The sequence below is a fragment of the Antechinus flavipes genome, chromosome 2 (assembly GCF_016432865.1).
Source record: "Antechinus flavipes isolate AdamAnt ecotype Samford, QLD, Australia chromosome 2, AdamAnt_v2, whole genome shotgun sequence".
NCBI lineage: Eukaryota > Metazoa > Chordata > Mammalia > Dasyuromorphia > Dasyuridae > Antechinus > Antechinus flavipes.
The window spans coordinates 356,201,718-356,490,075 of NC_067399.1; the positions used below are offsets into that span (position 1 = coordinate 356,201,718).

A 288,358-nucleotide genomic window follows, 5' to 3' on the forward strand; every position below is an offset into this window, starting at 1 on the left:
GTAAAAATGTTTTTCCAGTTTATTGCTTCCCTTCTAATCTTGTCTGCATTAGTTTTGTTTGTACGAAAACTTTTTAACTTGATATAATCAACATTTTATATTTTGTGATCAATAATAATCTCTAATTCTTCTTTGGTCACAACTTCCTTCCTCCTCCACAGGTCTGAGAGGTAAACTACAATATGTTCTTCTGATTTTTTTATAATCTCATTCTTTATATCTAGATCATGAGCTAATTTTGATCTTATCTTAGCACATGGTGTTAAGTGTAGGTCAATGCCTAGTTTCTGCCGTACTAGTTTCCAATTTTCCCAGCAGTTTTTGTCAAATAGTGAATACTTATCCCAAAAGCTGGGGTCTTTGGGTTTGTCAAACACTAGGTTGCTATAATTATTAACTAGTTTGTCCTGTCAACTTAACCTATTCCATTGATCAACTAGTCTGTAATGGTTTTGATGACTGCTGCTTTATAATATAGTTTAGATCTAGGCCACCTTCACTTGCTTTTCTCTTCATTAATTCCTTTGAAATTCTTGACAAATTTATTCTTTCAGATAAATTTTGTTGCTATTTTTTCTAAGTCAGTAAAATAATTTCTTTGGAGTTTGATTTGTATAGCACTAAATAAATAGATTAGTTTTAGGTAGTATTGTCATCTTTATTATATTCACTCGACCTATCCAAGAGCACTTGATGTTTTTCCAATTGCTTAGCAGATCTATGCTTCAGAAAGATTAATTTGAGAGCTATGGACCAGAAGATCAATGAGCAAATTATCTCAATAGTCCAGGTATGAGATGATGAGATCTTGCAGCATGATGGTGGCAGTTTCAGAGGAGAAAAGGAGGCATATATGAGAGATGTTTCAAAGGTATAATTGAATGAAATTGGCAACTGATTAGAAATGGGACAGAGTGATAGTAAGAAACAGAGATTGCATATCTCAAATAGCTGGAAAGATGGTAGTGCCCTGGACAATAATAAGACATTTAGAAATAGAGGAGAATTTGGAGAGAAAAACAATGAGCTCAATTGAATATATTGAGTTTTAGATATCTGTGGTGAAGATGATGCAAAACTGGAGATCAGGAGAGTACTTGGATAGATTTGAGAGTCATTTGAATAGAGATACTAATTCAATTCATGGGAACATCAGCAAGGAAAAGTGTACAGTAGCAGAGAAAAAGAGGATTCAGGACAGGAATATCCAAAGTTTAAGACAGAGAAGAAGTTGCTTAGATAATAAGTGAACCAAAAAAGAAGTGCCTCAAATGCCTAGGAAGAATAGACTATCAGGGAGAAGAAGGTGATAACAGTATCAGTGGATGCAGAAAAATCAGGAAAATAGAATATTGAGAAAATCCATTAATTATGGCAATTAAGAGAGCTTTGATAATTTTGGAGAAAGCAATTTGCAGTGAATAAGATCTGAAGCCAGATTCTGAAGAAGTAAAAAAAAGTGAGAGTACAAAATTAGATGACTTTCTCAAATTTAGGAATTAAAGGAATTATATAGATTAAAGGTAGCAAGACTGACAGATCAAATGAGAGGTTTTTTTTTTAACAATTGGTAAAATATAGGTTTGTTTGCTAGCAGCAGAAAAGAAATTAGTTGATAAGGAAAGACTGAAAGTTAGAGAGAGTGATAGAGTGGGATATCTAATATAGAATGTGGAATGAATTGGGACTGCTTGTTCATGTAAGGGAGTTTGCCTTTGAAAAGAGATTCATCATCTCTTCATGTGAGATAGGGATGAAGGAAGGGAAGTGACAGAAGGCATCTGAATGGAGTGAGATAAGAAACAGGGAAGAAAAGAGAGCTCTTGATAAGTGGCCTCTATTTTTTCAATAATAAGTGAAACAAAATTCCCAGATGGGTGATTAAATACATAAAAAAGAATGAATAAGTTATTGAACTGCAAAGTTAGGGTGTTTGAAGGTGAATTGATAATTTATAAAATTATGAAATAGGAACTGCTTCTTTGAGTACTCAGTGGGAAAGAGTAAGATTGGCCGCAAGAAACAGACTGAAAATTACACTTTAATAAGGGCCTGAGATAAGCAGCAAAAGTGGCATGGAGTCAGATAGCAGGTTGGTGTAAGGAAATGGGGATGTGAAGGAAGGCAGCATGAGGAATGAGATGGAAAAAGGAAGGAACAGAGAATATTACTCATGGATTAGAGATGGGAACTTTAGGTGCTTTAGATGGGATGGAGATGGAAAAATGATGGTGGGGTGAGGGGAGGTGGTGGAAGTAATTTTAGACCTAATTTTTAGAGTGTTTTTTTTTGGGGGGGGGAGAAACAGATCAACTCCTATCTGTGCCACCTTGGGATTAATTCATTAACTTATCAAAATCATCTGAAAGTTATTCATAAAAGTTCAAAGATTATCTCAAAGTTATCACACATTTTTGAAGTTCTGCTAGTCTTGACCTGTGGCGGTCTGGATTTTGTCTGGAATTTACAAATCATAAGATCAGAAGCTTTGACAAAACATACCTAGATGATTTTTCCTGATTTGGAACATATTACCAGTAAGAGAATTTTAGTTAATATGTTTACTTTTGAGCTTTGAGATGGTTTGTGTATGATATTTTCTACTAAAACTTATGTTGATTAGAAGGAGAGAATACAGATCGGGGGTATCGAGATATAATTTTAATACAAAAGTAGTATCAATATGTATGCTGAAGTCCCTTTGTACGATAGCAGGATTTGAGGAGGAGAGAAATACTGTTCCAGCCACAGAATCCATTGAGGGAAGTGAGTGTTTTGGACGTCAGTAATACTGGGGCCAAGCAGTGAGGAGGCAAGCAATAAAGCTCTGTACTAATCACTTTATAAATGTTACTTCATTTGATCCTAATGAAAACCCTGGGAGGTAAGTGCTATTATCCCCATTTTCTAGGGACAAATAAGAAGTATATGAGGCTGGATTTGAACTCAGGTCTTTACCTAGCTGCCTCTACTTAAAAAAACCACAACAAACAAACAGATCACAAGAATATTGATTAGGTGATAACCTCAAAGGAGAAGTTATTTAATGAATGATATTGGGAGGGGGAATCTAAAGTGGCAATGGGAGCAAAGTATATTCTTTTGTATATAGTCTATTGACTATAATAAATGAGTCTTGGTTAAGAATGAGAGTTCAACCAATGCTAGAAAGGGTGTCCTGAGAAGTTATGGCATCAAGAGAGCCAGGTCTCATTGAATGCTAAAAGATAAATGGAATGAGAAAGGAAAACTTTCATATGAAAGCAACTTTGTCACAGGGTGAATAGACATTCCAGAGAGCACAATGGATGGGGTGCATAACTTTTTAGTGGGATATTGGGTTTGTTGGGACAAGGATGGTTAGATGGAGTTTACAGAGTTGGATGGGGAACACAATTTGTAAAATAGTAGCTGAGATGACTAGGTATTCATTAACATCTTAAACTACCAAGAAAAGCTCAAAATGAACACATGATTTAAGTATAAAGGTTGATACCATAAACAAATTAGAAAATCAAGGAATAGTTTAGTTGTCAGATCTATAGAGAAGGGAAGAAATCAGGACTAAGCAAGAGATAGCGATCATTACTAAATTTAAAATAGGCAATCTTGATTATATTAAGTTAAAAAGATTTTGCATAAACAAGGCCAAATCAACCAATATTAGAAGGAAAACAGTAAAGTGGAAATAAGTTTTTACAGCAGATGTCTCTGATGATGGTTTCATTTCTCATAGAGAACTGATTCATATTTTCAAGAATGCAAGTCATTTCCCAAATGAAAAATAGTTAAAGAAATGGAAGCAGTGTCAGATTTTATGTTCTTGGGCTCAAAGATAGTAACTGTTGCTATGACACTAAAAGATGCTTGCTCCTTGAAAAGAAAGCTATGGCAAATGTGGACAGTATACCAAAAAGCAGAGATGCCATCTTGTTGAAAAAGATTCATATAGTCAGAGCTATATTTTTCCCCAGTAGGAATGTATGTCTGTGAGTATTGGATTATAAGTAAAGTTGAGTGCTACAGAAATAATGCTTTCAAATTATGGTGTTTGTGAAGACTTTTGGGAGTCCCTTGAAAAGCAAGGAGATCAAATGAGTCAATATTTGAGGAAATTAGAGACTATTTATTGGAATATTAAATATTGAAGCTGAGGCTTAACTACTTTGGCCACATAATAAGAAGAGAGTCCTTATTGAAAAAGACCTGATTTGGGGAAAGATTAAAGGCAAAAAGAGAAGAGAACAATAGAGGATGAAATGGATAATGTTATGGAATAAGCTTGGACAAATGTTAGGAAATGATGATGGGTAGAAGGATCAGATGAACTATGTAGTTCATGTAGAGTTGGACATAATTGAACAGGAAACAAGAATAAAAAGATAACTCAGAATATGTTAAAATGATCACAAACATTCAAATCAAAATTTCCAGTTGTACCTGTAATGATGATGAATCTTCTTTCTTTTATTTCCCTTATCATTTGTCAAAGGTCATACAGCGTTTGCATAAATATAAAAAGTCAGATATATTCAATTGAAACCTTGCAACAATAATAAATAATAAATGGTTGTTGCAATAGTCTCTGGTTGCTTTCTTGCCTTACTCACCACAGCAATTCATTCAGTATTCAACTGAAAGATACAGGTCTGATCATATTAGTCAATAAACAGCATCTAGGTGATGCAGCAGATAGAACACCAGGCCTGGAGTCAGGAACTCCTGAGTTCAAATCCAGCCTCAGATTCTGGGAAAATCACTTAATCTTTTTTTGCCTCTGTTTCCTATTCTGTAAAATGAACCGGAGAAGGAAATGATAAATTACTCCAGTATCTTTGCTAAAATACATAATAATTTATAATCTAGCCTTTTCTAACCTTAATAATTTTCTTGCCTCTTAATCTCCTCATAAATTAATCTAATGACACTGGTCTACTTGCTCTTCTTCAAACAAGGTACTATCTTCAGAGTCTTGTGATTTTTCACTGATTGTTCTCTATGCCTGTCATGTTCTCCCTCTATCAACTCCTCCTAACTTTTTCAATTTCCAGTTAAAATCCTACGTCTAGCAAGAAGTCTTTATTGTTTTCTTTAAATCTAATACTTTCCCTTTATTATTTCCCATTTATCCTGAATATAATTTTTTGAGATATAATTGTTTGCATACTGTCTTCCCCATTAGATGATGACATATTGACAGCAGAAACTTTATTTTTTGTTCGTTTTTAGAGGGTATCCCCAGTACTCAAAATCCCTGATACATTGTAAAATGCTTGTTGACTTGACTTGGTTGGCCATAAGGAACTATAGTAAAAAATGAAGCAAACAAAACAAAAAAAAATAAACAAACAAAAATAGTATTTCACAGTGATTAGTTGTTCTTCAGTATTGACAGTAGGAAAGAAAGAGAAATACAAAGTTATCATTTTATCACTGAGAAATAAAAAAAAAAATCTTCAAAACAGGTTTTTCTAAAATGCAGTTTGACTCCAGCAAGACAGAATAACTCGTGTCTGGTTCTGACTTATTTTAGGCATTAGAGATCACTATCACATGCAAGATTTTATGATGCCTTAAAATTTGATCATTGATCTATAAAAATTTAATTTAAAGGAAAACTCATTTTTGTTGTAAAGGACTTATAATATATGATAATACATGCTTTTTCTTCACTAAAATAGAAACTGAGATAAAATATAGAAACCTGAAACATATACTACAACCCTGTCAAATCTGTTCATATTACAGACAAGAAAAATGAGAACTAGAGAGAGCAAGTGATTTACTCAACATAATGTAGTGAATAATTGACTAAGTCAAGGCTAGAATTGAAGTTCCCTGACTCCCAAATCAATAGACATTGCACTACACCACGCCTTTTTTACTGAGCCAGTCTATGTTTCCTTCATCTGCCCTATTTATCCTGTTTACTTTGCTGTACTCTGGCCTTTTGGTTTAACTCTGATTTCTGAAATAGAAATAATAGTTCTGTGTGTATAAACATGACCAAGTATCCAGGTCATTTGGAATATCGTTTAGGTAAACCATTCAAAAATGAAAAATGGGATTTGGAAGTATTGTTAATATTGTTAGAAAAAAATAATGAAATTCATATAGAGAAACAAGAAATTAATAATGGAAAGAAAAGTTGAAAGGAAAGGCATCTATTGTTACAACATCTCAAACTGTATAAAGAAGTAGTTATGAAAATGAATTGGTGCTGTTTTTTAAAAATAAAGTTTGATCACTAGGTATACATTTCAGTATTAGGTATACAACATATAGAAGCTAACAATAGTATTGTGTTTAATAAATCCAAAGAGAAAGACTCATCACATGGCAAAAAAGCTGAAAAAACTGGGTAGTAATCTGAAAGAATTTAAATCTAGAATATTTCATACAATAAATCAAGATCAGTGCCAAATGGATAAATGATCCAAATATGAAAGGTCAAGCCATAAGCAAATTGGATGAGTAAAGAAAAAATTATCTTTTAGATTTATGAATAGGGGAAAAATTCATGATTAGATAAATAGTAGAATATCCCATAAGATGAAACAAAATTTTGTTTAAATAAAATTCAAAAGCATTTACACAAAAGCAAATCTCTTTGCAACAAAGTTTCTCAGTTAAAAGTCTAATTTTCTTTTTTTATTTTCTTTTTATTATAGCTTTTTATTTACAAGTTATATGCATGGTAATTTTACAGCATTGACAATTGCCAAACCTTTTGTTCCAATTTTTCCCCTCCTTTTCCCCATCCCCTCCCCCAGTTGACAGGTTGACCAATACATGTTAAATATATTAAAGTATAAATTAAATACAATATAAGTATACATGTCCAAACAGTTATTTTGCTGTACAAAAAGAATTTTGAAATAGTGTACAATTAGCCTGTGAAGAAACTCAAAAGTGTAGGTGGACAAAAAATATAGGGATTGGGAATTCTATGTAGTAGTTTATAGTCATCTTCCAGAGTTCTTTCCCTGGGCGTAGCTGGTTCAATTCATTACTGTTCTATTGGAATTGATTTGGGTCATCTCATTGCTGAAGATGCCAACTTCCATCAGAATTGATCATCATATAGTATTGTTGTTGAAGTATATAATGATCTCCTAGTCCTGTTCATTTCGTTCAGCATCAGTTCATGTTAGTCTCTCCAGGCCTTTCTGAAATCATCCTGTTGGTCATTTCTTACTGAACAATAATATTCCATAATATTCATATACCATAATTTATTCAGCCATTCTCTAATTGGGCATCCACTCAGTTTCCAGTTTCTAGCCACTACAAAGAGGGCTACCACAAACATTCTTGCACATACAGGTCTTTTTCCCTTCTTATAGTCTAATTTTCAATCCATATAAGGAACTGATTGAAATTTATAAAACTTAGATGTTCTGATACACTCACATATGCTTTGACTACTAGATTAATAGTCAAGGTTTATGAACAGGAAGTTTTAAAGGAAAAAAGTGAAACTATCAACAATCATATAAAAATACCCTGAATTCCAAAAAAAGTAAAGAAAAATAGTTTAAATCTATTTTGAGGTTCCATCATACTGGCAAATATGACAAGAAAAAATGGCAAATAAAAAGGGATTCTGTATATGTGTATGTATTATATGTGTGCGCATAAAATATTTAACTGTGTGATAACCCCAGATTGGAAAATAAGAGTACATCCTTTTATTGGAAATAGATAAACAAATTGTGATATATGAATGTAATATAATATTATGTACCATAAGAAATGATGAAATGGACAATTTCAGAGGAAATTGGGAAAACTTTAGGGAATGATGCAGAGCAAAGTAACTAGAATTAAAATAATTTGTGCAATGATAACATTATAGAGAAAAATAACTGGGAAATTTCTGATCAATGTTACGATAAATCACAAGTCCAAAAGAAAGAAGAAAGAAAGAAAGAGGAAAAAAGAAACGAAGGAAGGAAAAAAAGAAAGAAAGAAAGATGAGAGGAAAGAAAGAAAGAAGAAAGAAAGGAATGAAGAAAGGAAATAACCACTCATTAAATATAGATTATGTATCACTCATTGGACTTTAGGATGAAGATGAAAGTGACGAGAGTGAAGAGAGAGTGAATGATGAGACTGAATGAGAGTGAAGAAATGAAAGTGAAGAGAGGTGATGAATTTAAAATGTAGAAAGAACCATATGTTTTCAAATGTAGCTAAAGTAAGAATTCTTTTTTCCAAAGTATGTAGGAATGTTAGAGGGTTTTGTTTTTTACATTTAAAAAATTCCTTTAATTGAAAGTAGTTGTGAGATGGACAAAAAAATAATTGTTGCTTAAAGAGTTTGATTCATATGACACTAAGTAAATTAATTTAGGTTAGAATTGTAATTTTTATTATCTTATTCTACCCATGAGAAATTGATATTTTTTCCGAATTGTTTTAGATCTATTTCAGTGAAAAACATTTTGTAATTGTGTTCATATAGTTCCTGGATTTGTCTTGGCATTTATTTTAAGTTGAATTTCTCTTTAAATCTCTTGCTGCTAAACTTTGTTGGTAATATATAGAAGTGCTGATGATTTATATGGGTTTAAATTATATCCTGCAACTTGCTAAATTTGTTATTTTGACCAAATTTTGAGGGGTAATTCTCTAGGATTCTTTCAGCATACCATTATATCATCTGCAAAGAGTGATAATTTTTTTTGTCATTGCCTATTTTAATTTATTAATTTTTTTCTTTTCTAATCGCTAAAGCTAACCTTTTTAGTATTATATTGGGAATAGTGATGATAATGAACACCCTTGTTTCATGCCTAGTCTTTTTGGGAATGTGCCTAGTTTATCCCCATTCTAGATTTTATTTGCTGATGATTTTTTTAAATATAGATACTGCTTATCATTTTAAAATTCCATATGTTCTTATGCTCTCAAGTGTTTTTAATAGGAACTGTGCTTTATTTTGTTAAGAACTTTTTTTGCATCTATTGAGATAATATGATTTCTCTTAGTTTTCTTATTGTTATGATGAATTATACTGATAGTTTTCCTAATACTGAACTATCTCTGCATTCCTGCAGGGATAACTCTCATCTTGTTATAGTGTATTATTTTTGAAATAAGTTGCTATAATATATTTTCTAATGTTTTATTAAAATTTTTTGCATTAATATTCATTAGAGAAATTAGTCTATAATTTTTCTTTCTGCTCTTCCTGGTTTAGATATCAGCACCATATTTGTGATATAAAAGAATTTTGGTAGCTTTCCTTCTCTGCCTGTCTTCCCCAATACTTTTTATAATATTGGAACTAATTATTCTTTAAATGTTTGGTAGAATTTACTTGTAAATTCATTTAGTCCTGAAGATTTTTCTCAGGGAGTTCATTGATGGATCGGTCAGTTTCTTTTCTAAAATAAGATTAAATATTATATTTCTTCTTCTGTTAATCTAGGTAAATATAGTGTGTGTCTGTGTGTGTCTGTGTGTGTGTGTGTGTGTGTGTTGTGTGTGTGTATACATTCATCATTCCACTCAGATTTTTTGGACTACTGTTGGACAAAGTAGCTCCTAATTATTGGTTTAATTTTCTCTTCATTGGACATGAATTCACATTTTTCAGTTTTGATATTGGTAATTTGTTTCTTCTTTTTAAAAAATCAAATTAACCAAGATTTATCTATTTTTTTTCATGAAACAAATTCTCATTTTATTTATTAGTTCAATAGTTTTCTTATTTTCTGTTTTATCAATTTTTCCTTTGATTTTAAAAATTTATAATTTGATGTTTCTTTAGGGAATTTTAATTTGTTTTTTTTCTAACTTTTTAAGTTGTGTGCTCATTCATTGATTTCATCTTTCTTTATTAATATAAGCATTTATAGAATTAAAAATTTTCCCTAAGAACTCCTTTGGCTGCATCTCATGAATTTTTATATGCTGTCTCATTATTGTCATTCTTTTGGATGAAATTATTGATTGTTTCTATGATGTATTGCTTGACCTACTCATTCCTTAGGAATAGATTGTGTAGTTTCCAATTAATTTTCAGTCTATCTTTCCATGGTTCTTCATTACATGTAATTTTTATTGCATCATGATCTGAAAAGAATGCATTCAATATTTCTGCCTTTGTGCATTTATTTGATTGTGAGGTTTTATGCCCCAATATGTGGTCAATTTTTGTGTTGGTTCTGTGTGCCACTGAGAAAAGGGTATATTCCTTCCTATTTTCATTCAATTTTCTCCAGAGGGCTATCATACCTAATTGTTCTCTGGATTTAGATAATATTTTCCTTCATGAGTCTTTTGAGATTCTCTTAGATCATTGTATTGCTGAGAAAAGTTAAGTCAATCATAGTTGATCATTGCACAATGCTGCTGTAACTGTGCACAATGTTCTTCTGGTTTTGTTCACTGCATTTAGCAATAGTTCATGTAAGTCTTTTCAGGTTTTCTGAAATCCATCTGCTCTTCATTTCTTTTTTTCCACTTCATTTTACTTTATTTTCCATTTTTAATAATATAGTTTTTATTTTTCAAAATACATGCAAAACATTCAACATTCAAAATTCATCCTTGCAAAATTGCCTTTGTTGTCCCCATTTGGCCTTTTCTTGGCAGAGATCTTCCCTAGTGGATCCAGTGGATCCACTTTGTCAGAGGTAAAATGACTTGTCCAGGGCTAGGCAGGATGTGAGGCTAGATTTGAATTCTGTTCTTCTTGACTCCAGGTCCTGTGCTCTATCTCTCTCTCTTTTTTTTTTTTTTTGTGAGTGGGTTGGGGAGGAGACATTTATTTGGTCACCCCAAATACAGGATTTGGAGGCACAGGAGTCAAGGGCATGTTACAGTGTGCCTGACCATGGGAAGCACAATGGCAAGTGAAAAGAACATCGACTCTGAAGATAGAGGACTTGAATGAAACACTTGAGTCTTGCAGTGTATCCTTCAATTCCTCATCTTTGTTGAATTAGTTGTAGGAGGAGTTGGGTTGAACTTTATTCTCTTACTTTACTATATTGTCTAGTTTCTCCTTTTTCTACTTCTCTTGATTCCTATTGTTGGAGATCAAATTTTTTGTATAAGTCTGGTTTTTTCCTTAGAAACAGATGGAATTCCTCTGTTTCACTAAATGTCCATCTTCTTCCATGGGAAAAAATACTCAGCTTAGCTGGGTAGTTTATTCTTGGCTGCATTCCAAGTTCTTTTACCTTTTGGAATATCTGATTCCAGGCCCTTCGATCTTTTAATGTTGAGGCAGCCAGATCTTGCATGACCCTTATTGTGGCACCTCGGTATTTGAACTGTTTTTTCCTGGTTGCTTGTAAAATTTTTTCTTTAGTCAGAAAATTCTGAAGTTTGGCCACAATATTCCTCGGAGTCTTTATTTTAGGGTCTTTTTCAGAAGGTGTTCGATGAATTCTTTCAATGCCTATTTTCCCTTCTGGTTCTATTACTTCTGGGCAGTTCTCTTTGATGATTTCCTGTAAAATAGCATCTAGGCTCTTTTTTTCATCATAATTTTCTGGTAGTCTGATGATTCTCAGGTTATCTCTCCTAGATCTATTTTCCAGGTCTGTTGTTTTTTTAAGTAAATATTTGACATTTTTTCCCAATCTTTCATTTTTTTTTTTTTTTTTTGCTGGACTGATTCTTGATGTCTCAATGAATCAGTCATTTCTATTTGTTCAGTTCTGATTTTTAGTGAGTTATTTTCTTCATTAGCTTTTTTTACTTCTTTTTGTATATGTCCAATTGAGTTGTTTTGCTCTATGGAACTTTTTTCCATTTCACTAATTTTTTTTTTAGTGAGTTATTTTCTTTTTCCAATTCTCAAATTCTGTTTCCCTGCACTTCTTGGGAGTTTTTAATCTTTTCCAATTCACATTTTAGGAAGTTGTTGCTCTCTTGCATAGCTTCTCTTTCCTTTCCCCATTTCTCTTCTAGTTCTCTTTTAAGGTTTTTAATAGTCTCTTCTAGGAGAGCCTTTTGTACTAGAGACCAATAATTGTCTGGAGTTAGTCTCTTCAGGGTTGAAAAGCTGTTCTTTTTCTGTGTAGAAACTATCAATCGTTCTTTTGATTTTTTTTTACTCATTTTGTTAAAGACTGTAAGGTTTGCCTTCAGAGCCAGGAGGTTACCAGCTTCCTCTGCAGAGCAGTGAAAGGTATATGGATGGGTAGCTGTCCTGCCAGCCGGCTACAAAAAGCAGCGAGGTACTGGAGTGCTCTGGGAAAGAGTTCCCCACCTGAAAATAATTCAGGCCCGCAGGGCCGGGCTGGGAAAGTGCCTTTCAAAGAACCTTGGCTGTGTGAGATAATGACTGCCTTGGGGCTAGATACTTAGCAGTGAGAGTTTCACTGCCCCAAGCCAAACCCTGCCCTGGGGCTGTGGGTATTAGCAGCTGAACAGTGAATGGGTTTGCAGGGCCCGGAAGTGTCTGCCCTGAAGCACAGTCAGTTGGGAAGGTTCTATTGCTCCCCGATGACCCCCAACTCTGCCGATCAGAGGCTGCCCAGGCTGTGCCCCCTGCCGTGCAGATTTGTAATTGCCCCCGCAAAAGCCCCAAACTGCAGGATGTGGCGGAAGGGCTGCGGTAAAGTCTGCCTGAGTCACTTCCGGGTTTGAGGGGTTACAGCCAGATCTCGTTAGGTTCTGGCATTTTTTAGAGGATCCTTTGTTTCAGGCATTAATTTCTCTGCCAGTTTACTGCTTTGTAGTCAAGGCAGAGCAGTTAGCCTATAGCAGAGTCATCTCTATAACTTCTCTAGCCACAGAAATCACCCCCGCCCCTGGTCTGCGCAGGATGCTAGCCTCTCCCTGCCTGTGCTAGTCTGTTCCTGGCCCCTCAGGACAAACCTTTCCTGGCGAGCTTCTGGATTGACTTCGGCTGGTAAGTTGTAGTGCTTCTCATCTTCATGAATTTAAGCAGTGAAGAGCTATTTTTGAGGCTGGATTAAATAGTTGGTTATGAGGGGAAGGAAAGGAGCTTAGGGAGTCATGTGTGCCTGCTCCGCCATCTTGGCTCCACCCCCCACTTATATGATTTCTTAAGGCCAACTGTATTATATTGTATAAATAGAATGCCTTGATGGAAATTAAATGAAGACCATTTTTGTTGTAATATGTGGAGAACTGTTGTCCAATTTAATGTCCAATTATCTGGAGAGATTTGCTCTTCCTCTAAGAACCAAGGGGAGGTGCGTTTTAATGTACCCAAAAGTCTAGCTGTCTGTTCCCAAGTTATAAGTAGCCCTTGTTCTTCTATCAGCTTAAGCATGCTTTCTATAGTGCCACTCCTGGGTAGGGGTGGAGGTGGTGGGGGTGGGGGATGAAGAATCTTTAGCTAGCATCTGTCCCATTTCAGCCGAAAAGGTTACTAGTTTAGTCTTTAAGAAAATAAGTTCCCTGTTTGTCTATTATACTCACCTAAGTTCCTGGTCACTGGAGACTTCTTCCTTGGTTCCCAAGCTTGGGTGCCATATGTGATGACTGTGTATTTAAAATCAGCTGGAGTCAGGAATTCAGGTTAAGGGAAAAATCTTCAATCTTTATTCTTTTTGAGGTGAAGGGGGATTGTGATAGCAATATGGGCAGCTGCGACAGGAAGCTAGCCAGCAGAGGTGAAGGGGGATTGCAGGTGAAGAGGGATTGGAGGTGAAGGGGGGGGGTCACAATAGCAATGTGAGCAGCTGAGTCAAGAAACCAGCCAATAGTCTCTCTTTCCGCTTCCCTTTTCACTCCCCTGCCTCCACCCACCAAAATCATCATTTCCTATACAATACATTGGGATTTGCACAAAGAGTGGGCGGAGGCCATTCTTTCTTTAAGCATATATATTAATAGAGTATGGTCCAATTACTATTTAGCCTCATGTGCTTGGGACCTCAGTGCATCAACTTGAGCCTCAGCCCATTACACCCACTGTATTTGATGTTAAATCACATAATCATTAAATTTCAGAGTTGAAGGAGACCTCAGAGGTCACTTAGTCTAACTTGAAGAAATATTTCTTCAATAACTTTGCTATCAATGATCATCTAGCCTAACCTGAGAATCCCCAATGTTGTGGAAACCAAAGTTGTATATTCTACTTCTTTTGTCTCTTACATCAACCCTAGATATGCTTTTATTTGCAGTTTCCATCTTATTATGTCCCTTAGGGCAAAGTAAAACAAATATAATCCCCTGTCCTTCAAATATATGCTCCTTCTAGGTTAAAAATCTTTAGTTCTTCCACTTATTTTTATGTGCATGAATGAGAGAGAGAGAGAAACTTGATCTGGGGGGAAAAGTTTTCTTTCTTTTTTTTCTGAATAAGAAACAAATTCTTAAATCGGATAGATAATTTTAAAAAAAAAGTAATCATGCACAAGGAATCTAATATCATCATGAAAAAACACATACTGAATGAACTCTTTTATTTCAGACTGTGTAATGGTGCTTATCAATGTAACCACTTAGGTAAAATCATATATTAAAATGAAAGTTGGTGCCTTTTTCTTTAATTCCAGTCATTTAACTCTTAAAACAGGCAATTAGATGATATAGTAGATAGAGCACCATGCCTGGAATCAGGAAGGTTCCTCTTTCTGAATTAAAGTCTGGCCTCAGACACTAGCTACATTGTTGTGTTCTTTTTCTTCTTTAAAATATATAATATAGATGGTTCTCTCTGGAAGAAAGCAGGTTTCTTTGGGGAGGTTTTCTGGAGGCAGCCTTAGTATCAGTTCAGATCAATAATTACCCCAAATGAAGCCAGCTGGTAAAAATGCAAATGTTTATTTTCTCCTTCCAAAATAGCCCAGTTAGTTGAGGCCTATCTCTCTACTTGGTTCTAAGAGCTCTTGCAGATTGTCCTTTGCTTCTGCCTCTGCTTTCTTCAGCCACCAGCCAGCCAAGTGGAAAATGGAATGGATCTCTCTTGCCTCGGAGAGAGGACTTGTGGCATAATTCAGCTTAAATCTGACTGAGAGCCTCTGTCTGTCTCTTATATATGAGAGAGAGAAATTGTGGGCTACGAGAGAGAGAGAGAGAGAGAGAGAGGGATTATGGGTTTTCTCCCATAGTGCTCTCTGGCCCCAAGAGCTTCAAGGAAAGTGTGAATTCACAAAGTTACACAGTTAACTTTGTGAATCTCCCATACTTGTGAATTCCAATGTGTAAAGGTGTAAACACAAGCATTGTATCAATTAGTTCTACTTAGTACCTTCTTTCAGGTTCTGGCCCAAAACATCTTCTTGTAAGATCAGATCAATAATCTATCAACTCTAATGAGTTAGCAGTTTGTAAAGATTCCAACACTATATTGGTCTAGGTAAGTAATTTAATCCTATTTGCTTCAGTTTCTCATCTGTAAAATAAGCTGTAGAAGGAAATGGGAAACCATTCTAGTATTTTTAATAAGAAAACTCTGAATAGATTTACAAACCCAACAAAAAATGACAAAACAAGCAATAATTCCCCCATCTATGAAAATTTTAATGTCATTTGAATTCTTTCCTTGTCAAATTTCAACAATTAAATCAAAATTAAGGCAAAAGTAAAGATCACTCCTTGAAGAAAGACAAAAAACCCTTTTATTTGATCAATTAAATGTTATTCATTTCAGATAATATATATTTATTTACTTCATTCAATTTAACAGATAATTTATTAACATGAAATGGATAAGTGGGATGTCTGTCTACACTAGTCATCTGGTCATCTACTGATTACCTGGGTTGAACTGTTTCCTCCAAACCTTATCTACTCATCACATCACCTCTTGAATCTCTATCAATTATCTTTGCATTTACACAAAATTAGTTATTCACAAGGATGACACATTGGGTCTTAAATTTAATTACTTAACAATAAGACAAAAGAAATGATAACGATCATTTCAGAAACCAAGCAAACAAGGAAATAATATAATCATCTATCTATCTATCTATCTATCTATCTATCTATATGTTTGTGTGTGTCTCCCAATCCATAAACATAAACACAATGTTACACCAATGCCATAATATCTGTTGGGGCAAGTGAACACACGCTTATAGAATACTAAGATAACCAATGAGTGCAGAAAACCCATTGCTTTTTATAACTTATATTGATGGAACTGCAAACTTAATTTTTCTCTTTCTCTCTTAGGACGTGTCCATAAAAATACCTTAAAGAATTTAGCTTCTATTTAACACAAGCTAGGCTGAGTTGATCCATTCTATATTTGATAAGAATCTTCCTATGCTTAAGTCATTTCTCAGACAAAATAATGTACTTGGTAATATCTCTCTCTCTTCCAAATCATTTCTTTGCTCAGCTAACTCCAAAATGAAAATGGACCTAATGTCCGAATTATTGGATCAAAGAAATAATATTGCAAGTAGCAGTTTGAAACAATTTAAACATTGAGGAGCCACAATCAGGATTATTCAGGACCTAGCAGCTTCCACCTAAAAGGATCAAAGGGCCTGGAATCTGATATTCAGAGAGACAGAAGAACTTGTATTGCAGCCAAAAATCAACTATCCAGAAAAATTGAGCATTATTTTTCAAGGAAGAAAGTGGACATTCAATGATACAGGTGAATTACATTTTTTTTTTTTGATGAAAAGACCAGAGCTGAACAACAACAACAACAAAAAAATTATCTCCAACTAGAGAATTCAAGAGAAGCATAAAAAGATAAAAAGGAAAGAACTCTTGAGAACTATATCTCTGTTGTGGGTAAATTTAGAAAGTGCAGATATATTTTGATTTTATTGTGATAATATGAAAAAAGAAACTAGAGGTAGGAAGGGAATTGTAACAGAAAAAGAGAAAAAGAGAGGTAAAATGAGGGAAATTATATCTTATGAAGAGGCAAAGAAGATATAATTGAGGGAAAGAAGGGAGGGAAATGAACATTTTGTGAATCTTACTCTCATCAGATCTGGCTCAAAGAGAGAATATCAGACATATTGATTGCATAAAGAAACTTGTCTCACCTTATAGGGAAATGGGAGGGGAAAGGGAGAGGCTATTAGAAGGGAGAACAGCAAGAACAGGTCTACTTTCTCTTGCTAAAAGATACTATAGATAATGAAGTAATATCAATACTAAACATATGTAGCAAGTGATATAACATCCAAATTCCTAGAGGAGAAGTTAAGAGAGCTACAAGAAGAAATAGAAAACAAAATGATACTAGTGGGGGATCTCAACCTTGCTCTCTCAAAACTAGATAAATCAAACCACAGAATAAATAAGAAAGAACTTGAGGAGATAAATCGAATTTTAGAAAAGTTAAATATGATAAATTTTTGGAGAAAATTGAATAGAGACAGAAAGGAGTATACTTTTTTCTTGGTGGTTCAGGGTTTAAAAAATGGGCCATATATTAGGGCATAAAACTTCAAAATCAAATGCAGAAAGGAAGAAATAATAAATGCATTTTTTAAGACCATGGTGCAATAAAAATTGCATGTAATTTAAAAAAAATTATAGACAATTTTCAAGGGAAAATAGAACAAAACTTAATTGGAAACTAAATAATCTAATCCTAAAGGATAAATGAATGAAACATCAAATCTTAGATACAATTGATAATTTCATCCAAGAAAATAACAATAATGAGACAATATACCAAAATTTGTGGGATGCAACCAGAGCAGTTATTAGGGGAAATTTTATATCTCTAGATGCTTATTTGAATAAAATAAAGAAAGAGAAGATCAATGAAGTGGGCTTACAACTAAAAAAGCTAGGAAAAAATCCATAAAAAACCTCCAACTAAATACCAAATTTGAAATTTCGAAAATAATAGGGGATTTTAATTAAATTGAAAGTAAGAAAACTATTGAACTCATAAACAAAACTAAGAGTTGATTTTATGAAAAATCCAATAAATAGATTAACCTTTACTTAATTTGATTAGAAAAAGGAAAGAAGAAAATCAAATTGTTTTGTGGCAATCCTCTTTGAAGTGGTCAGAAACTGGAAACTGAGTGGATGCCCATCAATTGGAGAATGGCTGAATAAATTGTTATGAATATTATGGAATATTATTGTTCAGTAAGAAATTACCAACAGGATGATTTCAGAAAGGCCTGGAGAGACTTACACGAACTGATGCTGAGTGAAACGATCAGGGTCAGGAGATCATTATATACTTCAACAACAATACTATATGATGACCAATTCTGATGGACCTGGCCATCCTCAGCAATGAGATGAACCAAATCAGTTCCAAATGGAGCAGTAATGAACTGAACTAGCTATGCCCAGCAAAAGAACTCTGGGAGATGACTAAGAACCATTACATTAAATTCCCAATCCCTATATTTTTGCATACCTACACTTTTGAGTTCCTTCACAGGCTAATTGTACAATATTTCGGAGTCCGATTCTTTTTGTACAGCAAAATAACAGTTTGGTCATGTATACTTATTGTGTATCTAATTTGTATTTTAATATATTTAACATCTACTGGTCATCCTGACATCTGGGGGAGAGGATGGGGGGAAGGAGGGGAAAAATTGAAACAAAAGGTTTGGCAATTGTCAATGCTGTAAAATTACCCACACATATAACTTGTAAATAAAAAGCTATGAAAAAAAAAAGAAAGAAAATCAAATTGTTTGTCTCAAAAATGAAGAGGAAATTAGAGCAATAATTCAGAGTTATTTTGCCCAGCTTTATATCAATAAATTTGATAATGTAAGTGAAATGTAGTAATACCTACAAATATATAGATTGTCCAGATTAACAAAAGAGGAAATAAATTACATTAACAGTCCCATTTTAGAAAAAGAAATAGAAAAGGCTATTAGTCAATTCTCTAAGAAACAGTCTCCAGGGCCAGATGGATTTATATGTGAATTCTACCAAACATTTAAAGAATTATTATTTCCAATACTATATAAATTATTTTTAAAAATAGGGAAAGAAGGAGTCCTTCCAAATTCCTTTTATGACACAGATACAGTGCTGATAGCTAAACTAGGCAGTGAAAGAAAATTATAGACCAATCTCCCTAATGAATATTGATGCAAAAATCTTAAATAAAATATTAGCAATGAGATTACACAAAGTCATCCCCAGGATAATACATCATGATCAAGTAATATTTATACCAAGAATGCAGGGCTGGTTCAATATTAGGAAAACTATTTGCATAATTGACTATATCACTAACCAAATTAACAAAAAAAAAAAAGATTACCTCGATACAGAAAAAGCATCTGATAAACTCTATCACCCATTCCTATTAAAAACACTAGAGAGTATAGGAATAAATGGAGTTTTCCTTAAAATGATCAGTAGCATCTATTTAAAACCATTAGCAAGCATCATATGTGATGGGGACAAACTAGAAACATTCCCAATAAAATCACGAGTGAAACAAGGTTCTCAGTTATCACCATTACTATTCAATATTGTATTAAAATGTTAGCCTTAACAATAAGAGATGAAAAATATTAAAAGAAATTAGAGTAGGTATTGAGGAAACCAAATTATCACTCTTTGCAGAAAATATGATGGCATATTTAGAGAACTCTAAAGGATCAACTAAAAAACTACTACTACCACTAAATATACAACTTTAGCAAAGTTTCCAGATACAAAATAAATTTACATAAATCATTAACATTCTTATATATTACCAACAAAATCCAACAGCAAGAGATACAAAAGGAAATTCCATTTAAAATAATTGTTGATAATATAAAATATTTGGGAGTCTATTTGCCAAGGCAAAATATGAACATAACTACAAAACAGTTTCTATACAAATAAAGTCATATCTAATCTCTTAGAAAAATAACAAGTGCTCTTGGATAGGCTGAGCAAATATAATAAAATGACAATACTATCTAAATTAATGTACTTATTTAGTGCCATACTAATCAAACTCCTAAGAAATTATTTTACAGATCAAAAAGAAATAATAACAAAGTTCATGTGGAAGAACAAAAGGTCAAGAATTTCAAGGGAATTAATGAAAAATGCCAGTGAAGGTGGCCTATGTCAGACCTAAAACTATATTATTAAGCAATGGTCATCAAAATCATTTGGTATTGGCTAAGAAATAGAGTAGTTGATCAATGGAACAGGTTAGGTTCACAGGACAAAATAGTCAATGACTATAGTAATCTAATGTTTGACAAACCCAAAGACTCTTTTGGTGTAAGAACTCACTATTTGACAACAACTTCTGGGAAAATTGGAAACTGAGCAAAAAGTAAGCATTGGCCCACACCTAACACCCTATAGCAAGATAAGTTTGAAATGGGTTCATGATTTAGACATAAAGGGTCATTAAGCAAATTAGAAGAACATAGGATAATTTTTATTTCTCAGATCTGTGGAGAAGGAAAGAATTTGTGATTAAAGAAGAATTGGAGCTCATTATTAAAAACAAAATAGATAATTTTGATTACATTAAGTTAAAACATTTTTGTACAAACAAAACTAATGCAGACATGATTAGAAGGGAAGCAATAAACTAGACTTTTTTATATTCATTTACATTCTGATAAAGGCCTCATTTCTAAACTATATAGAAAATTACTCAAATTTATAAGAAATCAAGCCATTCACCATTTGATAAATGGTCAAAGGATATGAACAGATAATTTTCAGATGAAGAAACTGAAACCATTTCTAGTCATATGAAAAGTTGCTCTAAATCACTACTGATCAGAGAAATGCAAATTAAGAGATACTCCCGAGGTACTACTACACACCTCTCAGATTGGCTAATGTGACAGGAAAAGATAATGATGAATGTTGGAGATGTAGAAAAATTGAGACACTAATACATTGTTGGTAGAGTTGTGATCTGATTCAACCATTCTGGAAAGCAATTTGGATATATGTCCAAAGGGTTATTAAACTGTGCATATTCTTTGACCCAGAAATGTTTCTACTGGGCTTATATTTTAAAGAGATCTTAAAGGAGCGAATGGGACCCACGTGTGCAAAAAATGTTTCTGGAAGTCCTTTTTGCAGTGGCAAGAAACTGAAAAATGAAAGGATGCCCATGATTTTTCTTGTGAAGCAAGATAATTGTATAACTATGTTTGTCTATATTGGATTTAACACATATTTTTATTTTTACCATGCTCAACATATTACTTGCCATCTAATGGAGGGAGTGGGGGGAAGGGACACAAGGTTTTTCAAGGGTCAATGCTGAAAAATTATCCTTGCATATGTTTTGAAAATTAAAAAATTCAGTAAAAAACAAAAACAAAAAGGAGTCCTGCCAAATTTTTTTTATGATGCAAATATGGTACCTATTCATACCTAAAACAGGAAGAGTCAAAATAGAGAAAGAAAATTACAGACCAATATCCCTAATGAATATTGATACAAAAATTTTTAATTAAATATTAGCACAGTGATTACAACAATTTATCAGCTAGATAATACCAAGTGCAATTCTTACCAGGAATTGGCATAATTGACTACATCAGTAATAAAAAAATAACATAATAAATACAAATAATAAAATAAAAATTAATAATAAAATATATAATAATCTGGAAATAAACATAGAAAAAACTGTTGACAAAATATAACACTCACTGATATTAGAACACTGCAGATCTTTAGAATAAAGGGATTTTTCCTTAAAATGATAAGCAGTTTCTTTATAAAATCATCAGCAAACATTATTTGTAATAGGGAGAAGCTAGAAGCATTCTCAATAAAATTAGGTGTGAAACAAGGATGTTTGTGGGAGGAAGATCAACCAGTCTTGCTAATCAGTGTTATGACAATGTAACGATTGTTTTGAGGCTTCTTTCAAGAAATAAATAATACTAGCTGCTCAAAGATAGTATAGGAGGTGAAAAACAATGCAAGCTATCTCTTCTCACTGCTAAAAAACTTGGTTCTTAACAAATAACAGTTCTTTAAGTTTACCAATTGGTTCTATCTGTTATAGCAAAAGCATTCCTCTTCAATCAAGTGCCCCAGAACAGAAGTATAAGGAGATTTAAACTGCTACTTGGTATACATGAAAATTAAAATGTAATCATTTGCATAAATATAGTGTTTTCTTTATGCTGGTTATAGTTGTAAAAATAGCACAAAAATGGTTTAATGGAGATTAACATTGAAATTAAGAATTTACAATGATCCCCCAAAGTCATTTATTATTAGTTGAGAAAATTCTAAACTAGGAATAGTCCCACTGTTAGGTCATATTTATATGTCCTTTCAGCCCATGCTCTATCTATAAATGTACAAAATGATTTAGAAAGGTTTTTTACTTAAAAATATATTATTGAGGTTTACATGGAAAGGATGACTAGCTGAAAATTCACCAGAATTCTGGGGTTGGGGGCTGCTTTTTACTTGCCTTGTAGCTGAATTTTGCTTTGACAAAACCTCAGCAGAATTTGAGATTGAACAAAAATTTTATATTGCCACAAAGAAGATAAATCTAAATTAAGAGTGGAGTCCACTGTCATGAGTTAGTAGAAAGCCTTTGAATTGAATTGATCATTGTATAATCTTGTTGTTGCCATGTATAATGATCTCCTGATTTACTTAGCATCAATTCATGTAAGTCTCTCCAGGCCTCTCTGAAGTCATACTGTTGCTCATTTCTTATAGAATAATAATATTCCATAACATTCATATACTATAACTTGTTTAGCCATTCGCCAACTGATGGACATCCTATTAGTTTCCAGTTTCTTGCTACAAAGAAGGGTTGTTACAAACATTTTTGCACATGTGGGTCCCTTTCCCTCCTTTATGATCTCTTTAGGATATAAGCCAAGTAGAAATACTGCTGGATCAAAGAGTATGAAAAGTTTGATAGCCTGTTGGGCATAATTCTAAATCAACTCTCTAGAATAGTTGAATCTGTTCACAATTCCACCAACAATGTATTAGTGTCCCAGTTTTTCAACATCCTCTCCAACATTCATCATTATCTTTTCCAGTCATTTTAGTCAATCTGAGAGGTGTGTAATGGTACCTCAGAGTTGTCTTAATTTGTATTTGTCTGACGAATAATGATTTAGAGCACCTTTTTATATGACTAGAAACGGTTTTAATTTCTTCATCTGAAAATTTCCCGTTCATATCTTTTGGGCATTTATCAATTGGAGAATGGCTTGAATTCTTAAAAATTTGAATCAATTCTTTATAAATTTTAGAAATGAGGTCTTTATCAAAACACTTGAATGTAAATTTTTTTCCTCCAGTTTATTACCACTCTTCTGATTTTGTCTGCATTACTTTTGTTTGTACAAAACTTTTTTAAACTTAATATAATCAAAATTCCATTTTGATAGGTAACTATGCTTTGTTCTTCTAATTTGCTTATAATATCACTGTTTATGTCTAACTCATGAACTCATTTTGATCTTATCTTGGTATAAGGTATTAAGTATGGGTCAATACTAGTTTCTAATTCTCCCAGCAGTTTTTGTCAAATAGTGAGTTCTTATCCCGAAAGGTAGGGTATTCAAGTTTATCAAACACTAGATAACCATTGTCATTCACTATTTTGTCCTATAAACTTAACCTATTCCAATACCAAATGGTTTTGATGACTGCTACTTTATAATATATAGTCTGATACAGCTAGGCCATCTTCATTTGCATTTTGTTTCATTAATTTCCTTGAAATTCTTGACATTTTGTTCTTTCAGATAAATTTTGTTTTTTATAGCTCTGTGAAGTAATCTTAGGATTTTAATTGATATGGCATTGAATAAAGAGATTGATTTAGGTGATATTTTCATTTTTTATTATATTAGCTTGACCTATACACGAGCACTTGATTTTCTCAAGAGATTAGATCTGACTTTGTGTGGAAAGTGTTTTGTAATTGTGTTCATATAGTTCTTGACTTTGCCTTGATAGGAAGACTCCCCAATACTTTATATTCTCTAACATTATTTAAATGGAATTTCTCTTTATATCTCTTGCTGCTGGATGATGCTGATGAATCAAGTGGATTTATTTTGTATCCTGCAACTTTGCTAAAATTGTGAATTGTTTCTAGTAGGTTTTTATTGTTGTTGTTGTTGATTCTCTAGAAGTCTCTATGTATACCATCATATCATCTACAAAGAATGATAATTTGGTTTCCTCCTTACCTATTCTCATTCCTTTAATCTCTTTTTCTTCTCTTATTGCCAAAGCTAACATTTCTAATATAATTTTGAATAATAATGGTGATCTTGGGCAGCCTTGTTTCACCCTCATCTTATTGGAATGGTTCTAGTTTATCCTCATTCCATTTGATGCTTGCTGATGGCTTTAAACAGATGCTATTGATCATTTTAAGGAAAATTACATTTATTCCTATACTCTCTGTTTTTAATAGGAATGAGTGTTAGATTTTGTCAAATGCTTTTTCTGCATCTGAGATAATCATATGATTTTTGTTAGTTTGGTTATAGATATAGACAATTATGCTAATGGTTTTTCTAATATTGAACCAACTGTGCATTCTTGGTATAAATCCTACTTGGTGATAGTGTATTATCCGTGCTGTAATCTCTTTGCTAATATTTTATTTAAGATTTCTGCATCAATATTCATCAGAGAAATTGGTGTATAATTTTCTTTCTCTGTTTTGACCCTCCTTGGTTTAGGTATCAGCCCCATGTCTGTGTCATAAAAAGAATTGGTAGGATTCTTTCTCTATTTTTCCAAAGAGTTTGCATAATATTGGAATTAATTATTCTTTAAATGTATAGTAGAATTCACATGTAAATCCATCTGACCCTGGAGATTGTTTCGTAGGGAACTGATTTTCCTTTGTTGAATTTCATTTTTTAAAATGGGACTATTTAAGTATTTTGTTTCCTCTTCTGTTAATCTAGGTAATCTATATTTTCAGAAATATTTATCCATTTCACTTAGATTATCATATTTATTGGCAAAATAAACCCTAATTATTGAATTTTCCAATTTCATCCAATTTTCTCTTCATTGGTGGAAAGTTCCTCTTTTTCATTTTTGATATTAACAATTTGGTTTTCTTTTTTCTTTTTCCTGATCAAATTAAAGTTTACATATTTTGATGGTTTTTTTTTAAATAAAATCAGCTCATAGTTTTATTTATGAGTTCAGTAGTTTTTTTTTTATTTTCAAATTTATTAATTATTAATTTCAATTTTATGCATCTCTTATTTTCAGAATTTCAAATTTGGTATTTACTTGGAGGCTTTTTATTTTTTATTTTTCTAGCTTTTTAGTTGTAAGTCTAATTCATTGATCTTCTCTTTCTCTATTTTATGCAAGATAAAGAGATATAAAACTTTCCCTAAGATCTGTTTTGACTGCATTCCATAAATTTTGGTAAGCTGTCTCATTATTGTCATTCTTTTGAATGAGATTATTGAGTGTTTGTGATTTGTTGTTTCTCTCACTCATAGTTTAAGTTCAGATTAGTTAGTTTCCAATTAATTTTTGTTCTATTTCCCCCCAGCTCTTTATTACATGTGATTCTTATTGCATCATGATCTGAAAAAGATGCACTTACTATTTCTGCCTTTCTGTATTTGATTTTGAGATTTTTGTGCCCTAATATATGGTCAATTTTTGCATAGGTTCCATGAACTATTGAGAAAAAAGTATATTCCTTTCTGTCTCCATTTAATTTTCTCCAAAGACCTATCATACTAAACTATTTACTTCCTTAACTTATTTATTTCATGGTTCAATTTATCTAATTCTTAGAGAGCAAGGTTGAGATCCCCCACTAGTATAGTTTTGCTTTCTATTTTTTCTTTCAGGTCTCTTAACTTCTGCTTTAGGAATTTGGATGTTATACCACTTGGCACATATATGTTTAGTATTGATATTACTTCATTATCTATGGTATATAGTTTCCTTATCTCTTTTAATAAGAAACACCAGATTCTGCTCCAACCTTTTACTTTACTCTGCTTTGTACTCTGTATGTATCATTCTGCTTTAAATGTGTTTTTTGTAAACAACATATTGTAGGATTTGGGCTTTTAATCCAGTCTGTAATCTGCTTCTGTTTTATAGGAGAGTTCTCCTATTCACATTCACAGTTAAAATGACTAACTCTGTATTTCTCACCATCTTATTTACCCCAAGTTATGTTCTTCTCTTTCCTTCCTTTTTTCCTTCCTCCCAATATTTTACTTTTGACCACCATCTCCCTAAAACATCTCTCCCTCTTTACAGCCCCTTCTCTCTTATACATTTCCCCTACTATTTCTGTTTTCCCTTCTAGTAGCTTCCCCTTTTCCTTTCCCCCTTTCCCTCCCACTTCCCTATAAATGAATAGTATGCTGAAAGGAGAAGACAAGGAGAATTTTGCAAAGAAAATGGATAAAAATCCACTTATTAAAAAACCTGTGTTTCAGATAAAATGTTTAGGATTGGCATAGACTGTTCAGAGCACCAGATAGAGAATTGCATTAGTATTCTGACTGGACCTATCTGATGGAAGAGCAATGGCTAATGTCTCTAGAGGACATGGTGTTCTAACTTTTCATTTAAATATGATTATCTTTGACTTTCAAGCATCAAAATTGTCAAATTTATAAATCAAATAATTTTGGGGAAACTGTAGAAACATTTTATAAGGATTGCTGGGTTCATAATTGATAGAAGGGTAGATTTTTAAAATTTTAATCAACAACATAAATATGAATCATTTATCACAAGTAGGTCTGATATGAGACATTGAAAGATAGAAAAAGACAGAAAGTTTGAGAAGCTAGAGAAATAGTTGGAAGTGTCAAAATAAACTGAGTGCAGGAGAAATCATAAGAAACCACGACCACAACATTTAGTGTCTTAGATTTGAAGCAGATGATGCTTCAGTTGTTTTGTTAGAAACTTTTTGAAGAAAAGAGCTTTTGTGTTGCAGATTTGACTGGAAAAAAGCTTTATGAAATGCTGGAATTTCATTGGAAGAGGAGGAAATTTTGCTGCTGTGCAAATAGCCAAAGATATTCATTTTTCTCGTGTCATTTAGAACCTGAGAGAGGAGTAAGGAAACTGAGGGGATTAGAATAGCAAGAAGTTAATTGAAGTAACTGAATGAACCATACTGACTTTATCTTGTGACTCACTCAATTCTGGAACTAGCTTAGTCTCTATGAAATTATTGATCTATTACAGTTTCTGCCTTGTGAGATAATTTTATTTAAATAGAGAATCTGGAAGAAAATCTTATTGCATTGTTTGAACCTAACTCAGCATAAGTGGGAAACTGAACCACCCCTACTTGCTGCTTAGAGAATCTTAACTAAGGCCCTAGGCTATGCTGATCAGAAACCCAGTCTTATGTGAAGACTGATTCTAGGAATTCTCTCATATTTGTACATATCAGGTAACCGATGTGTTTTATCTGACATTTGGTCCTGTTCTGAAAAATTGATTGTTATTATTCTCGTGTTCCTTTGATTCTTTATAAACTTCTTGGGGTAGAGGAGGTCTATTTACAGACACTTTCCCTGATTTCTGAGAACTATCAGTTCACTATTCCCCTCCCAAATGGAAATGTCTAATCTTTAATCCAATTAAGAATCAGATTATCTATATTGTATTATTTCCTTTTAATTAATTGGCCCCATTTGATTATTTATTTTTAATATATAAAAGTCAGTCTTCTCTATTCGTTTAGGCCTAAGCTGAGAAGCTCTGATCGATTTGTTAGGCAATTGGCATACATTGCTAATAAAATTATAAGCTCAGAATATAGAACTTTTGTTTTTCTCAGCCATTTCATATTTTATAGGACAGACTTTTACCTGGTTTGAAGAGTAGACTAAGATGGGGGAAAAGATAAATTTTGTTTCTATCTGTTTTGCTTTGAGCTGTAATTTTCTCTGAAATAAAATTAAGAGTCCCATCTTCAGGTCTGAGGAGCTTAAGGGAACTTGGTATCACTAAAATACAACATTGTTTCTCAGTATTGTTCATGGGTCTATGAATGAAAAGAGTCTGATACTGATTTATCAGTTCTGTTATTGTTCATTTTTGAAGAGGACTATGACATCAGGAAAGTGATGCCATGGCTTGCAAGTGAATGGATTTAAGGAATAGTGGGTTACAAAAAGTCACCAGCTTCACTCTCTCCTCCAGAGCCATCTGGATCCAATGGCAAGATGTAAATCAGAATGACTGGAGATGGTTCTTGATGTGAGAACAACTTGTAGGAGAACAAAAAAGAACAAGGCAAGAAGTCACTTCAAAGATTGCATATTATTCCTGGAGGGACCATGGACATTAAAGACCTGCCATCCAAAGTTGCAAGTTGTCTCTAGGCAATGTGTTTCCTTACTTAGGAATTTCTCTATTAAATGTTTACATGTGTATGTCTACTATTATCCACAAGAACGAGTTGCATTAATGGGAGAGTGTGACCTAGGTTTATGGATGAACTGGGATATCATCATTCCTTATATTGAGTTAAAGTTAATGATTATTTTTGCTTTTGCCTACTGAGCAAGGGATATGCTTTTTGTTCCCTTTTCCCCTTATCAATGCAGATTGTTTATGGCAGATGACTGATTTTATTTAAATAAGAATGGCAGCAAAAGTTCTAGAGCTACAATGGTGTATACTAAGAGTATATTTACGTCCATACAAGTACAACCCATAGGACTCTAAAGAGAGGGGAGTGAGTTATAGCAAGATGTACTCCCACTCCCACCCTGAAAACGCCAGATGTTCCAATATAAATTTAGGTTGGGTGAGTGAGCCAGCCCACAATGCAAGAATGAGGGATGACCCTGGACTACATGTACATGCTATCTTCTTCATTAGACTCCTGAAGGCATGACTATTGTGGGACAACTTTATTGCATTGTTGAACCTAGTGCTACATGACTGAGACCCCAGACATCATTTATGTGTACATCCCTGAAACGTATGCTGACAAGATAAGTAAACTTATCCATCAGCATTCAACATTTTTCCATTTATTGTAAACAATGATTGTATGTATGAAAGGTGTGGTGCTAACTTGGGGCGAGCCTTTGTTTTCTTGGTTTTAATTGTTAGGTCAAATTATCAAAGGTAGCAAAGAACGGATCTATACTTTGTTGTATTCCAGTGTCAGAGACTGCAAATATTTCATGAATAAAAAGTCATGTGACAATTCTTCCTCCACTTTAGTCTTTTCTTGTTATTTTACTGTCAGTGAGGTAATTGATTTTAATGCCATTTCCATCTTTCTTGAAGGCATCTGATAACATTGTTACAAATATCATGCTAAATGGTATGTAAACAAAATCACAGCCCTGCTTTACTCCACTGGAGATGGGGAAAGCAAGAAAGCATTTATTGTCCAGACCCCGGGTAAGCATGCTGTCATGAAACTGATAAACAATATAGATGAACATCTCTGGGCAACCAAATTTTGCCATAATTTTCCACAAGCCCTCAAGACTGAAAGTAGCAAAAGCAAAAGTAGATTGATGAATATTGTGTACATATCTCTGTTCTGCTCTTGGTATTACTTTTGGAATTGTAAAGCAGTAAACACCATATTCAATGTTCTCCCATAAATATTATTTATTGGAACAGTAAGTGTGATAATTTCTTAGCACAGCAGGTATATGCAGCTACAAACACAATAAATAATGTATTAGTAATACTAGAAATATAATTAGCAGATACAATTTCATAAGGAAATAACAGTTACTATGAGTCTATAGTGGTCCAGCCATCGAAATTCATTGGAAATTAAAACAAATATCAAACTAGTGTTGTCCTGCAACAGAGTTTTTCTGTAGTGAAGAAAAACCAAAATGGATGTAAACAAATAGCACCCATTCAATACATTAGGCCAATTTAACCTTGAAGAACAATGTAACAGGTAAAAATTGAATGTTAAAAGTGGTTATTTACAGCCTTTTTCCTATAATACTAATGTGTTAGCTAACTTCTTTTTGCCATTTCCCCCATTTGAATTTATTACTGACCGAACTTCTTGATACATTGGCAAATAAATCATTGTACAACTAAACATGACTTCTCTCCACTCTTTCTTAAAGTTTGTTTAACATACTTTGTGAAATAAAGAAAAGCAAAGAAATGTCATTGCAAATATCATGCAATTAATTTATACATAAATAGCAAGAGTTAACATTCTGGAGTTATACATAACTTGTTTTTTTCCTCTTTAGTTAGAATTATCCCAGAAAGTTAAATTGCGAGCAATAGCAGTGTAAAATAACATTTTTATTTATAGTAAGCATGAGTGGGACATTCCTGAGAATATAAATACCATGGATGACAATTTGAGATATTTTGTGGGGAATGTACATTTGTATGGATAGATGCTCTGCTCTGTTCTGCTACAGATGATATTGAAAAATGGCAAATTTGCTCTACCACAAAGAACAATTGGTACCCTCACAGAGCTATTATTTTAAAGCTTGACTTTCTTTTCACTTTTGACATATTGAAGAACCAATATCATTTGGACCAGACTCCATGATATACGGTGGCACAATTCCAGGTAGGGATTGGGGAGTGGCATAATAGGTATCAGAAGAACTGAAAATACATGTAGAGGTCTGCCATGGTAGCTGTTATTACCATTTTCAGTAGGGACTAAAATGAAAGACTATTTTGGATGTAATTTTTAAAGTTCCATTCTGCTGATACCATGTACCATCACAAGAAATTAGTCACTTCAGAGATTGACTAATTCTAATTGTAGAGTTTTATTTTTAAATAACTGATATTATTATGCTAATTTACAACAAAATCATTTATTATTTAGTAGAGCCATAACTAACAATCTTATCACTAAATGTAATCGCAAATTAAAAGTAGGGATAGAAGACCTCAACAATAGGCATATTAGGTATCCTCTCAGAGGATTGCAAAATGAGCAGAAAAGCCTTAAGAAAGAGATTCCACCATGGTGGAGGTGGAGGTAAAATTTAATACCACCATGTGGAAACATAGGATAGAAACTGGAACCCTGATCTTTGTAGAGCAACAGAGTCCATAAAGAGGAAGATACCAGGATACCACAAGGGTAATATTGGGGAGGCCATTGGATAGCAAGATAGCCTGAGTAGGAAGAACTGACTTGGTTTGTGGAACAAAGCAAGCTATTTGGTAATATGACTAATTATTATTCCTATATCAAGAGGGACAAATGATATTATAGAAAAAATGGAAGTGTAAGCAATTTAAAAATTGTAATCTTTTGAAATTATTTATATTTTTTGCTCCTTCTAAATATCAAAGCTCTGAAAAAATATCTAGATCACCCTTTCTTGGTATCCTTAGTTTCTTTGCCTAAGTTATGACTCTAATACTTAGAATACATGTATCTACACACAGAACTCAATAAGGAATAAACTGACCACATCTTTAAATTTTCTTTTCAAGTCAATTTTACTTATAGTATAGGACACTTTTAGGGAAAACTTGGGGAAAGTAAGCATGAATATTTTCTCCTAGTATGGCAGCACTATCATGAAGAAAAAACAGCTCACCTAAATTAAAGTCCAAATGAAATAACAGAAAAAACCCTAAATTAGACACAGAGTAACATTGCAGTATACCCAGGTATATTATTGATCAAAAGAGCTAAACACCAAAGCTGATGCAGACATGTTAACATTGGAGATATTGAGAGAATACATGGCAGAGTTATAGAATACAAAGAATGTGGAAGACCAGCTTTACTCTTCCAACTTCTTAGTTGATATTAACAGTCTCTGAACCATCCAAATTTCCCCCCTTACTGTCATCAGGTCTTGAATAAATTTAGCGACTTTCAACTAGGGATGAATAAAGGTAGCTGGCTTCTGAATAGGGCTCTTGTTATGCTATTGATGCCCTGCTGGAGTAAAAATCAGGTACTGGCAGTCCGGTATGAAGTGTTACCTACAAGAAGAATATGGTCAGCAATTGCATTCCTGCTCTATCTGCTCTCTAATGTAGTAAAACCTTCTGTGAATTTCTTCTTTGATGTCTACTTTCAGGGAATCAAAAAGAAATTGGATTAAGGCAGGAATTTTAAATCTTAACAATCTGCTTTTCAGCCTCCTTAACATTCTGGTGGAAACTTGGTTGCAGATAGTGAGACGTGTTTAACAGAAATACAATTTGGATTCAGGAGAATGTAGCTGAAGGTCACCTCTGAAGCCTCTTTATCTTGTGTCTGGAAGGTGAAAGCATGAACTGGGAAAATTTTATTCTTTATAGGGCCTATTTAAATATTCCTAGGGAGTATCCTCATGCAAGGTCAAACTCTTTCATCTGTATTTAGTTACATGAATGAATACAAACTATTAACCATCACATTTAACCCAGTTTGATTATATTAATTTTTAAGTTCCTTTTTTTTTTAAGAGTAGCTAGATGGAAAAGTGGATAGAGTGCTGGGCCTAGCATCAGAATATTCCCCTTTCCGAGTTCAAATTTAACCTCAGATTCTTAATAGCTGTGTGAGTCTAGGCAAATCACTTAACTCTGTTTGCCTCAGTTCTCTCATTTGCAAAATGAATTGGAGAAGAAATACCAAGAAAATCCCAAATGGGCTCATGAGGAGTCAGAGATGACTGAAAACGAATGAACAACTAAATCTCTTTTTAGCTTTAAAATTCTATTATTCAATGCAGTCATAACTTGTTGGAAATCTAGATGGAGTGTGTGCAACACTGTTTCATGTATTATTCTCATATTTTTCTCATCTTTGTGAAAACTGATCTTACACTAAAGAAAGGAAAGGGACCTGTATGTGCCAAAATGTTTGTGGCAGCCCTGTTTGTAGTGGTTAGAAGCTGGAATGAAAGGATGTCCATCAATTGGAGAATGGTTGAGTAAATTGTGGTATATGAATGTTATGGAATATTATTGTTCTGTAAGGAATGACCAGCAGGATGAATACAGAGAGGACTGGTGAGACTTACATGAACTGATACTAAGTGAAACGAGCAGAACCAGGAGATCATTATATACCTCAACAACGATACTGTTTGAGGATGTATTCTGATGGAAGTGGACCTCTTCGATAAAGAGAGCTTTAATTGATCAAAGATGGACAGAAGCAGCTACACCCAAAGAAAGAACACTGAGAAATGAATATAAACTGCTTGCATTTTTGTTTTTCTTCCCTGGTTATTTATACCTCCTGAATTCAATTCGCCCTGTGCAACAAGAAAACTGTTCGGTTCTGCACACATATATTGTATCTAGGATATACTGTAACCTATTCAACATGTAAAACACTGCTTCCCATCTAGGGGAGGGGGTGGAGGGAGGGGAAAAATCGGAACAGAAGTGAATGCAAGGGATAATGCTGTAAAAAATTACCCTGGCATGGGTTCTATCAATAAAAAGTTATTTAAAAAAAAAAGAAAATTGATCTTACTTCACTATCTTTAGGTTATAGGAAACATTTTCTTCTCAAAGAGAATCTTGAAAACCAAAGGAGAATCACAGAACCACAGACTTTTATACTTTGAAGAGCTGTTAACACCAATCTCATCTAGCCAAGATATTAACAATAATTCTCTCTACAGCATAGTTGAAAAATGGTCAGCTGGCCTTTGTTTAAAGATTTTCAATGTAGAGTGAACCTGCTCTCTCTCTCAGGGTAATTCTTTTTTTGGATAGCCCTAATTAAGATGTTTTTTATTATATCAAATCTAAATTTGTTTTTTATAACATCCCCTTGCTCCTGATTATGACCCCTATGGGTCATTAATATTTAATATTAATATTTAGCTCAATATTTTTTCCTTTATGATTAATTAGAGGGTAAATAGAAGTTGTGATAGTATATCTTAGGTGTGTCAGTGTTTTGAAGACTTGCTAAGACTTTTTTTTTCCCTTACGAGGCCTGCAGAAAGCAGCTGGAAGTTCACAGTAATTGAATCAATGTGTTCTCTTCACTCCAGTGCAATAAGCCAAAATATTTAGGAAAATGAGAGGAAATAGAACTGAAATATTTGCTTCAAGGTGATGAGATCATAAGCACAGGGATAATTCTACATATCTATGTGGATTTGTAATTGTAATTAGCTTATTTTGCTCTAGAATCCACTCACAGCATACAACAAAAGAATTATATACATAGTAGCTTATGACTGAATATGTGATTATAATGACTGTCATCACTCCTTTTCTGTTCTATGCCCAAAGGCAGACACTAAAAAGAAATTATGTTTCACATTTTAAAAAGTGATGAGAATATAGACCACTGGATAATTTTTATATAATATTCCTAAAATATATTCCCAGGTCTTGAAATTAGATTCAATACTGTTTATTAACCTGATATAGGTATTTGTATCACCTGTTGCCTTCTCTGTTTCTTTCCCACTTGATTATTTGCAACAGGGAGGGACTATATCTTTACAGTGCAACATCAAACTCTGCAGTCAGAACTAAGTACTCATTCAATTCTCTATTCCAAATCCTCTTATAATAACAATCACATCCCTCTCCTCACCATCATTCTCTGTGATCTTTTAAATTTAATGCTATGAGTTTTACCCTGAAATCACGAGCCTCTGAAGCTGCTGCCATGAAAATATTTTCTCCATCTGTAGGGACAAAATACTTACCTGTACATTCCTGTTTAGGCTGACAGCAGGAAAGAATAGACCCTCCATATTCTCAAAGGCAATAGGACCTTGTTGATCTTCATTGATTGAAAATGTTAAGGTTTTTCTATTTAAGTCAAGAAGGACTCCAATTGTGGCACCCTTTGTGATCCCCCCCTCAGTTCTGTGGGAAAAGAAAATAATTGAAATGGCAGCTAAAATAATTTTTTTCCTTGTTTATAAATGTGAAAAACAATATGCTTTCTAAACATATATGAACAATGGATTCTCTCTTTTGCTGCTTCTTAGTGTTAACAATTAAACAAACACCAGTGATAAAAAAAAATCTGACTCACCGGAGACTAAATTCTCTTGTTATTCTCTACAATAAATTTTAATTATGAATTTCCCTGTTTTGGTATCATACAACCACAGAAATTTTGAAGTGAAAGGGATCGCAATAATCATGTGATCTAAAATTTTGAGAATAAAGAAATTGAGACTTCCTCAAGTCACATATTTGGTTGGTAGCAAAGTCTGGATTTGAACTCATATCTCTTGATTTTAAGTCTATTTTCACAATATGATACTTTCCTGATTTAATAGTTAAAGCACACACACAAACACACAAAACCAAAAACAAACAGGTATATAAACCAAGCCTGAAAAGCATATGCAAAAATTATGTTTTGGGCCTCAGTGCAAAATATAATGAAAAATTTTTCTTGAAAGAGAATCAGTACTTTTTAAATTTAAATTTTCAAATTTGAATTTGAATTAAAGAGCTTGGATAATTTTATAACATTATAGACTCCAAGACTCTATCTTAAAAAATATCAAAACTGGATGAAAATATTAAATTGTACCAATCTTGTGGAATGTGGAGATAAAGAAACATGTTTACAAAAATGTCTGTGATAGGCTTCAGTCAGTAGTCTCTAAAATAAAATTATACAAAATGTTTCAAATTTGCCCCCTCCCTGCCACACATACATGCACGCACACACACATATACACATACCACATCTTTTGTGATCTGGCAATACAAAAGTTCAGCAAAAATAATTAGGTGTAAGAGTTATAAAGAATACCTTTTCTTTCCTTCTCCACATAAAAAATTAAGACTGTATCTGGCTATTTTATAGGCACTATTTTTTACAAAATTCAGTGATTATCAATCACATGCAGTTCTACAGTGACAACAAAAGTTTGATGTAATTTGCACCCAAGACATTATTCTTTAAAAAATAGTTTATTTGAATCGTGAGATAGATAGTTGTTATTCTGTATCCTTTTACTTTGAAATAAGGAATCTAAAAGAATAATTTAGCAATCTCCTTCTAATTTTGACTCTGATAGTCATATGATGGGTCACTGACTCAAACAAAATTCTGGAGGAAGGGAAATGATGTCCTTCCCCTGAAATCCAGTGTATTTTTATATCTGATTCAAATGATCTAAAAATCTAATTCATATGACATTGGATAATGCAAGATTGGGTTGATAGAAGTAACAAAAAAGCTCTAAGAAAAAAAGTTATAAAATTAAAAAGAAGAGAAAGACATAGTGGGTGAATGGCTGACTAATGCTTCCTACTGAAGCATCTTTTTAGAGAGAATGCTGTCATCCTACCACTGACTTATTACCAGATAGACTGTTGAATTTTTTTATTTGCCCAAATAGGTCTTTCTGAATGAAATGAGAATCTATGAAAGTTGCTTGTCCATCCTAGGAAGTTTACAACACGTAACTTTAGAAGTGAAAAGAGTTAAATGCAAGGAAGGACTTCAAGAAAAAAATAAATTCTTATTGCAGAAATTGCAAAATAAATTTTGTCATTTATGCAATTCATCCATTTGGAAAGACCAGAAAAATCAGTCACTGGACAGAATTTTTTCCTCTAAGGAATTGATCATTCTTAACTTAAACAAAATGTGGTAAAAAACAATGCTTCAAAAACAAAGTTTTAAGAAATGACATCTATTAATGCTTCATTGCCTATTGCAGTCCTATGAGCAGCTTGCACACTGAAATTTCCAGCTTCTCCCTTTCTCTCTAGAGAAATAGTGGGATGTTCCCAGTTCTTAGTCATCAATATATTAGGTATTAAAGAAAAAATTCACAATTCCATCTGCATGTAAAAATTGATTCATCAGGATAAAGACAGATAAGTGAAATAGAACTAATATTTAATCAACCCCAGTTTCCAGGTTCTTAATTAATTACTTGTTTCCTTTGTATTACAGCAAAGTTTCAAATGGAAGAGGTGAAGTAGTATGATTATTTGAATAATCACTCAGTCAATCTTTTCTCCACTTAACCTTCCTTAATGTCCCTGTTCCCACCTACAAATTGACTCTCCAGGGGTACAGTGGATAGAACACTAGCCCTGAAGTGAAGAGGATCTGAGTTCAAATCTGGTCTCAGATACTTAACACTTCCTCGCTGTGTGACCCTGGGCAAGTCACTTACTCCCAATTGACTCAGAAAAAAAAAATGACTCTCCTTTTCTGAATCTCTTTGGCTACTCTCTTTACTTCTCATGAATTATTTTTTTTCCAAATTAAGTTATTTCTGTGTAAGCCTCATTTGCTATGAGAATGTAAGTATATTAAATACAGAGAGTATGTTTTATTTTGCTTCATATTTCCAGGACTTAGTATATTGTTTTATATAAAAGGTATTAAATAAATAGGTGTCAAATTAAATTAAGAAAGAAGGGGACTTTTATTACAAACAGCTAAACTCTGCATATACATAATACTTGTGCCAACTTGGTTTTGCAAGAAGGGAGAAGGTGTAATGAAGAGCTATGCCTGGAGTTCTTATTATCTTGCTAGAAACTTAACAAGAAGATTTAACTTTTGGCAGGTTGGCAGCAGAAGAGTACCTGTTGGTGTGTGAGTTGTTGTGCATGAACCAGCTCCGATTATTGTCCACATACATTGCCCAAGCCTTGTCATCTTTTCCTAACATCATATCCTTTATCACATCAATGCAAGCCACACCAAAAGCAGGATCTGGATGATTGTCATAACGATCAACTGTTAGCTCCCAGTAGTGAACTCCCTTAGAGAAGCCAGTCTTCCCTAGCACAACCCGATCATCATAGCTATTGCAGGTCACAGTCAGGTTGTCATTGGAGAAGATAATGTCAGAGTGTGCAGAACCAGGATCAAATGCAAACCAGGCAACTGGGAAAAAACAAAACATAAAGGGAATCTAGTTATCAAGACTGAACCACTGACTATAGTCTATTAAAAATTCCTAGACAGGATAAGGACCTTTATGTACATTTGTGGCTGTTAGTTGTCCAAGTGATAGCAACTTTCTTCATATAAAATGAAAATCAAAGAACTAAATATTTATCTTAGCAAGGTATGTTTTAGAGAAAGGATCTTCTTGCTCAGACTATATTCCCAAGTCAGTGATCAAGAAGTGGAATGTCATCAATTATGGAAAGAATGCTTTCTTTTATTTGGTGAGTGTCAAAACAATACCACCAGAAGGAAAAAGGGGTTGAACTAAGATGGATATATGAAGCAGAAAGTGGAAAGTCTAAAATATGGAACCTTATATGGTCAATAAAACTCTTTCAATAATTGATAATATCCAGTTGATCTTAGTTCTTAGTTCTATTAATAATTGAAAAGGTGCTTCATAAAATCAGTATTTATGGCTTCAATTTTCATAAACAACTATGAATTGGCAATAGAACTATGAATTCTTTGACAACATAATTTGACATAAAATAATTTATAGAAATACTTGTCTTTTAAACATTAAGGATAGATAAAACAGCACATTAGTGCAAGTGGTTGTGCTCCATGTTATAATTCTCAAATACTATGTTAAAAATAATACAATTTATGCAGATTTATTCAATAGTTATTGGACACTTTTATAAGAAACTCACATGCACTCAGATTTCTACATTTTTAAAACCAGAACATAACTTATTTCATACCTGTCATCATTTTTTTAATGTCAACTGTTGTCATTTCAAACATCATGAAGGAGAGAAACAAGAAGTAAAAGTCATTTATAAGAAAAATGCTTTATTTTATGAGCATTTGCAATTATATTGGAGGATACTTTGTAACTTTAAAGCACAACACAAATTTCAGTTATTATTGTCATTTTTTTCCTTTTGGTGGGACTAAATTACTCTGAGTATGAGAAAGAACATTATTGAAAATAGTCTTAGTAGAAAACCCATGCAAAGTATAGCTTTAGGGGTGGTGAATGTTGTCCACAAGTTTTATCAAAATAGCAGTCTGAATTAATAGATAAGAAAACTAGAAGGATTTAGACTTTTATCTGATGAAGTTTAAAAAAATAGAGCTAGATTTTTTTTTTATAAGAGGAATTAAAAAATTGGGATAATGGAATCTTAAGTATGAGTAGTCAATTATCTTGAATTAAATTGTTTCCCTTTATTTTGTGAAGAATACTGATGAACATATCAACACTATAAACTAAAATAAAACTTAGTTATGATAAATATACTTGCCTAGTTGAGAATAAGGTGAGGATTGTGTCTCAAAATTGCATCCTACAAAAGAGATACTATGTGTTATATATATATATATATATATATGATAAGAAAAAGTAACCAGTCTTAAAATTATTTGTATACAACAATAAGTGCCATTCTGAATAAAGTTAATATTTACTTGATTCATTCAAAACCAGAAACCTTCCCTTTCTCCACTTCCTATGCCAGTTTACTATTTAGCTTTGTTTTGTGAAATCCACAGTATAATTTTGCACTGAAAAATCACATTATTTTTTAAGATCATTTGATAATCCTCTTTCAATATTTTTGAAATGACATAATGCAAAACCTCATCATTCCATCTTCTACCATTTTTTAATGATTTTCTATGTTAAAAAGCTAACTGCTTAATATAGGGGAAAAAGACATTATTTTGCATGAAATGGAAAAATTTTGTAGTTTACAACAATTCTATTTACAATATGGTTGTAATTCCACACTGTACAATTCACTAGTTACACCAAATTACTTCTGCTGTGTTTTAGGTCTAATGTTCAGTTTCACTAATATAATTATGTCTATACTACATATTCACTTATAGTATAGACATAATTATATTAGTAAATATATTCATATATATCCATTTATGCCTATATATGTATTATTTGAATATTTATTAATATTGACATCATTTTTAAAGTAGTTAAAGAAGTGTTCTGAAAGCTTAATTCTTTTAAGATGTCAAAATTTTTTATACCCAGTCGCATAGAAATTTATGGTACAGAAGGATATCCATGAAATACAACAATCATAACTCAATCATGAATCATTGCACTGCTTTCCAGAAGAGATTACAATAAACCTTCCTAACTTTCCCCTTCAACATAAAATTTGGAATTATACTAGAAGAACCTTATAAATTTGGCTTTAATTGAAATTAAGAGAAAAGTAATCTAACACTTTCCCATACCCACTCAAAAAGAGTAACAAAAAGTTTGTAATAACATTTTGAAGGAAGATGTATTAAGGACTAAATTAATAGAAAGAATCACTGGAATATTTATAGTACTTTGCTTTCAACACAAACTTAAAAATTAGAAAGTCATTTTGTCATGTATAATGTCCAACGATAGAAGTTCAATGGTTGAATTATAACTAGAATTTAAAGAATGTAACCTACTTTGATTAATATTTTACTAGAATAAAATGGGAATAATCCATTCATTTATATTTGTATTTCATGCCTAATTTTAGTTTGAAATTGCCTAAGTTTCAATCTGTGAATTAGGGTCCAGTAAATACAATAAAACTACACTTTTTTTTTTCTAATTGAAGTTTTAATTGAATTTTATAATTTGATTCTAATGGAATTTTTTTTTCCTAATTGAGCTCCTTTTTTGCACTTATTTCCTACTGTAGCAGTTACAAAGGCTCTATTCAGGGCATTTTTTGTGTGTGTTTGTTTTTAATTAGTTATACTTACATGTGTTCATTTTTGAAACATGTTCTAAAAGATATTTTATTTTAAGTATAACATAAAAGAGTTGAAATTCAATAATACAACTATTATATTACTATTAATTATAATTGATTCAAATCATAGTACCTTTTATTCTTAAAGACACATACACACACACACACACATATATATATACAGTAATAACTATCCTATTTTGTTACATCAGACACATGAAAAAAATGAAGTAACAAAGCATGTTTTAAATTATACAAACAGAAACATAAAAGGGAAAAAAGACTTGTTTAGTAGAACATAAAGTCTTTGCATATGTTTTGGACTGATACAGCATGATTTTCTCTCTTTGGACCAAGAAAAAAAGGAAAAATATTTGGAAATATGCAATGTATAAAAATGTATATCAATGATTAGAAAATAGCTCTGAAGAAATTAAATAGCATAGCTTGCACGAGTTTTCTAAATTCTACTTATGAAACTGATCCTAACAAAGTAAAAATCTGTATTTAGTCTAATTACTGTTAAAATGAACTTAAATATGCCATAACTTCCTTGATGGCAAGTGAGGCAAAGGGCAGCTAGATTATCAGACCTTGCGGATTTTAATTATTTAATTATTTTATCTTGAGCTGTTATAGGTTCTTTCTTTTAACTGAGAAAGTACTGTCATGCAAGCATGCAATGTTTTCAAATTTTAGCTCTTTTCTCTCTAATTTCCAGGATATAGTTTGCTTGTATTCTCAAGTCTATGTTTAATAGGCTTTTTTTTTTTTTTATACAGATGTGCTGATCTATTGTCAGACACATACGGCTTCTTGGATTCAGCAGTTGTTCACTTTCAAAATGTTGTACTGGCCTTTTGATTGTGCTAGTGTTATATCATGGTATGTGATGACAGGATGGCTAATTCATGACAGTGTTAACAAAAAGAGATAATTTGTGAGTAAAAAATTGTGAATGTAAAAAAAGAAATAATTTTTACTGATATGGAGAGCTTACTTATCAATACATGAAAAGCAGCGCAAATGGTTTGTTATATTACATAGTCACAACACAAAGCTTCATTATCCAAATCCTTTTTACCCTAAAAGCAGGCCACAAACATAGAGAATAATTACTCATGTGTGTGTGTGTGTGTGTGTGTGTGTGTGTGTGTGTGTGTGTATGAATATCAAGAACAAAGCAATTTCTGAAAAGTCTTAAAAGGCCCAAAGATTAAGAGGAAATATCATATGTTCTCAGCTTACCTGACACATTCAGAGACTGTAAAGAAGAATGCAGACTCAGCTGGTGGGATGAAGATAGCATATCAAAGCAGGATCTTCCAGAAAGGCTGGGTTGTAGATTAAGGGTTGATGAGAAAGGACCCATCCTACGGAGCTGTAATCTTTCTGAAGGTGATGGAAAAGTGAGAGTCTGTTCTTCAGAATCTGTGTCTAAATGTCAATCAATGAAAACTAGATATCAGAAATCTGTCACGTATTTGCGTACTTTTACTAAAGTCTTACCAATTACACTAGCACAAAACCTGAGTCCAAGGGGAAGACTGTTATATGTTCCCAGTCTAAGAAAATGGGGTATGAGGAAGGAATAAAGTAGAAATCTCTTACAAGACCAGAGAAAAACAGAGACAGAAATACAGAAAGATGGAGAGAGATGAATATATACATAGTTGTAAGTATATCCTTGCTCTTTCTTTCCTCTGTATTCAAATAGTTTGATATTTATTCTTCCAAAATATGTTAATGAAACAATGAATACATTCCCTTTTTACCACTGAATATTATGAATGTTGAAATTTACTCTTGAAAGTAAATTTTATTAGGTGATGACCAAAAAGGCTATTAAAGAATTAGCCTAAGTGATTGGCAAAATCTTTGTAGAAATTTTTGCATGAGTGATGATGATAATTAGGATTAATCTTCACAACAATAATTTTCTTTTTTCTTCTTAAAATGATATTTCACTTAAGAAATGTTTCAAGTTGCTAGCTTTGGTTTGGTATGGGAGGCTGATATAAAACTCAAGTGAATTAGGGAAGAAAATGGTGAACTGGCCTTCTGTTTAGTAAAGAAAACTAAATTCTTCTTTTGTCCTATGAAGTTATGTTTAGATCCTGAAAATTTCAACTAACCTTTTTATAACTATAAAAATAAGTTGGAAGCCAAGTGGCAGAGAGGACACATGCTTTATTCTGAGCTCCTTTCTACTCTCACTTACAGATTCAGTAATTCAGCCTCTGAAATAGTGCTTGACTGGTAGAATCCACCAATATTGGGAGTACAACAAATTACCAGCCAAAGATAATCTGGAAGATTACCAGAAAAGGTCTTGTCTTGATCAAGTGGATGGAGGCCAGTGTAGGCAGGGAGGAAGAACATGAAGGCTAATGCACAGGGCAGAGTGTGGTCTCCATGGGTGGAGAATTTGAAGGGAGAACTCTACTACAGGTTGATTGCTCTGCTTTGTTGCAAAGCAATAGATTAGCAGAGAAGTTACACAAAAGCCAAAAGTAGAGTGTACCCCCAAAATGAGAGAGTTTAACAGAACTTGGCCACACCCATCTAGCAGCAGAGTGATGGCCCACAGGCAACCACATTCCACAGACCGGGGCTCTGCCCAGGGCAATCACATTCTGCTGTTCAGTTGCTGATCCCAGGGCAGCTGCTGTTCTTCAGTCCTACTTCTGTATGGGTGGAAGAGGGCTCTGCCCAGGGCAGTGGCACTTCTGCAGCGAGGCCACTCATTGCAGCTTATTCACAGGACAGCTACTGTCCCTCATTGTCCCTGTGCTGTACAGGAAGCTGAGAACCTCCTTGCACTGAAGACAGACCCCAAGGGATTTAAAAAAATGAGTAAAAAAGCAAAGCAAGCTCTAACTATAGATAGCTTCTGTACAGAAAGACAGCAGATTTCCAACCCTGTGGAGACTAATAGTAGACAGTCTCCAGATAAAACCCCAAAGGGGGACTATAACCTAAACCCCATCACACAAGGCTCTCCTAGAAGAAATCATAAAAGATCTTAAAAGAGAACTAGAAGAAAAATGGGGAAAGGAAAGAGACACTCTGTGAGAAAGTATGAAAAAGGCACATAACTCATTAAAAGAAAGATTTGAGAAAGTGGAAAAAGAAAACAACTTCTTGAAAAGTGAATTGGAAAAGGTAAAGAACTCCCAAGGAAGCAGAATTTCTGAATTAAAAAAGATAAAGAACTCCCAGGAAAGTAGGATTTGTGAACTGGAAAAAGAAAATAACTAATTAAAAAACAAAATTAGTGAAATAGAAAAAAATTCCATAGGACAAAACAACTCATTTAAAAACTCAATTGGACATATACAAAAAGAAGTAAAAAAGTTAATGAAGAAAATAACTCATTAAACATCAGAAATGAACAAATAGAAATGAATGATTTGTTGAGACATCAAGAATCAGTCAAGCAAGAGTGAAATGAGAAGGAGCAGGAGATCATTATATACTTCAGCAAGAATACTATATGATGATCAATTCTGATGGACGTGGCCCTCTTCAACAATGAGATAAACCATATCAGTTCTAATAGAGCAGTAATGAATTGAACCAGCTACACCCAGTGGAAGAACTCTGGAAGATGACTATGAACCACTACATAGAATTCCCAATCCCTCTATTTTTGTTCGCCTGCATTTTTGATTTCCTTCACAGGCTAATTGTACACTATTTCAAAGTCTGATTCATTTTGTACAGCAAAATAACTGTTTGGACATGGATACATATGTTGTATTTAACTTTTAGTTTAACATATTTAACATGTATTGGTAAATCTGCCATCTTGGGGAAGGGGTGGGGGGAAGGAGGGGAAAAGTTGGAACAAAGGGTTTTGCAATTGTCAATGCTGAAAAATTATCCATGCATATATCTTGTAAATAAAAAGCTATAATAATAATAAAAAAAGAATCAGTCAAACAAAACCAAAAAAAAAAAAAAAAAAAAAAGAAGAAGAAGAAAAAAAAATAGAAAAAATGTTAAATATCTACTTGGAAAAACAACAGACCTGAAAAATAGATCTAGAAGAGATAATATGAGGATTATTGGGCTTCCTGAAAATTATGATGAAAAAAAGGAGCCTACACACTATTTTACAGGAAATCATTAAAGAGAACTGCCCAGATGTAACAGAATCAGAAGGTAAAATAGGATTAAAAGAATTCACCAAATACCTTCTGAAAGAGACCCCAAAATAAAAACTCCAAGGAATATTGTGGCTTAATTTCAGAACTATCAGACTAAGGAAAAAATGTTACAAGCAGCCAGAAAAAAAAACAATTCAAATACTGAGGAGCCATAATAAGTATCACTCAGGATCTAGCAGCTTCTACATTAAAGGATCAAAAATCCTGGAATCTGATATTCCAAAAGGCAAAAGAACTGGGAATGCAGCCAAGAATAAACTACCCAGCTACGCTAATCATTTTCTTTTAGGGAAGAAGATGGACATTCAATGAAACAGGTGAATTTCATTAATTCCTAATTTAAAAAAAGAGAGAGAGCTAAACAACAACAACAACAAAAAATTGACCTCCAAATATAAGATTCAAGAGAAGCATAAAAGATAAAAAAGAACTCTTGAGAACTGTATTTGTGTTATGGGCATGCATAAAGAGTGTGTGTATAATTTGGTTTTACTGTTATAATATTTTAAAAAAAGGGAAGTAGAAGTGGAAAGGGGATTGTATCATAAAAAAGGGAAAAGGAGAGATAAAAAGCAGGAAATTACATGCCACAAAGAGGCAAAGGAAACCTCATATCTGATAGAATTAATGGAGGGGAAGAAACATTATGTGAATCTTACTCTCATTAGATTTGGCTCAAAGAGAAAATATTAGACATATCTGGTTTACAGAGAAACCTCTCTCACCTAATTAAAAAGTGGGAGAGGAAAAGGGGAAAGAAAAAGAGTAGGCTAAATAGAAGGGAATACAGAAAAATCAGGGAAAGATATAAGAAACGGGAAGGGACTCAAAAGGGGTAGGAGGGATTCTAAAGAGGGAGAACTGCATGAGACAAGTGGTGCCCATAAGTTTAATACTGGGGAGGAGGGTAAGGGGGGGAAAGAAAAAAGTATAATCTGGGGATAATAAGATGGCAGGAAATACAGAATTAGTAGTTTTAACTGTAAATGTGAATGGGATGAACTCTTCCATAAAGCAGAAGCAGATAGCAGACTGGATCAAAAGCCAGAACTCTACAATATGTTGTTTACAGGAAACACATTTAAAGCAGAGTGATACATACAGAGTAAAAATTAAAGGCTGGAGCAGAATCTATTATGCTCCATACGAAGTAAAAAAAGCAGGGGTAGCCATCCTTATTTGAGATCAAGTAAAAGCAAAAATTGATCTAATTAAAAGAGATAAGGAAGGAAACAGTATCTTGCTAAGGGATAGCACAGACAATGAAGCAACAGCAATACTAAATATATATTCACCAAGTGGTATAGCATCTAAATTCCTAAAGAAGACGTTAAGAGAGTTGCAAGAAGAAATAGACAGCAAAACTGTAATAATGGGAGATCTCAACCTTGCACTCTCAGAACTAGACAAATCAAACCACAAAACAAATAAGAAAGAAGTTAAAGAGGTAAATAGAATATTAGAAAAGTTAGATGTGATAGATTTTTCGAGAAAACTGAATGGTGACAGAAAGGAATATACTTTCTTCTCAGCAGTCCATGGAACCTATACAAAAACTGACCATATATTAGGACATAAAGACCTCAAAATTAAATGCAGAAAAGCAGAAATAGTAAATGCATTCTTTTTAGATCTTGATGCAATAAAAACTACATTCAACAAAAAGTTAGGGGTAAATAGATGAAAAAGTAATTGGAAATTAAATAATCTCATCCTAAAGAATGAAAGGGTGAAACAGCAAATCATAGATACAATTAATAATTTCATCTAAGAGAATGACAACAATGAGACATCATACCAAAATTTGTGGGATGCAGCCAAAGCGGTAATAAGGGGAAATTTTATATCTCTAGAAGCTTACTTGAATAAAATAGAGAAAGAGCAAATCAACGAATTGGGCTTGCAACTTAAAAAGCTAGAAAAAGAGCAAATTAAAACCCCCCAATCAAACATTAAACTTAAAATTCTAAAATTAAAAGGAGAAATTAATAAAATTGAAAGTAAAAAAAAAACAATTGAATTAATAAATAAAACTAAGAGTTAGTTTTATGAAAAAACCAACAAAATAGATAAACTTTTGGTAAATTTGATTAGAAAAAGGAAAGAGGAAAATCAAATTGTTAGTCTTAAAAATGAAAAGGGAGATCTTTCCATTAATGAAGAAGAAACTAGATCAATAATTAGGAGTTACTTTGCCAACTTTATGCCAATAAATTTGATAACCTACGTGAAATGTGTGATTACCTTCAAAAATATAGTCTGCCCAGATTAACAGAGGAGGAAGTAAATTACTTAAAGAGTCCCATTTTAGAAAAAGAAATACAAATAGAACAAGCTATTAATCAATTCCCTAAGAAAAAATCCCCAGGAAAGGTGGGTTTACATGTGAATTCTGCCAAATATTTAAAGAACAATTAACTCCAAAAAATAGGGAATGAAAGAGTCCTACCAAATTCCTTTTATGACATAGACAAGATACTGATACCTAAACCAGGTAGGTTGAAAACAGAGAAAGAAAATTATAGACCAGTCTCCCTTATGAATATTGATACAAAAATCGTAAATAAAATACTAGCAAAAAGATTACAGAAAATCATCCCCAAGATAATACACCATGGCTAAGTAGGATTTATACCAGGAATGTAGGGCTGGTTCACTATTAGGAAAACTACTAGCACAATTGACTATATCAATAACTAAATTAACAAAAACCATATAATCATCTCAATAGAAACAGAAAAAGCATTTGATAAAATCCAACATCCATTCCTATTAAAAACATTTGAGAGTATAGGAATAAATGGACTTTTCCTTAAAATAGTCAGGAGCATCCATTTAAACCAACAGTAAGCATCATATGTAATGGGAATAAACTGGAACCATTCCCAACAAGATCAGGAGTGAAACAAGGTTACCCACCATCACCATTACTATTCAATATTGTATTAGAAATGTTACTTTGGTAATAAAAGTTGAGAAAGAGATTAAAGGAATTAGAGTAGGTAATGAGGAAACCAAATGTTCACTCTTTGCTGATGATATGATGGTATACTTAGAGAACCCCAGAGATTCTACTAAAAAGCTATTAGAAATAATCTGCACCTTTATCAAAGTTGCAGGATACAAAATAAACCTACATAAATCATCAGCATTCTTATATATCACTAACAAAATTCAACAATTAAAGATACAAAGAGAAATTCCATTTAAAATAACTGTTGATATTTTAAAATTTTTGGGAATCTATCTGCTAAGGGCAAGTCAGGAACTATATAAGCAAAACTACAAAACACTTTCCGCATAAATTTGGTCAAATCTAACCAATTGGAAAAATATTATGTGTTCTTGGATAGATCGAGCGAATATAATAAAGATGATAATAGTACCTAAACTAATCTATTTATTTAGTGTTATACCAATAAAACTCCCAAGAAACTATTTTACTGAACTAGAAAAAATAACAAAATTCATCTGGAAGAACAAAAGATCAAGAATTTTAAAGGAATTAATGAAGAGAAAAGCAAATGAATGTGGCCTAGTTGTACCAGATCTAAACTATATTATAAGGCAGCAATCATCAAAACCATTTGGTACTGGCTAAGAAATAGACTAGTTGATCAGTGAAATAGGTTAGGCTCACAGGACAAAATAGTAAATGACAATAACAATCTAATATCTGACAAACCGTTCCTGACAAAAGTCAGGAACTATATGAGCAAAACTACAAAACACTTTCCATACAAATAAAGTCAGATATAACCAATTGGAAAAATATGAAGTGCTCTTGGATAGGTCAAGCAAACATAATAAAAATGACAATACTAAACTAATCTATTTATTTAGTGCTATACCAATCAGACTTCCAAAAAATTATTTTAATGACCTAGAAAAGATAACAACAAAATTCATCTGGAAGAAAAAAAGGTCAGGACTTTCAAAGGAACTAATGAAAAAAAAAATCAAATGAAGGTGGCCTAGCTGTACCAGATCTAAAATTATATCATAAGGCAGCAGTCACCAAAACCATTTGATATGGACTAAGAAATAGACTAGTTGATGAGTAATTAGGTTCATAGGACAGAATAGTCAATAACTTTAATAATCAAGTGTTTGACAAACTCAAGGACCTCAGCTTTTGGGATAAGAATTCACTGTTTGACAAAAACTGCTGGGAGAATTGAAAATTAGCATGCCAGCAAAATGTTTGTGGCAGCCCTGTTTGTAGTGACTAGAAGCTGGAAAATGAAAGGATGTCCATCAATTGGAGAATGGTTGAGTAAATTGTGGTATATGAATGTTATGGAATATTATTGTTCTGTAAGGAATGACCAGCAGGATGAATACAGAGAGGACTGGCGAGACTTACATGAACTGAATGAAATGAGCAGAACCAGGAGATCATTATATACCTCAACAACGATACTGTTTGAGGATGTATTCTGATGGAAGTGGATCTCTTTGATAAAGAGAGCCTTAATTGATCAAAGATGGACAGAAGCAGCTACACCCAGAGAAAGAACACTGGGAAATGAATATAAACTGCTTTCATTTTTGTTTTTCTTCCTGGGTTATTTATACCTTCTGAATTCAATTCTCCTTGTGCAACAAGAAAACTGTTCAGTTCTGCACACATGTATTGTATCTAGGATATAATGCAACCCATTCAACATGTAAAAGACTGCTTGCCATCTGTGGGGAAGGGGTGGAGGGAGGGAGGGGAAAAATCGAAACAGAAGTGAATGCAAGGGATAATGCTGTAAAAAATTACCCTGGCATGCGTTCTATCAATAAAAAGTTATTTTAAAAAATTAGCATGCCAGAAACTAGGCATTGACCCACACTTAACACTGTACACCAAGATAAGGCCAAAATGGGTTCATGATCTAGGCATAAAGAATGAGATTATAAATAAATTAGAAGAAAATAGGATAGTTTTCCTCTCAGACCTGTGGAGGAGGAAGACATCTCTGCCCAAAGAAGAACTACAGAACTTAATCACTAAATAGAAAATTTTGATTATATCAAATTGGAAAGTTTTTGTACAAACAAAACTAATGCAGACAAGATTACAAGGGAAGCAATAAACTGGGAAAACATTTTTACAGTCAAAGATTCTGATAAAGGCCTCATTTCCAAAATATATGGAAAATTGACTTTATTCTATAAGAAATCAAGCCATTCTCCAATTCATAAATGGTCAAAGGATATGAACAGACAATTTTCAGATGAAGAAACAGAAAACTGTTTCTAGCCATATGAAAAGATGCTCCAAATCCTTATTAATCAAATAAATGCAAATTAAGACAACTCTTAGATATGACTACATACCTCTCATATTGGCTAGGATGATAGGAAAAGATAATGTTGACTGTTGGAGGGCATGTGGGAAAACTGGGACACTGATACATTGTTGATGGAATTGTGAATGCATCCAACCATTCTGGAAAGCAATTTGGAACAATGCTCAAAAAGTTATCAAACTGTACATACCCTTTGACACAGCAGTATTACTACTGGACTTATTATATCCCAAAGAAATTTTAAAGAAGGGAAAGGGACCTGTATGTGCAAAAATGTTTTGGGCAGTTCTTTTTGTAGTGGCTAGAAACTGGAAACTGAGTGAATGCCCATCATTTGGAGAATGGCTAAATAAACTGTGGTATATGAATGTTATGGAATATTATTATTCTGTAAGAAATGACCAACAGGATGATTTTAGAAAAGCCTGGAGAGACTTATATGAACTTGATGCTGAATGAAAAGAGCAGGACCAGAAGATCATTATATACTTAAATAACAATACCATATAATGATCAATTCTGATGGATGTGACTCTCTTCAACAATGAGATAAACCAAATCAGTTCCATTTATTCAATAATGAATACAACCAGCTACACCCAGGAAAACATCTCTTGAAAATGGGTGTGAACCACTACATAGCATTTCCAATCCCTCTGTTTTTGTTCACTTGCATTTTTGATTTCCTTCACAGGTTACTTGTTCATTATTTCAAAGTCTGATTCCTCTTGCACAACAAAATAACTATATATATACGTATATACATATATTGTATTTAATATATACTTTAACGTATTTTACAAAAATAAGAAATGACCAACAGGATGATTTCCAGGCCTGGAGAGACTTACATGAAGTGATGCAGAATACAATGAGCAGGACTAGGAGATCATTATATACCTCAACAATACTATAGGATGATCAGTACTGATGTTCATGGCTCTCTTCAACAATGAGATGAACCAAATCAGTTCCATTTGTTCAATAATGAAGAGAACCAGCTACACCCAGTGAAAGAACTATGGAAATGAGTATGAACCACAACATAGCATTTCTACTCCCTCTGTTTTTGTCCACTTGCATTTTTTATTTCCTTCTCAGGTTATTTTTACCTTATTTTTAAGTCTCATTTTTCTTGTGCAGCAAAATAACTATATGGATACACACACACACACACACACACACACATATTGTGTTTAACATATACTTTAACATACTTAACATATATTGGTCTACCTGCCATCTAGGGGTGGGGTGGGGGGAAGGAGGGGGAAAATTGGAACAGAAAGTTTTTCAAGGGTCAATGTTGAAAAATTGTCCATGCATATATCTTGTAAATAAAAAGCTATAATAAAAAAATTAAAAATGAGTTGACCTCACAAAGACATAATGTGGGTTACTTATAAAATACCTGAAATTGACATAAATTATGTGTTCAGGGACACACTGGCAAATGTTTAATACCTAGCTCTCAAAACACATGCTCAACAAATTTAAGTTGAATCTATGGTATTATTTCCTATCAGTTTCTTAAATCTAGATTTTCAACAAAATAATAAATCAAGCCCTGATTTACCTTAGTTGATTTTTGAGGTATAAATACATAGGACTTTATTTGTGTAGAATAGCTAGTGAATTTTTCTAAATTACAAAAAAAAAAGCTTCTTCAAAAAAGATCAAAAAAAGAGAAATACATTTAAAAAAGAATGTTTTATGTTCAAATAGGCACTCATATCATGCTGTTTAATACTAATCAGATATAGTACAAGAAGCTAATCACAAGTTGACTCTTGATCCTTTTTTGTCTTTGAATTCTATTTTAGAGGGACTAGAAATATGAGATACAATTCATTTATTTCAACAGTTTCCATTCAATTCCTGCTAGATAAATTCCTTTAAAACATTTTGGTGGCTGTGGATATTTAGCTCTATTAATAGTCTCATCATTAAAATTATTTTATAATGTTTCTCTCTGAGGCTTGAGATTTAATAAACAGTAGAGATGGTAAATGTGGCCATCTCTAGGAGAAAATTTGAGTCAAAGACAGGCATTTAGAAATCTTATTTTATTTGTATATTTGGTTTCTGCATCACTTTCATTTCTAAGTATATAGCTCTCTCCTTACCTTCTTAGCAAGTCATTTGAATTCATAAAGATTATAAAAAGAAAAAGAAAAAATTTGGAAAAAATTATCCTATCAATTAAATACCCACAGCCACCACAACTTTATAGACTAGAAAGAAATGCATTTTCTCAATCCTTCTTTAAAGTGAAGCTTATTTTCATAATTAAACAGAATTCAGCTTCATTTTTAAAACAAACAGGTTTTTTAAAGCAAACCTCTATATATCAACCTCATTCTGTTTTTATCCTGGGAGTCACGGGATGTTCTTTATGACAGTGTTTGATTTAACACAATAACAAACAAGAAAACAATGTAGAGAAGAAGGTGGTATTGATAGAAATATATTCTTTATATTTTCTATTATAATTTACTTACTCTTTCTTCCTAACAATTCAAACTACTTGAAATGTAGTTAATATTGGTATTTTAGAAGGTCATTGTTTGTTGTCTTATGTAAATTATTTGTATTGTGATGTATTTTAGGGGAAAATTGTTGAATTTATTTTTATAGAAGATTTTAAAAACAATGATAAAATAATATACTTAATAGTTTTAGTTTTATAATAGTTTATAGCTAATATTTGTCAAACACCATAATATCATTTTCTTTATTAAATAAAATATTTTTCATGTTCTAATAAGAATCTTGTTAGCATTTCAGATTTTATACACCGGCAGTTGGTTATTCTTAATTCTAAAATTACTTTAAAATATAAGGGAAAAATGCATGGTAGAATTAATTTTAATAGTTTTGAATCTTGGCCCAAATGTGAGAAAAAAATCAGTTGAATTGTTTGATGAAAACATTTATAGTGGTTACATCCAAACCAATTATAATTTTACTTGACTATTTCATTCTCATCAATAGAAAGGACATGTTCAATGAAGAAACTTCTTTTGGGACTAGAAGATACGCCAATATATCATTTGTCACTTTAATAGTTTTGTCTATGGATTTTTGTCACTTTGCTTCAATTGCTTTTTGCCTCTGTGTGCACCTTTCCCTACTGAGGAGTTCCTTCCAAAACTTCCATTTCCAAAGGGAGTATTCAGATCCATCATGCTTCACTTTTTGGACTCTGTCACAATCCTCTTCTAGTTCCATAAATATGACTCCCACCCCCATATATTGTCTTCCCCTATAATTAGATAAACTCCTTGACAATTAAGTCATTTTTCAACCATGTCTGACTCTTGGTTTTCTTGACAAAGATAGTAGAGTGACTTGCCATCTCCTTTACTGACTCATTTTATAGATGAGGAAACTGAAGCAAATAAAGTTAAATGACTTGCCCATGGTCATACAACTAGTGGGTGAGGCTAGAAACTCAGGAAAATGTAACTTTCTGACTCTGTTTGACATTCTATCTACTTCACAATCTAGCTGCCTTGACAGCCTTATTTTTATTTGTATTTGTGTATCCAATGCTAAGCTCAGCACCTGACACATATTTAATAAATTCTTATTGGTTTGAATTAACTTTCTATAATTTTAGCATATTAATTGTTTACTTAATGACCACTTCGCTTCCCAGTTCTTAAAGCATCTGTTCTGCTCAGATGAATTTCTTTTTGCCCATCACTTTACCATACCTTCTTTAATATGTTCCATTCTTGGGTTTTCTCTCAGTGTATAACCTACTTTATCTCTCTCTCTCTGTCTCTCTCTCTCTCTCTCTCTGTCTCTCTCTCTCTCTCTGTCTCTGTCTCTCTCATGTGTGTGTATACATACATATATATATTACAAATTTATATTTCTTTCATAAGGATTTTTTAAAAGTAGAAAAATTCTTATAGCTTTCTGTGCATATATTCCCAAATTGACTGGAATATAACGAAGGTACTTTCAGGTAAAGCTAAGTTATATGCTCTACATGTTGTGTTTCCTAGCAGAATACCTTTTTTTTTTTTTTTTTTGAGGCAATTTTGGGTTAAGTAACTTTCCCAGGGTCACACAGCTAGGAAGTGTTAAATGTCTGAGAGCAGATTTGAACTCAGATTCTCCTGACTTTAGGACTGGTATTCTATTCACTGCACCATCTAGCTGCACCCTAGCAGAATACATTTTAAGAAAGTGTACCAACATTTCAGAACACTGATAAATGTCTCAATTTCTTAACCATTAGACAATAATTGTCGATTTAATATGTTGTTAGAGGTAGATGATAATTGGTGCAGTGGGCAGAGAACTGGGATTGGAGTCAGGAAGGTCTGAGGTCAAATTTGGTCTCAGAAACTTACTAGCTATGTGACTATGGGCAAGCCACTTAATTCTTCCAGTTCCTCATTTAAAAAATGAAGTCACACTAAAGAAGGAATTAACAAACTACTCCAGTATTCTTTGACAAGAGAACACTATGGACAAAAGTCTATGGAGTCATATGGAATTGGATATATATGAATGACTCAATAATAGCATCACCACCAACAAGAGACAGGAAAGCAACTACTTAAGAAGATTCTCATCATGGTACATATCATGTCTTAATATGTCCAGGCTTTGTTACACAATTCTGGGATACACACACACACACACACACACACATACATGTGCAATATTTACTCAAAATTATAAAATATATTGACAATGAAAATTAATTTGCAATTTTTAAATTGTATTTTTAATTTACCCAACCACCTGATTTTGTGTTTTGAACATATCAGAGTTATTAAATTATTTGTGATGCTAAAGATGTCAGTTTAATCCTTTTTTTGATGGATATATAAAATTCTACAAGTATGTATTGTACCTGTAGTGATCAGATGGCAAATTACTCCATTTTGGCTGGTCTTTATCTTTATGTAGGGAGAGCCATTTTCTCCTTTTTTTTTTTTTTGGCTGTTCGCCTTTCTTTTTAGTCTTTATCTTCAGCTCTACCCCTGAGATAGGGAGAGGGATAGGTTTTCCTTAAACCTATATGGGACTGAAAATTCCTAAAGCAATTCGTTGCCAAAGAGATAACTTCAGTATAACTAGAGTCATTTGGTCTAGATTCATTGGGTTTGTCTTGCTTTGGGAAGTTATAAAATATAAATTAATAAAAATATCTTAAAAATTTAGATGTGAGCCCCTGTATGGGGAAATTTTCCACAATTTTCTTTCTTCCTAGGTGCATAATGATTCATTTGCTTCCTTTTTAGCTTCATTTATTAACAAAAGAGCATATATATGTAAATTAGTAGAGTAATACAATCATGTGGTTTTAAAGAAAGTTTCATTTTAAGTAAGTAACAAAATTAAAAGCAAACTCATTTTCATAGAGAGTGAAATGTGTGGGGAAAAGAATCAGGAGGTGGAGGTTTTGAATTTTTAAGATAGTGTCTCTACAGAATTACAGGTACATCAATCATGACTTCTGTGAAGCTCAAATCACACAGTATTGATACCAGAGTATTAATATATTTTTCTTGTTTTTCTCTTTCTCAGTTCAGTGTTACTGAAGCTGTAGGGATATTTGACTTAGGTGGAATTCTTCACTTCCTCCCCTAAGTACATTTGCTCACTTATATCTTTTTACCAAATTTCAGCTCTACATCTTCTTTAGGATGAGGTTGAGAAATACTGCACTTTGAAACCCATTCTCCAAGACTTTGGGGGATTCATTTAAGGCAGAGTATATTGATCTTCAATGCCCAGTCTATACTAGCATTTTTCTTTATTTCTAATCATAAGACTCACTGTTTGTTATTTGAAATCCAAAGACCTGAGTTCAAGTATTGGCTCTTCTTAGATTCAGTCTTGGTTAATTTATTTAATTTCCCTGAGCTTTGATTTTTCTATCTATAAAATGTGAATTTGGGACTAGGAGTTCTCTAAAGAATCTTTCAGATAAAAGTTATGATTCCTTTTTCCATTGTTATTTGTTTTTGTTGTTCACTCATGTCCCCTTTGGGATCCCATGGACCATTCTGTCTAATGGGCTTTCTTGAGAAAAATATTGTAGTTGTTTGCCATTTCTTTTTCTAGTCAATTAAGGCAAACAGAGGTTTAAATGATTTACACAGAATCACACAGCTAGTCTGAGGTCAGATTTGAACTCAGGTCTTCCTGATTTCCAGTACTGTATCCACTGATCCACCTAACTCCCTCCTATTGCTATTAACAGATAAATAAGGAAGAGCAAATATATATAGTAACTGTTTTTTTTTAATTTTACCAAAAATGGAATCATGATTTCCCCCCTCCTCCTTCTGTCCTTCAACTTGGAACCAATAACTTGATAAATTTATCAGTAATTGGGCACTAGCCAAATGTGGAGGTTAGAATTTCAGAACAATAAAATTAAAATTTCAGTAAGACTTGCCAAAATTATGTTAAAGCCTAGTTCCAAGTGAACAATTAAATCTAATTTTGCCAGAAAAATGATAGAAAACAAGGGAAGGAATAGAGAAGCAGTCCCTTAAATGACCCTCAAAATGGTCCTGAAAAGACAAAAATATGTTAATTTATAACAAAAAGCGGTATTTTTAAAAGTAATTTTGTTAAATAGTGATATAAATTGCAGTTTGGGAAATGGCAGAAAAATGAGGGCTTTGATTATTTCTTTTTATAAAGTAAGCAATAAAAGATCTCTTGCCAATCATAATAGTGTTACGTATTCTACCACAGAGCCCACTGAACAATAACATTTTGTTATTGTGAAACAGGCCACCTTAGTAACATACCTATTTCTATTTTTACTATTTTTGTTTAAAGTACTTTAACAATTGTCTAGATTTGATAAATTACATTTCATCCCTGACTTTACATAATCCTGTACATTCTTACTTTCGTCCCCATACTAAATCATTTTCCAAGTCCATCATCACTATTTTATCCATTGTCTTCTCTTTACTCACATTGCATTTACCCTAGTCTGGACTTCTCACTTCTCAGTTAGAATATTGTACTGGCCTCAATTTATTTCCCTTGTCCTTTCTTTCTCCTCTGCAATTCATGATCCAAATAACTAAATAACAAAGTAATCTTCCTAAACTTCCAATTTGGCATTATTTCTTAAAAGTTTCCAAAATTTATTTTTTGTTTAAAGTATTTTAACTTTAACTCTATTAATTGTTATAGAGTTGGCTCTTTATTGCCTTTAGGATGAAATTCAAAGCCCTCTGGATTTAGTTTTCCACAATCTGATTCCAAGATATGTTTCCTTTTTCTCTTTCTTGGACTTTTATAGGTTAGTTATATTTCCAATTGTGATTTTGTTAAACATAAAGTTGTGGGATATAGTTTCAAATTGTTTTTGAGAATGAGTCACTCATGCCCTCACTTTATTTGTCCATCATTAACAGTCTTATGTGTGTAAAATAATTGCAACATCAATCATTTTAATTGGGATTTTATATTATGATTTTCACATGGTTGTGGATAGATTGTGTTTTTTCTCTTAAGAATTACTTGCACCCCCTTTTGGGAGCCAAGATGGTAGTGAAAAAAGTGATTTGCTGTAATTCTTTCGTGTTCACCTCCAGACAACCATAAGTTAACACTACAAAACAGGTCCTGGAGTGGTGGAAACATCAAGGAGATAGAGTAAAATGATCTCTTGGTTGAGAAAACTTGAAGGATTGGCAGGAGAGGCCCATCTAATGGGAGTAATGCTAAGATTAAATGCAGAACAAAAAACTTTCCAGTGAACCAACAGCAAACCCCATCTTAGTAAACCACCAGGAGACACTGAGCCCCAGTGTGGTAGAAAAGGCAAAGGCATATAGACAGGGGAGCCAGTGGACTCTAGTTCTGGGAGCCACCCTGTGTTTCAGGGTAGCCCCAAGGAAAAGAAAAAACACCCTATTGGATCTCAGCATATGCCAGCACCACTACTAGAAGATTGTAATGACCGCGTATTTAAAATCAGCCGGAGTCAGGAATTCAGGTTAAGGGAAAAATCTTCAATATTTGTTGAAGTGAAGAGGTGAATAAAGATTGTGATAGCAAATATAGGCAAGAAAGGTTGCGATAGCAATATGGACAGTTGTGACAGGAAGCCAGCTAACAGAGAGAGATGTGAGCTGAGCAAACCGTGGCAAGGCAATCCCAAAAGTCTCTCCTTCCCCTTTCTTTTCCACTCCCCTGCCTCCACCCACCAAAATCATCATTTCCTATACAACACATCAGGACTTGCACAAAGAGTGGGCGGGGGCCATTCTTTCTCCAAGCTTATATATTACTAGAGTATGGTCCAATTACTATTTAGCCTCATGTGCTTGGGACCTCAGTGCATCAACTCAAGCCTCAGCCCATTACAGAAGATCCTAGCACTAGGTAAGCTGCCAGATCCCTTCAGCCTTTAGCATTACCAGCCACTCCACTTTACTCTCTCAGTGGTAGTACCAGATAGGAAAGTCCTCCATGCACCTCAAGGCAACATTAATATGGTATCATGTAAAAACCAAGGCTTATAGTTAGACACAAGAAGCCTGAGATAGCAGTCCTTCCACTCTGGGAGCAGAGCTCAAAATTAAAAGGAAAATGCTTCCCAAAAGAGCAAAAAAACAAGAAAAATGGAATCTGATCACAGAAACACATTATTGTGACAGGGAAGATGAAGACACAAAGTCAGAAGAGGACAGCGATGTCAAAACACCTATGGGCAAAACCTCAGAGTAAAACAGGACATGGACTCAAACTCAGAGAATTACTGTCCCTACTCTTTGTTTTTACCTATTTGAAAATAGCTCTTTTTTCAGTCAAACACTTATTGATCATCTATTATGTATATAGCACTAGGAATACAAAGAAAGGCAAAAAAGAACCTCAAAACAAAAGGAAAAAAGCCCCTGTTCTCAAGGAGCTCATTTTCTAGTGTGACAATTCACCTATATAGAAGCAAGATCTAAACAGAATAATTTGAAGGTAATCAACAGAGAGAAGGTACTATGTAATATTCTTCTCTAAAATATAAAGGTCTCTAGGAGCAGGTTTCTTGGGGGGCTGCTGGAGGCAGCCTTCCTTTCAATTCAGTGTAATAATCACCTCAAATGCAGCCAGGTGTTAAACTCTAAATACTTTATTGTCTCCTTCAAAATAGCCCAGTTAGCTTTCTTAGAGGCCTATCTCTCTCCTTGGTTCTGAGAGCTCTTGCCGCTAGTCCTTTGTCTCTTCCAGCTTCTGCCTCTAGCTCCCTCTGAATCCAAAGCCTCCAGCCAGCACAAAGGTGGAAAATGGAATGAATCTGACTCTGCCTCCAAGAGTGGGCTTGTGTCTTCTAACTTGTGAATGTCCTGGACTCAATCCTGGTTGAAGCTCCTAGCTTATATATGCTCTCTTAAAGATGTGAATCTTAAAGGTGTGAAAGGTGGGAACTCTAATAAGTACTAATTAGATAATTATTGTCTATCAATTCCAGTGACTTAGACCTTGTAAGAATTCTAACAGTACTACTAAAGGGAATGAAGAAATGCATATATAGAAAGTAGAATTTTATCTCATAATTCAAGGGAGGATGGGAAGCCAGCCCATCTGGAAATGAGGAAGAAAATTTCAGTTTTATTAGACATCTGTGGAAATGCCCAGAGGTGGAAGATATGTTGTCTTGTGCAAAGAATTGCAAGAAGGCCAGTGTCAAAGTATGTAGAGAGGAGTAAAGTTTGACTGAAAAGATAGGAGCCATGCACATTATAAAGGGCTTAATGCTAAATAGAGGATCTTATTTTTAATACTAGAGATAATATGGAGGCATTACAAATAAATCACATTTTTATTTCAGAAAGATCAATTGGATAACCAAGTGGAGAAAGGACTGTAATGGGGAATGACTGAGATAGGTTGATCAACCAATAAACTAGTGCAATAATACAGGCATAATGTGATGAGGGCCCAAACAAAGGTAGTGGCAGTGTCAGAGAAGATAATGGAGGACATGCAGGAGGTTTTAAGAAAGTAGAATAGATAGGAGTTGACAATATGTTGGAGATGGTGATGTAAAATAAAGTGAGGCATTGAGAATGACACCTTAGTTGTGAGCCTGAGTGACTGGGATAATGGTAGTGCATTCAATGATGGTAGGGTAGGTAGGTGGTATTTTTTGGGAAAACGATATTGAATTCAATTTCAATACATTCAATTTAAGATATCTAAAGGACAACTAAAGATATCTTAAAAAACATCTAAAATACAGCTATCTAAACTAGAGAGTTGGAGATATAAGACAGCGTTCAGGAGAGAAGTCAGGGATGAATATGACATAATTTGTATAGAGATAACAATTGAATCCAAGGATGTTGTGACATCTTCAAATAATAGAAAGGGAGAGGAGAAAGAGAGTAGGACAGTCTCTTGGGGAATGTTCATGACTAGAGAGAATGATCTGGATAAAGATAGAACAAAGAAGAATGAAAAGAGAATGTCTTCCTTTTGGATCTTATGAAGCTAAATATCTTGCTCATCAGATATTTTGTCATAAATGCTGCAAAGGCTAAGGCTTAACTGACAAAATCACTAATATGATAAAGGACTAGAGATTCAAAAGAAGAGGCCATGTAGAATTGAATTGATTCATCAAGGAGTCAAGATGAGGGTCTAACTTGGGAGAGAATTAAGGAGTCAAGGGCCTGGAGTTCAGAGTGAGGATAAATATAATTATACAAGGAAAAGCAGAGGAAAAGATTAGAGTAGATTAAGGAGCTGAGTTGTTAAAGTATTTGAAGAAGAATCAATGTGTACCATATATTGAGGGCAGAAATGAGGGAGGAGAGGAAAAATTTAAACTAGGTGTCAAACTCATTGAAAAGGGTAGGTGAGTTACTCAGAAGTCTGTAAATTGGATGGTGAATGTGAATAATATGAATCTCAAAGAAAACGAGGTTACAGAATAAAATGGGAAAGGGAAGAACCTGGAAATAGCAGCAATGGGGAGCAAGGACTATTTCAAACCCCTCCCCTCCCACCTCACCTAGTGAGCTGAGGAGAAAGACTGAAAGGACAGCCAGTACAAGGAAGGATGTGTCATCATGATATAGCCAAGTTTCAGTTAGAGGTAATAGGAAAAAGTAGTAGGAGAGTACTAGATTTAAGATGAAGAGAAGTTTGTTATCTATTTTATTGTTTCTATGATATTTATAGGAATTTGAGCTTTCCCTCACTTTTTGGAAACTACAAGTCCCCTAAACAAAAACTGCTAGGGATCTTCCATCAGCCCCAGAATATGTAGTAGAACATATATAATAGAACAAGACAAAGTTCATCTTTTGCTGCCAACCCAATCTCCCAACTGGATTATGAAGAATTTCTGGTTTAAAAAAAGCAATCCTCCCTTTGACTAAATTTAGACTTTCCATATCTTGCTCTGTCTATTTTTGAAAAAGAGGAGTGGCATCCTTCACCTGGTAATAGCTTTAACCTCCCAGTGACTCTTAATTTCTATAGATTATCATCCAAAATCTATTCCACATTCTCTACCATCTAATTCCTTATTCTAAACCCCCTCATCAATATTTCTACTCCAAAGTTTCATCCTTTTTCACTGTGTCCTCTGGATTGTGTGTTTTACACACAACTAATTTCCATTCATCTTAATTTTTTTTCTCTTTCATTATTTTCATTTACTAGTTTGCTGAACTCTAGCTTTCTCCTGATGACCCAGCCTCCATTACCATACATTCCAGTGTTGGCTGCACCTTTACTCATTCTCCTCAGTTCACTGATGGAGGCAAGGGAGTTGAAATTCAATAGAGGGCAACACCATCCTGCCAGTTGCTCAAGTTCACAATGTAGTAGCCACCTTGTATTCTTATCTTTCACTTCCTATCTCTCCTAAATGATCTACTCTGACACTGCCACCATTCTAATGCAGGCCTTCATCATCTCATGCTTGGATTATTGCATTAGGCTCCTGTGAGTTTGCCTGCCTCATGTATCTCCCCAGACTAATTCATTCTCCATTTAGCCACTAAAGTGATTTTCTTAATGTGCAGGTTTGATCACATCACTAAACTACACCAGCTTTCACTGCCTTTGGGAGCAAACACAAAATACTGTTTAGCATTTAAAGTCCTTCATAACCTAGTCCCTTTCTGCCATTCCAGTTTTGATAAACTTTATTCCTTTATATATTCTCTTCAGGTCAGTGACACTGGTTTTCTAGTTGTCCCAGTCCTATTTTATTCTATCTCTCAGCTCTAAGTATATTTATCTTGCTGTCCTCCAAACCTGGAACATGATTCTTCTACTCCAAATACTCCTTTGGATTGTAAGCTCCTCAAGAACAGGGATAGTTGCCTCATTTTATATCCTCTGAACAAAATATACTGCCTGTCTTGTTGATTTATTGGTATGCAATATTCATATAATATTTCATATTTTTTTCTGATCTTGGTGAACATGAAATTAAATGAGTATTTCATATAGATAGTTGGAGTATATCTTATATCAAATTGTGAATCACATAGGTAGTACTTGCTTTTCTTTTTTAAACAATAACATGAAAATTCTAATATGTAATTTTCAATAACTTCATTTTATTTAGATAATATTTATCATATTAAAGAAAAGTCCAATTCTAATTACTCCCAATTTTCCCCATTTTGTGAATATAGATAGATTCATGTGATTATTTTCATCATTATTTTTATAAAATGTCATATTTTTCTATTATTGAATCAATTTGCACTCATTATAATTTCAACATTTCCATTGTGAATAATTTTGTAAAAATGGTATTGTAGCCTCTTTTGTTAATTTTTTTATATTATATTCTTCTTTATATTCTTTATATTATTACTATTTAGTTTTCTTTATTTCCTCTTTAGGGAGTAAGATTATTTGTCACAAATACTTTGAAAGTATCTCTTATTCCCCCATTTCCCCCCAAAACCTATATATTAAAATTATTATTTAAATGTTTTCTAAAACGTACATATAAATCCATCTAATGTTACTTTATATTTTATCTAGGAATTGTTTTGAGTTTTCAATTTCTTTTTCCAATATTTTTTTTAAAAAATAGTTTCCAACAATTTTCTTTAATTTGTTGTGAATTCCTAATTTTCATTTTTAGTAATTACGATTTGGGTTTCCTCTGTTTTATCTGATTTACCCACTTCCCCCTATTTCAATCATGTTGACTAAGATTTACTATTTTTGTGAGTCTTCATAGATCTGATTTTGTTTTGTGATTTTCATTCCTAAAGTCATTTTGGACTGCAATTTAACCATTTTTCTTCTAATTTTCATTTTTTTCCTCTTTTGTGTTTATTTTACATTCATTAATTTTTTGGTTTTCTAAATTTTAAATGTATATGCTCTCCTTTTCTATTTTGTTCTATGTTTTGAGGCATTTGATTCCTCTCTCTTCCCAGAGCTACTTTAGCTGTATCTGAGAAATTTTGGTGTCTTGTTTCATCATTATAATTTCCTTTCACATTATTATCATTTCTAAGATATATTCTTTACCCACTCATTATTTAGAATTTCACTGTTAAAATTTTCAGTTTTTGCTTAGCTGGCTACTATGTTTTATTATATTATGGTTTATTAAAAAAGATTTTATTTTCTTCTGCTTTTTAAAAAATAACAATTTGCAATGAATAGTAATAATATAAAGAATATATCTCTGCCATATGTGACATAGTCACATGCACATATGTGCATATATATGACATTGTTTTTGTAAAAGTTGTGTCATACTAAGAAGTACTTATATTCTTTAAAGAATGTGTCATTTACCGTGTTTTCCCGATAATAAGACCTATCCCAAAAATAAGCCCTCCCCTTACTGTGTAAGATTCCTCTAAAATAAGCCCTCCCCGAAAATAAGCCCTATTGAGATTGCTACTGTAGTGAAGGTGATCCCCTGTATTACATGCTACATTACGGTACCCTCTGTATGCACCGTTCCCCACCCCCCTCCCCCGGGTGAAATGCACTCCCCAGTGCTCCAAGCTGCATCCAATCAGAGCTGCAGCAGTGAGAGCGTCATCCTGTTCTTTCCCAGTGATTTGCTTGCTGGCTCCATTGAGAGCAGTGCCGCGGAGGAGAGCTGAGGCAGGACAACATAAAAACCTGGTATGTAAGCGGGAGTGAGGGGGCATGATGGAGGATAAAAGAAGAACTCAGGGGGCATCATGGAGGATAGAAGGAGCACTCAGGGAGCATGATGGGGTTAAAAACATTATTGAGGGGCATGATGGAGTGAAAAGAAGGACTGATGGTCATAATTTTATTATTCTGTCTGCACGGGTCACCTGTGTTTTGGCAGTTCGTTTGGATGGAAAGAAAGCCACACCTCTAATCATCAGTAAGGGCAAGAAAAATAAGATTGAACGTGTATCAGGCATTTACGTTCTTGAAACCGAAAAAGCCTGGTGTACACAAGCCGTTATAAGAAAGTGGGTTGATTTAATGCTGCCACTTGTTATGCGAGGTAACTAAAGAGATCTGATAATCTGGGATTCAGCCAGCACTCACCGCGCTAAAGAAATGAAGAACTTCCTTGCAGAGAGAAGAATAGATCAAGTAATGATTCCTGCAGGAATGACTGCCTATCTCCAGACCCTTGATATTGCAATAAATAAGCCATTCAAGGACCATTTGACTATGGAAATCAATGACTACATTGAAAATAGAATGGAAAGAAATCAGCGTGGAAACTTTGTGAAGCCCTGTCTGCAAGAAGTCGTAACTTGGGTGAAGAAGTCATGGGATAAAATTACTGACAATTGTGTCACCAAGGCACTACAAGCAGGTTACCTGGACAAGACATGTTCATTTAAAGAGAGCTATATTGCTGGACATGACAGATTGGGTCCACTTCTTCTGAAGAAAATAGAGGCTCAAGACATCCAGGACAGAATTCAGGGTATTGACACTTATGATGATGTTGTTGAAGAAGATGACATGATCATTATTGAATAAAGGTACTTTTTTTTGTTCACATTTACCTGTTTATTAACTGTCAATGTTAGCAATGACAGCAATGTCAATTTGCTGTCAATGTTCATTAAAATAAGCCTTCCCCTGAAAATAAGCCCTCTGGTGTTTTTCTGTCCAAAAAAAAAATAATAATAATAAGACAGTATCTTATTATCAGGGAAACACGGTAACAATTTGTTCAATCTTATCTTTTTCCTTTGGTTTTTCTTTCTATTCTATTTGTCCAAAATCCAGAAAGAAGCATTAAAATTGTCAATTATTATTGTATAACTATGTCTTCTTGTATTTAAGTTACTTTTCCTTTTATGAATTTATATGATATTTGTAATATATGTGGAAATTTATATTGTTTTGTTGTCTATGATATCTTTGAGCAAAATGTATTTTTTTGTTAAAATCTACTTATACTGTGGATTTTTTTCCTAATAGCATAGCTGCTACTCTTGTTCCTTTTTTTCATGCATTTGAAATGAAATATATTTTGTTCTAGATTCATTTTTACTTTGTACATATTTTTGCTTTTTAATTGTGTTTCTTGCAATCAACAGATTATGAATTTTTCTTTAACCCTCATTTCATGATTTTCTATTTATTTGGATTGTCTAATATATTCATATTTAAAGTTTTGAAATTTAGTTTAGGTTTATTGAATTTCCTTTTTTTTCCTTGATGATTCTTGAAGTTGATGATTATCTCACTTTGAGTTGCATCTTGAGCTTATTAGATTTTTAGAATTCCATCATCTTCTGTGGTTTCTCTTGGGTACAAAATCTTCTTGGGAAGTATAAAATAGTCTTGTGTAATTTGAAATTTTTTCATTTACATTTGGTAGTCTTTTTTTTTTCTGGTTTCTTAAAGAATATATTGCTTGTCCTTGGAATTGTTAAATCCATCCACTATATACTGGAGTTTGTAATATAAAGTTTATTCTTTTAGAAGCAATCAATGAAATTTTTAATTTTTTTTATTCAATTAAATGTTCTTCCATTGAGGGAAGAAAAACTTCAACTATAAATATAAATTAAAACAAATCTCCAATAATCATGTCCTAAAAATATCTCAGGACAATACATCCTGAGGGAATCTCCCTTCTGTCAAGAGAAAAGTAGGTATCATCATGTCTTCTCAAATTGTGGTTAATTATTATATTGATCAGAGTTCTTAAATTACTTCAAAGTTGTTTTTCATCATAACAATGTTATTTTGTAAATTGTTTTCTTGTTTTTATTCACTTCACCTTGTATCATTTCATATAAATATCCCTAGGTCTTGCTGAAACTGTCCTCTCCATTAATTCTTATAGCACAACAGTTTTGCATTAATCATTTCTCTGGGGAATAGGTAGCTTCTTAGTTTCCATTTCTCTGTCCCAACAAAATGAACTGTTATAAATATCTTTGTACAATGTATCCTTTTCTACTGTTTTTCTGTTCCTTTGGGGAAGACCAAGAAAAGTTCCAAAATACTTTTCAGAATGATTGAACTAGCTCACCATTCTACCAACAATGTATTATTTTCCATACCTCTTTGAGGCTGTTAAATTTACTTTTTTGTCAATTTTGACAATCTGGAAGATAAAAGTTCAGAATTTTCTCAATTTATATTTTCTCCAATAATTAGTGATTTAGAATATTTGAATGGTTTTTGATAGCCAGGATTTTTTTTCTTTGAAAACTGTCTGTTCACATCCTTTGACCATATACCAATTAGGGCATAATTCTTTTTCTTAAAAATCTGAATCAATTCCTTATAACTGTTTAAAACAGCACTAAGATTTTTGTGACACACTGTATATCTTTTAAATGATCCCTTCATCACAGAAACTTAATGCAAATATTGTCCCTCCCCTTTACCTGCTTCATGTCTAAATTTAACAGCATTAATGAAATCAAACTATTTTATTTGTACAAAATCTTTAAAATTTTACATTATTAAAACCATCCATTTTACTTGCTGTGATTCTCTTTCTAGATTCATTTATCTTTGAAATATTGTATTCCAAGCTTTTTGGTTGCTAACATATTTTGTATAATCACAACCCTTGTAGCTTAGTATTTGAACTTTTTTTTCTAGCATAATTATGGCATTTTATCTTTGACTTGAAAGCTTTGGATTTTTGCTATAATGTTCCTTGGAGTTTATATTTTGGAATTTCTTTAAGGAGATTAATAACAATAATTAACATTTATATCATAAATACTTTATAAATATTATCTCTTTTTATTCTCACAACAGCCCTAGAAGAGAGGAACAATTGTGTTCCTCATTCTATGTTTGAAGAAACTGAAGTAAATAGAATTTAAGTGACTCATACAGCTAGTAAATTTTTGATATCAGATTTCAACTCAGATTTTTCTAACTCCAGGTCAGCATTTTATACCGTGCCATCTAGGTATCTTCTAAGTGTAATAGGTGAATTCTTTTTGTTTTCATTTTACTCTCAGATTTTAAAAGATCTGAACAGTTTTCTTTAAAGATTTTTTGAAATATATTCAGTTTTTTTGCCTTTTAAAAAATGTGTATTAACACAGACTAGAGGAGAGAATCTTTGGCTTTAGGTATTGTCGTGATAATTAAATTGTCTATCCTGGATCTCTTTATTAAATCAGTTGATTTTTGATGTAAGATGCCATATCTTTTTTGTTTGTTTCTATTTTCCTCCAGCCTTTTGACTTTGTTTAAATATTACTCTTCTCCTGAAATCATTAGCTTCTACTTAGTTAATTCCACTTTTCAGGGAGTTTGTTTTTTGAGTAAGATTTTGTACCTCTTGTTTCAAGTTGCTAATTTTAATTCCAATTCTTCCTCCCCTAGCTCTCACTTCTTTTCCTAGTTTTCCTCTGTCATCATCATTTGATTTTAAATATAATTCTCTTTTGGAAGCTCTAGTTAAATTTGTCTTCAATGTGTATTTTTCTTGGAGACTACTTAAGATGTTTTCTAATCATTTTCTTCTGTTTGTGCCTTGAATGTCTGTCACTATAATAGCTCTTTATAATGGCATTTTTGTTTGTTCATTCTTGCATTCTATTTGCCGATTATAGATTAGGGCTAGGGGCACTTCAGGAGCCATTTGCTTAGCTTAAGCTGTTTCTTCTTTGACTTTTCTGCTGCATTTTTGTGTTTGGGATATCAACTACTACTGATACTACTGCTTACTACTTATAATTGTTGCTGTTACGACTACTACTATAAGAGGGTGTGAAACTGTATTCTCTTTAATCTATAAAATTAACACTCTAAAATTGTATACCTTTTGATCTGTAAAGAAGGGAGATTCAAGTCTCAGGCCCTCCCAAGAGGCATATTTCCCCAGAAAAGTTAAGTGGCATCATCTGACTGGGCCATTTCTAGAGCAAGTACGATTTATATTCAAATTCAGGCTGAAGAACCCTTTAAAGCATTTTCATTTGGGAGATCCTGGTCTGAACAGCTCAGCTCCCAGCCAAGATCTGCTCATATAATAGGTTTTTGTTTACTCATTTCTTTGCAGAATGTTCAAAGCAGGACTATGCCTTGTCCCTTGTTATAGCTGCCAGGACCTTGTCTTCTACAGCCTCCATTTCCCTAATAGTACTTTGCCACTAAAGAAGTCAGTCTCTTAGCAAAACTGACTTCTCATCCAAAAAAAAAAAAAAAAAAACTTCCATTTTTTGCCACTTAAAACTCTTCGGGTTCATGAATTCTTTCACAAAGAACCTGCATTTCTGACCAAAAGGGGATTTCCACAACTCTCTGCACTCCACTAACCTCATCACTACTACTACTACTACTTCTACTACTACTGTTATTATTAGTGTTATTTTTAAAGCAGTATTTCGGGGATATATCAGACTGGTAACATGTAAGCTTTTACTCCTCCTCAAATGTTCTGATACAATGTAAAATTTGATCGCTGCCTTCCTGGAACTCTGTAAATTCCTGATTTAAATTTAGATCTGAACAAAGTAAGCTTTTCCCATAGCTGGAATTCCAATAGACTACTACTAATCTCAACCAATATAAACTAACTATACAAGTTCAGAAGAACAGAATTAGAGACTTCTTTTTTGCTACAGGGCTCCCTACATTGATTATCTCCCTGTAAGATTTATACAATGACCTAGAACTGAGACCTCCCTCTGTTCTTGGGGTCAGACTCAATAGTTGCTGCTTACTTCTAAAATTGTTCCTTGTATGGTATTCAACATAACTCCTCATAGATCCCTATACCTCATAGAGACATAGCTCCCTTCCTACATCTGAAATGGATCTGTGATGCAATTATGAGTGAGTTGTAATCTATCTCTCATTGTTTGCTGTAGCTTGTCTCCAGCAGATCTCTCTGCCTGTCTTTTTGTCTCCTTATGCCAATTTGTGATTAGAAAAATGATTTGCTGTGTTTTAAAAAAAACAATTTTCTTCTCAGGATAAGATCTGATGCATGTTCTAGATCTTTGCGAAGGAGGTGGAGGAAAATTGGATTGCATTTCTTCCTCCTAATCAGCCATCTTGTCTCCACCCTCCCTGCCTGTGGATTCTTTAGGTCAATAGTATTCTGTGTACAGAAGTTCTGGGAATGTCTCTTAAATTGTTCCTTATTTCATGGTGTTCTGGTTTTTTGACTTCTCACATTATGTCTTTATTGAAGATCTATGATCCCCTAACTTTTCTCTAACTATGCTGTCTTTGAGATCCATGTGTTTATCTTCTACAGAGAACAAATTCTTTTAACTTTGTTGCTTTTGGATTCTCCCCTTTCATATTATTTTTAACTTCTATGCAATTATATTACCAATTATTTTTTCTTTATTTTTTTCACCACTATCAACTCAAGTTTACCTAATATCCCAATTATTTTTGCTGTGCAGGAAATAAATTCTGTTTTTATTATTCTCATTTGTCTCTTGAACCATTTGGGTCTGTTACCAAATCTCTTGGGAATCCACAGGATCATTTCCTTCCTCGGGTGTTGGTTTAATTTTCTTGAACTAATTTCCTCAGTCCAATATTTATGTAGGAATAATTGTATTAATTTAAAATGTTCTTGTTTTTTCTCTTTTAATATCTTCTTTATTTCTAAGCTTGTATTTAATATTTTAACTGAATTTTCTTCCTTTTTAGAATTTTGGTAGTTTTATCCTATTTGTTGGTCATGCATTGATTTAGAACTTATCTAGGCATGTATGAGAAGCTTATTTAAACCTAAATTCTGTCAGACTTCTGTTCAGTTTTCCCAGTTAGTTCTTTTCAAATAGTGACTCTTCACTCAACTGGGATATAAGGTTTTATTGAATGCCAGGCTAGTAAATATGTTTCAGCATGTTGAATAACTAATCTGTTCTACTAACTAACCAATATTTTATCCAGTACCAAATTATTTTGATGATTAATGATTTGTAGTATAATTAGAGATTTGGATTGTCATGAGAACAACAGGATGCAGAACCAGACATTTTCTTCAATCCTTACAAATTACCAACATATGAATTATGAATAAGTACAAAAATTATAAGTAATTACATGCTGACTACAACACATGACTAATTACATTAAAAACACATAGAAGCAATATGATCAAATAAGTGATAGAAAGCATTACCAATGATAAAATACCTTTTTCAAATACCAATGTCTTCAAGGGTCCAATAGAAAGCTAAGTAGTGCAAAATGGTCCCAGATATAAATTTGTCCTGTTTTATTGGTTTTATGAGTGAAATGAAAAGATGAGAAAAAGTGGACATAGTAAAGAACAAATGAAGAAGGGGAAGAGATTACTATCTGACATAATTTGTCTATGACAAGAGTTTACAAATATAACATTCAGAAGGGAGAAACATTTAGAGGGAAGAAGATTTTCTGAATGGCATAAAATGTGTTTATCATACATATACTTACATGCAAAAAATTAATTTAGAAGTGCATTTAAATCAGCAACAAAATTAGTGGGGAAGTAAGCTATTAAGAAGACAGAGTTAGGATGGATGGATAGACAGAGTTACCAAAAAAGACACTTAAATTACACAGTGTATATCATGAAAAGGGATAAAAAATATGGAAGGAAAGTATGAGCCAGAGAATGGAGTTTGGTTTTGGTAAAGGGAAGAGAGGAAGATGAGTAGAAAAAGACTAATTCAAATATAGTGTTCATCTATTCCTTTTCTTTCATCCCCTGCTTCTTTTCAATAGGGACTAGAGGAAAAAAGATGCAGGGGAATGTATAAGATGGAAAGAAATGTGCAATTTAAAAATCACAACCATAAATGTGAATGAGATGAATTCACCCAAAGATGTATATAAATAATGGAGTGGATTAAATGAAAATTCCAACATGTGATGTTTAAAATAAACCTTTAAAAGAAGCAAAAAATACTTGTACATAGCTAAAATCAGTGATTGGAGCATCATTTATTAAGTCCCAGATAAATACAAATAGTAAGGCTATCAATTAAGATTTTAGAAATAAACAATTAAACCTGATATGATTAAAAGAAATAAACACAGAAACAAATTGTGCTTAATAATATCATAGATAATGAAATAACAACCATTTTCTCTCTGTCTCTGTGTATGTGTCTTTCTCTGTCTCCCCAAACACATATATACATAGAAACATACATATGTATCCAAATGTTATATAGGTATTAAAATATTTAAAGAAAATTAAATTGAATTACCTTTAAAAATAGACAATAAGTTTTAACAGTTGTAGGTTACAATCTACCCATATTAGACATAAAATAATGAACACAAAGATAACATTTGGATTGGAATGGATTTCTTGAAAAGCTTGAAAAATTTTGAAAAGGTGTATCAAAAATCTAAGGATTTTTAAAATGGAATTGACTTTTACAAAAACTGACCAATGGATCAGAAAAACTCATAGGCAAATACCTATCAAAACCCAAAATATTAATTTTTTTAACTAACTACAGCACAATAAATTGAATTAATAAACACCATTTAAAATTTATTCCAATTCAAATATAGATTGAATAAATTAATCCAAAGGAAAAAAATCACACAAACAAAAAATAATTGTATCAAATAAAATAACAACAATGAAACAAGGCCTACCTTGCCTGGTGCGTTTCCATCATACATCAGGCAGATACTCTTTTGGACCATTTACTGCTCCACAAGGTGTATATCATTCCCACCTGAGCATCTTCCTGGCATCATACATGTCTTCCCCCCTGCTTTTCAAGTATACATAGCTAGCTGCCTGATCCCTTGGACAATTTCAGTGGAGGATCTCAATGATAACCTACCTGAAATCCATCCTCGTTAATTATCATTCTTCATACCCTTTATATCTACCCCATCCTAGTAATTCTGAACCTCAGGTTGCAATTATTCATATCTAGTTTTTCATTCGGTGTCCCTTTTCCCACAATCTACTCCCAGCATTCTACTTCAAGGCTACCTTACTCTTCTACAATGTTCTTTGGAATGGCTGTTTCATAAGTGAAAACTAAATTTTATCTTAAACCTTTTATTTTCTCACTCTCACTAAGACTGTTTCTTTCTGATGACATGTCTTCCCTGAAAAAAAAATTTCAGGGAGCTCCCTCTTATTTCCTTTTCTTCATTTTGTATCTCTTACATCCCTTCTACTGCTCACTATTCCTCAACTCTTATTTCACCTCAAGTGGCCCTTCTCACTGACAAGTCAAACTCCTCTGCATGCACAAATGTTCTCATGCTATCCTGTATTCTCTTAAATTTCCTCTTATATCATCCATGAAATAGTGTCTCACTAGTTTTTAACTTTTATTGTCTACTTTTTACTGCTTACAAACCTGTTTGTGTCTACCGTGTTTCCCCAATAATAAGCCCTCCCCCCAAAATAAGCCCTATTGAGATTGCTACTGTAGTGAAGGCGATCCCCTGTGCTACACGCTATATTATAGTACCTTCTGTATGCACCATCTCCCTCCTCCCCTACCCCCCCCCGGGTGAAACGCACGCCGTGCTCTGAGCTGCATCCAATCAGAGTTGCAGCAGTGAGCGTGTCATCCTGTTCTTTCCCAGTGATTTGCTTGCTGGCTCCATTGAGAGCAGTGCCGCGGAGGAGAGCTGAGGCAGGACAACATAAAAACCTGGTATGTAAGCGGGAGTGAGGGGGCATGATGGAGGATAAAAGAAGAACTCAGGGGGCATCATGTAGGATAGAAGGAGCACTCAGGGAGCATGATGGGGTTAAAACATTATTGAGGGGCATGATGGCGTGAAAAGAAGGACTGATGGTCATAATTTTATTATTCTGTCTGCACGGGTCACCTGTGTTTTGGCAATTCGTTTGGATGGAAAGAAAGCCACACCTCTAATCATCAGTAAGGGCAAGAAAAACAAGATTGAACGTGTATCAGGCATTTACATTCTTGAAACCGAAAAAGCCTGGTGTACACAAGCCGTTATAAGAAAGTGGGTTGATTTAATGCTGCCACTTGTTATGCGAGGTAACCAAAGAGGTCTGATAATCTGGGATTCAGCCAGCACTCACCGCGCTAAAGAAATGAAGACCTTCCTTGCAGAGAGAAGAATAGATCAAGTAATGATTCCTGCAGGAATGACTGCCTATCTCCAGACCCTTGATATTGCAATAAACAAGCCATTCAAGGACCATTTGCACATGGAAGTCAATGACTACATTGAAAATAGAATGGAAAGAAATCAGCGTTGGAAACTTTGTGAAGCCCTGTTTGCAAGAAGTTGTGACTTGGGTGAAGAAGTCATGGGATAAAATTACTGACAGATGTGTCACCAAGGCACTACAAGCAGGTTACCTGGACAAGACATGTTCATTTAAAGAGAGCTATATTGCTGGACATGACAGATTGGGTCCACTTCTTCTGAAGGAAATAGAGGTGCAAGACATCCAGGATCGAATTCAGGGTATGGACACTTATGACGATGTTGTTGAAGAAGATGACATGATCATTATTGAATAAAGGTACTTTTTTTTGTTCACATTTACCTGTTTATTAAAATTGCTGTCAATGTTCATTAAAATAAGCTCTCCCCTGAAAATAAGCCCTCTGGTGTTTTTCTGTCCAAAAAAATTAATAAGACAGTGTTTTATTATCGGGGAAACACGATATCCCATCCTTAAAATACTCATTTGATCTTTCCAGTCTAACATCTTATGTATATGTCTTCTTTCTAATGGGGAAATTCCTTTAAAAGGCTATAGTAGAGGCCTTTATTTCCATTCCTCTCATTCTCTTAGCTCTTTTCACTGATTTACTAATGATCTCTTAATTGTCAAATCTAATGGATATTTCTCATTTCTTTTCTTTGTGGACTTCTGTATAGCCTTTGACACTTTTCGATTGCACCCTCTTATCCCTGATACTCTTCAGTAGTACTTTTTTCTAAGTTTTCATGACACTGCTTCTCTCCTGCTTTTTCTCCTACCTGTGTGACCACTGTTCTGTTTCCTTTGATGAATCTTTTTGCAATACATGCATTACAGTATCATGGCTACTAATAAGATCTCCCAAGGCTATTATGGACTCTCTTTTCTTCTCTCTATATTACTATATATTTAGTGATCTCATCACTTCTCATGATTTCCATTATTACTCTATACATACAACTTTCAGTTCTACTTGTGTAATCCAATATTGTCTCTCCTATTCTAGTCTCATACTGTTACCATTTCCAATTGTATATTCAACAGAGAATTACTTACTCTAACCCAAACTCTTCTCAACTGTCAATTTGATCTTCCTAAAATGATAATTAAATAACAAATGCAAAATTCTCCATAATTTTCAAAGATTAATTTTCTTCTTTATTTCCTTAAGGAGCACTTTGTAATTGGATCTCCCCAAGTCTTTTGCATACTTTGGGAGGTTGGTCCCCAGATATTTTGTAGATCCTGTTCTTACTTGGAATGGGATTTCCTTTTATATTGTTGCTTCTTGTATTTGCTAACATTATACAGAAATGCTGTTGACTTTTGAAAAATTATTTAGCAGTCTGCAACTTTTCTGAAGTTATTTATTGTTTCCTCAGTTGCTAATTCTTTAATGTTTTCCAAGTAAAACATATCATCTGCAAAGATAATGTGAAATCCTCCTTTCCTATATCCAGCCTTCAATTTTCCTTCTCTTGTTTTATTGTATTTCTAGAATTATATAAAATAATTGGGTGGAGAGTGAACACACATGCATCATTCCCATATTTATGGGAAATGGTTTTACTATGTTCCAATTGAAAACAAGGTTTGCTTTTTGTTGTAGGTAGATACTTTTATATTAAAAAATGGTAAAAAAAAAATTTGGAAATTGAGGGGATGCCCATCAATTAGGGAGTAGATGAACAAATTGTGCTATATGAATGTAATGGAATACTATTGTACTATAAAATAGCAAGCAAATTTCAGAAAAAAAAACATGTAAATACTTTTGTGAACAGAAAGTGAAATGAGAGAACCAGAAAAACATGTGATAATCAACTATTATTAGCCTAGCTGTTCTCAGCAATACAATAATCCAAGACAATTCCAAAAGACTTAGATAAATGTAGAGAAAGAAGTGATAGAATCTGAATGTAGATCAAATAATACTATTTTCACTTTCTTTGTTGTTATTGTTTTACTTTTGTTCTGTTTCCTCTTATACAACATGACTAAAATGGAAATATTTTTAATATGATCACATATATACCTATTACCCTTTATCAAACTGATCACAGTCATAGGAAGGGGGGAGAGACAGGAAGGAAGAAAATTTGGAACCCAAAATTTTATTTAAAAAAGAATGTTCAAAATTATCTTTGCATGTGCTTGGAAAAAAGCCAAAATATTATTAAAATGTGTTTCTTTTAGGGAACAGATCGAAGAAGTTTTCCTTCTCATCCAATGTCACTTCTTTTTTTTTAAAAAATGAATTGTTTAATCCATATATACTTAAAATTATGAGTTAGGTTTATATTTTCCCACATTTATCTTTTTTTTTTTAAGTTATGATTCTTTTCATCCTTGCTATAAGTACAGTATTAGATTCCTTCAGTTACTTTAATCTTTTTTTTTAAGGTGGCTGTTGTCACTGATTTTCTACCTCTTAGGCCTAATGACTTCTTGTATCTTCTTTCCCTTTTAGGATTTTATTAGGTTTTTTTTTTTTTTTCCTTCTCGCTTGTTTTTTTATCTGATTGTAAAACTCCCTCCCAATTATTCAAATAGATTTCCCATACCTCTCGTTCCTTTCAATTAGCACTGTTCATTAGTTTTTTTTTTTTTTTTATAATTTCATTTTTTGTACTCCTTTTCAAAATGGATTTTTTTTTACTCTCATCCATTCTGGGTCTACTGTACACCATTCTCTAACCTGTGATCCTTATAATTATTGGTCTCTCTATTTTCTCTATATTATTCAGGTAAGCAAAGCTCCCATAGTATCCATTTTAAGCTGTTCCCTCTGGGTGTTTTCTGCTACTGTCTTGCAAAGCTCATTCTATAGATTCTTCCTTTCCATTGTACCTCACTTCCAGAAAATGCTAATTGTTGCAGGTATTGGAGAGAAGTGGGGTATGGTAGGACAATATTCTTCCTCCTCCACGACACTAATTATGCAACCCAATGAGCTAAATTATCTCTTATTGACCTTTTTTTTTTCCTATGCTTGACTGACAATCTCCTTCTTGAATCTATGCTCTCCTAATTCTCCAGGTGTCCCTCCTCCAAATTTAAGACCAGAAGATTTTCCAAGCACCAAATCACCCTGTCTTTAATCTGATGAAAGATTCTCTTCTCACTTCACTATGTCTGAATGACCAACTCCTATGAGTAAAGATTCACAAGAACATTCATTGATTGAACCACCTGCTTCGTCCAAAATAAGGCCACCTTCCTTTGTCCACTTTTTAAATCTTTCCTTCCTCCACATTTGCTTCCCTCTAAGTTTTTCTCTTTCTAAGTTTGCATAGGTCACTTTTCCTTCATTATTAGTCCCTGTTTTGACTCCAATGCATCTTTCATTCCTATCTGTCTCTGTGTTCTCCTCCATCCTTTTAATGCATCCTCTTATGTTGTAATGTAATCTCTCTCCAGCTCTGCCTCCCAAACTTTAACTATAACATTGATTCACCTATAGGCAGGGTATTGCCCAGTTCTGTCTGTAATGTCCTCATCTGCCTCTTCACTTCTACCTCTACTATCTTCAGCTCTGTTTCCTTATTTACATTTAAAAACAAATCTCTTATTGTTCTCTATTACTACTCTGTTAATGTTACTGTTCTTGCTGGCTGTATTTATTCAGATCTCCTCCATTTCTGCTGTTTGAGATGTTAAAAAAGCAAATTATATCTTAAATTCTGATTTTTTTAATAGAAAAATTTCAAATTTTTTTTTTTTATTATCAAATGCTCTTTTTTCACTTATGGTTAAATTCTGATTTGTAGAGGTAACTCTGGGCTACATGCTGAATTCACTTGCTCTATTTTTTTAGAGCATATTATTCTATTCTCTTATCTTTTTTATTTTTATATAATAAAATTTATAAAATACTTTTCCATTATTTGAATGCCTTTTCCCTTGTATGTCAGTTTTTCACTTGGTGGCTTGCAGAACTTACTGCAGGATGACTGGCCTTCCCTTTTCATTCTCTTAATATTCTTCTTTCATACCCCTGAACAATATCCAGAAAAAGAAAAGGATTGTGGAGGTTTGGATGTATCATTTTAAAACCTGAAGTGTCATTAAAAGAAACAAACAAACCAGAAATGCATTCTGTCTGAACCATTATGTTTTTTTCAAGATAGTATGGAACTTTCTGAAAATTATATGTACTTTTGCATTATGAACTATACATTACTTTGTAGACTCAGTAAGCCCCTGAATAAATTTTTAAAAAATCTCTTCAGGATGAAGAACTATCTTTTAAAAACTGGTGTCTCTTGGACCTTCATACATACATACATACACTTTTGATTCTTTTAAGCTAAGCTTCCTTTCTAACGAAATAGCATGAAGTTTACTAAAGAAAAATGAATGAAACCAAGGTCTCTTGGTAAACTAGTTCATTTTTTTCTTTCTGTAGCTCCAGTTTGATGAGTACCCCTATTACTGGGGAATGGATGACTTTCTTAGGATTAGAAAATCTCTGAGTGATCTTGCAAGGAGCCTAGAGTTTCTTGATCACCTTGTTAGAAGAGCCAGAATTCTGATAGGCTGAGAGCTCAGTTTATGCTGTAATTGCAGTGTCTTTGAAGAAAGAGACTTATCACTCCATTTTGGGAATGACAGACATAGCACCTAAACTACTGAGTAGAAGAGAAGACAAATTTCAGGACAGGAGTAAACTAGAACAGAAATAAAGTTAAATATCAGTTAACAGTTGTGACAGAGAAAAATTTCAGTTAGCAGCAGCTTTTCTCCTAATCATCAAATGACCTTAGATCCCATTGTAACCTTCTAAATAATGCTTATGTCTTTTTTATTATTTGAAATTCTAATAAACTGGAAAACTACTAATATCTTTTGTTTAAGCTCATAGTCAAGGTTAGAGATTACTGGGAGAAATTTAATTTATGGGAGAAGATATATGACTGGCTTATTTTGGACTGAAGAAATAAAAAGTTAAAGAGTATTTATGACATTCTAGAAAGTTCAGAGAACATTCTAGAGTGTTCTTCCTAGAATACTTCTGAATTATGAGAGATCAGGAATTAAGGGGATGAGACAATTGTACTTAGTGGGATGTTCCTACTAGTATCAAACCCATTCCAAGAATTACAAATAAATTTAGATTCCTAAAAATGAGAAATTTTCTGATGCCACTCTATGAAGTACCAATAATCACCATGCTATAATTCATTAAAAAGAGAAATTGTATCTCCTCTTCTCGTTAAGAATTTGGATTGAATCTGAATTCCTTTGCTTTGTGGAAGAGTGAGAATATCTACTATCAATATCCGTGTGAGTTCATAAAACCAAAAACTTATTTAAAATAACTTAGAAATTTGTCAAATTTTTCTATTTTTCTTTTTTACAGTATAATCTTGATTTTTTTTTTCCAGGCTAAAGAATGACCACTTTTCTGCTAGGCCAACTAATAGCATCACTGATTTGAGCCATATTGAAGATAAAATTTTTCTTACATTTCAAATAAATGAAAATGAAAAAAATCATAGTCATAGAAGTCAATAGCTTATAATTATTTTGATAACAATATTCTGTGACCATTTTTTCATTGGGAAATAGCCATATTTTTATTATTTCATTTTCTAAGAAATATTTACAAAAATATTTTTCCCAACTGTATATTGCCTTTATATATTAATTGCATTTTTTTTTCATGTGGAATCTTTTCAATTTCATGCAGTTAAAATGATCTTTTTAATATTTTTGTGATTACTCTTATCTTTTGTTAAAGAAATAATTCTCTACCCATAGCTGTGAACAATATCTGATATAATTACTTTCAATTTTTTTTTGTCATAGAATATGGTGTAAGCAGCTAGTCTAAATTAATTTTTTTCAAGATGTTTTCTAATTTTCCCAGTAATTTTTGTCAGTTAGGGATTTCTTCCATACCTTCTCTCCCACAGAAATGCCTTTCAGCAAAATCCCTTTCTTCACCTACTAGGGTAAGAACTTCTTTTTTCTAATATGTTTGATTTCATCCCTCTCCTTTGCAACCATATTCTTGTTTGTCATCTTCACATTTATGCTACTATCTATATATAAAGACTTTTTCCTTGTCCTACTTTTATCCATCTCTTAGCAAACTCCCAACTTTTCATTATTTCCAACATCTCTTTTTTTCATGTACAGCTGAATAGATATGTGAAAAGTCAAATAATTCATCTAATAAGGTATATCATTCATTTATAATATCTGATCTTAACTGGTCCTATTCTCTTCTCTAATTATATTTTCTATTTCCCTTCCAACAAAAGCTATTTATTTCCATCTTTCTCTTTTCTCCTCAGGTCTCTTTCCTTTCCCCTTACTACATCTTCATAGTTGAAGAAGGACCTTACCTCTTTACTGAGAACAAAAATAAGGTTATGCAATATGATTTCCTTCTTCTCCCTTTATCTTCATCTCAAAATCCTTTGACTTCATCTGTCACTTTTTTCTCCTTTCCTCTAGTCTCTGATAAGGAAGCACCCAACTTCTCTGTGGATGACCTTGCTTTCATCCCCTTCTATCTTCAGTAAATTTCATCCTCAATTATTAATATCTCCCTGTCTATTAGTTACTATCTTATTGGCTTCAGATATGCCCATATCTCCCACAGCCTAAAAAAAAAAAATCAAACAACAAAACAAAACAAAAATTAGCCCTTTATTAGGCACTACTACCTCCTTAAGTAATCATGATATATTACTCAATTTTCAACCAAACGTTTAGAAAAAAGTTATTTCCACTTATTGCCTCTACTTTCTTTCCTTTTACTCACTCAACAACTTTTGAAATATGACATCTGACTTTATTACTCAACTGACTCTTCCTGTCTAGCTATCAAAGATGCCATAATTGCCCAGTCTGTTGTTCTCACCCTTTCCCATTATCATGCTTTAGGGCCTATTTTCTATATTTGACTATTGACCTCACTCTCCTAAATATTCTCTCGATTTTGGATTTTCATGACACTAGCCAGATAATAGTATGGTTAAAGAATTAAGGGTTCAGAGAGCACCAGGTCCAATTTGTGCCTCTGAAATGTGCAGGTTTATGCCTTTGTATTATCTAGATAATTAACTTAATTTTTCAATGTTCTAGGCAACTATTAAGAAGTATAAGTTGCAGAAAAGTTGGCAACCTGTATTGCTAGAGGTAATTTTTCAAACTAGGAATTCCCCATATCAATGAAATCAGAGGTATAGTCACCATCTTTATGTCTACTCCCTCTTGGTTTCCCTTCTATAGTGCATATGACTCCCACATCTTCTGAGTTCTTTCCCCACGTGATCTATTGTTTATTTCTAACTGGATCTTAGAAACATTTCAAAACAAAATTTATTGTCTTTTACACTCAATCTTTCATATGTCATTATTTATACCAAGTATGTCACAATTATTATAATCTTCAAGGTTTCTAATTTCTGTATTATACTCATTTTCTCTCTCATCCCAAACTTCCAGGCTCAAATATTATTATTTCTACAACAGCAATATTCTTAAATTTCACATGGCCTGATATTCAATGACTTCATGACTCATTTCACCCTATTCCACTTTATCTTTTATATAAGCATCACCACCTTACCCCATGTTTAGTAAATTTCTGACTCCCCCTCTTTCCTAGTATAAAATATAGATCTTTTTAAATTTGATTTTTAATGTCCTTCACAACTTGGTCCCACCTAACTTTATAGCATGATTAAATATTGGACCCCAACTCACCCAGTATGATTCAGCTTCAAAGAGTCTTCTTTCTGTTTCTCACACAAAGGTCTTAATCTCTTGTTTCTTTGCCATTTCACTGGCCATTTTCTATGCTTTTTAAAAAATGTATTCTGTATATTCTTATATATGCATGTCTCCCCCTATATAGTATGTCCCCAAAGTCCTAGTGAAATTTTAAAATTCTAATACTTAAAATTGCACAAAGTTTGTAATTACCTGTATGATACAAGATCTGTTAAAATAAAAATTGTCTTACTTTTTAATCATTAAGTGTATCTCAATAGCTTCCACAATTGCTCATATTTGTTGAGTAATTATAGTTGAGTACTAGTTGCTTGAGTTCAAGTGCTGCTTTCAGTTTCTTGATACCCTCAGTTGCTAATATCTACCTCCTCCATTTTCTATTCACTTTGTATATATTTTTATTTCCCTATGGTGTGCATATTGTTTCAATAAAACATAAGCTTCTTGAAGGTAAGGTCTAATTCATTTTTCTCCCTGTACCCCAGGCTCTAGAACAAAAAATGGCATATGGTGTATATTTAATAAATATGTGTTGAAGAAATTATTAATCTTTGTGCACACTATCTTCAAGGCAAACTTTTTTAGCTTACATAGTCATCCTCATGTATCTAGATTCATTTCACTTAATCTATTGATTTGTGATTCTTTAATTCCATTGAGAATTCTAATACTTTATGCAGCTTAGTTATACAGTGTGTAGAGTGTTGAACTTGGAAATAGGAAGACTAGATCTCAAGTTTAGTTTAAAAAATTTAATAACTATATGACTAGGGACAAGTCATTTAATCTTATTTGTAAAATTGGAATAATAATAATAGTTCTTGCCTTCCAAGGTTGCTTTGAGGATAAAATGAGATAATATTTGTAAAATTCTTTGTAAACCTTAAGGTTTAAATGCCAGCTATTATATATAGTAATAATAGTATTGTGAATTGACTATCTTGCCCTGTCAGAAAGAAGCCCAAATTCTATTTATATAAAATAATGTGATTAGAGTTTATTGTTAATTTATCCATCCTATCTCCAATATAGTTAATATTTTTAAAGACATTCACAATAATCTTTGAGATATTTTTAGACATGTCTGGGCCTGGTCTGCCAGGTGCATTCTATCTAGCTCCTTTTCAGTTTGTAGTTTTGTACCTGAGAAACCTCAAGGGTATATTCCCCCTATAAAATACTTGTGTACATGAAAATCTTTGCTAAGGTCCTTTCAGGATTAAGCCCAGTATGAGGAACTCTCTCTCTCTCTTCTCATGATGATTTCCCTCTAATCATGTCATTTTCCTTACTCTAGCAAACTCTGGTTACTCTGCTAAACTCCTCTGTGGATCTAATATACCAGTCAATGGCATGCTTAAGCCCCAAGAGATATTCCTTTAATAGATTCTTCCAAATTCTTTTCTTTTATAACTATATGTTTTCTCAACTGTAGTTCATATTTCCCGCTCCTTGTGCCTATTTTATCTCTTATTTTGTCTGTAAACTCTTCTCCTAAATAAGCCTTTTTTTTGACAAAGAGAATGACCATTATGAATTTGTCAGATGTTTATTTTGAACTGCATATTACTACATAGTTCAGTAGTAGTTGTAGTAGTAGTAATCTATAATCAACACCAACTTCTTTTTTTAATATCAATTTCATTTCCTTTTCAACAATTCTGGAGCTTTTTATTATTGTCCCATCCTCTCTAGAGAGTCTATAAGATCTTGGTTTTCATTAGGCAGTGGTTAACTTTATTTATTATAAATGTTCTAAGTTTTATTTTTATTGATATTTTATTTATTATATGTTCTAGTTTTAGAATCCTTCCTGATTATTTATTTCCTTATGTACTGAGTCATTCACTTTTTCCTTGTAGATTCCAGTCTTAGCTGCAAGCCTGATAACCTTCTTCCCTTGGAAAAAATAACTTAAGACAGTTTTTGGTCCTTGACCCAATGACTTTTTGACAGCAAAAAATGTCCTAGTTGGATTTCAGTTCATTTCCCTTCAGCTTTGATACAGATGCCACAAGTACTTTTACTGGTTTCTTCCTCTGCTTTTTTTTTTTTTTTAATCATATGATTAGAATGTCTACTTCTTGTGAGATGGGAAGGTGAAGTTGTTTCATGAATATTTACTAACATGTACTCCTCTGCAAGCATTTTAAGTTTTTTCCTCCCTTACTACCTTCAGAAATGAATGGAGGCAGTTTAGGGAGGACTTTTGAGTTGAGCACACTAAATATTAGAGGTTGAGCACACTAAATATTAGAGTTCTCAAGTGGTAACTGAAAAATAATTTCACCTTTTCATGGAAAAAACACCACTTGTTTTTTAGATTTAGCTTTAATAACTCATAACTAGTTTGTAATTACCTTTTAGGTAAAAAAAAACTGAAGTGGATTTTGGGGAAAGTGACTGTTCTACCAATTTTTAAAGTCACATAACCTTGGTGATTCTTTTCCATTTCTTGGTCTAAACTGATAAACATTTGCTACTAACAACTTACATATTACTTATGAACTCTTTTAGGGAACCTGAGAAATTCTGTGAATGATAAATGAAAATGTCAGTGTACCTTTTAGTGAATGTTAGCATAAAATAACCTCTGTATAAAATCAGAATTGTTTTTATCTCTTCTTCCTCCTTCCTCTAGATACCCAAAGTAGGAAGTTACTGAAAATAATATCTTGAAAACAAGCTCAAGTAGGGCCATTAAAAAAAAAAAAAAACAATCCACAAGAAAGAAAATGGCATATATATATAACATACATGCCATACATATAACTAACAGGAAAAGGATAACTCACACATACAAAAAAAAAACTAAGACGATGTAAGAAAAATAATAATAACTATGGAACATGATTAAAACAGCATCTCATCAAATATATTTTTCTTTATTGATCTCTGAAAACAACATTAAAAAACTTTCTTGACTTTTACAGCAATTTGTTTTGTCAAGACTTCTATCAAATTATTTAACAATTATTCCCAATTCTACATTTACAATACTATTCAAATGGATCTCTATCCCCTAAGAATTTTTTCCTAGTTGGAGTAGTCTTACTAATCCCTAATCTTACTGATTAAAACCCTTCATTAAGATTCACTTGTACTATTGCAAATATTACTATTGAAACTACAATTTGTTGTAACAAACTAATTGGTTTTCTACTTCCAAATCTCTCCTAGTTCCTATCTAAATAATAATTTTCTTAGATGTCATTATACATCCAATAGATATAGCTATATCACTCCACTTATAAATATCTTAAGTGATTCTCTATTTCCTAAATAAACTTAAATTCCCTTTCTTGAAATTCAAGACCATCACAATGTGTGTCTTTGTAGTTATAGCTGATATTATTCCCCTTTAATGTACTGTATTCCATACTCAAACTTAACCCTCTGTCCCCTAAACACCACTTGTACTTTTTATCTAAGTGTTTTTTTATTAATTCTATGTGTTATAATTACTTCTTTAATCTCTACCTACACTTTAAAGTTCAAATTAATTGCCATCTATTCCAGGGAATCTTCTCTGATTCACTTTCTCTATTGACATTTGTAGAGCAATTGGTATTGAACCTCTATGTTATACCTGTTATGTAATATTATGTGTTATAGTTATCTGTATTTGTTTCTTTCTTCTCAGTAAAACTATAAGCTCCACATGTGTCAAGTACTCATGTTATTTAAAGTTCTTTTATCTTATCCAAACCTCACTGTATTAGGATTTTGAAAAAAAAATCAACTGGAATTTTTCTGAAATTAAATTTTTTAAAATGTTTTTAAAAGTTATAACTTACCTTACTGTGAAAGTTAGTATGAAAAGGGAAAAAAAGGGAAAAAGACACAGAACAGACCAAGATTCTGATGAAAGTATGTATGTGAATTTTATTTTATTATAGGAAATATGACTTATGTGGAGCAATAGCTATAAGATAATAGAACTTTCTTTGTATTTCTATAGTTATAGAAATCGTGCAAATTTAAAATTCAGGACATTTATTTTAATTTACAACTCCTTCACTTCATTAGATATCTCATTGAAAGCAGCTCTCTATCTGTTACTATGGTACATACTTTTAATATTGAAATATACAGAATTAGACACATTATTATTATTATTATTATTAAAATAGGGTATCTACTTCTTGATATTATATTTTGAAAAGAGAATCTTAAGTTATCCACCTGCCATTTTAATATGGTTGTGTTATTTTTTAGTGGACTTTTGGGCCATATTTTATGATAAATAAAAATAGTTTTCCATGAAGGTATTTAATAGCAGTCTCATTGTAAATTGTATGCTTCATTTGTCTTTTTAATCCTCCTTATTCATTTGGTACAAAGGCATGTTTTAAAGCAACTGTTTTGAGATTCTTTCAAAGAATAACCTTTTTTCAGAAGTTTTAAGAATCAGGAAAAACATCAATATATCTCTTTAAGAATAAAAGCATTTATTCTAAAATTTAAATCTCTGTCAAGAGAGAAAACTTTGTTTCCAAAATGACAACTTTATGAATGTGGAAAGTATGAAAATGTGGCCCAAAGTGTTTCTACACATCAAAAAAATTTACATGAAGTTTGCAGTTTTCCTCTACCAAGTAAGCATTTTTAAAACACATCATAGGGTTACTTTTATAAACATAATTCTTAGTGTTCCAGGACAATATATTACAAAATAAAATTGAGAAAGACACTATAAAACATTAAAAAGGAAGACATGAAAACTATAGTGATGCTACTCCTATAGGGTATAACTTCATTTGGATGGTTTGAAAAATGCTTTGACATTGACGGCAGTCTCTAAACCTTCACATGCTTTAAAAACAAAATCAGTAACAAAACACTTAAGATATTAGGACTGGCTATCAGTTTCAAGGATGTTTTCTGAATCTGATACAATGCATTGTACGAGCTATACAAGAAGAGGAGAATGTTTCCTGCATCTGGAAAGTTGTGCTATATAACCTTAAAACACACAGGTAGACAAAGAAATGAGGTAAAGAAAACCTTACTCTTCCCTTTCTATGAAGTACTTTCAGATAAGTTTATTCTTCATGTGAATGGGATTGGCTTTGCATGAGAAAGTGGAGCATTTCAATGCTTCTACATAAAATATGAATCCTTCCTGAATACCATGTTCAAACAAAGCATGCTTTTACCTAAAAGCCATTAAGCAAAAAACAAACAACAATAATGATAACAACAAAAACAAAAACAATAAACAACCCCAATCCCTATAACAATGATGAAAATGTTCTATGAGTTCTGTTAAGGAAATAGCAGGAGCTATAAATATATTTTAAAATATCTGAACAATATTTAGAAATGGTCTTTATTTTCTGGGAGTGGAAGCCTACACATTTGAAAGACCATTTCTTCTGAGTTGTAATCTAGATCCTGCTGAAAATATCATCCCCTATCTCTATCTATTTATTACCTCTCCCTCTTTCTATGTCTGTGTCTACTTCTTAAAACTGATTGGAATTGTTGAAATGCAACCAGGCAACAGACTTTTACATTTTAGTGCTATGTATCTTTTCAAAGTAGCAGAAAAGTAACAACTTTGTGACAAAACATATATGTTAAACTAAAAAAAATACCCTTTAGTAACATGGTCAATGGTAGTATTTCCTTGGGGACTTTGCCAGTTATTTTAGATGCTAAACAGTTCTTGTTCTGAGGAGTACTGCTGAAGTGCCTTACCCTCAGATGTCTGAAGGACCAAGGTCTTGCTGTATTGGCTGACTCCTGTTTTGTTAAATGCCTTGACTCGAGCACTATATGTGCTGTTGAAGTGAAGACCATCCACTGTGCACATTGTTTCCTTTCCAACATATACCTCCTGATTTAAAAAAAGAAGTATATATCAATAAACAACATTTTTAGGATAAGAACTTTGAGACATTTAAATCAAATTTATGATGGCAGAGCAAGACTTTTACTAACTTTTTGAAAGTTTTGTAACATCTCTTTAGAATAACACTTATGCATATAAGGAAATGGTATTGTTTCAATAGGAAGGAAGATTTGTATTACAACTATAACTGCTGTGAAAAGTATTTACTGGGGTAGAGCCAAGATGGTGGAGAGAAGATAGATCTTTGTCTGAGCTCTTCCTGGCTTCTCTTAGATCAACACCACATTAAGCCTCTAAATTGGTTTTGGAGTGAAAGAATACACAAATATTTGGACAGCAGAACATAGAACGTTCTAGCAGAACATAGAATGTTCCAGCAGAACATATTTCGCAAGAAAAAGTCTGTTTCAATCAGCATGGAGTGGGGAGCAGGGAGAGAAGGGAGATGGCCAAGTGCAGGCACAGCACAGAGACCCATCTAGGAGATTCTACCAGGAGGGTCTCACCAAAATACAGCAACATTGACTACTCTGTCCTGGTTCAGGCACAGACTAGCTGTCTTTTACAAAAGGCAAATAACAAGCCCCTGAATCCCTGAATAACATGGAACTTGGCCATGCCCATCCAGCCCAGAAAAAAAGTCAGCAACCCCAACCCCAGGGTGGTATGAAGTCGCTGTCACCTGTAAAGGAAGCTCAAACCTCAAACCTTGAAGACAGTAAAGAAAAAATGTCTTCAGATGAAGCCTCAAAGGAGGCATATAAGTTGATCTCCATCTCAAAAGCCTTTCTTGAAAGAATTTAAAAATTCATCTAAAAGAGAGTTAGAAGTTAGAAGAAAAATGGAAAAAGGTAAAAACTTTGCAGGACAGTTTAGAAAAGGAAACACAGAAATTATCTGTGTAAAATAGATTTAGCAAAATGGAAAATTTATTAAAAATAAATTTGACGAAATAGAAAAAGAAAACAACTCTTTGAAAAATGGAATTTGGGAAGTGGAAAAAAATCCAATGAACAAAACAGCTCATTTTTTTTCTTTTCTTTTTTCTCCCACTTTATATTTTTATTATTTTTTTTAGATTGTAACTTTTTATTGACAGAACATATGCCTGGATAATTTTTCATAACATTATCCCTTGCATTCACTTCTGTTCCGACTTTTCCCTTCCCTCCCTCCACCTCCTCCCCTAGACGGCAAGCAGTCTTATACATGTTAAATATGTTATAGTATATCCTAGATACAATATGTGCGTGAAGAATTGAACAGTTCTCTTGTTGCACAGGAAGAATTGGATTCAGAAGATAAAAATAACCTGGGAAGAAAAACAAAAATGCAAACAGTTTACACTCATTTCCCAGTGTTCTTTCTGTGGATGTAGCTGCTTCTATCCATCATTGATCAATTGGAACTGAATTAGATCTTCTCTTTGTTGAAGATATCCACTTCCATCAGAATATATCCTCATACAATATTATTGTTGATGTGTATAATGATCTCCTGGTTCTTCTCATTTCACTTAGCATCAGTTCATGTAAGTCTCTCCAAGCCTCTCTGTATTCATGCTGCTAGTCATTTCTTACAGAATAATAATATTCCATAACATTCCTATACCACAATTTACCCAAGCATTCTCTAATTGATGGGCATCCATTCATTTTCCAGTTTCTAGCCACTACAAACAGGACTGCCACAAACATTTTGGCACATACAGGACCCTTTCCCTTCTTTAGTATCTCTTTGGGATATAACCCCAGTAGTAACAGTGCTGTATCAAAGGGTATGCACAGTTTGATAACTTTTGGGGCATAATTCCAGATTGCTCTCCAGAATGGTTGGATTTGTTCACAACTCCACCAACAATGCATCAGTGTCCCAGTTTTCCTGCATCTCCTCCAACATTCATCATTATTTTTTCTGTCATCTTAGCCAATGATTTTTTTTTCAGAGAAAAAGATGGGCATTCAATGAAAAAGGTGAATTTCACTTATTTTTGATGAAAAGACTAGAGCTCAACAAAAAAGTTGATCTTCAAATATAGAATTCAAGAGATGCATAAAAAGGTAAAAAGGAAATTTTAAAAAAAACTATGGTTTTTAAAATTTAAAAAGTTTACATTCAAGATGAGAACTGTGTTTTTAAGGGGTATCCTTAAAAGGTGTATGTATAATTAGACTTTATTGTAATGATATAAAAAAGAAACTGAGGTGGAAAAGAGATTGTAGTGGAAGAAAAGGAAGTAAAATGGGGTAAATTATATCTCATGAAGAAGCAAAAAAAATCTATTACAATTGATGAAAAGAAGGGTAGGGGATGAGCATTTTGTGAATCTTAATTTCAGTGGATTTGGAGCAAAGAGAGAATATTACACATATTTAGTTTCATGGAGAAATTTGTCTTGCCCTATATGAAACTATGAGGGGAAGAGGAAAAGGAAAGATGGAACCTAATAGAAAGGAGAACAAAAGTAGAAGGAGAAAAGGATAAGAAAGGGGAAGAGCTGTAAAAGAAAAGGGCTATTAAGGGAAGTGGTGATCAGAAGCATTGATGAGGAGGGAAAGAAGAGGATAGCAGACTGGATTAAAAAACAGAATCCTACAATATATTGTTTACAAGAAGCACATTTAAAACAGAGTGATCATACATACACATATACATACATACAGAATAAAGATAAAAGGCTGGAGCAGAATCTACTATGCTTTAGCTGAAATAAAAATAATAGGGGTAGAGATCTTGATCTCAAATCAAGCAAAAGCAAAAACAGATCTAATTAAAAGAGAAAAGTGAAGAAACTGTATTTTGCTAAAGGATCTCATACATAACGAAGTAATATCAATACTAAACATATATGCACCAAGTATCCAAATTAATAAAGAAGTTAAGAGAGATGCAAGAAGAAATAGACAGTGAAACTATACTAGGGAATCTCAACCTTGCTCTATCAGAATTAGATAAATTGACCACAAAATAAACAAGAAAGGAGTTAAGGAGGTAAATAGAATCTTAGAAAAAATAGGTATGATACACCTTTGGAGATAATTGAATGATGACAGAAAGGGATATAATTTTTTTTTTCTCAAGAGTACCTGGAACCTACACAAAAATTGACCACAAAATCATAAATACCTCATATGACAAAAACCTGAAAATCAAATACATCAAGACAGAAATAGTAAATGCATCTTTTTCAGATTATGATGCAATAAAAATGACATGTAATAAAGAGCCCAGGAAAAACAAGCCATAAATTGACTGGAAAATAAATAATTTAATCCTAAAGAATGAGAGAGTGAAGCCACAAATCATAGAAATAATTGATAATTTCTTTCATCTAAAAGAATGACAATAATGAGACAACATGCCAAAATTTATGGGATGTAGACAAAGCAGTTCTTAAGGAAAGTTTTATATCTCTAGATGCTTACTTGAATAAAATAGAGAAAGTGAAGATCAATGAATTGGGCATGCAACTAAAAAAGCTTGAAAAAGAACAAATTAAAATCCCAAATTAAATATCAAATTTGGAATTCTGAAAATAAGAGGGGAGATTAATAAAATTGAAAGTTAAAAAAAATGATTGAACTAATAAACAAAACTAAGAGTTGGTTTGTGAAAAAAACCAAATTATCACTCTTTACAGATGATATGATGGTATACTTAGAGAATCCTTGAGAATCAACTAAAAAAAAAAACACTAGAAACAATTCACAATTTTGCACAGTTGCAGGATACAAAATATTAAAATTTTTTTATTTTTTAATTTTTTAATTAAATCCACACAAAGTCCAGTAACAAGAGATACAAAGAGAAATTCCATTTAAAATAACTTTAGATAATAATTGTTTGGGAATCTATCTACTAAGACAAAATCAGGAACTATATGAACACAATTACAAAACACTTTCCACACAAATAAAATCAGATCTAAATAATTGAAAGAATACCAAGTGCTCATGGGTAGGCTAAGCTATTATAATACAAATGACAATTCCACCTAAATTAATCTACTTATTCAGTGCCATACCAATCAACTTCCTAAGACATTATTTTACAGAGCGAGAAAAAATAATAACCACGTTCATTTAGAAGAACAAAAATTCAAGAATATCAAGGGGATTAATGGAAAAATGCAAATGAAAGTGGCACAGATATATCAAATCTAAAACTATATTTTAAGATTGCAGTCATCAAAACCATTTGATACTGGCTAAGAAACAAGAGTAATCAATCAGTGAAACAGATTAGGTTCACAAGATTTAGTAGTCAATGACTACAGTAATTTACTTTTGATAAACCCAAAGACCCAGTTTCTAGGTTAAAAACTCACTATTTGACAAAATTGCTGGGAAAATTAGAAATTAGTATGGCAGAAACTAGGCATTGACCCACACCCTACACCTTATGCCAAGATCCAAATAGGTTCATGATTTAGACATAAATAGTGATACTACAAGCAAATTTGAAAACAAAGGATAGTCTGCCTCTCAGATTTGTGGAGAAGGAAGGAATTTGTGGCCAAAGAAGAACTAGAATACATTATGGAATGCAAAATGGATGATTTTGACTACATTTAGTTGAAAAACATTTTAGTATAAACAAGGCCAATGTGGACAAGATTTTTAGAAGGGAAGCATGTAACCTGGGGAAAAATTTTTTTACATTCAAGGCTTTTGATAAAGGTCCCATTTCTAAAATATACAGAGAGTTGATTCAAATTTGTAAGAATACAAGCCATTCTCTAATTGATAAATGGTCAAAAGATATGAACAGGCAATTTTCAGATGAAGAAATTAAAACCATTTCTAGTGATATGAAAAGATGATCTAAATCATTATTGATCAGAGAAATGCATATTAAGATTGGCTAAAATGATAAGAAAAGATAATGAATGTTGGATGGGATGTGGGAAAACTGGGACACTAATACACTGTGAACTGATTCAGCTATTCTGGAGAGCAATTTGGAACTCTGCCCAAGGGGCTATCAAACTGTTCATACCTTTTGATCCAACAGTGCTTCTATTGAATGTATATATTAAAGAGATCATAAAGGAGGAAAAAGGACCTATGTGTGCAAAAAAATATTTGTGGCAGCTCTTTTTGTAGTGGCAAGGAACTGGGAATTGAGTGGATACTCATTAATTACGAAATGATTGAATAAGTTATGATATGTGAATATAATGGAATATTGTTGCTGTATAAGAAGCAATAAGCAGAATGATTTCAGGGAGGCCTAGATATTTTTTATGAACTGATGCTAAGTGAAGTGTATAGAACCAAGAGAATATTGTACATAGCAACAACAGAATTACATGATGATCAATTCTGATGGACCTGGCTCTTTTCAACAGCAGGGCAATTCAGGCCATTTACAATGGTCTTGTGATAGAGAGAGTTATATGCATGTAAATACAGGACTGTAGGGCCTGAGTGTGGATCACAACATACTATTTTTACTTGTCTTTGTTTGTTTGCATTTTGTTTTCTTTCTCATTTTTTCTCCTTTTTGAAATGATTTTTTTATACAGCATGATAATTATGGAAATGTGTAGAAGATTTGCAGATTTGTAATATATATTGGATTACTAAGTAATGCTAGGGGATTAGTGGAGGGAAGGAAAGAAACACAATGTTTTGCAAGGATGAATGTTGAAAACTGTGCATATGTTTTGAAAATAAAAGCCTTTAAAAAAATGAAATGAAATTCTTCACATGAAGGAAGAGAGGTTATTTGAAGCTTAAAATTAAAAAAAAAAAAGAATGTAAGAATTACATCTTATCTACCTATTTCTATATATCTGTATCTATATGTAAAGAAGGAGAGCTTAGTGTCTTCTGAAAGATATTCTTGCCTGATACAAATAAAAAGATATGTAAATCTATAGTCATTTTTTTCTTAAACTAGAAGCAGTGTTGAAAAGGTCTCAGCAAATCCTTACACCAGAGGTGTTAGTTCTCCTAAACAACCCAAATACCTAACATGAAGCAATTACAATAGTCCAGACAGATATCCAGAGCCTGATATATTACAGTGGCTTTGTGAGTGGAGTACAGAGGATAGATAAATTATTGAGGAAACATAAAGGAGACTTCACAACTAATTCCACATAAACAGGATGCGATTTGCTTGTTTTTTTCTCTATAATTATTAAATTAAGTAAAGTATGATAAATCACATCACTTTAAATTTTATCAGTGTCTTTGAATGTTTCTTGTAAGAAATGAATTGTTAGGTTGTGTTTCTAATATATGTTATATTTTTTTAAAATAATGAACTTAATGTATTGCTTCAGCTGTGTAATTCTTGTTAGAGTTTATGTCTATCAAATCTGAATTCCCAAAGGACAAGTGCTTCTAAAGCACTTCTAAAGTACCCCATGAGTGTAAAGTTTTATGTATGTGTTTCAGAAACCTCCACTCACATAATTTCTTTTATCATTCAACAGACACACTTAGCTTACAACAAAGACACTTAGACACACAATAAATGTGGTTGCCACAAAAATATTCCACAAAAACATAAGAGAATAATTTTAATTCTTCCATAAATGTACAATGTTCTTGGGAAGAATAGATACCCAAAGTGAATACATTGGGAATAAAGCATATGTGAAAGAAATACATATGGTTAAGGAAATTCAGAAATCTAGTCTTATAATCTCTTAAACAAATAACAGCTTTTCATCTTCAAAATACATGCAAATATGGTTGAAATAGATCTAGATGAAATGTCTCCTAGGGAGGTAGCTTCGCTGTTTGATACCATGGCCAAGTGGAAAGGAGGGGAAGAAATTCTCTCTTTCCTCCAAGAGAGCTAAGCAAATAACTTAGTTCTTCCTTGACTTCTGACTCCTTCTAGCTTTCTTGAACCAAGAGACTCTTGGATTGTTAAATTTAAGCAAAAAAAGGAGATTAAGAAACATATCTCAAACCTGGCCCAGAGGCATGATATAGAACAAATAGGGGAATATCAATTATTCAGATATCATTTAGACCTCTATCTGGCATTAATAATTAGTTGACTGATAATTATCTGGTTAATAGTTAGGTGACATACTTCAGTGATAATTTCAACCATCAAAAGTTGGAAAAGTCAACAAGTAGAAATTCTATTCTAAATCAAATTCTTAATAAAAGTGGGGAAAGAATTGCTGGGATGCAAATTATGAGAACTTGGGAGAAATGATCATTCCATCCTGAAGTTTCTGATAGGGGAAGGAATAGCCTCAACTAATCTGTCAAATTCCCTAGATTTCAAGGAGGAGAGTGGAGAAATATAATTTACTTTTGTTTTTTCTATAAAGAAAAAAGATATTAAAACTTGACTGGATAAGAATATAGCTAAAGAGACCTGGATAACAAAGTAAGGAAAACAAACATCTTTCTGATGTCACATGGATAAAATGAATTTCATCAGTAGGTCCAAAAAATGACTTGAAAATTTGGGATGCCTCAGCCACTCTTAGTGATATTAGAGAGATTGTGGAAAATGGGAAAGATGTAATAAGACTGTAGAAAAGCAAACATTGTTCTACTTTTCAAAAAAAAGTGAAATCATAGAATCTGAAAATACTAAATCAGGGAACTTAACTTTAATTCCTGTAAAAATTATAAAAACAGATCATTAAAAAGATAGCAAGAGATTATCCAGAAAGGGAAGCAGCTATTTCAGATTTTATCAAGAACAAAACTTTCCAGTTTAACATTTCCTTGTTATGGATATACTAAACTAGCAGATGAAGTGCTAGAAGATAAAAGTGCTGTAGTACTTTATTTAGAGTTTAGCAAAGAGTTTGATAAATATCTCATGCTATTTTTGTAGACAATGTGGGGAAAATGTGACTTAACAAATGAAACAGTCATATGGAATCAAATTTTTAGATGGCTGTACTCAAAGCTATTTATTGTACAATATCAATGAGTCAGATTTCTGGTAGAGTCAGGAATCTGTGGTTGGCCTTATTCCGCTTAATGTTTTTATTAATGATTTGGATAAAAGCCAAAATGAAATGTAACTTCATCATATTTGAAGATAATGCAAAAGTATGAGGTAATAGTCAATTTTATAATTTAGATATTAAAAAAGATCTTAGCAGTTCATAACATTAGGTTGAACCAAATGAAATTAAATTAGATATGGATAAATGTAATATTTTTCACTTAGTTATCAAAAATTGAAGTTTCAAAAATATTAAGTGGAGGAGGCATAGATAGCAGTTTTGAAAAAGATCTGAGATTTTTCATTCATGGTTAAGTTCAACAAGAGCCAGCAATTTGACAGGCAACCAAAAATTAAATGTGATCTTAGACATGGAGAAACCTAATTTTCAGGAATAGGAAAGTGACAATTCCAATATATTTTGTCCTTCTCAGGCTCTTTGGAGTTTTGTATTCAGTTAGAAACACTATAATTTTTTAAAGAACATCATGACTTTTATTCTGGAGATTATCCAAATGATGAAGGAACTTGAATCCACTCTATGTAAAGATCTATTAAAGAAATTGGGCAGGTTTACCCTGTAGAATGGAACATTCCAGGAAAAACACAATTATTTAAAAGGATTTTAAAAAGAAGGAGGAAAAGGCTTATTTTATTTGACCTGGGTTGGGGGCAGAGCCAATAGTAATGAGTGGGAGTTGTGAAGATGCAAATGTAGATTTGATGTTAGAAAAATTTCTTAATAATTAGAGGTATCACAAAGTCAAATAAGCTACCTAGAGAAGTATAGGGAATTCCTACTTAGAGGTATTCAATAAGGAACTAGCTGGCCACCTGTCAGGCACATTATGAGAAGAATTCCTTTTGTGTTGGTTTGCAGTAGAAAGCCACTAAGGTCCTTTACAATTCTCAAAATTTGTGATTCTTATTTTCTTATAACATAGTAACATTTTGTTATATTTATTCATTTATTAACTTAAAAAAAGTAATTCATCAATCTTCTTGAACTATTTTAAGAATGTTTTTTTCCTATTAAAAAACTGCTGATGATGTGACCCATGATGTGGGCTTTGGCACCAAATAATGGCAGGCATCAAAAGTTGGGGTCCATTCATATGGCCAATTCACAATGGCCATTCTCTTTGACAAAAGGTAGATTTATTTAGAGGAATAGGGTACAGACAAAATGGAGGGATATAATAGACACCAGGCATGATAAATATGAAATAGAGGAAAGGCAAAATATGAAATTGCTCAGTGGAACTCACACTTACTCAATACAAAGGGAACATCCTATAAGGTTGGGATATACCCTTAGCTGGCAGACTAAATTCTGAAAGGGACTTAGTACTCTAAAAAAAAAGTTAGTTAGCTGTAAGGAGGAGAAGTGGGGTAGGGAAGCTTAGGGGAGATATCATGTGGCAGGGGGAAAGGGAAAGGGAAAAACACAAGGCAGAACAGATCTAAAGGAAGACAGTCATTATGGCATAGACTATAGATTGTTTTATAGGGAGAATTTGGTCTCAGGAACTTGACATAACTTGGATTTCTGACTGGATTATCTGCAGTTGGTTAGGACAACAGGACTAAACTGATCTCCATTATCAGAGCCTTCTTCCTGCCTGTCCCAGGGATATTTTTTTTTTAATCAATTCTTCAGTTTCTCTCTGCCCACTATATCCACCATTCAGGATCTCATATGACACTGGGATGTATTTGGTATAATATGAAATCATTCTTTAAACTTCTACCATTTTTATTAGTATAGATGCCTACCAATAGTATGTCTGAGTCAAAGAATATTTTTATGTTTTTTAAAAATATAATTCAGGATTGTTTTCCAGAAAATTTGAGTTGATTCAAAGAAATAAGTGTGGCTCATATTTCTATAACTTTAACATTAACTATTCCCATTTTTATTATCTTTACCAATTTGTTGAGAGTGACATGAAAGTCTAGCATTGTTTTGATTTTCATCTATTCTATTATTAATGCTTGGGTATATTTTTCTAAAATGTTTTATTAGATTGCAATTTTTCTTTTGATAACTATTTATAATCTTTAAACACTTATTCACTGAGAAATGGGTCTTGTTATTTTATAGTTTTGTTAATTTCCTTTATATCTTGGATAGAGACCCTTAACAAAGATCATAAGAATATGTAGATAAAGAGCTGAAATTAAGAGGCAATTAATTAAAATTAAGAGGCAAAATAGGCTTGCCATTGTACCAAGCTACCTCTCAAAATATTTATGAAAATATCTTTCCCTAATTAATCACTTTTTTATCCTATCTTTATGGATTTTATTTTTGTTTGAGTTTATGTAACTGAAATTGTCTTAAATTTGGCTAAAAATTATTTACTTCAAACCACATCAGTTAAAGACACCTGATTTACTTCATACTTGAATTTTGTCTTTTGCTTTTAATATCAGCTTTTACAGAATCAATTCCTTTATTATAATTTTTACCTTCTTTTCTAAATTGCCAATTCTTATGTTGCCTTTTCTGAATTCTTTTTTAAAAGATATTTATTTTTATTTATATGAATGTAAGAATTTCCTTTAGTTATTGTTAGAATCCTAGTGTTAACACAATGGATTAATAGAAACAATGCTTGTGTTTATACCTTTGAGAATTCACACATTGGCTCACACATTGGAGTTCGGAAGTTGGGAGATATCCAAATTTACACCTCCCATAATCCCACTCTATAAAAAGGAGCTGAGTCAGTGGAGTCAGTCAGTTTGGAAGATTGCCAGGAGTCAAGAGTTGAGCTAGAGGCAGAAGCCTGCAGAGGCAAAAAAACTAGCAACAAGAGCTCTCTTTACCAAAGAAAGCTTACTGGGCTATTTTGGAAGTAACAGTAAAGAACTACTTTAATCCCTGGCTGCATTTGAGGTGATTATTACTTTGAACTGAAACTAAGGCTGCCTCCAGAAAACCTCTCCAAGAAACCTGCTCACAGAGAACCATCATATCTTTGAAAAGAAGAGAACGCCACAATTTGGTGCCTGAACGTGGGGCTGACAGGACCCTGGTCTCAGTGGAAAAGCCTCTGATCCTGATCCAGTGGAAAAGTCTTCTCCACCCAGAAATTAGGGTGAGTACAACAGAAATTTTGTTAAATAGCTAAAATAGTATTTCAATTAAAATGGGACAGATGTTTAGAAAACAGCTTGCTTTTCCAGTTCAAGGAAAATGTTTAGAGAGACTTGTCAAGGTTATGGAAAGCCAAGGTTTGATTATAATTTTGGAGCAGATCACTGAACTTTTTTAAACTGTACAGTACACATCTCCTTGGTTCTCTGTGGAAAAAGAATTGGATCTAGACGAGTGGAAATTAGTAGGAGAGCAACTAGGTGAATACTACAATTCTAATACAAACTCAATTTCCAAAAATACACTTTATACATACAATTTCATACAACTGGCTATAAGAAATTATATAAGTGTTAGCATGAGGAAAAAGAAGAAAGAGCAGGAAAGGGAGGTGCCAACTAAACAAGGTGAAAAGGAGGAAGAATCAAATAAGAATGGAGTTAAATACAATTTTGAGTGTGATACTTCACAGCAGGAGAAATTAGATCATTCCGTATCTCATGACCCTCCCCCCTCAATTAACCCTTCATGAGAGGAAGAAGAAGAGAGAGGGGGAGAGGAAGTAATGCAATCAGAACCACCTATTAAGGAGCCTGTGACAAGATTAGAAAAGGCATTAATTAAGGCAAAAAAATGAAGGACAAGATGTATCTGATTTTATAAATGCATACCCTAAAACTGAAGAGTGTGACTTTTCAGGTCAAAAAAGGAGAAGATATACTCCTTTTGATTTAGAAAAAATTAAGGATTTGAAAAAGGGTTGCACTCTTTATGAGGCTACATCATCTTATGTTAAAATGTTACTAGATAATTTATCTTATGAAATCTTAACCCCGAATGATTGGAAACCCATATCTAGGACATGTTTAGAACCTGGACAAAACTTGTTGTGGCTTTCGGAGTATCATGAATTATGTAGGATTGAAGCCCAACAAAATAGGCAAATAGGAGTTAATGTACAAATAGCTTTTGCCAACTAGCTGGTGAAGGTCAGTATGGAGAGAATTCAGAACAGATTGATTATCCCATAACAGTGTATGAGCAAATTTCTAAGGCTGCAATAAAAGCTTAGAATTCCCTCCCTGGACAAAAAGATTGAGGGGAAGCCTTCACAAAAAATAGAGCAAGGTCCCAGTGAACCTTCTGCAGATTTTGTGAGATGTTTGCAAACAGCTGTAACAAGAACCATTGGAGATAATGCAGCTACAGAAATAATGACCAGACATCTGACTAAGAAAACTGCCAATGAGGTTTGCAAAAGAATTATATGGAGACCAGACAAAGATGCTCCTTGATAGGAGATCATAAGATGCTGTGCCACAGTGGGCACAAATGCTTATTATACCCAAACTATGATGAACATGGGAAGACATGGTCCCTCTTGGCAAGGGACTTCTAGAGAACCTCATCAATGTTTTCAGTGTGGAAAAATAGGACATCTTAGAGCCCATTGTAGATATGGAGGTAGAGTGAGAAGACAGAATGAGAGAAAACCCAAAATCCCATGTCCAAAATGCAACTGAGGCTTCCACTGGGCCTTGGAACATAGATTGACCCAGGGAAATGAGAGGCAGGGCCCAGCTCCAAGATATCATACAAAAGACCAATGGGGCATGATGGTAGCTGAGGTTACACCCAAAGAGTTTTTAGAAGGTCAGGACTCTGATGTGATCAATCAGCCTAAAAATAATCACATGGCAGAAAGAGATTACAATTGGAGAGAATACAGGCTTTTTAACCCAACAGGGCAGTGTCCAGTGCAAGCAGCTCCAATATAATTGCCAGTTGATAAGGAGAAATCCCAAAAGTGGTAAATAGAAGGGGATTAGATAGGTTAACTGCTTGGGGAAGAGGGTTTGCTTGTATTTCTACAGATGGAGAAGGAAACAGATGGGTGGCAACAAGTACCTGGAGAGAGACAGAAAGAGAGAAAAACCTCAAAACAAAGGAGAAGATTTAAGAAACATCTGACACTGAAAGAGCATGACTGACAATGAGACTGTTAAAAGAACTTCAAATTAGATATGTAAATTTCATTGTAAACCTTAAAACTTATAAGTGCTACTTATTGTTAATTATACTGGGAGTTCTTCTGGTTATACCATTCTTATAAGAAATCTAGCTCTTTGTTTTTGTAATATTTGTAATATTTGTAATAAATGTAATAATACATTTGTAATACAAATGTAATTTGTAATAACTTTGTTATTGTAGTATTGTAATAAAACAATGTACAAATTGTAAAATTTGTAATACAAATGTAACATTTGTAAAATGTAAAATTTGTAAAATGTAAAATCTTTTGTAAAAGAATTAAAATTCTTTTATTCCACAAATGTTTCCAATCTTTCCTTTACCTACCCATAACATTTATTCATTCTATCCTCCCCCCTCCTTGCTTATTTATTTAGTCTTTATTATTTTGGAGGAGAATGGGAACATTTTTCCAGGAAAAAATATGCAATTCTCCAATATTGATAATTTGCTTTATTTGGAAATTTGTTCTCATTTTATGTGATAAAGGGCAGTCATGTTTCTAGAAGTACATTTCAACACTTAATTCTTTTAGTTTTTCTCTACATAGTAATTAGTGCTAAAATTAGTTGTCTTCAGAATTTTTAAATTAAAAATTCAATTCTATTCTATTATTTATTATTGTAAGCTCTATTTTAAAGGGTATTGAGTGAAAACACTTATTGATCTCTATCTAAAATTGCCTTACCAAGGGTTATGCTCAAATTATAAGGTTATATGATATGTATCATATGATAGAACAATGATAAGCTTAATTTTTTTTTGCATGCATATGTGATTTTTCTAAATTCTATTTGTTCATTCATTCATTTGCACACATTTACTATGATAAGTATCCCAATAAATAAAAGAAACCAACCTCTTTTTCCTCTCCCACAGATACATGGACTGATGGATCAGTTATATATCTAATTATATACCAGAGTCTGGAAATAAATATTGACATTACTTGACTTATCTCAGTGGGCTACTTGTGATATGGAATGACTATCTTCCTTGTCAGGATGCCCATTTGGCTATTATCAGATATAACCAATTCTCAGACTATCCACACTATAGAGTGTTTGTGAGAATGGAACTCTTTTGTCTATCCTGCAACTTTCTGTGCACCTTTAAACAATCTGTAAGATATTGATTAGCATTTTTTAGACTGGTCTGAGACCTAGATGGGCAAGTGCGTTCTATCTGACTTCTAAATCCCTCCCTCTGAGTTTCCACCTTTACTTTTGTGAGAAACTTCCCCATCTGTATTTTCCATATAAAAAGATCTTATTTTGATGATTTTTGCTGAGTTCTTTTCAGGACTAAGCTCACTAAAAAATTAGTCTCTTTATCCCCTCTCATAGCGTCTTCCCTCTACTGGTGTCTTTCTCCTCACTCTAGTTAACTCTGGTTACTCTGCTAAAATTTTCTATGAATCTAACTTGCCAGTAAATAACATACCTAAGCTTCATGAGTATTTCCTTTCTACTGGGTAATTGTGAGTTTCATTGAGGAACTTTTTTTTCATATGCTGCCCCATTCTATTTCATATTTACCAGTCCTGGTGTCTATTGTATCCCTTCATTTTGTCTGTAACCTATTCCCCCAAATAAAACTACCTTTTCCCAAAGAGAATGACCATTGTGAATTTGTCACATTTTTATTTTGAACTAGTAATTGCTACCTCAACCTCATCAGTTGTGTAGAACTCAGGAGTAATTAGGGATCTTGTTTAGGATACCAATATTTTGGAGTGTGAGTCAATCACTACAATATAATTTGCAAACAGAAGCATCTAGAGAACTTCATCATTTATTTACAGGGAATATCATTTTGACTGTGATTGATGTCTTCTAGAACTGTAACAAATAACTTTAGCAAACACACTGTTTTTTGCTTCTCTTAAAGTGAAAAATTGAAGAATGTTTGTGCAAATTCATTTCTGTTATTATATTTGTGAGTGAAAGGATGAAAAATAGCATTTATTAAATGTTTATTGTGTGCCAGATTCTGGAGATAAAAATATCAAAGCAAAGATAGTCCTCCTCAAAAAAACTTCAGTAGAGCAAACAACATAAACACAGAATTGATTATCTGGGAGGCACACCAAAAACTTACAGAGTGGTAGGTGATACTATAGAGCATTGACATGCTCTAGTTAGGAAAAATAGTACAGTTGATTGATTTTTGTTAGAAAAAAATAGTACAGTTGATTGATTTTTGGTGTGAGGATAAAGGATTTTCATAAGATGGTCATAGAAAACATGATTGGAATAGGAGGAGTCAAGGAGTCTTATCAAAGAATCTTTTGTTTTGGTAAAATATACATGGAAGATACCTTAATGAAGCTGCTATAAAGTAGAAAAATTCTTTACAAATTCTTTTTAAAATAACACATGATAAACAGAATGTGATTTTGTAGTCCTCTCATTTTGTATAGTACTAATTGTGTGACTGCAAAAATGCTGTCTGCTTTAGAATATTGTTTTTAAAAGCTGGTTTCCTTTCTTAAGTGTTCATCAAGGATATTTTAAAAATGTTACTTTAAAGAATTTGTAGCTATGAAAAATTAAGTACATAGTTTAAAATGTATTGCTACAATTTCAATCATCTTTTTTGTTTTTTTTCCCCTGAAGTTTTAACATTTATGATCCACATAACCCCAATCACTTAATATCTTCTCTTTTTTCAGATAACTTCAGAATAAATTATTTAGCATCTCAAAAGGGTATTATCTCCATCATGAAAATTTTCTTAACATACTTGGTCTGATTTAGCTATTCTGCAACATGTTGAAGCCTATTGATGTTAATATTCTAATGATAAAATTTCATCGCCATTAGTGAATTTATTCTATCTCTGTGCCACCTAGAATACCAGAAGACACAAAGGCAGAAACAAAATTCTATACTGTTCTTTTTAAAGGACTCAAAATCCTAGCTATCTCTTCATTTGCCACCAAATGCTCTACATGGTTGCAAATCTTTTTTCATCACAGCCCACAGAGCAATTAATAAATTTATCATTAGGGGAAACTTCAGCATGGCCATTGCTTTAGCTTTATTTCTCATCTCTAATTAGTATTCTGAGTTGCTTTTGCCTGTCTTATTAGAAGACAGAGAAGCATAGCAAAAAAAAAAAAAAAACAACCTTCTCCCATAGTCTCCCTTTATTTAAAAAAACCTCAAAATTGCAGCCCTCTCTTCATTTACTACCAACAGCTCTGCCTGGATTTGATTCCTTCATTATTTTCATCATGATTTTCACCTTCTCACCTCTCACAGATTATACTCTGGCTTCAGCTTCCTTTTGTATTTTTTCCTAAATTTATATTGCAAATTCCTTGAGGATTACTATTGTCTTTATTATTTTTATTTATATTTCTATTTTATATTTAGTTTAGTATGTGACACAGAATGAATGCTTAGAAAATGCGTATTTTATTTTATAAAACAGGAATTAAGGTTTTAAGTACAGAAGTAGTAAGATGAAATTTGTATTTTAGAAATATTAATCTGCAAAAAGTGTGGTACATGGGATAGACTATAGAAAATTAGACACAAGGAGACCAGTTAGGAAAATATTACAATTATCTTTCATGAGATTATAAAAAAATGCAAAGAACATTGTACAAGAGAAATTTTAGTATGCTGTAACTGGAAATACAGGCCTAAAGAAAAGAGGGACTTGAAGTTACTTCTGAATTTCTGACTTTGAACAGCATAAAAATTGATAGAAAGAAGGAAATCGGGAAGAATATAAAGATAAGGCAAGGGTGATAATTTTCAGCATGTTGAGGTTGTAAAGCTGTAGAGAAGCAGAAAAAATGAGAGGGCAAATGAATAACCTTCAAATTCTTCACTAGAATAGTAGTTATCATTAGGCTTTTAGCCTTGATCAGTAGGTAAAAGATGAAAAATAGAAATTTGCATTTTAATTTATTTCAAGGTTTATAAATTGTTTTCTTTTTGACAACTTTTGAAGAATAGTACAATTATTATAATGCTTATTTAATGATGAGGAGCTAAATTTTTAGAGAAGTAAAACGATTTGACTAGGGTAGGTACATAGGAGCAATGCCAAATGATGACAAATCCAAGTCTTTTGATTCCAATACCAATGCCCCTAACATCTGTTCAATAATTGCCCAATTATTTTCAGAACTTATAACTTTCCAAATGCTATGATTGCCCTCATTTATAATATATAATTATAACACCAAATAAACAAAGTAGATTCTCTACTCACTCTGAACTGACCGCCATTTCCATCATCCAGTTCCAGAATGTATCCTTCTACCATCACTGTTGACAGAGGTGGCTGTTTCCATGACAATGTAGCACTGTTGTTATGTGTGCAGCAATCTTCCAACTGTAGAAGGGGGGCTGCTGGGACTGGAGAGGAAGCTAAACAAAATGAATATAACCCTTGCTTTTTTAATTGTCAAAGGACATTTGTATTTTTTTTAACTTGAAAACATTTTTTTTTAACTCAGCAAACAATAGAATACTCCACAATTTAAAAATAAATTATTGTTGCTTGCCAGGGATAACAGCAAATTGATCCAGAATGATGAGTGTTCCCTGGATCACAATGCTCTCTTTAAATAATGTTCAGAATGGCTTACTGGCTGTTTGTTAAAACTAAAACATTGCAGGGGAACTATTTGTTCACACTAATTCCCTATTAATAAAAACAAAACAAAATAAAATCTCAATTCTCCCTCAATCTTAGGGCTAACCAACAAAAACTTATTTGAGACATAATATGTTAAAACTAATTCCAGTACTTTTGGGAAAACAAATTTTAAACTCCAAACAACTAATTTACAAACTATTGGAAAAACTTATTTGCATATCGGCAGAACCTCAATATCTCAAGCATAGTACTTAGTCTGGAAATGGGCAAGATGTGTTTCTGTTAATTATTACTAGGTTAAATAGCATTCTTGTACATGGATGAAAAGCTAGGAGGGATAGCTAATATTGAATGACAGGATAAGGATCCTCCTTTGCTCTCCCCTGTATGTAATTTATATACTTAATAAAAACACTTCATATAATTGGCATTATACTTTGAAAAATAAACATGCTTTTTATCCCTGAAAATATCTGTTTCCACTGACACTGAGGAAGTACCTGTATTGTCATTCCTGGAACAATTTGGTGTTAGGGACAGTAGGAAAAATCTGCCACAGTGTGCCTCTGGATCTCATGATATTTATTCCTTGGAAGGCTATTTCTTTCATCATTTCAAAATACAAATAAACACTCAATTTTAAGAATTAATCTTTAAAAAATGGATTAACCAAATATGAGCTTTCTATGGCTTTAAAACAATGCAAGTATGAATGAAATTGATTAATACACTAAATCACAGCCCCACATAAAGTAAGTGATACGATAGTTAATCAACCATAGACTTTAAGGTTTAAAAATTCCTTTCTATAGGACTTTGCATAATAATCACATAGAGAGAGGATGAAGAAATTTGGCTATAAAATTGTCAATAAATTTTCAAACATAACTAATTATATAAATTGAGTGTGAATGGAATAACCATGGAATTTTACTAAAACTTCCAACAAGAAACCAGTAAGGCTAGGATGGGAAAGGTCAGATCTTAGAGAAGGGTAAGGAAAAATGTTTGACTTAGGAATTCTTTTCTCCTTTTCCCTCCCACTTCATTTTTATTTGGAGAAGGTTTTCATGTGAACTTTAAAGGATCTGGAGTATTATTGACTTTCCATAGGCTTTCTACGATCCCTATCCTGCCACCTTTCTCAACCCAATACAACAGAGGCTGGCAGTAGAGTATGCTTTAGGAACCAAGAAAGGATGAATGTAGATTTACCATCCCTAAGTGGAAATTCTTATGCAGTCCATAAATAGAAGAAAAAGATTTCCAGCAACCAGGATCAATAAGCTATTTCTTCCATATGTGTTGTCTAAACTTGAATCTATTTGTAGGAGCATGTGTTAATTAGTTAATAAACACTTATTAAGGGAGATTCTACTTTGTGCCAGGGATTTTCCAAAGCACTGGAGATATAAAGAAAGGCAAAAAAACAGTATCTGTCTCCCCAAGAGCTCAAAGAATTATATGCAAACAAGCTACATAACAGGATAAATAATTAAAAGAGCTATTTTGTAGAAGATGGAATTTTGCTTGGGTCTTAAAAGAGGCCCGGGAAGCTAAGAAGGAAGAAATGAAGAGGGAAAGTTTTCCAGGCATGGGGATAGCCAGTGCAAGTGCCTGAAGGTAAAATGTACAATGTTTTATACTAAAAATGTTTTTCCTTTACTCAGAAATATTAATGATAACAGCTAGAATTTGTATAGCATTTTAAAGTTAGCAAAATTCTCTTTCAGATGTTACCTTATTTTATCCTTACAATAACACTTGGAGGTAGATATTTTTGCTACCCCATTTTCTATTTATTTATTTATTTATTTATTTTGCTGAGGCAATTGGGGTTAAGTGACTTGCCCAGGATCACAAAGCTAGGAAGTGTTAAGTGTCTGAGGCCAAATTTGAACTCGGGTCCTCCTGACTTCAGGGCTGGTGCTCTATCCATTGTGCCACCTAGCTGCCCCTTGTTACCCCATTTTCAAATGAAGAAACAGATGCAGACCAAGGTTAAATGACTTGCCAGACACAAAGCTAGTAACTACTCCAGACTTTATTTGAACTAAGGTATTCCTGACTCAAGGTCAGGTGCTCTGTCCACTGTGCTCCCTTTAAAAAAGCTTTTTTTAATATTTAAAAAATACTTTTAAGTATTTGACTAAACTGAATATTTGTCAATGAATATAAACTCAATGGATATTCTTTGAGGGAAGTATGCCAGTTAATTTCAAGTTAATGACATTGGATAATCAACTCCAACTTCTTAATGGCACTCTCAGAATCTTGATGGGAGAGATATCTCTTGGCACATAATTCATTAATGATAACTGAAACAGAAATAACAATCCTCAAAAATTATATGAGCTATAAGTATAATTAGGAGATATGCAATAGTTTCACAAACTATCCAAAATTTACCTCACCAATAAAAGAAGATAATAAACATATTAGACAACTGTGGGATGACAAAAATCCTGTACCACATACCAAGATAAAATCGAAATGATAAGTGACTTAAACATAAAGGATGATCTTATAAAGAAATAGGAGAGCAATAAAGAAATTTGCTTTTAGATCTATGGGTAGAGAAAATATGCATGTCCAAATAAGGGATAAGTGGATTGTAGGGGACTAAAATAGATAGCTTCAAATTTGAATGTAACCTAAGTCCTAATGCCCATAATTTGATACTATCTCCTCAATGGAGATTAGTGCTTGTGTCTGCATGAGAGGGAGAGTGGAGTTGAGACAAGCAGGAGAAAGAAGAGTTCTTCAAGCTTTGTAATTTTTTCTTCTGTTCTATTTTTTTTTCATTTTTTATCATCTGTTTTGTTATTTCTTGGTCTCTCATAGCTTCACTGGCTTCCCCTTGCCCAATTCTAATTTTCCAAGAGTTATTTTTATGTTGAGATTCTGTATCTCCTTTTCTAGCTGGTTAACTTTTTTCATAAACTTTTTGTTTATCTCCCTCAATATCTCTCATTTGATTTTCAATTCTCTATAAATTCTTTCTGGGCAGAGAGATTCCTAGCTTTGTGATCCTGGGCAAGTCACTTAACCCCAATTGCCTCAGCAAAATAAATAAATAAATAAATAGAAAATGGGGTAGCAAAAATATCTACCTCCAAGTGTTATTGTAAGGATAAAATAAGGTAACATCTGAAAGAGAATTTTGCTAACTTTAAAATGCTATACAAATGCTAGCTGTTATCATTAATATTTCTTTAGGGCAGAAGAATTTTTTTTAATATTTTATAGTTATAAAAGTTTTTCCTCAATGTCTCTCATTTGATTTTTAAATTATCTATAAATTCTCTCTGGGCAGAAAGCCATTTCTCTTTGGGAAAGAAGATTCTTTTTTTTTTTTTTTTTTTTTTTTTTTACTTCAATGGTCTCCTTGGAAGATTAACTCTGGTATTCCCTATTCCCATAGAAATTTTCTATGGTGGGTTTTTTCTTCTTGGCCAATTCATTATTTTTTAATATGAGATATATTAATCTCTAATAATGGGGTGGGGAGTGGTATCTCAAGTTTCACTTCAGCTCTGTCCTCTGACTTGGACCCCATACCAATAGCTCTACCCTCCAGCAAGTGCTCACACTCACTAGTATCCCTAACTCATTCTTCTGCACTCACAGGTATTCTGGCTTCTTCTTATTCAAGGCCAAATTTCTGCAGCATTGTCAGTTCTGGCATTCCTAATCAACCCAGGTTCCCTTAGTCTTCCTCAACTCATATTTGGACAGACCCCAACTTCACAGTTTAGGAGGAGAAAGTCTCTGTGGTTACTGCTGAGACTGCACCTACACTCAGATAGTTCCAGGACTCCCTACTTGAAGTTTCTGTGGAGTTAGGTGAAGGTATTTACACATCACATGGGTTAATTTCTAGTGAGCCATGAAGTTTTTCTTCAGATCTTCTCAGGTTGTACCAGGAGAATCCCTGTTCTGTCTCAAATTTTCCTGATTTTTCACCAGTCTATATTTGCCTGGAGGTGCAAATCTGTTCTATTTGTGGGGAAAATCTGGAGAACTTGAAATTTACCAACCTACTCCAAATTTTTAATTTTTGATCTTAACTGTAAACTAGGGAATAGGGAAGGAAAGATTTCCTTCTATTAGGAAAATAACAAATTTATGATGATAAGATCACATTTCAAAACATGCATACTGCTATTTAAGAGTCATTCAAGATTGGTAAAAAGAATGTTTGCATCATATTGTATGCTAGAAGGAGAGACAGAGTTGACATGAGAATTTTGGGGAGAAGAGTTATTTTTATAATCATGCTTTAAAAGAGGACATATATGATTGCACACTTTCTTCAAAGAGCCCACTGTGAGAAGGGAAAAAAAAAGATTTCATGAAGGAACAGATATGTAGAAGGGTTGGCATCTCAAAATGCTTCTGGTTTTTATTTTGAGTCATTAAGAATTTAGGGAATTTGAAAGGATTCTGGGAATATGGCAGGGTAAGACTGGTAACACCAAGCTCCCCCCAAATCTCCTGAAAACATGATACAAATATTGCCTCAAAGGGAATTTTGAATGGCAGAAATAACTAAAACTTGGGATGAAGCATTTGTCCTACTAAGACAACTAGGAAGGCCCTTAAGACCCAACCTTTAAGAGTGGAAGTTTGACCTGATTGAAGTGCAAAACCTCCAAGCAAATGCCATTGAATCAACAAACAATAAGCCTTGGTGGCAGGCAGTAGCTCTGAACTTTTACTTCACAGAAAATATGGGGGGGTTGGACAGTTGATCAGGGGAAGATTAAAGGATCCCCCCCAGTTGTTGGATATTAAGCATAAACACACTGACCAGACATTATTCAGGCTGTAGCTATAAGTGAAAAGCAGTGAGCATACATCCACACCCAAACATTCAATGTGGTAACAGGGTGCATGGGGGAGGAACCCTAATGATTGCAGGCACTTGCAGAAGAACAGAGTTCCTGGTTTCAGTTTGGATTAAACAGCATAGGTTTCTCCCCATTTCTCCCCAAAATATCTTTAAGAAAAAAAAAGAGAGAGAAATAAATTATGCTTCAATGTGTTTTCAAACCCAATCAATTATTTCTCTTGTTATGAATAGTATTTTTCATCATAAGCCCTTCAGAATAGTTGTGGGTCATTGTACTGCTGAGAATAGCAAAGTCATTCACATATAATCATCCCAGAACATTGCTATTAATACATTTCACTTTGCTTGAGTTTATAGAAAACTTCCCTGGTTTTTCTGAGAGCATCCTGCTCATCATTTCTCATTATACAATAATACAATTTCCATCATAATAACACAACACATTTTATTCAACTATTCTCCAATTAATGGTTATCCTCTCAATTTCCAAATTTTTGTCCTGAGGAGAACTGCTGAGAGAGAGAGAGAAAGAGACAGACAGACAGAGAGACAGAGAGACAGAGGGACAGAGATGGAGAAGGAAGGAGGGGGGGGTTCCTTTTTCTTTTTAAAAAATCTCCTTTGAGATTCATGTCTAGTAGTGGTGTTGTTGGGTGAAAGGATATGCATTATTTTATAATCCTTTGGGAATAGTTCATATCTTTTGATCATTTATCAACTGGGAAATGCTCTTAAAAATAATTTGACTCAGTTCCCTATACATTTGAAAATAAGGCCTTCATCAGAGAAAGATGCTTTAAAATTCTTTGTCCAGTTACTATTGCTAACTGTATTTCCCTCTATTTTATTTTATTCTCTCTCCTTTCACCTTGACCTTTCTCAAAAATGTTTTCTATTGACCATTTCTTCTCCAATGTGTTCTCTTTTCTATTACCCTCACTCTTTCCCATATCTCCTTACCCTCCTACTTTCTGTAGGGTAAAATAGATTTCTATTCCCTTTTTGAGTATATATGTTGTTTCCTCTTTGAGCCAATTCTGATGAGAGTAAGTGAATAGGCAACTTTCAAATGAAATAATCAAAGCTAACTATCATCATAGAAAAAATATTCTAAATCACTATTCATTAAAGAAATGATGTGTAATGACGGGGTATTTAAAATCAGCCGGAGTCAGGAATTCAGGTTAAGGGAAAAATCTTCAATCTTTATTGAAGTGAAGAGATGAATAAGGATTGCGATAGCAATATGAGCAAGAAAGATTGCGATAGCAATATGGGCAGCTGCGACAGAAAGCCAGCTAACAGAGAGAGATCTGAGCTGAGCAAACCGTCACAATGGCAATGCAAAAAGTCTCTCCTTCCCCTTCCTTTTCCACTCCCCTGCCTCCACCCAACAAAATCGTCATTTCCTATACAACACATCAGGACTTGCACAAAGAGTGGGTGGAGGCCATTCTTTCTCTAAGCTTATATATTAATAGAATATGGTCCAATTACTATTTAGCCTCATGTGCTTGGGACCTCAGTGCATCAACTCAAGCCTCAGACCATTACAACTTTGAATTACCACCCAATACCTATCAGACTAGCAAATATTATTTTTAAAAAAGGAAAATGACAAATGTTGCAGGGGGTTGTGGAAAAATTGAGATACAATGCAGTAGCGCGGTGAAGTAGAACAATTTTCAACTATGCCCAAATGGTTATAAAACTATTCTTACCCTTTAAGCCAGAAATACCACTAATGGGAAGAGATTTATATGTATAAACATATTTATAGCATCTTTTCTGGTGATAATGAAGTACTGAAAATTGAGGAGTTATTTATCAATGAGGAAATGCCTGAACAAGTTTTTATATATGATTGTAATGGAATGCCATAGTAGTATAAGAAATGATGAGTAAGAGATACTCAATTTCAAACAATTCAGGACTGAATAAAATGCCTAGGATTATTGCTGCCAAAATCCACCCAGGAATTACCTGTACATAGTTATAAAACACTTTTTACAGAAATAAAGTCAGCATTAAATAACTGGAAAATGTTAATTGCTTATGGATAGAAAAAGCCCATATGGCAAAAATGACAATTTAACTTCACTAATAAATTTATTCACAGCCATTATGAATCATCAAAAAATATTTTATTTAGCTAGAAAAATGATAGCAAAATTCGCTGGGAAGAATAAAGGTAAAAATTTTCAAAGAAAACAATGGGAAAAATATAAAGGAAAAAAGTTTAGCAGTACCAGATTTTTTTTCTTTTTATCATTATTATTATTACAGCTTTTTATTTACAAGATAGGTAATTTTTCATAGGTAATTTTTCAGCATTGACAGTTGCAAATCCTTTTGTTCCAATTTTTTCCCTCCTTCCCCCAGATGGTAGGTTGAAACCAATACATGTTAAATATGTTAAAATATAAGCTAAATACAATATATGTATACATGTCCAAACAGTTATTTTGCTGTACAAAAAGAGTCGGACTTTGAAATAGTATACAATTAGCCTGTGAAGGAAATCAAAAATGCAGGCAGACAAAAATACAGGGATTGGGAATTCTATGTAGTGGTTCATTGTCATCTCCCAGAGTTCTTTCACTGGGTGTAGCTGGTTCAATTCATTACTGCTCTATTGGAACTGATTTGGTTCATCTCATTGTTGAAGAGGGCCATGTCCATCAGAATTGATCATTACATAGTATTGTTGTTAAAGTATATAATGATCTTCTGGTCCTGCTCATTTCACTCAGCATCAGTTCATGTAAGTCTCTCCAGGCCTTTCTGAAATTATCCTGCTGGTCATTTCTTACCATACAATAATATTCCATAATACTTATATAACCACAATTTATTCAGCCATTCTCCAATTGATGGGCATCCACTCAGTTTCCAGTTTCTGGCCACTACAAAGAGGGCTGCCACAAACATTCTTGCACATACAGGTCCCTTTCCCTTCTTTAAAATCTCTTTGGGATATAAGCCCAATAGTAACACTGCTAGATGCACAGTTTGATAGCTTTTTGAGCATAGTTCCAAATTGGCTAGACGTATTCACAATTCAACCAACAATGTATTAGTGTCCCTGTTTTTTCCCACATCCCTTCTGACAGTCCACATTATCTTTCCCTGTCATTCTAGCCAATCTGACAGGTGTGTAGTGATATCTCAGAGTTGTCTTAATTTGCATTTCTCTGATTAATAATGACTTGGAGCATCTCTTCATATGGCTAGAAATAGTTTCAATTTCTTCGTCTGAGAATTGTCTGTTCATATCCTTTGACCATTTATCAATTGGAGAATGGCTTGATTTCTTACAAATTAGAGTCAATTCTCTATATAATTTGGAAAAGAGGCCTTTATCAGAACCTTTAACTGTGAAAATACTTTCCCAGTTTATTGCTTCCCTTCTAATCTTGTCTGCATTAGTTTTGTTTGTACAAAAACTTTTCAATTTGATATAATCAATTTTTTCTATTTTGTGATCAATAATGATCTCTAGTTCTTCTTTGGTCATAAATTCCTTCCTCTTCCACAGGTGTGAGAGGTAAACTATCCTATGCTCTTCCAATTTATTTATAATCTCATTCTTTTTGCCTAGATCACGAATCCATTTTGACCTTATCTTGGTGTACAATGTTAAGTGTAGCAGTACCAGATCTTAAACTATATTGTAAAACGATAATTATGAAAACTATTTGGTAATGAAGCAGGTAGGTGGTGCAATAGATAGAGCACCAGCCCTGAAGTCAGGAGGACCTGAGTTCAAATTTGGCCTCAGACATTTAACACTTCCTACCTGTGTGATCCTAGGCAAGTCACTTAACCCCAAATGCCTCAGCAAAAACAAAACAAAACAAAAACAAACAAACAAAAGTATTTGGTACTGGGTAAGAAATAGAGTGGTGGATCAGTGGAGTACATTAAATACAAAAACACAACAGTCAATGACCATAGATACTCCAAAGACTCCAGTCTTTGAGATAAGGACACACTATTTGGAATAACTGCTGGGAAAATTGGAAAATAATAGGACATAAACTAGGTATAGAACAACACCTCACATTGTATACCGAGATAAGATCAAAATGGCTACATAACTTAAACATATAGGGTGACAGATAAACAATTAGAAGAACAATGACTGTTTATTCCTCAGATCTATGGGAAAGAAGAGAATTCATGACATAGAGCACTGTTAAATGCTCCAGAGCATTTAGATAGACAGCATTGTTAAATGTAAATAGATAATTTTGATTACATTAAAAAGTTTTATACAAATAAAACTAATGTTAAGATTAGAAGAAACTCAGAAAATTCAGAAATAATCTTTATAGAAGGATGTTTATGATAAAAGATCTCATTTCTCAAAAACACACAAAAAGTTAAATGTACAAGATTATGTCTTTCTTAAACTTCAAATAAAAACTTAATGAATTTTTTTCAAAGAAATAATTTGTACAATGGTCCCTAGAATACAAAGAATTATTCTACATACATTTTTCCTCCCTAACTACACTAATGCCTAATAGAAAATGTCGATTTATTAAACTTTTCTATTTCATTTTTGTTTTTGCCATTCATTCGTTTCAATTGAGTCCAACTCTTTGTGATTCCACTTGGATTTTCTTGTGAAAGATTCTGGAGCAGTTTGCCATTTTTTCCAGCTCATTTTGCAGATAAGGAAATGAAGCAGAGTTAAGTGACTTATCCAGGATCACACCACTAGTAAGTTCTTGAGGCCAGATTTGAAGATGGATGTTCCTGACTTCAGACTTACCAATCTATCCATTGTGCCACTTAGCTGCTCCTTCCATTTTATTAGATCTCCTATTAATCTCTTGTTTCCTTATTGTTAATGTTTCAAGCAATTAATAATTCATAAACTATAATACCAAAAAGACAAAAACCCAAACTTGATTTCAACTTGAATCATAAATGAATCAAATATTGTCTATTATCATATCAATTGTCTATGGTATGAAATAAATTTTTCTTTGTATAGAAGAAATATATAATTATAATTATGGAATTTTGGAAAACATTTTGTGGCATAATTAAAATATTAGAAGAACTTCATCCATGCTTTACAGACTGTTCTTTAAAGGACAAAACAGAAGCAAACTAACAGATAAGAAAATAAACTTTCAGGATCTTTCTCTTACTCTATCTGGATATGGGACAATACTTTCTTTATCCCAGGGCTAGAATATTGAAAATCAGCAGCAATGTATCAAAGAAAGCATTCTATTAATATAGACAAGTGAACTTCTATAGCAGGGAACAGGACTAGAGAAATATTTAAAAGCTTAATTAATGACTGAAACCATAAGTAACAAGAGCTTATTATATGTGATGCATGGTACTAACACTGAGAACACGGATAAAAAAGTGATAGATATATCTTTGACCTCCAGGAGCTCACTCTAAGATGGAGAGACAACAACAACAACAAAGAAAATTCAGGTAGAAGGCAAATGGAAAGGTCTTGAAGTCCTATGGTTTTAGTTGATGAGTAGATAGCTAGGCCCAGAGGATTTTAGATGATTTTAGATGATTTTAATAATTAAAAAAAGAGTGCTAGGAAACCAGAGTGGATCAAGACAAAGCAGATTTTCCATCTAGGCCTATGGAGAATATTAGAATGAGGTCTAATTAGTATTAGTAATTATTAATTACTTAGTTATTATAGTATAGTAATTAATTAGTAATTAGTAATAGAATTAGTAAATAGCCAATCATTCATCTCAACGGAAGTATTAGTGTTATTGATTTTCATATCCTCTAAACAGTGTAAACCCAGTGTAAGGATTGCTCAGTCCTGATGGTGTCTGGATAACTTGGTGTCTTAGGAAGGGAAGGATGAAGGATGCCCATGATTATGGGTTTTTCTAATCCTATTATAGAAAAACAAATCAAGGCAACTAGAATTTAAATACATTTTGCATTATATTTAAGGGGATGGAAGGCTTTCTGACCACTTATCATTTGTGAGATAAATGAAGTATAAAAATTCAGCCTTAGCATTAAGAAATAGACATTTTAGAGAAAGATATATTTGATATTTTCTCCAAAAGAATCATAATGTTTAGGCCAATAAAAAGAAATAATAAAAATTATTAATTTCTGTGATAAAAATGATATTGTTAAAATTTCAATAGTCAGTTTGATATAAAAGTAGCACTAAATTTAAAGAAAGAAGAATGTTTTTTTTCAATCTTGGTACTATTAATTGGTACATGTATAATCTTGGACATGTCACTTCAGGTCTTCAGTTCTGATTTTCCACATCTGTAGAATGAGGGGATTATATTTTTAAGATCCCTTCCAACTTTAAACCTATTGAATATAGGAACTGTGTCAGTTGAGATTTTAACTGCTGTCTTATATACCATGTTGTAAGTCTATGAGTCTACTTCCAAAGGAGTAACTTTATTTCTTTTCTTAATGTCTTGAAAAATAAACTGGTACATTTTCTTCATATTTAGAATTAATCTTGAGAGGAAAATTCTATATTCAGACATGAACTAGAACCCATTTTAGGTAATTTGTCAGAAAGAGATGTGGATTAAATTAACAGCACAATCTAGCACCTTCATTCACCATTGCTGCAGTTCAAATGTAAGATCTAGAAATGAATTTACTAATAAAAACTCAGAAAAATTTTATCTTTTAAAATTAATATGATTACAATATTTTCCTAAAGCCTATTTCTTTTGAAAATTCAAGCAGAACATAATAGGCATAATATAAATACTAGCTATAATTATTATCATTATCCTCATCACTTATTTATGGAAAATGTACCTGGCCTAGGTTTTTTTTAAGAATAGTGAAATCACTTAAACATAATATACTTGTAGAATTGCCTAATTTTATTATGAATTTGAAAATTGTATTACTACAATGTTTCAGTAATAATTTTATATTTATATTTAAAAATTTTTTAAATGCTAGCTAAAATTGCTATACATTACTCACTCATAGTAACTTTAGTAAACCTCTCTATCATTTTAAGTTTTAGTCTACTTTACTCAAGAACTCTACTTAGGTAGAGGAGGAAAAGTATACTTTACTTTTGAAGAGTATTTTTATAGTAATTAAAGTATTTATAGCATTTAAGGTATTCTCAGAAATGGTTCGTAAGATTCACCAAAATGGCACAAAAAGGTCAGTAATCCCTAATTTAGGAAATAAAAAGTTAGTTATATATCACAATAAATTTTTGAGTTGAACTTATTTAATCAATAGAAATAAAGAAAAGATGTCGAAATCTACCATATGGAGAAATAAAAACTAGGAGGAAACTAATATCAAATCAGCAAACATTTATTAAGCACCAACTACATATGAAGCACTATGCTAATGCTAAGATACAATAAAAATGTCCCTGTCTTTAAGGAGCTTATATTCTATGTGGGAGAGGAGTAAGAGTGAAGTAGTTAACATGTACAAAAGAAAATAAACTTAAATGTATGCTTTTTTATGTAAAATTAGAAATTTTATGAATTTCCCAGAAAACATAAAATAGGAGACAATAGAATAGCTTTGGGGAGAGAATTCATGAATGTATTGCATTGACCTGCCACAGCTGCCAGGTGACACTGTGGCCAGAGTTCCCTGGCCTGGAGTCAGAGAAGATGGGAGTTCAAATTGGATTTCAGGCACTTACTAATTATGTGAACCTAGGCAAACTACTTAATCCTGTTTCCCTCAGTTTTTTCTTCTGCAAAGTAAGCTAGAAAAAGAAATGGAAAACTACTTTAATATCTCTGCAAGAAAACTACAAAAGCGATCATGAAGAGTAGGACATGACAATAATAATCTATAGATGGGAATAGTCCTTTGCAATTGTTTGTAAAGATGGTATTGGAAGTATCTTTTAAATGAACTAGCTCACCAACAATGTTATTTTCTGTTGTAAGTGGAACCTTTAATTCTCTTGTGGATTTAGGAATCCAGGAATTCAGGACAGGTGTTACAGTAAGTTACATCAAGGTCCCAGAATTCTAGTCCATTTAATTTTTCAGATATTTGCTTAGGCATTAACTTGGTAGAACCAGTGCTATGTAGGAAGTGAGGTATTTTGTGAGCCTAATCCATTTGTTTTACCTCTCCTTCCAGCAACATAGTTGATAGTTGATGAATGACTTAGTCTGCCTGACTAGACCTGTTATTTCTGACATGAATTCAAATCTTTACTGGCTATGTGCCTCCCTCATTTTTAACAAGACTCAGTAATTAGTACTCCAGTTCCACTGTCACTTAATGTCCAACTACAATGGAATATTCAAATATATAAGAATAATAACTATGAAAACATTTTCCTCAATTCATTGTGGAGCACCACCATAAAGAGAAGAAGGGTAATTAGGCTCAAAGTTTAGCCATTTCTATAACATGTAAGAAACTCATCAATTTCATGTCCCAAATCAGCTTTGGTGTCTTCTTTTGCAGGGGACAGAGTCAAGAACTTTTGTCCTTCAGATCATCAGTGTTGGGTTGGTTACAATAACTGCTCTGGATTTCTGCATTACTGAATTTCCGTGGTACAAGCTTCTAAAAGTTGACTAAAAATTCCACATTCTGAACATATAGTAGTAGAAAAGAATAAATGAAAATGCTAGTGATCCAAGTTTATTTTTTGGGGCCACATGCTCTAGTGAGAATATTCTAGGATCTTTCCCCTTTACCATATGCTATAATAAAGAAGACATCTTTTCTCTTAAATGGGAATGAAGTAAAAGCCCTGTCCTTTGCCAAGTCATGACATTTTAAAGCAAATATATTCTTATGTAGCCAATGGCAACAGTGTGTTCCTGATCACATGGCTGATCAAATAGGAACTATTCATACAAGTTCCAGTCCTCTATTCTCACAATGTCAATCATTATTCTGACATCTTATTCTATTGGATGAAGTCATGTTAGGTAATTTGCACATAAATAAGTCACCCTATAAGAAATGACCAGCAGGATGATTTCAGAAAGGCCTGGAGAGACTTATATGACCTGATGCTGGGTGAAATGAACAGGACCAGAAGATCATTATATACTTGAACAACAATACTATATGATGACCAATTCTGATGGACGTTGCCCTCTTCAACAATGAGATGGATCAAATCAGTTCCAATAGAGCAGTAATGAACTGAACCAGCAAAAGAACTCTGGGAGACGATTCCCAATCCCTATATTTTTGTCTGCCTGCATTTTTGATTTCCTTCAGAGGCTAATAGTGTACTATTTCAAAGTCCAATTTTTTTTGTACAGCAAAATAACTATTAGGACATGTATTCTTATATTGTATTTAATTTATACTTTAACATATTTTACATGTATTGGTCAACCTGCCATTGGGGGGAGGGGATGGGGGAAAGGAGGGGAAAAATTGGAATAAAAGGTTTGGCAATTGTCAATGCTGTAAAATTATCCATGCATATAACTTGTAAATAAAAAGCTATAATAAAAAAGAAAAAAATAAATCATCCTATCATATAGTGTGTCCCCAAAATTTTAGTGCCATTTTAAACTTTAATAGCTTCAACATGTTATATATACATAAACACATATGTATTTATATGTATACACATATACATACATGCACATACATTGTCATATATAAATATATATTTATAATAATATGATATAATTGTAGCATGCATAATATATAATGATTATAATATTTATATATTTATAAATATGTATAATCACATCTCTTTCTAAAATTATTTTGTGACATATGATATATATATATATATGTATACATACTGTTTGGGAACAAATATGCATTTATCATCTATATATCTTTATCTCCATATAACTACATATTATATATATGTACACACACACACACACAAGTTTGTGTGTATCTAGATCTAGATCTAGAAGATCTAGATGACATTACACACACACACACATATACAAGTTTGTGTGTATACACACACATAGAAAAATCAAAATAATATATTAAAAGAAAGAATGTAAATAAATCATAAGACCATAAAAAGTCTTATGTAGGAAATGACAACTGAGCTATTGAAGGAAGCCAGGGATTCTGAGAGTAGAGGTGAAGAGGGAGTATATTTCAATCCAGGAGTTAACAATTTTTTTGGTCTTGGTACCCTTTTATATTCTTAAAAATTATTGAGGATCTCAAAGAGCTTTTGTTTATGTGGGTTATATCTGTTGATACTCTATTAGAAGAAATTAAAACAAAATTATAAAACAACTATAATTTTCTAAAAATAACAACAATAAACTTATTACATGCTAATATAAATAATTTATTTATAAAGCAATAAGTTATTTTCAAACCAAAAAAAAAAACCATAGTCAGGAGAATGACATTGTTTTACAATACCTTTGTATAAGTCTTTTTAAAAAATATTTTTAAAATTTTTTTCTGGTTATACATGAACATTCTTTTTTTTTTTTAAATCACATTTCCTTATGAATCATGTTGTGAGAAAAAAACCAAAACAGAAAGGAAAAACCATGAGAGAAAAAAAAAAGAAACAACAGAAGAAAAAGAAAAAAAGCATATGCTGATTTACATTTAGTGTTCATAGTTCTCTCTCTGGATGCAGATGGCATTTTGTATCCAAAATGTATTGGGATTGCCTTGGAAGAACTTATTTTTTTTTAATTAATCATTGTATAATCTTGCTGTCACAGTATACAGTTCATGCAAATCTTTCTAGATCTTTCTAAAATCAGCTTTTTCATTATTTTTTATAAAGAATAAATATTCCATTACTTTCATATACCACAATTTGTTCAGTCATTCCCCAATTTATGAGTGGATACTCATTTTCCAATTCTTTGCCACCACAAAAAAGAGCTGCTACAAAGATTTTTGCATATATGGGCCCTTCCACTTTTTTCTTATTTCCTTGGCATACTGACCTAGTAGTGGCATTGCTGGATCAAAGGGTATGCACAGTTTGATAAGTCTTTCGGTATAGTTACAAATTGTTCTCCAGAATAGTTATTATTTCACAACTTCACTGACTTGCATAACTCTTTAATGTCTTATTTAATGAAAGACATCTGAAATCACATACTGCTGCCAAATTCAGCTTATCATAATATATGGTTTTGGTTGAAGTATATAAAGAAAATGTGGTCTCACACAGAGACAGCCAAGTAACTTCCTGGAATTATTTTGAAAATAATTTTGTTCTCATATAGCCTTGAAAAAAGTCTAAGGGACCCTCCAAGGGATGTGGACCACACTTTAAGGAGCATTCTTCTAAAAATATATCATTCATTAAAAGACATAGGAAGAGGATCATAAGAATTTAGGGAAGCATTAGAAGACTTAGATGAATTGAAACAGAGTAAAGTAAATAAGAAAAAATAATATTATACATTGTAATAATGTGAATGGGGGAAAAAAGAACAAAATCTTAAACTGTGTGTTATGCAATTAAAATGTTCAAATTTGCACCAAAGAAGAAAAGAGAAAAAAATCTTTTCAGAGAAGAGAAACTATGGATATGGAACACTATATACAGTCATACTCAGTTTTATTGAACTGCTTTTCTCTTTTTTCCTTCTTTGTTGCAAAAAATAACTTGCTGGTTATGTGATATATCTATATATCCAGAACTGAAGTGGGGAGGTTAAAAACAGTTTTTTAAAAAAATACAAAAAGAAATATCTGTCACATAATACATGTTCAAGAACATGATCTATTTTGTCATTCAACATTTTTGGCTAACTATGCATTGGGATCAAAGTTATGTGTATGGTATGAAGAATTATGGCCATAAGCAAACTGAATCAAAATATTAATCTGTACCACAATGCAATGAGATCTATCCCAGGAATACAATTATTCAGGGTAATTAGCCTAGAATTTATGTCTCAGTTCAGGAGAAAGAAATGAGACAAAATTAAGTGGACAGTTAGGTGACTTGGTGGATAGAGCATTGGGCATGGAGTCAGAAAGATCTGATTTTAAATCTGCCCTCACTAGCTATGTGTTCCTGGACAAGTGACTTAATCTCTACTTGCCTTAATTCACTGGGAAAGAAATGGCAAACTTTGTCAAAGAACCTCCATAAAAGCCCAGAGTCAGAAACAACTGAATGACTGAACAATTACTGCCAAGGATTTTCCACTTCAAGAATACAATGCTTATATTGATCATTTTTTCACCTAAATAAATAAAAGTTTATGCTAGAAGTAGTCCAGTTGTAGTGTGATTAATTCAGACTCTGTTCTTTCCTAATGATAGTAATATTATGTCTTTTAAAAAGTCATTTATAAATACTCTGACACAGTAATAGGACTTGCTATGAAATAAGATTAAAATGCTCAAATTTCAGAGAGGACCATCAATTGATAATTTAAGAAATTGCTAGATAAAGCCATAATAATGACCTTATATTAAAAATGCCATCTTTTTAGCCTTCCATTACTTCATCTGAAACATGAGAAAGTTGGAGTGGATGTCTAAGCTCCTGATTTTTCTTTTTTGGCCTGTTAAAAATGATCTGTGTCACCTAAGATATCTTGACACTGCTTGAACTTCTGAACTCATCTCATTGCATTTATTGCTGGAATCATGAGTATTGTTATTACTATTATGATTATTTCCCTGATTGTAATAAGGACTTTTGTTTGCTTTGTATTCCTGTTTTAGCTAAAAATAGCACAAAATCTAAGTCTGTGATATCAAAATTATTTTGTTCATCACAATTGCTAATAGAATTGATTTAAATTTTCATTTAATAGACAGAAATGTTAGTGCTATTTGTAGCTCTTGATTATAATTGAAATAAAGCTTGGCAAGCAAAATAACCTAAAGTGCTCCACTAAGATATATTGAAGTGAGAAGGAAAATTGTTAATATATCTAAAGATCTTTACAATAAGTTAACTGAGAAACTGACTTCCTCTTTTGCATTTCTAGTGAACAAAAGAACAGATTTCATTAAAGGTGCCAATTTGATTATATTCTACTACATGTTAAAGTTGTTACATAAGATTTAATACTTTGTAAACCTATTGAGAACTGCCACAAAAGAGAATTTTTATAATTAATAGACTAAAATTATATATGTATATATATATGTATATTATATATACATATATATAGTAGGAAAATTTATTGGTATTTATAGTGACAGACTTCAATTAGCATTAGAATGAACTGATAGTGTATGATCACTGTTTTAAAATATGTCCCTTTATGTTATTTGGACAAAATAAATGTCACTTGTATTTAGACATATTAGTGAGGAGCTATATTTAGTTTTTCAAGTTTTTGCAAAAGTATTCAACTTTATAAGAAATTGTCCAGAGAAGAAGGTTCTTTGCAAAATTGTTAAGACAATATTGATGAAGAGTCCAGACCATTTCTCATTACCACAAAATGTACTAGTTTTCTCTAATGAAAATAAAATATGGCCTAGGAAAAATTCTTTAGGGATTATTCTGTGAAAAGTAGATGGAAGTGAATGGCATTGTTTTGGGGGTATAAAAAATGGATGTCATAATGAAGTTTGTAAACTCCTGGTTTATCTTAAATATCTCCTACCCACAAAGTTTATTTTGTTTCTATTTCTCTTTACCTTTAACTATTTTTTCCAATTTTCAAAGAAACTATTAAAATGTCTTGCCAAATATAGATTTGTAAATATTTCTCCATTTAATAAGTATGCTAACTTTTTGTCCCTGGGTTCAAGTTTTATTCTTTTCTGAAAAATATAGATAATTGGGTTATGGGGTTTTTTTGTCTTGCAATACTATGTTATAATGTGCTATCAGCTACCAAGATTATAATTCAAATCAAGCTCTTTTCAGAAATATAGTTACCCAAGGCATTTCCAATAGTCTTGGGATAGAAAATGCCATCTGCATCCAAAGAGAGAACTATGGAGTTTGAATGTCGATTGAAACATACCATTGTCATCATTTTTTTGTTTCCTTTTTTTCTCATGGTTTTTTTTTTCCATTTTGTTCTAATTTTTCTTTAACAACATGACAAAAAGGGAGAAAAACAATTTATTGAAAACTATCTTTACATGTAATTGGAAAAATAAAATATTATTGAAACAAAAAATATATAATCCAAAGGAGAAAGTGCCACATGTGGTAAATATCTATGTACCAGAGAGCCATATTAAACAATATAAAGCTGTACAACTTTATTATTTGACAAAATTAGACACAATGTGAATCTTCTTATAAGGGTGGACATATTAAGTTAATCTAAATCTAAATGTTTATCTTCCCAACAACCACTTGCTTTTAAGGTTATGATCTTCAAAACAATTTTGTAAGCAACAATATCCACATGATACTTTTTGACTTATTTGGATATAAATACTTACCTTTCATTTGTACAAAGTCAAGTTGGTGGATGGACTGCAGCAGAGGTGTGTTGTCTAGATTCAAATCAAAGTCTGTTGTCATCCTTGGCATAAGAGTCCCTTTTCCCCATTGATCCTCAGTCAAGTGCACTCTTCTAATGAGTGCATCAGAAATCTAATCACATTAAAGATTGTGTGAGAGATTACATGCCACACTGGAAATAGAATAGTTTCCAAAATGAGCTACAGCATTACCTTGAAAAAACTGAGATTATTCAAATAGTCTACCTAACCCCAAAATTTTCTTGATACATTTACAAATGTCCTTATATTTGGAGCTAAATTTACATATAGTCATAAACAAGATTGGTGCAAATGTTATCAGTATACTTGATGTATACGTTAAAGCACAAATTACTGGAATATGTGATTCTGATCTTACTGTTTTAATGGAACCAGTGTCACTGCAGTATGTAACCTACTCTATATGATTGACTACCTCATCTCTGCCTTATATTAATAAATGACATTGCACCTCTCTTGACAAGTGAACCTGATTAAATGTATTCTGCAAAATATGATTTCTAAAGTCTTAAAGTCAAAGTCTATGAAGTGATAGTCATTTATTAGACCAGAAGCCAAACACTTAAAAGACTTAATTTCTTGAAATACTGTCCTAGACTCCCATTATCCTTATTGGTATTTTCCTCCCACCACCCAGTATAGATAGATCTGACTTTATCCATGCCTCACTTCTCTTTAAGGCTTTCTTCTTATGAAATTACTCACTGTCTTTACATATGTGTGTGTCTCTCTCTCTCTCTCTCTCTCTCTCACACACACACACACACACCCTTTGCCTTTTATGGGAAGATTATTCAAATTAATCACATCACTTAATTCTATTCATCCTCTCTGTACTTTTCTAAATCAAAATGCCCCCTGACCAAAACTCTCATATATAGTATCTTTTTAAAATAATAAATGTGGGAACCATTAGTTATTCAACAAGCAATTATTAAACACTTACCATGCTACATATTTTGCTAAAAGAATATATAATAAAGGTCTCTGAGGAAAGAGAAGCCCTATTCCTATTCCCCCATGCTAGAAGCATATTGATTTGAAGCCACCTTCTTGAGTATACAGAGACAAATATAAAGAGATAATTGTCAATTACCTTGTATTTTCTCTGTGTGTATAAGTATATGTACATATAATATTTCCTCATATGTTTGCATATGTTCTTTTCCACACATGACACTTCTGGACCTCTGTCTCTGCAATTTCTACTCTAAATAAATACATATTTATATAGTTGGATACAGAATTGCTGGTTTCCTTAAAAATTCTTTTTAACTTTCTGTAGCAGATATTTCCATGTCCATAGATGCAAAATTACTCTGAATTTGCTTAATATGCATCTTGCATGTACCTCTTCTTCATCCTAATTTAAGTTCTTTGAGGTTAAACTTTTTCACTTTTATATTCGTTATCTCTGGTGCATAAAACAATGCTAGCACATAGTAAGTAATAAGGCTCAATTGATTGATTGATTGGCTTTGGAAAATGCAATTGCACTATGTCAATGTGAATTATTAATAAGTATAACTACTTTATATAGGTGTTCTAAAATGACTCTACTCAGAGGTACATAGCACAAATATTACTCAGTGTTCTCTTTTTATTAATGATCAAAGTGAAACATATAAGAAAGGGGAAAGAATAAGCATGTATAAGTGCTAAGTACCAGGCACTGTGCAAAGAACTTTGCAGATATTATCTCATCTGATCTTCGCAACAAATCTGTGGGGATAATTGTTGTCACTGTCCCCATTCGAAAACTGAGGAAACTAAGGCAAAAAGACGTCAAGTGTCTTACTTAAAGGTCACAAAATCAGTAAATGTCTAAGATTGTATTTGAGCTCAGTTTTTCCTGCCTACTGGCCCAGTGCTCTTTCCACTATGCTACTTAGCTACCTCTAATTAGGAAAGAGGAGTTAAATTACTTCCCAAGGGTCACATAACTAGCTATGACTAAATGTGTGACTTGAAGCCAATTTACTTATTCTCAACACTCATTCCATGATATTTCAATTATGATATCTCTCTAATAATTTCCCTGCTATTACTTATGAAACTCAATTTATTGATTGAGCAGAAAGTTGACACAGAGAAAGTCAATTATAGTGCAGTTTGGATTTTTCCATTGACAAAATGGATGTTACATACACTGATATAAAACTAACCAATTCTTCTAAAAAGAAACCTCTCTGTTCTTGTAATCTATGATTCAAATTATTTATTGTTACCTCAGTTTCTTCATATCTAAAATAAAAGAGTTACATAAGATAAACTCTAAAACCCCTATAATTTCTGAAATATGATTCCAAAAGGCTGTAAGTTTGAATGAATGAAGGCTAATGAGGTTTTTTTTTCTTTTTTCAATGAAACTGAGCAAATATCACTCCATATAACATTCTTTACAAATCATACCATTTGGCAATGATTTTCTGGTAGTTGAGTGACTTCATGGCAGGACAGTTACTAAGTGTGAATGAATTAAAGTGGGTTATATGATATATTTCTTTAGTTGGATTAGATGGAACTTGGATCCCTAGGCCCAGTCCCATGGGACACTTAGAATCTAAAAACAAAAGAAGCACGCACTCACCTGCAAAAACCCACTGGGGTCATTTTCCTTGATAACCTCCAGGCAATACTCCATGAGACCAGTAGTTTGCCGCAATTTTACTGTACAGTGAGATATCTGATCTCGTACAACCTATAAAGCAAATTAATGTTACAAAATAGTTAAAACTACAGTAGACTCAGCACTGAAGTATGGGGACTTTTGCATTTCTCCCCTCAAAAATTTTGATTTAGTGTTTAGTTTTTACTATCAGTCCCAAGTGACTAGCAAGGAAGGACAAATTGGAAATCTCTGGCTACTTATTTCATTTATTAAGGGAAAGTGCACCAAAAAAGACTAAGACATGTTTTCTGCTCAATCAGAACTCAAGTCATATGAAGCAGCTTGGGAGCACAATTTAGCTCTGCATTGTAGTCCCCCCACCATTCCTATTCATACTCCATGGAATGTACTTTCAATACAACCTTCTTTTTTTAAAAAAATTTTTTAAATTTTAATATATTTTATTTTATAATAATTTTATATTGACAGAATCCATGCCAGGGTAATTTTTTTTACAACATTATCCCTTGCACTCTTTTCTGTTCCGATTTTTCCCCTCTCTCCCTCTACCCCCTTCCCTAGATGTTAGATATGTTGCAGTATATCCTAGATACAATATATGTTTGCAGAACAGAACAGTTCTCTTGTTGCACAGGGAGAATTGGATTCAGAAGGTAAAAATAACCCAGGAAGAAAAACAAAGATGCGGATAGTTCACATTCATTTCTCAATGTTCTTTCTTTGAGTGTAACTGCTTCTGTCCATCATTTATCAATTGAAACTGAGTTAGATCTCTTTGTCAAAGAAATCCACTTCCATCAGAATACATCCTCATACAATATTGTTGTCAAAGTGTATAATGATCTCCTGGTTCTGCTCATTTCACTTAGCATCAGTTCATGTAAGTCTCGCCAGTCCTCTCTGTATTCATCCTGCTGGTCATTTCTTACAGAACAATAATATTCCATAACATTCATATACCACAATTTACCCAGCCATTCTCCAATTGATGGGCATCCATTCATTTTCCAGTTTCTAGCCACTACAAACAGGGCTGCCACAAACATTTTGGCACATACAGGTCCCTTTCCCTTCTTTAGTAGTTCTTTGGGATATAAGCCCAATAGAAACACTGCTGGATCAAAGGGTATGCACAATTTCATAACTTTTTGGGCATAATTCCAGATTGCTCTCCAGAATGGTTGGATTCGTTCACAACTCCACCAACAATGCATCAGTGTCCCAGTATTCCCACATCCCCTCCAACATTCATCATTATTTTTTCCTGTCATCTTAGCCACTCTGACAGGTGTGTAGTGGTATCTCAGAGATGTCTTAATTTGCATTTCCCTGATCAATAATGATTTGGAACACTCTTTCATATGAGTGGTAATAGTTTCAATTTCATCCTCTGAAAATTGTCTGTTCATATCCTTTGACCATTTATCAATTGGAGAATGACTTGATTTCTTATAAATTTAAGTCAGTTCTCTATATATTTAGGAAATGAGGCCTTTATCAGAACCTTTAACTGTGAAGATGTTTTCCCAGTTTGTTGCTTCCCTTCTAATCTTGTTTCCATTAGTTTTGTTTGTACAAAGGCTTTTTAATTTGATGTAACCAAAATTTTCTATTTTGTGATCAGTAATGGTCTCTAGTTCATCTTTGGTCACAAATTTCTTTTTCCTCCACAAGTCTGAGAGATAAACTATCCTATGTTCCTCTAATTTATTTATAATCTCGTTCTTTATGCCTAGGTCATGGACCCATTTTGATCTTATCTTGGTATATGGTGTTAAGTGTGGGTCCTTGCCTAATTTCTGCCATACTAATTTCCAGTTATCACAGCAGTTTTTATCAAATAATGAATTCTTATCCCAGAAGTTAGGATCTTTGGGTTTGTCAAACACTAGATTGCTATAGTTGACTATTCTGTCTTGTGAACCTAACCTTTTCCACTGATCAACTAATCTATTTCTTAGCCAATACCAAATGGTTTTGGTGACTCACCACTTGAGAGTTGAAATGTGGGGTTCTTGTTCTTCTTTAAAATATTATAAAAGTTCTCTCTGGGTGCCTTCCCTGGAATCAGGATTTTGTCGATCCCTGTTCGGACGCCAAAATGTGGTGAGCTTTTTCTTCTCAAAACTCAGCCAGGTGATAAAAGTTCAGATCTTTTATTATCTCCAATATAGCCCGGTTAGCTTAGAGGCCTATTTCTCTGCTTGGTTCCAAGAGCTCCCTCCGAATGTCGCCAAATCCAAAGATTTTGTCCTTTAGCCTCTGCCTCTGCTTTCTTCAGCCTCCAACCAGCACAGAGATGGAATGAATCTCTTGTCTCCTTCACTTGGGGCTCGGCTAGCTTTCTGGTGAGTCTTTCAGACCAGCTTGGTCTCAGTGGGGGAAGTGCAGGAGCCCAACCACCAACTCCTCTCCAATGCAACTGAACTCTCTTCTGTGACCAGCCAGCCAAGTGGAAAATATTCTGTCTTGCCTTGCCTCAGAGAGAGGGCTTCTGGTGTAATTCCGCTATCTTTATTATATAATTTTAGATCAGGTACAGCTAGACTACCTTCATTTGATTTTTTTTTCATTAATTCCCTTGAGATTCTCGACTTTTTATTGTTCCATATGAATTTTGTTGTTATTTTTTTCTAGATCATTAAAATATTTTCTTGGAAGTCTGATTGGTATAGCACTAAATAAATAGATTAGTTTAGGGAGTATTGTCATCTTTATTATATTCGCTCGGCCTATCCAAGAGCACTTACTATTTTTCAAATTATTTAAGTCTGACTTTATTTGTGTGGAGACTATTTTGTAATTTTGCTCATATAATTCCTGACTTTCCTTTGGTAGATAGATTCCCAAATATTTTATGCTATCAACAGTTATTCTGAATGGAATTTCTCTTTGTATCTCTTGCTGTTGGATTTTGTTGGTGATGTATAAGAATGCTGAGGATTTATGGAGATTTATTTTGTATCCAGCTACTTTGCTAAAATTATGAATTATCTCTAATAGCTTTTTAGTAGAATCTCTGGGGTTCTCTAGGTATACCATCATATCATCTGCAAAGAATGATAGTTTGGTTTCCTCATTGCCTACTCTAATTCCTTTAATATCTTTCTCGACTCTTATTGAAGAGGCTAGTGTTTCTAATGCGATATTAAATAATAATGGTGATAGTGGGCAACCTTGCTTCACTCCTGATCTTACTGGGAAAGGTTCCAGTTTTTCCCCATTGCATATGATGCTTACTGAAGGTTTTAAATATATGCTCCTGACTATTTTAAGGGAAAGTCCTTTTATTCCTATGCTCTCAAGTGTTTTTATTAGGAATGGCTGTTGGATTTTATCAAATGCTTTTTCTGCATCTATTGAGATGATCATATGGTTTTTATTTGTTTGGTTATTGATATAGTCAATTATGCTAATAGTTTTCCTAATTTTGAACCAGCCCTGCATTCCTGGTATCAATCCTACTTGGTCATAGTGTATTATCCTGGGGATGATTTTCTGTAATCTTTTTGCTAATATTTTCTTTAAGATTTTAGCATCAATATTCATTAGAGAGATTGGTCTATAATTTTCTTTCTCTGTTTTCAGCCTACCTGGTTTAGGTATCAGTACCATGTCTGTGTCATAAAAGGAGTTTGGTAGGACTCCTTCAATCCCTACTTTTTCAAATAGTTTATATAGCATTGGAGTTAATTGTTCTTTAAATGTTTGATAGAATTCACATGTAAATCCATCTGGTCCTGGGGATTTTTTCTTAGGGAGTTGATTGATAGTTTGTTCTATTTCTTTTTCTGAGATGGGAGTGTTTAGGATATTTACTTCTTCCTCTGTTAGTTTGGGCAAGCTATATTTTTGGAGGTATTCTTCTAGTTCATTTAAGTTGTCAAATTTATTGGCGTAAAGTTGGGCAAAGTAACTCCTAATTATTGCTCTAATTTCCTCTTCATTAGTGGCGAGTTCTCTCTTTTCATTTTTAAGACTAACAATTTGATTTTCCTCTTTCCTTTTTTAAATCAGATTTACCAAGGGTTTGTCTATTTTGTTGGTTTTTTCATAGAACCAACTCTTAGTTTTATTAATTAATTCAATAGTTTTTTTTTTTTACTTTCGATTTTATTGATCTCTCCTTTTATTTTTAGAATTTCAAGTTCAGTGTTTGACTGGGGGTTTTTAATTTGTTCCTTTTCAAGCATTTTTAATTGCAAACCCAATTCATTGACCTTCTCTTTCTCTATTTTATACAAATAGGCCTCTAGAGATATGAAATTTCCCCTTATTACTGCTTTGGCTGCATCCCATACATTTTGGTATGATGTCTCATTATTATCGTTTTCTTGGGTGAAGTTATTAATTATGTCTATGATTTGCTTTTTCACCCAATTATTCTTTAGTATGAGATTATTTAGTTTCCAATTATTTTTTGGTCTACTTCCCCCTGGCTTTTTGTTGAATGTAATTTTCATTGCATTGTGGTCTGAAAAGGATGCATTTATTATTTCTGCCTTACTGCATTTGAGTTTGAGGTTTTTATGTCCTAATATATGGTCAATTTTTGCATAGGTTCCATGAACTGCTGAAAATAAAGTGTACTCCTTTCTGTCTCCATTACATTTTCTCCAGAGATCTATCATATCTAACTTTTCTAGTATTCTATTCAAAGAGGTATTCTTTGACTTCTTTCTTATTTATATTGTGGTTTGATTTATCTTATTCTGAGAGTGCAAGGTTAAGATCTCCCACTATTATAGTTTTGCTGTCTATTTCTTCTTGCAGCTCTCTTAATTTTTCTTTTAAGAATTTAGATGCTACACCACTTGGTGCATATATGTTTAATATAGATAGTGCTTCATTATCCATGCTACCCTTTAGCAAGATATAGTGCCCTTCCTTATCTCTTTCAATTAGATCAATTTTTGCTTTAGCTTGACCTGAGATCAGGATGGCTACCCCTGCTTTTTTGACTTCACCTGAAGCATAATAGATTTTGCTCCAACCTTTTACCTTCAACCTGCATGTATCTCCCCGCTTCAGGTGTGTTTCCTGTAAACAACATATTGTAGGATTCTGGCTTTTAATCCATTCTGCTAATCACTTCCTCTTTATGGGAGAGTTTACCCCGTTCACATTTATGGTTAAAATGACCAATTCTGTATTACTTGCCATTTTGTTAACCCCAGTTTATGCTTTTCTCCCTTCTTTCTCCCTTACCCCCCTTCCCAGTATTAAGCTTGTGAGCACCACTTGCTTCTCACAGCCCTCCCTTTTTAGTATCCCTCCCCCTGCCTTAGAGTTCCTCCCCCTATGTTACCCCTTTCCCTCCCAGTTTCCGTATTCCCTTCCACTTAGCTTATTCCTTCCTTTTTCACTTTTCCCTTCTCACTTTTCAATGAGGTGGGAGAAGTTTCACCCATAGATTGAATATGTCTAAAATTTTTCTCTTAAAGCCAATTCTGAAGGCAGTAAGATACCCACTATATTCATCCCCCTCCATTCTTTCTCTCAGATATAATAGGTTTCCTTTGCCTTTCATGAGATGTAGTACCCCCACTTTACCCTTTTTCTGGTACAATGTCCTTTCCACATCTAGTTTCTAGAACAAGGTATACATGTATTCTTTATACATCTTTATAGCCGAAATATAGTTCCCAAGATTAATCTTTACCTTTTTAGATTTCTCTTGAGTTCTATATTTGTAGATCAAACTTTTGTTAAGTTCTGGCTTTTTCATCAAAAATAGGTGAAATTCGCTTACTTCGTTGAATGTCCATCTTCTTCCCTGGAAAAAAGATACTCATTCTAGCTGGGTAAGTTATTTTTGGTTGCATACCAAGTTCCTTAGCCTTTCAGAATATCATATTCCAGGCCCTTCAATCCTTTAATGTGGATGCTGCTAGATCCTGGGTGATCCTTATTGTGGCTCCTCGACACTTGAATTGGGTTTTTCTAGCCACTTGCAATATTTTTTCCTTTGCCTGAGGGTTCTGGCATTTGGCCACTATATTCCTTGGTGTTTTGATTTTAGGATCCCTTTCAGTAGGTGATCAATGAATTCTTTCAATGTCTATTTTACCCTCTGTTTCTATGACTTCTGGGCAGTTCTTTTTGATAATTTCCTGGAAAATAGTGTCCAGGCTCTTTTTTTCATCATGTTTTTCTGGGAGTCCAATGATTCTCAGATTGTCTCTCCTGGATCTGTTTTCCAGGTCTGTTGTTTTCCCCAGAAGCTATTTCACATTCTTTTCCATAGTTTGATTTTTTTGGATTTGCTTGACTGATTCTTCTTGTCTCCTCGAGTCATTCAATTCCAATTGTTCAATTCTGATTTTCAATGAAGTATTTTCTTCACTCATCTTTTTAAAATCTTTTTCTAATTGTCCAATTGAGTTCTTTTGTTCTATGGAATTTCTTTCTATTTTGCCAACTTTGTTTTTTAGAGAGCTATTTTCTGTTTCCACTTCACTAATCCTATTTTTCAAGGATTTTATTTCTTTATCCAGTCTCTCTTTAAGTGAGTGGGATGACTTCTCCAGCCTCTCTTGCCAAGCCTCCCTCTCCTTTTCCCATTTTTCTTCTAGCTCTCTTGTGAGAGCCTTTTTAATTTCTTCTATGAGGTTCATCTGTGCTGAAGAACAGATGATCTCCTCCTTTGGGGATTCACCTGGAGACAGTCTGTTTTTAGTCTCCTCAGGATTTAGTGTCTCCTCTCTATCTGTATAGAAGCTGTCAAGGGTTAAAGTCCTCTTCAATTTTTTGCTCATTTTGTCAAAGAATCAAAGATAAACTAGCAAAGAAAAAAAAGAAAAAAACCCTAACTGGAGTCTTTCTTTGGGGGAGGGGCTGGGTAGTGTTACCAAGCTTCCTCTACAGACTGCGGGGGCAGCAGCGAGGCACTAGCAGGACTGTGCTGCGCCTGTGCTCTGAGACTCCAAGAGCGTGCTGAGACCCTGCGGGGGAGGGGTGGCCAGGTCGCGGAGAGACTCCAGCTGTTCAGGGTTGTATTCTTCGGCCCCCAGGGTTTTTAGCTTCTCTGCTGCCAGGGCAAAGTATCCAGGCCTGTAGCAAAGCTCCCCTCGCAGAGACTGCTGCAATCACACCCCACCCCCTCTCCAGTCTGCTCCTGTGCTCTCACTGCCGCTGCCTTCAGCCTGTGCCCGATCTAAAACCGTCCCCGCCCTCGAGCAAAAACAGACCTTTCCTGGTGAATCTCAAGGATGGCTTCTCTTGGTAACTATTTGTGGGGTTTTTTTTCAGTCAAGCATTAATTCAGAGGCTTGTAATGAATTGGATAGTGAGAGAAAACATGGAGCTTACACACCTGTGTGCCTTCTCTCCACTATCTTGGCCAGAAGTCCAATACAACCTTCTAACATTTATTGATTAGAAAAAGAAAAAGATGAATATTTGTTGATTCTCTTTCTACCTATACTTTTTTTTACATCTGTATCTTTTCCAGTTATTGTTTAAATCGAATCCAATAAGAAGCAGGAACTTTAATCATATATAATATCAATTTCAATAACTAGAAGCTATCATTGCTATTACTTACATTAATATTTAATATCTATTCCTGGGTAGTGTTTATTGGAAAGAAGTTGAGAATACACAGCTAAAAGCATAGGGAAAACTAAATTTAACCTTTTACTATTAGTAAATAATTAAAATATTCTTGTGACACTTTGGCTATAATTTTGAGCTATGACTAGTAGGACTATATCCAAAAGTTAGGAGAATCAAGAATAATAGTCATTGTAGGTAAAGATGGCCATTGCTCACAGCTAAAATATTGTGAATAATTACTTAAAATAAAAGTAACCACTATACGTTCCATTTCTCTCTTTTGAATACACACACACACACACACACACACTCTCTCTCTCTCTCTCTCACTTTGGCACTCCTTTAGCTTCTGAGGAATGTCAGTCTTTTATTTCTTGAGTCAGTTTTTATCACATAATGTTACTATTAACAGAAGAGGACAGAATTTTAGTTAACCAAAATTTGCAGGATAAAATGACCCTCTGAGTCCCAAATAATGAAAGGAAAGAAAATTTTTCATAATAACATGGTTGATTGTTTGAAGCCCTTTATTTTTAAAGAGAATGAAAGTGACATCACTAGGTTAGAATCAAGATATGGTATATGCACTGATCACATCAATACTAGTCTTACATACTTTAATTTGATGATTTCATTTCTGTCGTCATCTTGCTTTTGGGCCTCCACTTTTATTGAATACAAATATTTAGCTTGGAGTTGATAAGTCTATGATCAAGTTCAGCATGCTGAATCACACATCACTTCCATTACTGTCCTGTTCTGTCTGTCTCTTCTCCTTACAATGACATAGTCTATTAAATACCATTGTTCACTATGAAGGTACAGCCACAAAGTTTTACCGTGTTTAGGTAAATGGAAGACAGTGTGGATGATGAAATCATGATACACGAGTCTCCAGTAATAAGTGATGATTGCTAGTGCTTTGTTTAACTTCATTTCTCCCAAGGATTCCCTCTCATGTTTAGTAGTTTGTCCCTATTCTTACATTAGAGTCCCAGAATTATAAGCTTTATCCTCTTTTGGCATAATGATGAAGAGGGTCTTCAAGTCTTCACAAAATTTTTTCTTTAACATCATTAAAGTTTATCATGGTTAAAACATATGTTGTAATGATGATGGCTGTCATAAATCTGGTATTGGTAAGCATACAAGCAAAATATATGCCAGCTTCACTGTACTTCCTTTCACTATTTTTTTTTAATTTAATTTTATTTAATAATAACTTTGTATTGACAGAACCCATGCCAGGATAATTTTTACACAGCATTATCCCTTGCAATCACTTATGTTTCGTTTTTTCCCCTCCCTCCCTCCTCGCCCCCCCCCCCAAGATGGCAAGCAGTCCCATGTTAAATATGTTGCAGTATACAATATTAGATACAATACATATTTGCAGAACCAAACAGTTCTCCCGCTGCACAGGGAGAATTGGATTCAGAAGGTAAAAATAACTCGGGAAGAAAATCAAAAATGCAAATAGTTCACATTCATTTCCCAGTATTCCTTCTTTGGGTGTAGCTGTTTCTGTCCATCATTTATCCAATGAAACTCAGTTAAGTCTCTTTGTCAGAGAAATCCACTTCCATCAGAATACATCCTCATACAATATCGTTGTCGAAGTGTATAATGATCTCCTGGTTCTGCTCATCTCACTTAGCATCAGTCCATTTAGGTCTCTCCAAGCCTCTCTGTATTCATCCTGCTGGTCATTCCTTACAGAGCAATAATATTCCATAACATTCATATGCCACAATTTACCCAGCCATTCTCCAATTGATGGGCATCCATTCATTTTCCAGTTTCTAGCCACTACAAACAGGGCTGCCACAAACATTTTGGCACATACAGGTCCCTTTCCCTTCTTTAGTAGTTCTTTGGGATATAAGCCTAATAGAAACACTGCTGGATCAAAGGGTATGCACAATTTCATAACTTTTTGGGCATAATTCCAGATTGCTCTCCAGAATGGTTGGATTCGTTCACAATTCCACCAACAATGCATCAGTGTCCCAGTATTCCCGCATCCCCTCCAACATTCATCATTACTATTTCCTGTCATCTTAGCCAATCTGACAGGTGTGTAGTGATATCTCAGAGTTGTCTTAATTTGCATTTCTCTGATCAATAATGATTTGGAACACTCTTTCATGTGAGTGGTAATAGTTTCAATTTCTTCATCTGAAAATTGTCTGTTCATATCCTTTGACCATTTATCAATTGATTTTTTATAAATTTGAGTCAGTTCTCTATATATTTTGGAAATAAGGCCTTTATCAGAACCTTTAATTGTAAAAATGTTTTCCCAGTTTGTTGCTTCCCTACTAATCTTGTTTGCATTCGTTCTGTTTGTACAAAGGCTTTTTAATTTGATATAATCAAAATTTTCTATTTTGTGATCAGTAATGGTCTCTAGTTCATCTTTGGTCACAAATTTCTTTCTCCTCCACAAGTCTGAGAGATAAACAATCCTATGTTCCTCTAATTTATTTATAATCTCATTCTTTATGCCTAGATCATGGACCCATTTTGATCTTATCTTGGTATGTGGTGTTAAGTGTGGGTCCTTGCCTAATTTCTGCCATACTAATTTCCAGTTATCCCAGCAGTTTTTATCAAATAATGAAATCTTATCCCAAAAGTTAGAATCTTTGGGTTTGTCAAACACTAGATTGCTATAGTTGACTATTCTGTCTTGTGAACCTAACCTTTTCCATTGATCAACTAATCTATTTCTAAGCCAATACCAAATGGTTTTGGTGACTGCTGCTTTATAATATAATTTTAGATCAGGTACAGCTAGACCACCTTCATTTGATTTTTTTTTCATTAATTCCCTTGAGATTCTCGACTTTTTATTGTTCCATATGAATTTTGTTGTTATTTTTTCTAAATCATTAAAATATTTTCTTGGAAGTCTGATTGGTATAGCACTAAATAAATAGATTAGTTTAGGGAGTATTGTCATCTTTATTATATTCGCTCGGCCTATCCAAGAGCACTTAATACTTTTCAAATTATTTAAGTCTGACTTTATTTGTGTGAAAACTTTTTTGTAATTTTGCTCATATAATTCCTGACTTTCCTTTGGTAGGTAGATTCCCAAATATTTTATGCTATCAACAGTTATTTTGAATGGAATTTCTCTTTGTATCTCTTGCTCTTGGATTTTGTTGGTGGTGTATAAGAATGCTGAGGATTTATGGGGATTTATTTTGTATCCTGCTACTTTGCTAAAATTATGAATTATTTCTAATAGCTTTTTAGTAGAATCTCTGGGGTTTTCTAGGTATACCATCATATCATCTGCAAAGAGTGATAGTTTGGTTTCCTCATTGCCTACTCTAATTCCTTTAATCTCTTTCTCGACTCTTATTGAAGAGGCTAGTGTTTCTAATACAATATTGAATAATAATGGTGATAGTGGGCAACCTTGTTTTACTCCAGATCTTACTGGAAAAGGTTCCAGTTTTTCCCCATTGCATATGATGCTTACTGAAGGTTTAAAATATATGCTCCTAACTATTTTAAGGAAAGTCCTTTTATTCCTATGCTCTCAAGTGTTTTTATTAGGAATGGCTGTTGGATTTTATCAAATGCTTTTTCTGCATCTATTGAGATGATCATATGGTTTTTGTTTTTCCCCATTGCATATGATGCTTACTGAAGGTTTAAAATATATGTTCCTAACTATTTTAAGGGAAAGTCCTTTTATTCCTATGCTCTCAAGTGTTTTTATTAGGAATGGCTGTTGGATTTTATCAAATGCTTTTTCTGCATCTATTGAGATGATCATATGGTTTTTGTTTGTTTGGTTGTTGATATAGTCAATTATGTTAATAGTTTTCCTAATATTGAACCAGCCCTGCATTCCTGGTATAAATCCTACTTGGTCATAGTGTATTATCCTGGGGATGATTTTCTGTAATCTTTTTGCTAATATTTTCTTTAAGATTTTAGCATCAATATTCATTAGAGAGATTGGTCTATAATTTTCTTTCTCTGTTTTCAGCCTACCTGGTTTAGGTATCAGTACCATGTCTGTGTCATAAAAGGAGTTTGGTAGGACTCCTTCAATCCCTACTTTTTCAAATAGTTTATATAGCATTGGAGTTAATTGTTCTTTAAATGTTTGATAGAATTCACATGTAAATCCATCTGGTCCTGGGGATTTTTTCTTAGGGAGTTGATTGATAGTTTGTTCTATTTCTTTTTCTGAGATGGGAGTGTTTAGGATATTTACTTCTTCCTCTGTTAGTTTGGGCAAGCTATATTTTTGGAGGTATTCTTCTAGTTCATTTAAGTTGTCAAATTTATTGGCGTAAAGTTGGGCAAAGTAACTCCTAATTATTGCTCTAATTTCCTCTTCATTAGTGGCGAGTTCTCTCTTTTCATTTTTAAGACTAACAATTTGATTTTCCTCTTTCCTTTTTTAAATCAGATTTACAAAGGGTTTGTCTATTTTGTTGGTTTTTTCATAGAACCAACTCTTAGTTTTATTAATTAATTCAATAGTTTTTTTACTTTCAATTTTATTGATCTCTCCTTTTATTTTTTGAATTTCAAGTTTAGTGTTTGATTGGGGGTTTTTAATTTGTTCCTTTTCTAGCATTTTTAATTGCAAGCCCAATTCATTGACCTTCTCTTTCTCTATTTTATACAAATAGGCCTCTAGAGATATGAGATTTCCCCTTATTACCGCTTTGGCTGCATCCCATACATTTTGGTATGATGTCTCATTATTATCGTTTTCTTGGATGAAGTTATTAATTATGTCTATAATTTGCTGTTTCACCCAATCATTCTTTAGTATGAGATTATTTAGTTTCCAATTATTTTTTGGTCTACTTTCCTGTGGCTTTTTATTGAATGTAATTTTCAATGCATCATGGTCTGAAAAGGATGCATTTACTATTTCTGCCTTACTGCATTTGAGTTTGAGGTTTTTATGTCCTAATATATGGTCAATTTTTGTATAAGTTCCATGAACTGCTGAAAAGAAGGTGTACTCCTTTCTGTCCCCATTACATTTTCTCCAGAGATCTATCATATCTAATTTTTCTAGTATTCTATTTATCTCTTTGACTTCTTTCTTATTTATTTTGTGGTTTGATTTATCTAATTCTGAGAGTGCAAGGTTGAGATCTCCCACTATTATAGTTTTACTGTCTATTTCTTCTTGCAGCTCTCTTAATTTCTCTTTTAAGAATTTAGATGCTACACTACTTGGTGTATATATGTTTAATATAGATACTTCTTCATTATTCATTCTACCCTTTAGCAAGATATAGTGCCCTTCCTTATCTCTTTTGATTAGATCAATTTTTGCTTTAGCTTGATCTGAGATCAGGATGGCTACCCCTGCTTTTTTGGCTTCACCTGAAGCATAGTAGGTTTTGCTCCAACCTTTTACCTTTAACCTGCATGTATCACCCCGCTTCAGGTGTGTTTCCTGTAAACAACATATTGTAGGATTCTGGCTTTTAATCCATTCTGCTAACCACTTCCTCTTTATAGAGGAGTTTACCCCATTCACATTTATGGTTAAAATGACCAATTCTGTATTACTTGCCATCTTGTTAACCCCGGTTTATGCTTTTCTCCCTTCTTACTCCCTTACCCCCCTTCCCAGTATTAAGCTTGTGAGCACCACTTGCTTCTCACAGCCCTCCCTTTTTTAGTATCCCTCCCCTCCCCCCTTAGAGTTCCCCCCCCCAACTTACCCCTTTCCCTCCCAGTTACCGTATTCCCTTCCACTTAGCTTATTCCTTCCCTTTTCACTTTTCCCTTCTCACTTTTCAATGAGGTGGGAGAAGTTTCACCATAGATTGAATATGTCTAAAATTCTTCTCTTAATGTCAATTCTGAAAGCAGTAAAATACTCACTATATTCATCCCTCTCCATTCTTTCTCTCAGATATACTAGGTTTTCTTTGCCTCTTCATGAAATGTAGTACCCCCACTTTCCCTTTTTTCTGGTACAATGTCCTTTCCACATCTAGTTTCTAGAACAAGGTATACATGTATTCTTTATACATCTTTATAGCCGAAATAAAGTTCCCAAGATTAATCTTTACCTTTTTAGATTTCTCTTGAGTTCTGTGCTTGTAGATCAAATTTTTTGTTAAGTTCTGGCTTTTTCATCAGAAATAGATGAAATTCACTTATTTCGTTGAATGTCCATCTTCTTCCCTGGAAAAAGATGCTCAATCTTGCTGGGTAAGTTATTTTTGGTTGCATACCAAGTTCCTTAGCCTTTTGGAATATCATATTCCAGACCCTTCGATCCTTTAATGTGGATGCTGCCAGATCCTGGGTGATCCTTATTGTGGCTCCTTGATACTTGAATTGGGTTTTTCTATCCGCTTGCAGTATTTTTTCCTTTGCCTGAGGGTTCTGGCATTTGGCCACTATATTCCTTGGTGTTTTGATTTTAGGATCCCTTTCAGTAGGGGATCGATGAATTCTTTCAATGTCTATTTTACCTTCTGTTTCTATGACTTCTGGGCAGTTCTCTTTGATAATTTCCTGGAAAATAGTGTCCAGGCTCTTTTTTTCATCATACTTTTCTGGAAGTCCGATGATTCTCAGGTTGTCTCTCCTGGATCTGTTTTCCAGGTCTGTTGTCTTCCCCAGAACGTATTTCACATTCTTTTCCATTGTTTGATTTTTTTGGATTTGCTTGACTGATTCTTCTTGTCTCCTCGAGTCATTCAATTCCAATTGTTCGACCCTGATTTTCAGTGAGGTATTTTCTTCACTCACTTTTTTAAGATCTTTTTCTAATTGTCCAATTGAGTTCTTTTGTTCTGTGGAATTTTTTTCCATTTCGCCAATTTTGTTTTCCAGTTCACCAATCCTATTTTTCAAGGATTTGGTTTCTTTATCCACTCTCTCTTTAACTGACTTCTCCAGGCTCTTTTGCCAAGCCTCCCTCTCCTTTTGCCAAGTCTCCTTCTCCTTTTGCAAAGCCTCCCTCTCCTTTCCCCATTTTTCTTCTAGCTCCCTTGTGAGAGCCTTTTTAATTTCCTCCATGAGATTCATCTGTGCTGAGGAACATATGATCTCCTTTGGGGATACACCTGGGGACTGTTTGTTTTTAGTCTCCTCAGGATTTGGAGTCTGCTCTTTATCTGTATAGAAGCTGTCAAGGGTTAAATTCTTTTTCAGCTTCTTGCTCATTCTGTCTAATAATCAAAGACAAACTATCAAAGAAACAGAAGAAAAAAAAACCTTGAGTGGAGGCTGCTTTCTTTGGGGGAGGGGCAGGGTATTCGTGAGGCACGGGTCCTACTGTGCTATGGCGCCTGCGCTCTGAGACTCTGTGGGGGGAGGGGTGGCCAGGTCCCGAGAGATTCCAGCTGTTTGGGGTTGTATTCTTCACCCTCGGTGTTTTTAGCTTCTCTGCTGGGCTGCTGACTTGCTGCCGGAGCAAAGTATCTAATCCTGTAGCAAAGCTGTCCCCACAGAGACGGCTGCGATCATGCCCCACCCCCTCTCTGCTCTGCTCGGCTCTGAGCTGCTATCTGTGCTCTCGCTGCAGCTGCTACCCGCAGACTGCTTCCAAATACCGGCCCCGCCCTCGCGCAAAAACAGACCTTTCTTGACGAATCTCAAGGATGGTTTCTCTTGGTAAGTAATTGTATGTTTTTTTTCAGTCGAGCATTAATTCAGAGGCATGAAATGAAATGGATAGTGAGAGAAAAACACGGAGGTTACACAGCAATGTATTTCCTCTCCACCATCTTCTGAAGGAAGGCTTTTAGCACAGTGACTTCCTTTCACTATTGCCACTCTTGTAAAATGTGTATCCAGCTCAAAGTTTGGTTAGGAAGGCCTCATTTGCCAGGCTTGTTTCACTCAGAACTATATTTGAATGTGATGCCTGCTCAGTTTTCTTGTAACAAGAGCTGTGTATCTTTCAAGTCTACTGGATTTCATGTATTCATAAGAATTTACATATTCATGTGCTGAAAGTGAGTGGATTCCTTGCAGAAAATTCTTATGGCATCTTTTTGTAAGATTTTGTGTTCTCCTATACCCACAGGGCTATCAAAATGTGTATACCTTTTGATCCAGCAATGTTTCTACTGGGATTATATCCCAAAGAGATCTTAAAAGAGGGAAAAGGACCAACATGTGCAAAAATGTTTGTGGCAGTCCTTTTTTTAGTGGCAAGAAACTGAAAACTGAGTGGATGCCCATAAGTTGGAAGATGGCTGAATAAGTTATGGAATATGAATGTTATAGAATATTATTGTTCTATATGTAATGATCAGCAGGATGATTCTAGAGAGGCCTGGAGAGACTTACATCAATTGATTCTAAATGAAATGAGCAGAAGTAGGAGATAAACAATGATATGATTCAGGCCTGTTCCAATGATCTTGTATGAAGAGAAGACTGTGGGAACTGAATATGGCCTTTTCACTCTTTTTGTTGTTATAGTTTGCATCTTATTTTTTCTCATTTTTTCCTTTTTGATTTTATTTTTCTTATGCAGCAAGATAACTGTATAAATACGTATGCATATATTAGTTTTAACATATATATTTTTACCATTTTTAACATATATTGGATTACTTGCCATCTAGCAAAGGGGATGGGGAATGGGGGGAGAAAAATTGGAACACAAGATGATGCAAGGGTAAATGTTGAAAAATTATCCATGCATATGTTGTAAATAAAAAGCTATAATAAAAAAGAAAATAAAAAGCTTTAATAAAAAAGATTTTGTGTTCTAAAGTTTTCTTCCTTCTGCCCCTCTTTTCTCGCTCCCTCCCCAAGACAGTAAGCAATCTGATATAGGATAAATATGCACAATCCTTTTAAGCAAATTTCCATATTTTTCATGTTATGGCACCTTTTCTGTTCCCCTTCTTAAAACAAGAGGTGAGAAGTATGGTCTTTAAAAGACTGCTTGGATACTTAGTAAGCTGCTGAATCCCACTACTGCTTTCAGTGAAAAAACAATACTATGACTGTGAGTATCATTTCTAGTGTATTCACACCTGCTGCTTTATTACATGCCTATTGGCACAAGACTTTGATATAGGCAAAAATGGTTAAAAAATGGTATGGATGATGTCTTTTGATTCACTCATAAATTGGATTTGTGAAGTAGAGTTGCACAAAGTTATTTACAGAACTCTCTCTTCTGGAGCCATCACATTCTAGTAGCAAGACAAAGTCAAGATGATTTGTGATGATTCAGGATAGAGTGGATGAACTTAGAGTCTTCAGTATCTAACCAAGTTCTAAGTTCTCCTTAGTATCTGCTTCAAATTGTTCTTAACTGTCTGTTCCATTAGGGGAAGTCTTCACATTCTTTGGATAGATGTCCCTCGCATCTCGTTGAAAGATTTGAAACTTTTTCGTTATCCTCAACCTAATTTAACTCTGCCAAAACAATTTACTGAGCTGTGGTCATGGCTACATATACTGGAGCTTCTTGGAGCCACAGGTGAGAGTTGGATGAATCAGATAAACATCAGGCATAAATACTATCAAACTGCAGATTTCATTCAACTAAGAAGAAGCCATTGTATTTAGTCATTAAGAAATCATTGATGACCTCTAAAGAAAGCAATTCCAGTGGAGTGGTGAGATTGAAAGTCAGATTGCAAAGGGTTAAAAAATAACTAGAACAAGAGAGGGCTAACAATAATCGACCTTACCAGAATGTTTGCTCTGAAGGAAAAGAGAGAAAAAATGCTATCTTCCCAATGAATTAAATAAAAAATAATAAATCAGACCCTGTGCATATGTGTAGATAATAGGGAAGAAGACTAGTGAATAAAGTGGAAAAAGAAAACTCAGAGCATTTCCTCTGAGAAAGACAAGGGATCAAGGACAAAGGGAAAGTGGTTGATTTTAATAATAAGGACCACTTTGTGTTAGTGATTACAGTACAGAACAGAATAGAGGACAATACTGAAACATTTGAAGTATGTGAAAAGAATAGTAAGCTTATAGCAAATTTCTTTTCTCAACAAAGTTAAAGTTTTCTCTTGAGAAGAACAGAAGAAGAACTGAGTTCAAATTAGTCCTCAGACTTAATGCTCACTAGCTGTGTGACCTTAGGCAAGTTACTTAACCCCAAATGCTTTGCAAAAATTAGATGGGGGAGAAGAAAAGAAGAAAAAGTACAATAAGAAACTTGAGAGAAGAGAAAACTCAGTCAAGTCATACCCACAAGTCAACAAACATTTTAATGACTTTCAGTGTTCCAGGCTAAGCAAAAAGAATCCAAATAAAATCAATAATGATAATGATATGGACGACGATGATGACAATGATAACTAGTATTTATATAGCACCCAGGAGAATCGAAAGAGCTTCCAGGATGCAAAGCCTGCTTAGACATGATGGAGAAGTCTAAAAGTTAGAAAAGGATCCAAGAGAAGAGAGACTTTGTGTGGGAAACTCAATAAATATGACAAAAGATATACAACAGTTTAGCAGTGATGTTGGAGAAAGAATCATTTATCATCTATACCTTAGGTTTTAAAGGCATAGACAAACAGCTATGGAAACCTTTTCTGTTTCCTTCTTTTCTTTCCCCTAGGGACCTTAGGAGGCAACACTGAAGGTACATCAGTCTTCTTCAGCAGCAGGATCTATTGGAAGTAGGAATAAAATTCACTACATATAACCCTTTGGCAACATCTGTATATATGGTACCTCATGATAATTAATTTTTATTATAGTGACAGTTACTTTGACAACAATATTATTATAAAATGTTAACTAAAACATGAATGTAATGGAATAGTATAATACCATCATATATGATAAATCAAAGACTTCAGAGAAGCCTTGAAAGACATATTAATTGATGTAGAATGAAGGAGACAACACCATGAAAACGATATAGGTAACACTACCAAAATGTTAATAAAAATAACAAAATGTTGACACTCACCAAGCTCAATATGGCCCTATAGATGAAAATACTTCCCTTAACTTCCTCTCTGGGAATATGTATATGGAAAATATACTATATTTTCTGTATGGTTGGTACACAGGTAATTTTTGAGAAGTGTTCAACTACACTTGGGAAATATAGTCCATATTGTCAGATGCAGTTGATGTTGATTAGTTTTTTTGGAGGAAGTGATGGAGATTTTCTGAATTTATTTTTTTTTGTTGTTATTTAAAGCCATATGTCTAATTGAGAGGTGGAACAGTAAGGGATATTTGCAAATGAATATACTACAAAAAGACATCAACACTATCTTTAATCATTAGGATGCCTAATTCCTTTCTTTCAAATTTCTTTCAAAACAATTTTATTCTCTCTCCTCAGAGATTATCTGAAATTTTTGTTGAAGATGCGATCTATTATTCTCTTGGATAAAATGTAAAAACAGGTCACTAAAAGAGCTCAGGATTGCATGACAGGATTTTTAAATCCCTGATAAATACTTTTTTTTAAAATTTTAATATTATTTTATTTTTATAATAACTTTATATTGACAGAATCCATGCCAGGTAATTTTTTACAACATTATCCCTTGCACTTACTTATGTTTCGATTTTTCCCCTCCCTCCCTCCACCCCCCCCCAAGATGGCAAGCAGTCCTATATATGTTAAATATGTTGCAGTATATCCTAGATACAATACATATTTGCAGAACCGAACAGTTCTCCTGTTGCACAGGGAGAATTGGATTCAGAAGGTAAAAATAACTCGGGAAGAAAATCAAAAATGCAAATAGTTCACATTCGTTTCCCAGTGTTCCTTCTTTTGGGTGTAGCTATTTCTGTCCATCATTTATCCATTGAAACTCAGTTAGGTCTCTTTGTCATAGAAATCAACTTCCATCAGAATACATTCTCATACAATATCGTTGTCGAAGTATATAATGATCTCCTGGTTCTGCTCATCTCACTTAGCATCAGTCCATGTAGGTCTCTCCAAGCCTCTCTGTATTCATCCTGCTGGTCATTCCTTACAGAGCAATAATATTCCATAACATTCATATACCACAATTTACCCAGCCATTCTCCAATTGATGGGCATCCATTCATTTTCCAGTTTCTAGCCACTACAAACAGGGCTGTTACAAATATTTTGGCACATACAGGTCCCTTTCCCTTTTTTAGTATCTCTTCGGGGTATAAGCCCAATAGAAACACTGCTGGATCAAAAGGTATGCACATTTTGATAACTTTTTGGGCATAATTCCAGATTGCTCTCCAGAATGGTTGGATTCGTTCACAACTCCACCAACAATGCATCAGTGTCCCCATTTTCCCATATCCCCTCCAACATTCATCATTATTTTTTCCTGTCATCTTAGCCAATCTGACAGGTGTGTAGTGATATCTCAGAGTTGTCTTAATTTGCATTTCTCTGATCAATAGTGATTTGGAACACTCTTTCATGTGAGTGGTAATAGTTTCAATTTCATCATCTGAAAATTGTCTGTTCATATCCTTTGACCATTTATCAATTGGAGAATGGCTTGTTTTTTTATAAATTTGAGTCAGTTCTCTATATATTTTGGAAATGAGGCCTTTATCAGAACCTTTAATTGTAAAGATGCTTCCCTACTAATCTTGTTTGCATTCGTTGTGTTTGTACAAAGGCTTTTTAATTTGATGTAATCAACATTTTCTATTTTGTGATCCATAATGGTCTCTAGTTCATCTTGGTCACAAATTTCTTTCTCCTCCACAAGTCTGAGAGATAAACTATCCTATGTTCCTCTAATTTATTTATAATCTCGTTCTTTATGCCTAGGTCATGGACCCATTTAGATCTTATCTTGGTATATGGTGTTAGGTGTGGGTCCTTGCCTAATTTCTGCCATACTAATTTCCAGTTATCCCAGCAGTTTTTATCAAATAATGAAATCTTATCCCAAAAGTTAGAATCTTTGGGTTTGTCAAACACTAGATTGCTATAGTTGACTATTCTGTCTTGTGAACCTAACCTTTTCCACTGATCAACTAATCTATTTCTTAGCCAATACCAAATGGTTTTGGTGACTGCTACTTTATAATATAATTTTAGATCAGGTACAGCTAGACTACCTTCATTTGATTTTTTTTCCATTAATTCCCTTGAGATTCTCGACTTTTTATTGTTCCATATGAATTTTGTTGTTATTTTTTCTAGATCGTTAAAATATTTTCTTGGAAGTCTGATTGGTATAGCACTAAATAAATAGATTAGTTTAGGGAGTATTGTCATCTTTATTATATTTGCTCGGCCTATCCAAAAGCACTTAATATTTTTCAAATTATTTAAGTCTGACTTTATTTGTGTGGAAACTTTTTTGTAATTTTGCTCATATAATTCCTGACTTTCCTTTGGTAGGTAGATTCCCAAATATTTTATGCTATCAACAGTTATTTTGAATGGAATTTCTCTTTGTATCTCTTGCTCTTGGATTTTGTTGGTGGTGTATAAAAATGCTGAGGATTTATGGGGATTTATTTTGTATCCTGCTACTTTGCTAAAATTATGAATTATTTCTAATAGCTTTTTAGTAGAATCTCTGGGATTCTCTAGGTATACCATCATATCATCTGCAAACAGTGATAGTTTGGTTTCCTCATTGCCTACTCTAATTCCTTTAATCTCTTTCTTGACTCTTATTGCAGAGGCTAGTGTTTCTAATACAATATTGAATAATAATGGTGATAGTGGGCAACCTTGCTTCACTCCAGATCTTACTGGGAAAGGTTCCAGTTTTTCCCCATTGCATATGATGCTTACTGAAGGTTTTAAATATATGCTCCTGACTATTTTAAGGAAGAGTCTTTTTATTCCTATGCTCTCAAGTGTTTTTATTAGGAATGGCTGTTGGATTTTATCAAATGCTTTTTCTGCATCTATTGAGATGATCATATGGTTTTTGTTTGGTTGGTTATTGATATAGTCAATTATGTTAATAGTTTTTATAATATTGAACCAGCTCTGCATTCCTGGTATAAATCCTACTTGCTCATAGTGCATTATCCTGGGGATGATTTTCTATAATCTTTTTGCTAATATTTTATTTAAGATTTTAGCATCAATATTCATTAGGGAGATTGGTCTATAATTTTCTTTCTCTGTTTTCAGCCTACCTGGTTTAGGTATCAGTACCATGTCTGTGTCATAAAAGGAGTTTGGTAGGACTCCTTCAATCCCTACTTTTTCAAATAGTTTATATAGCATTGGAGTTAATTGTTCTTTAAATGTTTGATAGAATTCACATGTAAATCCATCTGGTCCTGGGGATTTTTTCTTAGGGAGTTGATTGATAGTTTGTTCTATTTCTTTTTCTGAAATGGGAGTGTTTAGGATATTTACTTCTTCCTCTGTTAGTTTAGGCAAGCTATATTTTTGGAGGTATTCTTCTATTTCATTTAAGTTGTCGAATTTATTGGCGTAAAGTTGGGCAAAGTAACTCCTAATTATTGCTCTAATTTCCTCTTCGTTAGTGGTGAGTTCTCCCTTTTCATTTTTAAGACTAACAATTTGATAAAAAAAAAAAAAGACTAACAATTTGATTTTCCTCTTTCCTTTTTTTAATCAGATTTACTAAGGGTTTGTCTATTTTGTTGGTTTTTTCATAGAACCAACTCTTAGTTTTATTAATCAATTCAATAGTTTTTTTACTTTCAATTTTATTGATCTCTCCTTTTATTTTTAGAATTTCAAGTTTAGTGTTTGACTGGGGGTTTTTTAATTTGTTCCTTTTCTAGCATTTTTAGTTGCAAGTCCAATTCATTGACCTTCTCTTTCTCTATTTTATACAAATAGGCCTCTAGAGATATGAGATTTCCCCTTATTACTGATTTGGCTGCATCCCATACATTTTGGTATGATGTCTCATTATTATCGTTTTCTTGGATGAAGTTATTAATTATGTCTATAATTTGCTGTTTCACCTAATCATTCTTTAGTATGAGATTATTTAGTTTCCAATTATTTTTTGGTATACTTTCCCGTGGCTTTTTATTGAATGTAATTTTCAATGCATCGTGGTCTGAAAAGGATGCATTCACTATTTCTGCCTTACTGCATTTGAGTTTGAGGTTTTTATGTCCTAATATATGGTCAATTTTTGTATAAGTTCCATGAACTGCTGAAAAGAAGATGTACTCCTTTCTGTCCCCATTACATTTTCTCCAGAGATCTATCATATCTAATTTTTCTAGCATTCTATTTATCTCTTTGACTTCTTTCTTATTTATTTTGTGGTTTGATTTATCTAATTCTGAGAGTGCAAGGTTGAGATCTCCCACTATTATAGTTTTGCTGTCTATTTCTTCTTGCAGCTCTCTTAATTTCTCTTTTAAGAATTTAGATGCTACACTACTTGGTACATATATATTTAATATAGATACTTCTTCATTATTCATTCTACCCTTTAGCAAGATATAGTGCCCTTCCTTATCTCTTTTGATTAGATCAATTTTTGCTTTAGCTTGATCTGAGATCAGGATGGCTTCCCCTGCTTTTTTGACTTTACCTGAAGCATAGTAGATTTTGCTCCAACCTTTTACCTTTAACCTGCATGTATCTCCCCGCTTCAGGTGTGTTTCCTGTAAACAACATATTGTAGGATTCTGGCTTTTAATCCATTCTGCTAATCACTTCCTCTTTATGGGAGAGTTTACCCCGTTCACATTTATGGTTAAAATGACCAATTCTGTATTACTTGCCATTTTGTTAACCCCAGTTTATGTTTTTCTCCCTTCTTTCTCCCTTACCCCCTTCCCAGTATTAAGCTTGTGAGCACCACTTGCTTCTCACAGTCCTCCCTTTTTAGTATCCCTCCCCCCGCCTTAGAGTTCCTCCCCCTATCTTACCCCTTTCCCTCCCAGTTTCCGTATTCCCTTCCACTTAGCTTATTCCTTCCCTTTTCACTTTTCCCTTCTCACTTTTCAATGAGGTGGGAGAAGTTTCACCATAGATTGAATATGTCTAAAATTTTTCTCTTAAAGCCACTTCTGAAAGCAGTAAAATACTCACTATATTCATTCCTCTCCATTCTTTCTCTCAGATATAATAGATTTTCTTTGCCTCTTCATGAAATGTAGTACCCCCCCTTTCCCCTTTTTCTGGTACAATGTCCTTTCCACATCTAGTTTCTAGAACAAGGTATATCTGTATTCTTTATACATCTTTATAGCCGAAATATAGTTCTCAAGATTGATCTTTACCTTTTTAGATTTCTCTTGATTTCTGTACTTGTAGATCAAATTTTTTGTTAAGTTCTGGCTTTTTCATCAAAAATAGGTGAAATTCGCTTACTTCGTTGAATATCCATCTTCTTCCCTGGAAAAAAAGATACTCATTCTAGCTGGGTAAGTTATTTTTGGTTGCATACCAAGTTCCTTAGCCTTTTGGAATATCATATTCCAGGCCCTTCGATCCTTTAATGTGGATGCTGCCAGATCCTGGGTGAGCCTTATTGTGGCTCCTCGATACTTGAATTGGGTTTTTCCTAGCTGCTTGCAGTATTTTTTTTTTCGTCTGAGGGTTCTGGCATTTGGCCACTATATTTCTTGGTGTTTTGATTTTAGGATCCCTTTCAGTAGGGGATCGTTGAATTCTTTCAATGTCTATTTTACCCTCTGTTTCTATGACTTCTGGGCAGTTCTCTTTGATAATTTCCTGGAAAATAGTGTCCAGGCTCTTTTTTTCATCATACTTTTCTGGGAGTCCAATGATTCTCAGATTGTCTCTCCTGGATCTGTTTTCCAGGTCTGTTGTCTTCCCCAGAAGGTATTTCACATTCTTTTCCATTGTTTGATTTTTTAGGATTTGCTTGACTGATTCTTCTTGTCTCCTCGAGTCATTCAATTCCATTTGTTCGACCCTGATTTTCAGTGAAGTATTTTCTTCACTCACTTTTAAAAAATCTTTTTCTAATTGTCCAATTGAGTTCTTTTGTTCTGTGGCATTTTTTTCCATTTCGCCAATTTTGTTTTTTAGAGAGCTATTTTCTGTTTCCAGTTCACCAATCCTATTTTTCAAGGACTTGATTTCTTTATCCACTCTCTCTTTAACTGAGTGGGATGACTTTTTGCCAAGCCTCCCTCTCCTTTTGCCAAGTCTCCCTCTCCTTTTGCAAAGCCTCCCTCTCCTTTTCCCATTTTTCTTCTAGCTCCCTTGTGAGAGCCTTTTTAATTTCCTCCATGAGATTCATCTGTGCTGAGGAACATATGATCTCCTCCTTTGGGGATTCACCTGGGGACTGTTTGTTTTTAGTCTCCTCAAGATTTGGAGTCTGCTCTTTATCTGTATAGAAGCTGTCAAGGGTTAAAGTCTTTTTCAGTTTCTTGCTCATTCTGTCTAATAATCAAAGACAAACTATCAAAGAAACAGAAGAAAAAACCATTGAATGGAGGCTGCTTTCTTTGGGGGAGGGGCTGGGTGGTGTTAGCGAGCTTCTTCTACAGACTGCAGGGTAGCAGTGAGGCACTGGCCCTACTGTGCTGTGCCTGCATTCTGAGATCCGAGAGTGTGCTGAGACACTGTGGGGGAGGGGTGGCCAGGTCCCGACAGACTCCAGCTGTTTGGGGTTGTATTCTTCACCCCGGTGTCTTTAGCTTCTCTGCTGGGCTGCTGACTTGCTGCCGGAGCAAAGTATCTAATCCTGTAGCAAAGCTCTCCCCACAGAGACTGCTGCGATCACGCCCCACCCCCTCTCTGCTCTGCTCAGCTCTGAGCCGCCTTCCGTGCTCTCGCTGCCGCTGCTGCCCGCAGCCTGCTTGCGATCTAATAACCGTCCCCGCCCTCACGCAAAAACAGACCTTTCCTGACGAGTCTCAAGGATGGTTTTTCTTGGTAACTAATTGTATTTTTTTTTTCAGTCGAGCATTAATTCAGAGGCATGAAATGAAATGGATAGTGAGAGAAAAACGCGTAGGTTACACAGTTGTGTGCCTCCTCTCCGCCATCTTGGCCAGAAGTCCATTCCTGATAAATACTTGAGGATTTGTGGGGACCTACTCAATTATAAATGCAACATCCATGAATAATTTGTGGATTTTACTTTGGTGTCATTTTGACAACATAGACTCTAATCTACAATCTACAAATGAGCTCTCATGGTGACTAAACTACAGTATATAGATTTGTCATGACAAATTCACTGCTTTGTCATATAGAAAAGGATACAAATTCATGGATATGCTATTTGTCGTTTATATTTGAAGAAGATCCAATGACACCACAAGGTGAAGTGTAAGAATTGGATTTAAGTGATGCAAAGTTACACAAAGCCATCAATATCACTCTCTCTCCCAGTCATTAAAGTCCAATGGCAACACAAAAATCAAAATGATTGGTGATGGGTGGAATGCAGTGGATGACCTTAATGTCTTCAAGTGTTTGATCAAGATCTAAACACTCCATGATGCCTGCTTCAGGTGCCTTTGTGACTATGAAACACATTATTATTATCTACCCATTCTATCTGGAGTAGTCTACCTTGGGGTAGACACCCCCCACTAAGTTGCCTCTGCATTGTTAGCCTATGTTCTGAGATGTTTCATCTGGTATAGGCACTAAACATGCTATAGCTTTTTGGAGCCATGTAAGAGAGTTAAATGATAGGTAGACAACCAAAGTGGATAAGTAGCCCTTAAAAGGTCCAACAAACCATCATACCAGAGGGACCGGCTCCTTAAAAAACCCATACATGCCACAGAAATAGCTATGTTTTAAAAAGCTGGAGGTTTACACTGATGGAAGAAGCCTTAAGAAGTAGCAGTGAGGAGGAAGAGCTGGGATGATGGAGAAGAGACACATATTTATCTGAGCTTTCCCTTATGTCTCTCAGATCAACACCAAATCAAGCCTCTGAACTGGTTTTGGAGTGACAGAATCCACAAATATTTGAAGTGTAACAAATTTCCAGCAGAAGACATTTTGGAAAAAAAACTTCAGAAAAGGTCTGTTTCAATCAGACATGGAAAAAGGGCCCAAGTGCAGGCATAGTGCAGAAACCCAGAGTTGTGTGGGGTGCCACAATGAGGAATATAAATAGATGAATCTACAACAGTGTTGGTTGCAAATCAGTAGATCAGCAGATTAGCTGTAAGACAGCCAACACAAATACAAAAGGGAAATGGTGAGCACCTAAACTTGAGAATAATGTGGGACCTAGCCATGCCCACCCAGCATGTGAAGTTAGTCAACACCAACCCAGTGCAAGCCACTGTTGCCTTTAAAGGAATATTGGACAATCTCCCCTTTTCTCTAAAAGCAGTCCTCAATCTTTTTAAAAATGAGCAAAAAAGCAAACAGAACTCTGATCATAGTTTTTATGGAGAAAGAGAAGAACAGATTTCAAACCCTGAGGACGCTAAAAGCAGATTATCTCCAGATGAAACCTAAAGGGTAATATGGATTGGTCCCCATTTCACAAGGTTCTCTTGGAAGAATTCAAAAAGGATCTTAAAAGAGAGTTAGATTAAAAATGGGGAAAGGAAATGAGAACTCTGCAACAGAGTTTGGAAAAGGAAACACAGAAATTATCTGAAGAAAACTCCTTAAAATAGATTTAGTGAAATGGAAAAAAGCATATAAACCCTTGCAAAATAGATTTGACAAAATGGAAAAAGAAAACAACTCCTGGAAAGCAGAATTTTTGAAGTGGAAAAAACCTATCAAACAAAGCAACTCATTTAAAAATTCAATTGGCCAAATACAAAAGGAGCAAAAGAAATGTAACTGAAGAAAATAATTCACTAAAAATTAGAACTGAACGAATGGAAATGAATGACTTGCTACTCAAGAATCAATTAACAAAACCAAAAAAAAAAAAAAAAAAAGAAAGAAAGAAAAAATGGAGGAAAATGGAAAATATCTCATTGGAAAAACAACTGACTTGGAAAATAGAGAGACAATCTAAGGATTATTTGACTTCCTGAAAACCATGATGAAAAAAGAACTTAATTATCATCTTTCAGGAAATCCTTTTCAAGGAAAACTGCTTTGATGTCCTAGAACCAGAAGATAAAATAGTCATTGAAAAAATTCACTAATCACCTCCTGAAGGAGATCCCAAAATAAAAACTACAAGGAATATTGTAGCTAAATTTCGGAATTATTAGATCAAGGAAAAAATTATCAAGCAGCCAGAAAGAAACAATTCAAATATTGAGGAGCCACAATCAGGATTACCCAGGACCTAGCAACTTCCACCTTAAAGGATCTAATGGCTTAGAGATCTGATATTCCAAATGGCAAAGGAAGCTGAATTGCAGTCAAGAATCAACTATCCAGCAAAACTGAGCATTACCTTTCAGGGAAGAAGACAGGCTTTCAATGATACAGGTAAATTTCATTTATTTCTGATGAAAAGACCAGAGCTGAACAAAAAAAATTGATCTCCAGCTAGAGAACTAAATAGAAGCACAAAAAGGAAAAAAGGAGAGAACTCTTGAGAACTCTATCTTTGTTATGGGCATACTTAGAGAGTGTAGATATAATTTGATTTTATTGTGATAATATAAAAAAGAAATGAAAGGTGGAAACTAACAAAAATCATATGATTATCTCAATAGAAGCAGAAAACTTGGAAAAAAGAGGAAAATGTAGATAAAATGAAGGAAATTACTCATTAAAAGGCAAAGAAGACCTATTATAATTGAGGAAAAGAAATGGGGGGATGAACATTGTTTGAATCTTATTCTCATCAGAGTTGGCTAAAAGAGAGAATATCAGACATATTTGACTTCACAGAGAAACTTATGTCATCCTTCAGATAAGTGGGAGGGAAAAGGGGAAAAGAAAATGTAAGGTTAATAGAAGGGAAAACAGAAGTTGTGGAAAGGTATAAGAAAGGAGGAGGGATTGGAAAGAGGGAGGGCTGTTTGAGGGAAGACAGATACAAATTACTGGGGAAGTGGGAAAGGGGGAGAAAAAGAGAAAATTATAACTTTGGATAAATAAGATGGTGGGAAATACAGAATTAGTTATTTTAACTGTGAATATGAATGGGATGCACTTTCCCACAAAATGGAAGCAGATAGCAGACTGGATTTAAAAGCCCAAATCCTACTATATATTGTTTACAAGAAGCACATTTAAAGCAGAATTATACATACAAAGTTAAGATAAAAGACTGGAGCAAAATCTATTATACTTCAGGTGAAGCAAAAAAAAAAAAAAAAAAAAAAGCAGGGTAGCAATCCTGATCTCAGATCAAGCAAAAGGAAAAACAGATCTAATTAAAAGAGTTAATGACAGAAAGTATATCTTGCTTTAGCAAGGGTACCATAAATAATGAAGAAATGTCAATACTAAACATATATGCAGCAAATGGTATAGCATCCAAATTCCTAGAGAAGTTAAGAGAGCTCCAAAAAGAAGATAGCAAAACTATAGGGGAATCTCAACCTTGCTCTCTCAGAACTAGGTAAATCAAACCAAAAAACAAATAAGAAAGAAGTTAAGAAGGTAAATAGAATCTTAGAAAAGTTAGGCATAATAGAACTTTGGAGAAAATGGAGTGAAGACAGAAAAGAGTATATACTTTTTTCTTGGTGGTTCATAGAATCTATTCAAAAATTGACCATATATTAGAGCATAAAACCATCAAAATCAAATGCAGAAAGGCAGAAATCACAAATACATATTTTTCTGATCATGATGTAATAAGTCATATGTAATAAAGATCTGGGGAAAAATAGACCAAAAATTAATTAGAAACTAAATAAAGTATGAGTGGGTGAAACAACAAATCTCAGATAAAATTGACAAATTCATCCAAGAAAATAACAGCAATAAGACAACATAGCAAAATTTGTAGGTTGAAGGTATAGCAGTTCTTAGGGGAAGTTTTATATCTCTAGAGCTTACTTGCATAAAATAAAGAGAAGATCAATGAATTGAATATACAATTTAAAAAGGTAGGAAAAAAACCAAATAAAAAACCCCCAAGTAAATACCAAATTTGAAATTCTGAAAATAAAAGGAGAGATAATTTAATGAACAAATAAAATAACCCAACAAAATCAATAAATTTTTATTTAATTTGATCAGAAAAAGGAAATTGTTAGTATTAAAAATGAAAAGGAAGAATTTCCACCAACAAAGAGGAAATTGGAAATAATAATTAGGAGTTATTTTGCACAATTGTATGCCAATAAATATGATAATCTAAGTGAAATGGATGAATATTTACAAAAATATATAGCTTGCCAAGATTAACAGAGGAGGTGAACAAATTACTCAAATTTTCCTATTTTAGAAAAAGAAATTGAATTAGATATTAATCAACTCTCTAAGAAAAAATATCCAGGACCAGATGGATTTACATGTGAATTCTACCAAATATTTAAAGAACAATTTACTCCAAAACTATATAAACTATTTGAAAAAATAGGGAATGGAGTACTCCTATCAAATTCCTTTTAAGACACAGCTCAAAGGGTTTTGAGCTCTTTAGTATGGGTTTGAGTCCTGTTGTCCTAGAAATACGGGGGCTTGCACCCCTATTTTTATCCTATCAAGAACCCTTTGTGCTCCCATTATACCACATCCTAGTAAGGTCAGCTAAATAAGCTATCGGGCCCATATCACGAAAATGTTGGTTCACACCCTTCCCATATTAATGACCCCCTACATACTCATTATTTTAATCAACACACTAGCCATCATCCCCATAATAACTGCCCCAAATAACCCACGCACCACAAAAGCTGCCACAAATACTTCCTCACTCAGGCCACTGCCTCCATAACAATAATATGGTACTGATACATCAACAGGTAGGACAAAAACAGAGAAAGAAAATTATAGACCAATTTCCCTAATAAATATTGATGCTAAAATCTTAAATAAAATATTAGCAAAGAGATTACAGAAAATCATCCCCAAGATAATACACCACAACCACGTAGAATTTATACCAGGAATGCAGGGCTGGTTCAATATTAGGAAAATTATTAGAATAATTGACTATATCAATACCCAAACTAACAAAAATCATATGATTATCTCAATAGAAGCAGAAAACTATTTGACAAGATTCAATACCTATTTTTATTAAAACACTAGAGAGTATAGAAATAAGTTAAGTTTTCCTTAAAATGACAAATAGCAGTTATTTAAAGCCATCAGCAAGCATCATATGTAATGGGGATAAACTAGAACCATTCTCAATCAGCTCAGGGCTGAAACAAGGTTACCCAAGATCCCCACTACTATTCAATATTGTATAAGAAATGTAAGCTTTGGCAATAAGACAAGAAAAAGAGATTACAAGAATTAGAATAGGTGAGGAGGAACCCAAATTATCGCTCATTGCAGATGACATGATGGCATACTTAGAGAATGCTAGAGAATCAACTAAAAACTATTAGAAACAATCCATAACTTGAGCAAAGTTGCAGGACATAAAATAACTGCTCATATAACATCAGTATTTCTATATATTACCAACAAATTTCAGGAGCAGGAGATACAAAGAAAAACTCCATTTAAAATAACTGTAGATAGCATAAAATATTTGGGCGTTTACCTGCCAAGACAAAGTCAGGAACTATATGAACACAATTACAAAATACTTTCCACACAAATAAAATCCAATCTAATCTCTTGGGAAAATAGCAAGTGGTCATGGATAGGACAAGCTAACATAATAAAAATGACAATATTACCTAAATTAATCTACTTATTCAGTGTCATACCAATCAAACTTCCAAGAAATTACTTATTTCAAGAAAAAACTAGAAAAAAATAACAAAATTCATCTGCAAGAACAAAAGGTCAAGTATTTCAAGGAAATTATTTGAACAAAATGCAAATTAAGGTGGCCTAGTTGTACCAGACCTAAAACTATATTACAAAGCAATGGATCATCAAAACTATACTGGCTAAAAAATATAGTAATTGATCAGTGAGGTTTGCAGGACAAAATAGTCAATGTGTATAGTAATCTAGTATTTGACAAATCCAAATATCCAAGCTTTTGGGATAAGAACTCACTATTTGACAAAAATTGCTGGGAAAATTGAAAGTTAGTATGGCAGAAACTAGGCATTGACCCACATATAACAATCTATACCAAGATAAGATTGAAATGGGTTCATGATTTAGACATAAAGAATGATATTATAAGCAAATTAGAAGAATTTGAGAGATCATAAAGAAGAGAAAAGGATCTATATATGCAAAAATGTTTGTGGTGGTTCTTTTTGTAGTGGCAAGAAAGTGGAAACTGAGAGGCTGCTCATCAGTTGGAGAATAGTTGAAGAATTTATGGTATATGAATGTAATGGAATATTATTGTACTATAAGAAATGATTGCCAGGATGATTTCAGAAAAGCCTGGAGAGCCTGGAGAGACTTACATGAACTGATGCTAAGTGATATGAAGAGAACTAGGCAACCATTACACAAGGCAACAGCAAAATGATATGATAATCAATTATGATGGACATGGCCCTCATCAACAATGAGATTATGTAGAGCAGTTCCAATGGTCTTGTGATGAAGAAAGCCATGTGAGAGGATTGTAGGAACTGAATGTGGACCACAATGTAGTATTTTCATTATTTGTTGTTGTTGTTTGCTTGCATTTGGTTTTCTTTCTCATTTTTTTCCATTTTTCATGTTTAGACATATTTAGACACATGTTTAACATATATTGGATTACTTACTGACTGGGGAAGGAAGTGAGTAGAAGGGAGAGAAAAATTAGAACACAGTATTTTGTAGGAGTAAATGTCAAAAATTATCCACATTTATTATTTTGAAAATAAAAGGCTATAATTTAAAAAAAAGTGGCAGTGAAAAAAATTTGGAATTTTATTCTTGCTTTGGATGCATTTAAGCTCATAAAGGAAATGCTTTTATTTTTCTGTTTCTATCATTAATTCTACTGTGTAATAAACATATGAAGCAAAATCGTTAGCTATCCAATTACAGATATTTATGGCCAGTATTGAACTTTTCTTGAAAGCAAAAAATTATGTCCATTTTTTTTTGTCCACTATGAATATAAATCACTGATGTGCTTATTTTCTTTGATTCCTTATTTCTGGAAACCAAAGGGTACCCTGAATTCTTTTATGAGAGGAGAGATCAGTTACAGTGATAAAATAGCAATAAACTCTCACCAGTTGAATCTGAGATTCAACTTATTTTCTTTCTTTTTATCTTCTCATATTTCAGAACTCACCTTTAACTTGTATTCATGTTCCTTGTTGACTCTAGAAAGCAGCTGAGCTTTTCTTCTGTTGAGAGCATCAATGAGAGCATCACATTGGGCCACCAGACAAGCTTCAAATTCAACACTGTTCTCCTATAGAGAAAACAACATATGTATAACATAGATGAGATTCCAGGATCTCATCCACACTCCAAGGAAATTAGAAGAAATGAAGCTCAATGGTACCCATACTCTGTCTACATTCTTATTGAAGGGAATGAAAGGGTATTACTGAATATGATTTAGTTAGGCATACATATGTATAAATGCTTATATACGTAGATATATACTCACATATACTTATAGAATACATATCCCCACACAAATATCTCTCTTTCTTTCCCTCTCTTCTTATCCTCCTCTCTCTCTTTCTCTCTTTTTCTCTGTCTCTCTTGCAAATGATATTTTCTTTTGTTTAAGATTTTTTTTCAGCAAGGATAAAAATCAAAACTCTCCCTAAAGTTAATTTATTGAGTTCAGATAACTAATTAACATTAATATCACTAACAAAATGCTAGCATGTATATTTGGGGGTTGAAATGGAAATGTAGCCTATAGAGGAAACTAATTTACCCAATTAGAAAATATCAGCAAGGGTAAAAGTTCATCTCAAATTTTTTTCCTCACTATTGTAATGGGCTGAGGCTTGAGTTGATGCACTGAGGTCCCAAGCACATGAGGCTAAATAGTAATTGGACCATACTCTATTAATATATAAGCTTGGAGAAAGAATGGCCCCTGCCCACTCTTTGTGCAAGTCCTGATGTGTTGTATAGGAAATGACGATTTTGGTGGATGAAGGCAGGGGAATGGAAAAGGAAGGGGAAGGAGAGACTGCTTGCATTGCCATTGTGACAGCCTTTCAGCTCAGATCCCCCTCTGTTAGCTGGCTTCCTGTTGCAGCTGCCCATATTGCTATCGCAATCCACTATGAATTAATACCCTAGGTAATGGCATTCCAATGTGTAATTCACAACGCAGATACTAATTTGAAAACAAATAGAATTTTTTAGGGGGTGGATTCGGTGGGAAACATGTATTTTTTGACAAATGTAAGGAAAGTTAGATAGTTTTTACAGACTAGAAAAGAAAGGAACAAGAATAATAGTTAACACAATCTTTTAGATTTTCAAAGCTCTTAACAGTAATAATAGCTAACATATAATTCTTTAAGATTTTCTTTATATATATTTTCCTATTTGGAACTCAAAAATGCCCTTTGAAGTAGATGCTATGGATATTATCCCCATTTTACAGATAAGGAAATCCAGTCTCAGAGGAATTTTAATGACTTATTCAAAGTGTAAAAGTGGGGTTAAATGTAAATCTTGATCTCAGTCCAAGATTTCATCCACCTAATGAAAAAATGTGTTATCATTAGATTAAGGGAAATAAAGAAGAAAAAAACAGTAACCAGACTTCAAGCTTACTTATTGTAGTTATTCAGCATATTAAAAATGGCAATTCTATTGATATTGAGAACTGATCTCAAAGTCAGGAATGCTTATGTTCAACTCCTACCTTTAATACATATTGGTCAAGGGATACTAGGCAACTTAACCTCTTAGTGCTCTGAGCAATCCTCCAAGTTTAATTTGTAGAGGTGTCCAACTTGCATTTGTAGAAAGAATTTATTCACCTTGGTAATACCTCAAAAATGAAATTATGGGTATAATTTTTATTTTAGGTCTTATCTATATATTGATTGACATTTAAATCATTTGTATTAGTACCAAATATCAGTAGACAGTTAAAAATCGTTTAATACAATTAGTATTTTGCACATTAATAATCCCTACCTATGCGAAAAGCATAAGGGAAATATGAAAGGACAATGAGTGACATAAAATCCTAAAACGTGCCTTTTCCATGATGTTTAAATTTTAGATGTATATTTTTATTATAGAGTAAATATTTTCAATATCTCCCTGACATATAGCAAAAATGTTCTAGACATATTTTTATATTTTCTTTTGGATAATATTTTATTTTTCCAATTGTGTGAAAAAATAATTTTAGTATTCTTTTAAAAATTAAATTCAAAATTTTCTCCTTTCCCCTCTTATCTCTTGCCCAAGGGGGCAAGCAATTAAATATAGGTTATAGCTGTGTGATCATGTAAAAAGTTTTCCCACATTAATCATGGTATGAAAGAAAAGAGTTTTTAAAAAGAAACCAAAGATAAATAATGAATATGAAAAAAAGAAGTCTGTGATCTACATTCTGATTCTGTTAGGTCTTTCTTTGGAGATGGATAGCATTTTTCAGTCAGGACTCCTGTGCAACTGTCTTGGATCATTGTATTGCTAGAAATAGCTAAGTCATTCAGATTTGATTATGACACAATGTTACAATTATTGTGTAAAATGTTCTTCTGGTTCTGCTTATATCACTCTGCATCAGTTCATGTAAGTCTTTTCAGGTTTTTCTGAAACCAAACCATTCATCATTTCTTACAGCACATAGTATTCCATTATAATCATATAACACAACTTGTTCAGCCATTCCCCAAATGATGAGCGTCTTCTTAATTTCCACTTCTTTATTGCTACAAAAAAAGCTGCTATAAATATTTTTGTCAAATAAGTCACTTTTCTTTTTGAAATCTCTTTGGAACATAGACCTCGTAGTAGTGGTGCTGGCTCAAAGGATATGCATAATTCTATGGCCCATTTCAAATTGTTCTTTACTGCAATTGGATCAGTTCACAACTCCACCAACAGAGTTTTACTACTTTAATTTCCCCACATCCACTCCAACATTTACCATTTTCCTTTTCTGCCATATTAGCCAATCTTATAGGTATAAGGTAGTACTTCAGAATTGTTGAATTTACATTTTTTTAGTTAATAAGATAGAGAGTATTTTTATGTGACTATACATGGCTGTTTATATCTTTTGACCACTTATCATTTGGGGAATGACTTTATTCTTATTAATTTGACTCAGTTCTCTGTTTGAAAACTTAAGACTTTATCAGAAATACTTGATGTGAAGATTGTTTTCCAACTTTCTGCTTCCCTTCTAAAATCTTGGTTGCATTGATTTTGTTCTTGCAAAACTTTTTAAATTTAACATACTTAAAATTATGCACTTGCATTTCTCAAAGCTCTCTTTTTTCTAACTTAGTCCTAAATTCTTCTCTTATCAATGGTCATTTACTACTGTGCATTGGGTGCATAACCTGCTGGTCATCACTCTATTTCTTGGCCACTATGAAATTGTTTTGATGATTACTCTTTAATACAGTGAGGCAATCTTCTTTCACATTTTTCTTTAATTAATTCCTTTGACTTTCTTGACATTTTGTTCTTCCAGATGAATTTTGTTATTATTTTTCCTAGTTCTATAAAATAATTTTGGGGTAATTTGATTGGTACGTCAATGAATAAATTAATTAATCTATATAAAGCAGTCATTTTATATTGTTATTTTTATTATATATACAACATATATAATATCTAAGTAATACATATTAATACATACATACATATTTACATACATATTGTCATCTATCATTTCTATTATATTGGCTCAGCCTACATGTGAGCAAGTGATATTTTTCCAATAGTGCAGATCAAACTTCATTTGTATGAAGAGCTTTGTAACAGTGTTCATAAAGTTTCTGGCTTTGTCTTGGCAAGTAGGTTCCAAAGTACTTTTTGTCCAGAGATATTTTAAATGAGATTTCCCTTTCCACCTCTTTCATCTGAATTATGTCTATTATATAGAGAAATGATGACAAATATGTGGATTTGTTTTCTAACTTGCAACTTTCCCAAGATTTTTTATTATTTTAACTAGTTTTTAAATTGATTTTCTAAGATTTTCTAAGCATGCTATCATACCATCTGCGAAGAGTTAAATTTTTGTTTCCTCATTGCTTATTCTATGTTCTTCAATTTCTCTTTCATGTTTTATTGCTATGGCTAGCATTTCTAGTACAATATTATATGAAAGTTGTGATAATGGGCATCTTTGCTTCATTCCAATTTTATTAATCAGTCATCTAATTCATCCTTATTACAGACCTTATTACACTCATGGTTTTGATAGATACTATCTCTCATTTTCAGAAAAACTTCACGTATTCCTATTCTTTCAGTGTTTTCCTTTTTAATAGGAATGAGTGTACTTTGTCAAAACCTTTTTTTCCATCTATTGAAATAATCTTATGATTTCTGTAGACTTATTATTATTTAGTATCAATTATACTAATAGTTTTTCTAAGAGTTAACCAGGCCTATATTTCTGGTAAAATCCCACCTTGTCATTGCATATCGTCCTTGTGATATATTGCTATAATCTCCTTGCTAGTATTTTATTTAAAATTATTGCATCAATATTCATTAGGGAAATTCATCTCTAATTTGCTTTATATCTTTTGGCTTTTCCAGGCTTAGATATTAGCACCATGTTTGTGTCATTAAAGGAATTTGGTAAGATTCTTTTTTGTCTCTTTTTCAAATAGGTTATATAATATTGACATTAATTGTTCTTTAAATTTTGGTAGAATTCATTTGTGAACCCTTGTGATCTTGGGGATTTTAGGGACCTCTTTGATGGACTGTTCAGTTTCTTTTCTCAGACAGGGTTATTTAGGCAAAAATTTCCCCATCTGTTAATCTTGGAAATTTATATTTTGTAAATATTCAGTCATTTCATATAGATTGTCATATTTACCATTATATTCATGGGCAAAATAGCTCCTAATAATTGTTTTAATTTCATCCTCATTGCAGATGAATTCACTCTTTTCAGATTTCGTAATGGCAATTCAGTTTTCTTCTTTCTTTTAAAAATCAAATTAGGCCACAGCTTATCTATTTTATTGGTTTTTCATGCAAGCAGTTCCTAGTTTTATTTATTAGTTCACTTGTTTTGCTTTCAATTTTAGTAATTTCTCCTTTATTTTCATGACTTCCTATTTAATCTTTCATTGGGTGTTTTTAATTTTTCTTTTTCTAGTTTTTGAATTGTATGCTCAATTCATTGATCTGATTTGTTCCATTTTAGTTCACATAAGCATTTAAGGATATAATTTCCCACCTAACTATTATCGCTTTGGCTGCATCCCATAAGTTTGTTATATTGTCTCACTGTTGTCCTTTTATGAATTTTTTGATTGTTTTCAGGATTTGTTCTTTCCACTTATTCTTTAGTATTAGAATGTTTAGTTTCTAATTACTTTTAAATTGATTAATTAGCCCTTTATTGAATGTAATTTTTATTACATCATGACCTGAAAAGAATACATTTAATATTTCTGTTTTCCTACATTTGGTTCTGAGATTTTTTTTAAAAAAATATACTAGTTTGTTGTTAATTGTTGTATCGATGACATGTACTATTGAAATAAAGTTATATTTATTTCTATTCCCATTCAGTTTTCTGTTGGGATCTCTCATGTTTAACATTTCATATACTATTCATTTCCTTACATTTTTCTTATTTATTTTGTTAGATTTATATAATTCTTAAAGGAGCAAGTTGAGGTTTTCCATTGGTATGATTTTACTATTTTCTTCTGTACTCATTTAGCTTTTTCTTTAAGAATTTGAATGTTTTACTGAAATTAAAACAATTGTTAGGAGCTATTTTGCCCAATTATATAACAGTAAACAATGTGTATATATGTTTAATATCGGTCAGCATTGAATTACTTTTAGCAAAGCATAGTTTTCTTGCTAACTCTTTTAATTATATGTATGTATTATGTGTATATATATATACATATATATATATAATGTATGTATATGGGTATATGTGTATGTATGTATATATGTGTACATATATGCATACATATATACATATTATGCTGTCTGATATCATACTTGCTACTCCTGCTTTTTTCCTATTTCAATGGAGGCACAGTAGATTTCCCTCCAGCTCTTTACCTTTAATCTGTATGTCTCTGCTTCAGGTATGTTTCTTATGAAGAACATATTGCAGAATTTTGGTTTTTAAATCACTCTGCTATCCATTTCTTTTTTTTTTTGAGAAAATCATTCCATTCACATTCACAGTTCTGATTATTAAACAAAACTATTACTAACTAAATATTATTGCTAACTAATAATTCTCTCCATCTTATTTCCCCTTCATTTATAATTTTCTGTTTCTCTTGTCATCATCCCTAATCACCAGTGTTTTTCTTGTGATAATGACCTCTCCAATCCACCCTCCCTTCTATCAGTCCTTGTTTTTTTTTATCTTTTTTCCCTATATGGTTAAACAAATTTCTATGCTTAAATGAGTGTATATGCCATTCCATCTTTGAATCAATTCTAATGGAATTAAGTTCAATCGTTGTCTATACACCCAGCTTCCCCTTGAGTATAAAACTCTTTTACACCTTTTAAAATGAGAAAAGTTACCTCATTCTATTTCTCTTTTCCCTTGTAGTCTAGTGAAACTCTTTTTCTTTCTCCTTTAATTTAATTTAATTTTTTGTAGATTATATCTTCATAGTCAACTCACACTTGTGTCCTCCAAGCACACTCTGACTACCTTAATAAAGAAAACATTCCAAGGAATTATAACTATAATATTTCCATGTAGATTGTAAACAGTTTAATAATATTAAATTTGTCATGATTTCTTTTTCCTGTCTACCTTTTTATTCTTCTCTTGAGTCTTGTGTTTGCATGTTAAATTTTCTATTCAGCTCTAGTTTTTACATGAGGAATGCTTCCCTCAATTTCATCAAATATCCATTCTCTTTTCTCCCCCCCAAGGAATATATTCAAAATTGTGTTGCATAGATAATTCTTGATTATAATCCAAACCCCTTTGCCTTCTGGGATATCTTTTTTTTTCACAGCTTTTTATATACAAGTTATATGTATGGCTAATTTTACAGCATTGACAATTGTCAAACCTTTTGTTTCAATTTTTCCCCTCCTTCCCCTCACCCCTTGCCCTAGATGGCAGGATAGTAGATGATAAATATATTAAAGTGTAAATTTGATACACAATAAGTATACATGACCAAACCATTATTTTGCTGTACAAAAAGAATCAGACTCTGAAATATTGAACAATTAGCCTGAGAAGGAAATCCAAAATGCAGGCAGGCAAAAATATAGGGATTGGGAATTCAATGTAATGGTTCTTAGTCATCTTCCAGAGTTCTTTCCCAGGGCATAGCTGGTTCAGTTCATTACTGCTCCACTGGAATTGATTTGGTTCACCTCATTGCTAAAGATAGCCAGGTCCATCAGAATTGACCATCATATAGTATTGTTGTTGAAGTGTATAAGGATGTCCTGGCCCTGCTCATTTCACTCAGCATCAGTTCGTGTAAGTCTCTCCAGGCCTTTCTGAAATCCTCCTGTTGGTCATTTCTTAATGAACAATAATATTCCATAATATTCATATATCACAATTTATTCAGCCATTCTCCAATTGATGTGCATCTATTCAGTTTCCAGTTTCTGGCCACTACAAAGAGTGCTGCCACAAACATTCTTGTACATACAGATCCCTTTCCCTTCTTTATGATCTCTTTGGGATATAAGCCCAGTAGTAATACTGCTGTATCAAAAGGTATGCACAGTTTGATAACTTTTTGAGCATAGTTCCAAATTGCTCTCCAGAATGGTTGGATGTATTCACAATTCCACCAACAATATATTAGTGTCCCTGTTTTCCCATATCCCCTCTGACATTGCATATTATCTTTCCCTGTCATTCTAGCCAATCTGACAGGTGTGTAGTGATATCTTAGAGTTGTCTTAATTTGCATTTTTCTGATTAATAGTGACTTGGAGCATCTTTTCATATGGCTAGAAATAGTTTCAATTTCTTTGAGAATTATCTGTTCATATCCTTTGACCATTTATCAATTAGAGTCAATTCTCTATATATTTTGGAAATGAGGCCTCTATCAGAACCTTTGACTGTAAAAATATTTTCCCAGTCTATTGCTTCCCTTCTAATCTGGTCTGCATTAGTTTTGTTTGTACAAAAACTTTTCAATTTGACGTAATCAAAATTTTCTATTTTGTGATTGGTAATGATCTCTAATTCTTCTTTGGTCATAAATTCCTTCTTTTTCCACAGGTCTGAGAGGTAAATTATCCTGTGTTCCTCTAATTTATTTATAATCTCATTCTTTATGCCTAGGTCATGAACCCATTTTGACCTTATCTTGGTGTACGGTGTTAAGTGTGGGTCGATGCCTAGTTTCTGCTATACTAGTTTCCAATTTTCCAAGCATTTTTGTCAAACAGTGAGTTCTTATCCCAAAAGTTGGGGTCTTTGGGTTTGTCAAATACTAGAGTATTAAAGTAATTAACTGTTTTGTCCTTTCAACCTAACCTATTCCATTGATCAACTAATCTATTTCTTAGCCAATACCAAATGGTTTTGGTAACTGCTGCTTTATAATATAATTTTAGATCTGGTACAGCTAGACCACCTTCATTTGATTTTTTTTCATTAATTCCCTTGAAATTCTTGACCTTTTTTTTTTTCCATATGAACTTTGCTGTTATTTTTTCTAGGTTATTAAAATAGCTTTTGGGGGATCTGATTGGTATAGCACTAAACAAATAGATTAGTTTAGATAGTATTGTCATCTTTATTATATTTGCTCACCCTCTCCAAGAGCACTTAATATTTTTTCCAATTGGTTAGATCAGACTTAATTTGTGTAAAAAGTGTTTTGTAGTTTTGCTCATAAAGTTTCTGATTTTCCCTTGACAGATAGAGTCCTAAGTATTTTATACCATCAGTAGTTACTTTAAATGGAATTTCTCTTTGTAACTATGATTTGGATTTTGTTAGTGATATATAAGAATGCTGATGATTTATGTGGGTTTATTTTGTATCCTGTAACTTTGCTAAAGTTGTGGATTATTTCTAATAACTTTTTAGTAGAATCTCTGGGGTTCTCTAAGTATACCATCATATCATCAGCAAAGAGTGATAATTTGGTTTCCTCATTGCCTACTCTAATTCCTTTAATCTCTTTCTCAACTCTTATTGCCAAAGCTAGCATTTCTAATACGATATTGAATTTAATGGTGATAGTGGGCAACCTTGTTTCACTCCTAATCTTATTGGGAATGGTTGCAGTTTTTCCCTATTACATAGGATGCTTACTGATGGTTTTTAATAGATGCTTACTGATTAGTTTAAGGAAAAGTCCGTTTATTCCTATACTCTCAAGTGTTTTTAATAGAAATGAATATTGGATTTTATCAAATACTTTTTCTGCATCTATTGAGATGATCATATGGTTTTTGTTAATTTGGTTATTAATATGGCCAATTATTCTGATAGTTTTCCTAATATTGAACCAGCTCTGCATTCCTGGTATAAATCCTACTTGATCATAGTGTATTATCCTGGGAATGATTTTCTGTAGTCTTTTTGCTAATATCTTGCATCAATAGTCATTAGGGAGATTGGTGTATAATTTTCTTTTTCTGTTTTCAGCCTACTTGGTTTAGATATCAGTACCATGTCTATGTCACAAAAGGAATTTGGTAGGACTCCTTCATTCCCTATTTTATCAAATAATTTATATAGCATTAGGGCCAATTGTTCTTTAAATGTTTGATAGAATTCACATGTAAATCCATTTGGTCCTAGGGATTTTTTTCTTAGGGACTATTCAAGCAATTTACTTCCTCCTCTGTTAATCTGGGAAGCCTATATTTTTGGAGGTAGTCATCCATTTCACTTCGATTATCAAATTTATTGGCATAAAGTCGGACAAAGTAACTACTAATTATTTCTCTAATTTCCTCTTGATTGGTGGAAAGTTCTCCCTTTTCATTTTTAAGACTACTAATTTGATTTTCCTCCTCCTTTTTCTAATCAGATTTACCAAAGGCTTATCTATTTTATTGTTTTTTTTCATAGAACCAACTCTTAGTTTTATTTATTAGTTCAATAGTTTTTATTTTTTACTTTCAATATCATAATATTTCTTTTAATTTTAGAATTTCAAATTTAGTATTTGATTGGGGGGGGCTTTAATTTGGTCTTTTTCTAGCTTTTTTTAGTTGCAAGCACAATTCATCGATCTTCTCTTTCTCTGTTTTATTCAAGTAAGCCTCTAAAGATATAAAATTTCCTCTTATTACCACTTTGGCTGCATCCCACAAATTTTGGTATGATGTCTCATGATTGTCATTATCTTAAGTGAAATTATTAATTGTGTCTATAATTTGCTGTATCATCCAATCATTCTTTAAGATGAAATTGTTTAGTTTCCAATTACTTTTTGGTCTATTTACCCCTAACTTTTTGTTGAAGGTAGTTTGTATTGCATCGTGGTCTGAAAAGAAAGCATTTACTATTTCTGCTTTCTTGCATTTAATTTTGAAGTCTTTATGTCCTAATATATGGTCAATTTTTGAATAGGTTCCATGAACTGCTGAGAAGAAAATATATTTCTTTCTGTCTCCATTCAGTTTTCTCCAAAGATCTATCATACCTAATTTTTCTAATATTCTATTTACCTCTTTAATTTCTTTCTTATTTGTTTTGTGGTTTGTTTTGTCTAATTCTGAGAGTGCAAGGTTGAGATCTCCCACTATTACAGTTTTGCTATTTCTTCTTGCTACTCTCTTAACTTCTCCTTTAGAAGTTAGATGCTATACCACTTGGTGCATATGTGTTTAGTATTGATATTGCTTCATTGTCTGTGCTATCCCTTAGCAAGATACTGTTACCTTCCTTATCTCTTTTGATTAGATAAATTTTTGCATTTGCTTGAACTGAGATAAAGATGGCTACCCCTGCTTTTTTGACTTCCCCTGAAGCATAATAGATTCTGCTCTAGCCTTTTACCTTTACTCTGTGTATATCTCCCTGCTTTAAATGTGTTTCCTGTAAACAACATATTGTAGGGTTCTGACTTTTGATCCAGTCTGCTATCTGCCTCTTCTTTATGGGAGAGTTCATCCCATTCACATTTATGGTTAAAATGACTAATTCTGTATTTCCTGCCATCTTGTTATCTCCAGATTATGTTTTTCTTTTACTTGCCCCGCCCCCAACCCTCTTTCCCAGTTTTAAACTTATGTGCAACACTTGTATCATGCCGCTCACTCTCTTTAGGATCCTCCCTGCCCCCGCTTTGAATCTTTTCCCCTTTCTTATATCCTTCCCTTATTACTCTTTTTCTTTTCCCTTTTCCTCTCCCCCTTTTTAATGAGGCAAGAAAGGATTTTCTGTAAAACAAGTATGTCCATTATTTTCTCTTTGAGCCAACTCTGATGAGAATAAGATTCACATAATATTCCTCCCCCTCTTTGAGTTCCCTCAGATATGATAATTTTCCTTTGCCTCTTCATGGGATGTATGAGTTGTAGTAGTCAAGCCCTATTTTTGAGGCTGAATATAATATTGATAGTGAGGGTAAGAGAGGAGCTTAGAAAGTCTCATGTGCCTTCTCCGCCATCTTGGCTCCCCTTCTGGGATAACATAATCCATGCCCTTTGAGCCTTTAATATAAAAGCTGCTAAATATTTTGTTTTCTTAACTATTGGTTCTATGACATATAAATTGATTCTTTTAGATACTTTCATTATTTTCTTCTTGAAATGGGAGCTGTAGAATTTGGCTATAATATTCTGGGGAGTTTTCATTCTGAGATTTCTTTCTTGATGTAAAATTCTTTCAATTTATATTTGTCTTCTGGTTCTAGGATAACAAGACATCTTTCCTTGATCAATTCTTAATATATGATGTTTACCACTAATGTATTGTTGGTAGAGTTGAGAAGTGGTCAAACCATTCTAGAGAGCAATTTGGAATTATATCCAAAGGGCAATCACATTGTGCAAACCCTTTTATCCAGCAATATTACTATTAGATCTGTATCCCAAAGAAATAATAAAAAGAGAAAAGGACTTATATGGACAAAAATATGTGTAGCAGCTTTTATTGCGTTTGTAAAAAAATTGGAAATTAAGAAGATTGCCATCAGTTGGGGAATAACTGAACAAATTGTGGTATATAAATGCAATGGAATATTATTATGCCATAAGAAATTGGGTGTAGGCAGATTCCAGAAAACAAACTTAGAACAATTAATACAAAGGAAAGTGAGAAGAACCAAGAGAGCATTGTACGTAGTAATAGGAATATTTGTGATGATCAATTATGATTGACATAGCTCTTATCAACAATATGATTCAAGACAATTACAAAAGACATAATGGAAAATGCTATCTATATGGAGAAAAGATTGAATGCACATCAAAGCACACTATTTTCACTTTATTTGTCATGATTCTTTTTCCTTTTGTAACTTGCATTATTATTATGTCATGGTTGTTTTGGCAAACTATCTCTTCATTGACAACATAAATGATATGGAAATAGTTTTGTACATATATAACCTACAACAAATTTTTTGTCATTTTAGGAAGGGATGAAGGGCAAGAGAGAGAAAATTTGGAATGAAAAAATTTTATTAAACTTAATGTTTAAAATTATCTTTACATGTAATTGGAAAAAAAATAAAATAGCACTGGGAATGCTACCAAAAAAATGAAGGGGGCCAGATCCAAAATAGTACAGTAGACAGGACTTTGCCTGAGCTCTTCCTGGCTTCTCTAAGAATCAATACTAGGTCAAGACTCTGAATGGATTTTGTAGTGACAGAACCCACAGATATTTGGAGTGTAATGAATTTACCACAGAAGATATCTTGGAATGATTTCAGGAAAGGTCTGTACAAAGTGGGGGGGGGGGGCAGGAAGGGGAAAGACATGGGCCAGTGCAGGCACAGTGCAGGGAGGCCCAGGGTGGAGAGGCCTGACACCAGGAATGTAATGGGATGCTCTTAGCCAAAATACAGTATTATTGGTTACCCTGTCCTGGTTCAGAAAGTTAGTGGATCAATGGACTAGTGGTGAGACCACTAAAGCAACTACAAAAACACAAATACTGAGCCCCTAAATTTCAGCATAATAGACAGATTTGATCAGGCCCATCCAGTACTGTGAGGAAGCCTGAACCCCCCACTGCCTTAGAGTAGTGAGAAGCCCCTTTTGCGCTGTAGAAGAAACTTGGTACAATCTGTACCCTAGAAGCAATCTTCAGCCTTTGAAATTGAGCAAAAAAGGGGGGGGGGGCAGCTAGGTGGTATAGTGGATAGTGCACCAGGTCTGAAGTCAGGAGGACCTGAGTTCAAATCTGGTCTCAAATACTTAATAGTTCCTAGTTTTGTGACCCTGGACAAGTCACTTAACCCTAATTGCCTCAACAAAATATATAGAAGGATAATAGTGTTGTAAGGATTGAATAAGATAATATTTGTAAAGTGTTCTCAGAGGAATGTTGTAACTAAATTCCAGAATTGTTAGATCAAGGAGAAAATACTGCCAGCAACCAGAAAAAAAATAATTCAACTATCAAGGAGCCTTAGTCAGGATTACCCATGCCCTAGCAGTTCTCCCTTTAAAGAATAAGATGGCCTGAAATATATTGGAGAGTACAGAAGCATGGATTACAGCCAAGAATCAACTACCCAACAAAGCTACACATTATTTTTCATGAAAAAAAAAATGGACACTTATTCAAATAGGGGATTTGCAATTATTTTTTTATAAAAAACCAAATCTGAATATGAAATTTAATCTTGAAATACAGAGCTCAAGAGAATCATAACAAGATAAAGAGGGAAAAGAAAAGAAAACTATGTTTTTAAAAGTTAAAATGTTTACATCGCTACCTGAGAAAATGATATGCATAACTCTTGAGAATTGTATCTTTGTTAGGAGTATACTTAGAGTGTGTAGGTGTAAGGTGACTTTAATGTGATGATTTAAAAAAAGAGAAATTAGAGGTAGAAAAGGGAGTGTACTGGAAAAAGAGGAATGGGGAGGTAAAATGGGGATAAATTACATCACATGAAGAAGCAAAAAAGACCTATTATGGTTGAAAGAAGGGAATGAGATAAGCATTGTTTGAACTTTAATCCCATAAAATTTAGCTCAAGGAGATATATTTGTCTATTTTATAGAAATATCAGATATATTTAATTTCTTACAGTAACTTGTCTCACCCTATAGGGAAGTAAGAGAGGAAAAGGGAAAGGAAAAGGGAAGGATAATAAAATGGAGGGCAGAAATAGAAGAGGAAAGGTATAAGAAAGGGGGAAAGATTAAGATGGGAGGGCAGACTGAGGGAATTGCTGGTCAGAAGCAAAACACTGGTGAGGAAGGGAAGGGGGAAAGGAGAGAGAAAAGTATAAAGTGGGGACAATAAGATATCAGGAAATACAGAGTTAGTAATTATAACTGTGAATGTGAATTATCTCTCCCATAAAATGGAAACAGCAGACTGGATTAAAAGCCACGTTATTTACAAGAAACATATTTGAAATGGAGAGATACATATGGAGTAAAGGTAAAAAGGTTGGAGCAGAATCTATTATGTTTCAACTGACATAAAAAAGCATGATCTTAGGTTAAGCAAAAACAAAAAAAAAAAACTGAATTAAAAAGGATTTTACATCTTGCTAAATTGTACCATAGATAATGAAGTAATATCAGTGCTAAGCATGTATGCATCAAGTGGTATAGCATCCAAATTCCTGGAGGAGAAGTTAAGATAGGTGCACAGAAAAATGGAGAGCAAAACTATATTAGTGGGGGATCTCAACATCTCACCATCAGAACTAGAAAAATGAAAACACAAAATAAACAAAAAAGAAGTTGAGGTAAACAGAATTTTAGAAAAGTTAGACATGATAGACTATTGGAGAAAGTTGAATGGAAACAGAAAGGAATGTTTTTTTTTTCTTGGCAGTACATGGAACTTATATAAAAGTTGACCATATATCAGGGCATAAAAACATTAAAATCAAATACAGAAAGGTAAAAATAGTAAATGAATATTTTTCAGATCATGATGCTTGGATCCACGGTGTTTCTCACTCACAGGAGATGGGATGGTGAAGAGAGAAAGTTTTGCCATTCCTTTCAATCTCAGCATCAATGATAAATACACACTTTTGATTGCAAGAACATATCTTTGCCTAGATGAGTATAAGATTGATCTCAAGTCCATTGCTTTCTTTCTGCTTTGGGTTTGTTTCATTGAGAATACCAATCATCTCAGCTTGGCTAAGATGACAGGAAAAAATAATGATAAATGTGGGAAAACTGGTACACTAATGCATTTTTGGTAGAGTTGAGAAATGATTTAACCATTCTGGATATCAATTTAGAACTATATCTAGAGAACCATAAAACTCTGCATACCCTTTGATCCAATAGTGTCTAGGGGTTATAAAAAAGGTAAAAGGATCCATATGTGCAATAATTTCCATAGCATCCTTTTGGATGCAGAAGAAATGATGAATTAGGCTGATTTCAGAAAATTCTAGAAAGACTTACATGAACTAATGCTGAGTGAAGTGAGCAGAATCAAGAGAATATTGTATACAGCAACAAGAAAATTATGACTTGGCTCTTAAAAATGAGGTGATTCAAGGCAATTCCAATAGAATTGTGATGGAAAGAGCCATCTGCATACAGAGAGAAAACTACTGATACTGAATGTGGATTGAAGCATAGTATTTTCATATTTTTGTTATTTTGTATTTGTTTGTTTTTTCTTTCTTATTTTTTTCCTTTTCATCTGATTTGCAACATGGCAAATATGTCTATATAGGATTGCTTACTGTCTAGGAAATGGGGTAAGGAGGGAAAAAAATTGGAACATAAGGTTTTGCAAAAGTGAATGTTGAAAACTTTCTTTGCATGTATTGGAAAAATGAAAGGCTATTTAAAAATAAAAGTCAGTTATCTTTTTTGGGGGAAAGGCTGGCTGTAGCATGATCACTTATGAACCTTTTAGGAATCATTTTACATATCTAATCATACCTGGATTTGCTGAACCATATTTCTCAGTTGCACCAGGAATTCTTTTGCTTCTTTCGCTCTGTCTGATAATCCATTCAGAGCCTGGGAGAGCTGGCTCTGCAAAGAAAAAAATACAGCATTTGTAATCATTTAAAATAAATACTAAGCAAATTAAATGAAACTCTCTAAATTTGTCCATGAGAATAAAATCATTTAGGTTAAAAGTTTCCTTTTCCACGCAAGAAGCTTGCTCACTTGTAAATATTTTTAAAAGATTATACTGAGATTCTATTGCAAAGTGTCAAAGTAGCACAAGCATCTCAAGCCACCAACCAGCCAGATTTATATCCAATGGTCACTTTTAAGATCTAGCCATAAAGAAAACAATATTCACAATGAATTCAATGGAAAGAACAATCACAAAATAAATGAAAGTGAATACAGCAAAATTTCAAAGGACAAGTTTGGGCCCAAAGAAAAGATATGAAAAAGACATTTTCCCTCACTTCTTTGCAGAGTTGAGGGGTCCACAAGTGCAGAACACTGCATATGTTGTCAACTTTTTGATATATTAATTTTATTGATTTTTTTTCTCTTTAAAATTCTTCATTATATGTGATCACTCAAAAAAGAAAGTGGAAGTGATATGGGATCTGAAGGAGTTTAGGTTATATAAAAACAAAGTCTATTAATATAATGACTTTTAAAAATTCTAGTCATTCTAATATCATTACAATCCCCTGAAAAAAGAAGTGTGGAGTCTTAGAACCAGAAGAAATTTCATTAACCACTGCAAATTCGAAAAGGAATTATTGCTATAATATAAAGAATAAGAGATTGTTCAGTCCTTGCTAATAACTAATGAGTATAATCACTATTTTTAAGGCACCCTGTTCTATTTTGGAATGGGTGTGATTATGAGGTTTTCCTTCATATTTAAAAATAATTCAAGTCTCTTCATATTCTAAACTTCTATATGAAGTTAACTCTTTGCAACTTCCACCCATCACAATTCTTTAAATACTCAAAATTGCTATATTTTCTTCCCAAGTTTTATCTTTCCAGACTAAGTATCACTAGTTTATTCATTGTTATGAATATTCAGTGAATATATTAAAGGAATGAATTCAAGACTCTTCAATATATGAGCTTAAGATAAAGCTTTAGATATAATCTGATCGGGACAGAGAACAAAAGTATTATAACCACTTTATTCCTGCAAATTCTTTTCTTGTTGATTATAGCTGTCTGCTAACTTGTATTTATTGTTGCACACTTAACCCCCCCAGATTTCTTCCAGAAAATTTGTCTAACCAAAAAAACAGTCATCTGCTAATTTCCCTCTTAGTTTAACATAAGTTTCTGCAAAAACTTCTACAAACTATATCTTACTTGTCTGTTGTAATCTAGTACAATCAGTTTTTGAAGTGAATTTAGAAAATAACCCAGATATTTTTTAGTGATATTTATATTCTTTTCTTGCTTTAATTAACATTCCTTTTCCATTTTTATTTTATCTTCCTTTCTATTCCTTTCAATTACTAATCATCATTTATAGATAAAAAGTAGAAATTTGTTACTATGGGAGGGATAATGGAAGACAATTAGTATGTTGTAGCAGAAGATGAAAATTATTTTGACCTTTGTGAAAACTGTAGTGTTCTTTGTTAGTTTCTGGAGGTCTCTGGGGGAGCCTTCTTTTCAAGCAAAGTAATCACCACAAGAATAGCCAGGTGTTAAAATTCAAATTCTTTATTATCTCCTTCAAAATCTTATCTCCTTCACTTGGGGCTCAGCTAGTTTGCTGGAGGACCTTAGACAGGACTTGGTTTCAGTGGAGAAAATGCAAGAGAATAGGTCAGCCACTATGGTGGTCTGAAATGAAGTGAATCTGTCTCTGAGTTCTTCTGAGTCTGCCCCAGTCTCTTCCAAAGTGCAGAAAGGAGGAGAGCCACCAGGAGCCTGATCAAAGATGGAATGAATGTTTCTCTTTGAATCTGAGAGCTTGAGCTCCTGCCTCCAGTCCTCTGCCTTCTTTGAGTCTCACCCTGGCTGAGTTTGTCCCAGATTATATGCTGTATTCTAATTACATTATCATAGATGTGAATCTTGTGGAACTATATTAATTACTAAGTACATGTACTGAATTAGAGAACTATTAATCGCCATTCCTAACTAGAAAACCACTGTCTTATCAATTCCATTTAGTTAGCACCTTGTAAGAATCCTTGTTTCAAGTACAGAGTTCTGGCCCATAACAAAAAGCAATTTGGGATTTAAAAAGTGATGAAAATATCTATACTCTTGGATCCAAAGAACTAAATGCTAGGCTAATATACTACCAAGACCAAATAGAAAAAGAAAAACCTCATAATGTCTCTGAATCATCCTGGCTGAAGCTTCTAGCTTATATGCTCCACACTGAGTACAAACCAATCATTCTATCCCCAGGAAACCATTATTTGTTGTAGGATTAAACCAATGCTAAACTAGATTTAACCATTGTCTTCTTAATTCCACTTCGTACCTTGTTTCAAGTTCTGGTCCATAGCATCTCCTTGTAGGATTAAATCAATCATACTGAACCATGCTAAATTAAATAACTATTGTCTCTATCAATTCCACTGACTTAGTAGCTTGTAAGAATCCTTAGTTTCAAGTTCAGAGTTCTGGCTCCTGCTTTTTTTTTTGTTTTTAGGACATAGATGGTCATGACCTCCCTGACTTCTCAAGGAAGTGAGAACCCCAAAAAAGGAGGTGATCACACCTTCCCAGACTGCTCAAAAAAGGGTGAAAACACCATAAAAGGAGGTGATCACACCCTCCTTGACATCTCAGGAAGGGAGATGAAAACACTAAAGGAAAGGAGAAATCAAATCAGATTAGTAAGTTTCTGAAGGGGCTCACTCTTAAAACAGGTATACATAAATCCATCAATATGGGAGGTATTACATATAATTACATAAATTATATAAACACATAGCAATATAACACAGATTAGTAGTGATGTAACAAATAACATGAATCAACATGAGGAATTATACATATCCATAACTCCTAGAAATAGTTCAAAAGGAATCTATTATCCATTAGTTCATGTGCCAGGAATCCAATAATTCCTGCAAATTTTGAAGTCCTTCAATAGTATTATTATGAGTTAGGGAATCCAATGATTCCTGATGATTTTCAAGTCCTGAACCAATCTTTATCAACAATTTTTCATCTCAGGAAATCCAATGATTCCTGAGGGTTTTGAAATTCTTTAATTGTCTCATTATCAGCCATGCTCTTTCAGTGTCAGATGTTCTTAGATCTTCTTTGTTTCGAGGTTTTTCTCTTTTTCTATCTCTCTCCAGGTGCTGTTGGCACCCATCTGATTCCTTCTCCATCTCTAGAAATACAAGCAAACCCTTTCTCCCAAGCAGTTAACCTTTCTAGTCCCTTCTATTTACCACTTTCGAAATCTCTTCTCACCACCTGGCAATCACATTGGAGCTACTCACACTGGACACTGCCCTTCTGTTGGATTAAAAAACCTGTATTCTCCCCAATTATAATCCCTTTCTGCCATGTGATTGCTTTTTGGCTGAAAGAATATGTAATCCCTTTCTGCCATGTGATTGCTTTTTGGCTGATAGAATATGTAATCCCTTTCTGCCATGTGATTGCTTTTCAGCTGATTGATCACATCAGAGTCCTGAACTTCAAAAGATGTAACCTAGGCTGCCATCATGCCCCACCTGTCTTTTGTATCTCTTGGAGCTGGGCCCTGCTTCTCATTTCTCTGGGTCAATCTACATTCTGAGGCCCAGTGGAAACCTCAGTTGCATTTTAGACATAGGATTTTGGGTCTTCTCTCACCCTGTCCTCTCACTCTATCTCTAAACCAACATTGGACTCTCAGATGTCCTATTTTTCCACACTGAAAACATCGATAAGTCTCTCTAGAAGTCCCTTGCCAAGAGGGACCCTGTCTTCATGTTCTTCATAGTCTGGGTATAATAAGCACTTGTTACCACTGTGGCACAGTATCTTATGATCTCCTCTAAAGGAGCATCTTTGTGTAGTCCCCATATTGTAATGACTGCGTATTTAAAATCAGCCGGAGTCAGGAATTCAGGTTAAGGGGAAAAGCTTTAATATTTATTGAAGTGAAGAGATGAATAAGGATTGCGATAGCAATATGGGCAGCTGCAACAGGAAGCCAGCTAACAGAGAGAGATCTGAGCTGAGCAAACCATCGCAATGGCAATGCAAAAAATAAAATCGTCATTTCCTATACAACACATCAGGGCTTGCACAAAAAGTGGGAGGGGCCATTCTTTCTCCAAGCTTATATATTATATTAATATAATATGTATAATAGTATGGTCCAATTACTATTTAGCCTCATGTGCTTGGGACCTCAGTGCATCAACTCAAGCCTCAGCCCATTACACCGTATAATTCTTCTGCAAACCTCATTAACATTTTCCTTATCCAGTTGTCTTATCAAATTCTTGTAACTGCATTTTCTCTAATGGTTTTTGTGATAGTTGTTTGTAGATGTCCAACAAAATCAGCAAAAGATTCATTGGGATCTTGCTCTATTTTTCTGAAGACTTCCCCTCAATCTTTCCCTGGGTGGGAACACCAAGCTTTTATTGCAGCAGAAGCAATTTGTTCACAACCTGTTATGAGGTAATTAGTCTGTGCTGAGTTGTCTGCATACTGACCTTCACCTGCTAGTTGGTCAAAAGTGATTTGCATGTTAACTCTGGTTTGCTTATTGTGTTGGGCTTAAATCTTACATAATTCACTATACTCTGAAAGCCACAACAAGTTTTGTCCAGGTTCTAAATATGTCCTTGCTATAGATTTCCAATCACTGGGAGGTTAAGATTTCATAGGCCAAATTCTCTAGTAACATCTTAACATAAGACAATGAAGCCCCATAAAGAGTGCAACTCTTTTTCAAAACTTTTTTTTCTGGATCAAAAGGAGTGTACTTTGCTATGTATTACTGTATTTAGCTTGTTGTACACTTAACCCCCCAGATTTCTTCCAGAAAGTTTGTCTAACCAAAAAAAAGTCAACCTCTTCAATCACTGGGTATGCATTTATTTTTAAATCAGATATATCCTGTCCTTCTGTTTTAGCTTTAACTAGTGCCTTTTGTCATCTTGTCATAGGCTGCTTCATAGATAGTGCTTATTGTGTCACTGCCCCTTCCCCTACTCCTTCTCCCTCCACCCATGAAGGGTTAATTGAGGGAAGTAGGTCAGGCAATGGGAAATGCCCTAATTTTTCCTGCTGTGAAGCACCATACTCAGAATTGTACTTGCCTCCATCCTTATTTGATTCTTCATCCTTTCCACTTGGTTTATCTGGATCCTCCCCCTCCTGGTCTTTTTATTTTTTCTTATTCTAACACTTATATAATTTCTTAAAGCCAGCTGTATTAAATTATATGTATAAAGTGTTTCTTTGGAAATTGAGTCAAGTCCATTTTATTGTAGTACTAACATTCCTGAAATTCCGAGGATAGCAGCTACAGTTAAGAGAGGCTTCATCAGTGCTGAGAAAAGACACACCTGTGTGAAGACAGTCCCTCAGAAGAAGAAGGAGTTCTATTCCAGTTACATTGCTAAAATCCTAAAGCAAGTTCATCAAGATTTCAGTGGCTACAACTGGGTGCTGAAAGTCCTGTGGTCACTGGATAACTGGCTGTTTGATCAGGCCATGTTGGAGGCAGTTAGGTTGTCCTTCTTTAACCACAGGCAAGTCATCACCATCAGAGAAGTGATCAAGGCATTGAGGCTGATGCTCTCGGAGGGATGTACATAAGGCTTCTGCTCTAACAGCTAGCTGGAAATGGAATTGCATCACTTTGGATAAAATTATCAATAAAGTATTTATATAAACAAACAAAAAAAGTCCCAGCAATGACTTGATGATATTACATAGGCAGTCACTGTATGACCTTGGGCCTTAGTTTCTCCAGTTGTAAAATGAAGGGAATGTAAAATGATCTCTTCTGGCTATGACATTCTGGGGATCTCTTCTGAATAGATGTTGAGATGCTTTATTCTACCCAGGCTCTGAGTTATGAAATATAATATAATGAACAGAACCAGAATCTAAAGTTTGGAGGATGTGAGTTCAAATTTTGTTGGACCTTTTCTTCTTTGATCTTTTTGGGGTTTAGATGTCATGGTGTATAGCTGGGTTAAATGACATGGATAGTTGTTATCTAGGGATATTATTATACTTTGCTCCCTAGAATGGCCCCACTAATAGTACATCAAATATGTCTGTTTTTCCCCACAGCACCATCCAATATTTGTCACTTTCTCTTTAAAAAATCTGTTTTTACCAATATGATCAGAAGCCTCAGTTACTTTAATTTGCATTTCTCTAGTAATTAGTGGGATATTTAGGTGGCACAGAGGATGGAGCGCTGAAACTCTCCTACTAATTTTCACTTGTCTGGATTCAATTCTTTTTCCTTAGAGAACCAAGGAGACGTGTACTGTACAGTTTCTAAGAGTTCAATGATCTGCTTCCAAGTAGCAATCAAACCTTGATTTTTTATCAGTCTGACCAAGCTTCTGACACATCTTCCTTGAAGAGGAAAAGAAGGCTGTTTTCTAAACATCTGTCCCATTTTAGATGAAGCACTAGTTTAGTCCTTAACAAAGTTTCCTTGTCTATTTTGTACTCACCCTAATTTCTGGGCCATGGACACTTTTCCACTGAAATCAGGATTGGAGGCTTTTCCACTGAATTCAGGGTCGTGTCAGTCCCATGTTCAGATGCCAAAAATGTAAGGTTCTCTCTAAAATGTAATGTTCTGTGTTGAGGTTTTCTTGGGGGTTTCATTTTCAGTTCAGTAATCACCACAAGTACAGCCAAGTGTTAAAGTACAAATCTTTTATTATCTCCTTCAAAGTCTTGTCTTCTTTCCTGGAGCCTGGTTAGCTTTCTTAGAGTCCTATCTCTCTCCTTGCTTCCAAAAGCTTGAGCTTCTGCCTCCTTCTCTGCTTTCTGAATCTCTCTAAATGTCTCTGAATCTCCCTGGCTGAGGCTTTTAGCTTATATGCTCCACACTGAGTACAAAACAATCATTATATCACTAGGAAACCATTATTTGTTATAGCATTAAATCAATGCTAAACTAGATTTAACCACTGTCTCCTCGATTCCACTTAGTACCTTGTTTCAAGTTTTGGCCCATAACATCTCCTTGTAGGATTAAATCAATCATACTGAACCAGCTAAATTAGATAGCTATTGTCTCTATCAATTCCACTGACTTAGTACCTTGTAAGAATCCTTTGTTTCAAGTTCAGAGTTCTGGCCCATAACAGTTGCATATAAAATTTTCTATCCAAAGTCTATTGGTATTGCTTTGGATCAATGAACTACTGAGAAAAACCAAGCTTTTTATACTTGATCAATGCACATTCTTGCTGTTATTATATACAATGGATCCCTGGTTCTGCTTAGTTTCACTCAGCATCAGTTCATTGTAAATCTTTCCAGGCCTTTCTATAATCAGCTTGTTCATCATTTTTTATAGAAGAATAATATTCCCTTAACTTCATGTACCACAACTTGTTCAATTGATGGGCATCTACTCATTTTCCAATTCTTTGCTACCACAAAACAACTGCTATAAACATTGTTGCACATTTTCCCTCCTTTATGATTTCCTTAAGATACAGACCTAGTAATGGTACTTCTGCATCTTCTCTGAAGATGTAAGGATTCTATGTGTAGAAAAATGTAAACGATGTCAGACTTTGTGAAAGTGTGGATTATGGGTCTTCCAGGAGCAGAGCCAAGATGGAGCAGAGCAGACCCAACTCTCTAACCTCCTCTAACCTTTTCTCAAACCAAGAGCAGATTAAGCCTCTAAAATGGTTTTGAAATCAAAGTACAACACATTTCTAGAAGAAAAAACCTTGGAAGGCATTCAGGACTGGTCTGTTTCAATTGCGTGGGGGACAGTCTGCTGAGCCCAGACTGCAGCATAGGGAGAATGGGGCAAGAAGCTGGAAAGGATAGTCAGAGCATTGTATCTTCCACACACCTGGGAGCCTACTGTGAGCCTCTTAGGCCACTCTGTCCTGTTCACAAGGAGGTAGTTTGGCAAATTTGCCTTTTGTAAAAGACAAATTGTAAACCATTAAGCTGCAGAAGAATGCTGAACCTAGCCACCATTACCCAGCACTGGAAATCAATCAGCAGAACTGCCCCAGGGTAAATGCAGCTGTCACTTCTTTGCTTTGAACAGACTTCAAGCCTTTAAAAAAAAATGAATAAAAACAAACAACAACAAAAAAAAAGAATTCTCACCATAGACAGCAATTATGGAGAAAAAGAAGAACAGACCTCAAATCCTGAGGTTCCTAAAGGCCAAGCAACTCCAGAAGAAGCCCCAAAGAGAGACATGAGCTGGTCCCCATTTCACAAAGTTTTCTTTGAAAATTGCATAAAGGATCTTAAAAAGAGAGTTAGAAGAAAAATGGGGAAATGAAATAAGATCATTGCAAGAAGGAATGGAAAAAATTGAAAAAGAATGCAATAAAAAAAAAAAGTTTAACTGGCCAATTGCAAAAAGAGCTAAAAAAGGTAACTGAAGAAATAATACACTAAAAATTATAATTGAACAAATGGAAGTGAATGACGCAGTAAGACTTCAAGAATCAGTCAAACAAAAAAAAAGAAAAAAGAGTAATTCAAGTCACTTTATGTTCTAAACTTCTATATTGAAATCAAGAAATTTAACTTTTTGCAACTTCCATCCATCATAACTCTTTAAGTATTCAAAATTGCTATCATTTCTTCCCAAGTTTTATCCTTCCAGGCTAAACAACTGACCTGGAAAACAGATCTAAGAGAGATCATCTAATTATTGGGCTTCCTGAAAGCCATGATGAAAAAAAAGAACCTAGACATTGTCTTATAGGAAATCATAAAAGGAAACTGCTCTGATATTTTAGAATCAGAAGGTAAAATAGCCACTGAAAGAATCCACCAATTACCTCCTGAAAGAGAACCCAAAATTAAATCTCTAAGAAATATCATGGCTAAATTTCACAACTATCATACTAAATAAAAGATATTGCAAACAGCCAGAAAAAAAAAACAAACAAACAAACAAAAAAAACAATTTAAATCCCAAGGACCCACAATTACTCAGGATCTAGCAGCTTCCACTTTAAAGGATTAATGAGCCTAGAATCTAATATTCTGAAAAGCAAAGGAATTGGGATTACAGTCAAGAATAAATTATCCAGCTAATATGAGCATTGTCTTTCTTGTGAGCACCACTTGCTTCTCACACCCCTTGCTTTTTAGTATCTCTCTCCCCCCCTTAGATTTCCTCCCCCTATCTTACCCCTTTCCCTCCCAGTTTCTGTATTCCCTTCTGCTTAGCTTATTCCTTCCCTTTTCACTTTTCCCTTCTCACTTTTCAATGAGGTGGGAGATGTTTCACCATAAATTGAATATGTCTAAAATTTTTCTCTTAAAGCCAATTCTGAAGGCAGTAAGATACCCACTATATTCATCCCCCTCCATTCTTTCTCTCGGATATGTTTCCTTTGCCTCTTCATGAGATGTAGTACCCCCACTTTACCCTTTTTCTGGTACAATGTCCTTTCCACATATACTTTCTAGAACAAGGTATACATGTATTCTTTATACATCTTTATATCAGAAATATAGTTCCCAAGATTAATCTTTACCTTTTTAGATTTCTCTTGAGTTCTATATTTGTAGATCAAACTTTTTGTTAAGTTCTGGCTTTTTCATCAAAAATAGGTGAAATTCACTTACTTTGTTGAATGTCCTTCTTCTTCCCTGGAAAAAGATGCTCATTCTAGCTGGGTAAGTTATTTTTGGTTGCATACCAAGTTCTTTAGCCTTTCGGAATATCTTATTCCAGGCCCTTCGATCCTTTAATGTGGATGCTGCTAGATCCTGTGGGTGATCTTTATTGTGGCTCCTCGATACTTGAACTGGGTTTTTCTAGCCGCTTGCAATATTTTTCCTTCATCTGAGAGTTCTGGCATTTGGCCACTATATTCCTTGGTGTTTTGATTTTAGGATCCCTTTCAGTGGGTGATCGATGAATTCTTTCAATGTCTATTTTATCCTCTGTTCCTATGACTTCTGGGCAGTTCTCTTTGATAATTTCCTGGAAAAGAGTGTCCAGGCTCTTTTTTTCATCATGCTTTTTTCTGGGAGTCCAATGATTCTCAGATTGTCTCTCCTGGATCTGTTTTCCAGGTCTGTTGTCTTCCCCAGAAGGTATTTCACATTCTTTTCCATTGTTTGATTTTTTTGGATTTGCTTGACTGATTCTTCTTGTCTCCTCGAGTCATTCAATTCCAATTGTTCGATTTTGATTTTTAATGAAGTGTTTTCTTCACTCACTCTTTTAAAATCTTTTTCTAATTGTCCCATTGAGTTCTTTTGTTCTGTGGAATTTTTTTCCATTTCGTCAATTTTGTTTTTTAGAGAGCTATTTTCTGTTTCCAGTTCACTAATCCTATTTTTCAAGGGTTTTATTTCTTTATCCAGTCTCTCTTTAAATGAGTGGGATGACTTCTCCAGCCTCTCTTGCCAAGCCTCCCTCTCCTTTTCCCATTTTCCTTCTAGCTCCCTTGTGAGAGCCTTTTTAATTACTTCGATGAGGTTCATCTGTGCTGAGGAACAGATGATCTCCTCCTTTGGGGATTCACCTGGAGACTGTCTGTTTTTAGTCTCCTCAGGATTTAGAGTCTGCTCTCTTTCTGTATAGAAGCTGTCAAGGGTTAAAGTCCTCTTCAGTTTTTTGTTCATTATGTCAAAGAATCAAAGACAAACTAGCAAAAAGTAAAAAAGAAATCACTCCTAATTTAGAGTCTGCTTTTTGGGGGGAGGGGCTGGGTGGCGTTACCAAGCTTCCTCTACAGACTGCGGGGGCAGCAGCGAGGCACTAACCCTACTGTGCTGCACCTGTGCTCTGAGATCCCAGAGCATGCTGAGTCACTGGGGGTGGGTGCGGGGGCGGGGTGGCCAGTTCCCGAGAGACTCCAGCTGTTTGGGGTTGTATTCTTCACCCTGGTGTTTTTAGCTTCTCTGCTGGGCTGCTGGCTTGCTGCCAGGGCAAAGTATCCAAACCTGTAGCAAGGCTCTCTCCGCAGATATGGCTGCGATCACACCCCACCCCCTCTCCACTCTGCTCAGCTGGGAGCTGCCTGCTGTGCTCTCAGCTGCCTGCCCACACCCTGTGCCTGATCCAAAACCGTCCCAGCCCTTGCGCAAAAACAGACCATTCTTGTCGAATCTCAAGGATGGCTTCTCTTCGTAAGTATTTGTGGGTTTTTTTTTTCAGTCAAGCATCAATTCAGAGGCTTGTAATGAAATGGATAATGAGAGAAAAACGAGGAGCTTACACAGCTGTGTGCCTCCTCTCCGCCATCTTGGCCGGAAGTCGAGCATTGTCTTTCAGAGAACAAGATGGACATTCAATGATATAGGGTGAATTTCACCTATTTCTAATGAAAAGACCAGAACTGAACAAAAAATTTGATCTCCAAATGCGGAACTCAAAAGAAGCTCAAAAAGGTAAAAAAGAAAGAACTTTTGAGATATAAATTTCTGTTATTGGCATACTTAGAGAATGCAGTTATAATTTGATTTTATGATCATATGAAAAAAGAAACAAGACATGGAAAGGGGATCATACTGGAAGAAGAGGAAAAAGGAGGTAAAATAAGGGAAATTACATCTCATGATGAAGCAAAGAAAAACTATTACAATTGAAGGAAAAAAGGGAGGAGGATGAAAATTGTGTGAATCTTTTTCTCATCATATTTGATTCTAAGAGAGAATATCAAACATATTTGGTATCACAAAGAAACTTGTTTCACCTTAAAGGGAAGTGGGAGGAAAAGGGGGAAAAGAAAGGGAAAGACATTTAATAGAAGGGAAAACAGAAGAATCAGCAAAAAAGATATTTAAAAAGGAGGGCTCTCAATGGGAAAGACTGAGGTAGATAGTCATCAAAAGCAAAATACTGGGGAAAAGGGAAGGGGTATAGGAAAGAGAAAACCACAATCTAGAACAAACAAGATGGCAGGAAATACAGAATTAGTTACTTTAAGTGTGAATGTGAATGGGATGAACTCCCTCATAAAATGGAAGTAGATAGCTGACTGGATTAAAAGCCTAAGTCCTACAATATATTGTTTACACGAAATAAATTTAAAACATAGTGATACATACAGAGTGAAGGTAAAGGGATGGAGCAGAATATATTATGCTTCAGGTGAAGAAAAAAAACAGGAGTAGCAATCCTGATCTCAGATTAAGTAAAAGCAAAAATAAGGGCACTATATCTTACTTAAGGGTAGCATAGATAATGAAGCAATATCAATACTAAACATATATGCACCAAGTGGTATAGCATGGAAATTCTTTGAGGAAAAGTTAAGAGAGGTGCAAGGAGAAATAGACAGCAAAATGATAATAGTGGGAGATCTCAAACTTGCACTCTCAGAATTAGATAAATCAAACCACAAAATAAATAAGAAAGAAGTTAAAGAGGTAAATAGAAAAGTAGAAAAGTATGATAAACCTTTGGAGAAAACTGAATGGAGACACAAAGGAGTACATTTTCTTCTCAGCAGTTCATGAAACCTATACAAAAATTGACCATATATTAGTACATAAAAAACTCAAATTCAAATGCAGAAAGGCAGAAATAATAAATGCATCCTTCTCAGATCACAATGCAATAAAAATTACATTCAATAAAAAGCAGGGGAAAAATAGACCAAAAAGTAATTGGAAACTAAATAATCTCATTCTAAAGAATGATTGGGTGAAACAGTAAATCATAGAAACAATTAATAATTTCACCTAAGAGAATGACAATAATGAGACGCCATGCCAAAATTTGTGGAATGTAACCAACGTAGTAATAAGGGGAAATTTTATATCTTTAGGGGCTGACTTGCATAAAATAGAGAAAGAGAAAATCAATGAATTAGTCTTACAACTAAAAAAGCTAGAAAAAGCAAATGAAAAACCCCTAATCAAACAATAAACTTGAAATGCCAAAAAATAAAAGGAAAGATCAATAAAATAGAAAGTAAAAAAAAAAAAAAACTATTGAATTAATAAATAAAACTGAGTTGGTTTTATGAAAAAAAAAAACAACAAAATAGATGACCCCTTGGTATATTTGATTAGAAAAAGAAAGCGTGTGTGTGTATGTGTGTGTGTGTGTGTGTGTGTGTGTGTGTGTATAGTATTTAATATATACTTTACATATTTAACATATATGGGACTACCTGCCATTTAGGGAAGGGAGTAAATGGAAAGAGAGGAAAAGTTGTAACAGAAGGTTTGCAAGGGTCAATTGAAAAATTATCCATGCTGGGACTTAAGATGGTGGAGAGGAGGCACACAACTGTGTAGCTCCATGCTTTCTCTCACTATCCATTTCATTACAAGCCTCTGAATTAATGCTTGACTGAAAAAAAAACCCACAAATAGTTACCAAGAGAAGCCATCCTTGAGATTCGCCAAGAAAGGTCTGTCTTTACTGGAGGGCTGGGATGGTTTTAGATCGGGCGCAGGCGGCAGGCAGCGGCAGTGAGAGCACGGGAGCAGACTGGAGAGGGGGTGGGGAGTGATTGCAGCCGTCTCTTCGGGGAGAGCTTAGCTACAGGACTGGATACTTTGCTCCGGCAGCAAGTCAGCAGCCCAGCAGAGAAGCTAACAACACCGGGGATGAAGAATACAACCCCAAACAGCTGGAGTCTCTCGGGACCTGGCCACAACCCCTTCCCCCGCCACAGTGACTCAGCACGCTCTGGGATCTCAGAGCACAGGCGCAACACAGTAGGGCTAGTGACCCACTGCTGCCCCCTGCAGTCTGTAGAGGAAGCTCGGTAACACCACCCAGCCCCTCCCCCAAAGAAAGACTCCAGTTTTTTCTGTTTTTCTTTGCTAGTTTGTCTTTAATTATTAGACAGAATGAGCAAGAAACTGAAGAGGACTTTAACCCTTGACAGCTTCTATACAGATAGAGAGCAGACTCTAAATCCTGAGGAGACTAAAAACAGACTGTCTCCAGGTGAATCCCCAAAGGAGTAGATCATCTGTTCCTCAGCACAGATGAACCTCATAGAAGTAATTAAAAAGGCTCTCACAAGGGAGCTAGAAGAAAAATGGGAAAAGCAGAGTGAGGCTTGGCAAAAGGAGAGGGAAGCTTGGGAAAAGCAGAGGGAGGCTTGGCAAAAGAGCCTGGAGAAGTCCGTTAAAGAGAGTAAAATATAAAGATAAAGAAGTAAAATCCTTGAAAAATAGGATTGGTGAACTGGAAACAGAAAATAGCTCTCTAAAAAACAAAATTGGCGGAATGGAAAAAAATTCCACAGAACAAAAGAACTCAATGGGACAATTAGAAAAAGATTTTTAAAAAGTGAGTGAAGAAAATACTTCACTGAAAATCAGAATTGAACAATTGGAATTGAATGACTCGAGGAGACAAGAAGAATCAGTCAATGGAAAAGAATGTGAAATACCTTCTGGGGAAGACAACAGACCTGGAAAACAGATCCAGGAGAGACAATCTGAGAATCATTGGACTCCCAGAAAAGAATGATGAAAAAAAGAGCCTGAACACTCTTTTCCAGGAAATTATCAAAGAGAACTGCCCAGAAGTCATAGGAACAGAGGAAAAAATAAACATTGAAAGGATTCATCGATCACCCACTGAAAGGGATCCTAAAATCAAAACACCAAGAAATATAGTGGCCAAATGCCAGAACCCTCAGACGAAGGAAAAAATATTGCAAGCGGCTAGAAAAACCCAATTCAAGTATCAAGGAGCCACAATAAGGATCACCCAGGATCTGGCAGCATCCACATTAAAAGATCGAAGGGCCTGGAATATGATATTCTGAAAGGCTAAGGAACTTGGTATGCAACCAAAAATAACTTACCCAGTGAGAATGAGCATCTTTTTCCAGGGAAGAAGATGGACATTCAACAAAGTAAGCGAATTTCATCTATTTCTGATGAAAAAGCCAGATCTTAACAAAAAGTTTGATCTACAAATATAGAACTCAAGAGAAATCTAAAAAGGTAAAGATTAATCTTGGGAACTATATTTCGACTATATAGATGTATAAAGAATACATGTATACCTTGTTCTAGAAATTGATGTGGAAAGGACATTGTACCAGAAAAAGGGTAAAGTGGGGGTAGTACATCTCATGAAGAGGCAAAGGAAACCTATTATATCTGAGAGAAAGAATGGAGGGGGATGAATATAGTGGGTATCTTACTGCCTTCAGAATTGGCTTTAAGTGAAAAATCTTAAGACATATTCAATCTATGGTGAAACTTCTCCCACCTCATTGAAAAGTGAGAAGGGAAAAGTGAAAAGGGAAGGAATAAGCTAAGAGGAAGGGAATACAGAAACTGGGAGGGAAAGGGGTAAGATAGGAGGAGGAACTCTAAGGCAGGGAGAGGGATACTAAAAAGGGAGAGCTGTGAGAAGCAAGTAGTGCTCACAAGCTTAATACTGGAAAGGGGGGAAGGGGAAAGAAGGGGGGAAAGGGGAAAGAAGGGAGAAAAGCATAAACCGGGATAAACAAGATGGCAAGTAATACAGAATTGGTCATTCTAACCATAAATGTGAACGGGGTAAACTCCCCCATAAAGAGGAAGGGGTTAGCAGAATGGATTAAAAGCCAGAATCCTACAATATGTTGTTTACAGGAAACACACCTGAAGCGGGAAGATACATGCAGGTTAAAGGTAAAAGGTTGGAGCAAAATCTACTATGCTTCAGGTGAAGTCAAAAAAGCAGGGGTAGCCATCCTGATCTCAGATCAAGCTAAAGCAAAAATTGATCTAATTAAAAGAGATAAGGAAGGGCACTATATGTTGCTAAAGGGTAGCATGGATAATGAAGCACTATCTATATTAAACATATATGCACCGAGTGGTGTAGCATCTAAATTCTTAAAAGAGAAATTAAGAGAGCTGCAAGAAGAAATAGACAGTAAAACTATAATAGTGGGAGATCTCAACCTTGCACTCACAGAATTAGATAAATCAAACCACAAAATAAATAAGAAAGAAGTCAAAGAGGTAAATAGAATACTAGAAAAGTTAGATATGATAGATCTCTGGAGAAAATGTAATGGAGACAGAAAGGAATACACTTTCTTTTCAGCGGTTCATGGAACCTATACAAAAATTGACCATATATTTGGACTTAAAAACCTCAAACTCAAATGCAGTAAGGCAGAAATAGTAAATGCATCCTTTTCAGACCACGATGCAATGAAAATTACATTCAACAAAAAAACAGGGGGAAGTAGACCAAAAAATAATTGGAAACTAAATAATCTCATACTAAAGAATGATTGGGTGAAACAGCAAATCATAGACATAATTAATAACCCAAGAAAACGATAATAATGAGACATCATACCAAAATGTATGGGATGCAGCCAAAGTGGTAATAAGGGGAAATTTCATATCTCTAGAGGCCTATTTGTATAAAATAGAGAAAGAGAAGGTCAATGAATTGGGTTTGCAACTAAAAATGCTAGAAAAGGAACAAATTAAAAACCCCCAGTCAAACACTAAACTTGAAATTCTAAAAATAAAAGGAGAGATCAATAAAATTGAAAGTAAAAAAACTATTGAATTGATTAATAAAACTAAGAGTTGGTTCTATGAAAAAACCAACAAAATAGACAAACCCTTAGTAAATCTGATTAAAAAAAGGAAAGAGGAAAATCAAATTGTTAGTCTTAAAAATGAAAAAGGAGAACTCGCCACTAACGAAGAGGAAATTAGAGCAATTATTAGGAGTTACTTTGCCCAACTTTATGCCAATAAATTCAACAACTTAAATGAAATAGAAAAATACCTCCAAAAATATAGCTTGCCTAAACTAACAGAGGAAGAAGTAAATATCCTAAACACTCCCATCTCAGAAAAAGAAATAGAACAAACTATCAATCAACTCCCTAAGAAAAAATCCCCAGGACCAGATGGATTTACATGTGAATTCTACCAAACATTTAAAGAACAATTAACTCCAATGCTAAATAAACTATTTGAAAAAATAGGGATTGAAGGAGTCCTACCAAACTCCTTTTATGACACAGACATGGTACTGATACCTAAACCAGGTAGGCTGAAAACAGAGAAAAAAAATTATAGACCAATCTCCCTAATGAATATTGATGCTAAAATCTTAAATAAAATATTAGCAAAAAGATTACAGAAAATCATCCCCAGGATAATACACTATGACCAAGTAGGATTTATACCAGGAATGCAGGGCTGGTTCAATATTAGGAAAACTATTAGCATAATTGACTATATCAATAACCAAACAAACAAAAACCATATGATCATCTCAATAGATGCAGAAAAAGCATTTGATAAAATCCAACATCCATTCCTAATAAAAACACTTGAGAGCATAGGAATAAATGGACTTTTCCTTAAAATAGTCAGGAGCATATATATTCATCAGTAAGCATCATATGCAATGGGGAAAAACTGGAATCTTTCCCAATAAGATCTGGAGTGAAGCAAGGTTGCCCTCTATCACCATTATTATTTAATATCGTATTAGAAACACTAGCCTCGGCAATAAGAGTCAAGAAAGATATTAAAGGAATTAGAGTAGGCAATGAAGAAACCAAACTATCACTCTTTGCAGATGATATGATGGTATACCTAGAGAACCCCAGAGATTCTACTAAAAAGCTATTAGAAATAATTCATAATTTTAGCAAAGTAGCTGGCTACAAAATAAATCCCTATAAATCCTCAGCAATAATTATACATCACCAACAAAACCCAACAGCAAGAGATACAAAGAGAAATTCCATTCAGAATAACTGTTGATACCATAAAATATTTGGGAATCTATCTACCAAAGGAAGATCAGGAATTATATGAGCAAAATTATAAAAAAAAGTCTCCACACAAATAAAGTCAGACTTAAATAATTGGAAAAATATTAAGTGCTCTTGGATTGGCCGAGCGAACATAATAAAGATGACAATAATCCCTAAACTAATCTATTTATTTAGTGCTATACCAATCAGACTTCCAAGAAAATATTTTAATGATCTAGAAAAAAATAACAACAAAATTCATATGGAACAATAAAAAGTTGAGAATCTCAAGGGAATTAATGAAAAAAAAATCAAATGAAGGTGGCCTAGCTGTACCTGATCTAAAATTATATTATAAAGCAGCAGTCACCAAAATCATTTGGTATTGGCTAAGAAATAGATTAGTGGATCAGTGGAAAAGGTTAGGTTCACAAGACAGAATAGTCAACTATAGCAATCTAGTGTTTGACAAACCCAAAGCCCCTAACTTCTGGGAAAAGAATTCATTATTTGATAAAAACTGCTGGGATAATTGGAAATTAGTATGGCAGAAATTAGGCATGGACCCACACTTAACACCATATACCAAGATAACATCAAAATGGGTCCATGACCTAGGCATAAAGAACGAGATTATAAATAAATTAGAGGAACATAGAATAGTTTATCTCTCAGACTTGTGGAGGAGAAAGAAATTTGTGACCAAAGATGAACTAGAGACCATTACGGATCACAAAATAGAAAATGTTGATTACATCAAATTAAAAAGCCTTTGTACAAACAAAACTAGTGGAAACAAGATTAGAAGGGAAGCAACAAACTGGGAAAACATCTTCACAGTTAAAGGTTCTGATAAAGGCCTCATTTCCAAAATATATAGAGAACTGACTCAAATTTATAAGAAATCAAGCCATTCTCCAATTGATAAATGGTCAAAGGATATGAACAGACATTTTTCAGAGGATGAAATTGAAACTATTACCACTCATATGAAAGAGTGTTCCAAATCATTATTGATCAGAGAAATGCCAATTAAGACAACTCTGAGATACCACTACACACCTGTCAGATTGGCTAAGATGACAGGAAAAAATAATGATGAATGTTGGAGGGGATGCGGGAAAACTGGGACACTAATGCATTGTTGGTGGAGTTGTGAACAAATCCAACCATTCTGGAGAGCAATCTGGAATTATCCCAAAAATTATCAAATTGTGCATACCCTTTGATCCAGCAGTGTTTCTATTGGGCTTATATCCCAAAGAAATACTAAAGAAGGGAAAGGGACCTGTATGTGCCAAAATGTTTGTAGCAGCCCTGTTTGTAGTGGCTAGAAACTGGAAAATGAATGGATGCCCATCAATTGGAGAATGACTGGGTAAATTGTGGTATATGAATGTTATGGAATATTATTGTTCTGTAAGAAATGACCAGCAGGATGAATACAGAGAGGACTGGCGAGACTTACATGAACTGATGCTAAGTGAAATGAGCAGAACCAGGAGATCATTATACACTTCGACAACGATATTGTATGAGGACATATTTTGATGGAAGTGGATTTCTTTGACAAAGAGACCTACCTGAGTTTCATTTGATAAATGACGGACAAAAGCAGCTACACCCAAAGAAAGAACACTGGGAAATGAATGTGAACTATCTGCATTTTTGTTTTTCTTCCGGGTTATTTATACCTTCTGAATCCAATTCTCCCTATGCAACAAGAGAATTGTTCGGTTCTGCAAACATATATTGTATCTAGGATATACTGCAACATATCCAACATATAAAGGACTGCTTGCCATCTAGGGGAGGGGGTGAAGGGAGGGAGGGGGGAAAAAATCGGAACAGAAATGAGTGTAAGGGATAATGTTGTAAAAAAAATTACCCTGGCATGGATTCTGTCAATATAAAGTAATTATTAAATAAAAATTTAAAAAAAAAAGAAAAGAAAAATTATCCATGCTTATGTTTTGTATGTAAAAAGCTATAAAAAGAATGATATAAATAAATTAGAAGAACATAGATTAATTTATCTCTCAGATCTGTGAAGTAGGAAGGAATTTGTGACTAAAGAAGAACTAGGGATTGTTACTAATCATAAAATAGATCATTTTAATGATATTAAGTTAAAAAGTTTTTGTACAAACAAAACTAATGAAGACAAGATTAGAAGGGAAGCAATAAACTGGGAAAACATTTTTATATTCAAAGATTCTGATAAAGCCCTCCTTTCTAAAATATATAGAGAATTGACTCAAATTTATATGAATTCAATCCATGGTCTAATTGATAAATAGTCAAAGGACAATTTTCAATTGAAGAAGTTGAAATTATTTCTAGTCATATGAAAAAGTGCTCCAAATCAATATTGATTAGAGAAATGCAAATTAATACCACTCTGAGATACCACTACACACTTGTCAGAATATCTAAGATGACAGGAAAAAATAATGATAAATGTTGGAGGGGATGTGGGAAAACTGGGACTCTGTTGGGCTGTGAATGGATCCAACCATTCTGAAGAGCAATTTGGAATTATGCTCAAAAAGATATCAAAGTATTCATACTCTTTGACCTAGCAGTGTTTTTACTGGGCTTATATCCCAAAGATATCTTAAAGGAGAGAAAGGGAGCCACATGTGTTATGAGTCAGAACTTGAAAGAAGGTGTTAACTCATTAGAGTTGATAGAGACAATGCTTATGTAATTAGTTCACACATTAGAGCTCACACGTTTAAGAGAGTTTACACATTAGAGTTCACAAGTCCGGGAGATTCACAAATTACACCTCCCATAATCCCACTCTCAGAGGAGGAGTTAACCTTTAAGTTTACACCTCTAAAAGAGCATAAAAGGAGCTGAGTCAGTGGAGTGGACAAGGTTGAGAAACTAGAGACTGCAGTTGGGCAGAACTGGGGATTTGAAGAGGAAAGGCTGAAGCTGGTAGAGGTAGAGGCAAAGGACTAGCAACAAGAGCTGTTGGAACCAAGGAAAGTTTACTGGGCTATTTTGGAAGAGACAATAAAAGATTGGATTTTAACTCCTGGCTGTATTTGAGGTGATTATTACTTTGAACTGAAACTAAGGCTGCCTCCAGAAAACCTCCCCAAGAAACCTGCTCCCAGAGAGAATGATCATATTATAGAAAAGAAGAGAACACCACATACATGTACAAAGATGTTGGTGGCAGCCCTTTTTGTTGTAATTAGAATATGGACACTGAATGGTTGAAGAATGGTTGGATATATTATGGTATGTTATGGTATTATAGTATGTTATGGAATATTATTGTTCTGTAAGAAACGACCAACAGGATGATTTCAGAGAGGTCTAAAGAGACTTATATGAACTGATGCTAAGTGAAATGAGCAGAATCAGGAGATCGTTATATACTTTAACAATAATATTATATGAGGATCAATTCTGATGGACAAGGCTCTCTTCAACAATGAGATAATTCAAACTAGTTTCAATTGTTCAGGAATGAAGAAAGCTATTCTTTCTGGTTCCAATTTTTCTTCTGCAACTAGGTAATGTATAAATATGTATACAGATATTGGATTTAATATATATTTTAACATATTTAACACATATTGGACTGCCATGTAGGTATGGGATGGAGATAAGAAGGGAAAAATTGGAAAATTTTGCATGGGACAATGTTGAAAAAATAGCCATGCATATGTTTTGTAAATAAAAATCTTTAATTAAAAAAAAACAAAAAGTATGAATTACTTTTGCTAAAATTCTTTTCTGTTTTATTCTTTGCTATAATGAATATAAAACACACACACACACACACACACACACTCACCTTTGTCCCATTGGGATAAGAATGTGCTGGAAAATTTAGATTCTATAAAAGCCAAAAGATATATTAATAATAATTAATTTTATAAAATTATACTATAATACAAATGAATGAATTAATTTTCATTAATTAGTGCACACTATTCCAAATTATACTGTACTAATTGCATTGTGTTTGATATCTATTCTATTCTATTTATTGCTATTTCTATATTTGTTTTTTTACCTTTAGAATATGAACCCTTTTTGAATAGGGATTATTTTACTCATCTTAATTGTATCCCCAATGCCTGGTGAAGTGTCTGGCACTAAGTACACATTAAACCAATAGCATTAAACAAATGCTAATTAGGCTTTTTTGTCTGACCCAAGAGGGCAAATCAAGAAGCAAAATATGGAAGTTTGAAAGAGGCAAATTTAAGTTTGATATCAGGAAACACTTCTTCACTTTTAGAGTGTCCAACACCAGAATGGGCAATCTTGAAATATATTAGATTCTACTACCTTGGAAATACTGAAGAAAAAACTTGATAACTATTTGTTAGGTATTTTGCACTTCCTTACACTGGTATGTAATTTGTATTAGATAATTCCATATATTTGAACAAAATGAACAAGCTAAATAATAATTGCTTACATCCTAACAAAAAAAGAAAAGTCAAATATCTCTTCAGAATCTATTTTCAAGAGTGACAGAAGGATCAAAAGAAGATATATTCAGTGTTGAGTATGTTTTTCTTGTGTTAAAATGTAGAGGGCTGAAACTCCAAAAAGGTATGCTTTGAATTAGACAACCCAACACTTAAGGCTAATTACCTTTTTGATGTGAGACAATGACTATTAGCATATATTTGAATAAATGGCTCTTCTCATCATTGGTGCTTGCTGAATGTTTGGTGTCATAGACAATGGTTGGAGGGTGGAGGGAGAGGGACCAGAGCAGTAGGATAGGGAGGAGAGAAGATGGTGACTCTGGACTCCAAAATCCAGTATTCTGCTTGCCTGCCTCTTTTCACTTCTCCTGCTAAAGACTGAGGACTTTATTTTATCCTGACTCTGGCTGACCCTGAGGTCCTCCAGGGAGCTATCCCAATATTCTACAATTGGCATCCAATGTGGACCAAGGACCCTAATTTCACTGAAGAACTCCCTGTGACCAGGAAATAGGCTAAGTATTTTAACAGACAAACAGGGAACTTACTTTGTTAAGAACTAAACTAGTAACTTTCATTTTTTAGCTGAAATGGGGCAGATATTAGGAAAAGATTCTTCCCCAACCCCACTCTCACCCCCACCTCGAAGGAGCTTTACAGAAAGCATACTCAGACTAATAAAGAGGCAAGGTTTGCTTGTAACTTGGGAGCAGATTGATGGACTCTTGGATATATTAGAAGAGACATCCCCTTGATTCCTCAAGGAAGAAGAAATTGAGGCAGATAATTGGAAACTAGTAGGAGAACAATTATATGAATATTACAATGAGAAAGGTCCTGATTCAATTTCTAATGAAAAAATTCTATATATACAACATAATACAATTGGCCTTAAAGAATTCCACAAGTTCTAGAAAAAAGAAAAGTTTTAAGAACAGCCAGATGAGGAAGTGTGAGGAGAAAGAGGAAGAGACTGGAGAGGGTAATAGAAATATCACTAGAGGCATGAGGAATTAAGTGAACTTGAAGGGAGTGGGGATTCTCACTCTCATAGCCTGGCTTCAACCATGCCTACAACCCAGCAGGCTCTTGACCCTCCCTCATCAACTTCACCTTCCTGGGTAGAGAGAAGGAGTGGGAGGAGAAGTGATATCACCAACACCTCCCCCCAGTAATCACCCCCTCCTATGATTCCACTGAAAAAGGCACTACTTAAAGCCAAAGAGGAAGGGCAGAATGCAGCTGATTTGAGAATAGAAATGTATTCTGTAATTGAACAGCTTAACTCTTCAGGTCAAGAAAGGAGAAGATTCACTCCTTTTAATCAAGAAATTATCAAAGATCTGAAAAAGGTTTGCACCCTTTATCTTATTTTAAGATGTTATTACAGAATTTGGCTTATGAAACTTTAACTCCTAGTGTTAAAGGTAATCTATAGCAAGGATATGCTTAGAACCTAGACAAAACTTGTGGCTTTCTGAATATAGTGAACTCTGTAGGCTATAATCCCAATAAAATAGGCAAACTGGAGTTAATACACCAATCACTTTTGATTAACTAACAGGTGTAGGTTCTTATGCAGATACTTCAGCACAGATTAATTACCCCATAGCAGCATATGAGCAAATTGCTTTTGCTGCTATCAAAGCATGGGATGTTATTCCAGGTAAACAGGACAGAGGAGAAATCTTCATGAAAATACACAAGGGCCAAATGAACCCTTTGCTGGTATTGTGGGATGTCTGCAGACAGCTGTCACATGAACTATTGGTGAAAATGAAGCAACAGAAAATATGATAAGGCAACTTGCTAAAGAAAATGCTAATAAGGTATGTAAATGAATTATACTAGGACTACACAAGGATGCTCCCTTAGAGATCAAAAGACACTGTGCTACAGTGGAGACAAATACCTTTTATACCCGGGCTATGATGCAGAGTTCCCAAGATCCTAACATGGGAAGACAGGGTCCCTTTTGGCAAGGGACTTCCAAAGAGACTCATCAATGCTTTTGATGTGGTAAAGTAGGGCATTTGAAAGCTCAATGTTGGCATAACGACAGAATGAGAAAAGAGGATGGGAGAACAAAGCCCCAAACCCCATGTCCACAATGCAACAGAAGCTTCCATTGGGCATCACAATGTAGATTGATTCAGGGAAATGGGATGGGGGGCCCAGTTCCAGGGCCCAAAACAAAAAAATACTTGGGGCATGATGGCAGAGAACCTTTAGAAGTTCAGTACTCAGGCATGACCAATCAGTCAGGAAGCAACCTGATGGGAGAAAAAGATTACAATTGGGGAGAATAGAGTTGTATGCAACTGGGACAACTGAGATATACCCTGTCTTCCAGTGTTCATCCATACACTGATGTGAGAATTTTACTGATACAGACTCCTAATAAGCAATATGGTGATAGTTGCCCAGATTTTGACTCCAAGCAAAAAAATCCAGGAATATTCTGGACAACAGCTGTGATGACTGACCGACCTATGCTCACTATCTATATAAATGGCACATCATTAGAAGAACTGGTAGACACAGGTGCAGATCGTACATTCATTAGAGGTACCAACTGGCCCAATCACTGGCCAAAGACATGTCTGATGTAGGAGGATCAATAGCAGCTGAAATTAGTGCTATCCCTTTAAGATGGACTTTTGAAGGAGAAATAGGAGTTTTTGCTCCTTTTATAATTGAAAAAATCCCCATCAATCTGTGGGGAAGAGACCTTTTACAACAATTATATATTAGGACATAAAAACCTCAAATTCAAATGCACAAAGGCAGAAATAATAAATACATCCTTTTCAGATCACAATGGAATGAAAATTACATTCAATAAAAAGCCAGGGGAAAATACACCAAAAAATAATTGGAAACTAATCTCATACTAAAGAATGATTGGGTGAAACAGCAAATCATAGACATAATTTCACCCAAGAAAATGACAATAATGAGATATCATACTAAAATGTGTGGGATGCAGCCAAAGTGGTAATAAGGAGAAATTTCATGTCTTTAGAAGCCTACTTGTATAAAATAGAAAAAGATAAGGTCAATGAATTGGACTTGCAACTAAAAAAGCTAGAAAAGGAACAAATTAAAAACCTCCAGTCAAACACTAACCTGGAAATTCTAAAAATAAACGGAGAAATTAAGAAAATTGAAAGTAAAAAAAAAAACTATTGAATTAATAAAACCAAGAGTTGGTTTTATGAAAAAAAAAACAGCAAAAAAAGATAAACCCTTAGTAAATCTGATTTAAAAAAGGAAAGAGGAAAAAAAGATAAACCCTTAGTAAATCTGATTTAAAAAAGGAAAGAGGAAAATCAAATTGTTAGTCTGAAAAATGAAAAGGGAAAAGTCATCACCAATGAAGAGAAAATTAGAGCAATAATTAGGAGTTACTTTGCCCAACTTTATGCTAATAAATTTGATAAATGACATGGAAAAATACCTTAAAAATATAGCTTACCCAAATTAACAGAGGAAGAAGTAAATTGGTTAAACAGTCCCACTTTAGAAAAAGAAATAGAACAAGCTATTAACCAACTCCCAAAGAAAAAAATCCCCAAGACCAGATGGATTTACATGTGAATTCTACCAAACATTTAAAGAACAATTAACTTCAATGCTATATAAACTATTTGAAAAAATAGGGATTTAAGGAGTCCTACCAAATTCCTTTTATGAAACAAACATGGTACTGATACCTAAACTAGATAGATCAAAAACAGAGAAAGAAAATTATAGACCAATCTCCCCAATGAATATTGATGCTAAAATCTTAAATAAAATATTAGCAAAAAGATTACAGAAAATAATCCCCAGGATAATATACTATATGACCAAGCAGATTTTATATCAGGAATGCAGGGCTGGTTCATTATTAGGAAAACTATTAGCATAATTGACAATATCAATAACCAAATTAACAAAAACCATATGATCATCTCAATAGATGCAGAAAAAGCATTTGAAAAAGTCCAACATCCATTCCTAATAAAAACACGTGAGAGTATAGGAATAAATAGACTTTTCCTTAAAATAGTCAGGAGCATATATTTAAAATCATCAGTAAGGATCATATGCAATGGGGAAAAACTGCAACCTTTCCTAGTAAGATCAGGAGTGAAACAAGGTTGCCCACTATCACCACTATTATTCAATATTGTATTAGAAACGGTAGTCTCAGCAATAAGAGTTGAGAAAGAGATGAAAAGAATTAGAGTTGGTAATGAGGAAACCAAACTATCACTCTTTGCAGATGATATGATGGTATACTTAGAGAACTTAAAGATTTACAAAAATCTATTAGAAATAATTCACAACTTTAGCAAAGTTGCAGGATACAAAATAAATGCACATAAATCCTCAGCATTTTTATACATCAACAAAACAACAGCAAGAGATACAAAGAGAAATTCCATTCAAAATAACCTTCGATAGCATAAAATATTTGGGGAACTATCTACCAAAGGAAAGTCAGGTATTATATGAGCAAAATTACAAAAGACTTTCCACACAAATAAAGTCAGATTTAAATAATTGGAAAAATGTTAAGTACTCTTGGATAGGCCAAAAGAATCTAATAAGGATGACAATACTACCTAAACTAATCTATTTATTTAGTGCTATACCAATCAGACTCCCAAGAAACTATTTAATGACCTAGAAAAAATAACAAAGTTGATATGGAAGAACAAAAGGTCAAGAATTTCAAAGAACCTTATTAAAAAAAAATCAAATGAAGGTGGCCTAGCTATACCTGATCTAACTATATTATAAAGCAGCATTCACCAAAACTATTTGATATTGGCTAAGATATAGAGTAGCTGATGAGTGGAATAGGTTAGGTTCACAAGACAAAATAGTCAATAACTATAGCAAACTAGTGTTTGACAAACCCAAAGACCCCAACTTTTGGGATAAGAATTCATTATTTGACAAAAATCTGCTGGGCAAACTGGAAATTAGTATGGCAGAAACTAGGCATGGACCCACATTTAACACCATACACCAAGATAAGATCAAAATAGGTCCATGATTTAGGCATAAAGAATGAGATTATAAATAAATTAGAGGAACATAGAATAGTTTACCTCTCAGACTTGTGGAGGAGGAAGGAATTTGTGACCAAAGAAGAACTAGAGATCATTACTAATCACAAAATAGAAAATTTTGATTATATCAAATTAAAAGGCTTTTGTACAAACAAAACTAATGTAAACAAGATTAGAAGGGAAGCAACAAACTGGGAAAACATCTTCACAGTTAAAGGTTCTGATAAAGGCCTCATTTCCAAAATATATATAATTGACTCTAATTTATAAGAAATCAAGCCATTCTCCAATTGATAAATGGTCAAAGGATATGAAAATTTTCAGATGATGAAACTGAAGTATTTCTACACAAATGAAAAGGTGCTCCAAATTATTATTGATCAGAGAAATGCAAATTAAGATAACTGTAATACCACTACACATCTGTCAGATTGGCTAAGATGACAGGAAAAGATAATGAGGAATGTTGGAGGTGATGTGGAAAAACTAGGACACTGATGTATTGTTGGTGGAGTTGTGAATGAATCCATCCATTCTGGAAAGCAATTTGGAATTATGCCCCTACATAACCTTTGATCCAGCAGTGCTACTACTGGGCCTATATCCCAAAGAGATACTAAAGAAGGGAAAGGGACCTGTATGTGCCAAAATGTTTGTGGCAGCCCTATTTGTAGTGGCTAGAAATTGGAAAATGAATGGATGCCCATCACTTGGAGAATGATTGGGTAAATTGTGGTATATGAATGTATGGAATATCATTGTTCTGTAAGAAATGACCAGCAGGATGAATACTGAGAGGCTTGGAGAGACTTACATGAACTGATGCTGAGTGAAATGAGCAGAACCAGGGGATCATTATATACGTCAATAATAATATTGTATGAGGATATATTCTGATGGAAGTGGATATCTTCAATAAAGAGGAAATCTAATTCAGTTCCAATTGATCAATGATGGACAGAATCAGCTACACCCAAAGAAGGAACACTGGGAAATGAATGTGGACTACGTGCATTTTTGTTTTTCTTCCTGGGTTATTTTTACTTTCTGAATCCAATTCTTCTTATGCAACAAGAGAACTGTACAGATATGCACACACAAATTGTATCTAGGATATACTTTAAAATGTTTAACATGTGTAAGACTGCCATCTAGGGGAAGAGGTGGAAAGAGGGGAAGGAAGAAGTTAGAACTCAAGTGAGTGCAAGGGACAATGTTGTAAAAAATTACCTATGCAGATGTTCTGTCAATAAAATGCTATAATTTTTTTTTAACAAAAAGAGTTCCAGACTGAATGATGGTCACAAAATCCAAGGATTTCAGACTCTAGTGAAAGGTTATAATCACAAAGGCTAATAGCAGTTTGCCCTGAAGTCTTCCAACATGTCCAAAGAAACCTGGGCATGGAACTGAGTTTCTCTGACACCAGATGAAAAAGGCAGCACAATCAGACCATTCCCTACATTAGACTATATGCAAAAATTCTTGAAGTTTTCTACTATGAAGCCTGAGCCAACCATGAAGTTCTTGAAGATCAAAGTGTTCAGTATCCAGAAGAAATAATGGTAGGTGTAATGTTCTGGTTGGGTTTCTGGTGGTCTCGGTAGAATAGTCAGGGATAAAGTCCAAAAGTTGTTATTGACTCCTTCACAGTCTGTTTCCTTCACCTGGGGCCTGGCTAGCTTTCTGGAGGCCCTCCCAAATGGGTCTTAGTTTCAGTGCAAGAGGACAGGCCAGCCACCACGATGGTGGGAGATAGAATGAATCTCTTCCAATCTTTGTTGGCTCTTATATACTCTATTAGAAGTATATCATCAAAAAAAAAAAAAAAAAAGAAGAAGAAGTATATCATCATAGGTGTCAATCTTATAGAATAGTTGTCAACTTGTAAAACTATACTAAGTACTAAGTACATGTAAACTAGTGAATAGTTATCTTAATTCTACTGAGTTAGCACCTTGTTTTAGTATTAAATCAGTCATACTGAGCCTTAAGAGTTCCTGGCCTTTACATCATATGTAATGCTCTGGTTAGCTTTCTGGAGTTCTGGGGATAAGCCTTTGTTTTTAGCAGAGTAATCACCAGGAGAATAGTCAGGGATTTGTTTTTAAGTCCAAAGTCTTTATCTCCTTCACAATCTGTCTTCTTCACCTGGGGCCTGGCTAGATTTCTGGAGGCCTTCAGACAAGCCTTGATTTCAGTGGAGGAAGCAGGATAGCCACCACAAGGCTGTTGAAGATGGAATATCTCTCTCCCAATTCTAGTTGGCTCTTATATATTCTAAGTACATCATCATAAGTGATCTTGTAGAACTATACTAAGTAGTAGAGAATCATTATCTTAATTCTACTGAGTTAACACTTTGTTTTAGGATTAAATCAATCATACTGAACTAAAGAACTCACATGCTAAACTAGATAATCATTGTCTTATCAATTCCTCTGATTTAACACCTTCTTTCAAGTATACTTCTCCAGAGTTCTGCCCCTTACAGATCTTCGATGAAGTAAGAGATTGTCAATCACTGCTATTGAAAAAAAAAAAGAACTAAACAGAAAATTTGATCTTCAAACACAGAACTCAAGAAAAACACAGAAAGATAAAAAAGAGAAAACATTTTATATATATATATATAATTTAAACATTAAACAGCTTACATCCCTAGATGGGAAATTATATTTCTTGAGAACTGTATCTGTTATTGGGGCAGTTAGAGGGGACATAGATGGATAGACAGTGTGGCTATGAATGAACTCTGATGTAATCAAAGAAAAAGACATTAATTGGTTAGAAGAGGATTGTAATGGGAGAAGAAGAAAGGAGAGGTAAATTGGAATAAATTAGATCTCATGAAGAGGCACAAAAACCCTGTTAATAATAGAGAGAAAGAAGGGAGGGGGTGAGCATTCTCTGAAACTTAATTTTATCAATTTTGGATGAAAGAGTGAATAACATAATCATTCATTTAGGTATAGAAATTTATATTACTCTATACAAGCCCAGTAGAAACACAGCTGGATCAAAGAATATGCAAAATTTGATAACTCTTTGAGAAGCCCTCATTTCTAAAATATATAAAGAACTATGTCAAATAGATAAGAATACAAGCCATTCTCTAATTGAGAAATGGTCAAAAGATATGAACAAAGCTTACATGATAAAATTAAAGACATCTCTAGTCATATGAAAAAATGTTCAATATTGATTAGAGAAATGTAAATTAAAACAACTCTGAGGTATTACTTAACACCTCTCAGATTGGCTAAGATAACATGAAAAGATAATGATATATATTAGAGGGGATGTGGGAAAATTGGGATACTAAGGCATTGTTGAAGGAGATGTGAAATGATTCAAGCATTCTTGAGAGCAATTTGGAACTATGCCCAAAGGCTAAAAAAACTTGCATACCCTTTGATCCAGCAATTGTGGATCCAAAGGAATTCATAAAGGAGGGAAAAGGCTCACATGTAGAAAAATGTTTGTAGTAGCTCTTTTTGTGGTGGAAAACAATTGGAAAATGAGTAGATGCTCATAAGGTGGGGGATGATTGAATAATTTATGGCATATGGAAAGTACTGGAATATTATTGTTTCATAAAAAAATGGTGAGCAAGTTGATTTCTGAAAGGCACAAACTGATGCTGAGCAAAACAAGTGGTATCAGGAATACATTTACACAGTAACAGCAAGATTGTGTGATGATCAACTATTAAAGTTTTGTTCTTTTCAGCAGTTCAATGATCCAAGGCATTTCCAATAAACTTTAGACAGAAAATGCCATCTGCATCCAGAGTGGGAACTATGTTGATTGGATGTAAATCAACACATACTATGTTCAATTTCTTTTTCTTTTTCTTTTTTTTTTCTCTCTTATGGTTTTTCCTTTTTTCTTATTTTTCTCTCCCATTTTATGATTCATAAAAATTAATGTACAAGTAAAAAAGAAAACAGTAAAATAGGAAAAAAAAACAGATACTGCTTATCATTTTAAGGAAAGTCCATTTAGTCTTAGTGTTTTTAATAGAAGTGGATATTATATGTCAAAAACTTTTCCTGCATCTATTGAGATAACTAAGATTTCTATTGATTTTGTTACATACATCATCCATTATTTTATTTTTTATTAATTAAAGCTTTTTATTTACAAAATATATGTATGGATAACTTTTTCAACATTGACCCTTGCAAAACCTTCTGTTCCAAATTTTCCCCTCCTTCCCCTCACTTCCTCCCCTAGATGCCAGGTAGTCCAATACATTAAATATATTAAAATATCATCAATTGTGCTGATAATTTTCCTAATATTGGAATTGTTCGACATTCCTGGTATAAATTCTATCTGTTTTTTGATATTTTGGTATCTGAGCCATTTGACATATTGATGTAGTTCCTTGATAATATTATTTAAAACTTTTGCATCAGGCTAAGAACTTGACAAAATTCTGTCAAAAAACTGGAAAATAGTATCACACAAATTAGGAATAGACCAACATCTTATACAATATCAAGATAAAGTGAAAATAGGTTTATGATTTAAACATAAAGGATAATACTATAAGCAAATTAGTAGAGCCAGAGATAGACTGTCAGATTATGGAAAGGGGAAGAATTGATGATTAAACAATATAAAAAGAACATTGTGAAATGCAAAATGGATAATTTTGCTTACATAAAGGGTTTTTTGTGGGTTTTTTACACAAATAAAACCAATGCATTCAAGCTTAGAAAGAATTAGAGGCATTATATTTTCAACTACAGAAAATTTTTTATATCTCAATGTGAGAGCAAAAAGTTGTCCATCTTCAAAATGCACTTAATTGTATAATTAAGGAGTTTCCACCTACTCTTAAGTTGAAACTGACTAATCCCTAATGTAATGACATATTGAAAGGCAGGCATATCAAGAGACAAATCTAATAGAGTTCTACAAATGCCTTCTAAGTGATGGATAGGATCAATTAAAATCATATTCTTGTTATCAGTATTTTATAGTGTGTACCCATATGACAAAATATTTTCAAATATATAAATATATAAATTTATAAATATATATATATATAAACCTCACTGCTTATTTTACAGATGAATATTTGCAATTGATTTTTGTTTCCTACACTAACTTTGTACCTGAATTATGTGAAATGTTATTCCATCAAAAAAAAAATTCCCTTCTTTGCATCAATAGATCTGTGTTGCAATCTATCTATCTATACATATCTATGTGTATACACATAGATACATAAATATTTATGTCTATATAGAGAAATACAATCCCATTTGTCATTCAAAAAATTTATAAAAATTTGTTTTCTCTCTTTTCTATAAATGTCCACATAATATCTTTGATTTTGCCTCTTGATTCACAAAGATATTTGCCATCTGATCTTTTACATAAATGTTTGCCAACTTCCAAACTGCATTAACAAGAACAATCAAAATGCATGTCCTATCAATGAATCAATAAAGAGGGAGGAAAAAAAAAACTTGACAAAATTAAATGTGTATGTTACTTCCTCTTTGAGCCAGTGCTGATGAGACTAAAGTTCATTCACTTCTCCACTTTTCCTCCAGTCTACTGCAAAAAATTTTTCTTGCTTCTTTTTATGGCAGCTAATTTACACCATTTTACTTTCTTTCCCTTTCTCCCAAGTACAATCCACTCTCATCTCTTACTTTCATTTTTTTAGATATCATCCTTTCATATTCAATTCACATCTGTGCCTTCTGTTTACATAGTCCACCTAACTGCTATAATAATGAGAAAGTTGTAATGAGTTACAAATATTATCATCCTATTTGGGAATATAAACAGATAAATCTTAATAAGTCTTTTATGATATCACTTTCTTGATTGTGTCTTTATGCTTCTCCTGAATTCTGTATTTGAAAATCAAATTTTCTATTTAACTCTAGTCTTTTCATCATGAATGCTTGAAATCCTTTTACTTCATTGAATTTCCACTTTTCCCCCTGAAGGATTATACTTGGTTTTGTCAGGTAGGTGATTCTTACTTGTAATCTTAGCTCCATTGCTCTCCACAATATCATAATCCAAGCCTTCCAGTCCTTTAATGCTAATTGTTGTGTTATCTTACTGTGGCTCCACTATGCTTGAATTGTTTCTTTGTGTATACTAGCACACTTTTCTTCTTGACCTGGGAGTTCTGGAATTTGGCTATAATATTCCTAGAAATTGACTGGTAGATTCTTTAATTTACATTTTACCCTCTGGTTCTAGAATATTTTTCCTTCATAATTTTTTGGAAGATGATATCTGGGTTTTTTTATCATGACTTTCAGGTAGACCAATAATTTTAAAATTATTTCTCCCAAATCTATTTTACAAAATGTTTTTTTCCCTCGATGAGATAACTTTAATTTTTTTCAATTTTTCTTTCTTTCTTTCTTTCTTTCTTTCTTTTTTTTTTTGTTTTTGCATCATTCTATCTTGAATTCTCATAAAGTCATTAGCTGCCATTTGCTCAATTCTAATTTTTATTACATTTCCTCAATGACCTTTTGTACCTCCTTTCCCATTTGGACAACTTTGCTTTTTAAGGCATTCTTTTTTTTTTTATTAGCTTTTTGTATTTTCTTTTGTACCACTCTCAATTCTCTTCTTACTTTTTCCTCTCTTTCTCTCTTACTTGACTTTCAAAATCCCTTTTCCACTTTTCCAATGACTGAGCTCCATTGTTATTTTTATTGGGGGCTTTAGATGTAGGAACTTTGACTTAGTTATCTTCTGAGAGTATGTTTTGATCTTCCTTGTCACCATGGCATTTTTCTATGGTCATAATTCTTTTATTCAACTTTTAATTCTTTTGTTTCCAGGGTGGGAGGTTGCTTTCTAGAACTGCTGAACCATTTCACAGCTCCACTAACAATGCATTAAGGTAAATGTTCTCCCATAATCTCTTCAGCTTTTACCATTTTCCTTTTTATCAACTCTGCTATTCCGATTGGTATAAAACAATACTTCAAAGTTGTCTTAATTTTTATTTCACCATTAGTAAGTTAGATATTTTTTAGCTGTTGAAAATTTTATTTTCTTCATCTAAATACTTCTCATTCATATCTTTGAACATTTATGAATTGGAGAAAAACTTTTGCTTTTATAAATTTGACTCAGGTCTCTATATATTTGAGAAATGAGACCCTTATGAGATAACTATGTAAAATGTTCCCCCAATTTCTTACTTTACTTTTAATTTTGGTGCAATGGCTTTGAATGTTTTTTAATTTTATGTAATCAAAATTATCTATCTTCCTGCAATCCTTTCTATCTTTTATTTTTCTTTACATATATGTGTGTATGTGTGTATGTATATATGTATGTATATATGTATATCTATATATCTGACAACTAAAACCCCACTCTATGTTTTTTATTCCATTAATGTTCTAAGGCCAAAGCAGAGACTTCTCTTGAACTTACTGTATGTGTGAATGTTTATGCATATATGTATGTTTCCATTTCACATTTTGGGGAGATGGAGATTATAATGTGTATATTAAAAGTATCTAAAAAGAAATTGAAATCAGGCAAAAATAAGTTTCTAAACAGTGAAATTTTTTAAAATTTTCTTTAAGTTTGTCTAAAGTTTTTTTTTAAGTATTTTCCCATATAAAGTCTTATACCTAACACAATAAATTCCATACAAAACTTTAATCCTTGATTCACATTAACACCAAATTTAAGCCTTAATTCTCTTTAACTCCAAAAAGGAGAGAAGGAAGGAAGGCAGGAGAGAGAGAATGGACGGATGGAGGGAAGAAGAAAAAAGAAAGAAAGGAAGGAGGGAACATAAGAGACTTTTTAATTTTAACAGATTGGCTTCAATATCACCATTTTTTAAAAAGGCAAATAATGTTTAAGTTGAGACTTCAAAATTTAAATAAAAAATTTCAGGTTCAGTTTTATTAATTATATTTGTTTAGTATTTCCTGCTGAGCATTTCCTGTCATTGGGTTTATCTGTACCATTATTGGTTAGTTCATAATTTCTAGTTAAATCGCCAAGTTTTTAATAAGGAAAAACCTTCCTTATTACTTTGCTATTTTACCTGATAGCAATACTTCTCCGGCTTCATTTTTTCTTTGATATATAAATTTTTGTTGTTGTGCAGTCCTGTCCAACTCTTGGTAATCCCTTTTTTTTTTGGAAACATATTAAAACTGTTTGTCATTTCCTTCTTCAGTTCATTTGATAGATGAGGAAACTGAGATAAACAGGGATAAGTCCAGGATCATACAGTCAGTGAGGGTCTGAGATCAGAATTTAACCAAATTCTTCCTTATTCCAGACCTAGTGGTTTATCCATTGTGCCATCTTACTTTTCACATTTGACTTCTGTAAAAATTCTAATTGCAACCATTCTGCTGACATAAATAGAATTTTGGAAATGCTACTTAGGGCTCAGTTTTTTGTTTTGTTTCATTTTTGTACCAGAAGACTGTGGTAAATAAATCATGAAGTATTTTCCTTCCAGATCTTTGCATGTTGGTAGTTTTGATTGGTAACATCATCTCTCTATCAATGAATCCTCAGACAAATGAAAGGAAGGGAGGAAGCATAGATGGGAAAAAGGAAGGGAAGAAATGAAATAAAAGATGCTAATCTCCCTTCTTCTCCTCATTTTGACTCCTTGGTGAAATAATTCAACTTTACACTGAGAGGATTACAGTGTTTAGGGAAATTATATTGTGTAAAAAATGTACCATAGAAAATAAATATCAATATATTGAACATATACATTCTAAATGACATGGCACCTAAGTTCTTGAAGGAAAAGTAAATGAATTACAGAAAGAAACAATAAAACTGTATTAGTGAGGGTCCTCAGTTTATCTTTCTCATACCTAAATCAATCTAACAATCTAATAAATTAATCTAACAAATGATTTTAAAACTTTTACACATTTACTTTTTTTAAAAAAACAGTATATAAATATAAGTACATGAGTATGAAAAAATTTGCATTAGATTGAATTTTCCTGAATTTCTTGTTTTTAATTTTTTTTTTGTCACTCCACTATGACACACTGTTGCAATCTCTTTTGGGTAAAAAAAAAAAATAACATGGTGCTTGTTAGGTTAGTGTTAAGCAGAAATTTGACAGCTTCAGAACTGGGATGGAAGTTAGTCTGTTAGCTTCTACTGAGAATGATGTCATACATTTTATCATCAGACCATCAATGTATGAGTAATTATCAACAATTATTAAGAGATTTTAAAAATTAAGTTTTATATTCAAAACAGGATCTTTAATTGTTCATGTTAGTATAGGAAATTTGAAGGGTACAGTGAATTCTGTAATGCACAACAGTTAAATACCAAATTTAATCTAATAAATAAATAAGAAAAAGATAATAAAATGAATAGATTTAGAAAAATTAGATATGATAGACCTCTGGAGAATACTGGGAGGATTAGAAATGAGTATGCCTTATTCTCAGCTGTAATTGCATCTTCACAAAGATTGGCCATATATTAGAGCATAAAAAACTTCATCTACAAATGCAGAAAATCTAGATAACCACTGTCTCCTCAATTCCACTTAGTACCTTGTAAGTATCCTTGTTTCAAGTTCAAAGTTCTGGCTCACAAGAAATTAAGTCAACAAATCAAAGAAAAATAACTTCATTAAAGATAATCACAAATTAAACAATATAACAAAATTTATAGTATCTAAGTCAAAACAGTAATGCAATGGAAATTTTGTAATTTATGAAGATTTCTATCAACAAAAGAAAGAATAGATAACTGAATTGGGGACATAGCTAAAACAAATAAATGCAAAAAACAAGCATAGAAAGCAACAATTTAAAATATCCAGAATAGAAATCCTGAAAATGAAAAGACAAATGAATAAAATTAAATGTTTAAAGACATATTGAATTGATAAGTAAAACTGGATAACTTCAGAGAAAATATATAAGCCATTGTATAATTTTATTTACAAAAAAATAATGAAAATTAAATTGCCAGTATCAAAAGGGATAAAAGGTCATTGCACAACCAATGAAGATGAAACTTAAGCAATTATTAGGAGTTATTTTGTCCAACTATGCTCCAATAAAACTGATAATATGAACAAAATGGATAAATATAATATAAAAATATAAATTGTCTAGATTTTTAGAGGAAGAAATAAAACATTTTGGTAGCTCTTACAAAAAGAAATTGGACAAACCACAACTGAGCTTTCTAAGAGGAATAAAAAGGAGCAGAAGGATTCATGATCAAATTCTACCAAACATTAAGATAATTTATTTTGATATTATATGAACACGTGAAACAATAGGGAAAAAAGAGCACTATTAAATTATTCCATGAAACAAATATGGTATTGACACTTAAACAGAGGAGAGCAAAAATAAAGAAAACTATAGAAAAATTTCCCTCTTTAATATTGTTGCAAAATTTAAATTACTAGTAGATTACTAGTGAGGAGATTATAAATACCATAAAAATCATACACTATGACTAGATCAGATTTGTCCCAGAAATGCAGGGATAAATTAGTATTAGAATCATAAGTATAATTGATCATATCAATAAAAAATACTAAAAATCATGTGAGTATTTCAGTAGTTTCAGAAAAAAGATTTTTACAAAATATAATACTATTTTTCTTACCTCCAAAATCTAACATGAATTTCATTTTTTTTAATTATTCTGGGCTTTAGAAATTATATGAAAAATAAGAATCTTTCTTTTTATGAATATTTTAAAAAGACTTTTTTTTCTAGAATTAGCCACTTTCTATTTATTACCTATAGTATATAATTAAAATTCTGGAAATGGAAATGAAATGCAAATCTATTCTTTTTTAATCCACAAATATCAAGGATGAACTTGGATGAACTCTCAGAAATAAGAGTGAAGGGGGAGTATGACAAAATAAATAAGGGCACACAGATCAAAGAATAAACTCAAGAGCTAACTGACATTTTTCATTTACTGTCAGATACTACTTTGAGAATTCTACCTTTGTTAATTTACAAACCGTAAGGATGTACAGTTAACATTTTTACCTATTTAACTGTGAAAAATGATAGGTTTAGCATTAACATTGATCTATTACAAATATATTAGCTAGAATAGCACATATATACAAAGACATAGCATAGTCAAAGCTTTCGTATCTAAAGCAATATGCCATAAGGTAAAGAGAGTAAGATGAGGAAGGCATGAAGGATTGTAAAGGGTTGAAACTCCAAAAAGGATCAAACAACTGAGCATTTAGGGCTAATTACATATTCGCTATGAGACAATGACTCTATTAGCATATGTTTGGGAAAATGGGTTTCTCATTAGTGGTGCTGGCTCAATGTTTGATGTTAAGATAATTGTAGGCAAGGATTAGAGGGTGGGGTGAGAGAGGGGAGACATCATTTGGTGGCAGGAGGAGGAGGAGAAAGGTGGAGATTCTGGAATTTAGAATCAGGAAGAGATCTTTGGCAAAGCTCCTGGCACTTTGCCTGTGTCTCCCCCTAAAGACCAAGAACTTTTACTTGTCCTGACTTTGGCTCATCCTGAGGCCTCCAGGCAGCTAGTAGGGATTCAACATTTTGGCACCTAACATGGACTAAGGACCCTAATTTCACTGAAGAAGTCTTGGTGACCAAGAAATAGGTGATTATTTTAATAGACAAAAAGGGAACTTACTTTGTTAAGAGCTAAACTAGTAACTCTCATTTTTTAGCTGAATTGGGGCAGATATTAGGAAAAGATTCTCCCCCACCCCCAACCCCAACACCACCCTGAAAGAAATTTACAGGAAGCATACTCATACTGATAAAGAGGCAAGATTTAATTGTAACTTGGGAGCAGATTGATGGACTTGTGGATACATTAGAATGCACATCCCCTTGGTTCTTCAAGGAAGAAGAAATAGAGGCAGATAATTGGAAACTAGTAGGAGATCAACTATGTGAATATTATAATGATAAAGTCCTGATATAATGTCTAAGGAAACATTTTATAGGTATAGATTAATACAATTGGCCTTGAAGAATCCTGCAAGTTATAGAAAAAAAAAAGTTTTAAGAATAGACACATAAAGAAATGTGAGAAGAAAGAGGATGAGGAAAGATTAATGGAAATATGGGCAAAGGGCATGAGGACTTAAGTGAACTTGAAGGGCATACTGATTTTCACTCTCACAGTCCAGCTTCAACTCCACCTACACCAGAGCAGGCTGTTGACCCTCCCCCATCAACTTCACCTTCTTGGGTAGAGGGAGGAGGAGGAGTGAGAAAGTCAGTGATATCACCAGCACCTCCCTCCCAGCAATCACCCCTTCCTATGACTCAGTTACAAAAGGCACTACTTAAAGCCAAAGAACAAAGGCAGAATCCAGCTGATTTGAGAATAGAAATGTATCCTGTGACTCTTCAGGTCAAGAAAGGAGAAGATACACTCCTTTTGATCTAGAAATCATCAAAGACCTTTATGGGTCTTTATGGGGCTACATCACATCATCTTATGTTAAGATGTTATTACAGAATTTGGCTTATGAAATTTTAACCCCTCGTGATTGCAAATCTATAACAAGGACATGCTTAGAACCTGGACAAAACTTGTTGTGGCTTTCTGAATATAGTGAACTCTGTAGGATTACAAGCCCAGTGAAATAGGCAAACTGGAGTTAATACTCCAATCATCTGTGATCAACTAACAGTTGTAGGTTCTTATGCAGATACTTCAGGACAGATTAATTACCCCAAACCAGCATATGAGCAAATTGCTTCTGCTGCTATCAAAGCATGATGTTTTATCCCATGTAAACAGGACAGAGGAGCGACCTTCACAAGAATAGCACAAGGGCCAAGCAAACCCTTTGCTGATTTTGTGGGATGTCTGGAGACAACTGTCATACAAACTATTGGTGAAAATAAAGCAACAGAAATTATAATAAGGCAACTTACTAAAAATGCTAATGAGGTTTGTAAAAGAATTATACTACAATTACACAGGGATGCTCCTTTAGAGGAGATCATAAGATGCTGTGCCACAGTGGGCACCTTTTATATCCAGGCTATGATGCAGACTTCCCAAGATCCTAACATGGGAAGACAGGGTCTCTTTTGGTAAGTGACTTCCAGAGAGACTTGTCAATGCTTTCAATGTGGTAAAGTAGGGCATCTGAAAGCTCAACTTTGGCATACAGATGGAGTGAGAAAATAGAATGGGAGAACAAGACCCAAAACCTCATGTCCAAAATGCAACAGAGGCTTCCATTGGGCATCAGAATGTAGACTGATTCAGGGAAACTGGATGAGGGGCTCAGTCCCAGGACAAAAATTACTTGGGGCATGACGACAGCCCAAATGGTACACTCAGAGAGCCTTTAGAAGTTCAATACTCAGACATGACCAATCAGTCAGGAAGCAACCTGATGGGAGAAAGGGATTACAATTGGGGAGAATAGAGTTGGATGCAATTGGGACTACTGAGATACATCCTGGAGAGGTGAAATCTGTTCCTCTCCAGCCTATGGATCCTTTGCCTCCAGGCACAGTAGGCTTGACCATTTCACCTTCTGAGAGTACTTACAAAACAGTTTTCATCCCTACACTGATGTGGGAAACTGGAGAATGTGTAGCTAATATCCCAGTCACTAATACAGTTAGACAATGTGTGACTTATCAACTAGGAGAAGTAGTAGCATCAGGTTTACTGATACAGACTCCTAATAAGCAATATGGTGATAGTTACCCAGATTCTGACTCCAAGCAAAAAAATCCAGGAATATTCTGGACAACAGCTGTGATGGCTGACCAACCTATGTTCACTATCTATTAAATGGCACATCATTAGAAGAACTGGTAGACACAGGTGCAGATCGTACATTCATTAGAGGTACCAACTGGCCCAGTCACTGGCCAAAGGTTAAGCAGACACCTGCATGTCTGACGTAGGAGGATCAATAGCAGCTGAAGTTAGTGCTATCCCTTTGAGATGGACTTTTGAAGGAGAAATAGGAGTTTTTGCTCCTTTTATAATTGAAAAAATCCCCATTAATCTGTGGGGAAGAGACATTTTACAACAATTAGGATTAAAAATGAGTACTTCGGTTTTTTAGGAAAACTGCTATTGAAGGCCTGCCAACACTTTCACCTGTTCCTATTCATGGAAAACTGATACACCAGTGTGGATAGGACAGTGGCCCTTAGCTAGCAATAAAATTCAGGCCTTATTAGATATAGTACAGGAGCAACTTGATCAAGGACATTTACAACTTTCTCTAAGTCCTTGGAATTCCCCAGTATTTGTGGTAAGAAAGAAATCTGGAAAATGGAGGATGTTGACTGATTTGAGAAAAGTAAATGAACAGATGGAAACTATAGAAACTCTTCATCCTGGACTTCCATCTCCTAATCAATTGCCTAGAGAATGGCCTCTTTGGGTTATAGACATTAAGGATTGTTTCTATTCTATTCCTTTAGATAAGGATATGAAAAGGTTTGCCTTTTCAGTGCCCAGCATTAATTTAGCTGAGGCTATAAAAGATATGAATGGACAGTTTTGCCACAGGGAATGAAAAACAACCCTACTATGTGTCAAATGTATGTTGCTACCGCTCTTAGGTCAGTAAGAAAAACATTTCCAAAAGTAATATTCTTACATTACATGGATGATATATTGGGATGTGCACCTGAAGAGCAAATGTTAGAAGCATGTCTACAAAAGACCATATATACACTAGGGAACTACAAATTTGCATATAGCTCCAGAAAAAAATTCAAAGATATGCTCCTTTTTTTGGGGGGGGGGGGAATTTTGTTGCTTTCATTTATTTTATTTTTTTTTTATTTTATAATAACTTTATATTGACAGAATCCATGCCAGGGTAATTTTTTTACAACATTATCCCTTGCACTCGCTTCTGTTTCGATTTTTCCCCTCCCTCCCTCCATCCCCTCCCCCAGATGGCAAGCAGTCCTATATATGTTAGATATGTTGCAGTATATCCTAGATACAATATATGTTTGCAGAACCGAACAGTTCTCTTGTTGCACAAGGAGAATTGGATTCAGAAGGTAAAAATAACCTGGGAAGAAAAACAAAAATGCAAATAGTTCACTCTCGTTTCCCAGTGTTCTTTCTTTGAATGTAGCTGCTTCTGTCCATCATTTATCAACTGAAACTGAGTTAGGTCTCTTTGTCAAAGAAATCCACTTCCACCAGAATACATCCTCATACAATATCGTTGTCGAAGTGTATAATGATCTCCTGGTTCTGCTCATTTCACTTAGCCTCAGTTCATGCAAGTCTCTCCAAGCCTCTCTGTATTCATCCTGATGGTCATTTCTTACAGAATAATAATATTCCATAACATTCATATACCACAATTTACCCAGCCATTTTCCAATTGATGGGCTTCCATTCAATTTCCAGTTTCTAGCCACTACAAACAAGGCTGCCACAAACATTTTGGCACATACAGGTCCCTTTCCCTTCTTTAGTATCTCTTTGGGGTATAAGCTCAGTAGTAGTACTGCTGAATCAAAGGGTATGCACAGTTTGATAACTTTTGGGGCATAATTCCAGATTAAATATGCTCCTTTTCAATATTTAGGATATGAAGTATATCCTAAGGTGCTTACAGTACAAAAACTTTCCCTAAAAAGAGAAAAGTTAAACACCTGAAATGACTTTCAGAAATTGATAGGAGGTATCCAATGGATGCATCCAGTGTCAGGCTTGACTATCTAGCAGTTGCAACCATTGTATAACATTTTAACGGGAGACAGTGCTTTAAACTCACCAAGTTTAGTATCCAAAATCAGACAAAAGGTCTAAAAAGTTTTCCTAATCATCTGTCACACCCCTACACTGTGTCTGAAGCAAAGTCCCAGAAGTTAAAGGACTTGCTATTTGTTGATTTGGTGGTATTTACCTGGATATATTTGTACTCCATCAAGGCAAACCATTATTCTGGGTAATTGGGTCTTTCCTAACATCCTCTCAAGTTGTCTTAGGCAAACAATTGCTTTACCCTAACTTTCAATTATTTCTGCAGTGCATTATTGTTTTATGTTGTTGGAGGGAGGAAAGGAATTTAGAAGAGCCAAATAATTTCCTGCCTTATTTCTCCATTTTCCCAGAATCCTCACCAGTTAAAATTTCAGCTTTCCATATAATAAATTTAGGGAGTATATCCACTTCATCAGATAGTGCATTGTATATGTTTGAGATAATGTGAAAGAAAAGGGATCTCACCCTTATTAAGTTTAAGAAGTCTACATTTACAAAAAAAATATTTTTTAAAAATTCACTGGAGGTTAGCTTGATTTTTTGTCTGTTTTAAGAGACATGAAATATATTCTCACACTTCCAAGAAGATAATCTATGAGCCCAAAAGATAATTATTAAGAAGCTTCCAAATATTTAATCAGTTGTTGAATCTGGAACTAATTTTTTTGCAGTGATGTTTTTCCATAGGTTAAAGTTGTTCATTTCTCTTTCCCATGCTAAATTTTGTACTGTAGAATAGTGTAATTTTAAAGTTGGAGTAGACTATCAAGGTACTATTTTTTTCTCCAGTGCAGAAATTCTTTCTACAAAGCCTCTAATAGGAAAGTCAGCCTCTGATATAACAATTATAATGTCTAGTTACTACTTTTTGCAGTAGTCCATTGATTGTTGGAAAGTTTTAATTTTTTGAAGATTTTTTATTCTGACCCTAAATCTGTCTCCATATAATATCTGGTTTTGATCTTCTGTCCTCTGTAATTATGCAGAATAATTCATCTTCCAAATGAGAGGGACCTGTTCTACCACCACCACCATCATCACTACTCTATCAACCAACTAACACTGACAGAGTAGGTAAGCCAGCTTTGCTAGAGCAGCTAGACACCTTGAGAGAAAAAAAGGAGGAATTATGTCCCAAGAAGTTCAAATCACTGCCATCATCTCCTACTCTGAACCCAGGAAAGACAGTTAAGGACCCTGAAGCCTGCAAATAGCAGCATCTTTTAGACTACTGTCTCTGCTTCTGAACCAACCTGTAGAGTTTTATTGGATAGAGTCTTGGGACTGTTATTTAGAAGGATGCATTATCCCCATTATTAAAAACAATAATTACTGCCTTATTGCCACTGATGAGAGAAAAGCTCAAAATCAAATGGTGTCACTGAGAATACCAGACCTGCTTCTACTTCAATCTCTCCAGATATCACCTAGGAATAATATCACCTAGGATGATAGGTGACCTAGTAGTCATAGCTATTTCAAGACCTGAAAAAGAAAGTTTATCACTAAAGTCCATGGCACTGTTAAATGGCTCAGCATTAGAAACAATACATTTTTATTATAAAAGTGATATTAAAGAAAATGCTTTATTAACATTTAGTTTATACCGTAAAGACCATTGGACTTTCACAATCACAGCTGAAACTTTCTGTATATGTACTCCTGTATTAAAATGTGATCTCCTTAAGAAAAGACATTGGCTTTTCTATTTGACTTTCTGGTGCTAAATATAGTACTTATGCAAAGTATATGTATAATAGTTAATTCGTGTATTTTCATTTGGTCATCTTCCATATGTAAAAACTTAGCATGATCTACTTTCCAAAGTCCTCTCATTTTTTACATTAAATTCAACTATATAATGATCACCATCACATAATGACTCATAAACACAGAAGTGTCTTTTTATAAGATAATGTTCTTATTTTGTCATTTTTTGATATTTTTAATAAAATAACTTTCATATACTATAATTTATTCAGCCATTTTCCAAGTGATGGATATCTACTCAGTTTTCAGTTTCTTGCCATTACAAAAAGGGTTGCTACAAACATTTTTGCATGTGTTCCAAACTTTTGAAGAGAAAATTCCAAAGTATTTAGAAAATAGTAGGTAAGATGCCACTGCAAGAGATTACATGGAGTAATTTGGCTTCAACAAGATGTGGAGTAACAGACTGTGAAAACCTCAGATCTCCACATCCCATCCTTTCTGACACAGTTAAATAAGAATGCCCTCCTCAATAAATTAATTAAAAGGGAGGAGACAAAAGGAGGAGGGTAAAGAAAAATCCTCAAAATAAAATGGATAAGCAAATGTAATATACAAGTGAATAAACAAGCAGCAGAACAAAAAGTCACCCAATATGTTTTATATATATATATATCCTGGGAACTTCCAAGATGGGAACTACTTCTATCAATTTAGATTGCAACAAATTTTGTAGTAGTAGATAAGTCCCTCGAGAATTTCTAAATGTTGATTTTTTTTATTTATTTCATTATTTCATTACATTTTAAATAAAATTTATTTTTATATTTTGGTTTTTACAACATTATAGCTATCACTAGTATTTTTTTCCTTATCTCTCTCAGTTATACCATGTAACAACATTTTAAAAGAGGCAAAAAATCAGCACATTTGATTGATAATTGAAAAAGACCAAAAACATATATACATATATATATATGTGTGTGTGTATATATATATATACATACACAAGTAATAAAAATTTTTTTTTTCATTTCATCTGTCCTGGGAACTTCCAAGATGGGAACTACTTCTATCAATTTAGATTGCAACAAATTTTGTTGTAGTAGATAAGTCCTAAGTAGCCCTAAGGAAACTTTGATCATAAAGAAATATTATGGAGCCAAGGAAAAAGATTCCAAATTGTCTACAGGAAATCTTGAAAGAAAATCACAAGTTTGATAGAGTTCTTAGGGAAATTCTTGGAACATAGGAAAAAATAGATTTAAAATAATCACGTAAATGAAATGAGAAAAAAAGAATTGGATAAGAAATGATTGGAAGAAGAATAGCATTAATGTGGCAAGCCCTACAATGAGTTTTGGGATAATAAGAAAGACAAAAAAGTCCCTCAAGAATTTTTAAATGTTGATTTTTATTTATTTCATTATGTAATTACATTTTAAATAAAATTTATTTTTATATTTTGGTTTTTACAACATTATAGCTATCACTAGTATTTTTTTCCTTATCTCTCTCAGTTATGCCATGTAACAACATTTTAAAAGAGGTAAAAAATCAGCACATTTGATTGATAATTGAAAAAGACCAAAAACATGTATTAGGCACAACACTTCTTGATCAATCATCTCCATTAATGAATTGAATTTTCATTCAAGTCATGCTTTATCTTTATAATTTGTTACATTCACTATAGATTTTTTGGTGTGTAGTTGTTCTTTTCTACTTATGTTGTTATCATGTGTATTTCTTGGCTCTGCTTACTTCATTCTACATCAGTTCATGTAAATCTTTCTATTATTCTTTTTGCATCACATATATCATTTCTTACATTAGAATATATTCTATTACATTCATGTACACATACATATATCATTGCTATAATATGCATTGACACACATATCATATGTCTTTCTGCTTAATAATTTCTTGTTGTTTGATTGATACAATATTTACTTTACTAATAAAATTTTAGATTTACATAGAAAAATTTCTAAGGAGCTCAAAAATTATCATCCAACAAAACCAAATCAAACAAAATCTATATTGTTTGAACACCTCCTGTGTGATTCATGTTCACATACTTCCACATCTTTCCTTGAGGGGAACTACACAACATGTTAGAGGCCTTCCTTGCTTTCTCATGACAGGATAGGGTTACTAGTGGAGTGTTGGAATCTTTACAAACTGCTAAGTCATTAGAGTTGATAGATTATTGATCTGATCTTACAAGATGTTTTGGGCCAGAACCTGAAAGAAGGTACTAAGTAGAACTAATTGATACAATGCTTGTGTTCATACCTTTACTCATTGAAGTTCACAAGTATGAGAGATTCACAAAGTTAACTGTGTAACTTTGTGAATTCATACCTCCCTTGAAGCTCTTAGGGCCAGAGAGCACTATGGGAGAAAACCCATAATCCCTCTCTCTCATATCCCACAATTCCTCTCTCTCGTATAAAAGAAATAGAGGCTCTTGGAGAGATTTCACCGGAATTAAATGAAGAATGGAGCTTGCTGGAGGCTGAAGAAAGTAGAGGCAGAGGCGGAAGGACAAACCTTTGAATTTGGAGACATTCGGAGGGAGCTCTTGGAATCAAGCAGAGAGATAGGCCTGTAAGAATCTAGGTATCTGGGCCCAAGGAAAGAGACAAGACTTGGAAGGAGAAATAACCATTTGTATTTTTACCAGCTGGCTTCATTTGGGGTAATTATTGATCTGAACTGATACTAAGGTGCCTCCAAAAAATCTTCTCGAGAAACCTACCTTCTCCCAGAGAGAATCTATATTATATATTTTAAAGAAGAAAAAAATCAGGTGGAGCACCTAAACAGTCTACCTATTGTTATTTGTTTTTATTGTATGATTAGCCCAACTTCTTTTTTTTTATTAATACATTTCCTTTCTTACTAGACTTCATTTCTTTATCATTTCTTATTATTTATTGTAGCCTGCTCGAACCCTGACATGCATCTACATTTCATTCTTTTTGATGTGCATTTTTAATTTTTTTGAGACTATAGTACCCAATGATTCAAAAGCATTCAAGAACATTGGCATCAAAAAAGGTAAGCCGTTTTTTTTCCCTTGGCAGATGTTTGTGGTTATTAAAAAACAACTTTAAAATTTTTTGAAAGAAATACAGTTCTGGACCCACACTTAACACCATATACCAAGATAAGATCAAAATGGGTCCATGACCTAGGCATAAAGAACGAGATTATAAATAAATTAGAGGAACATAGGATAGTTTATCTCTCAGACTTGTGGAGGAGGAAGAAATTTGTGACCAAAGATGAACTAGAGACCATTACTGATCACAAAATAGAAAATTTTGATTATATCAAATTAAAAAGCCTTTGTACAAACAAAACTAATGCAAACAAGATTAGAAGGGGAGCAACAAACTGGGAAAACATCTTCACATTTAAAGGTTCTGATAAAGGCCTCATTTCCAAAATATATAGAGAACTGACTCTAATTTATAAGAAATCAAGCCATTCTCCAATTGATAAATGGTCAAAGGATATGAACAGACAATTTTCAGATGATGAAATTGAAACTATTACCACTCATATGAAAGTGTTCCAAATCATTATTGATCATAGAAATGCAAATTAAGACAACTCTGAGATACCACTACACACCTGTCAGATTAGCTAAGATGACAGGAAAAAATAATGATGAATGTTGGAGGGTATGCAGGAAAACTGGGACACTGACACATTATTGGTGGAGTTGTGAATGAATCCAACCATTCTGGAGAGCAATCTGGAATTATGCCCAAAAAGTTATCAAACTGTGCATACCCTTTGATCCAGCAGTGTTTCTATTGGGCTTATATCCCAAAGAAATAGTAAAGAAAGGAAAGGGACTTGTATGTGCCAAAATGTTTGTGGCAGCCCTGTTTGTAGTGGCTAGAAACTGGAAATTGAATGGCTGCCCATCAATTGGAGAATGGCTGGGTAAATTGTGGTATATGAATGTTATGGAATATTATTGTTCTGTAAGAAATGACCAGCAGGATGAATACAGAGAGGCTTGGAGAGACTTACATGAACTGATGCTAAGTGAAATGAGCACAACCAGGAAAACATTATACACTTCGACAATGATATTGTATGAGGATGTATTCTGATGGAAGTGGACTTCTTTGACAGAGACCTGAGTTTCAATTGATAAATGATGGACAGAAGCAGCTACACCCAAAAAAAGAACACTGGGAAATGAATGTGAACTATCTCCGTCTTTGTTTTTCTTCCTGGGTTATTTTTACCTTCTGAATCTAATCTTCCTGTGCAACAATCGAATTGTTCGGTTCTGAACACGTATATTGTATCTAGGATATACTGCAACATATCTAACATATATAGGACTGCTTGCCATCTAGGGAAGGGGGTGGAGGGAAGGAGGGGGAAAATCGGAACAGAAGTGAATGCAAGGGATAATGTTGTAAAAAATTACCCTGGCATGGATTCTGTCAATATAAAGTTATTATTAAATTAAATAAATAAATAAATAAAAAGAAAGAAAGAAATATAATTCTAAGCCCACTCACTGTTAATTTGTATCTTCCTTCCTGTACATATATAACATCATATATGTGTAAGCTTAAAAATAATTATACATATATCCCAGTATCCATACACACACACACACATACACACACACACACACACACACACACACACACACACACATACACACGGTTCTATAGATTGTCCATTTCATAATCTGGGCAATTGACATTTTTTATCCACTTGTTTTATTCCCCTGTGGATTTCAAGGAGAAACTCTTTTCAATTAACCAATCAATCAACAAACATTCATTAAGTGTTCACTATATGCCAGGAATTAAATGTTGGGTATGTAAAGAAAAAGTTAAAAATGGTCTTTGTTCTCAAGAAGCTTATGTGCTTTTGATTTGTGTCAAATATTTTCTAGAAATATTTGTAATATTTGGGGCTTATAATACTTAGCAAAATTGCATCTATAAATAAGAATATATGGACTTCCTTACCAACTATATAGTAATCTTTCTTTAATTTGAACTCTTTGTTATGTCTTCTTTATCACTGTGGCAAACAACTCTGATAAGCATAAGTCTCTTTTAAATTCCATTTGATATGTATAATCAGGATTATAGAAGAATATAACCTCTGTTGTCAGGTATTTCAAAGAACCTTCAAAAATGTTGCAATTTGAAAGACAGATTTCTTGTTGGAAAAGAGTCAGTATCATCATGCATAACTCTGAGAAAAGATTCAATAAAATGCAGGAACCTGGAACTAGTGTTCAAAATATTATATATGAAATTTTTGATTTCAGAATTCACACACACACACACACACACACACACACACAGATAGATAGATAGATAGATAGTATTACAATTGATTAAAATGAATTGAAAACTACCTTTACATATATTTGGAAAAAAACCAAAATAGTGCTAAGTGAAAAAACAAAATGTAATTCAATTAAAAAATCCAGCTTATTCAAGAGAAGAAGAGGAAGGGAAAAGAAGAGAAAGAAAAGAAAAAGGAGAAAAAGAGAAGGAAAAGAAGAAGGAGAAGAAGACGAAGAAGGAGAAGAAGGAGGAAGAAAAGAAGACGAAGAAGAAGAAGAAGAAGAAGAAGAAGAAGAAGAAGAAGAAGAAGAAGAAGAAGAAGAAGAAGAAGGAGGAGGAGGAGGAGGAGGAGGAGGAGGAGGAGGAGGAGGAGGAGGAGGAGGAGGAGGAGGAAGAGGAAGAGGAGGAGGAGGAAGAAAAAAGGAGGAGGAGGAGGAAGAAAAAAGAAGAAGAAGAAGAAGAAGAAGAAGAAGAAGAAGAAGAAGAAGAAGAAGAAGAAGAAGAAGAAGAAGAAGAAGAAGAAGAAGAAGAAGAAGAAGAAGAAGAAGCTGCTGATATAGTGGTGTTAGTGGTTCTGGTGGTGCTGGTGATGATTATGATGATGGTGGTAGTAGTGGTGATATTAGTTAGTGGTGGTGTTAGTAATGATGATATGTCTCTGCAGTGTTATCAGATGTCACCAGAAACTCTTGCAGCATTCAGGGACAGATGCCAAGTAGTTACTATTGGGAAAATCCAAGAAAAAGTCACAGTGAGTCATTTTCTACCAACACTAGCAAAGCCAGATAGAGGGGTCTATGGATACTGGAGAATAGTATCCATTCTGTTATCTGGTAATGAACAATAATGTAGAATAGCAGCCAGGAAGATGAATAATTAAGAAGTCCCAAATTCATTTCAGTACACCTTGAAAGGAATTGGTGCTAACAGCTTTATCATTCACTTCCTTCTTTGGGACACAAATCCAGACCTAGAACTGCATACCAAGAAAGAAGAAGATTCAAAAGCAAAAAGTCACTGTATGACTGGACCCCACAATAGAACAAGATATTAAATGAAGTTTCTAGCCCAAACTAAATTTGGTAAAGTTAAACCAGAGCAAAACTACAGATCAGATGGAAATCTGCAGTTCTGTCACTTTGAAACAAATTTCCCAGTTGACTAAAAATGGCTGAGTCCAGCAGCAGCTTATTATTTATTATTACAATAAAACAAAATCAGGTGAGGAATTTGAAGAATTTGCAGAGAAAAGGCAGGGAACAGCAATAAGATTTTGCGATAGATCAAATCACTGTGTGAGCACTGAGAACTTATAAATCCTCTGCCTGAGTTAGCGGAAATCCTAAGATAATGCAAAAACCTAATGCACCAAGAAAGTAACAAAAGAATCAGACTATGGCCTCTCTCTCCCTCTAGCAGTGCAAGAGTTCCCAGTCAAGTCTCAAGTCAGAAAGTAGGGTAAAAGAATGAGTATGAATGCCTGCCTACACGCACACACACAGACACAGACATAGACACAGACGCTGACACCCTCACACACACACACACACACACACACACACACACACACACACACAGACATCCCACCATGAAAAGCTGTTATAGTAATGGATTCAAGACACAAACCTTGAAAAAAGAGATGTCTCCAAAATACCTACACTGTCAAGGAAAAACAAAATGCTGGTACAAATTCAAACAAAATTCTTTAGAAAAGATGGGCCAAGTGTTAATAAGACACAATTAAAATATTTTCATAAATGGAATGAGAATAGTGAAGGGAACAAAGTGAAAAGCAACAAGATTTATAAAAGAAAGAATTGGAAAGAAAATTAATAGCTTGGTATATATGAGGTACAAAATCATGCTCAAGTAAATAACTCCCTGAATATTAAAATGAAGCAGATAGAAGCTGAAGACTCCAAGAGGTAACCATAAATATATTTTTAAAAAATCAAAAGAATGAAGAAAAGAAAAAAATGTAAGTTATTTTATGGCAAAAGCGGCTGTTATGAAAAACAATTAAGAGCTAATTTTAGAACCACTGGACTAGCTGAAAACTATCACCATACCAAGAGCTTAGAAATCATATTTCAAGAAAACTAACTGTATATATTTCTTTGAACTAGAAGACTAAGGAGAAATTCAAAGAATCCACTAATCACTTCCTGAAATAAACCTCAAAATGAAAGCTACAGTGAGGATTACACATAGCTTTAGTAGCCACTACTATAAAAAATAAATAAATGAACAACAACACTTGGAATTCAATATTCCAGAAGGCAAAAATTTTGGGTAGAGGCTAAAAATAACTTATCCAGCAAAACCGGGCATAATTCTACTAGGTAAAAATAAACATTTAATGAAATAGAAGACTTCCAACTATTTCTGATGAAGAGATCACAGAGGTCATCTAATTGTACAAATAGTCTTGGAATGATTATCTTATGTTTTGTTATCCTTAAAAGAAGAATTAAAAGGGACAGGAAGAAGAATACAATAGGTAAATAGGGAAGAGATAGGGTAAGATCTCATAATTAGAGCACACAATTAGAAGTCTATAAAAATAAAGAATAGGTGGGAGTGCAACACAAACTATCATTTAAAAAGGTCAAAGAAAGGAAAAATAAGCACACATACACACAATTGGATATAGAGATAAATTTCACTCACCATAGAAACAGGAAAGAAAGGGAAGAAAGGAAATGAGAGAATAAGAGGAAAGGCAGGTTAAAAGCATGATTTGTCTTAAGGGAAAAAAAACTCTAATATGGATGTACAAAAATGTTCAGTAGAATATTAATATACTGTAAAAAATGATGAAAGAGGTGATTTCAGAGAGACCTGGGAGGAATTTTAATAATGTCAAAATAAAATTCAACTTTAATAAAACTAATAAAATAGAAACTTCATTAAAGAATCTTAATACTAAAACTGAGAGAACCTAGGTGCTAATATCAAAAAATTAAAATGGAGAATCCACAACCAATGAAAAACTAAGTTGCTAGAAAATATTTCCCAAATAATTTCCCAAAATTAAATTTCATTTAAATGAAAAGATCAATATTTACATAAGTGCAAATCATCCATTTTAGCAAAACAAGAAATACAAAATTTAAGTAATCCCATCTCAGAAAAAAATAAATAAATAGACCAAGCAATAGATCTGAAAGACACAGAATCAAATGGATTTATATGTGGATTCTATAAAATATTCAAAAAACCAATTAATTTCACTATTGTTAAATTATGAAAAGAAGGGATCCTATCAGATGCCTTCAGTGTTAGAAATTGATCTTGAGATCTGCACTATAAAAAACTATTAATCAATATCCCTAATGAATATTGATGGAAATATTAAGTATGCAGAAACCAATTTTTTTTTTTGCCATGGCCATATGGCAAAGATATGCCATAGCCATAGCAAAGAGGCTATGGCATAATATTGCAAAATTATACACCATGACTAGGTTAAATTTATGTCCCTAATCTATGATCAGTACAATAATAATAATAAAAAAAACCTTAAACATAATATACTACAATGTATTTTTAAGTCTATCAAGATATACAAAAAATGCTTTTGACAACATACCACACCAAGTTTTTTGTTTTGTTTTGTTTTTTTTAAACATCACTAGAAGACATGGACACAAATAGATCTTTCCTTAACAAGCACCAGCACTATAGGTATAAAAAAAAATTGCTAGAAACTTTTTAAGTAGCCTGACAAACTTCCAAATCTAATGTTGCTTTTTTTTGACCACAATAAGTTACAAACTGGTTCATGACATATACAAATAACATATATGCATATAATATCTATGTAATCATACCATAAACAAATTAGAGGAGCTAAGGAGGAGACATTATTCACAAGAATAATTGGGAATGGGTTCCTTATGACAGGAGGCATAAAGAAGCTTTCAGTAAAATGAATAATTTTTATTACATAAAATAGAATATTTTATGCATGAACAAAATCAATGCAGGTAAAATCTGAATGGAAATAGTTATGTAAAAACAATCTTTATAACAAATTTCTTTATTAGGTGTACTGCTGGAAGTTATTCAAATATATAAAAATGAGGGGCATTCTTCAAGATATAAATTATGAAAATACATGAATAGTTTTCAAAAAGAAATCGGATTAATAGCTATATGGAAAAAATGCTCCAAATCTCTAAGAAATGAAATCAGCCTCATAGCTATCAGATTGATATTTGACAAAAAAGGAAAATTATAGACACATCAATTCACTCTTCTTGGACATGTGAATTGGTTTAGCCATTATACAAAGTAATTGGAAGTATACCCCAAAGCTCACTAAAGTTAATCGTGTGTTTTCTTTTCCCTTAACATCTCCCATAGTGTAAATTTTTTAAAAATTAAAAAAAACAATTTTATACTTATCTTCCTGAGATAAAGACTTTTAGCCACTGGAAAGACTAAACAAGTTGACAGGTAACTTTTAAAGGACGTTTCCTATGGCCTTTGCTGAAATATACAGAGGAGCCCAGTGCTGATGCATTTATAAAGGGGATCAGTGCTCAGCAGCTCCCAGACTTCATAGGATATCCCTTAATTCCCTTCAGGCAGGCGGGAAGTGATATAAACCTACTCAGCACCTGTTCCTAAGGCAACAGGAATTTGCCACCTATACAATGACTCTGGTTGTTACACAAGAGATGAGATAACACCCTGGAATGAGAAGCTGATTCTAGTTCATCAATATTTCATTTATGGTAGAAATATTTGCAATAACTATCTGTCCCCTACCCCTCACTCTTCCACTCCCCCAGAAAGATTCAGAGATCCAGGAAGCTCTAATCCCAGCTGATCTTTCTAAACCAACCGTATTCATGGTCACATTTTCGTTGGCCTGCTGGTCTATTTTCGTTCGCACTTCCCAAAAGATCTGTGTGAACATAAAAGTCTCCCGCATCCACTAAATTAGAACAAGCAGATCCTCCATTGATTAAATGCACAGATGCTACTTGCAACTAAACTCTTTCTCTTGGAAAGCTGACCACACCCCTAATTTGTAGGCCAATTTGGCAAGGTAGTGAGATGACCTTGAACGCTATTCTCCCTCAGGCCATCCATTTAGTAGTCTCAGTTCCTCATTTGAAGCATTCAGTCTCCTGTATTCTAAAAAGCACTATATCTTCTGCAATGCACCAAAGCAAGGAAAAAACCAAAAACAAACAAACGAAAAAACAGCTCTCCGCACTGTCCCCCTGACCAATAAGATTTGAATGGGTTGTATAGTGTCTTAAAGAGAGGTACACCCGAGTGTAAAACAATTTTATGACGGTACAGATGGAAGAAGTGTAATTGGGGAAGGAGAGAAGCGGAAGGGGTATACGATGGTGGGGGGAAGAAAAGGGAGAGCAGATTTATTAAAACTCACCTTGTGCAGCTTCCACATAGCTCCCAAAGCCTTGACTTCATGACTAGAATGCTTGCCCTCTTCTAAACACTGGTAACACACAGGCATCTTGCATTGGACGCAATACATACTGTGGTTTTCCAGCTCATGATCTGTGCAAGTGGAAATTTTGCGGGGACTCAGCCTCCGACTAACCCGGCCTTGGGCTGGGGGCACTAGCCGGTGTTTAGCCAGAGGTCCCCTAGGGGGGTGGCACCTGAGCCGACAAGCGTCGCAGTAAAAAACATCGCATTGTTCGCACATTACTGTAGCCTCTTTGGGCGCCTTCTCGCAGAGCTGGCACTTTAGGGCCGCAGCTTTGCTCTGTTGATAGCGATCGATGACTCCTTCCAGAACGCGATTTTTAGGAAAGCCGCGCAATCCCCGGTCATCTAGAATCAGACTACGGTGGCATTGTGGACAAGTGATGCAAGAGTTGCGCGGCACTGGGGCCAGAGATGTTGACAAGTGGGCCGCAGGCGGTGGCATGGCCGGGGGAAACACTCGGACTCCGTTGGGAGATTTCTGACACGGAGTGGTGGGGGCACTGGCGAAACCAGCATAGGAGCCATAGCCGCTGTCCGCTTCGCTGTACAGACTCATCTTATCCATGTCCAGATAGTCATAATCAGAGACCCCAGAACCCGAGGCCCGTCGGCTCTGAGAAGACTCAGACTCCGGGGTCTGAACCAGGATGTTGCGGGCGCACGCTTGACACAAATTGTGAGAGCAAGGCAGAATGATAGGCTCTCGGTAGAAAGAACCGCAGACCGGACATTTTAACTCTTCTTCCATTTCTTCCATAGAAGGGCTGGGCTGGTAAACCAAGCAGCTACAGACCGGTATCTCTATATATAGCTGAAAGCTCCCTGTAGTTAGCAGGCTAGACCTGGCCAGCACCTTGGCCTGCAGCAACAGCAAAAAGAGCTGAGGCAACAGAGTTACCTTCCAACGTCCCCGGAACCTTAGAGCAGATTGTCACTCTTGCTTGCAGAAAACAGACCAGACAGTCTGGACCTCCCCCTCCACGCTTCTCGGCCCATTGGGAGAAAAGAGGAAACATCGAGACCTACTATTGGCTCCGGCTCCTTTCAGTTACCTTGCCTTGACAGATAGCAAGGTATTGGGGGAGTAGGCGGGGAGTTGGGGGTTGGGGGAATTTGATGAACTAGAGTCTGCGCTTCAGTTCCCTATAGAGTACAGTGGTGTAAGAGAACAATTCACTTTCTTTTCTTGCATTCTAATGTTCCCTACTATTTACATGGGCAACAAGAGTACGAAAATCCTTTCTGTTGAAAGCTGATTTTCTTCCAGAGGCTATATTTACTTACCTTAACCTCTCTTCAGCAAAAATAAAATAAAATAAAATAAATTGTTCCATTCTATGACCTTTCCACTATAACAGATCTTCAGAAATACACTATAACAGATCTTCAGAAATACTGGCAATACATATAAATCCTTTTTCCTTTTTTCTATTACATCTTTGAGTTAAGACCCCAATTTAGGTATTGGTGTGTCAAATGGTAAACAAATTTATAACACTTTGGGCATAATTCTAAATTATTCTTCAGAATGGTTGACCTAATTAGAACTACAGCAGCGACCGAATTTTTCTACATCCCCACTAACCATGAGGTAAACTTCAGCGTTGTTTTAATTTGCATTTCTCTAATCAAGTGCTGTGGGTAATTTCTTTCTGTCCATATTCTTTAACCATTCATCAATTAGAGAATAGTTTTTATTTTTATAAATTTATCTTAGTTCCACATATATTTGAGAAATTGTCTTTACTAGAGAAATTGCTTTGTTATATAGTTTAAAATCTGATACTACTAGGCTGAATCCTTCATATTTTTCATTGATTCTCTTGATTTTCATGACCTTTTCTTCTTCCACTTAAATTTCATTACTATTTTTTCTAGATCATAAAAGCGCGCGCGCGTGTGTGTGTGTGTGTGTGTGTGTTTTGTAGGTTGATTAGTATGCCACTGAATGAGTAAATTAATTTAGGTAGAATTGTCATTATTATTATATTGGCTTGATCTACCTATGAGTAATTAGTATTATTCTGATTGTTTAGTTATATCTTTATTATTTAAATTTATCTTTATTTTTCTAAAAATATTTTGTGTTCATATATTCATTGCATTTGTTTTTGACAGGCAAAATCCCAATCATTTTATATTATGTACAATTATTTTAAATGGAAATTCCCTTTCTATGTCTTCCTGCTAGCTCTTTTGGTAATATATAGAAAAGCTGATGATTTATGTGGGTTTATTTTATATCTTGCAATTTGCAATAGTTGTTGATTCTTTCAACTACTTTTTTTAGTTGATTCTCTAGAGTTCTCTAAATATATACCATTATCTCATCTGCAAAGAGTAGTAGTTTTATTTTCTCATTGTCTATTCTTATTTCAGCAATTTATTTTTCTTGTTGCGATAATTAGAATTTCTAATACAATATTGCATAATGGTGATAATGGATATTGTCTTGAACTTATTGGAAAGGCTTCTAGCTGACCACAACTACAAATAATACTCTTGGTTTTAGATAGCCACTATTTTGTTTTTAAAGAAAAGCTCCATTTATTCCTGTGCTTTCTTATATATCTCATAGGAATGTATTATGTTTTGTTAAAGGTTTTTTCTGTATTTATTCATAATTTTGTTGTTGTTGATGTAATCACTTATGCTTAATGTTTTTTGTTATTGTTGTTGAACCAGTTCCACATTCCTGGTACAACTCCAACCAAGTCATAGTCTATGATATTTAAAATATATTCTTTGCTATTGTTTTAATTTTTTGCATCAACATTCATTAAGAAATTGGTCTATTATTTTTTTTCTCTATTTTTCTCTTCCATGTTTAAGTATCATGATCATATTTGTGTCATAAAAAGAATTTGGTAGAATTCCTTTTTAACCTTTTCCCTCCCAAGTAGTTCACATGTTACTGATATTAATTTGTTCCTTAAATGTACTTTAAAATTCACATGTAAATTCATCTGATCCTGGTAATCTTTTCTTAGAGAGTTCATTGATGTTCAATTTCCTTTTCTAATCTGCTCTTTATATCTTTTCTTGATATATATAATTTTCTGGCAAGTTTCCCAATTCCTTTACCATCTCTGGGCTGAAGACTTCATTGCTGCTGTTGTTCTTGTAGCCACTACCAAGTCCTATAGCTAATGTTTCTTCCACATGTTCTCCAGGTAAGCCTCCAATCCAATGTCAAAGACCTGTCCTGGCCTTTTCAGTTTTGTGCTAGAAAAAAAGTCTTAGCCTGATCTTTTGTTAGCTCTGCTGCTCCTGAATTCAACTTGAAGTATTATTTTCAAGTTGTTTAGAGGGGAATATTGAGAGAACGCTGCTATAGTGCTTTCTCTACTCCACCATCTTGGCTCTGCTACACTTTCTTTTCTTTTTTTCCCCTGAGGCAATTGGGGTTAAGGGACTTGCCCAGGGTCACATAGCTAGGAAGTGTTAAGTGTCTGAGGTCAGATTTTAACTCATATCCTCCTGACTTCAGAGCTGATTCTCTATCCACTGCACTACCCCTCTGCTACACTTTCCTAATGCATGTTTTTAGTATCAAAATTCTCTATGATGTGGAGTGATAGGTGAAGTCATTTTTACTTTATACCTATTGTTGCTCTTGACTACCATTTCTGTTTCAGTAGAGAAAACCCATCATTCTTATTAGAGTTTTTTGATAAATTAAAAAAGGAAAGCACATAACACTGTTTCATGGAAATTAAGAGAATTAGACTTTTTATAATATTGATCTTGAAGAAATAATTGAGATAACATAACATGATTACCTTTCTGTTTATACAGAAACTGTATTCATTATTGTGTGTAAGAGAAAGTACTGAAAATACAGTAACTTAAAATAAAAATTAAATCTGTATGTATAAAGATATATCTATATATGTGTATGTATGTTTATATGTATATTATGTGTGTGTGTATATATATGCACATTCATCATCATGTGATGTTTAAAAAATTCATTGAGTTTTAACTCTGATAAGTGATAGTGGTTTGAAATAGACTATATGCCAGTATTAATATTTGTAGATTTATTTTTTTAGCAACTAACACAATTAAAAGGAAAATCAGACATGACTATGAATAAGAAACACAGATAAAATAAATCCTTATAAAGAAAATGATTTAATTTCAGTTTATTTTGCTAAGTCAAGGCAGACAAAAGTCAAGTGAAGCAGAAATATTAAAGTATATAATTCAGTATCTTCATTTTTTGAATAACACACTTGTCAGTGACATCCGGATCAGTAGAGAGTTGAAGCAAATCAATATTTCCAAAACTTTTATGCATGCTAGAGCAATTCTCTAAATAGCTCTAGCACTGGATCACCCAGAACCTGAATTATCATTGCTATGCAATAAAAGTAGCTAACTGATTAAAATTATCATGGAACCTAGTTACAATCATGGAATTAGGCTATTTCTGTTTAAAGTCTAGTTTTTTATTTGCAGATTTATTGATAACTAGCAGTTCATCAAAGAAAAAAGTAGGAAAAAGAGGTAACAGAATTCAAAATGTTTTAGGAATGCTAGTTTCTTGTAGTAATCACACAAGGCAAAGGCTACAATTCTACAGTTGCTTTGGTCATGGTACACTCATTTTATCCAAAATTGTTATGAAAGCAGGGTAACTGAAGTTTTGGTCTCAGGTAGTGAAATCTGGAGTGGGTAGCAGAGAAATGAGTCCTGATTAGGGTTTAACAATTGAGGGACAATAGACTTTTAAGTTACATTTTCTTATTAATATTTTCTTCATTATTTTATTAAATCTAGACAATCAAAAAAATAAATCAAGTCCTGATTGGTAACATTTTCTGATTTGTAAAGTGTAATTTATGAGCACTGAAAATTTAATAATGGCTCTAGGGAGCCAGTAGACTTGGCTCCAGCACACTTCCCCATGATGGTCCTTTGGCCCTTCATCCCCTCACCTATTTGCTTGCTAAGTTAGACTTGAACCATAACCCTAGGGTAATATCACCTCTCTCCCATGACCTGCTTTCCTTTCTTTGCTGCCTCTTTCTGAGAAATTAGGAGTCAGAGGTCATTCAATATATTATGTTTTCTAGCTCCTCACTAGGTATCTTCTCCTGAAAACCTTTTTCTGTCCTATTTTCCTTTCTCCTCTCCTCTTTCTGTCCTTAGCTGAAGTGACCCTAAGACAAGAATTTCTAATTAGAGGGCTGATTTTTCTTAATTCTTTCAAGATAAAGAATAATTTTCTCCTCTCTAGTTTCATGATTTGTTGGCTTATGACCATTCTATCATTTAAGTTTTATTTAGGAGAACATTACAAAGAATTGATTGTAGTAGAGGCTAACAAAGATGATAGTATAGACTAGTGCCCTCTTATTCCTGAAGGATCTAGTACAATTTTATATTGCTCTGCCAATTAATATACTAATTATTTTTTTCTGTCATGAAATATTTTTTGATGGTGTTTGATTCTGGACATGTGATTTCATTGGTATTGGGAAGTTCTGGATTCGGAAATTCCTTCTACTCATATCAGTTAACGCTCTGAAATGTATAGTTTTAGAAAGATGTCAAGCACTGAGAAGTTTAGTGATTTGTCTAAGATCATACAGTCAATATCTATCTACCTATCCATCTACCCATCTATCTAGCTGTCTATCTTTCTATCTATCTCTGTTACATACTTGAACCCAAGTCTTTCTACCTTTTACATTTCATTTCTGATCTCTAGAGGAAGGTTTGATTAGTTCTCATTTTTTTTGATGCACCCTTAAATTCCATTAAGTTAATTTGTTCTAGAATTGGGTAATTAGACTAATTCAAGGGTAGCCCTAGAAGGGTATATCACAATTTCCTCTTGATATTTTTTCATTTGTATTAATTTTCTAATTTTTAAATAATAGCTTTTTATTTTCAAAATGCATTCAAAAATAGTTTTTAACATTCACCCTTGCAAGACCTTGTGTTCCAATTTTTCTATTTCCCTTCTCTTTACTCCTCCCCTTTTCAACAATTAAACAATTGTTCTATATATACATATTTCCATACTTATGCTGCACAAGAAAAATTAGATCAAAAAGGGAAAAAAAAAAAGAAACCAAAAAGCAAGCTAACAACAACAAAAAAGTGGAAATGATAAGTAGTGATCCACATTCAGTACCAAAAGTCCTCTTTCTGGATGGATATATCTCTCTCTATCACAAGGCCACTTGAATTGGCCTGAATCACCTCACTATTGAAAAAAAGTTACTGTTGAAAAGAGTCTTCAGAATGAACCCTGGCATAATCTTCTTATTGCTGTGTCCAGTGTTTTCTTTATTCTACTCATTTCATTTAACATTACTACATGTAGGAATCTCCACGCCTTTCTGAAACCATCCTGCTCATTCTTTCTTATAGAACAATAATATTCCATAACATCCATATACCATAACTTATTCAACCATTCCCCAACTTTTGGGCATCCACTCAGTTTCCAGTTCCTTGACACTACAAAAAGGACTGCTACAAACATTTTTGCACATGTAGGTCTTTTTCCTTTTTTCCTTTGAGATACAGGCCCCATAGAGATACAGGTAGATCAGAGAGCACAATTTGATAGCCCTTAGGGCATAGTTCCAGATTGCTCTCCAGAATGAATGAATCAGTTCACAACTTCACCAACAATGTATCCAGTTTTCTCACATCTCCTCCACCATTTATTATTATTTTTTCCTGTCATCTTACCTAATCTGAGTGGTGTGTAGTGTTACTTCAGAATTGTTTTAATTTGCATTTCTCTGATAAATAGTGATTTAGAACATTTTTTTCATGACTAGAAATGGTTTTAATGTCTTTGTCTGAAATTGTCTCTTCATATCCTTTAACTATCAATTGGAGAATGATTGTATTGTTACAAATTCAAGTCAATTACATATATATATATTTAGAAATTAGGCCTTTATCAGAATCCTTGCATGTAAATTATTTCCCACAGTTTTCTGATTCCCCTCTAATCTTGTTTGCTTTGATTTTGTTTGTACAAAACCTTTTTAATATAATCAATGTAATCCATTTTGCATTTTATAATGTTCTCTAGTTCTTCTTTGGCCATAAATTCCTTCCTTTGCCCAGATCTGAGAAATAAACTATCCTTTCTTCTTCTAATTTTTTAAATAATATTACTCTTTATGTCTAAATCATGAACCCTTTTGGATCTTATTTTTAGATGGTGGTTAATGCCTATTTTCTGTCATATTATTTTCCAGTTTTCCCAACAAATTTTTGTTAAATAGTGAATTCTTATACCAGAAGCTGAGGTCTTTGAATGAATATCATTCATTGAGGTATCAAACACTAGATTACTATAGTCATTGAATATAAGAAATAGATTAGATGATCAGTGGAATAGGTTAGGTTCACGAGACAGAATAGTCAACTATAGCAATCTAGTGTTTGACAAACCCAAGATCCCAACTTTGGGGATAAAAATTCATTATTTGATTAAAAAAAACTGCTGGGATAACTCGAAATTAGTACGGCAGAAATTAGACATGGACCCACACTTAACACCATATACCAAGATAAGATCAAAATGGGTCCATGATTTAGGCATAAAGAACGAGATTATAAATAAATTAGAGGAACATAGGATAGTTTATCTCTCAGACTTGTGGAGGAGGAAGAAATTTGTGACCAAAGATGAACTAGAGACCATTACTGATCACAAAATAGAAAATTTTAATTATATCAAATTAAAAAGCCTTTGTACAAACAAAACGATTACAAGCAAGATTAGAAGGGAAGCAACAAACTGGGAAAACATCTTCACAATTAAAGGTTCTGATAAAGGCCTCATTTCCAAAATATATAGAGAATTGACACTAATTTATAAGAAATCAAGCCATTCTCCAATTGATAAATGGTCAAAGGATATGAACAGACAATTTTCAGAGGATGAAATTGAAACTATTACCACTCATATGAAAGAGTGTTCCAAATCACTATTGATCATAGAAATGCAAATTAAGGCAACTTTGAGATACCACTACAGGTGGTATACAGGTGTGTACCTGTCAGATTAGCTAAGATGACAGGAAAAAATAATGATGAATGTTGGAGGGTATGCAGGAAAACTGGGACACTGACACATTATTGGTGGAGTTGTGAACGAATCCAACCATTCTGGAGAGCAATCTGGAATTTTGCCCAAAAAGTTATCAAACTGTGCATACCCTTTGATCCAGCAGTGTTATTTCTGGGCTTATATCCCAAAGAAATACTAAAGAAGGGAAAGGGACCTGTATGTGCCAAAATGTTTGTGGCAGCCTTGTTTGTAGTGGCTAGAAACTGGAAATTGAATGGATGCCCATCAATTGGAGAATGGTTGGGTAAATTGTGTTATATGAATGTTATGGAATATTATTGTTCTGTAAGAAATGACCAGCAGGATGAATACAGAGAGGCTTGGAGAGACTTACATGAACTGATGCTAAGTGAAATGAGCAGAACCAGGATTTATATACTTCAACAATGATACTGTATGAAGATGGATTCTGATGGAAGTGGATTTCTTTGACAAAGAGACCTAACTCAGTTTCAACTGATCAATGATGGACAGAAGCAGCTACACTCAAAGAAAGAACACTGGGAAATGAATGTGAACTATCTGCATCTTTGTTTTTCTTCCTGGGTTATTTTTACCTTCTGAATCCAATTCTCCCTGTGCAACAAGAGAACTGTTCGGTTCTGCATACATATATTGTATCTAGCATATACTGCAACATATTTAACACATATAGGACTGCTTGCCATCTAGGGGAGGGGGTGGAGGAAGGGAGGGGAAAAATTGGAACAGAAGTGAGTGCAAGGGATAATGTTATATAAAATTACCCTGGCATGGGTTCTGTTAATAAAAAGTTATTATAAAATAAATAAATAAATAAAAAGTAAACTTAAAGTAGAAATTTCAATATGTAATACCTTGCTAAAGCAATTAGCTTAATTTCAGCCTAGGAGGTAAGTCCACAGTTCCCTCCACTTCTGATTTAGAGAATCTGTTTTTAAGCTAAAACAGATTAAACAAATGAGCTGGTCATAATAATTCTAAGCTCCCAGTGAGGAAATTGCCTAACATTTAGACAAAAGTCAAGAACCATGTCTAACTTTACATTTGTGAATGTTTCTAGAGATAAACATCGGCCTCTTTGTAGCAAAATTCAGTTTGTCAAAGGCTGGACAACACATTGGCAGGTTATATGTGTAGATATTTATCTGTAAATGTAGATCTGACATTCTGTAGATGTCAGAAGGGAATGTTATGGAAAGAGCTGACCTTTTCTTAAAAATTTCTTCAGTCTGAATCATCTGCTCTCAATTATTGGTAGGATCAAAAACTTTCCTTGATATCTTCCTTTTCTGCCATGGCTCAGTCTTCTCTTTGCTAGTCAAAAGTGTGCTTGATTGCCACAAAAGAGGTTGTTTTAACCTCTTGAATTCAAACTCTCAGAATTTCTTTCTGGTTCTGTGATAGCTCCTTAACTCTCATCTTAATTCTCTATGCTTGACTAAGACCTTACCCTCATCGAATCCCTCAGAGCATTCTCTGTGTCAGTTTCTCAAGTACTCTTAGAGAAATTTAAATTCTTCTTGTCTCCTCTTCTTCTATACATGAACCCCATTTACTAAATCCCTCCAATGAAGTGTATTCCTTGAAGGCAGAACCTTTTCTTTAAATTCCCTGGGTTTAACAGAATGCCTTACACATCATAGGAAATTAATAAATGTTTTTTGAATTGAATTTATTGTAATGATTCAAACTTTCAGTTCAATTCATGACAAAATGCTTCTTGGCATTAGAGCTGATTTATAAGTTATGAGTCCACTTTCTTTTTTAAAATTTCTTTTCTTTTTTTATTACTTTTTATAATTTTTTTTATTTTTCCAAATATATGCAAAGATAGCTTTCAACATTCACTTTTGCAAAACCTTGTGTTCCAAATTTTTCTCTCTACGTCCTCCAAAGTTATCCATTATAAATTAAACATGTACAATTCTTCTAAACATATTTCCATAGCTGAATGAGGCAACTTTCAATGGACATGGGATGCCTCCTTGTCAGTTGATAGTATGGAGGGGATTTTTATTGAAATAAATAATTCCTGATATCCTGTCCAAATTTGAAATAATATAATTCTTAGTTTATCAAAGAAAATAGTTCAATGAATGAATCAATCTTATAGGTATATTTTCCTATACCTTTTAATTCTAATATCTAAGATTGATAATTTTGCTACCCTTACATCTGGTCCTTATGCTATATGATCCAAAGTTTGATCATCCACTTTCAAGTTGTTAAGGTGACCAGTGATATTGTTTTTGTTGCTCTTGTATACATGATATAATTGTCATTTTCTTTCTGTCCTAAATTCTTAGATTCTTCTGGAGTACATTCTGTTCCAGAATCATGAGGAGAACCAAAGTTGTGTCCAACCTCATGAGCAAAAGTAATGTGAGAAACTTTTGGTGGCACATGAGAACCATAGTTCTGGACAGTGATGATGCCAGTATTTAAGGATTTCTTTTTACCATCTGAATACAGCTTACTTTTTTCACATATTCCTCCAGAGTTTCCTGAAGGTGCTCCAACCCAAGCCAGACCTAAAACACCATCATCAAAATCTCGATCTGTGAAGACATAGGCCAAACAGTAGTCATCGTGATTCTGCTCAGAGTTCAATTCCAGGAACTTCTCCACACCAATAGAGTCCTGGATTTGAAGTCAGAATGATTCATCTTCCTATATTCTAATCTGGCTTCTGGTTCTTACTAACTATATGACCTGTGCAAATCATTTAACTCCATTTCAGTTCCTCATCTGTAAAATGAGTTGGAGAAGGAAATGGCAAACTAGTCTACTCTCTTTGCCAAGAAAACCGCAATGGGGTCCAATGAGATCAAGAAGAGTCAAACATGACTGAAACATGGAAAAACAATACTTTTCAACATAGTTTTATTGTTAAAAGCATACAACATACTGTTTTCCCCCCACTGTTCCTGATACTTAAGATATGCTCCTTAAGTCTGCCTCTTAGTCTCCTTTGTTTTTTTTTTTCAATATTCAGTTCAAGAATTACCTTCTATATGAAACTTTTCCTAATCCACCATACACTACAACATCCCTTCATTGTCCTATTCCCCAAGTAGCTAGTATTTATAGTGTACCTATTTTTCTACCTTTAAAGAATGAAAATTTCCTGAGGAACAAAATTGTTTCTTTGTCCTTTTATCTCCAACAGCTATCAAATTACATGGCACATACTAAGCATTTAATATTGCTTGTACTTAATTGATCGGAGAACTTTGTGTCATCGTTGTCAATAATAGTTACTAAAGAATTCAAACAGACCTCAGATACAGTCTAATGTCACCCTCTTATTTTGTAGATAAGGAAATTATGGTTCAGAAATGTTAAATGACTTACCCAAGTTCATACAGGTTGTAAATTGCAGAACAAATTTTTGGAATTAATTTCTTTTACTCAATTCAGAATGTTTTTCATTCATGCATTGCAACTGGAAAGATGATTACTTTGAAAATATGTTCTTGAAAGGAAAATTCCTCATTTGGGATTTCACTCCAATTAATGTAGCAAAAGAGCAACACATTGATAGGCTGATCAGTGAAGATCAGTGATAGTTTTAAGGTTAACTTTTTTTTGCATTTATTTTTTTAATAATTATAACTTTTTATTGACAGAACCCATGCCTGGGTAATATTTTATACCATTATCCTTTGCACTCACTTTTGTTCCAACTTTTCCCCTCCCTCCCTCCACCCTCCTCCAGATGGCAAGCAGTCCTATACATGTTACATTAGATTCAGAAGGTAAAAATAACCGAGGAAGAAAAAAAAATGCAAACAATTTACATTCATTTCCCAGTGTTCTTTTTTTAGGTGTAGCTGCTTCTGTCCATCACTGATCAATTGAAACTGAGTTAGATCTCTTTGTCAAAGGAATCTACTTCCCTCAGAATACATCCTCTTACAGTATTGTTGTTGAAGCATATAATGATCTCCTGGTTCTGCTCATTTCACTTAGCATCAATTCATGTAAGTCTCTCCAAGCTTCTCTATATTCATCCTGCTGGTCATTTCTTACAGAACAATAATATTCCATAACATTCATATACCACAATTTACCCAATCATTCTCCAATTGATGGGCATCCATTCATTTTCCAATTTCTAGACACTACAAACAGGGCTGCCACAAACATTTTGGTACATATAGGTCCCTTTCCCTTCTTTAGTATCTCTTTGGAATATAAGCCCAGTAGTAGCACTGCTGGATCAAAAGGTATGCATAGTTTGATAACTTTTTGAGCATAGATCAAAATTGCTCTACAGAATGGCTGGATGTATCCACAATTCCACCAACAGTGTATTAGTGTCCCTCTTTTCCCACATCCCCTCCAACATTCCGCATTATCTTGTCCTGTCATTCTAGCCAATCTGACAGGTATGTAGTGGTATGTCAGAGTTGTCTTAATTTGCATTTCTCTGATTAATAATGGCTTGGAGCATCTTTTAATATGGCTAGAAATAGTTTCAATTTCTTCATCTGAGAATTGTCTGTTCATATCCTTTGACCATTTGTCAATTGGAGAATGGCTTTTTTTCTTATGCATTAGAGTCAATTCTGTATATATTTTGGAAATGAGGCCTCTATCAGAACCTTTAACTGTAAAAAATGTTTTCCCAGTTTATTGCTTCCCTTCTAATCTTGTCTATATTAGTTTTGATTGTACAAAAACTTTTCAATTTGATATAATCAAAATTTTCTATTTTGTAATCAATAATGATTTCTAGTTCTTCTTTGTAATAAATTCCTTCCTCTTCCACAGATCTGAGAGGTAAACTATAATATGCTCTTCCAATATATTTAATATCTCATTCTTTATGCCTAGGTCATGAACCCATTTTGATCTTATGTTGGTGTACGGTGTTAAGTGTGGGTCAATGCCTAGTTTCTGCCATACTAATTTCCAATTTTCCCAGCAATTTTTGTCAAACAATGAGTTCTTATCCCAAAAACTGGGGTCTTTGGGTTTGTCAAACACTAGATTATTAAAGTTATTGGATGTTTTGTCCTTTGAACCTAACCTATTCCATTGGTCAACTAGTCTATTTCTTAGCCAACACCAAATGATTTTAATAAGCGTTGCTTTATAATATAATTTTAGATCTAGTACAGCTAGGCCATTTTCATTTTATTTTTTTTTTCATTAGTTCCTTTAAAATTCTTGACCTTTTGTTTTTCCATATGAACTTTGTTGTTATTTTTTTCTAGGTCATTAAAATAGTTTTTTGGGAGTCTGATTGGTATAGCACTAAATAAATAGATTAGTTTAGGTAGTATTGTCATCTTTATTATATTTGCTCACCCAATCCAACAGCATTTAATATTTTTCCAGTTGGTTAGATCAGACTTAATTTGTATGGAAAGTGTTTTGTAGTTTTGCTCATAAAGTTTCTGATTCTCCCTTGGCAGATAGATTCCTAAATATGTTATACTATCAGTATTTACTTTAAATGGATTTTTTCTTTGTAACTCTAGATGTTGGATTTTGTTAGTGATATATAAGAATGCTGATGACTTATGTGGGTTTATTTTGTATCCTGCAACTTTGCTAAACGTGTGGATTATTTCTAATAACTTTTTAATAGAATCTCTGGGGTTCTCTAAGTATACCATCATATCATCAGCAAAAAGTGATAATTTGGTTTCCTCACTGCCTACTCTAATTTCTTTAATCTCTTTGTCAACTCTTATTGCCAAAGCTAGCATTTCTAATACAATATTGAATGGTAATGGTGATAGTGGGCAACCTTGTTTCACTCCTGATCTTATTGGAAATGGTTGCAGTTTGTCCCCATTACATATGATGCTTATAAATAGATGCTACTGATTATTTTAAGGAAAAAATCCATTTATCCCTATAGTCTCGTGTTTTTAATAGGAATGGATGTTGGATTTTATAAAATACCTTTTCTGCATCTATTGAGATGATCATATGGTTTTTGTTAATTTGGTTATTAATATGGCCAATTATACTGACAGTTTTCCTAATATTGAACCAACCCTGCGTTCCTGGTATAAATCCTACTTGATCATGGTGTATTATCCTGGGGATGATTTTTCTGTAGTCTTTTTGCTAATATATTGTTTAAGATTTTTAGCATCAATATTCATTAGGGAAATTGGTCTATACTTTTTTTTTTCTCTGTTTTCAACCTACCTGGTTTAGGTATCAGTACCATGCCTGTGTCATAAAAGGAGTTTGGTAGGATTCCTCCATTCCCTATTTTTTCAAATAATATATATACCCTAAGGACTAATTGTTCTTTGAATGTTTGGTAGAATTTAGATGTAAATATATGGTCAATTTTTGTGTAGGTTCCATGAACTGCTAAGAAGAAAGTATATTATTTTCTGTCAACATTCAGTTTTCTCCAAAGATCTATCATACATAATTTTTCTAATATTCTATTTATCTCTTTAATTTCTTTCTTATTGGTTTTGTGGTTTGATTTATCTAATTCTGAGAGTGCAATATTGAGATCTCCCAGTATTATAGTTTTGCTGTCTATTTCCTCTTGCAACTCTCTTAACTTCTCCTTTAGGAAGTTAGATGCTATACTACTTGATGCATATATATTTAATATTGATATTGCTTCATTGTCTATAGTATCCTTTAGCAAGATATAGTTTCCTTCCTTATCTCTTTTAATTTTTGCTTTTGCTTGATCTGAGATAAGGATGACTACCCCTGCTTTTTGACTTCACCTAAAGCATAATAGATCCTGCTCCAGCCTTTTACCTTTACTCTGTATGTATCTCCCTATTTTAAATGTGTTTCCTATAAACAACATATTGTAGGGTTCTGACTTTTGATCTAGTCTGCCATCTGCCTCTGCTTTATGGGAGAGTTCATCCTATTCACATTTATGGTTAAAATGACTAATTATGTATTTCCTGCCATCCTAATGTCCCCAGATTATGCTTTTCTTTTTCTTGCCCCCTTTCCCCGCTTCCCTAGTATTAAACTTATGGGTCCCACTTGTGTTGCACAGCTCTCCCTCTTTAGGATCCCTCCCTCCTTCCTTTGAATCCCTTCCCCTTTCTTGTACCTTTCCCTTATTAGTCTTTTTGCTTTTCCCTTTTCCTCTCCCACTTTTTAATGAGGTGAGAGAAGATTCTCTGTAAAACAAATATGTCAATTATTTACTCTTTGAGCCAACTTTTATGAAAGTAAGATTCACACAATGTTCCTCCCCCCTCTCTAAGTGCCCTCAGATATGATAGGTTTCCTTTCTCTCATCATAGGATGTAGTTTCCTTCTTTTTATCTCCCCTTTTCCCTTTTTCTGATACTTTCCCCTTTCCATTTCTACTTCCCTTTTTATGTTATATCAGTAAAATCAAATTCCACATATGGTTTTTATGTATATCCACAACAGAAATACAGTTCTCAAGAATTCCTTTTACATTTTTCTACTTCTCTTGAGTCCTACAGTTAGAGATAAAATTTTTCATTTAAATTTGGTTTTTTCCTTCGAAACAAATGGAATTCCTCTGTTTCATTAAATGTCCATCTTCTTCCATGGAAAAATATGCTCAGCTTAGCTGGGTAGTTTATTCTTGTCTGAATTCCAAGTTTTTTTGCCTTTTAGAATATCAGATTCCAGGCCCTTTGATCCTTTAATGTTGAGGCAGCCAGATCTTAAGTGACCCTTATTGTGGCACCTCGGTATTTGAATTGTTTTTTCCTGGCTAATTGTAATATTTTTTCTTTAGTCTGATGGTTCTGAAATTTGGCCTCAATATTCCTTGGAGTTTTTATTTTAGGGTCATTTTCAGAAGGTGTTTGCCTATTTTACCTTCAGTTCTATTACTTCTAGGCAGTTCTCTTTAATGATTTCCTGTAAAATATTATTTAGACTCTTTTTTTTTTTTTAATCATGATTTTCAGGTAGTCCGATGATCCTCAGGTTATCTCTCCTAGATCTATTTTCCAGGACTGTTGTTTTTCCAAGTAAATATTTGACAATTTTTCCCAATCTTTCATTTTTTTGGTTTTGCTTGACTGATCCTTGATGTGTCAATGAATCAGTCATTTCTATTTGTTCAGTTCTGATTTTTAGTGAGTTGTTTTTCTTCATTAGCTTTTTAAACTTCTTTTTCTATATGTCCAATTGAGTTTTTAAATGAGTTATTTTGCTCTATGGAATTTTTTTTTCCATTTCACTATTTTTTTTTTAGTGAGTTATTTTCTTTTTCCAATTCACAAATTCTGTTTCCCTGCACTTCTTGTGAGTTTTTTACCTTTTCCAATTCACATTTCAGGAAGTTGTTGCTCTTTTGCATAGCTTTTCTTTCCTTTCCCCATTTTCCTTCTAGTTTTCTTTTAAGGTTTTTTAATAGTCTCTTCTAGGAGAGCATTTTGAGTTGGGGACCAACAATTGTTTGGAGACTGTCTGCTGTTAGTCTCCTCGACTAACAAAAATCCTTTGATTTTTTTTACTCATTTTTTGAAGCCTGTAGGGTCTGCCTTCAGGGCCAGAAGGTTACCAACTTCCTCTGCAGAGCAGTGATAGGTTTATGGACCAGTAGCCATCCTGACTACCAGCTACAAAGAGCAGCTAGGTACTGGAGTGCTCTGGGAAAGAGTTCCCCACCCGGAAGTAACTCAGGCCTGCAGGGCCAAAGTGGGAAAGTGCCCTGCAAAAAACCTTGCTGTGCAGATTAATGACTGCCCTGGGGCTAGATGCTGAGCAGTGAAAGTTTCAGTACCCCAAGCCAAATCCCACCCTGGGGCTGTGGGTATTAGCAGCTGAGCAGTGAATAGTCCTGCAGGGACCTGATGTTTCTCTGTCCCAGAAGCACAGTCTGGTGGGGAAGTTCTATTGTCCCAGGCTGAGCCCCACACTATGCAGATCTTGTTAGGTTCTGGCATTTTTTAAAGTACCCTCTGTTTTAGGCTTTAATTTCTCTGCTGGTTTTCTGCTTTGTAATCAAGGCAAAGCAATTAGCCTATAGCAGAGTCGTCCCTATAACTTCTCTAGCACAGAGATCACCCCCACCCCTGGTCTGCTCCTGAAACTAGTCTCTCCCTGCTTGCACTGGTCTGTTTCTCGCCCCTCAGGACAAACCTTTCCTGGCAATCTTCCAGATTATCTTCGGCTGGTAAGTTGTGTGCTTCTAGTCTTCATGAATTTTAGCAATCAAGCGCTATTTTTGAGGCTGAGTTTAATAGTTGGTTGTGAGGGGTTGAGAGAAGCTTAGAAAGTCACGTGTGCCTTTTCTGCCATCTTGGCTCTGCCCCATCAAATCTCAAGGTTAACTTTTATTGATAACTTTTGTAATGAGATAAAGACAATTCAGAAAGTTCAACATCAGCAAAAGTGGTTGGGCCCTTGCATCTCAGTTCCTCCTCAAGGGAGGAAGTACAGGACTATTTCCAGGTAGAGAAAAAGAGGAAGTAATTTGACTACCTGACAAATATCAGGTGATTGGGTGACACTCTCTCAACCATGACAGGTCAAGAACAAAAAGCTCACTGAGTCAAGATCGTTTTTAACAATCCCTCTATTGTTTGCTAACCATATATATTGAAACAACTAAACAACAAAATGAAATATATACAGTTCAACACCACATTCATTCTTCACTTTTATCCTCAACTGCACTAGGAAATGTGTCAGAAATCATAATTCCATGTTCCCATTAATGTCATAAAGAGGAATCAACGTAGATAAACAGAATTCCAATATCATGTATTCCCAAGAAGACAAACCTTGTACATTAGTTCCTATATATAACCTAAAGCATGTTACAGATCAAACCATGTAGAGGGAACACCATGTAGTAATTTTAGAAGAGATATACAATAAGAAAGGTCATCAAGACATCTCAGTAAACATAAATACCATGAAACAAGAGACCAAAGCAATATGATAATGATCACCAATATGAAATAAGATCAATCTTCTTTGTAACCTGGTAACCATTATCAATGATCAGATAATCATTATGTCAGATGTCCTTGAAGTTCAGATGTTTCATATAATTGCCTGATCTCTGGACATTCTGGAATTGTTTTCTCAGGCAACTCTGGAGTGGTGTCTACAGAAGATATGCTTCAGAAATTTTCATTTATCCATACCACTGAATATTTATTTCTTTTTTACAATTATTAAACAATTGAATATGTAAAATCCTGAACCCAATTGTTAGAACTTCTTATTGTAACATGTGCAAGGTCACACATGCTAAAAGCCTGTATGTAGAACCATTGTCATGTAATATATAATCATCTGATCTTACTTTCTCAAAAATTTCTACTCTTGCTAATTTCCCTCTTCGGAAGAGGAGATGCTTTAAGGAACTGATCCTATTCATGAATGCTTTTTATCTCTAGGTAAAATTATTAACTGTACAAATGATTTTGTTTTTTAAAATGCTTAATAACATACAACAAAATGACTATAAATGAGATGTATAAATATTCTAATCCCAAACTATATACAGGGAATAATTTACCATATTCAATCACTAAACATATTTAATGGACATTAGCATAGATTATTGTTCTCAGAAGTCCTTTAAGAAATGGAAACACCTTTAAGGTAAGTTTGCTGCAATTTAGAACATTTCAGGTTTTAATACCAGATTAAGTAATAAATTTAAGGAAAATCAGATTTTCCATTAAGGTAATACAAGACAGTTTACATCTTTCACTAAGATAACTGATTGCACGAAATATCTGTTCCTTAAAACAAATATTCATTAAAGCAAAAAATAGAAGAGATTTCTGACTTTAATTCCACAGATTAATAGATTTATCTTTGTTTCACAAGCTTCTTAACATTTACTTTTTCCCATATCATCCTGAAAAAATGAAATACATCAGAGACTTAATCTTATACAAAAACAAGTTCAAACTGTTATTATTTATAATCATAATTTCATGGGTTGACTACAAATTCAGATTGAAACAGTAAGATTTTCCCACTTGCAGCTTATTATAGTAATTCAGATATTTTTTAATTACCCTAATAGCTAAATGATGTAGTATTGTAATTATAAACTGTTCATCTGTCATGATGGAATAAATTTGTTCTGAGAGGAAGAAACAGAAACATGTTTATAAGAATATTAAAACTGGTCCTCCAGGTCCTCAAAAAGCTGTATCAGTTCTTAATCCTCAGCCTTTTTTGCCTGTCCTGAAAACTTTTCTACATAAGAATAAATAGCAGCTTCCCACTTTCATTTTCCAGTATAAAGCCCAGGAATTTCAAGTGCATATCAGAAAGAATATCAGCTTTCCCATTTTCTCATCTGAATGAAATCAAAACACTTCTTCACTTCCCTTTATTCAGACCATACAACTTTCCATAGCTTACTATTCATTTCCTCTTCTCTCAAACACCTTTACTGCTTTCTTTTAAATATAATCTTAAAAAAATTAACTGTATTCATCTTCTTTCACATTCTGATTAAATACTTCCATTATCAATCACAATCAGACTGCACCTTACTTTACAGAATTCCAGATTCTATTTCTCTTCCTATTCCTCTCTCATTGTATTAATCTCCACTTTCCACTATAGATGTGACCCTAAATGATAATGTGGAGGGGGCTGAAGGTGAGCTGAGAAATGAAATACCATAGGCTGGGTGGTGGGATTGGTTGGTCCCTTTCCTCAGCAGGCCAACTCATGTTTCAAATCTCTCTTTTCATTCGTTTTTACTCTTGATAGTCTGGTCTTTTATCTATTATAATGTGAGACAATTGTATCTCTCTCAAATTTAAAAAACCCCAACCTTGCTTAGGCTATAGAGCATTAAGTTTAAAATGTGGATCTGATTAAAATATCAAAGGCCTCAGTTTTTATCGGGCCAAAATATTTATTTTCTTTTCCCCATAATTTTCCCAGTACCTATGGATCCTCATGTCCAGATTACAGATTTCTCTGTCAGGGATTTTACCGAGTTCATATCGTTTGTTTCCTTGGAAGTTCTTTCCTGTTGTGAATAGTGATAGTTCCATAAAAATAAACACAAGGCCTTTACTTATCACAGACATTTTCTTTTGTTTCTTTTCTTCATGCACAGGTTAAAAAATAACCAACAATCAAAATTTGGATTGTAGAATCTTTTTTCTCCTTCCCATCTTGAGAATTGGGAACTAAACTATCTGCCACTTCACTGCTAAACTAGTGATTGAGGTACTGGGGAGAGTATGGGAAAGGGCGATGTAGAGAAGGCCTTCCCTCATTTATAGCCAGAAGTGAAAAAAACCTTCAAAACTCTTAGGCTAACATTGTCATTTTTTGAAAGGAAAATTCTTCATTTGGGGTGTTGTTCTAATTAATGAGGCAAAACTCAGAGATAATTAAAAGGAGTTTATTATAAATATGTCAAGATTACAACACTGACATGTTAAAAAAGAAACTGGTCACTGAAAATCAGTGATGCTTCAAGAACAACTTTTATCTATAACTTTAATAAAACAAAGACCATTCAAATAGATCAATGTCAGCAAAAAGGAGTCGGACCTGTCAGAATGTGACTTGAAGTCAAGAATACTGTGAATAAGATCCAGTTTGTAATGATGTATGCATTTGTAGTGATGTATTATGCTACATGATGTTTATTGTAGATGGTGTTGGGCAAGACAGCTGGAAGCTGTCCATGATTATCTATGTTTATGGATAGCTATCCATGCTTAAAAGTGACACAGGATTGCTTCCTAAAGGTCATGAGATCATGGTTCCCCTTGGACAGTATCAGATGGATTCCTTCATCCCTCTAGCAAGCAATCTAGACTATTCTGGCTGAGTCTAGCGAATAGGTGGACAAAACCAAGGGGTTTTATACAAATTTTAAAATTCTGGGTCCTTATACATATGGTAAGGGTTGAAGTATCTGGGATACATAATAGTGTCAGCTCAGACTACCATGAGACCATCTAGTCTTATTTTTATGAAACATGCCTAGAAGGGATAACCAGTGGTAGTGACTATGACTATGCTAAATTTTATATTAAGAAAGGCATTATTTTATTAAGCATGGAGATGGAGGAGGGAGAAGAAGGTCTGGTACATACCTTGCAGTTATGTTCAAACATAATATGGGAACTCTTCTCTCCATTAGTCCAGGTTTTATGTGAGAGGAGATTTCACAGGACTTTGTATCTTAGTTCCTTTTTATGGTAGCAAGTACATGACAATTTCCAGAAAGTATGTGACTTGACCATGTGACATATACCAAAGTGGTCCTTCCCCTCAATAGATTGACAAGCAGGCTTGGGAACAATGGAACTCTGAGTCAGAATAACTTTCAATAATAGTATGTTTCCTTTTTTATAATGCCCATCAGTTAAAGACAGTAAGGGAAAATAAATTTAAAAACATGAAACCAGAGAAAAAAAGACAGCCAGGAAGTAACTTTCCAAAATTAGACAATTCCCTCAAATTTATGGAAAGTATCACCATTATTCAGAATAAAGGGTAATGTTGTTAAAAGATACTTTAGTGAAATATCTCAAAGATGACTCACAGAGATGACTGTTGCAAATATCCCTTCCCACAGTATCTTTAAATATGGAAAGATAATTTAGTAGCTCTGTGTGTGTGTGTGTGTGTGTGTGTGTGTGTGTGTGTGTGTGTTGAAGGTGGGGGTATGGTGTTGCTATGTTGTTGAGGAAGTGTAATTATTTCTTTATGTGGGTGGGGTAACTACTCCACACTCATTCCTTTGGTTCTCTCCTTAGATATGGTTTTCTTTCTTGGAACTCCTCTTTTCGGAAAGTTTTGGTTTTCCATTCAAACCAAGTCCAGAAAAACATTGAGGAGAATTGCCTTAGGCCTTAATTCTCAGTCATTCTCATATAGCCACATATTTTCCAACTAAAGACTTAATAATAGAGATGATAAAATGTAAGAGTGATTTCCATTCATATTGCATTTGTCTTTCAAAAGGCAAACTCCTTAATATTTGAGTGAATATGTTAAAAAATACTCAACAGATTCATTTGTACCTGGTAAAGGATGTGATATTTTGGACAATTTATATGCATATTAAAAAACATGGAAAGCTTGGGACCTGCCAGCAGAAGAACTTGCATGTCCGTCAGTGTCTCATCTTCATTTATTTGGCCAATTTGATGTAAACTGAGATCTAATTGGGGAAAATTATGTAAACTGTGTCCCTTTTGGGGGGACTCTCAAATCCTGGGAAAAGCACACTTTTCCCAAACAATGCCTTTCTCAAATTAAGTGGTCCCAGACAACACTCTTCCCAAGTTAAGTGGTCTCATTCAATTGGAGATCTCAGTCTGAGGCATAGTCAATAGTCCTCTATTGAATGGCTCAAACTGCTCCCCAGGCCCCAGGCCAAGATTTACCCAATATAATCAAGGATGTGTTAACCCACCTTTGCCAAATTCCTAATCAGGAGTTTTGCCCACTAAAAAAGCTTTCTTCTTAGTGAAAATAAACCCTTTTTCCCCCACACTCAGACTTCGGAGTTGTGAAGCACAAAGCCTGCCACTGGCCAAGGAGATTCTATTGCTGTTAGGGGATCTCTTATCCTCAATTCTCACATCTCATCATTTGGTGGCCCATAAGGGGATGCCTAAGAATCTGGCAAAAAAAAAAAAAAAAAAAAAGCCTTTTCTTGTTGTCTGTTCTATAGCTAGCATGACCCAAATTCCCAGGGAAAATTTGGGTTGTTAGAGCTCTATGTTCAAGCAGAATTCTCTCAGGGATTCCTGAAATGGAAATTTCTGTATTCTCTGACAAAAAGTTCCCTTAATCAAGAAACCATTTTGCCATCTCTCTCCTCCTCTCTAGGGGCTTGTGGCAAAATTGGACAATCAGCCTCCATCTCTAAGGATCCTTCCTTAGTTTCTTAAAAATGGTCAAATTGGGCTTAAAAGATCTGTTTACATGGCTTAAAAGATCTGTTTACATCAACTTGGAAATATTTTGAATTTAAGAAATTGAAAAGTCTAGAACTCCAGAGATTCTTAGTGATAATTGGGAAAGACCTATATGGTCTAGGTTGAAGAGATGAAGATTTTTGAAATGTATTGGATAGTCAATAAAGTCTGTCCAACAAGAGTGAATTTTCTCAGAAAGGAACTAATTCAGGAGACATGAAAAGTCTTGGAAAAGTTGAATGGCGAGTAAGATAATAAGTTAATTAGGAAGAAATAAAAATATTCTTTTGCTTCTGTTGAGAGTTCAACTACTCAGGCATTCTTGTTTCTATGATTATTTTTTCCACCTTTATTTAACAGTATCTGAATAGAAATAAAGGCACTAGGAATAATGTGAAGGTAATCCAAAAGTCAGCGTGGTTAGGGCTGCAAGATTTTAGGTAGGACAAAGAAACAATGAACTCAAAAACAGGACAGAGAAGAAATGAACCATTTTATCTAGGAATGAAGATAAAGAAGGGAAGAGAGATTAGTCAATACAGAGATAATATAATAGGTTGTAAAAGAATTTAGTGCTGGAGTGATCTGAGGTCATGGTGAGGAAGTGCAATAATGAGGAAATTGGAGGACTTCCAAAATATTGGGAGAGGAAGACTGATTACAAATTAAGATCACAAAAGAATTGATGAACATGGAAATGGTGAGTTATGGAGGATAAGATCTAGGATATTTCCCCCTCTGAGGGGATCTGTGTTGAGGTGAGGGTTAGGCAATTTGAGACACTGAGAGGTTAGGGCAATTGAGGGGATATCAATATGTATGCTGAAGTCCCTTAGTATGTATGATGTTCTCTTCTTTTTTGTAATATAACAGTTCTCTAGGAGCAAGTTTCTTGGGGAGGTTTCTGGAAGCAGCCTTAGTTTCAGTTCAGAGTAATAATCACCTCAAATACAGTCAGGAGTTAAAATCCAATCTTTTATTGCCTCTTCCAAAACAACCTGGTTAGTTTTCTTAGAGTCCTATCTCCCTCCTTGGTTCCAAGAGCTCTTCCAGCTAGTCCTTTGTTGCCTCCAGCTCCCTCTGAATCTTGGTTCTACTTCTCCCGATCCATCGTTCTGTCTGACTGCAGTATCTAGCTTGTCAGTCTCGTGAAATCACTGACTTCTGGCTTTCAATCTTTTTCAACTGACCTCTCTTGACTGAGCTCAGATCTTTTTATGCTCTTTTAGAGGTGTAAACTCAAAGGTTTACTCCTCCTCCGAAAGTGACATTATGGGAGGTATGAATTCACAAAGTTACGGGAAGTTAACTTTGTGAATCTCCCATACTTGTTAACTTCAATGTGTAAACTCTCTTAAAGGTGTAAACATTGTTTCTATCAATTCTAGTGACTTAACCCCCATTGTTTCTATCAATTCCATTGAGTTAACATTAGGAGTCTAACGAGTATGAGAGTAGGCACTGGAAAGAAGAGAAAGACTGTGACTCAGGCACTGAACTCATTAAGAAAGGGGAAGGAGTGGTATTCTGGATGTTGGTTTGCTGAACCAAAAAGGACCCTGTAAATTTCTCATGAAACTTGAACTTAGCCTCATACATTAGATCAAATTGACAAGCATGACCATAGAGTGACCTTGCCTATTTCTGTTCTGCTTACTTGGGCATCATCATACCTGTGACATGCTTCTACAAATAAAGTCAGTTATTGTTCCCTGAAAATACTTGACTCAAGGAGGTCTTTTAAGCCTATTCCCATCATGCTATACATCCTAAGCCCATTCCCATCATTATATGCATCCTGTTACTCCAACTATTTTATACATCGTTGTGCATCTGGTTATTACTTTAGCCTGTGAGAAATATATTTTTTGTATAACAGCTGACTGGTGACCTAACTACATTTCTTTTCCTTTTCTATCACCTCCTTGCTTTACTATATGAACACTATTCCCCAGGCAATCTAGACCAAATTATTTTTGAACATGAGTTTGATTCAGTTGGCTAGCCTAAACTCTCCACAATTAAAAGATTAAAAACCAAACTCTGTCTTGCCTCAGTTTGCCTGGCATTACAGGTAAACATCAAGAGAATCTTGATTGGGTGATAAATATGGATTGAATACATTCCTAGAAGGAGAATCTAGAGGGATCAAGGGAAAGAAAGGTACCAATTTCACCTTCTTCTCCAAAAAACCAATGCATTAGGAAATCTGTATGAAAGTGCAACCAGTGAAAGCATTACTTAAAATGGCAAAATAAGAATCTAGTTACAAAACATTTTTCCTATAAATACTCTTTCATAAGTAAATTTCAAAAGGGAGTTTAGTGATTAAAGAGAGAAAAGACTTGGCTAAGTTTCTTTTTCTCTTCTTTTTTAGTATATTGACAGAAATTATGCATAGGTGATTTTTCAACAGTGATCCTTACAAACACTTCTGATCCAACTTTTCCCTTCATTCCCTCCTCCACTTCCCCTAAATGGCAAGCATTCTTATACATGTTAAACATGTTAAAGTATATCTTAAATACAATATATGTGTACATGTTTATACAGTTCTCTTATTGCATAAGAAAAATTGGATTTAGAAAGGTAAAAAATAACCTAGGAAGAAAAAGAAAAATGCAAGCAAACAACAGAGAGTATAAATTCTATGTTGTGGTCCACACTCATTTCCCAGTGTTCTTTTGCTGGGTGTAGTTGGTTCTGTTCATCACTAATCGATTGGCATTGAATTGGATCCTCTCATTGCCAAAGATAGCCACTTCCATCAGAACTGATCCTCATATAGTATTGTTGTTGAAGTGTATAATAATATCCTGGTTCTGCTCATTTCACTTAGCATAAGTTCATGTAAGTCTCTCCAAGCTTCTCTGTATTCATCTTGCTGGTCCTTTTTTACAGAACAATAATATTCCATAACATTCATATACCATAATTTACTGAGTCATTCTCCAATTGATGGGCATCCATTCAATTTCCAATTTCTAGACATTACAAAAAAGGCTACCACAAACATTTTTGAACCTACAAGTCCCTTTCCCTTCTTTAATATCTCTTTGGGATATAAACCCAGTAGTAACACTTCTGGATCAAAAAGTATGCACAGTTTGATAACTTTTTGGTCATAATTCCAGATTGCTCTCCAGAATGGTTGGATTTGTTCACAACTCCACCAACAATGCATCAGTGTCCCAGTTTTTTCACATCCCCTCCAACATTCCTCATTATCTTTTTCTGTCATCTCAGCCAATCCGACAGCTGTTTAAGTTAAGAGTTGTCTTAACTTGCATTTCTTTTGATCAATAATGATTTGGATCACATTTTCACATGAATAGAAATAGTTCAATTTCATCATCTGAAAATCTTCTGTTCATATCCTTTGACCACTTATCTATTGGAAAAGGCTTGATTTCTTATCAATTAGAGTCAATTCTCTATATATTTTAGAAATGAGGCCTTTATCAGAATCTTAACATTATCTATAAAAATGTTTTCCCAGTTTATTCCTTCCCTTCTAATCTTGTCTGCATTAGTTTTGTTTGTACAAAACCTTTTTAACTTGATATAATCAAAATTTTCTATGTTGTAATCAATAATGATCTCTAGTTCTTTTGGTCACAAATTCCCTCCTCCTTCACAAGTCTGAGAGGTAAACTATCCTATGTTCTTCTAATTTATTTACAATCTCATTCTTTATGCCTATACCATGAAGCAATTTTGATCTTATCTTGGGGTACAGTGTTAAGTGTGGGTCAATGCCTAGGGTCTACCATACAAGTTTCCAATTTTCCCAGCAGTTTTTGTCAAATAGTGAATTCTTATCCCAAAATCTGGGGTCATTGGGTTTGTCAAACATTTAATTGCTAAAGTTATTGACTATTTTGTCCTGTAAATGTAACCTATTCCACTAATCAACTAGTCTATTTCTTAGGCAATACCAAATGGTTTTGATGACCACTACTTTGTAATATAGTTTTAGATCAAGTATAGGTAGGTCACCTTCATTTGATTTTTTTTATTAGTTCCCTTGAAATTCTTAACCTTTTGTTCTTCCAGATGAATTTTGTTGTTATTTTTTCTAGGTTATTAAAATAGTTTCTTGGGAGTCTGATTAGTATAGCAGTTAAATAGATTGGTTTAAGTAGTATTGTCATCTTTATTATATTCACTGTCTATCCAAGAGCACTTAATGTTTTTCCAGTTATTTAGATTTGACTTTATTTGTGTGGAAAGTGTTTTGTAGTTTTGCTCATCTAATTCCTGACTGTCCTTTTGCAGATAGATTCCCAAATATTTTATGCTATCGACAGTTGTTTTAATTGGAATTTCTCTTTGTACCTTTTGCTGTTGGATTTTGTTAGTGATGTATAAAAATGTTGAGGATTTATTGTAGAGGACTGAAACTCCAAAAAGGTATGCTTGAATCAGACAATCAAGCACTTAAGGATAATTACCTATTCGATGTGAGACAATAACTCTATTACCATATATTTGGATAAATGGCTCTTCTCACCATTGGTGCTTACTGAGTGTTTGGGATTAAGATAATCAGAGGCAAGGATTGGAGAGCTAGTGGGGGGAAGAGGGAGCAAGGCCAGAGGCACTTGGTGGCAGGATGAGGAGGAGAGAAGTTGGTGATTCTGGATGCCAGAATTCAGGAGAGATCTTTCATTTCTCCCCTTAAAAACTAAGGACTTTAATTTATCCTGACTCTGGCTGACCCTGAAGCCCTCCAGGGAGCTAGCCTGTACTCTACAATTTATGTGGATTTATTTTGTATCCTGAAACTTTTCTAAAGTTGTGGATTATTTCTAATAGTTTTTTAGTAGAATTTCTGGGGTTCTCTAAGTACATTATCATATAATCTACAAAGAGTGATGTTTCCTCATTACCTACTCTAATTCCTTTAATCCCTTTTTCATCTGTTATTGCCAAAGGTAGCATTGTATTATAAATTATATATATATATATATATATATATTATATATATATATATATATATATATATATATATTATAAATAAATAATACAATATTGAATAGTAATGGTGACAGGGGGCAACCTTGTTTCATTCTTGATTTTATTGGGAATGGTTCCAATTTATCACCATTACATGTGATGCTTACTGATGGTTTTAAATAGATGCTACTGACTATTTTAAGGAAAAGTCCATTTATTCCTACATTCTCTAGTATTTTTAATAGGAATGGACATTGGATTTTATTAAATGCTTATACTGCATCTATTGAGATGATCATATAATTTTTGTTAATTTGGTTATTGATATAGTCAATTATGTTAATAGTTTTCCTAATATTGAACCTGCCCTGCATTCCTGGTATAAATCCTACTTTTATGGTGTATTATCCTGGAGGTGATTTTTCAGTAATCTTTTGGCTAATATTTTATTTAAGATTTTTGCATCAATATTCATTAGGGAGATTGGTCTATAATTTTCATTCTCTGTTTTCATACTGCCTGTATTAGGTATCATAAATGCAATTTGGTAGGACTCCTTCAATCCCTATTTTTTCAAATAGTTTATACAGTGTTGGAGTTAATTGTTCTTTAAATGTTTGGTAGAATTCACATATAAATTCAACTGATCCTGGGGATTTTTTCTGAGGAAGTTGATTAATAGCTTGTTCTATTTCTTTTTCTAAAATGGAACTATTTAAGCAATTTACTTCTTCCTCCATTAATCTGGGCAAGCTATATTTTTGAAGTCATCCATTTCACTTAGGTTATCAAGTTTGTTGGCATAAAGTTGGTCAAAATAACTCCTAATTTATTTCTCTAATTTCTTCTTCATTAGTGTCAAGTTCTCCATTTTCATTTTAAACACTAACAATTTGATTTTCCTCTTTCCTTTTTCTAATCAAATTTACCAAAAGTTTATCTCGTTTATTGGATTTTTCATAGAATCAACTCTTAATTTTATTTATTAATTAAGTAGGTTTTTTTTTTTACTTTCAATTTTTTCTTTTTATTTTTAGAATTTTAAGTTTAAGTTTGATTGGGGGTTTTAATATGCTCTTTTTTCTAGCTTTTTTAGTTGCAAGCCTAATTCATTGATTTTCTCTTCCTTTTTTTTAATGCAAGTAGACCTCTAGAGATATAAAATTTCCCTTTATTACCACTTTGGCTGCATCCCAAACATTTTGGTATGACATCTCATTATTGTCATTCTCTTGGTTGAAATTATTAATTGTGTCTATGATTTGCTGTTTCACTCAATCATTCTTTGGTGTGAGATTATTTAGTTTCCAATTACTTTTTATTCTATTTTCCCCTGGCTTGTTATTGAATGTAATTTTTATTGCATTGTGATCTAAAAAGGATGCATTTATTATTTCTGCCTTTCTACACTTGAATTTGAGGTCTTTATGTCCTAATACATGGTCAATTTTTGTATAGGTTCCACGAACTGCTGAAAAGAGAGTGTACTCCCTTCTGTTTCCATTAAGCTTTCTCCAAAGATCTATCACACCTAACTTTTCTAGTGTTCTATTTACCTCTTTACTGTCTTATTTTGTGGTTTGATTTATCTAATTCTTAGAGTGCAAGGTTATCTCCCACTATCATAGTTTTGCTGTCTATTACTTCTTTCAGCTTTCTTAACTTCTCCTTTAGGAATTTATATACTACACTCTGTGGTGCATACATATTTAATATTGATATTACTTCATTATCTATGCTACCCTTTAGCAAGATATAGTGCCCTTCCTTATCTCTTTTAATTAGATCAACTTTTGCTTTTGTTTGATCTGAGAGCAGGATGGCTATCCCTGCTTTTTTGACTTAACCTGAAGCATAGTATATTCTGCTCCAACCTTTTACCTTTACTCTTTATGTATTGCCTTGCTTCAAGTGTGTTTCCTGTAAACAACATATTGTAGGGTGTTATGAGTTCAAATGTTGGAGTTTTTGTTCTTCTCAAAACACAGCCGGTTTAGCTTAGAGCCCTCCGGATGTCTCCAAATCCAAAGGTTCTGTCCTTCAGCCTCTGCCTCTGCTTTCTTCAGCCTCCAACCAACACAGAGATGGAATGAATCTCTTGTCTCCTTCAGTTGGGGCTCGGCTAGCTTTCTGGTGAGTCTTTCAGACCAGCTTGGTCTCAGTGGGGGGCGTGCAGGAGCCCAGCCACCAGCTACAGTGGTGTGAGATGAAGATGAATCTGGTTGTCCACTGAACTCTCCACTCGTAGCTTTATCCTCTGAAAACTCTTCGTCTGCCACCAGCCAGCCAAGTGGAATATATTCTGCCTTGCCTCGGAAAGAGGGCTTCTGGCGTAATTCCGCTGAAATCCGTCAAAGTACTCTGCACCAGAGTCGCTCCTCTCGAGTCCAGCTGAACTATCCTTTATGACCAGCCAGCCAAGAGGAAAAAATGTATTCTGGAATAGATCTCTCATCACTGGCCTTATATCTGACTCTTCTGAGAGAATAGGATTATGGGTTTTCTCCCATAGTGCTCTCTGGCCCAAAGAGCTTTAAGGGAGGTGTGAACTCCCTTGAAGTTAGAAAGTTTACTTTGTGAAGCTGGCATACTTGTGAACTCCAATGAGTAAAGGTGTGAACACAAACCTTGTATTAATTAGTTCTACTTAGTACCTTGTTTCAGGTTCTGCCCAAAACATCTTCTTGTAAGATTAGATCAACTCTAATTAGTTAGCAGTTTGTAAAGATTCCAACAGTAGGGCTCTGGCTTTTAATTCAGTTTGCTATGTGGCTCCACTTTATGAGGGAGTTTACCCCATTCACATTATGGTTAAAATTACTAAATCTGTATTTCCTGACATCTTGCTAACCCCACATTATGCTTTTCTCTTTCCTTTCCCATTTACCCCCCTCCTCAGTATTAAACTTGTGAGCACCATTTGTCTCACACAGCCCTCCCTCTTTAGGATCCTTCCCCCCACTTAGAGTCCCTCCCCTTTTCTTAAACTTTTCCCTTCAATTTCTGTATTCTTTTCTATTTAGCCTACTCTTTCCCTTTTCCGCTTTTCCTTTCCCACTTTTCAATAAGGTGGGAGAAGTTTCTCTGTTAATCGGATATGTCTAATATTTTCTCTTTGAGCCAGTTCTTATGAGAATAAGATTCACACTATGTTCATCCCCCTCCCTTCTTTTCCTCAGATATAATAGGTTTCCTTTGCCTCTTCATGAGATGTAGTATCTCTCTTTTCCCTTTTTCTGGTACAATTTTCTTTCCACCTCTAGATTCTTTTTTATATTATAACAATAAAACCAAATTATACATGTACTCTTTATGTACTCATAAGAGAGATACAGTTCCCAAGATTTCTTTTTGTTTTTCTGTTTCTCTTGAGTCCTATATTTGGAGGTCAAACTTTTGCTTAGTTCCATTTTTTAAATTAGAAATATATGTAATTCACCTATTTTATTGAATGTCCATCTTCTTCCCCAGAAGAAAACGCTCAGATTGGTTGGGTTATTCTTGGCTGCATACCAAGTTCCTTAGCCTTTCAGAATATTTGAGTTCAGGTCCCTCAATCTTTTAATGTGGATGCTGCTAGATAATGAGTAATCCTTATTGTGGCTCCTCTGTATTGAGTTTATTTCTTTATCCACTCTGTCTTTTAATGAGTAACATGACATATCCAGACCCTCTTGAAAAGCTTCCTTTCCCTTCCCTTTCAATCTTTCTTCTAGCTCTTTTAAAAGAGCCTTTTTAAATTCTTCTATGAGAGTCTTGTGTGATGGGGATTAGGTTATCACCTAAATAGAGTTTCATCTGGGAACAATCTGCTTTTAGTCACCTCAGGGTTTGAAGTCTGCTCTCTTTTAGTATAGAAGCTATGTATAGTTAGAGCCCACTTTGCCCCAAAACTACACTGCAGGTTTTTTTTTTTCAAAATGAGTAAAAAGGCAGTGTGGTGCTTCCTCCACAGAAAACAGGACATATCAGTGAAGTAGTAGTGGAGTAGCAATGGCTGTGCTGGGATCGATGTCTGCACTGGGATTAGCATCGATACTGTTGTGGTCAGTGTCTGGCTGTGATCAGTGGTTGCAAGCTGAGATCATGCTGAGTTCCTCCTGGTTCTGGGTGGGTGTGGCCAGATCTAGAGAGACTGGCTTTTTTTTTTTTTTGGGTGAGGGAGTGTTATAGTCTTGACCCTCTGTGTTCATAGCTTCTCTACTGATCTACTGGCTTGCTACCAGAGCAGAACAGCCAACACTATGGTAAAGTTGAGACCTTTTCTGGCGAATTTTGAGATTATCTTCTGTTGGTAATGTGTTGTACTCCCAATATTCATGGGTTTTGAAAGTCAAGCACTTATTCCAAGTATGTTTCATAAAAAGTAGTCTGAGTATAAAGGAGAGCTTAGATAGATGCGTGTGTCCTCTCTGCCATTTTGGCTCTATCCCCAGCTAAGTTTCCTACCATCAACTTACCATCAACAAAGGGTCATACAACTTAAGGTAGATTAAATTCTAAATAAATTAATAACTGTAGTGCTTAGTAAATGGGCTAAGTTCCAAAATGAGTTGGGGGATGAGGGTGAAATTATTCAGTCTAAATTTCCAAAAAGGAATTAGGGAAGAAGTGAGATACTAGTATGTTCTTGTGTAGGAGAAAAATAACGAAGTTGAGAGCTATAGCTTAACCTTCTGATTAAATATAGTAATTTTGGGGTCATGATACTTTTTCAATTCAAGGAATGCAAGGAATTCAATAAGGGCCCACTTAATGATAAGAAAGGGATCAACTTGAGGGCAAAATAATATTATTGTTGTTCTTTCCTATTTTCCTCAGGTAGTAACTTTGGGAATTCAAGTAGGGCCCACTGCATCAAAGGCCCACTTAAATTCAGCAAAAGTCTTCTGTCAATTACTCTTCCCTATAGCTTACCAAGTCACCTTATTAACCTCATCAAAACTTTTGTTAAGGCAAAGTTATATATATATATATATATATATATATAATGCTGAATAGATTGGATAGTTATTATGAAAGTGTTTGTTGTTATTTCCAGCATATAAAGATGTGAATGATCTATGGCTTATTTTTAAAGAAGACTAAATAATCAAGATCAGAAAATTTATCTGATTTGTCTCCCTGCTTTTTTAACCAGCAGTCTTTAAAGATATATGCAAACTGTCTGACAGTTGGAAGATACTCTAGAACAATACTAATTTTGCATAGGTTATAAAAAGTATATTTTTATAGCTTCCTGTTATATTTCTGATTCTTCTACTGTCATGACAATCTATATAAATTCTGATTTTGGTTTGGTCCTTTTCCCTGTACTATAGTCGAGCCCTTTAGGAAAGCAAACTCCTTTCATACAGTGAAGAACATTCTAAAAAATTTTTAAAAACTTTTATTGCTCAGGACAAGTTTATTTTATATCTAAAATCATCTCTGTGTGGGTGCAGCTCAAAGACTACAAACTCAGAGACTTCTCTCCTTGTGGGAAGGAATGCTTACATAAGCTGGAAGTATGATGAAATTTGTTATTGTTATTGTGAAACACACAGAGAAATTAATGGATAATGAGTAAACAGAAAATAAGCCAAGATTTCAATCCCAGTTATTTTCTGGGATGGCCTCATCCTTGATTTCAATTCCTGATAAAATCCCAGAATATATAATAGTCTGTTAATTAATAGGGACAAAGTAAAAATATTAAATTTATTTACAAATTTTTATCTTTAAAAACTTCAAACATAATATGTGCTTCTTTTGTTAAGTCTCTTATTTTACATGATTTGGCAGTGAATTAAGATTTTGACATATGCTATTTAATTTATCGCATATCACTTGGTATATTAAAAATATCTTTAACAAATAGCTCAACACTATTGCTGCCCCCAGACACTATTAGCTAGCTGTAAAGCTTTACAAGTTAATAGGATAACTATAGATTCTTCCTTATTCTAAGCTCCCTACACTGATTATTGCAGAATTTTTCTATTAAAGCTTTTTCTATATCAAAACATGTGCATGGATTATTCTTTAACATTAGCCCTTGCAAAACTTTATGATCCAATTTTCCCTCCCTTCCACCATGCCCTCCCATAGATGGCAAATAGTCTAATATATGTTAAATATACATACATATTTATACAATTATTATGCTGCACAAGAAAAATCAGGTCAAACCGGTAAAAAAGTACCAGAATAAAATGCAAGCAAGCAACAAAATGCTAGGTTGTGAACCACATTCAGTTCCCACAGTCCTTTCTCCAGGGATAGATGTCTCTCTTCATCACTGAACAATTGGAACTGGTTTGAATCATCACATCCATCAGAACTGATCATCATACAGTGTTATTGTTGTTGTGTATAATGATCTTCTGGTTCTGTTCATTTCACTTAGCATCAGTTCATGTAAGTCTTTCCAAGCCACTCTATTTTTCCTGCTGGTCATTTCTTGCAGAACAATAATATTCCATAACATTCACATACCATAACTTACTGAGCCATTCTCTAATCGATGGGCATCCATTCAATTTCCAGTTTCTAGACATTACAAAAAAGGACTGCCAAAATGTTTTTGCACATGCAAGTCCCTTTCCCTTCTTTAATATCTCTTTGGGATACAAGCCCAGTAGTAACATTTCTGGATCAAAGGGTATGCACAGTTTGATAACTTTTTGAGTATAGTTCCAAATTACTCTCCAGAATGGCTGGATGTATTAACAATTCCACCAATAATGCATCGGTGTCCGTTTTCCCACATCCTCTCCAACATTCCTCATTATCTTTTCCTGTCATCTTAGCCAATCTTACAGGTGTGTAGTGGTATCTTAAAGTTGTCTTAATTTGCATTTCTCTGATATGGAGCATCTTTTCATATGAGTAGAAATAGTTCAATTCATCTGAAAATTGTCTGTTCATATCCTTTGACCATTTATCAATTGGAGAATGGCTTGATTTCTTATAAATTAGAGTCAATTCTCTATATATTTTGGAAATGCCTTTATCAGAACCTTTAATTGTAAAAATGTTTTCCCAGTTTAATGCTTCCCTTCTAATCTTGTCTGCATTAGTTTTGTTTCTACAAAAGCTTTTTAAGTTGATATAATCAAAATTTTCTCTGTTGTGATCAATAATGATCTCTAGTTCTTTGATCACAAATTCCCTCCTCCTCCACAAGTCTGAGAGGTAAACTATCCTATGTTCTTCTAATTTATTTATAATCTCATTCATGAAGCAATTTTGATCTTATCTTGGTGTACGATGTTAAGAGTTGGTCTATGCCTAGTTTCTGCCACATTAGTTTCTAATTTTCCCAACAAATTTTGTCAAATAGTGGGTTCTTATCCCAAAAGACGGGGTCTTTGGGTTTGTTGAACACTCGGTTACTATAATCATTGATTATTTTGTCCTGTGAACCTAACCTATTCCACTGATCGACTCTTTTATTTCTTAGCCAGTATCAAATGGTTTTGATGACCACTATTTTATAATATATTATTAGATCTTATACAGCTAAGCCACCTTAATTTGCTTTTCTTTCTATTAATCCCCTTAAAATTCTTGACTTTTTGTTTTTCCAGATTAATTTTGTTATTTTTTTGTAATAAACTTTTCTGTAATGATTGCTGATTTGCTAGGATTTTCTATTACACCATCATATTATCAGCAAATATGGATGTTTTAATATAAATATATTTATTGTGTCTTTAATTTCATGCTCTTGTTTTTTTGTTATTGCTAACAATTTTAGAATAGTACTAAGTAATGTGAATAGTGCTCATCTTTGCTGTACTTCTATATTTATTGGAAAAAAGTTTTTTTTTTCTGTTCTCCTTCCATATGATACTTTTCTTCAAAGACTTTTTCTGCACCTACTAATATGTTCATATAATTTTGGATGTTTTGGTTTAAATTTATTATATTATTTTTTATTATTGAATCTTTATTGCAACCCTGGTAGAAATCCACTTGGTCATAACGAATGATTTTTTAAAAGTTTGCTGTAGCCTGTTGGATAATATTTTATGATTTTTTTTTTTAGTCAATATTCGTTAATGGGGTTAGCCTGTAGTTTTCTTCTGTGATTTATCTTTCCTTGTTTAGATGGAAAGGTTATATTTATCCCATACAATATTTCAGTTTTCTTATTTTTGACAGTAATTTATGAAGTATTGGTACTAATTGTTCTGCAAATTTTAATAAAATTGATTGAATCCATCAGGAGCAGGAATTTTTAATCTTTAATTCCTTCATTATTATATCTATTTCTTTTGCTGACACTGAATTTTATTATATAGACTTCTGATAATTTGCATATTTTACATTTTCAAGTTATTTTTCATTTTTTGTTCTTAGTTTTGTTAACATATGAATATTTATTAACAAGTTAACATAAAATACTATATGTATAATGATCCTTTTCATTACTTCTGGTTTTGCTGTTATTTTACCTCATTAATTCACTATTTTATTGACTTGATTTTCTTTCCTCTTCTTAGATTAGCTAAGGTTTGTCAGGTTTATTAGTATATTAAATGAACTAGCATTTGGTTTTATTTATTGTTTCTGTTGTTTTGGATTCTAATTTTTAAAACTCCCCTCTGATTTTTAAGACTTTTTCTTTTGTGCTTTCTTTGGGTTTATTTGTTAATTTAAAAACTGAATATGCAATTAATTTGTCCTCTCTTTTTCTGTTTTTTGAATGTGTGTTTATAGAAATAAAATATTCTCTGTGAGAACTGATTTAGATGCATCCCAGAAATTTGGGTATGCTATTTCAACAATATCTTTATTACATGAAATTAGCAATTATTTTTAGCATTTGTTCCTTGACACACTCATTATTTAGAATTTCATTGTTAATTTTCCATTTTGAACTGTCGTGTGTGTGTGTGTCTCTGTGTGTGTGTGTGTGTGTGTGTGTGTGTGTGTGTATGTATGTGTGTGCGATTAATGAATGGCTGCTTTAAAAAAGAGATAAAGTGATAGAGTACAGAAGACCACTAGCTGATATTTCCCAACCTTCTCTTTCAAACAACTAAACAAATCAAGTTCTGGAGGAACAAAGCCAACAAAATCAAAGCAAGAATTTTTTTAGCCCAAGACAACTTAGGACGGCTGTAGGAGAAATCTATGACACTAAAGTGGGAGAAGGCCTGGAATACAGTAACACTAACACCAACAGAGGCCTTAGACATGGCTACAATAGTAGGCAGCAGAATCTTCAGGAGTTCTCAGCCCAGAGACTGTAAAGAGGTTGGATAAGTAGTCTGGAAGAAATTACAGAAAACATTACACTGATGACACTGGGTACAGAAACCTGCTATATTTCACCCACCCCCAACACTGACATTTTTATGTTGGATCACAGTTTGAGGATAAAGAGGAGCACTAGTGTTTGTGACTAAAGAAGAATAGGGAACTGAGTCACAATTCCAAGGCAGAGAAAAATATTTGTGGTCACTTACAAGGGATCAGCGACACTGGTCACAGTTCCAGATTGGGAAAGAGGAATTTTAGTCATTCATAAAAGAGCAAAGACCCTGGTCTCTCTTCCAAGGCAGAGAGGCACATGGCCACTTGCAGCTACTAGAGAGCTAAGGAGCTAGTGTCTGTTCTAGAGCTAAGAAAAGTGCTGGCATTTGTGACTGCAATAAAGTAGGGGTTATTCTTATGTAAAGACCATAACACAGAGTAAAAGAGCAATGTGACCACCTTTCCCAGCATAATACCACCTTGGAAGCATACAAAACTTAGCCCCAGAATGAGGTTTAAAAATAATGGCCTTCCAGCTTAGGTCAGGAAAGAAATGAGAGGGAAGCAAGAAATTTATGAAAGGGAACCAACAACTTGACAAAAGAGGCACAAAAATACTGAAGAAAAGAACACCTTAAAATAGAATTGGAAGCACAAAAATTCATTGAAGAGAACTATTTAAAAAGTTGAACTGGCCAAATGGAAATGAAGTACATAAGCTCAATGAAAGAAATATTTGCTAAAAATTAGAATTGAGCAAGTCAAAGCTAATGTCTCTATGAAACTTGAAGAAACAAGGAAACAAAATCAAAAGAATGAAAAATAGAAGGAAATTGAATTATCCCACCAGATAATGACAAGACATAATAGATGGAGAAATCGCTTAAGAATTTTGAACTACTAGAAATCCATGATCATAGAAAAAGTCTAAACATAATTTTTCAGAAATTATCAAACTGCTCAGATAATCTAGAAGCAGAGGGCAAAATGGAAATTCAAAGGACTCCAAAGAATCAATTCTTGAAAGGGATTCAAAAATGAAAAATTTCAGGAATATTATAGCCAAATTTCACAGCTTTTATCTTTGCTTATTTTCTTGCAAGCATCAAGCAAAAAAGAAAAAATACAAATATCCTGGAACCAAAATCAGACAAGATTTATCAGCCTTCATATTAAAGGAAAGGAAAGCAAAGAATCTAGGTTACAACAAAAAAATCACCTACTCAGCTAAACTGAGTATAATACTTCAGGGGAGGAATGTAATAAAATACAGAACTTTCAGACATTGTTGATGAAAAAAATCAAAACTAAATAGAAAATTTGACATTCAAATACATTAAGCAAGAGAATAATAAAAAAGGTAAACATGAAAGAGAATTTGTAAAAAACTTGATAAGGTTAAACTGTTTATATTCATAAAAGGAAAGGTAACTCATATAACTACTTAAAATTTTATCATTATTAGCAAGTTTAAAAGTAGTCTATGTAGAGACAGGGGTTGGCTATGAAATGATCAAGTCAAGATTATCTCAAAAAGAAGGGGTGAGAAAGAGGGAATACATTGTGAGAATGAAGATTGAAGTGGAAGAATGGGGAAAACTTTCTCCCATAAAAGAAGTACGTAAAGGAGAGCTTTTACAATGTAGAAAGAGATGGGAAGTGGTGGCAGATAATGCTTAAACTTCACTATCATTTAAACCAATTCAAAGAATTCTAAATCCAATTAATTTGGTATAGAAATCAAATTGTCCAACAGGGAAGTAGATGAAGAAAGGGATAAGAGAAGAGTTGATAGGAGGGAAGATGAATTTTTTAAAATTTTGTTTTTATTATAGTTTTTTCTATATACAAAACATATGCATGGGTAATTTTTCAACATTGACCCTTGCAAAACTTTCTGGTCCAACTTTTCGAAGGGAAGATGGATTAAGTGAGGCACTGGTTAAAGAGAAACAGACTTAAGGGTAAAAAGATCGAAAAAAAAAGAAAGGGATAAACAAGAAAAATTATGTTAGAGAGAAATACAGAATTAGTAATCACAAGTGTGAATGGGACAAGTTCACCCACAAAAAGGAGTAGTTAGAAGACTGCATTAAAAATCAGACTCCAACAATGTGTTGTTTTTAAGTGTATATTTGAAAAAAGAAATGCTCAGAAACAGCATGCTTCTAGATAAGAGGCTAGGGCAAAATCAAATTCATTGAAGATGAAGCAAAATAAAAGCAAGGGCTGTAATCACTATTTCAGACAAAAGAAAGGCAAAAATAGACCTAATTAAAAGAGATAATCAGGGAAAATACAACTTGTTAAAAGATATCCACAGTCAGTGAAGTAATATCAATATAAAACAATTGTGGTGTTCTCTTCTTTTAAAAAGTATAATGGTTCTCTGAGTGAGCAGGTTTCTCGGGGAGATTTTCTGGAGGCAGCCTTAGTTTCAGTTCCAAGTAATAATCACTCCAAATGCAGCCAGGTGATAAACGTTCAAATGTTTATTTTCTCCTTCCTTGGTCCCGGCTAGCTTTCTTAGAGGCCTCAGCTTTCCTTGGTTCTGAGAGCTCTCATTGCTAGTATTTTGCCTCTAGCTCAATGTCTCCAGCCAGCACTAAGATGAAAGTTGGAATGAATTTGTCTCCACCTCCAACAGTGGGCTTCTGGGCTTCTGTATCTCCCAGAGTGCTCTATGTCTGTCCCAGAGTGCTCCCCTCTCAATCTTTTCAACTGAACTTACTCACTTGAAGCTCTAAGCGCCTCTTTATATATGATCTCCAAAGGTTGACTCCTCCTCTGAGGGAGGAATTAAGGGATGTGTGAATTCGCAAAGTTAACTTTGTGAATCTCTCATACTTGTGAATTCCCATTAGTACTTAAATACATTTGTGAGTTAGAGAATTTGCTAAGTAGGGTGCTAAATTAGGCAACTGACATAACTTTGTAAGGATTTGCTCTAATGTGTGAACCAATAAGCATTGTATCAAGCTCATAACAAACAATGATGCAACAAATAGGCATATACAATTATTTTATTTTTAATAATAGTTTTTGTGTTTTCAAAATATATGCAAAGTTTTCAACATTCACCCTTGCAAAGTCTTGTATTACAAAATATTTCTTTCCCTATAATCTTCATCTAGACAGCAAGTAATCCAATATAGGCTACACATATTGCAATTCTTCTATACATATTTCCACATTTATCATGCAGCACTCTACTCACTTAATTTAGCATCAGTTCACACAAATCACTCCAGGCCTTTCTGAAATCACCCTGCTGATCATTTTTTATAGAACAATAATATTCCAAAACATCCATGTACCATAACTTATTCAGCTATTCCCCAACTCAGTGGACATCCACTCAGTTTCCAGTTCCTTGTCACTACAAAATGGGCTGCCACAAATATTTTTGCATCTGTGGTTACTTTTCCATTTTTTTATAAAGTATACTCTTCATAAAAAAAATGGAAATTTTTAATTTTAATTTTAATTTCTTGCAAAACTTTCTGGTCCAATTTTAAATTCTTAAAAGAAAATTCTTAAAAAAAGAAATTCTTAAAATTCTTTAAAAAAAATTGAATGAGTTACAAGATGAAATAGATATTAAAATTTTGGTTTGTTTGGTTTTTTTGGGCAAAGACAGTGGAATGGTTGGATATTTCCATCTCCAGCTCACTTTAAGGATGAGGAAACTGAGCAAACAGAGTCAAGTGACTTTCCTAGAATTACACAAGTTGTGAGTGTCTGTGCCCAGATTTGAATATAGGGAGATGGGTATTCCTGACTCCAGGACCAGAACTCTATTCGCTATAACACCTAATTGATCTAAAAAGCAATAGCAGTGGAAGAATCCCACTTTTCCCATCTCAGAATTGATAAATAACTATTGAGTAATAAAGAAGCTAAGGAAATAAATAGAATTTGAGAAAAGTTAAATATAGACCACTGGAAAAAATTAAATGGGGGAAGGGGGCAGTTAGATGGTGCACTGGATAAATTACCAGTCTTGAAGTCAGGAGGTACTGAGTTCAAGTTCGGCCTCAGATATTTAATGCTTTACACTTGCTCGATGGTGACCCTGGTAAGTCAATCCCAACTGCACTGCCCTCCCAAAAAAATTCCAAAAAAAGATAATTAAAATGCAGTAGAAATAATTTTTTTAAATACCTAACACCTACAAAAAACTTCCCCACATATTTGTGGGGAAGCTCACAATAAAATACAGAAAGGTAGAAATATTAAATGCATCATTTTCAGATCATAATACCATATGCATTCAATAAAATGCCATGGAAAGAGAGGATAAAATTAACAAGAAACTAATCTAATTGTGAACAATGAGTGTGACAAAAAACACATCAAAGAAACATCGATAATTTTATTAAAGAGAACAATGAGACAACATACCAAAATTTATGAGATGCTGCCAAAGGGATATTTAGGGAAAATATAGTTCTAAACACTTAGTTCAATAAAATAAACAACAAATCAATGACTTGGGCATACAACTTAAAAAACCAGGAGAAGAACAAAGTAAAAATGCTCAATTAACCACTAAAATGGAAATCCTGAAAGTAAAAAAAAAAAAAATTCAATAAAATATGAAAGTAAAAAAAATGAACTGATAAAACTAGATGCTGATTTTATGGAGAAAATGATAAAACTTTGATTGATTTTTAAAAGATAAAAAAGCCAAATTACCAAAAATGGCAAGGATTAAGTGCCACCAAAGAACATGAAATTAAAACAATTATTAGGAGTGATTTTACCCAATTATGTATGAATACCTGATGATCTAAGTGAAATAGCTGAATATTCATAGAAACATTACAAAACAGTCATCCTAAAAATGGTTTATATTAATTAAAAATATGTCAATCAGTGGAACAGATTATGTATAAAACATGCAGAAAGAAATGAGCTAATCATAATATTCTTTAATAAATGCAAAGTTCCAAGTTACTAAGATAAATACTCACTGGAAAGTAAAAACCACTAGAAAAAATGAAAAGCTTTCTGGAAATAAGATATACCCAGATGAACTCCTAAAGTATATGTAATTTGGACATAAAAAGGGACATAAGGAACAAATTAGAGAAATAAGGACTTTTCTTTCAAATCCATGAATAGAGAGGAGTTTGTTACTAAATATATAAGGATATAGAGAATCATAAAAGATAAAATGAATAATTTTGAATACAAAAAATTTAAAAATTTTTCAAGAGCTAAAACAATTGCAGTTAAAATCAGAAGAGAAATAACAAAATATTTGAAACATTTCTCTATTAAAGAAATTTTATTAATGATACATAAGAAACACATTCAAATTTATAAGATTGTTTTTGTCAAAGGATATGACCAAGTAGTTTTGAAAAGAAGATTCTATGTTGGAGGGGATGTGGGAAAACAGGGACACTGATACATTGTTGGTGGAATTGTGAACACATTCAGCCATTCTGGAGAGCAATGTGGAACTATGCTCAAAAAATTATCAAACTGTGCATACCCTTTGATCCAGCAGTGTTTCTACTGGAAGAAAGGAAAGGGACCTGTATGTGCCAAAATGTTTGTGGCAGCCCTGTTTGTAGTGGCTAGAAGCTGGAAAATGAAAGGATGCCCATCAATTGGAGAATGGTTGAGTAAATTGTGGTATATGAATGTTTTGGAATATTATTGTTCTGTAAGGAATGACCAGCAGGATGAATACAGAGAGGACTGGTGAGACTTACATGAATTGATGCTAAGTGAAAAGAGCAGAATCAGGAAATCATTATATACCTCAACAACGATACTGTTTGAGGATGTATTCTGATGGAAATGGATCTCTTCGATAAAGAGAGCTTTAATTGATCAAAGATGGACAGAAGCAGCTACACCCAGAGAAAGAACACTGGGAAATTAATATAAACTGCTTGCATTTTTGTTTTTCTTCCCGGGTTATTTATACCTTCTGAATTCAATTCTCCCTGTGCAACAAGAAAACTGTTCGGTTCTGCACACATATATTGTATCTAGGATATACTGAAACCTATTCACCATGTAAAGGACTGCTTGCCATCTGGGAGAGGGGGTGGAAGGAGGGAGGGGAAAAATTGGAACAGAAGTGAACGCAAGGGATAATACTTTAAAAAATTACCCTGGCATGGGTTCTATCAATAAAAAGTTATTTTAAAAAATAAAATTAAAAAAAAAGAAAAGAAGATTCTATTTAAGCTTTCAAAAACTATATGAAATAATACTACAAAACACTACTAATCAGGAAAATAAAAATTAAAACAATTCTGAATTTCTACCTTATATCCATCTGATTGGAAAAATAAAAAGGTGTTAAAACAGTTATGGATGAGACATCAAGAATCAAAGAAGCAAAACCAAAAAATGAAAAAAAAATTTAAAAATGTTAAATATCTATTTGGAAAAACAACAGACCTGGAAAATAGATCTAAGAGATCTGAGGATTTTTGTTTAGTTCTAGTTTTTTCCTTAAAACAAAGCTGTGATAAGGGGAAATTATATATCTTTAGAGGTTTACTTCAATAAAATAGAGACAAAGAAGATCAATGAATTGCAACTTAAAAAGCTAGAGAAAGAGCAAATTAAAACCCCCAATCAAACACTAAACTTGCAATTCTAAAATTAAAAGAAGAAATTAATAATATTGAAAGTAAAAAAAAAGTTAGTTTTATGAAAAAACAATACAATAGACAAATCTTTGGTAAATCTGATTAGTAAAATGAAAGAGGAAAATCAAATTGTTAGTCTTAAAAATGAAAATGGAGAACTTGCCACCAATGAAGAGGAAATTAGAGCAATAATACAGTTATTTTGCCCAACTTTATGGTAATAAATTTGATAACATAAGTGAAATGGATGACTACCTCCAAAAATATAGGTTTCCTCGATTAACAGAGGAGGACATAAATTGCTTAAATAGACTGATCTCAGAAAAAGAAATGGAACAAGCTATTACTCAATTCCCTAAGAAAAAATGCCCAGGACCGGATAGATTTACATGTGAATTCTACCAAACATTTAAAGAACAATTGGCCCCAATGCTATATAAACTATTTGAAAAAATAGGGAATGAAGGAATCCTATCAAATTCCTTTTATGACATAGACATGGTACTGATACCTAAACCAGGTAGGTTGAAAACAGAGAAGGAAAGTTACAGACCAATCTCCCAAATGAATATGGATACTAAAATCTTAAATTAAATTATTAGCAAAAAGACTGCAGAAAATCAACCATAGATAATACACCATGACCAAGTAGAATTTATATCAGAACTGCAGGGCTGATTCAATATTAGGAAAACTATTAGTATAATTGACCATATCAATAAACAAATTAACAAAAAGCATCTCAACAGATACAGAAAAAAACATTTGATAAAATCCAACATCCATTACTATTAAAAACACTTGCGAGCATAGGAATAAATGGACTCTTCCTTAAAATAATCAGTAGCATCTATTTAAAACCATCAGTAAGCATCATATGTAATGGGGATAAACTGAAACCATTTCAGGAGTGAAACAAATTTGCCCACTATCACCATTATTAAATATTGTATTGGAAATTCTAGCTTCAGTAATAAGGGGTGAAAAAGAGATTAAAGGAATTAGAGTAGGTAATGAGGAAACCAAATTATCACTCTTTGCTAATCATATGATTGTATTTTTAGAGAACCCCAGAAATTCTAATAAAAAGCATTAGAAATAATCCATACCTTTATTAAAGTTGCAGGATACAAAATAAATCCACATAAGTCATCAGCATACTTATTTATCACTAACAAAATCCAACAGTTAGAGTTACAAAGAGAAACTCCACTTAAAGTAACTCCCGATAGTATAAAATCCACACAAATAAGGTCAGATCTATCCAATTAGAAAAATAGTAAATGGTCTTGGATAGGGTGAGCAAATATAATAAAGATGACAAATCTAATAATATAATAAAGATGACAATACTACCTAAACTAAGTTCATATGGGAAAAAAAAAGGTCAAGAATTCAAGGGAACTAATGGAAAAAAAAATCAAATGAAGGCGGCCTAGCTGTACCAGATCTAAAATTATATTATAAAGCAGCGGTTATCAAAACCATTTGGTATTGGCTAAGAAATAGACACGTTAGGTTCAAAGCACAAAATATTCAATAACTTTAATATGATATTTGACCCAAAACCCCCAGCTTTTGGGATAAGGATTCACTATTTGACAAAAACTGCTGGGAAAATTGGAAATTAGTATGGCAGAAGTTTAACACTTAACACCATACACCATAAATTTTGGTATGTTGTCTCATTGTTCTCTTTAATAAAATTATCGATGTTTCTTTGATTTGTTTTTTGTCACACTCATTGTTCACAATTAGATTAGTTTCTTGTTAATTTTATCCTCTCTTTCCATGGCATTTTATTGAATGCATTATGGTATTATGATCTGAAAATGATGCATTTAATATTTCTACCTTTCTGTATTTTATTGTGAGCTTCCCCACAAATATGTGGGGAAGTTTTTTGTAGGTGTTAGGTATTAAAAAAAATTATTTCTACTTCATTTTAATTATCTTTTTTTGGATTTTTTTTGGGAGGGCAGTGCAATTGGGATTGACTTACCAGGGTCACCATCGAGCAAGTGTAAAGCATTAAATATCTAGGCATAAAGAATGAGATTATAAATAAATTAGAAGAACATAGTATAATTTACCTCTCAGACCTGAGGAGGAGGAAAGAATTTATAACCAAAGAAGAACTAGAGATCATTATTGATCACAAAATGAAAAGTTTTGATTATATCAAATTGAAAAGTTTTTGTACAAACAAAACTAATGCAGACAAGGTTAGAAGGTAAGCAATAAACTGGGAAAATATTTTTTCAGTGAAAGGTTCTCATAAAAGGCCTCATTTCCAAAATATATAGAGAATTGACTCTAATTTATAAGAAATCATACCATTTTCCAATTGATAAATGGTCAAAGGATATGAACAGACAATTTTCAGATGAAGAAATTCAAACTATATCTAGCCATATGAAAAGATGCTTCAAGTCATTATCAATCAGAGAAATGCAAATTATGACAACTCTGAGATATCACTACATACTTGTCAGATTGGTTAGAATAAACAGGGAAAGATAATGCATAATGTTCGAGGGGATGTGGGAAAACTGTTACATTGTTAGTGGAGTTGTGAATACATCCAGTCATTCTGGAGAGCGATATGGAACTACGCTCAAAAAGTTATCATACTGTACATATCCTTTGATCCAGCAGTGTTACTGTTGGGCTTATATCCCAAGGCATATTTTGACTACATGTAAAGAAAAATATATTAATTAGTACAATCCAAAAAAGGAATGCTTTGTGAATACACTGAATCTCCAAGCAAGAAATTGTTAAAAATATTGGACTGAATTGTTTAAGAATAGACTGGGCTAATTCTGGAGAGCAATTTGGAACTATGCTCAAAAAGTTATCAAACTGTACATACCCTTTGATCCAGCAGTGTTTCTACTGGGCTTATATCCCAAAGAAATCTTTAAAAAGGAAAAGGACCTGTATATGCAAGAATGTTTGTGGCAGCTCTCTTTGTAGTTCTGGAAACTAATTGGATGCCCATCAATTGGAGAATGGCTAAATAAATTGTGGTATATGAATATTATGGAATATTATTGTTCGGTAAGAAATGACCAGCAAGATGATTTCAGAAAGGCCTGGAGAGACTTACATGAACTGATGCTGAGTGAAATGAGCAGGACCAGAAGATCATTATATACTTCAACAATACTATATGATGATCAATTCTGATGGACATGGCCATCTCCAGCAATGGGATGAACCAAAGCAGTTCCAATAAATTGAACCAACTACACCCAGTAAAAGAACTCTAGGAGATGACTATGAACCATTACATAGAATTTCCAATCCCTATATTTTTGTCTCCCTGTATTTTTTATTTCCTTCACAGGCTAATTGTATAGTATTTCAGAGTTCGATTCTTTTTGTACAGCAAAATAATAGTTTGGACATGTATACTTATATTGTAGTTAATTTATACTTTAACATTTAACATGTATTGGTCAACCTGCCATCTGGGGGAGGAGATGGGGAGAAGGAGGGGAAAAATTGGAATAAAAGGTTTGGCAATTGTCAGTGCTGTAATATTACCCATGTATATAACTTTAAAAAAATTAATAGCTTTTTATTTACAAGTTATAACTTTTTTGAATTTTAATAGCTTTTTATTTACAAGTTATAACTTTTAAAAAATTTAATAGCTTTTTATTTACAAGTTATAACTAAAAAATTTTAATAGCTTTTTATTTACAAGTTATATGCATGGGCAATATTATAGCAGACAATTGCCAAACCTTTTGTTCCAATTTTTCCCTCCTTCTCCCCATGCCCTCCCCCAGATAGCAGATTTTCCAATATATGTTAAATATATTAAAGTATAAATTAAATACAACATAAGTATACATGTCCAAAATGTTATTTTCATGCATATTAATTGTAAATAAAAAGCTATGATAATTTTTAAAGAGTTAAAAAAAAATAGACTGGGCTAGATGACTTCCAACAAAGCTTAAAATTTTAAGTATGTTATTTAGGCACATAAATTTTAATCATTTACTCCAATGTTATTAAAATTAGATATATTTTACTTTTCTCAATCTAAATTTACAAGTGCACATAAAAGGCAAAACATTATGTATGAAAATATAAACAGATTTTCTGCTTAGATTTTCTGAATTGTTGAGAGTTTGTGTAAGTATAATAATTGAAATACCAATTTTGAGTATTTAATGTTGAGTCATTTATAGTTTCTGCTATAAGTCTGTTAACACTGAAGAGTTTACTTTAAATAAATTTATTATTTATTCTAAACATTTTTTAAACTTTGAGTTCCAATCTCTCCCTTCTTTGCAGCTTCTATACTTATGAAAAAGATAAGACATTAACTATACATGTGAAATCATAAAAAATTTCTATATTATTCACATTGCAAACTTCTGGAAATGAATAGCATTTTTCCATTATGAATATTCATGTTGATCTTGAATCATTTTGAATCATTAAATTGATCAGAGTATGTAGAGGGCTGAAACTCCAAAAAAGTATGCTTGAAACAGACAACCGAGAACTTATGGCTAATTACTTATTTTATGTGAGACAATGGATCTATATACATATTTAGATGAGATGGTGAGGTGATGGCTCTCATAACAATTGGTGCTTGCTGAATGATTGGTGTTGAGATAGTAGGAAAGGATTGGAGGGTGGGGGAGAGCAGCAGACTCACTTGGCAACAGGATGAGAAGGAGAGAGGCTGGAGACTCCGCACTCCAGAATCCCAGATACATCTTTGGCAAGCCATGTAGCAGCTTGCCTGCTTCCTTCACTCCTCCCCCTAAAGACCAAGGATTTTAATTTATCCTGACTCTGGCTGACCTGGAAGCCTTCCAGGGAGCTAGCCTGTACTTTACAAGGGTAGTTGTGTTTCATCATTTTAATCATTTTACATTTTAAACAATTTCACTTTGCATTAGTTCATTTGTATTTCCCCCTTTTTTTATCTTCCTGAAATCACCCTTTTTATCACATAATAGGATTTCATCACAATTATATTCCATAATTTGTTCATTCCCCAATTAATAAGCATCCATTCAAAGCTAATATAAATATTTTTGTACATATAAAATCTTTCCCTTTTCTTTAATCTTTTTGGAATATAGATTGCTTAGTATGCAATTTTATAGTTCTTTAGGCATAATTATAACTTGTTATGGGCCAGAACTCTGTACTAGTGTAGAGCATATAAGTGGGGACTAACAGCCAGATTCATTTAGCGCCAGAGAAGACAAGAGGACTGGAGGTGGGAGGTCAAGCTCTTGGAGCCAAGGAGAGAAAGATTCATTTCCATCTTCATCAACCTTGTAGTGGCTGGCCTGTCCTCCTGTATTTTCTCCACTGAAACCAAGTCCCCTCTGAAGGCCATGAGAAAGCTAGCTAGACAAAGGAGATAATAAAGACTTTTGGACTTGAACACCTGGCTATTCTTATGGTGATTACTCTGCTAAAAAGAAGGCTGCTCAGATACCACCAGAAAACCAAATGAGAACATTACAATAACTTGTTCTCCAAAATGTCTGGATCAGTTCACAACTACACCAAAAGTTCATTAGTATACTTATTTTTCCACATTTCCTCCAGTATTTGTCATTTCTAATAGATAAGAGGTTGTTTTTAATTCCTCTAATAAATAGTGATTCCTCTACTATAATTGTGATTGCATTCGCTAATAAATAGAATTTTCTTCATATGACCATAAATTTAAACTTTGATTTTTTTCTTCTCAGATTGCCTATTCATATCTTTTGACTATGGTTTTGGAATGGCTTTATTTTATATTATTGTTTACAAATTGGATTAATTTCCCTATATATTTAAGAAATGAGCTCTTATTAGGAAAACTTGTAATTTTTTAAAATTTTATTCCACTATCTATAGTATCTTCTAGCAAAATGTAATTAATTCTTTTAATTGGGCCTATTTTTGTTTTTTGCTTTGTTGCTTTGTTGCTACACTTGCTTTTTTATTTCAGAAAAATTAGAATAGATTCTGCTTTAGCCCTATATTTTACCTCTCTTTCTGTGTCTCTCTATTTCAACTATGTTTCTGGTAAACACTATATTGTTGGATTCTGGTTCCTAATTCTTTCTATTAACAGCTTTCATTTTATGGGTGAGCTCATCACATTCCCATTCATAGTTATATTACCAATTTTGTATTTCCTTTCTTTTGTTTATCTTTGTATTTCTTTTTCCTGTTCCTTCTCAAAAGTCTGCTTTATTTCTAACCACTGCCTACTTTAATACACCTCTTTAATATTCCCCTCCTCATTCCCATGTTCTTATTCCCTTTCTCTCCTATTTCTCTATTGGAGAAAATAGATTTCTATACTCAGAGCTGTCTATTTATGCTTCCTTTCTGCCCAGATTACTTGTGCTCAACCTACTTAGCACTGCCATAGGCGCAGCCACAGAAAAGAGGTGTGTGGAGGAAATCTAGCCCCTCGCTACCTCAAAGAATTGAAAGTTCCTAAAACTTCTTCAAAATACAATCTCCTGCCTCAGAGGCCATGGCTCTTTTTACCTTCTGGGCCTGCCCTGCCAAAACTGACGTGGCATACAGGCTATGTGGCAAATCTTGGAGAGAGGAATTCCTCTATGCCCCTAACAGAAGCCTTTTTTAGCAAAGGAACTCATACAAATATGCAAGTCAAACTTATTTCTAAGCTCAGTTCAGGAGTTTCTATTAACCAAGGTTTTGTTTCTTTTTGTTGACTGAATCAGTATCTCCACTTAATAATTACTTATTAGCAATGTTGGACCAATTTTGACTTTACCTTTATCCCAGCACTTTTATAAGACTTTTTGAATTGGCTAGGGTGCTAGACATGATAATGTATCATTTTTTGGAATTCAATTTGATTCACTTAGCTTTTGATTAACATGTATTTTTTTTTCATTGTCTTGTGGTAAATAATTATTTTGGTCCTAGCTTACTGTCATTTTGAGAGATTTACCATATAGAATGCAGTTCATAGTATATCTTTTCACATTTAGAAATCTTTTCACTATGCTGAATATTAATAATAATAATAATTAATGTTTATAGCTATCTTTAAGACTAGCAAATAACTATTCATATATTATCTCATTTGAGATTCAAAACAATCTCATGACATATAAGCACTTTTTTTATCTCCATAATGTAAATGAGAAAACTGAATCTGGCACAAGTTAAATGATTTCCCCAAGTCACCCAGCTAGTATTTTAGGAGAAATTTGAACCTAGGGTCTTCCTGACTTCATGTCCAGCACCTTAGACCCCTATACCACTTAACAGCTATATTGACATGGTATGAGGAAGAAAAAGAAATCCATTCATGCCTTTCACTCATGCCATGTGTTGCCTGATTATTTATTTTTATGATGCCTAGAAGCAGATATTTAGCATTGAAAATTATACAGTTTTAAGCTGGAGAGTTGGACTGACAAGTAACAATAGAAATATGTTCATGCACTAGGCTTAATGGTATTTTCAGTGTCCTTCCACATCCCAGGATTTTCTTTCTTTTGAAAAGCCAGCAACTTGGCAAAGAACCCATGCCAATAACATTAACTATTTATGCATTGTTTGCAATGTATTATATATAATGTATCAAAATTCAACAATGAATACAACTCTTTATCAAAATGCACCAAAGTTTCTATTCTTTTGGAATATCAAAATATGACACTAAAAGACAAATGTGAAAGGAATGTCCAGAGCATTAATGAGCACAATTTTCTTTGTCTATGAACCTATAGGTACCTTTGGTCATGTTGTTATTCATGGCTCTCTTGCAATGGAGGTAAGACTTTATAAAACTCTTAGGTGAGTCAACACTGACAACATACAAGTTACAAAGGAGTAAAGGATAGCTCATTCTTTAAGGTTTCTTTTTCCTTTGGCATGAAGTATTCAATTTTTTTCCGAAATTAAATAGACTCCTAAATTTGCACACTGCTTCATAGCACCATGCCTCTACTGTGTAGGAAGGTGTAGGAAGTATTTTTAAGATTTCCCTTAGTAACAATTTTGCATTTTGGTACATGACATAAGTTGCAGTATGTAGGTGGAAATTTTCTAGAATATAAAAATACAGGAGAATAGTAGGTGATTGAAAAGGCAATAATATTTAAGAAGAAAAGATTAATATTTAACAGTCTTAAAAAGTTATAAAGATTTCATAGCTCCATCCAAAAGCATTCTTTCAATATAAAGAAATAAAGCATTGATCTCTTAATTGCACAGAAAAAATTTGGAAAGAGACTATCACTTTCTCTTTACATATTTTATATATCCTTGCAAATTTCTCATTTGTTAATTTCTTTTCACTTACAAAGTTATAAATGTACCCTGTTTTATGTAAATGTGATTTAAACATGTGCAATTCCTCTATACATATTTCCAAAATATCAAAATTTTGCAAGGATGAATGTAGAAAACTATCTTTGCATATATTTTGAAAATAAAAAGCTATTATTACATAAAAAGAGAGGGAAAAGAAAAGTATGAATGCTAAAAATTTTCTTGACAATGTAACTGGGGGAGAAATAAAGTACTATTAAAAATAAAGTAATACCTCAAGTCAAATTCTGGAGGAGCATCAACAAAAGATCAGTGTGAAGCATTTTTTTCCTGCACGAAGCATTTTTTTTCTGTTTAATTAAACTTGGGAGATCAGAAAAACAAGTCTGTGACACTAAGGTTGGGGATTAAACAGACTACATATAGTGGCAGCACTAGCAATGGATCCTGGAGTTAGCTGTTGTAGAAGCAGCAGCAATTTCAGGAACTCTTAGCCCAGACATAGTAAAAAGATCAGACAATTGATCAAAAAGATTATAGTAGACTCTTTGCTGGTAATGGATAAAGGATGTTGTGCTGTTTGTCAATTGTATTCTCCACACACTGTTTTGGGTTGCAGATCTAAAGCTGAGATAAGTACTTATTTCTTATTTTCTTATTCTCTTATTTCTTCAAGAGAGCTATAGTGTCTCTGATAAAGTTATCTTATAGAGAACTCAGTCAAATTTATAAAAAAATAAGTCATTCCCCAATTGATGTGTCCAAAAGATAAGAAAAGACAGTTTTTAGAAGAAGAAATCAAAACCATTCAAACTCATGAAAAAAAAGATTATATGAATTACTGTTGATTAGAGCTGGAGGGGTTGGGAAGGATCAGTAATGAATTGTTGATGGAGTAGTGAACTGATTTAATAATCCTGTAGAATAACTTGGAACTATGCCCAGAGTACATACTCTTTGACCCAGTGATGCTACTACTGGGATGTATTGGAAAAGGATTAAAGGAAAAAGATCTTCAGTTCTTTTAGTAGTGGCAAAGCATTGAAAACTTGGGGATCACTCATCAATTGGAAAATGATTCAACTATGAAAGATGTGGCTACTCTGACTAATATAATATTCCAAGAAAATTCCAAAGAATTCATGATGAAAAAATGTTATTCACTTCCAGAAAAAGGAATTATAAATTCTGGCTGTAAATTTATGACTTTCTCATCATCTTTTTTTTGCAATATGGCTAATATGGAAATATATTTTGCATGGTTTCACATGTATAAATAATATATTTCTTGACTTTTCTGTGGATTATGAAAGTAGGAAGAAGGGGAAAAATTTGTAACTCAAAATTTAAAAAGAAAAAAGCTTAAAAATAAATAAGATTTAAAAAAACTTGAAAGATTATAAACCATCAATAAGAGAATTGCAGATGCAAATTTCAATGATAATTCAATTAATAAAAAAGAGAAATATAAATTTCTAAGTAACAACTTCAAAAATTGTCAAAGATGAAAAAAATTTGAAAACATTCAATATTTAAAGGTGATAAAAGAGGACAGGAACAATATGTTGTTTGTAAAGTTTTGAATCAGTAGAACTATTTGGGAATTGTGTAGATAAAGAGATTAAAATATTTCTACCTTTTGACTCAAAGACTCTACTACTAGCCATATATCTTAAGAAGGTCATTAATGAAAAGAAAATCTCCACTTAACACCAAATAAAAGGCTTTTTGGGATAGCAAAAAACTAGAAGCAATGTAAATATCTATCAATAACAGAATGACTAAATAATTTATGATAACAGAACATTTCTGTGCTCTAAGAAATTATAAATATGGTGAATATTGACAATAATGTAAACTTATGGGACTTCCAGCCAAGATGGTGGAGAGGAGGCACACAGCTGTGTAAGCTCTGCGTTTTTCTCTCAGAATCCATTTCATTACAAGCCTCTGAATTAATGCCTGACTGAAAAAAAAAACCCACAAATAGTTACCAAGAGAAGACATCCTTGAAATTTGCCAGGAAAGGTCTGTTTTTGCTCGAGGGTGGGGACGGTTTTAGATCAGGCACAGGCTGAGGGCAGGCAGAGGCAGCGAGAGCACGGGAGGTAGCTCACAGCCGAGCAGACCAGAGAGGGGGGTGGGTTGTGATCTCAGCCGTCTCTGCAGGGGATGTTTTGCTACAGGATTGGATACTTTGCCCTGGCAGCAAGTCAGTGGCCCAGAAGAGAAGCTAAAAACTCTGGGGATGAAGAATACAACCCCAAAAAGCTGGAGTCTCTCGGGACCTGGCCACCCCACCCCCACAGTGTCCAGCACGCTCTTGGGATCGCAGAGCGCAGGTGCAGCACAGTCCTGCTAGTGCCTCGCTGCTGCCCCCGCAGTCTGAGAGGAAGCTCGGTAACACCACCTAGCCCCTCCCCACAAAAAAGCAGACTCCATTTAGGGTTTTTTTCTTTTTTTCTTTTTTGATAGTTTGTCTTTGATTCTTCTGTGACAAAATGAGTAGAAAATTGAAAAGGAGCTTAACCCTTGACAGCTTCTATACAGATAGAGAGCAGACTCTAAACCCTGAGGAGACTAAAAACAGACTGTCTCCAGGTGAATCCCCAAAGGAGGAGATCATCTGTTCCTTAGCACAGATGAATCTCATAGAAGAAATTAAAAAGACTCTCACAAGAGAGCTAGAAGAAAAATGGGGAAAGGGAGGCTTAGCAAGAGAGTCTGGAGAAGTCATCCCATTCATGTAAAGACAGAGTGGATAAAGAAATAAAATCCTTGAAAAATAGGATTAGTGAACTGGAAACAGAAAATAGCTCTCTAAAAAACAAAACTGGCGAAAAGGGAAAAAAAATTCCATAGTACAAAAGAACTCAATTGGACAATTAGAAAAAGATATTTTAAAAGTGAGTGAAGAAAATACGTCATTGAAAATCAGAATCGAACAAATGGAATTGAATGATTCGAGAAGACAAGAAGAATCAGTCAAGCAATCCAAAAAAATCAAACAATGGAAAAGAATGTGAAATACCTGCAGGGAAGACAACAGACCTGGAAAACAGATCCAGGAGAAACAATCTGAGAATCATTGGACTCCCAGAAAAGCATGATGAAAAAAAGAGCCTGGACATTATTTTCCAGGAAATTATCAAAGAGAACTGCCCAGAAGTCATAGGAACAGAGGATAAAATAGACATTGGAAGAATTCATTGATCACCCACTGAAAGGGATCCTAAAATCAAAACACCAAGGAATATAGTGGCCAGAACCCTCAGACGAAAGAAAAAATATTGCAAGCAGCTAGAAAAACCCAATTCAAGTATTGAGGAGCCACAATAAAGATCACCCAGGATCTAGCAGCATCCACATTAAAGGATCGAAGGGCCTGGAATATGATATTCCAAAAGGCTAAAGAACTTGGTATGCAGAGGAAGAAGTAAATATCCTAAACATTCCTATCTCAGAAAAAGAAATAGAACAAACTATCAATCAACTCCCTAAGAAAAAATCCCCAGGACCAGATGGATTTACATCTGAATTCTATCAAACATTTAAAGAACAATTAACTCCAATGCTAAATAAACTATTTGAAAAAGTAGGGATTGAAGGAGTCCTACCAAACTCCTTTTATGACACAGATATGGTACTGATACCTAAACCAGGTAGGCTGAAAACAGAGAAAGAAAATTATAGACCAATCTCCCTAATGAATATTGATGCTAAAATCTTAAATAAAATATTAGCAAAAAGATTACAGAAAATCATCCCCAGGATAATACACTATAACCAAGTAGGATTTATACCAGGAATGCAGGGCTGGTTCAATATTAGGAAAACTATTAACATAATTGACTATATCAACAACCAACCAAACAAACACTATATGATCATCTCAATAGATGCAGAAAAAGCATTTGATAAAATCCAACAGCCATTCCTAATAAAAACACTTGATCTAGCATTAAACATAAATATAATTCTGGTTGCAAGGAGGTTAATATTTACTCAAATACGATAAAATCAACATATATACGTAAAGTCGTTAAAAGGCCAAGAAACAAAGGGAAAAGTGTCAATTAGTTACTTGCGTCTACCAAGTTAAACCAAAGCATAGCAAAGACAATGATAGATGAAAGAACATGAAAATGGGAAAAATCCCTTGATGCTTCAGATATGTATCCAGAAATTTTGAATCAACTGCTTTGTGTTCAGGTTTTCCAAACACTGTTGCATTCAATACGATCATTCTTATGCAAGGAGATATGCTTATCTATGCTCCAAAACCTTAATGATGTGCATCAAAGTTTTGCATATATTGTCTTATTCATTCCTTGGCCCTCATGATATAGCAGCAAGTAATGCTTAAAATTCATGACTCCCATTCGTTTTTTTTTTTTCAAATCCAACAGAAGTTTGCTGGCATTTGCATTTTTGAAACAAAAACCTGATCACAAGAAACACTGAAAAATATGCCTAAATTCAATAGAAGGGCAATTAGATAGGAAAATGCAAGAATTGGGATCAATGCTTAGGAAGGGGAAAAATGCAATAATTTCCCTAATAAAGGAGACCTTTGGAAAAACCCTTGATCTACCCTAGAATGTAAATATAATGCTGAGGGGAAGGAGGTTCCATTTTACTCCAATAGGATAGAATCAACATAGACACGTAAAGTCGTTGAAAGGCCAAAAAACAAAGGGAAAAGTGTCAATTAGTTACTTGCGTCTACCAAGTTAAACCAAAGCATAGCAAAGACAATGATAGATGAAAGAATATGAAAATGGGAAAAATCCCTTGATACTTCAGATATGTGTCCAGAAATTTTGAATCAAATGCTTTGTTTCAGGTTTTCCAAACATTGTTGCATTCAATACGATCATTCTTATGCAAGGAGATATGCTTATCTATGCTCCAAAACCTCAATGAAGTGCATCAAAGTTTTGGATAAATTGGTTTATTCATTCCATGGCCCTCATGATATAGCAGGAGGTAATGCTTAAAATTTCATGACTCCCGTTCTTTTTTTTTTTTTTTTTTAAAATCCAACAAGAATTTTACTGGCATTTGAAGTTTTGAAACAAAAACCTGATCACAAGAAACACTGAAAAATATGCCTAAATTCAATAGAATGGCAATTAGATAGGAAATTACAAAAATTGGAATCAAAGCTTACAAAGGGGAAATCTGCA

At 33.7% G+C, this 288,358-nt stretch overlaps 1 protein-coding gene across 2 annotated transcripts; it reads right to left on the reverse strand.

The window, feature by feature from the left end:
- Positions 1–29,472: 29,472 nt before the first annotated feature.
- TRIM9 (tripartite motif containing 9) lies at positions 29,473–232,031 on the reverse strand. 2 transcript variants are annotated; one of them, XM_051978097.1, is made up of 12 exons: positions 231,002–232,030; positions 175,328–175,423; positions 159,441–159,563; positions 126,700–126,810; positions 124,047–124,200; positions 104,459–104,616; positions 87,000–87,138; positions 41,713–41,901; positions 39,007–39,048; positions 37,384–37,687; positions 34,515–34,677; positions 29,473–31,827 (listed from the first exon to the last, which is right to left on the reverse strand). In XM_051978097.1, the coding sequence occupies exons 1-12, from the start codon at positions 231,821–231,823 to the stop codon at positions 31,765–31,767; spliced, it is 2,364 nt and encodes a 787-aa protein (XP_051834057.1). In that variant the 5' UTR covers positions 231,824–232,030; the 3' UTR covers positions 29,473–31,764. The 2 variants fall into 2 exon arrangements, with proteins under 2 accessions (XP_051834057.1, XP_051834058.1); XM_051978098.1 differs by lacking the exon at positions 159,441–159,563 and having other exon boundaries at positions 231,002–232,031.
- Between the last annotated feature and the right edge of the window lie 56,327 nt (positions 232,032–288,358).

What these genes read in the sequence shown, in the direction of transcription:
- TRIM9 (XM_051978097.1), bottom strand. Translation starts at nt 231,823, where the DNA reads ATGGAAGAAATGGAAGAAGAGTTAAAATGTCCGGTCTGCGGTTCTTTC. An exon ending in CTATGTGGAAGCTGCACAAG is followed by an intron (nt 175,424 to 231,001) that starts GTGAGTTTTAAT and finishes TTTTCTTTGCAG; the next exon opens with AGCCAGCTCTCCCAGGCTCT. An exon ending in GAAATGGCGGTCAGTTCAGA is followed by an intron (nt 87,139 to 104,458) that starts GTGAGTAGAGAA and finishes TTTTTAAATCAG; the next exon opens with GAGGTATATGTTGGAAAGGA.